The sequence below is a fragment of the Lithobates pipiens genome, unplaced genomic scaffold (assembly GCF_037356315.1).
Source record: "Lithobates pipiens isolate NorthernLeopardFrog02 unplaced genomic scaffold, aLitPip1_a1.2 Scaffold_1, whole genome shotgun sequence".
Taxonomy (NCBI): Eukaryota; Metazoa; Chordata; class Amphibia; order Anura; family Ranidae; genus Lithobates; species Lithobates pipiens.
The window spans coordinates 238,224,266-238,512,623 of record NW_027507685.1 but is presented as its reverse complement, the minus strand read 5'-3'; the positions used below and the strand labels follow the sequence as shown (position 1 = coordinate 238,512,623).

Genomic DNA, 288,358 nt, shown 5'->3' with positions numbered 1-288,358 from the left:
ACCGTAAATTAGATATTTTGTTTAGCATTTAGGCCACATTTACACAGGGTTAAGGATGAGCCGAACACCCCCCTGTTCGGTTCGCACCAGAACCTGTGAAAGGACCTAAACTTCATATGGCGTCTCCCTAGAGCTCCGTGTCACAGCCGTGACTTTCATGTGCATACGTGGGAGTGACATCATCGTGGCTAGGCCATTCAAATGGCCGGAGTCTGTGAACCCGAAGGAAGAGCGGGTGAAGATGGAAGCCCTGTTAGCGGTGACAATGTGCCTCTGGAGTACTTCATAATGTGCCATGCGATGGATACTAGCACATTATAGCATCACCTTGCAGGTGGACATTTTTTTCCCTTTTGGGGAGATGGCGATAGTTTCGGCTTCAGACTATTGCAGATGTAGGAAAAGTTTTTGAAGTTATCCTGTTCCGGCTTCTTTATCGCAATGTGTCGGTATTCACAGGCCATAAATGTCTCCATATCCGTTTTAAAAATATTCCTGTTTGTTGAGAATCTGGAAAGAGAAAAAGACATTCATTAGTGTTTCTGATTGATACAGAAAATGGTGACAAAGCTTGGTGAACCCAACCCCCAATGTGCAGAAGATTACCCCAAGGGGAATCCTTCAACCGCTAGCTCCCTCTAATGGTCAGAAGAAGCACTGCATTAACACACCATTGATATATATCTAATCCCAATAACATCTATTCCAGATAATTCTAATGCCGCACACAGGTCTTGAATAGAGTATGGAAGGGTTAAGGCCCTTGCCAATTCATTTCTGCTGTCTGTATGCTGTTGGGGAAACGTCCCTTCACTTCCTGTCCCTGAGACTCAAGAGGAAGTCAAATGACAATTCCCAAAGTGAAAATAATTCTTCTTTTAGAGTTTTGTCCCTGCAACAGGTGTCACCATTGGAAGACTTTCCCTCTATTCCTGATCTGGGGACAGCTGTAACATTTCTCATTTCATTTATTTTCTCTCTCACGAGCAACAGTCACCAGTACACATAAAGAGTGTGACTTCCTTAATGAGGACACCAATAAAAACCAGAGAGAGGGTCTAAATCTTCCCCAATCTATCCAAAACTAAAAGAAGACCATTTTGCCTTGAGGTACACTTTAATTGTTCATATTAAAGGGGATAGATAAAGGAATACGGACCCCAATAGCTCAATGTTCACAAGCTCTCACCATGACATAGAGTAGGAGTTCAGCAGGTGAGCCTGAAGCTTTTATCCCATTTGTATGTGTGAATCGGAGCGGACAGATCCCGCCATCTACACTCCGGCCTCAATGTCCTCCACAAAGAAGCTCCAACACTGCTACAACTCTCAGAATTCCCCCCCTTTTGTTGGATATAGTTCTGGCCTGGAGATCCACTGAAAGCAACTGGGGCCCCAGTGGAGCAATTCTCCATTTAGTGAAAGGGGAGCCCCTTTATGTCTTCTCTATATCCCATAATAAACAATAAAATTCAGTCTAATATGAGGATATCAGGAATCTTACCTCTGGGGCCATGTAAAGTCTTGTACCCGCATATGAATACAGATGACTTCACCAACCTCCAGCCTCGCAGGAAGCACTCTAGAGTTCTCCTCTTACCTATAATGCTTCCCCAACTACAGTCGGAGCCCATAGAAAAAGCTGGTGTGGGATACAAATGGGGCTCCCTTCTGCCTCTCACAATTTAACAGTCATTGGTCAAAGGACTAATTGATACACCCAAAGACTGTCATTGGGGGAAGGGAGAGGCTTATCCTCAAAGTTTTGACTGCCAAAAAGGTGTAATTCGCATTAACATTCATTTTAGAGGGTCTGGGTCAGTAGAGGGAGCAGTACAGGAATAGGATGAAAAGACTGGGAGATAAAAAGACTTACCTCTGTTTGGAACGTTCCAAACAGATGAGTGATATATGGATGGTCCCTTATTGATTCCAGTATGTAGCGCTCTGCAATATAGAAGCCTTGATATCTGTCTAGTTTAACCATCGCCACCGCCAACTTCTGTTGATAGGAGGGATGGGAGGCCAACACCACCTTCCCATAGGACCCCTCTCCGAGTTAATCAAGGATTGTTAAATCTTCCATTGAAAATTTGCTGGGCTTCTCCTCCTCACTGGGCTTCTACTCATCGCTGGACATCTCATCGCTGGACATCTCATCACTGGGCTTCTCCTCATCGCTGGGCTTCTCCTCCTCGCTGTACATCTCATCACTGGACATCTTCTTATCACTGGGCTTCTCCTCCTCGCTGGACATCTCATCACTGGATATCTCCTCATCGCTGGGCTTCTCCTCCATGTTGGATGGGACCGGTGATAAAGTCCCATGGACTATGTGCTCACTTTCAGTGGCGGTTGGGTCATTTTTTGCTTCTGGGGAGAAAAAAGAAAGCAATTATTTATATTTCTACTATTTACACATCATTTATTGATGTTACACAGAATCTGTGGACATAAAATGATTGTGAACTTCGAACGATATTTAGAGTTTGTGGCCAACAAGAGATAGAAATCCTAATGTGATCTCTGACTGCGCTGAGATCTTGGTGATAAAGACCACCGATCTGCTACATTACATACTCTGGCTGTGCTTCCTGCTTAGTATGTTTGTGATTTACTCTTCCTTCCTCTCATTGCAATCCCATCATTCTGTTTATCATAAATAACAATCATTCCAGTATTCTATAATGGTTTTATCTCAGCAGTTGTACAAGTGTGCCACCTGAACTCTAGTGATGCTCTATAGACAGAAATCTATATAGTGCACTCATTTAAATGATATAATAGAACAATACATAGTGGGGGGGGGGGGGGGCTCTACAGGAGCAGGGGAATGATTCCTGTGGGCAGTTATGTTCTGGACACTATATGTTAAAATAGAAGGAATCTTCTCCTGCAGCCCCCATGCAGAGCCCAGAACACGTCTGTCCTCATGACTACTCCCAGTGGCAATGATGGGGATGATGGCAGCAGCTCTGTCAGTCTGTCATGTGCAATCCTTTAGTTTACAACTGGGTTGCCTGGCAGGTCTATGCATCTCTTTCACACCTGATACCTGTCGCCTCACGCCTGACACCATCTGATTGGCTGCCCAACGGTCAACTGAAGAGTCCGCCAACTGACAAATTCTGCTGTTAATTGCAAGCTATTTCCTATTGTAGTTCCTATACTGCTACAGGAAGGGTCCCAATGGAGAGATTTCCCTTTAATTCTTTTCTGTTCTGTAAACACAGAAAGACTTAGGAAGAAATTTTTATTTCTGTCCTGGTGGATCTTCCATCACTTTCCATCCTGGTGACATTGGTGATCAAATGAAGATGGTGAATCTCCCTAATGGAAACCTGCCAGGGGTTCTAACACCTACTTACTCTATGTAGTTACCCTTCTTGGTGTATATAGCAGTGACCCCAATGTAAATAGCATATATGTAGGTGACATACATTATATTGCCCTGCTGTGCTTGCCTTATAACTCTCTATTATAATACTTACCAATGACATCATCTTTTGTGGATTTTAGATGAGGAATGGGCTCCACATTTACATTGACTTCTTCGCTTGTGGTGGAAGACTCTTCCCAATCCTCCAGGACCTCTTGGTTTACAGAGGCTTCTGTGCATATTATGCAAGAATCTTCGGAATCCTCCAGGTCTTCTGGGTTTACAGAGCCTTCTTCGCTTATCATTGAAGAACCTTCAGAATCCTCCAGGTCCTCTGAGTTTACAGAGCCTTCTTCGCTGATCAGGGAAGAATCTTCGGAATACTCATTTTCATGAGCCAAATATTCCTCTACCGTCATATTGAAATACTCAGGTTCCGTGAGAGTCTGGGAAGAGAAAAAAGACATTCGTCAGTGTTTGATTGATACAGAAAATGGTGACAAAGCTTGGTGAACCCAACCCCCAATGTGCAGAAGATTACCCCAAGAGGGATCCTTCAACCCTAGCTCCCTCTAGTGGTTAGAAGAAGCACTGCATTAACACAACCTTTATGTAAATATAAACCCAAGAACAAAAAGGTCATCTATTCCAGCAAGGTTCTTACATGTGGAGGCTGCATTTGGGTAAGTAAATTTTCTGCAGGTACAGAAAAATACCTATTAATCCTGTCAGAATTCCAGTGACCTTGTAAGTTCCTGTGGCCTGAGCTGAGATCTCGGTGTTATGCACTTTCTCAGCTTCTGCCAGTGTACTACAAAGCAACACCCCTCTTTGTAATGGAGATAAGGAGAGGGGGAGGAGATTTTAGTTCTAATCACAATAGGGTGCCAACATGTCTCCATAAATTCAGTGAGTCTGTGTTGTCACCAGTGATGTAACTAATGGAGTTAAAGTAAACGGCATTACTTAACGCCATTACTTTAGAGGGTAACGAGTAATCTAACTGATTACTCTTCCCCTCATGGTAACGCCATTCCCACTACTTGGGCGGTGTTACTGCAATGACATCTACCGCCACTAGGGGCACCCCCGCCGTGATCCGTGGAGCACTCCGCGGCCTCGGCCTAGGGAAGGCCATGGCTTTGGCCTATCTCGGGAGTGGCAGCCATCTTGGTGCAGCCTCCGGCCATTTACAATGGGATTGCTCCGTCAAATGATGGAGCGATCACTTGTAAACAAACCGGAGTCATGATGACGCTGGTTCCTCTCTCCAGAGATCTGTGCAGTGGAGGGGAGAGATTGGATGGCAGCAGCGCTGTGGGCTGCATCTGTAGTGCCCAAAGCGCTGCTCTGTGACAATTGTAGTCACAGCCATCCCTCCATACCCTGCCAATACTCTGCAATTCCCTGCCAATACTCTGCAATACCCTGCCAATACTCTGCAATTCCCTGCCAATACTCTGCAATTCCATGCCAATACTCTGCAATACCCTGCCAATACCCTGCCAATACCCTGCCAATACTCTGCAATACCCTGACAATACCCTGACAATGCTCTGCAATACCCTGACATTACTCTGCCATACTCTACTATAGTCAGTAATACCCAGCCATATTCGGCCATACTCTGCAATACTCGGTAATACCCTGCCATACTCGGTGATACCCAGCCATACCCAGCTGTACCAAGCCATACTCAGCCAATATTACAGTGGAGGAGATGACATGGATATTACAGTGGGGGAGATGTATATGACAGTGGGGGAGATTGTGGGTATTACAGTGGGGACTATATGGTGGTGGAATTTTCACAGGTTTTTGCAAATTCAATTATTATTTGCTGATACAAAAAATGATCCGATCTGTGACTCTGATCCGAGGAACGATCCGATCCGTGAGTTTGGGGGGGACAGATGTACAGATATATGTGTATGGGGGGACAACAGATGTGTAGTGGTACAGAGGGGGAACAGATATATGTGTGGGGGGAACAGACGTGCAGGGGGGTACACAGGGGAAATAGACGTGCAGGGGGGAACGCGCCCCTTGCTTACAGTAATACTAGACCCGCCCCTTAGAATATTAAAAAAAGTCACAGTTACTTTGTTGAATAATTAATTACTTTTCCAATGTAGTAACTGAGTTACTAACGCAATTAATTTTTGGGAAAAGTAATTTGTAACTTAACTAATTACTTTTTTAAAGTAAGATGACCAACACTGGTTGTCACCTCATAACAGGAAGTGTGTTTCTGGTGTAATTTCCAGAATAAAGCAGGTCTAAGCTGTGAACCTGACACATACATAATAATTGTTACCAATAATAAACAAAATTCCTTTAGACAAGTCCCCAGACAATGTGATTGTGCAATAACCACAAAATGACAAATGGGAGAATTCTGTACAAAAATATTTCCTAGATGTTGCTGAAAATCTCCCCTCCCCCAATATATATGGACCCCTCCATTATTCATATACTTACCGGTTTTGGTTTAAATGCTGGGGGTGACAGTCTTTTCTCTACCTTAGACCAGTCAATAAACTGGAAAAATGGGTGCCGTCTGATGTCACGTACCAGGTATGCCCGTGTATCCTGTTCTTTCCATAAGAGCTGTAAAGAAGAAAGAATTATAATAAGAAACATTGAGAGAACAATAACAATATGTGAACAAAAGAACTCCCCATTGTAATATTTGATTCTGACAGTGACGTATTTCAGCTTCCTTGATTTTGCTTGTAAACCCGCCACTATGGGATGATTGGATCGGGTCGGAGCGTGGTACCTTATTTGTGTCATGTTCTCTCATGAGAGGCTTTAAAGGAAAACTAAAAACACAACTAAGGATATTTTGCAATGAATCGTTATGATGAATATATAAAACAATCTTTCTATCAAATCTGCCACTGCCATGATTGTTTTCTTCCTGATGACAACACCAGTAATGTACGGTTGTGTGTTCTGAACTCCTAACAAGGTCTGTATAACCTGGAAAGGGTTTTGTCTGTAAAGAGAAGGTAAAGCTCTGCTTATACTCACCATAGATATGAGTTCAAAGAGTTCTATGTCCATACATGTTTTGAACTGGGAAATGACTGTCATGAACAAACTTCCACTCTGGTTTTCCTTGATCTCTCTGAAGTCATCCGGGCTAACGGCCATCTCATACAATAGAACTCCCAAGGAGTAATAGTCCGCTGTTTTGTTGTATGAGCCAACACCCATAGTACCCATGATCTGTAGAAACATAAGGAGATAAAAAAAGGATGAGAACATTCCTAGACCGGGCAGAGGACACAGATGACTTCATGCTGACATGTGTGATGTATGAAGCCTCCCAAGAGTCCTAAAATTGAGCTTGAAAAACATCAAACTAAGGCGTAGCTTGTGAATGTTATATATAGACAAAACTTTTGTTTTCTAAGTTTTTGGATAGAGTACGGAAGGGTTGAGACCCCTGCCAGCTTATTTTTGCTGTCTATGTGCCATCGGTGAAATTTGCCTTCACTTCCTGTCCCCCAGATTCAAGAGGAAGTCAAAGGATTGCTGCCAAAAGTGAGAGGAACTCTACTCTTAGGATCTTGTCCCCAAACAGGTGTCACCCTTGGAAGACTTTCCCTATATTAATGTTCTGGGGACAGCTGTAACATTTTGCATCCTGCTGCATTTTCTTTCTCACTCACAATGATCATCAATACGCATAAAGAGTGTGACTTCCCTAATGAGGACACCAATAAAAACCTGACAGAGGGTCTAACCCTATCCATTTAGGCTGCATGCACACATGGCCATTTTGAGCTTCACATTGCCTGAAGCTTGCCCCCCCAAAAACAGTTCAGGAGCTTCTTTTAGGAAACATGCTTCATGCAATGCGGTTCACCCCGATTGCAGCACAGTTGATCATGTGACAATCTCGGTAGAACCGCACTGCTTTTTTAGGTACAATTTCAATGAATGCCAACTAAAATGTGCATTGTGCGATTTGTCCTTCACACCGGGGTATTTGTTAGACAAGATTCAAAACCCCCATGTGTGAATGTGGCCTTAATTAAAGGGGAGCCCCCTTATCTCTTCTCTATATCCGTATAAATATTACAATTCTGTCTAATATCAGGATATCGGGAATCTTACCTCTGGGGCCATGTAACCGTCTGTACCCGCAGTTCCTGATATCCTTGTGGTGTCTTTGATCCTACTCCGTGAGACGCTGAAGTCTGCAATCTTGACGTGACCCTCGCTGTCCAGCAGAATGTTCTCTGGTTTTAGATCTCTGTGAAGAAAGGAAGTGAACCAATAAATATTTATACAAAGAAGAATGAAGATTGATGGGTGGACATTGGCTTCTTTTATATCCGCCCACAGGAAGATCTTTGTTCCGGAGTTTCCAGCTCCGCCCACCTGTTATATTCATCATGAGGTGGTCTCACTCCTCTTGCTGGATTTTGTATAAATTGTACATTAAGCAGAATATGGCATGAGCAGGGAGATTTCTGCAGCAGATGGAAGGAGACAGCGCAACTGGGAACACTGGTGGAAAGTCTTCCTGATTCAATAAAACATACCAGAAGCCAAGGGGTGATTGTTAGTCAGCAAATTCAGTACTTACAAATGGGCGACGTCCTGAGCATGGATGTATTGCAGGCCACAAACAATCTCAGAAGTGATACGCCTGAAGGAGAAAGAAAAATATGGGTTAGCATTTAAAATCATCACAGACCAATAAAAGGTAAAGATAAAGTGACTTCCCCCTATAGTACATAGGGGTGTGGATGGGCAGGGCGCAGTGGGAGGGGCCTGGTTGTGTCACGGACTGTTCTCCGTGGTCAGCCACCCCCGACTCCATCGCAACCCTGTCATTGGACTTACCTTATCATGTCGTAGCCAAATGGAGCTGAAGATTCTATAAGTTCCCGTAGATTGCCGCCACTCAGGAATTCCATAACGAGGAAGAGATCAGTCTGAAAATAAGAGATAAGGGTTACATTAGAGACAAGTAAGATTTCACTTTGTGGGGGAATATAGGAAGGCACACACACCGGCAGACTGTGCAATGTGGAATCTTCCTTCAAGAGAAGAGAAGATACACTGGCCACCATGGCTGGACTATCCTGATCACAATACTAGTCTTTTCTGTCTGTTAGGGTGATCCAGTCACTTCATTACTTTGGTCACCATTCTGGAAGTCTCATGTAGATGAGGAGGCCTGACTTCTCCAGTCCCCCTAGCTGCAGGCTGCTTCTGGCTCAGTGGCTTCAATGTTTGAGGCCAAAGGCAGCCAGGCAACCAGCAATTTCAGAAGTAGGTTCACAGTGGCAGCCTCATTTCTATAAAGAAAACCTCTACTTTCTACAGATGACTTCACCAACCTCCAGCCTCGCAGGAAGCACTCTAGAGTTCTCCTCTTACCTATAATACTTCCCCAACTACAGTCGGAGCCCATAGAAAAAGCTGGTGTGGGATACAAATGGGGCTCCCTTCTGCCTCTCACAATTTAAGTCATTGGTCAAAGGACTAATTGATACACCCAAAGACTGTCATTGGGGGAAGGGAGAGGCTTATCCTCATGAAAGTTTTGACTGCCAAAAAGTTGTAATTCGCATAACATTCATTTTAGAAGGTCTGGGTCAGTAGAGGGAGCAGTACAGGAATAGGATGAAAAGACTGGGAGATAAAAAGACTTACCTCTGTTTGGAATGTTCCAAATAGATGAGTTATATACGGATGGTCCCTTACTGATTCCAGTATGTAGCGCTCTGGAATATAGAAGCCTTGATATCTGCTTGGTTTAACCATCTTCACCGCCACCTTCTGTTGAAAGGAGGGATGGGAGGCCAATAGCACCTTCCCATAGGACCCCTCTCCAAGCTCATCAAGAATTGTAAAATCTTCCATAGAAAATTCGCTGGGCTTCTCCTCATCACTGGACATCTCCTCATCGCTGGACGTCTCCTCATCGCTGGACGTCTCCTCATCACTGGACGTCTCCTCATCACTGGATATCTCTTCATCGCTGGGCTTCTCCTCTATGCTGAGTTGGACCGGTGATAAAGTCCCATGGACTATGCGCTCACTTTCAGTGGCAGTTGGGTCATTTTTTGCTTCTGGGGAGAAAAAAGAAAGCAATTATTTATATTCATGCTATTTGCACATCATTTATTGATGTTACACAGAATCTGTGGACATAAAATGATTGTGAACCTCGAACGATATTTAGAGTTTGTGGCCACCAAGAGATAGAAATCCTAATGTGATCTCTGACTGCGCTGAGATCTTGGTGATAAAGACCACTGATCTGCTACATTACATACTCAGGCTGTGCTTCCTGCTAAGTATTATTGTGATTTACTCTTCCTTCCTCTCATTTAGGGCCAGATTAAGATATCATGGGCCTGGTGCTGAGGATTTTGGTGGGGCCTTTTATAAATAATAAATAAATAAATAAATAAATAATGCAAACAATTTTTTGTTATAACAAATTCAATTAAAATGAGAGAGGGAGGATGAGAGAGAGAGAGAGAGAGAGAGAAAGGGGAAGAGTGAGGGGTGAGGGGTAAGGGAGGGAGGATGAGAGAGAAAGGGGGATGGGAGAGAGAGGATGCACATGAGCTTGCGTGGGTATAACATCAACGCAGCCTGGGCAAGGCAAGTGACCGAAGGTACAGAACCCAGAAGGAAGACCGGGTAGAGATGGGAGCACCCGAGCCCCGCCGGATTGATCACAGCACTGGAGGGCTCAGTCTGACAATTTAAGTGTACTCTAATGTGCTAATATGCTGTGCATTCTTGTACATTGTGGCATAACCTACCTCAGGGCCTCTAAAAAGTAGTAATGTTAGCAAAGTTTACTACTACTTTAATATCACAGGATCCCAGGAGCCTCTCATGGGGCCCCCTACTGACCCGGTGGCCCTTGGGCAGTGCCTAAGTACATAGTTGCCAACATTTCAAAAATATTTTCAGGGACACTTTTTTTACAAGTGCTATATTTAGAGTAGCTGAAATCCCCTATGTTCCTCTATACATCACAATAGTAATCACAAAATTAAATGAGTACTAATGATGGGGCCAAACAAATGTGAGGACTGAGAAGATTTCCTTTAGTTGAACTAACAAAAGTGTGCCCATTCTAGAGCTGGTAACATTGAAGGTATTCAGTATAATTTTAAAGAACTGTTTTTGTGGGTAAGAGGCATATGGATGGTATAAAAGTGGGAAGTATGTGCAGGTGAAGGAGAGGAATGTGGAGGGTCTAACAGTGGGCACTATGTACAGGATATGAGTGCAGAGGGTATGGCAGAATGCCAGGAGAGGAGTGTGAAGTGTATGACAGAGGGCAGTATGCACAGCAGAGGAGTGTGGAGGGTATGCCAGTGGGCAATATGTACAGGAGAGGAGTGTGAAGTGTATGACAGAGGGCAGTATGCACAGCAGAGGAGTGTGGAGGGTATGACGGTGGGCGGCAGGTATAGGAGAGAAGTGTGGAGGGTATGACAGTGGGCACTATGTATACGAGAGGAGCATGGAGGGTATGAAGGTGGGCACTATGTAGAGGAGAGAAGTGTGGAGGGTATGACAGTGGGCACTACGTATAGGAGAAGAGTGTGGAGGATATGATAGTGGGCACTACGTATAGAAGAAGAGTGTGCAGGGTATGACAGTGAGCAGTATGTACAGGAGAAGAGTGTGCAGGGTATGACAGTGAGCAGTATGTATAGGAGAGGAGTGTGGAGGGTATGACAGTGAGCAGTATGTACAGGAGAGGAGTGTGGAGGGTACGACAGTGGGCACTATATACAGGAGATAAGTGTATGACAGCGGGCACTATGTACAGGAAAGGAGTGTGTAGCAGGCATGTACTGGCCATTGGGACTACCGGGAGTTTCCCGGTGGGCCGATGGCTTAGTGGGCCACTCTGATGTAAAAAGGGCTGGTGATGGGACACTCTGATGTAAGGGGGTGCTAATGGGATACTCTGATGTAAGGGGGTGCTGATGGGACACTCTGATGTAAGGAGGCTGCTCATGGGACACTCTGATGTAAGGGGACTGCTCATGGGACACTCATGTAAGGGGACTGCTCATGGGACTCTCTGATGTAAGGAGGCTGTTAATGGGACACTCTGATGTAAGGGGGCTGGTAATGGGACACTCTGATGTAAGGGGGCTGGTAATGGGACACTCTAATGTAAGGGGTGCTGATCGGATACTCTGTTGTAAGGAGGCTGGTGATGGGACACTCTGTTGTAAGGGGGCTGGTGATGGGACACTCTGATGTATGTGGGTGCTGATGGGACACTCAAAATGTAAGTGGGTCGGTCTGGATGAATTCCAGGGCCAAATTTCTGTCCCAGTCCAGTCCTGGTGTGTAGGGTATGACGGTGGGCACTATGTACAGGTGAGGAGGATGAAGGAATCTGGGAAGGAAAAATGTAAAGGTTTGTGGAAGGATGTTTAGGTCCTGCGTAGTGGTTAAGCGGGCCATACATGGATTGAAATTAAGCCAATTAAGTAGAGACCAGCCATAGTCGATCTATGTATGGGCTAGCTGGTTTTACATAAGTCAGTCAACCGACTTGAGTACAACCAGCCTGTCAAGTTTTTCCCAAAACAATCAGTGCTGTCAGCTATCGTTAGCAACAATGATCATTGTATTCACAGGCAGAACACAATAACACTGCGGGAGTGATTCCCCCATCCACAGGTCAGCAGGTGAGAGGGTGTGTGGGGACAGGCTGGGGAGAGATACTAGTCAGTCCCTGGGAAGGCACTGGCTAGTATCAGAGCCAGATACATACAGGTTACATATGCCACTATCATTAGAGCGAGAGCAATAATTCTAGCACTAGAACTCCTCTGTAACTCTAAACAGACACCCACCTGCCATCCCATCCAACAAGATCCGCTCAAAACAGGGGGATGGTGATACCTTCGCTCTCCGTCCAGTGGATTCGATTGAATGGGATTGGATCAAAACAGACAGGCTGTCCGTTTTCATCCGATCTCCCCATAGAGAACAGCGGGGCTCTGACAGGTCCGTCTCTGCACAGCGAGTGAAGATCCACCTGCTCAGCGGGGATGAATGGAGCCATCCCCCACTGAGCTAGCGGAGTCCATCCAGCGGATCCGCCCCGAGTGAAAGGGCTCATAGGCTCCATTCACATCTATGCACGTGGCTTTTCAGCGTTTCTGCAGTGCTTTTTGCTCTAATTTCTATGTTTTTTACCAAGATTTTGATGTGATTTGCATTTTGCATTTTATATGCTTTTTTTTGTGTGGGGGGGAAATGTGTTGAGCAGATTTAAAAACACAAATCGCGGCAATATTGCGGTAAAAATGCACGATTGGTGTGCTATTAGTTTGTGGAACGTTTCGCCGAATGGTTCACGAAATATCGTCGTTTTTGCAGCAAAATTTGTCCCATAGGAATGAATGGCGAAATGTTCAAAACTAGAGTGGGAGGTGACAAAAGCTGACAACCCCATGACCAGCCAAAACATGACCCCCCCATGATCAGCCAAAACAGTATGTCCACCCCATTATCAGCCAAATAATTTATGACTACTACATGAAAAAAAAAATTTGGGGGAAAAAAAAAAAATTTGGGAAAAAAAGATTTTTGGGGGGGGAAAAATAAATAAATTTTGGAAAAAAAAATTTGGGAAAAAAATTTTTGGGGAAAAAAACTGTAAAAAAAATCGTTTTTTGAAAAAAAAAATTTTTTGAAAAAAAAAATTATTTTGTAAAAAAAAAAATTGTAAAATTTTTTTTAAAAAAAAATCGTTATTGAGAAAAAAAATTTTTGGAAAAAAAAATCGTTTAAAAAAAAAAAACGATGTAGTGACCCCTCTTGATGTATATTGCAGTAACCCCAGTGTATATAGTATATATGTGAGTGTCTGTGTACTATTTTATATGTAGGTGATATACATTATAATTTCCTGTAGTACTTGGATTATAATTCTCTATTATAATACTTACCAATGACCTCATTGTCTGTGGACTCTGTTTGAGGAATGGGCTGCAGTCTGGGTGCAGCTTCCTCGTCCCCCCGCCCAGTTACCCTCTCCTCACCCCTTGGAGGGGCGGTGTCCTCAGGCTGGCGGTCCTCTGTTATGGGGTTTACGCTGAGAAGTACAACGTTGTCCTCTTTGTTGGTGATCAGAGGATTCTTCACATTGTATCTTCCCTTCCACTTCTTCAGTAGTTGTCTAATGGCCCAAAACCCACCCTTCTGGGGGGTAGGCATTATGGGCTGGGTGGTAAGTGGGTGATCCTCAATTAAAGGTCCCACTTTCATTAATAAAACAGATTCCTCTGTGATGGTATTCAGGGAATCTCGCATCTCATACAGTTTATTTCTCCCAAAAAGTCGCATCATTATCAAATGATTAGCAACCAGAGAAAATACTGAAAAAACACAGAGAAAACAGAATAGCTCCTTTCACTCCACCTCCAAATTCTGTCTGAGCTGAAACTGCCGGGAGATTCCTTATATAGGGCCATCTCAAGGCAGTTGGCGTTGCCATGACAACATACACCTCTGCCATAGCAGTATGAGCTGAGCTATTTTTAGCTCTCTGGCAGTTGAAATTCAAATCCTCTGGCTGTGTGCCAAAAAAATAACTGACATTTTTTAAAAAAAATTATTTAACCCTTTCATGCCTAAGCCTTTCTCTGACACCTGTTATTTACAAGATAAATTCCATATTTTTTGCTAGAAAATTACTTAGAACCCCCAACCATTATATATATATATTTTTTTTTTTTTAGTAGCGACACTAGAGAATAAAATGGTGTTTGTTGCAATATTTTATGTCACACGGTATTTGCACAGTGGCCTTTCAAACACAGAAAATATAAAAATGTCTACAGGTTACCAGTTTAGAGTTACAGAGGAGGGCCTGCGCTAGAATTATTGCTCTCACTTTAACGATTGCGGGGACATCTCATATGTGTGGTTTGAACACTGTATACATTTGCGGGCGTGACTTACCTATGCATTCGCTTCTACGCACGAGCACGGAGGGACGGGGAGCTTTACATTTTTATTTTTTCTTCTTTATTTCTTTTTTTTTTTACACCGTCTCTTAAAAAAAAAATCTGATCATTTTTATTGCTGTCACAAGGAATGTAAACAGTAATATTCAGTGACAGGTACTCTTTATGGAGGGATCTGGGGACGCCATTGTCATGACATTGCTTCCGGTTTACTAGATCGGAGAACCAATCAAAGCCGATTTCAGCTTTTTTTGGGTCTTTGACCAGCCGGCGGACGTATCGGCTGATTGATTGGGCATCCCGGTGGAACGGGAGAGCCGCAGAAGATGGCGGAGGGGCGTCCCCTCCAGCTCCTTAGGATAACAGAAAGCGGCTTTGAGCCGCATCAGTTGTCATCACTAGAAAGCCAACTGCTGGCTCTAAAAAGCGGTACTGGGGTAATACCTGCAGCTGCATATCACCCCGGTATAACCCCTTCAAGCCGAGAAGACATATTTCCATAGGTCTGCATGAAGGGGTTAAATTTCACAAACACATATCAGTTATTTAGGGGGAGGGGGTCCTATTTCTGGTCATATAGTAAATGTCCAGTACCAGTCTGTAATCCTCCTCCATTACTAAACCATTCCTCACCATACAGGGATCTGATAGTTGGATTGACAATCACTCCACCATACAATGAATGTTATATCATCGCATACGGACAGATGGGCCTTTCTTATGTTGGGGTGTCATAGGCACTGATATGTTTATTTTACAAAAGAAATGTAAAAAGCTTTTTCCGTATTCCAGATTGTAATCTGACCCTTTGTACAATGTTGTAGAGACAACTGCTTCTAACCACTCGACCTCCAGAAGATTTACCCCCCCTTCCTGACCAGGCCAATTTTTTGCACTTTAACTGACAATTGTGTGGCCATGTGGCGCTGTACCCCAAAAAAATGTAATTTTTTTTTCCCCACAAATAGAGCTTTGTGAAAAAGTAAAAGAAACAGGAGGCCCAAGCGACCAGCCAGAATCTGCTTTGATCGGATACAGTAACCCAGAAGGATGCTTGCCATTCAAGCAAACGGGTTCAATCTTTCTTTCATCAGACCAGAGAATTTTGTTTATAATAGTCTGAGAGTCCTTTAGGTGCCTTTTGGCAAATTCGAGGTGGGTTGTCATGTGCCTTTTACTGAGGAGTGGCTTCCGTCTGGTGACTCTACCATGCAGGCCTGATTGGTGGAGAGCTGCAGACAGGGCTGTCTTTAAGGCAGGGCAAAAGGGGCAACTGCCCTGGGCCCTGTCATTGTTGTGGGGCCCAAAGCAGCTGCCTCATACTTGCCAACTATCCCAGTTTAAATTCCCTTGTCCCTTGAAGTTTTAGTCCTGTACTGTGTCCCGATATCTCAGTGTGAAGTGCTGGTACTAATTCTGCCCAGCTCTTCCCTATTGTTGTGTACAGATGACTCACCTGCAGGCCCTGTGTTTACATCTAAATAACCGGCATTCATATGTAAATAGCGGCAGCATTACTAATAGCTGCGGCCGGTGGCATTGATATGTAAATAAAGGTGGCATTCATATGTGTATCATGCTCCCCTGCAGTGAGCAGATGATGTACTGTAAACTCTAGCAACCAGTGAGCAGTATTACTATATAGTAATTTCTAGCAACCAATTAACAAGCAAAAATTATTTGCTGTAACCTCTAGCAACTAATCAGTGAGCTATAATGTGTGCTGCAACCTCTAGCAACCAGTCATTAAGCAGTAATGATGCTGTAACCACTGGCAACCAATCGCAATTGCTGCCTGATCTGATGCAGTAAACGGATTTTAAGTCTAGCTGCTATTGTATGTCACAGAGCAGGTAGAAATTGCATGGGGGGCCCCAAGAAAATTTTTGCCCAGGGCCCTGGCTGCAGAGATGGTTGTTCTTCTGGAAGGTTCTCCTCTCTGCACAGAGAAACGCTGGAGCTCTGTCACAGTGACCATCGGGTTCCTGGTCACCTCCCGGACTAAGGCCCTTCTCCCCGATCGATCAACTGGGCCGGGCAGCCTGCTCTAGGAAGAGTCCTGGTGCTTCCTAACTTCTTCCATTCGTGGATGATGGAGACCACTGTGCTCATTGGGACCTTCAATGCTGCAGGTATTTTTCTGTACCCTTCCCCAGATCTGCGTCTCCATACAATCCTGTCTCTGAGGTCTACAGACAAATCCTTGGACTTCATGGCTTGATTTGTGCTCTGACATGCACTGTTACCTGTGGGACCTTCTATAGACAGGTGTGTGCCTCTCCAAATCATGTCCAATCAACTGAATTTACCAAAGGTGGACTCCAAACAAGTTGTAGAAAGATGTCAAGTATGATCAGTGGAAACAGGAGGCACCTGAGCTCAATTTTGAGTGTCAAGGCAAAGGCTGTGAATACTTATACACGGATGTGGGATTTTTTTTTTTTTTGAATACATTTGCAAATATTTCAAACAAACTTCTTTCACAATGTCATTATGGGGTATTGTTTTTAGAATTTTGAGGAAAATAATGAATTTAATCCATATTGGAATAAGACTGTAACATGTCAAAATGTGGAAAAAGTGAAGCGCTGTGAATACTTTCTGAATGCGCTGTATTCTGCTACATATTTTTTATTATTTATTTATTTTTACTAGTAATGGCGGCAATCAGCGATACTGCGATATTTTGCGGTGGACATTCTAACACTAACTGACATTTTTGATACTTTTTTGGGAAGCAGTGACACTAATACAGTGATCAGTGCTAAAAAATATGCCCTGCCACTGTACTAATGACATTGGCTGGGAAGGGGTTAACAACAGGGGTGATCAAATGGTTAATTGTGTGCCTAGCCAGTGTTTTTGTGTACTGTGTCAGGTGCTTTTACTAGGGGAAGAGATGGAATTTATTCCTTGCTTTGCAGGGACACAAATTCCATCCCTCTTGTCAGAACAGCGATCTGCCTTGTTTACATATCCTCTGACTCCTCAGAGGTGGGGCCTTTTCAAACCCCTATGTCTTCCGGTGGTCAGATGGTCTCCAAAGGGGAAAAATTCCTTCCTGATCCCCTAAGGTGTTTGGATTGTCTCTGAATCATCAGTCTGACATGGATGGATGGAGATATGGAGGGATGGAGGGATGGATGGATGGAGAAATGGATGAATGGAGACACACAAATAGAGCTTTCTTTTGGTTGTATTTAATCACTGGTGGCTTTTTAATTTTTTACTAAAAGGACTGAAAATTAAGAAGAAGAAAAAAGTGTTTCTTAGTTTCTGTCGGTATATTTCATAAATATGTAATTTTTCTCCTTCAGTGATGTGCGTCGATGAGGCGGCTGCACTAATGGTCACTGAGGAGGTGGCACTGAAGGCAACTGACTAATAGGGATGAGCTTCGAGTTCGAGTAGAACTCATGTTCTACTCGAACATTGCCTGTTCGCCTGTTCAGCGAACAGTGAACAATTTGGGCTGTTCGCAGCAAATTCGAAAAGCCCTATACAAGTCTATGGGAGAAATCTAAAGTGCTCATTTTAAAGGGTAATATGCAGGTTACTGTCCTAAAAAGTGTTTGGGGACCCGGGTCCTGCCCCAGGGGACATGGATCAATGCAAAAAAAAGTTTTAAAAACGGCCGTTTTTTCAGGAGCAGTGATTTTAATAATGATTAAAGTGAAACAATAAAAGTGTAATATTCCTTTAAATTTCGTAGCTGGGGGGTATCTATAGTATGCCTGTGAAGGGGCGCATGTTTCTGGTGCTTATGACTGTCGCTGCACAAAGTGTCATTTGTGCAGGAAAAAAAGTCTTTTAAAATCACTTGCGGCTACATTGTCGGGTCTCCGTAATACAGAGAACACTCAATGAGTGTTCTCTGTATTAGCCGACAATTCATTCATTCATTGATTAAAAAAAAAAAAAAGCGTGGGGGTTCCCCTAAATTCAATCAAAAGGCCCTTCAGGTCTGACATGGATATTAAGGGGAACCCCGTGTCAAATTAAAAAAAAAAATTGACGTGGGGGTCCCCCCAAATATCCATACCAGACCCTTCAGGTCTGATATGGATATTAAGGGGAACCCCGCATCAAATTTAAAAAAAAAATTGACGTGGGGGTCCCCCTAAATATCCATACCAGACCCTTTATCCGAGCACGCAACCTGGCAGGCCGCAGGAAAAGAGGGGGGGACGAGAGAGCGGCCCCCCCCTCCCTCCTGAACCGTACCAGGCCACATACCCTCAACATTGGGAGGATGCTTTGGGGGTCTGTGACCCCTCAAAGCACCTTGTCCCCATGTTGATAAGGACAAGGGCCTCATCCTCACAACCCTGGCCGTTGGTTGTGAGGGTCTGCGGGCGGGGGGCTTATCAGAATCTGGAAGCCCCCTTTAACAAGGGGACCCCCAGATCCCGGCCCCCCCCCTGTTTGAAATGGTAAGGGGGTACAAAAGTAACCCTACCATTTCACAAAGAAAGTGTCAAAATGGTTAAATAAGACAAACACACTTTTGAAAAATTCCTTTATTAAAAATAAAAAAAATAAAAAAAAAATTCCAGCGGTGCTAATCCACTCTTGCTATCCAGCGACGGGTCTCCGGGGTCCAGCGATGGATGATCATATCCAGCGCCGGGGGATCTCTCAGTCCAGCGCTGTCCATACCTCCTTCTTCTGTCTCCACTGCGGAGACAATGCAGAGAGCCGAGCGCTGACATTTCTTATATTGGGAGGGCGGGGCCACCCGTCACCTGACCCCGCCCCTCTGACGCAGGAGAGGGAAGCCAGGGGTTCCCCAGTGACGTGTGGGTGACCCCGCCCCCTCTGATGTAACGCAGGTTTCCGTTACATCAGAGGGGGCGGGGTCACCCACACGTCACTGGGGAACCCCTGGCTTCCCTCTTCTGCGTCAGAGGGGCGGGGTCAGGTGACGGGTGGCCCCGCCCTCCCAATATAAGAAATGTCAGCGCTCGGCTCTCTGCATTGTCTCCGCAGTGGAGACAGAAGAAGGAGGTATGGACAGCGCTGGACTGAGAGATCCCCCGGCGCTGGATATGATCATCCATCGCTGGACCCCGGAGACCCGTCGCTGGATAGCAAGAGTGGATTAGCACCGCTGGAATTTTTTTTTTATTTTTTTTATTTTTAATAAAGGAATTTTTCAAAAGTGTGTTTGTCTTATTTAACCATTTTGACACTTTCTTTGTGAAATGGTAGGGGTACTTTTGTACCCCCTTACCATTTCAAACAGGGGGGGGGGCCGGGATCTGGGGGTCCCCTTGTTAAAGGGGGCTTCCAGATTCTGATAAGCCCCCCGCCCGCAGACCCTCACAACCAACGGCCAGGGTTGTGAGGATGAGGCCCTTGTCCTTATCAACATGGGGACAAGGTGCTTTGAGGGGTCGCAGACCCCCAAAGCATCCTCCCAATGTTGAGGGTATGTGGCCTGGTACGGTTCAGGAGGGAGGGGGGGCCGCTCTCTCGTCCCCCCCTCTTTTCCTGCGGCCTGCCAGGTTGCGTGCTCGGATAAAGGGTCTGGTATGGATATTTAGGGGGACCCCCACGTCAATTTTTTTTTTAAATTTGATGCGGGGTTCCCCTTAATATCCATATCAGACCTGAAGGGTCTGGTATGGATATTTGGGGGGACCCCTACGTCAATTTTTTTTTTTAATTTGACACGGGGTTCCCCTTAATATCCATGTCAGACCTGAAGGGCCTTTTGATTGAATTTAGGGGAACCCCCACACTTTTTTTTTTTTTTTTTTTTTTAATCAATGAATGAATGAATTGTCGGCTAATACAGAGAACACTCATTGAGTGTTCTCTGTATTACGGAGACCCGACAATTTAGCCGCAAGTGATTTTAAAAGACTTTTTTTCCTGCACAAATGACATTTTGTGCAGTGACAGTTCTAAGCACCAGAAACATGCGCCCCTTCACATGCATACTATAGATACCCCCCATCTACGAAATTTAAAGGAATATTACACTTTTATTGTTTCACTTTAATCATTATTAAAATCACTGCTCTTGAAAAAACGGCCGTTTTTAAAACTTTTTTTTGCATTGATCCATGTCCCCTGGGGCAGGACCCAGGTCCCCAAACACTTTTTAGGACAGTAACTTTCATATTACCCTTTAAAATGAGCACTTTAGATTGTGAACGTTCGAGTCCCATAGACTTTAATAGGGTTCTAAAGTTCACACGAAGTTTAGGTCTGTTCGCAGGTTCTGGTGCGAACCGAACAGGGGGGTGTTCGGCTCATCCCTACTGACTAATATGCAGCACTGATGAGCACTGATAGATGGCAATGATAAGTGGCACTGGTGGGCACTGATAGATGGTACAAACATGTGGTTATTGCCCCTACCTGTAACTGGTCACTGCAGGGAGCTGCCATAGTGCTATTGCTGGGTGATCAGTGTGCCCCTGTGCCTTTAAGGAGGGGTGGGCTCCCTCCAGATTTATCTGTCCTGTACCTGTCCATCTAAATGCCTGTGATTGCATTATTGGAGACTCACAGAAATTAGAGTTTGGGTCCACATAAAAAAGGGTTGCCTTGCCAGGGCTCTGTAGCTTATCGAATTTGCAAATGTGGGCAACTAAACCCCTGTTTTTAAGGCATACTGATGGACAGGTCAATTCGGTTGGTCGCAGGCTGGTCGATAAGTTGAGCTTGGAATTTTCTGTTTTCTTTTTATTTGCACTGATAGGTGGTATGGATGGGCGAAACTGATAGGCACAGATGGGCAGCACTGATGGGCAGCACTGATGGACACTAATTGTTGTTACTGATGGGCACGGATTACTGTCACTGATGGGCACTGATGGGGCTTTAATGAAATCAGGGCACTGATGATCTGTGCCCTGATTACCTTTCCTGGTCTCCCCTGCAAAGAGATGCTACTGATCGGCTCTCCTCACCACACACTCTGTCAGTGTGAGGCAAGGAGCGCCAATAAACTGCATTTTCACATTTACATGTGACTGGCTGTGAGAAATCAAAAGAGAGGAAAATTATCCTCAAAAAAAGGGGGGTGGGACTTTAAATGCAGCACATGGAAGCAAAACGATAAATAGGGCGAATGAAAGGACGTTTTAATCATATATCAATAAATAACCGTACAATGTTACAGCATGGTAATAAAAACAGAAATAATGTATAACAAATTTGCATAGTGATATATATGTAACAATACACATGATCATAAGAACACTGAGTACAGTACAATTGATTAGGTGATATAAAATAAATAAGGTACAATATAAATAAATTAAAATTGAGTTCATATAGAGACTGAAAAAACATTCCCTCATTCGCCCCAAAAAGCATGATATATAACAATATTTTAGAGGTATTAACTGCGGGACCTATGGCCTCACTAGACCTGAAGAGAAAGTTAAAAACTGTAGTAACTATGAAAACGTGATACAATTAATGAAGGTACAGCAACCGATAGCTCTACGCGTTTCGTGACTAGCCGCCACTCATCAGGAGCAAGTATGCAAAATCTATAAAGAAAGAATATATGTATATAATTTTAAACAAATGAGTTGAATTTTTAGAAAAAAGAAAAAATATATATACACATATACATACATATAGTACAGAGCAGACCGAATTAGGGGGGGAACAAATAAACCTCCCCACCAGGACTAACTTACTAAGGAACGCTGTATGTATGGTGTAGTAGTGGGACTGAGCAAACGGCCCGGGGAACAGCTCTGGTTGGGCGCTGAGGTGGACGAACACACAGCACCGCAATGGAAGGCGACCTGCCGGGACATTCAGGGAAAAGAAAACCAGTGAAAATGAGGAAGGAGGGAAGGAAGAAAAGAGGGCAGGGGAGGGGAAGAAAGGACAAACAAAGTAAGACAAAGAAATTACATAAATATGTACAGCGAAAACGCCAAGAGAAATTGAAAAGGAAGCATGAGCAACAGGTGGGGAAAGAAGGGAAAAGGAGAGCACGAAAAAAAAAGGTAAAGCTGTGCGCTGCCATAACCACGGTATATAATGTCAAAGTCATGACGCACTGCATTACTGCCAAACATGAGAATGTTTCATTTCTCAGGGGAAGAGGCGATTGGCACACAATTGATGTGAAGAACTCCACAGATTTTGAGGACATTTTTGATTGTGACATTTAGTTCTATGGACTTGTGTTATATTATATTTTTTAGTTTTTTTCACTTTTTATGTTTATCATCACTTCGTGATTTCATTTATTCACTTTATGCTTGTGTCACTTTTACTGTATATTTATCTTTATTATACGTGTTAGCCCTTGTACACACGGTCGGAGATTCCGACGGAATGTGTCCGATCGGACCATTTTGTCGGATATTCCGACTGTGTGTGGTCTCCATCGGACTGTTTCGGTCGGAGTATCCGACGGACCAAGTTTTCCAACTTGTTGGTAAAATTTTCCGACAAAATGCTCCGATCGGACATACTCCGATCATGTGTAGAGAATTCCGATCGGACAAAGTGCCACGCATGCTCAGATCAAATTCCTACATCAAAGCTATTGGCTACTAGCCTGAACGTAGTCTCGTCGTAACGAAATAACGTCATCATGTTCTGAACGATCGGATTTTCTGACAACTTTGTCCGACCGTGTGTATGCAACAATTTCGGACAAAATCCATCGGACAAAATCCGTCGGACAAAATCCGACGGATTTGGTTGTCGGAATGTCCGACCGTGTGTACAAGGGCTTTCTGTGTATAGCATGTATTTTATTTTTTTTGTGTATTTGATTATGCACTTTAGCACCGCTGTTTGCCTAGAGTGATCTGTATAGGTCAGCCTTTCTCAACCTTTTCAACACAGAGGAACCCTTAAAATAACTTTCTGGGCTCAGAGTCCTCTTGCTAAAAATGACTGTAGCAATATGGCCTATAATTGCAATGAACAGTTATTCCCTGCCCTATCTGTGAACCACGTTATTCCTCTAGTGCTCACGCTATGAGACTGACATCATATCTGTGAGCCCAGCCAAAGGGATTATGGGACTGGTAGTTTCATCAGACAGCTGTTCCCCTGCATGACCATGCATTTGGACTACATATCCCAGGGATCTTTGCTAACATGAGAGAGGTTGCTGGGAAGAACTATAAAAGAAACCGGAGACCCACCCTCACGCTCTCTTCCTCCTGGGCCTTGTGTGTGACGGACCTCTCTATGCCGTGAGGTCACCACCTACCATGCAATCCACAGCATTCCTGTCTAAACTTGAAGGGATCTAGCACTGCTTGCTGTTCATCGGACATCTGATCAGCACTATCCCTACAGTGCAGTGACACACGCTTTGCGCTCCGCAACGGGTGATCATCACAAGCGGACCTACTGCCGGTACATCCGTACGGGAGTCAGCCGTGGGAAGGCTTTGAATCGGCCTGGTCGTTGGCAAGAGGGCTATTGCCCAGTTTTGCAACCCTTTCCTTTGTGGGAAGAATGCTCCTTACACTTGTGGTCATTGGGAAGAATTCCCCCCTTACAGATATTTAAAAAAAAAATTGAATCCGCAGCCCCAAGGTATGATCGGTTCCAGCAACCATAGCCAGTGTCTGATTTACATGGTGCAGGAATACCTAGGGGCAAGGTCAGACTTTGACACCTTTCCCACCGAAAATCCTCTGGCTTACTGGGTCTTGAGGATGGATCACTGGTCAGAGCTTGCACAGTATGTAATTGAGCTACTGGCCTGTCCTGCATCCAGCGTTCTTTTGGAATGCACATTCAGTGTTGCTGGAGGCTTTGTAACCGATCACAGGGTGTATCTGTACACTGACTACACCGGTTGATTGACTGACCTTCATAAAAATTAATCGAATCAGTCTTGGATCACCACCAGCTACCAAGCACCTGAAGTTGATGTAACCGAATATTTTTTTTTTTAAATGTCCCATCCCTTCAAGACTGCCTATGCTGATGCTAAGTGACTATCCTGTTATGTTGACTGACTATCCTCTTCCTCCTCAATGATCCTGCTGATAGCATTTTTGCTTCTGGGCGCCGCCACCAGTGCCTAAGGCCCAATTTTTCAGCCCCTGTTTAAAAGGGGCATGTAATAACAATTTATGATGCAATGCTTTGCAGCAGGGCTCATTCCTGCTCTCCAACTAGAGTTTCTGAGAGGTGTTGCAGTTACATAGGTACATAGGTTGAATAAAGACACCAGTCCATCCAGAGTCAGTGTCTACAATTGTCCCTATCCTTGTATATTGCACACTCACATTGGTCCCTACCCTCAAGGAACCCACAATCCAAGGTCCCCATTCATATACTAGGACCAATTTTGGACAGAAGCCAATTAACCTACCTGCATGTCTTTGGAGTGTGGGAAGAAACCCAGAGAAAACTCACTCAGGCACAGGGAGAACATGCAAACTCCAGGCTGGTAGTGTTGTGGCTGGGATTCGAACAAGCAACCCTTTTTACTGCTAGGTGAGAGCGAATGAATCTGTCTGCATCCCGAGTGTCATGAAAGGACTTAGGCCTGGAGTCAAGGGCCTGGTTTATAACCAAAGCATTAAATGAGATGCTTGAACTTTGGGATGTACAGCCAGTCTATACTAGTGTGTCTCCTCCACAGTCTGAGGGTCTGGTACTGCGGAGTACCACTAGCTGGCGCACTGAATGGCAGGCTGTACAGAACAAAGGACAGGAATGGTTTATTCCTGAATTTGTTACTTTTGTTAAAAGGTGCCACTGTGTATGCTGCTGGATTACGTCCAGAAGAAATAGTATTGGAGAAAGACTTTAGAGAAATGGAAAATAAGCCTAAAATGTCTGTGGTTTCACCTCCTAACAGCCAGATGGGAAGAATTTCTGCTGCTATGGTCCAGGGTGGTGCTGGTCAGTCCAGGGGAAGGTCACGTATACTGCACCAGTGGAAAAACCTCATGTGATGGAAGGGCTAATTGTAGACCAGAAAACAGCAGAAATCCTGATCGGGGCTTAGATAGAGGTGGCTAAAGGAACCTGGGTTCCCAGTCCCATAGTAGGTTCCTGAGACAGGAAAATGGATCAGAAGTGCAATAAAAGTTGTATGTGGATCAGGCTGTGTTGGCAAAGGTCAGGTGGTAGGACAGCTGCCTGCAGAATGGGGGACACCTGAGGAGGTGGAATCTGGGGAGGTGCCCATAGGTGATGGTCGCCCTCTGATGTTTGTGCCTTCTACGGACACTGCCCTAACAAACCCTGGGAAAACTGTTGGGACATTTGCAACATTGAGAGGTGTAATGTTGGTTTAAATATGTCGGTCAATGATGAACCAAATAATTTGTTGAAGGTATACGATAATGTGGTGTCCAAAGGTGTTGGGAAACATGGGAACCTGAAGCGAGGAGGCAGAAGGGTTGGTAGAAAGACCAACGGGAACCCATTAAAATTTCAGGAGAGGAAGTGCTTATGGAAATACACTCGGAAGAAAAGTTGGGAAGGTTGCATCAAAGCTCATAGCAGAGTGACAGTAAGACTTAGAGGGAGACACCAAAGGAGGCATTGGGTAGAGTTCCCTGTTAGGAGAAGCGAGGTTGGACTCCTGTAAATGGTATCTGGCACAGAGGTGCCAAAAGTAACTTGTGTGTTCCGCCCTCTGGGTCGAAACAAGGGGGGGGATATGTGGTAGTATGGTACCCCACCAGCAGAAGGATGCAGGGTTCTTAACGAGGCAGGTTGAGGGGCTCCAGGGGAGTTGTTTGTTTGGGAGGAAACTGGCTTTTCAGTTTCCTCATTGTTTACAAAAATCCAGTTGGGGACCTGGAGCCCGGAGATTCCATTATGGGTGGGATGGAATCTTCAATCCTGGGACCAGGTTTTGGGACACACCAGCACAATGACTGGTCAGGTGTGTGTTGGTCTATTTCTAGACACCTGACCATGATTCTGGGTTCCACCCTCCGAGGAGTCCAGGCAAGCAAGGGAGAAGCATGCATGTCTGCATGGTATAATCAGAGGGCCCAAAGCTGTGGGCTGAGCAGCGAGGAAGATAAAGAGGTACAGTAGTTGTACGACATCTTTGTTATATGGCCAAGAGGGCTGAAGTGTAAAGCCTGAATGGCAGTACTGCTGAAGAAAGCCAGGTGGCTTGGTATTTTTCTGCTATTACATTGTTGCTGTGGAAAGCTGAAACCCCTGTGTGGGCAACCCTCCTGTTATTGGACTTGTTTTCTTTTACTTTTAATAAAAGTGGGCCAACAAGCCCTTAAATGGCATGACTGGCGTGGACTCTGCTCACTGGTGTGCTCTACACAGAGGCTAAATAAGCCCCAAATATATATATATATATATATATATATATATTTTTTTTTTTTTTTTAGAGAGAGAGATATTTATATTATAGAAAATTTTATTTTTTACTATTTACATGTTTGTGTGCTTGTCAGTCACTGGGAAGGTTAGCCATGTAATTAGCAATCATAGAAAAGTGGGAGAAAAGAAAGACAGAGCTAAAGAGAAATATGAATGTGTAACTTAAAACTAAACACTCCTTTTATCATGCATCCTGTTCATTCTAACTTTGGCTTTCCTAAAGAGCATTTGAGAAAAATGCTACATAGGAATATGACTTACAACACCCATTGTAAACTGAAAACTGTTTTATGTTCTCCATATTTTTTTTGCTGCACTAACTCTGATTGTCAGGTAAAAAATACAAAGTGAGATTTTTATATTTGGTCATAGGGATCAACTTGTGCGCTGTGTAGTTTTTTTTTTTAATTATTTAATTTTTATTAATATTTTCACCAATACAAAAATAATAATTTACAATACCGGGGTGGCGTAGCCTGATACATTCCAAAACACAAGACAAAATATGATTGAGTAATGGCGCTAACATAGCATACATCACGCTTAAACCTGAATGTTAGATATAATATTGGCTAGTGGCTAGGCTAGTGCGCTAAAACTGCTATTTAGCGGCTACACATCTCTGCCACCCCTTGATGCCCTTCCCCCACCCTACCCCCCCCAGACCTCCCTACCCCCCACCCCACCTCGAGCGCGCAATGCCGACAACAACTGTCCCAGTCACAGCCATACAACCACCTCCATGCAGGCCAGGAAAAAGAAAAAAGAAAAAAAAAAGGAGGAAAAAGGAAGGGGCTCCGCATTAGAGGGAAGGGGGCAGAATCCCAAGCGGGTACTAGGCCATCCATATATTGACCTCACTCCAGGGGGAATCCCATATCAGTCAGCCAGGGACGCCATAATATCTCAAATTTTCTTAGATTGTTTAGCTTTATAAGCATTGCTCTCTCGCACCATATTAGGGAGTTAATTGCGTTGACCCATTGTCCAGTATCGGGGGGGTTTCTAGCTTGCCAATTAATTGCTATCAGTCGCCTAGCTTGATATAAGCACTTCAGGACGGATGGCTTGATTGGCATAGGAATATTAACCCCGTCAAATATCCCCAGTATACAGGCCCTGGCCTCAGGTTTCAGGGTGGTCTTAAAAGCTCTATTTATTTTAATAACTATTTCTAGCCAATAACTGTACAGCTTTGGGCATTTCCACACCATGTGGAAGAGGTCCCCCGGTGCCCCACATCTAGGACATTCATCCCTGGTTTTCCTCCCCATTTTCCATAACTTCTGGGGGGTGTAATATGCCCGATATATGAGGAACAGATGGGACACGCGCTGGGATGGAGATATAGAGGCCAAGTGCCCCTGTTCAAGCGTTTTAGCCCACTGTTCCCGAGATATCGGGCCGAGATCCCCTATCCAACCCTGTCTACTCTTGGCTGGGCCTTCGCCTTTCAAGAAACTGCCTCTAAGCTTCATATATAGGCCCGAGATCTGACCTTTTGCGTGTCCATGATCTATGAGGGCCTGGAGCAGGGGCATTTCAGTTCGCTCAATAGTGAGTGATCCATATTGGGCCTGAATTGCATGCCTCAGTTGCAAATATTTGTAAAATGACCTATTAGGGACATTGAATTCCTGGCTGATAGTTTCAAAAGATTTCATTGTGTTCCCCTCATAAAGGTGTACTATTCTATTAATCCCCTGGCTATCCCATTCCGGAGCTTTGTCGACCTTATTTAATTCAAACAGATGACGGTTACACCATAGAGGAGTATAGGTAGTTATTCCCACATATCCCAATTTACGCTTTGCTTGCTGCCATACCTTCCTCATTAGAGTATTGGTGGGGCAGCTATAAGAAAGGGCATTAGCCTCCAGAGCTTCGGGAACCAGTTTGTGAGGTGCTCCCATCATCATCAACTTGTGACCTATGGACCCCCCCTCTTGAAGTCCTGCCCCTGTTAGATGCTGGAGTTGGGCGGCCAAGAAGTATGCCCCCAAATGTGGTATGGCCAACCCTCCCTCCGCGACGGGCAGCTGCAGCGTGTGTAAGCCTATCCGAGCATGCCCCTTTTTCCAGATTAATTGCCGAATAAGCGAGTCCATGACCTGGAACCATTTCTGGTTGATCCAAATTGGAGAGTTGTGTAGAATGTAAAGTATTTGGGGTTGCCAAATCATTTTTACCAGGCTGCAGCGGCCCGCCACCGAGAGAGGGAGGCCACACCAACTATTAAGTTTCCTCTTCATTTTCGTCAATAATGGTGCCAGATTCTCATTGGCATATTGACTTACGTCCCCTGATATCCAAATGCCCAGGTACTTCAGCTTAGTCACCAACCCCAGGCCGGTTATCATTGGGGGTGCCCCATGTTCCCCATGCCGGAGCAGTGGTAAAAGAGCTGATTTGTCCCAATTGATCTCTAAGCCCGATTGTTGGCCAAACTCGCCCATCAGATGGATCACTCTATTCAGGGTAGAGTCCACATCACCAATAAAGAATAGAAGGTCATCTGCGAACAAGGCAATTTTTTCCTCGGAACTACCCCGCCGAAATCCCTGTATGTCCGGGCAAGACCTTACCAGGGCCGCAAGGGGCTCCATGGCCAATACAAAAAGGAGGGGGGAGAGCGGACATCCCTGCCTTGTACCTCTTTCCAGTTGAAATGGTTCAGAGGTTTCAGTACCCAGCTTGATTTTGGCCCTAGGTTTGTTATACATTAATTTTATCCACTGGGTAAAAAGGGGGCCAAATCCAAACCTCTCTAGGACCCTCCACAGATAGCCCCATTCCAAACTGTCGAAGGCCTTAGTGGCATCAAGTGCTAGGATGGCCCCCACCCCCTCATTATCTCTAGGTAATTGGACATTAAGGAAGACTCTTCTAATGTTGGTGCTAGTCGCCCTACCCGGGATAAAACCCGACTGGTCTGGGTGTATAAGTTTGTGAATGTATGTGTTTAACCGGATTGCTAGTACTTTGGCTAGTATTTTGATATCCGTACATAACAGGGATATCGGCCGGTATGATGAAACTTCCTGGGAATCCTTTCCCTCCTTCAAAATTAGAGTAATATTAGCCTCACGCATCGAGTCAGGGAGTTCCCCTGTCTCCAATGCGTGATTCAATATCACGAGGAGTTCCGGCAACAGGACCTCCCCATAGCGTTTATAAATTTCTACTGGAAGGCCATCTGGCCCTGGGGATTTATCGTTAGGCATTGCGGCCACTGCATTCCTTAATTCTTCCAGCGTAAGTGGTAGCTCAAGAGAAAATTTATCATCTGTTGATAAAGTTGGTATTGCTGTCCGAAGTAGAAAATCAGTCGCCGAATTACCTTGTCCCTGAATGACAGATTTATATAAATTCCTATAGTAATCGTGGAATACCCTCATAATTGCGGAGGGGCTGGAGACCAGAACACCTGTGGGTGACTTAATTACCTGGGCTACTGTTGGAGCACTGTTAGTTTGAACCAGGAGAGAAAGGGTTCTACCTACTCTCTCTCCTTCGCCAAAATAATGCTGGCGCTGGAAAATCCGCCTGTTCTCAGCTTTTTTTAGGAGGGCTATTTTATAGACTTGTTGGCTGTCCAGCCATTCCCGCTGACTTGCAATCGATGGTGCTGCTATGTATGCTTGTTCTGCCTGGGCTACCTTATTTCTCATTGCTAAATCCTGGTCTCGAGTTTTCCTCTTAATAATTGCTACTTGTTGTATCAATGTGCCCCTAATGTAGGCTTTTAAGGAGTCCCAAACCACACCCGGGGGGGCAGAGCCCCTGTTTATTTGAAGAAATTCCTCTAACTTTTCCTGGTGGGAACTTGGGGGGCCCATTAATACCAGCCAGCCCGGGTTAATCCTCCACTCTCTTGGGCCTGGTCTAATACCCAGAGACAGTATCATGGACAGGGGGGAGTGGTCAGACACCCCCCTTACTCCATATTCTATCTCCTGGACCACCTCCGCGGCTGCTTTATTGCCCAGTACCATGTCAATTCTTGATAGTGTGCAATAAGTGCTGGAGAAGCAAGAATACTGTCTTACTTGAGGATGGCGTGTTCGCCATAAGTCGCTCAAACCTATTTCGGAGATGAAGCCCTGCAAACGCCCCATTTTGATCGCCAGTGGAGCAGGAAATCTATCAATATGCGGGTCCAGCGTTTCGTTGAAATCGCCTACTACTATACATGGGACAGCTGGTTTATCTAGACAGAACGTCGTCAACTTAACCATTACTTCCAGTTTGAAAGGAGGGGGTATATAGATATTGGCTAAAATACATTGGCGCCCGGACAGGAGGCCAAACAAAAAAACAAATCTTCCCTCTTTGTCAATAGAGGACTCTTTGCACAGAAAATCTGTGCCTCTTTTAACAAGGACACTCACCCCTCTTGAATAAGTTGTGTGAAAAGAGTGATAGTATGCCGAGAACCTCCGGTTCCTTAACAATGGGGCTGTACTGGGAATTAGGTGTGTCTCTTGAAGGAAAAGCAAGCCAGGACCTCCCCTTCCTGTTTCCAGAAAAACTGCTGCCCTCTTTTTTGGGTCTCCCAATCCCCTCACATTCCATGATAAGATATGTGCACTACCCATAGGTGCTGTTAGTACTCAGACCGGACGGGACAGGGGGGAGGGAGAGAAGGGGGCCCGCCCTCCCACGACGGGCCCACTGTCCCTCCCCCCCCCCCAATTCCGTTGTATCGGCTATACGCGCTCGAGGTGGTCCCCTTAACCCTACGACCCACCCATCCTCCCCACCCTCCCATCCCCCCGCCCCCCCCCAACTTCCTGAGCAGCTCCTCCCCCCCCCCACGTCCTCCCACCCACCCGCCCACCCATCAGGGTATCCCCTGGGGGACACTATTGTGGCTCGATTTTCCATACTCCCCAGGACCCTGGACACCCAACTCCGTTCCCCCCGCTCTCCCAAATAGCCCAGGGAGCCCTAGGCTCCCCGGAATGTCTCACCTCGACCTCACTCAGTACCCCGCCACTAATGCCACCTAGGCTCAAAAGGAAAAAAAGAGAAATAAAAATAATAAAAATAATAAAACAAAAAACAAAAAATACAAAACACAAAAAGGGGAGGGGGGGGGAGGGAAAGTGGCAGGGCGTATTCAGTGAGGCATCCTCGATGCCCAACCATTAAGCATTTCTAATAGTGTTTACACTATGTTATGACGTACCTGCCATCTCCCTTCCTCACCCCCCCTTACTAATCAATGATCCTATAAAACATACCACATACTTTCATAAAAAAATTCCCCCGTGCTGCTCAATAAAGTTATTTCAAGTGCAGATATTATATAGAATTAAGACAGTGCACCTTTGCATCCAAAAAAAAAAAAAAAAAAAAAGAAAAAAGAAAAAAAGGAGGAGAGGAAAAAAAAAAAACAGGGGGGGGGTGTTCAATGACACCCCCTCCAGGACCTATGTGAGGTATATAGTGATATTTGCATTATCTTGTGCGGTTTATACCAACATTTATACTAACACCCTTGCTCACCCCTCCTTTCTAAAAGGTGCAGATTAGTGCTAAAAAAAAAAAAAAAAAAAAAAAGACACTATAATCCCATACCTCGAGCTAGATCTAGCTAATATAATAAATTTTCTACATCTCTAGAATTGTTACTCGTGCAGGTTTTATACAAAAACAGGGGGGGGGGTGTTCAATGACACCCCCTCCAATACCTATATGAGGGATATAGTGATATTTGCATTATATTGTGCGATTTATACCAACATTTATACTAACACCCTTACTCATCCCTCCTTTCTAAGAGGCGCGAATTAGTGCTAAAAAAAAACATTATAATCCCATGCCTCAAGCTAAATCTAGCTAACATATATAAGTTTTCTACATCTCTAACATTGTTACTCGTGCAGGTGTTATCCCCAAAAAAAAAAAAAAAAAAAAAAAAAGGCTCCCAAGGAGCCAGTCCTATTTAGCCAGTCCCAATGGTTGCAGAGTGGCTAAAAATCACTTTTATGTTCCTCCAACCATCTTTCCACTTCTCCTGGGGTGTCAAAGAAAAGAGTTGAGCCCAAAGCAGTTATTCGTAGCCGGGCAGGATACAACAGTGCATAATTTAACTTATATTGGCGGAGGGTTCGCTTAATAGGGATAAACTCAGCTCTCCGTTTCTGTAGATCTGGCGAGAAGTCTGGATAGAATGAGACCCTGGATCCTTTATAGAAAACATCCTTCAGCTCCCTGGTCCTACGTAATAAAATGGTACGATCATTATAGTTCATGAGTCTCAATATCAGAGGCCTGGTGCGGCCCTCTGATAGATGCGGACCTGCGGGGACTCTATGGGCCCTTTCAATAGCAAAGAGAGTGGTAAAGGGGGTGTTACCCATAAGTTCCCTGAACCAAATTTCCAAAAAATCTATGGGGTTAGACCCCTCGCTTCCCTCTGGGAGGCCAATCAGGCGGATATTATTCCTACGGTTGTTATTTTCCAGCGCGTCTAGTTTTGCTGACTGTATGGCTGATTGTTTCAATAGTGCATTTATTTTTTGCTGTAGTGGGGAGAAGTCATCCTCGATCGTGCTCAGTCTCCCTTCCAGAATCGTAGTTCTTGCCACTGTATTGCTCAGTAGTTGGCCCATGGAGTGCAATTCAATTTTAATACTGGCTAGCTGGTTATCGAGGCCATCTATAGACACTTTGCATTCATTAACTGCCTTCAATATATCACGCAGTGTGGGCTCATCACCCTCCAATGGAGGGGATTCCACCGGCGCTGGTATATTGTGTGCTATCTTGCTTGCTGCTGTAGCTGCATCATGTATCTTGCTGCCACTAGGTGATCGTCCTGGATTAGATGCTAGTTGAGTGGTACTTCTCCTTTCCGCAGTACCCCCCTGTGTCTTTGTTTGGACTGCTGGCTGGGGGGGCCCTTTTCTGGTAGGGGAGGTTGCATGGGCAAAGCGTTCCAGTTTTGCTACTACAGTAGCCGATGCCTGATTTGCTTTCTCTTTAGCAGCCCGAGTTTTTTGATTCCCCTCACCAATCATCCCATCCTCATTAGCCCGCTTACTAAGCATGGTAAAAAAGCGGCCAGAAATAGAGATGTTAAAAAATTGCGATAGAATCGCCCCCCAAAAAACCTAGTGTTAGCAGCGTGATACAAGTCCATGCGGTAAGGCAAAAGAAATAGTGCGGTGGCTCCAAGCCAAGGTAACAGCAAGGTAACCGTGCAGGCTGAGCATGGACCCAAAAGACTATTCCCCCAACAGTTTGCCTGGTTCTAAATGTTCTAGATGTTGTATTGGATTTGCATAGATAATTTAACAGAGTTCATCACGCTATAGAGACTGCAATACTAAAAAAAAAAAGAAAAAGAAGGGGAGACAGCCCTTTCAGTAAATCCCAAGGGCTCCAAAGGCTTGGGACCCTATATCTTCCAGCAAACAGGCTTAGTGTGTAGTAGAGGTAGACAAATATATTTGAATGTTCATATGGTCATTCCCAGGTACTGTCCCCTCCTCCTTGCTTGCCTCTCACCCCACCGCACACTGCCGCTTTACCGTCAGCCTAGGTAGATGCCATAGGCTTCTTCTTTATGAATTGCTGCGGGCCGCCGCCCGGGTCTTCTTAATGACTTCTTAATAGCTGCTGCTGCAGTCACTGCTCTCAGCGCGTCCCGAGTCAGCTGGAGAGGTTCCCTCGGGCTCCCGCAGGCTCCCTCTGCTCGGCTCGCTCCCGATGACGCGCCTCTGATGACGCTGGCGCCACGCCGACACGAACTCCCGCGAGACCCACCGCCAAGCACCGCCCGGCGGTGTACAACAAGCTCCGGAGCCAGGCGACCAGGGCCGCCACGTCCCACACAGGGTCCAGGTAGAAGCCCAGAGTAAGCGCCACCTCCACCAGGGAGATTCTCTTACATGGAGGGAGAGCTAGGGGAGGCTAGGAGCGGGCGTCCAGCGTTCTCACTCTCTCACTCACTCACTCCCACATCCGGCCACGCCCCATCACTGCCCTGATCTCCAGGGCCTTGTTTGTGCGCTGTGTAGTTTAAAATAAAAATAAACCATCAAACTCCAGTGAATATAGTGGAATAAAGAGTCAAAGTGGACTAAAAAAAAACAAAAGTAGAATGAATGTGAATAACTGCAACCACTTAGTAGTATACTCAAAACCACTGCGTAAACAAATGCAAAAATAAGAGGGAGTGGTGTGCTTATTCAATATAGTGTGCTGTTAACATAAAACCATAAAACCCCAAAATAAACTGAATTAAAATAAAGTGCAAAAAAAATCCAAGTAAAGCTCAATGGTTTAGTTTTATATAGATGATATCTCATAAATGGTAGCTTCATAGAAGGAAAACAAAGTGATCGATCCAACATTGATTGTAAAATTTATAGCTTGGCGGCTCACCTCCAACAATGACCAAAAGGTCAAACAACGCTCATTAGATAGAGAATGGGAAATCTTGCTGGGGGATTTGTGCAGACATTCAGGAGCCAAGCAAAGACAAAATTCTGCATGGAATCTTAGCACCAACACATCCTGGGCTCACCACTGGGTGGTTCCATACATAGAGAAAAACTCACTCCAAAACACAAATACTTCTTGTGTAGATGGCTCTCAAAGAAAACCAAAAACAACCATAGTGCAATATTGCTAGGTAAATTAAAACATGTTTAATAAAAAAAACAAAAAAAAACTGCTTACATCAGGTAAGATCAAAATCTGCAGTATAAAATGGGAGTAGTGACACACTCACTTCCGCAAAAGGCACCGGAAGTGATGTCACAAGGCTCCACCCAACGCGCTGTGTTACTGGTCACGTGACGTCCTCAGTTGTGTTAGGATAGCGCTTCTGGTCATGGAATGCATGCTGTCTCCACCACTTGCAGGAAAAACAAAACCAGGCTGTTTATGTTGGTGCTGACCATAGCACCATCAAATGTAAGTGCAAAATCGCTTTTAATCTTTGTTTCAGTATTTTAATAAACATTATTACACTATCCTGGATCATCATATTTTCTTTTTCTGGGTCTCGACTGCTGGGGAAAGAGAGAGTATTTGAAAGGACAATGGCTGGTATATCCCTGTAAGGCATCACAGGTGTGGCTCATCATGATTGTGACTTGAGAACGGTTGATACCCTAAGATATCAAAGGAATATTTATTATGTATGGTTGGTAAGTGTGCATTTTGTACACACAGTGGTGGAGCACTAATTGAAGGAGTTTCTAAGGCACTTTAAAACCAGAAGCAGGGGTGGACTGACCATTGGGCTACTCGGGCACTGCCCGAGGGCCCCATGCCACTAGGGGGCCCCATCAGGGTTACCAGCCTCAGTAAAACCAGGGACAGTATGCAAATCCTGAGATTATAGCTGCCCCACCTCTCCAGTACCTTCTCAGCCAATAGAAACATGTCTGTGTGTACTGTGTGTGTGATTGTATACTGTGTGTGTGTTTGTTTATACTATGTGGCCCCATAATCTCTGATTGCCTGGGGGCCCCATAATCTCCTATTGCCCGGGGGCCCCATGAGTTGTCAGTCCGCCCCTGACCAGAAGGCATGGTGGTTGGAGTTTCCAGCAAGGACTACTCTGTTTTATGGACTTATACTGCTTTTGTTTCCAATTTTTGTCATCATTCACTATACTGGATTGAGGCTTATATACATCATATATGCTATCATATTTGAAGAGATGAAGGTTGTGTGTTAGCGCCTTACTTTTTTTCCCAAAAGACTAGTTGTTAGGGTGACGGCGAGTGTCAGCTCCCTGACAACCAGGAGGAAGCTGCCACATTTAGCAGTGGTTATTTATAGCATTGCTTAATGTTTTGCATCACATTGCAGCTGGAGGTTCACTGGACAGAATGCTCAATAGTTTGGCAGTTGGCACTGGAACCTCCATGGATGTACACATTGCAGAGGTCTCCATCATGGCATGGCTGAGTATGCCTGAGTATGGATGGCATGGCTGAGTATGAATGAGGATGGCTGATTATAGATGGCATGGCTGAGTATGGATGGCATGGCTGAGGATGGCCGAGTATGAATGGGTATGGATGGATGAGTCCCTGAATTGTCAGAGAGCAGTGCTGTGGGCACTACAGATCCAGCCCATCTGCTGCATCTGATCTCTCCCCTTTCCCCTCGCACTGTACCGATCAGTACAGAGAGGGGAGAGAGGAACCGGACATGATGCCAGGTTATTTACAAATGATTGCTCCGACATTTGAGGGAGTGTTCACGTGGTAAATGGTCGCTGTCAGTGGCCATTTACCAATACCCATAATAGCCCGGGTCCCGTGGATCCGGCAGTCACGGATATTCCTGTGTGTGTGCCCCAGGGGGCGCGCAAGAGCAGATCCTGGGACGACGTTATAGTACACCCTCCTAGAGTTATCCAGCCGCCCTGTAGCTGTGTTTTTTGGCTATGGGCGGTTGGCAAGTGGTTAAATTCTTTTCAATTTACTTATATACTCAGAGCACTATTGTGTATAAAGGACTAGTTATGACAAGAAAAATTTTATCAAGTATATGTATATATTATTATTATAATACTTAAATTGGGAAACAATTAGGATTTCATAATAGATGCATAGAAGTGAAATGAAAAATTATGTGATAATTATGCAGATATCCTTTGAAGATTAATAATTACAACCTCAAAATTGATCTCTGGATAACTCATGAATATATAGAAAATGTCCCATGATTAAAATGAAGGTACAATAAAGATGGAGATAGCAAGTGGTATTATTTCCCTGGGAACCTCATTCACACTATGCTGAGAATAATGCCTCTAAATTTAACACGCGTACAAAAATATAATGTCCCAGGTAGGGCTAATTTAACCACTTGCTTACTGGGCACTTAAACCCCCCTCAGTCCCAGACCAATTTTCAGCTTTCAGCGCTGATGCACTTTGAATGACAATTGCGCGGGCATACAACACTGCAACCAAATGAAATTTTTATCATTTTTTTTCCCACAAATAGAGCTTTCTTTGGTGGTATTTAATTACAGCTCGGAGTTTTATTTTTTGCTAAACAAAAAAAATGCAAAAAAAAAAAAAAAAATCATGTTTAATAGTTTGTTATAAAATTTTGCAAACAGGTCATTTTTCTCCTTCATTGACGTGCGCTGATGAGGGGGCACTGGTAGGCTGCACTGGTGGGCACTGATAGGCTGCATTGGTGGGCACTGATAGGCTGCACTGGTGGGCACTGATAGGCATAGTTAAGGCAGCACTAATAGGCACAGATAAGGCGGCACCGATGGGCACAGATAAGGCGGCACTGATGGGCAAAGATGGGCAGAGATAAGATGGCACGATGGGTGGCACGGATGGGTGGCACTAAGGGGCACTGATAGGTACCACTGAGAGATGGGACTGATGGGCACTGATAGGTGGCACTGATAGGTGGCTCTGATAGGTGGCACTGCTGGGCACTGATGGGCACTGGTAGATGACACTGATGGGCACAGATATGTGGCACTGGGGTGCAGCACCTTTGTTGAGGCAGATTGTGGGCACTGCTGGGTGGCACTGTGGCCACTGCTGGGTGGCACTGCTGGGTGGCACTGTGGGCACTGCTGGGTGGCACTGTGGGCACTGCTGGGTGGCACTTTGGGCACTGCTGGGTGGCACTGACAGGGGGGGACACATTTTTTATTCATGTGGCACTGGCAGGGGGCAGGTGGGCACTGGCAGGGGGCAGGTGGGCACTGGCAGGGCTGGCCGTGATCGGCTCTTTTTTTTTCTCCTCGCGCTGACAGCGCGAGGAGGAATAATAGCCGATTACTGGCTCATTGGCTGACAGCTGATCACGTGATAAGGGGTCGGGATCGACCCCCTTGCTCGGATCGGTGATCAGGCAAGTCTCATAGACTTGCCGATCACAGAGCGCGCCGCTATAGCGCGGGTCTCAAGTGGTTAAGTATATTAAAAGTTATTTTCAGGACACCTGCTTTTACTGACTCCTGGTCATACAGCTAAACAAGCTCTTAGGAACTATTTACACTACTGTTTTGCAGTATTGTGCATGTTACGACAATGCATGTTAAATGTGTTGTAGTGCCATTCATTTTGAAGGAAAACAAATTTTGAAAAGTTGAGGATCATAAACTCGGCTAAAAATTACTTTGATACAGCAAGACATTATTCTGATCCAATGTCGGGGGATAACAATACAGAGAGATCAATCAATTTTATGGGGGATTTCCTAAGGAAAATACACTAGTTTATCAGGTGAGTCCCATTGTTTCATTATTACATAGGACTTAGGTTTAGCATTCTGACTCTAGATAGTAAGAAATGCTTTGATAATAATATTCCCATTATGCATTGTAAACAGCGCTACTGTTCTATCCTCCACTGAGGATATACAGATCGCCAAATGACCACTGAGATTTTAGGAAATAATGTTGCAAATAATTACTAGCAATCAACAGCTGGCCTTTGGAGAGTCCAGTCCACAGAGGACTACTGGGTTTGCCAGATTATAAAACACTCATTCAAAGAACCTGTAATTATGCAGAGCTGCAATCACACTGTGGCAGGGGATTTATTCTATATTATAAAGCATGAACAATTCAATAGAAACCAATGTTATAGTATCTTTACTGCAAGTGATCATTAAAAACATGAAGTGTTTAAGGAACTCTGGTTCCTTGTATAGCATAGTTCCCTTTTTCAAGACTTCCCATCAAATTGTCTTAAAATATTCTCTTTCACTTTGTCACTAGACCTCCAAGAAAGCCAATTGCCCTTTGTACTCTAGAATGTTGTGCTTTAAAAACTGCATTGCATTTTTATTTAATATGATCCGTTTTTGTGCCTTTGCTAGAAAATATTAATGTTCAGACTTTAGAAATAACAATGTCAAAGAACCATGGAAAACATATTCCAAACTACCAAATCAAAAGTATTTTTTTCAATCAAATGTATCTTTATTGAAAGTTTAACTGAGAAGAAACCATCAGTTTTCAACCCTGAAAAAGCAACCCTTCCACCCAATGATTACCCAAACAATGGCTACAACAATGGACATTCAAATATAAACATAAACCAATAGGAATTAATATAAATAATTGGAGTAGTGGGTGTACATGTCTTATATAAATTATATAATACATTATATTATATATTATATATATTATAAGAAGATACATTCTTATGAGAGGTGGATCACATAATATGCACCTGCCATGAATAATATGATATCTGGGTAATCATTAGAAGATATATTGAAAAGCTCTCCACATGGGTTTATGGTGGTGTGCCCTAAAGCAGACAGGATAGATATTTAGCATTAACCTCTTAAATCTTCTTATTTCACCAAAATAGTGAAAAGCCCAAACGCTACATTAAGTCTGCATAGTGCTAAGGCAATCGTTAAGATGGGAAAACACTGCGCTTGGAGATAGTAAAAATGGAATCTGCCTGCCGGCACTAGGAGTCTAGATACTAAAAAAAAACTCAAATCAAATAGTATAAATATAGTGCATCGCTAACAAGTGCTAAGACAGTGTTTGCAAAAATGGTGTACGGGGTGAGTAAAATTTCTCTTCATTGAGAATGTTGGGTAGTCAAATGCCAGTCAACATTCTGTTGTGGGCGACAACATTTTTGATTACCAAAATGTTCTATTACATTAAATAAGGATCCAGAGATCAAATATTGGTCTTCTTTGGGGTTTAACTAGATATTAATTTGACAGGGCTAATGGGAAAAAATAGTAACAGGGTTGGATTGAGTAAATGAGAAGAGGATTAATTATTCTTAAGCCCCTAGTCTGCAAGTGTGTTTAACAATCTAACCTATGGACAGATGGACAGACTGTCAGTAGGAGGTTGGCAAAAGTGTTGTGTTTCCTGTGTGTGGTTTTGCATTAGTATAGTAAAGGTAATATTACTGTTTAGCTAAATTCTTAAAGTTAAACATGAATGAGACAATGGTGACCTTCTTCATTCTTAATGGGCTTTCCGATATCCCCCAATTACAGGTTCCTATATTTTTTCTGGTTCTTCTCATTTATATTATATCTCTTGGTGGCAACATGTCCATTATTTTATTGGTGTGCCTGGATTCTCAGCTTCAGACTACAATGTATTTCTTCCTGTGTAATCTGTCAATTGTCAACATGACTTCCACCACTGTAACACTATATAGGATCCTTGTTATCTTTGTAACAGGGAATAATGTAGTATCTTTCAATGACTGTATGGCACAGGTCTACTTCTTTGGATGGTTATGCGGTAATGAGTTAATCCTACTTACTATCATGAGCTATGATCGTTATGTTGCCATCTGCAAGCCATTGCATTATTCAGCTGTCATGAATAGTAAAGTCTATGTTGGCTTGGCCCTATTCTGCTGGTCATTTAGTCTTCTACAAATTCTATCTGCAATAGGTATATTGTCAAGATTCTCTTGTTATACTTCCATTAAAATTAACCACTACTTCTGTGATATTATAGGACTGATGTACCTATCCTGCGATGACACCTCTATTTTGGAGCTGTTATTATTCACACAGGGGGGTTTACTTTCAGTCTTAACCCCATTTCTCCTCACCTTCATCTCCTACTCATTCATTATTGTCACCATAATGAGAATTAGGTCTAGTACCGGGCGATCTAAAGCTTTCTACACATGCTCCTCATACCTAACTGTTGTCGCTCTTCACTATGCAAGTCTTGTTTGTCAATATTTCACCCCAATTGGCACCATTAAGTCCAGTAAATTTGTGTCTCTGCTTAACACAGCTGTGATTCCCATGCTAAATCCTTTCATTTACAGCCTGAAAAATAAGGATGTGAAGTCAGCTCTACAGCGGAAGCTAAAGTATTTTATGATCAATTTTTAAGGGGATTGACTATTGACTATTAAAGGATATAAATGTATTTAATAAGAACAATCATGCAGTTCACATGACACAGCCTTACGACCTAAAAAAAGTAAGTGTTTGTGAAAACATAATGGAAAAACTGTCTTTGATAAACTCATTGACAAGTACTTTTTGTGATAATGAGGTCTGATGAACCCTGAGGAAGTCCTACTGAACACCAAGCCACCCTCATTTCAGCAGAATTTGCAAGTCGGCGATGGAAATGGTCTGACTGAAATATTATATCTGGGGTGGACAGCCAGAAACACTGAAGACACTTCATACAAATGCTAACCCCACTAGAACACAACTCAGCCTGAGACATCTCTAACAAGAGCAGAGGCATCATAAATCCTTCTAGAAAACATTCCAGCTGCCTTTAGTGTCACCAAGAGACACGGGTCTTCATGAAGCCTTAAAACAGATCCCTACATTGACTGCACAAGCCTTGAAGGGGGTGGCTCCCCCGTCCACCCCCTCCTCTTAAATGTGTTAGCTGTACCCAATGTTCTTAGCCATTAAATGTTTCAAAAAGTGAGATGAACTTTTGTACCAGGCACTGCCCTTTACACATCAAAGAACTTACCCTCTGGCGAGCGCTTCCTTCATTGCTATCAAAGAGATGGCAGCCTAGGACCAGAACAGGATCCCCCCATACTGTACTTCAAACACAAATCTGTGTAGGTAGATAAATTGGAACCAATTTTTACTTCTATTGATCCAGCACTATCATGCACACATCAGGCATTAAAACACTGTAGTTAACGTACCTTTGGTAAGACTCAAGTAGCTAAGAGAATGCAGCAGTCTTATTAAACTTCATTAGCAGAATGGTAAAAAAAAACTCCATTAAATCAAAGTCTACTAATGGAGCCCTTGTACACACGGTCGGACATTCTGACAACCAAATCCATTGGATTTTGTCCGAAACTGTTGTTTACACACGGTCGGACAAATTTGTCGGAGAATCCGATTGTACATAACGTGATGACGTTATTTCGTTACAACGGGACTAGGTTCAGTCTAGTAGCCAAGAGCTTTGGTCTAGGAATTTGATCTGAGCATGCGTGGCACTTTGTCCATCGGAGTAGGCTACACATGATCGGAGTATGTCCGATCGGAGCATTTTGTGGGAAAATTTTACTGGCAAGTTGGAAAAGTTGGTCCGTCGGATATTCCGACGGAAAGAGTCGGAATATCCGATAATATCCCATAATGGAGACCACAAACAGTCGGAATATCCGACAAAACGGTCCGATAGGATACATTCCGTCGGAATGTCCGACCGTGTGTACAAGGGCTAAAATATACACCTGTGATGTTTGGTTTCATACTATTTTTATAATCCTTGGTATGATGGAATTGGATTTATAGAAAGTGGTTAATGTTAAGTAAATAAAAACTAAGAATAATGGTGCGCTTGTTTAATAATACATTTAATAATAATAATATTGAAATACCAAAGTGAAAAAAAATAGTGAAAAAATCAAATACATTTCAGTTGTGAATAAGGTGACTAGTAAGTCTATATCTTGATAGAAGAAAACCAAACATCAATCCAATACCGAAAAAGATCAAGGAAGATATTGATAGATTGGCTGCTCACCTCCGGGGATTACCAAAAGGTCAAATAAGGCTCAGACAGATAACAGATGGGAAATCCTGCTGATACATCTGCGAAGATCCCCCTCCAGTACCAAGCCGTTACTCCAGATATGATCCTGGGAGCAGAACATCATGTCCTCACCACTGAATATTCCCCCAGGTTTAGGCAGGCTCGCTCCGTAAGATTGCTGCTTGTATAAGCGTCAAGGATTTCACATAAGAAATAGTCCAGTTCCCAGTTGATGAGATTCACCAGTTCCTTCAATCAAATGAGGAAAAAACGAATCGCTGACAGTCTTCATGTCCTGTACTTGTTTTGTCATTTGCTGCTGTAGGTCTGCTGGGACCTGTGTTCCACAAGCTTGTGCTCTGCTCTTGCTGCCCTGACTTGCAGAGTGGTCTCACTTCAGCTGAGATGTTGCAATAACTTTGCAACGTTGCCTTGTGGCAAAGGTATATAAACGACATACTCAGATTATGGATGGGACCACGGAAGTTATTGATGGAGGTTGACGAACATTTGAATACATATGAATGGAATCTTAAATTTACACTTAACGCTGACATTGTGTCCCAACCATTCTTGGACCACACAATTAACAAAGATTGGTATTGTGTAATCTCTACCAACCTCTTCAGAAAACCCACTGCTGGAAATTCGCTATTGCATGTGGATAGCACGCATCCTAAACATGTAATTCAAGGAAAGGATGAACCTATATTGGTGAGATAAAACTGTTGTAAATTAGCCTTTACTTCCTGTTACCCTTTGTTGGATCTTCCTCTTGTGCATGGGAAGATAATACACCCAGGTGTGGGTTGTTGCATGCTTTTGCTTCCTTCATAGTGTGGAACTGTGTCCCATTTGATTATCACTGGCTGCAAGCAGGACTATGCCATATTGCCTTTCTTTCTGTTACGCACATGTGGTGTGTCCCATCAAGGCTTTTGAGTTCAACTATTGGCAAACATCAACTCAATACTTTGACTGACACCATTTCTAAGCGTTTATAGGACATGGGCATAGCTCTGTGGCATCTAGGACTTGCAGATGTTGATGCATAATCTATGCAATATTTATTGTCTACAAAATCGAACATTGCTTCCACATCTGAACCTCTCTAGTCTATAACATGATCCGAATCAGTGTGTTGTGGTATTGGTTTTTAATTATTGGTGTGCACTGTGCACTATCAGGAGCAATGAGTCTCTTTTTTATTGATCTACTATTTTCAATAAACACAAGTGATTTACTACTCAAAAGCCGAGTCTGTCTAATTAACCGATTGGATGCCCATGTTGGGAGCTCTTTTCCCACAGTGCACCCCTTCCCCTTTTTGTAGTATATGTTTGGTTAAAGGGCTGACCACCTAACGGTGTTATAGGCATTGGAGTAGTAATTCTATTTCAATATACCCCCTACCTTCTCCTCTTTTTTTTTTTTGTATTTCTATTCAGCCCCCTTTACTCAAATACCCCTAACTAAAATCTAGTGGAACCAATTGCCTTCAGAAGTCACCTAATTAGTAAATAGAGTCCACCTTTGTGTAATTTAATCTCAGTATAGATACAGCTGCTCTGTGAGGCCCTCAGATGTTTGTTAGCGAACCTTAGTAAAAAAAAAAAAACAGCATCATAAAGGCCAAGGAACACACCGGACAGGTCAGGAATAAATTTGTGGAGAAGTTTAAAACAAGGTTAGGTTATAAATAAACATCCCAAGCTTCGAACATTTCACAGAGCACTATTTAATCCATCGTCCAAAAATGGAAAGACTATGGCACAACTAAGACAAGCAAGCATGGAGGAGTTGTTGGGTCATACCTTTGATAAATATACATATCTATCCTGTACAATTTTCAGATTTTTCATTTATCAATGAAAGGATCCAAACCTCTGTAGCGACCCTACCATTTTTGTAGATGCTTAGTGGTGTTTTTGATAGAGTAGGAGGTAGAAATAGGTAAATTTAACCAGGACCATGTGTTTTTACTGGGTCTGGTTGTGGATTTGAGGTTGGGAGTGATAGAGTAGAAGGGGGTGTGGCCGCCTACACTTGGGCTCTGGGATACCTCCTCTGCTTGAGAGTGGACTCTGCTGGCAAGAGAGGATGGACTGATACCTGAGTGGCAGGAAACCTCATGTGAGAGAGGTGACCAATGGTTAATTTTCTTGGTCTGGAAGGAGGGTCACATGTCCTCAGGGGATTTTCCAGGAACGGGCTCGAGGTCCACAGGTTCAGGACCGGAGGCCTGGGCGTTCAGAGACCCCGGTGCCTCTGGGGAGGAGGCTGGAAGGCCCGGGAGTTCAGAGATCCCGGAGCCGGATAGCCGAAGTTGATTCCGGGGAGGACAAGGTCCGGTTCCCTGGAGCAGGAGTCATTATGCAACGCTGGAGGAAGTAACAACTAAGTGGAAGAAGAAAAGTGAGAACAACTTTCTGTGATTAGAACGTGGACTGTTGTTGGGAGAGTGCAAAGGGAGTGCAAACCCAGTGGAGCTTTTCAGAAACACTTCTCGGGGTTAGTGGAGGAGGTTGGACACTGCAAGTCACGGAAATAGGTGGTGAGACTAAGGACTTTGAGTTTAAACTTCCACGGCATTATTCAGAGTGCGACTCAGCTGCCCATAGTAAGAGTGTACATCAGAAAAGGATTGCTAACCAGGGGAATTTAATCTACAAAGCTACGGCTACCATTTGATATTTCCCTTTTCCCTTTCAAATCTGGGATTCAACGGGGAATCTCATATGCTTTATTCTACTTCCCTGTAAATGTGTCCCAAATAAATAAAGCCATTTAAAAGTTCAGAGTGTGAAGTGCTACTTTTATGGAATCGCATGGGAGGATCGGAAATGGAACAAGCTGGCATAAGGTAAAATGAACAAAAATTAGCAGCTCCTAAGGGGGTAGTATGCTATACCTCTGTCTGTTGTATTGGGTATCTGTTGACCTTGTCAACTGATAGGGTGTTGTTGATTGTTAAATGTTATTTTAATCTAATTTGTAATAAAATTTGATTTTTATATACTTCTTGCCTCATGATATGCCCACAAAGTCCGCCTTTTTTGAGAGAGCCCAACTCTCTCAATCCATTGGCACCTGCTGCTGTCAATCAAAATAAGTGAGCCAATGAGGAGAGGCAGGGAGTGGGGCCAAGCCACGGCTCTGTGTCTGAATGGATACACAGAACAGTGGCTCAGCTGGAGTGCCTCCATAGCAAGCTGCTTGCTGTGGGAGCACTCGGCAGGAGGGAGGAGCCAGGAGTTCTGGCAAGGGATCCAAGAATTGGAGGATCGGGGCTGCTCTGCGCAAAACCACTGCACAGAGCAGGTAAGTATGACATGTTTATTATTTTTAAACAAAAGAAAACAAGACTTTAATATTTCTTAAAGCTGAAGCACCCAGTTGGCTCTAGTACCTCCCTACACACTGTAGTTTTCTCCGCCTCTCTAACTTGTGGAGAGATCATCCAGTGGGGATGGCAGGATCTGTACTATAGCTTGGGTGCCCGCATCTCCCTGCTCAAGAGCCCCTCAGCAGACCAGTGCTGTTGGAGCTGTTGGGAGACAATCTGTCCCTTGCAAACACAGAAGCCGGACTTCTGTGTTTACAAGAGATAATTGTGAGCAGGGAAGAGCGGGTCTGAGCCAGAGGTGGTGAAACTGAGTTCTAGACGTGTGCACTGCTGAAACATTTGTTTGTTTTATTTGTTGTTGTTATTCGAGTCATTCTTCATGATCACAATTCATGATCAAAAAGTGTTTTGTTTTTTTCACCACTTTTTTTCTTCTTTTAAAAATAACAGATGCAATAATTTAGAGGTTTGATGAAAGGTTTGGTGTATTATAACCTTTTTTGTAGCTGTATAATACATTTTACACAGAGCTCCAAAAAGGACAGCATGACTTATACAGCACAGTGCTTCTGTTGTGTAATTTGACCCCCTGTAACACCTGAAATACCTGGTTGATCCTGCCAGTTTCTGCACTCCCCCCTGTAAACTGACCACGGTGTATTATGGCTGCTGAGCCCTGACACTGTGGTCAGTTTACATGCCTCCGTCATCTGGAGCTGTTCTCCTATGTGCTCCTGTGTCCACCTCCCCCCTCCCTGCCTGTCTGCCCCTGTGTCAGTACATATCCCCCCCCCCCCCCACTACAACTTTCTATAAGCCCTTCTGTGTCCTTATAATAATTGCTCCTGTCTGTGTGTTTTATTTAAAAAAAAAATGGCTCCTTTACCGGATTTCACAGCAGTTCCCCACGATCAAGTGACCGGCCGACTTTCTCTCTGGTGAGCCTGCTCTTCTCCCTGCATCTGACATCAGCGGGAGAATCTCAGCCCCGCCTACTGCATCGGTCAGCCGGGCAGAGGAGAGAGCTGGCCGGTGATTGTAAGGAACCTCTTTGAAATCAGATAAGGAAGATTTTTTTTTAAGATAAAACACACAGACAGGAGCACTTGTTATTAGGACACAGAGGGGCTTATAAAAAATTTATACAAGTGGGTTAACAAACACTTTAAGGCCGATTCACACCACATTTCTGCATGGGCGTGTTTGATGCGTTTTGCTACATTCCAGATGCATTCCATACAGAAAATATTAGAGATGCACCAATACTGATATCGGTGCTGATGCCAAGCATTTGCACTAGTATCAGTACTTGTGCAAATGCTCCCGATACCGAAATTGATACTTTGCGGTGTGATTTGTGTCAATACAAAATGAATGGGCACAAATCGCTCCGCATGCGAATGTGGTGCGATTTGTGTCTGAAATGCATGCGACTTCCCAAACAGCTATTGTTTGCGCGTGTATAGAAAGCGCCATCTAGTGGGCAGTTTATTAAAAATGTTAGAATTCACAGAAAATACAGTGTATCTGGTCAAATGCAAAATCTTCATAGGTGTCCTGATCCTGCCGATGATAGCAAATCAGGGCCACTGGATGTGCTTACAGTGCTGTAGGAGATGTAAAGATGGTCCATACCCAAACTGACATCATTTCTGCCCTATACCCAGGGGGTCACAGAACTTCTCCTCCAGCCCTGTGAGCACCTCCAGCAGCTGTGATTTGTCCTGATCAGGACACATATGAAGATTTTGCATTTGGCCAGATATTCAGTACTAATATTTGTAAGAAACTAGATGGCACTTTTCCCTTTCTATACACATACACACACAGGAGCAGTGGGGGAACTGCATGTGATTCGGACAGGAATTGCACCGCAAAGAATTGCATGCGATTTTGAACAGGAATGTGGTGCAATTCCTGTCTGAATGGCACGTGTAAATATCTTTTAGTATTGCTGCAAATCACACCTCAAAGTATAAGTACTTGGTATCGGCGGGTACTTGACTGAAAGTATCGGTACTTGTAAAAAAATGGTACTAGTGCAACATATTCTACTTTTGTTGACTGCACTGGAACACACTGCACTGGTGTGAACTAGTTCCATTGGAATCCATGGTCAACACTTTCCATGAGTTTTTGATGCAGAAATAAAAACACCAGCCCTTTAAAATTTAATATATTTTAATAAATATAATCATATTTTATTTATAAATATAGAAAACATTGCTCACGCTGCCTTTGACAGCAGTCTTTGTACAGAGATAAATGTTATTATATATATATATATATATATATATATATATATATATATATATATATATATAATATCTAAAATACCAGACTGACCTTCTATGTAAGAAATAGGTCAAATAGAAGATTAGAGAAGCAGGAGCGGATGAAGGAAGGAGGAGGGGTCTTTAATTTTGGACTGAAAGACTATAAAAAGGAGATGTAAACCCTTACTGAGTGGCATTTTTTTTGTTACTTTTTTTAACTTTCTTTTTAAATTACTTAAAACACCCAAACATACATACATACACACATTATATATAAATCTCTCAAGCGTGTGTGGCGGAAACCAGGTGAGGAGTACAAAGACAAGTGTGTCTTGCCTACAGTCAGGTATGGTGGTGGGAGTGTCATGGTCTGGGGCTGCATGAGTGCTGCCGGCACTGGGGAGCTACAGATCATTGAGGGAACCATGAATGCCAACATGTACTGTGACATACTGAAGCAGAGCATGATCCCCTCCCTTCAGAGACTGGACCACAAGGCAGTATTCCAACATAACAACCCCAAACACACCTCCAAGATGACCACTGCCTTGCTAAAGAAGCTGAGGGTAAAGGTGATGGACTGGCCAAGCATGTCTCCAGACCTAAACCCTATTGAGCATCTGTGGAGTAACCTCAAAACGGAAGGTGGAGGAGCGCAAGGTCCCCAACATCCACCAGCTCCGTGATGTCATCGTGGAGGTGAGCTGGTGAGCTCCATGCCGAAGAGGGTTAAGGCAGTGCTGGAAAATAATGGTGGCCACACAAAATATTGACACTTTGGAAATTTTTCTCTTAGGGGGTGTACTGACTTTTGTTGCCAGTGGTTTAGACATTAATGGCTGTGTGTTGAGTTATTTTGAGGGGACAGGAAATTTACACTGTTATACAAGCTGTACACTCACTACTTTACCTTGTAGACAAGTGTCATTTCTTCGGGGTTGTCACATGAAAAGATAGAAGAAAAGATTTACAAAAATGTGAGAGTCAGAGGCCCTAGAGAGTAAAATGACAATCATTGCAATCTTTTATGTCACACAGTATTTGCACAGCGGTCTTTAACCACCTCAGTACAGTGCAGTTACACCCCCTTCCTGACCAGACCAATTTTCAGCTTTCAGCGCTCTCACAGTTTGAATGACAATTACTCAGTCATCCAACACTGTATCCATATGAAACTTGCGTCCTTTTTTCCACACAAATAGAGCTTTCTTTTAGTGGTATTTAATCACTAGTGGGTTTTTTATTTTTTGTGCTATAAATAAAATAAAATGTAAATTTTGTGAAAAAAATGCCTTTTTCTTCGTTTCTGTCATAAATTTTTGCTAATTAGTAATTTTTCTTCATACATTTTGGCTAAAATTTATACTGCTACATATCTTTGGTAAAAATAACCCACATTAGTATATATTATTTGGTCTTTGTGAAAGTTATAGAGTCTACAAACTATGGTGCCAATCACTGAAAATTGATCACTTCTGATCAGGCCTTCAGTATATCAGGTGTACCTCATTTCTTGAGACACTAACAAGTCAGGAAAGTACAAATACCCCCCAAATGACCCCTTTTTACAAAGTAGACATCCCAAGGTATTAAGTTAATAGCATGGTGAGTTTTTTTAAGTTGTCATTTTTTCCCACAATTCTTTGCAAAATGAAGATTTTTTATTTATTTTATTTTTTTTTTTTTACTAAATTGTCATATTATCAGGTTATTTCTCACACACAGCATATGCATACAACAAATTACACCCCAAAAAACATTCTGCTACTCTTCCCGAGTACGGCGATACCACATGTGTGAGACTATTACACAGCCTGGGCACATGCCTAGCACCAATATTGATGTAGTACCTTCAGACGTTCTACGAGCAAAAATGACGCATCTCATTTCTCAACCACCTATTACACTTTTGAAGTCCCTGGAGTACCAGGACAATGGAATTTCCCATAAAATGACCCCATTTTGGAAAGAAAACACCCCAACATATAATCTGTGAGGCATAAAGAGTCTTTTGAATGGTTAATTTTTTTCCAGAAGTTTTTGGAATATGTGGAAAAAAATTAAAACGCATTTTTTTTTACACAAAATTGTCAATTTATAAGATATTTCTATCACATAGCATGTATATAGCAAAAATTACACCCCAAAATACATTCTGCTACTCTTCCCGAGTACGGCGATACCACGTGTGTGAGACTTTTACACAGCCTGGCCACATACAGAGCACTAACATTGATGTAGTACCTTCAGACGTTCTACGAGGAAAAATTACGCATCTCGTTTCTCAACCACCTATTACACTTTTGAAGGCCTTGGAGTACCAGCACAATGGAATTTCCCATAAAATGACCCCATTTTGGAAAGAAAACACCCCAACGTATAATCTGTGAGGTATAATGAGTCTTTTGAATGGTTCATTTTTTTCCAGAAGTTTTTGGAATATGTGGAAAAAAATTAAAACGCATTTTTATTTTTACACAAAATTGTCAATTTATAAGATATTTCTAACACATAGCATGTATATAGCAAAAATTACACCCCAAAATACATTCTGCTACTCCTCCCGAGTATGGCGATACCACATGTGTAGGACTTTTACACAGCCTGGCCACATAGAGAGGCCGAACATTGAAGTAGTACTTTCAGGAGTTCTAGGAGCATAAATGACACATCTCATTTCATTCCTACCCATCACACTTTTGAAGGTCCTGGACCACCAGGACAGTGAAATTACCCACAAAATGACCCTGTTTTGGAAAGCAAACACCCCAACGTATATTCTATGAGACATGGGCTGCAAATAGGTACTCGGGTACTCTGATGGACTGGAGATAGGTACTCGGGTACTCTGATGGCCTGGTGACAGGTACTCGGGTACTCTGATGGCCTGGTGACCGGTACTCGGGTACTCTGATGGCCTGGTGACAGGTACTCGGGTACTCTGATGGCCTGGTGACAGGTACTCGGGTACTCTGATGGCCTGGTGACAGGTACTCGGGTACTCTGATGGCCTGGTGACAGGTACTCGGGTACTCTGATGGCCTGGTGACAGGTACTCGAGTACTCTGATGGCCTGGTGACAGGTACTCGAGTACTCTGATGGCCTGGTGACAGGTACTCGGGTACTCTGATGGCCTGGTGACAGGTACTCGGGTACTCTGATGGCCTGGTGATAGGTACTCGGGTACTCTGATGGCCTGGTGACAGGTACTCGGGTACTCTGATGGCCTGGTGACAAGTACTCAGGTACTCTGATGGTTTGGTGACTGGTATTTGGGTACTCTGAAGGACGGTGACAGGTACTCATATGGACTGACAGGTACTCGGGTACTCAGATGAACTGTGACAGGTACTCGGGTACTCAGATGGACTGTGACAGGTACTCTGGTACACAGATGGACTGGAACAGGTACTTGGGTACTCTGTTGGGCTGTGACAGGTACTCGGGTACCCTGATGGACTGTGACAGGTACTCGGTACTGTAATGGACTGTGACAGGTACTCGGGTACCCTGATGGACTGTGACAGGTACTCGGGTACCCTGATGGACTGTGACAGGTACTCGGTACTCTAATGGACTGTGACAGGTACTCGGTACTCTAATGGACTGTGACAGGTACTCGGGTACCCTGATGGACTGTGACAGGTACTCGGGTACTCAGATGGGCTGTGACAGGTACTCGGGTACCCTGATGGACTGTGACAGGTACTCGGGTACCCTGATGGGCCGTGACAGGTACTCGGGTACCCTGATGGGCCGTGACAGGTACTCGGGTACTCTGATGTGCCGTGACAGGTACTCGGGTACTCTGATGTGCCGTGACAGGTACTCGGGTACTCTGCTGTGCCGTGACAGGTACTCGGGTACTCTGCTGTGCCGTGACAGGTACTCGGGTACTCTGCTGTGCCGTGACAGGTACTCGGGTACTCTGCTGTGCCGTGACAGGTACTCGGGTACTCTGATGTGCCGTGACAGGTACTCGGGTACTCTGATGTGCCGTGACAGGTACTCGGGTACTCTGATGTGCCGTGACAGGTACTCGGGTACTCTGATGGGCTGAGACAGGTACTCGGGTACTCTGATGGGCTGTGACAAGTACTCGGGTACTCAGATGGGCTGGGACAGGTACTCGGGTACTCTGATGGGCTGTGACAGGTACTTGGGTACTCAGATGGGTTTGGACAGGTACTCGGGTACTCTGATGGGCTGGGACAGGTACACAAATACTCTGATGGACTGTGACAGGTACTCTGATGGACTGTGATTGACAGGTACTATGAGGGGTGGTGACAGGTCCTCTTTATGGGGGGGGGGCAATCAGTATGATTGGTGTGCACTGTATGCGGTAACGAGATGTTACCGCAATCTCCTCCTCACACTTGACCGCGGTTTGTTACTCTGATGGCCTGGTGACAAGTACTTAGGTACTCTGATGGTTTGGTGACTGGTATTTGGGTACTCTGAAGGGCGGTGACAGGTACTCATATGGACTGTGACAGGTACTCGGGTACTCAGATGAACTGTGACAGGTACTCGGGTACTCAGATGGACTGTGACAGGTACTCTGGTACACAGATGGACTGGAACAGGTACTTGGGTACTCAGATGGGCTTTGACAGGTACTCGGGTACCCTGATGGACTGTGACAGGTACTCGGTACTCTAATGGACTGTGACAGGTACTCGGTACTGTAATGGACTGTGAAAGGTACTCGGGTACCCTGATGGACTGTGACAGGTACTCGGTACTCTAATGGACTGTGACAGGTACTCTGTACTCTAATGGACTGTGACAGGTACTCGGGTACCCTGATGGACTGTGACAGGTACTCGGGTACTCAGATGGGCTGTGACAGGTACTCGGGTACCCTGATGGACTGTGACAGGTACTCGGGTACCCTGATGGGCCGTGACAGCTACTCGGGTACCTTGATGGGCCGTGACAGCTACTCGGGTACTCTGATGTGCCGTGACAGGTACTCGGGTACTCTGATGTGCCGTGACAGGTACTCGGGTACTCTGATGTGCCGTGACAGGTACTCGGGTACTTTGATGTGTCGTGACAGGTACTCGGGTACTCTGCTTTGCCGTGACAGGTACTCGGGTACTCTGCTTTGCCGTGACAGGTACTCGGGTGCTCTGATGTGCCGTGACAGGTACTCGGGTACTCTGATGGGCCGGGACAGGTACTCGGGTACTCAGATGGGCTGGGACAGGTACTCGGGTACTCAGATGGGCTGGGACAGGTACTCGGGTACTCAGATGGGCTGGGACAGGTACTCGGGTACTCAGATGGGCTGGGACAGGTACTCGGGTACTCTGATGGGCTGTGACAGGTACTCGGGTACTCAGATGGGTTTGGACAGGTACTCGGGTACTCTGATGGGCTGGGACAGGTACACAAATACTCTGATGGACTGTGACAGGTACTCTGATGGACTGTGATTGACAGGTACTATGAGGGGTGGTGACTTGTCCTCTTTATTGGGGGGGGGCAATCAGTATGATTGGTGTACACTGTATGCGGTAACGAGATGTTACCGCAATCTCCTCCTCACACACGATCGGTGTGTGAGGAGGAGAACCCGGTAACATCCCGTTACCGCGGTTTGTTTACATTTTAGTGATCGGCTGTGAAAGGATCACAGCCGATCACGTGGGTAAACAGCCGGCCAATGGCTGTTTACCAGCGTCAGTGACGAGCAGTGTTCCCGGGGAACACGCCGCCACCGACGTGCACGCACAGCGCGCTCGCGATCGCGCGCATGCGCCGTGCACGTTCGGGGTGTGACCATCTGTGAACGGCCGATCACGTGGTAAACAGCCATAACGAATGGCTGTTCACCCCCTTCGGTGGCGAGCGGTGTCTCCGTGACACGCCGCCACCGAAGAAACAGGGATGCGCGCGCACGATCGCGCGCATTCCCTGTTTAAACGGGAGGACGTCATATGACGGCCTCCCGCCACAATAGGTGCGCCGCCTGGCCGTCATTTGACGGCCGGCGGTCGGCATCTAGTTAAAATGCAATTGTTTTGGAAAAACTAAATTTTCATTTTCATTTAATGCGGAAAAACACCATAGTTAACCCAATTGTTTAGTAAACTGCTGTTTGCTGTGGGACGCCGAGCGGACAGTCTTGTGGTCTTTTGTCTCTCATCTCTTCAGGATCCTTTGCCACTGTCGCCTCAGTCTATCCCCCGGCTCTTACCCAGTGCCACTCCTGCTCCATCGGAGAGGGGGAAGGCATCCATAGGACTCCCTCACTACCTTGAAGCAAATCCAACTATATATATACATCTAGACAAGTGAGCCCTGTATACTGGAAAGCCACGTATGATACCTGCTCGATTCATGTGTTTTTAAATTACTAACATACCGCATGTCTACACCTTTGTAATCTGATATAATTACGTTTTATGTCCCATACCTACCCCTGATGAAGGAGACCAGAATATCTCTGAAACGTGTAGGGTAACGAGTACCTCGGCCTACCTTACTCTGTATGTGTGACATTTATATCTATTAGCTGCATCGTATCACGGACAGTGCTGCATGTCTTTTAATTGTTTCGTGATATATACCCCTTTGTTGCCATTACATTTGTATATTTGTTAAAATAAAAATAGTTTTTTTTTTGTTTTTTTTATTGTGACTGCGACATTATGGCGGACACGTCGGCCAATTTTGACACATTTTTGGGACCATTGGCATTAATGCAGCGATCAGTGCGATTAAAAATGCACTGATTACTGTAAAAATGTCACTGGCAGTGAAGGGGTTAACCACTAGGGGGCAGTGTAGGGGTTAAGTGTGGGTGTGTGTTTTTTTTACTGTAGGAGGGCGTGGCTTGGCGTGTGATGTTACTGATCGTCTTTCCCTATGACAGGGAACAGACGATCAGTGACAGGCTCACTAGGAAGCATGGGGAGAGGTTTGTTTACACTTTCCTCTCCTCGTTCTTCAGCTCTGTGACCCGATCGCGGGACACCGGCGGCGATCGGGTCCCGTGGCCACGGTCACGGAGCTCAGGACCAGGTCGGGCGTGTGCCGCCGCTGGAGGCGTGCGCACGACCCATGGCTGACCCATTCTGCTGACATATATCGTGTGAGGTGCTCCTTAATCGGTTAACGAACGAATCCGAAACAAAACAAATTTTTTTTTGTTGTGCACATCTCTAGAGCTCAGTTTTTTATGTGTCTATAACCATTTACAGGTGGTTTGCAAAGTCATAAAAATAAACAAAACAGTAAAACAGATCCTTGCCGTCCGGCGCTAAATGAAACAGTACACTGCTCTCAGTGTGGGGCTGGTCCCCGTCACCCACAAAACATGAGGTAAAGCAAATCTTTATTTTCAATCCAAACAGGACTCCTCTCTCTCTCAGATTCCCTTCTGAGTCTCAGGCCAGAACACTATCGTGCTCTCTTCCTGGTCATTTAAAGTCCACCTGAGCATGGACTCAAGTGGACCAGAAGACCCGGACTGTAACCAAGCCAGCCACAGAGGCTGGAAAAATCCACGCTAGATTCCTGTTCAGTCTCAGACAATAGAACAAATGCGAGGTGAAATATATCGATTATCGATGACCTCCCCTCGCATACCGAGACATATTCTCCCCGTCTGCTCAAGCCCCCGCGGCTGAGCAATTGTCCCAAACATACAGTGCATGAGGGAGAGGGCACCTGCATTGTTTTGGAGCTTACTCAGCCTATGCTCTACTGTAAACTTAAAGGGCTGTAAAGCCAGGAACCACCTTGTCACATGGCCACTTTTTTCTCTATTGTCACACATCCGCTTCAGGGAAGCATGGCCAGAGACCAGCTTAAATGACCTCCCCAACAAATAATACTTCAGAGTCTAAGGCCCATTTAATAGCGAGACACCTTTTTCAAAATGGCATAGTTTTTTTTTCATGTTTGTTCAATTTCCCGCTCAGGTATACAACCGGGTGTTCCTCACCATCTCTGTTCTGGGATAGTACAGCCCCTAGTCCCAGTCTTAAAGGCGTCTGTACCATAAACTCCTTTGTGAAGTCTGGGGTCACTAGCACCGGTAGTACATAAGGGGCCTGCTTTAATTTCTGGAATGCCACCTCAGCTTCAGGATTCCATTTAACCATGACCGACCCTCTACCCTTCATCAGGTCGGTCAGAGGGGAGGCAATGGTGACAAAGTTGGGTATAAACTGTCTGTAATACCCTGTAATGCCCAGGAAGGCACAAACTTGTTTTTTGTTTACCGGCTGGGGCCATTTTTGAATTGCCTCAACCTTATTGGTCTGAGGCTTGACTAATCCCTGGCCAATAATGTACCCAAGGTATTTGGCCTCCTCCAGGCCTATGGCACACTTTTTTGGGTTGGCTGTGAGACCTGCTTTCCTGAGGGAATCTACCACTGCTTGTACTCTGTGCAGGTGCGATTACCAATCTGGGCTGTGGCTTACCACATCATCCAAATAAGCAGCTGCATATGGGTGATGTGGTCTTAAGTTATGTCCATCATTTGATGGAATGATGAAGGGGCTCCATGATGCAGGGGCTCCATGCAGACCAAAAGGCATCCGCTTGTACTGAAACGAGCCCTCAGGAGTGGAAATGGCAGTCTTCTCCTTGGCCGATTCAGTTAGCGGTATTTGCTAATAGCCTTTTGTTAGGTCTAGGGTTGTTATGTAGCGAGGCTGTCCCGATATGTTCACAAGTTCGTTGACCCGAGGCATCGGGCATGAATCGAACTTAGACACATTGTTGAGTTTCCTAGAGTCATCATAAAATCTGCCATCAGGTTTTGGGACCAGCACTATGGGGCTCGACCACTCACTGTCGGGCTCTATCATATCCAACTTGAACATATTTCGAGTTGGAGAAAAGGTCTCTATTTTTGTACACAAACGCCCTAAAGTCACTATGTTGTGCCACGTTATGGGGATGTCAGGTGTCACCGGTACCCAGTCTGAGGGAGGTGGGGATGCGGCCAGTAAAGTCTCTCTGTCCTTCCAGGGCTTTAAGAGATTCACATGATAAGTTTGGTGTGGTTTCCTTTTCCCTGGCTGGTAGACTTTGTAGTTTACCTTCCCCACCCTTTTGACAACCTCAAAGGAACCCTGCCACTTGGCTAGGAACTTGCTTTCCATCATAGGCATCAGTACCAAAACTCTGTCACCAGGGCTGAAAGTATGAACCTTGGCACAGCAATCATAGACTCTCCTCTGAGCTTCCTGGTTTTGCTCCATATGTTCTTGTACTAGGGGCAGGACAGCTGCGATTCGATCCTGCATCAAAGAGACATGCTGTATGATGCTTCTATATGGGGTGGCCTCTCCTTCCCACGTTTCTTTGGTGACATCTAGTAGCCCCCTGGGATGTCTACCATACAAAAGCTCAAAGGGGGGATATTCTGTGCATGGCTGCGGAACCACACGTATGGCAAACATGAGATAAGGTAGCAAAAAATGCCAGTTTCTCCCATCTTTGTCGACCACCTTTGTCAGCATACTTTTCAAAGTTTTATTAAACCTTTTTCTGCAAGACCATCTGTTTGGGGGTGGTAGACAGAGGTACGGAGATTGGAGATTTTGTATAGCTTACACAGTTCCTTGGTAACCCTGGACATAAATGAGATGCCTTGATTGGTTAAGACCTCTTTTGGGATCCCCACTCTCGACTAAACACCTGGACTAGCTCCTTGGCGATAGCTTTACCCGAGGTGTTACGCAAGGGAATGGCCTCAGGATAGCGCATCAAATAGTCCAGGATTACCAAAATATGCTGGTGACCCTGGGAAGACTTCACTTCTGGCCCCCACCAGGTCCATGCCAATTCTCTCAAATGGGACCTCGATTATTGGTAGAGGAACAAGGGGACTGCGAAAATATGGAGACGGTGCCGACATTTGGCACTCGGGGCACGATTCAGAGTACTCCCTGACATCTACACACAACCCGGGCCAGAAAAATCTCTGGGTGATTCTCTCCTTGGTCTTTTTTCGATACCAAGATGTCTCCCCATTACATGAGCATGGGCTAGGTCTAGCACCATCCTATGGAAAGGTTTGGGAACCAGTAGCTGTTCTACCACGTCCTCTCCCTGTTTTACCACCTGATACAGCAAATGGTTTTTAACGGTCATGTAGGGGAGAGACACCCCTTAATTAGGATCCACCGGTTCCCCAACCACCATCTTAACATTTTCTCTGGCTCTCTTGAGGGTGGCATCTCGGACTTGCTCGGTACAGAAATCCTCACTCCTGGCCTCTAAGGTCAGAGGTGTTCTCCTGTTCGTTACCCCCAGGCTGGCAGCTAGCTTCCAGGTCCTCTCCGACTTCCTTGATCCCACCTCAGCATCCCCTTCTTTTTCACAAAAAGAGTCTGGTGAGAGTTCCTGTGCTTCCCCAGCAGGGGGAGCGCTATCTACCAGCCTCCTTTGCTCTCCCATAAATTCCAAAAATGGGTAAAATCTCTACCTACTAAAGCTTCAGGGGGTATCAACCTCAAGCACTGCTGTCTAGTAGTCCGGAATGTGTCCCTATGGATGCAAATTACCCCAATAGTATTGGGGTCTAGTTTTGTGGTGTTTACACAATCATCCTTGACTAGGGTCACCACACTATCAGTCTAGCAGGGCTGTGAGTGGCTTCCCATCCACTGAAATAACACACATTTGTTTTTCAATGCGAGTCTAACATGAGGCAGTACATGCAACCTGTGCAAAGAGAGACATGCGTCTTTTTAAATAAGCATAATTGCATTGCATAGTTTCATAATTTATAGGACAGTTTGCAGCAATATGTCCTAATGCATGGCAACAAAAACACTGTATATGCTCTACCCCCAGTCCTCTTAATGGTCCCAAGGACCTTCCTGGCTTCTTTGGCCAGTCTCCAGGTCTAGGACCCACAGTCTCATCAGCTGTAACAGTCTTATTTACCTTCCTCATGCTATTGAACCCCGGAACAGTCTTACCAGAATGGCTGGGAGATCTTGTACCCCTAAACACACCGAAGTGGGGCACACCAAAGTGGGGTACCTCACCACTAGGTCCACCAACTAGGTTGCAGTTTTGGGGTGCCCCTGTCCAACCCATTTCTTCAGAGCTCCATGATCTGAGGGCTTGTCAAGGTCTCTGGCTGCAACCACTTCCTGGTGAGGTGGACCAGGTCGAACATTTGAGAATGGGGGGCTGGTTGCTGAACTACGTCCACTGATGCACATGCTAGGCCCAGACTGCCATAGTGACACTCAAGCGTGCAAGTTTCTCTGTCTTCAGAGTCTCAAAGTCCTTGGCCTTATCCGGCTCCAGATCAAAATAGACCTTTTGAGGTTTTTTCTGTCAGAATTGGGGCCAACAGACCCACCCAACTCTCTCAAAAGTCCCAAGGTATGGCTCGACATCAGCAGGTGTCATTTTCTGTAGGTGGTAGGAGGCACGTACCATCTTTGGTTCCACTGGCACAGGAGGTGCAGACCCCCTTTTCAGTTCCATTAAAGCCTCTGCGAACTGCCGGTTCATCTCCTGCTGGGCCGTCTGTTGTGCTGCAGTCACTTCCCGTTGTGCTGCAGCAGCCTCTGCGACTTGTCAGTTGATTTCCTGCTGAGCTGCATTGGCCTGTAGCAGGGCCTTTATCATTTTCCTCCATCTTCAGAAAGGTCAGCGTTCAGGCAGTTTCCTTAAAATCTGGCGGGTTGCCAGCTTTATTTATAGGTGGTTTGCAAAGTCATAAAAATAAACAAAACTGTAAAACAAATCCTTGCCATCCAGCGCTAAACTAAACAGTACACTGTTCTCTATATGGTGTGGGGCTGGTCTTCACTGCCAGTGTCATTTACACAGGAATCAGTGCATTTGTATAGCACTGATTGCTGTATAAATTACAATGGTCCCAAAAATGTGTCAAAAATGTCCGATGTGTCCGCCATAATGTTGCAGTCACAATAAAAATCGCTGATCCGCCATTACTAGTAAAAAAAAATATATATTAATACAAATGCCATAAAATTATCCCCTATTTTGTAAACGCTATAACTTTAGCTCAAACCAATCAATCGCTTATTGTGATTTTTTTTTTACCAAAAATATGTAGAAGAATATGTATCGGCCTAAACTGAGGGAAAACATTTTTTTAAATATATTTTTGGGGGATATTTATTATAACAAAAAGTAAAAAAATAATGAGTTTTTTTCAAAATTGTCTCTCTATTTTTGTTTATAGCGCAAAAAAAAATAAAAACCACAGAGGTGATCAAATACCCCCAAAAGAAATCTCTTTGTGGAGAAAAAAGAACGTCAATTTTGTTTGGGAGCCACGTTGCATGACCACACAATTGTCAGTTAAAGTGACGCAGTGCCGAATCGCAAAAAGTGGTCTGGTCTTAAGCCAGCAAAATGGTCCAGTCTGAAAATGGCTAAAGTCCACCTGAGCATGGACTCAGGTGGACCACAAGACCTGGACCGTAATCAAGCCTGCTACAAAGGCTGGAAAAATCCAGGTCGGATTCCGGTTCAGTCTCTGACAATAGAAAAAATGCGAGGTGAAATCTATTGATTATTGATGACCTCACCTCACATACCGTCACACCAGGTATATTTTTGGGTATTGTTATTTTAAAATGCCTATATAAATGAAACGTAGTGGTTAAAAAAAATTACTAGTGGTTTTTTTTTTTTGCATAATGGGTGTGTCCTTTCCCTACATACTTTGTGCTACAATGCCATCTTAGATAGTTGGAAGGTAGGTTTTATAAATAAGTATTGAAGCATTAAATACACTGCAAAGGATTCACAGAGCACTAGGGGTTAGCTGTAAAGACAGCAGAGCAAAAGCAGCCCACCTTGAGGCAGGATTTGTCTCATTAAAACCTCAGATGGACCTGTCCTATAAGGGATGAGTCTTTCTGAAAAGTCATCTAGCTGTGCATGTAAATTTCACCCTGAACTATTAAGGTCTGCAAACAATAGGTGACGTCCAACAGGCTGTAAAGAGACAGAAGAAAATACAGTATGTGAAAATGAGTTAAGAGCTTCACCTTCACACTCAATTTGAATATGCAATATGTATAGATTACTGCATGCAAATAATTTTTCTTTTTTATTATACAATTCTTTTAAAATTTATATTTCACACCAGGCACTGATAAGCAATTCTTTTGAATCCACTTCTGCTGACATAATTTACTTTACTCAGGCTGTCATACAAAACTACCACTAATGGTGTATAGTATAAATAATGATTCTTTAGTAGTTAATTATTTTTGGAATATTATGTATTGAATAATTGTTTGTTATGAACTGTTGGTCTTCAGAGAGTCTAGTCCATCGAGAGCTTGTTATTGAGATTGGCGGGAGGTTATAAAGAGCTTGTTTATGGAAAGACAACACGACTTCGGAGAACTGGCACCCCACTGTGACGGGGATATACAGTATTTCATTTTATATAATATTTAAGATGAGTCAAAACCCGTGTATTTATCATTACAAAGGTTGCGTCAAATTTACTTCTTTGATTATCAGTTTTTATTATATCATTTTCTAACTCATTTTGGTTACACATTTTCTACAAAAGAAAATTCTCCTTCCACTTTGGTATTTTAAGTTTTCAACACAATGAGACACATCTGATGTGAAGCACATTTCCTTTCCTTCCTTCCTCCATCCCTCTTTCTCTCTTCCTTTCTTTCTCTCTCTTTCCATCCCTTTCTTTCTTTCTTTCTTTCTCTCTCTCTCTATATCCCTTTCTTTCTTCCTTTTCTTTCTCTCTCTCTCTCTCTCTCTCTCTCCATCCCTTTCTTTCTTTCTATCCATTTCTTTCTTTCTTTCTTTCTTTCTTTCCCTTTCTTTCTATCCCTTTCTTTCTATCCCTTTCTTTCTCTCTCTCTCTCTCTCTCTCTCTCTCTTTTTCTCTCTCTCTCTCTCCATCCCTTTCTTTCTTCCTTTTCTTTCACTCTGTCCATCCCTTTCTTTCTCTCTCTCCCCATCCCTTTCTTTCTTCCTTTTTATTTCTCTCTCTCTCTCCATCCCTTTTATTTCGCTCTTTTTCTTTCTCTCTCAGTCCCTTTATTTCTCTTTCTCCATCGCTTTCTTTCTTCCTTTTTTTTCTCTCTCCCCATCCCTTTCTTTCTCTCTCTCTCTCCATCCCTTTCTTCCTTTTCTTTCTCTCTCCCCATCCCTTTCTTTCTCTCTCTTTCTCCATCGCTTTCTTTCTTCCTTTTCTTTCTCTCTCTCTCTCCATCCCTTTCTTTCTTCCTTTTTTTTTCTCTCTCTCCATCCCTTTATTTCTCTCTTTTTCTTTCTCTCTCTCAGTCCCTTTATTTCTCTTTCTCCATCGCTTTCTTTCTTCCTTTTCCTTTTCTTCCTCTCTCTCCATCCCTTTCTCTCTCTCTCTACGTCTTTTTCTTTTTGTCTATTCCTTTCTTTTTTCCTTCTTCTTTCTCTCTCTCCATCCCTTTCCTTTTAATCTCTCTCTATACCTTTCTTTCTTCCCTTTTCTTTCTCTTTCTCCATCCCTTTCTTTCTTTCTCTTTCTCCATCCCTTTCTTTCTTCCTCTCTCTTCATCCCTTTCTTTCTCTCTCTCCATCCCTTTCTTCCTTTTTTCTTTCTCTCTCTCTCTCTCCATCCCTTTATTTCTGTCTCTGTCTGCCCTTCTCTACCTCCACCTCCTCCGTCTCCCCTACCCCATGGTTCCCAGTCCCATCCCCCATTTTTTGAGGAGCTAAGGAAGATGAGTGGGGCCTAAGGCTTCACAAAGCTTAGAGCCGCCTCTGCTTCCCATTATGGATCCAACAAATGTATTTACTACCTATGCCGTGTAAATTGATGTACTTGTTCAACAAAGGATCATTTTAATGTGAGTACTACACATTAAATTGGGCGGATTTACTAATGGTAAATAGGCTGTTCACTTTTAAGGGGAGTTGCACTTTGCAATTTTGTCCAGAGCTGAGTGAATATAGTGGAATTTCACTTTGCAAACAATATCGAATCATGTGCAAAAAAAAACAACACAAAAAAATCCCAACTTTTTGCTTGCACATGCTTGGCTGATAGAAGTCAGCAGAGCTTAAAGTATTTGTAAAGTATAGTTTTTGTATTTTAGTTAAAAATAACAAACATGTTATATTTACCTGCTCGGTGTAATGGTTTTGCACAGAGCAGCCCAGATCTTCCTCTTCTCAGGTTCGTCTTCGGCTCTCCTGGCTCCTCCCTCCTGTTGAGTGCCACCACAGCAAACAGCTTACTATGGGGGCACCTGAGCTGAGCTGCAGCTCCGTGTGTTCATTCAGACAGGGAGCCATAGTCCGGCTTTTTTTCTCTCCTCATTGGCTGACTGACTTTGTTTGACAGTAGTGGGAGCCAATGGCGCCACTCTGTTGTCTCAGTAAATGAGGAGGGGAGTGCTGGGCAGCTGAGACAATCCTACAACATTGCTGGATCTAGATGGGGCTCAAGTAAGTATTAGGAGGGCAGAGGGTGGCTGCTGCACACAGAAGTTTTTTGTTTTTTTTAACTTCATGCATAGAATGCACAAAGATAAAACAAAACAAAAAAAAAACCTTCTGCTGTTACAACCACTTTAACCTCATTCACTAAGCTCTGGGGGAAAATTGCCATGCAAAGTGCAACTAGCCCTTGCAAGGTGAACAGTCTAGTTGCCTTTAGTAAATGAACCCCATTGACTCTTTCAATGGTCAAACTATATATAATTATATTTTGCATATGTTTGCTTCATTTACTAGTAAGGATCTTAAAACAAATTAAAAATATATATAGCTGTACAGGAGGTAATTCCTGTGAGTGTCATACCATTACAGGTGCACATTGGATTCATAAATGGCAAGTACCAAAACTGTATTATATGCAAACATGAGTACTACTCCTTCCTTATATCAAATGCAAATGTGGGCATAACTTTTTATTAACTTACATAGGTTGTTCAAATTGCACATAGAGTAACTTCCTCTATAGTAACTCTTCTTCTTTTTGCAGGTAAATAATGGATTCAGACAGGGCTCAAGTCCTGCGGGAACGCATGGGAACGGAGTTCCTGTACTTTTTCCACAACAGGAACTCAGTTCCCATTAGCAGCCGTGTCCTGCAAGACTTTGAAGTATGCAAACTGTGTGGCAGGTGCTACACCAGCAGCCACCGACACAGCTCGCAATAGTAAGTGCCGCACACCTGACTATTCAGGCATTGCCAGTAGGGGGCCCCATGACAGCTTCCTCATCAATCTACCTGTCAATCACAGCTAGCTTACGGGTAGATCAGGTCTCTGCTGCTAAGAGATTGTATTTAGTCAGACCTCTTGTGATGCGCTCCTCCCTGCCGGCCCCTCCTGATTTTCTGTCTCCTCATCTGACCCCCCCCCCCAGTCTCCTGCATACTTGCTCTGTGTGTCCCGCTGAATCCCCCCCTCCTCTATCTTCAGTGCCATATGATGAGAGAACCCAGAGGAGGAGCACAGCTATTCTGCTCACAGGACATGCAGGGAGAGAGGTGAGCTGAGGGAGGAACATCAGTTTGGGGTGGTAAGCTGGGCACAATACCTGGCAAAGTTTAATGCCAGGAGGGAAGTTTATGTGGAAATATGTGAAGGGTTGGAATAGCAGCAAGTGTGTGTTGGAGCCCTGCAGAGTTTGCAGCCCCCCAAGCTAACATACATCTCCTAAGCAGGAACACATCACTATCTCCCCAAGCATTCTGTCCAGATAATGTGCAGTTCATTTATGACCTTTCCTTTTAACCCTGTGTTATCCAAACTCTGTTCAATGAAAGTGTAAACTCACCACATAAACACTCTATATACAAAATAACATTCCCCAATAAAGATCAGAACATGACATAATTAACAATAGTTAAGTATACACACAATATGAAAATTGGATGAAAAATACCACTTTTGAAGTGTTCGTGCATATGAGCGTATCGTGTTTTTTGTTTGTTTTTTGGTGGGGGAGTGGATCTCGGTGGGAGTTCCCACCCTTTTTTCCCCAGGACTTGACCCCTGGATTCAGAGCAGAATCAATGTGCTGTTGTTGAGTTCTAGAGGAAGGATGGGTGCAGGCTGTCTGACATCCATAGAAGGCTACAGGACCATTGACAAGAGCAATGTCTTTTCACTGGTGACTTGTCACATTGCTTTTGCTTCTAATCCATTACAGTACTTACCTGCAATGCAAAAGAAGAATAAGTTTGTTACTATAAAGGGAGAGAAGTTTGAATCACCTATGTAAGTTAATACAAAAGTTATGCCCACTTTTACTCAACTCAATATTGAACCCTACGGACTAAGACTGGGTTGCCATTAAAGTTCATGTGTGTGTAATGTGACATGAAATTGTCACCACATGTTAGTAATAACCAATGCAACTCATACATACAAAGAAACAACAAATAAGTTCAGAAATTGTTATGTGTAATAAAATGGAATGACACAGGGAAAAAGTATTGAACACATGAAGAAAGGGAGGTACAAAGGCATGAAAAGCCAAGACACCAGCTGAAAAATATCAGTCATTAGAAAGCAATCATGCCCCTTGTCAGTGCAAATTAATATCAGCTGGTTCAGTCGCAACTGATGTACTATAAAAAGGTGCCTCATTACCAAGGTGTCACACAAGAAACCTCTTATGATGGGTAAAAGCAAAGAGCTCTCTCAAGACATTCACAACCTTAATGTTGCAAAACACACTGATGGGCATTGGTTACAGAAGGATTTCTAAACTTCTGAATGTTCCAGTAAGCACTGTTGATTCTATAATCCGCAACTGGAAAGGACATAATTTCACCATAAACCGGCCATGATCAGGTGCTCCTCACAAGATTTCTGAAAGAGGAGTTAATAGAATTATCAAAAGAGTTGTCCAAGAGCCCAGGACCACTTGTTGCAAGCTTCAAAAATCCCTGGAATTAGCAGGTACAATTGTTTCAAAGACAATAAGTAATGCACTCACCCTCCCATGGCCTGTATGCACGCTTACCACGCAAGGTTTAATTTCTGAAGAAAAAGCATGTTGAAGCTCGTTTAAAGTTTGCTGCAAAATATTTAGAAAAGCATGTGAAATACTGGGAGAATATAGTCTGGTCAGATGAGACCAAAATTGAACTCTTTGGATGCCATAATACACACTATGAGCCCGATGTTCGAGTCAGTTCACCGAATTGCAAACAATTTGGGGTATTCGCAGCAAATTGAAAGCTGTGGAACACCCTTTAAAAGTCTATGGGAAAAATCAAAAGTGCTAATTTTAAATGTTTGGTATTGTCATATAAAGTGTTTGGGGACCTGGGTCCTGCCCCGGGGACATGTATCAATACAGAAAAAAGTTTTAAAAATGGCTGTTTTTTCGGGAGCATTAATTTGAATAATGCTTAAAGTGAAACAATAAAAATGAAATATTCCTTTAAATTTCGTACCTGGGGCTGTCTATAGTATGCCTGTAAAGTGGTGCATTTTTCCCATTTAGAACAGTCCCTGCACAAAAATTAGATTTCTAAAGGAAAAAAAGTAATTTACAACTACTCACGGCTATAATGAATTGTCTATGGGAGAAAAAGTGCTAATTTTAAAAGTTTATATGCATGGTATTGTCATAAAAAGTGTTTGGGGACCTGGGTCCTGCCCCAGGGGACTTGTATCAATGCAAAAAAAGTTTTAAAAACTGCCATTTTTATGGGAACACTGATTTTAATAATGCGTAAAGAGGAGGGCCAGTTATAAAAAAAAAAAAAAAAAGTCAGCAGCTGCAAACACTGCAGCTGCTGACTTAATAAAATCACTTACCTGTCCAGGGCGCCCGCGATGTCGGCCGCCCAAGGCCGAGCCGTCCCTCGGCTCTCGGGTCCCGGCGCCGCCATTCCCTGTAAGGGAAACAGGCAGCGGAGCCTTACGGCTTCACTGCCCGTTTCCTACTGCGCATGCGCGAGTCCCGCAGCTACTGCGCATGCGCGAGTCCCGCAGCGCTTTCTGAATGGGACGCGCTGTGTTCTGGAACACACAGTTCCCAGAACACAGCGCGACCCATTACCCAGAAGACGCCGCGACGAAGACAGAAGACAGAAGATCTCCGCGGAGGAGGAAGAGGAAGATTAGGAGAAAGTGCCTAGCAACAGGCATTTCTGGTAAGTAAAAAAAAAAAATTTTTTCATTTTATTTTTTTTATATATTTTTGTGATTATTAACATTTTTTGGTTTTCAGGGTGGCCCTCCACTTTAACCAGTTCCCCACCAACGCACGCCGATGTACGTCGGCAGAATGGCACGGGCAGGCATATTGGCGTACAGGTACGTCCAATCTTCAGTGCTGCCCTGCCATCGTGAGCGTGCTGGTCGGGACCCCTGTGAGTCCGGTCGCGCGTCCCGTGGACTCAATCGCCGTGGGCATACCAGCGATCGTCTCACGGGGCGGCTGAATGGAGAAATGCCATTGTAAACAGCATTTCTCCATTCTGCCTAGCAACTAGTGACGCTGATCTCTGCTCCATGTGATTGGAGCAGAGATCAGTGTTCACTAAATGAAAGCCCAACCCCCCCACAGTTAGTAACACACATCTAGGATCACTTAACCCCTACACTGACACCCACTAGTTAACCCCTTCACTGCTAGTGTCATTTACACAGGAATCACTGCATTTATATAGCAGTGATTGCTGTATAAATGACAATGGTCCCAAAAATGTGTCAAAAGTGTCCAATGTGTCCGCCATAATGTCGCAGTCACAATAAAAATCACTGATCACCGCCATTACTAGTAAAAAAATAAAATTATTAATAAAAATGCCATAAAACTATCCCCTATTTTGTAAACGCTATAAATTTTGAGCAAACCAATCAATAATCGTTTATTGTGGTTTTTTTTTTGCTTTTTTTACCAAAAATATGTAGAAGAATACGTATCGGCCTAAACTGAGGGAAAAAAATGTTTTTTTATATATTTTTGGGGGATATTTATTATAACAAAAAGTAAAAAATAGTGCGTTTTTTTTCAAAATTGTCGCTCTATTTTTGTTTATAGCGCAAAAAATAAAAACTGCAGGGGTGATCAAATACCACCAAAATAAAGCTCTATTTGTGGGAAAAAGGGACATCAATTTTGTTTGGGAGCCACGTCGCACGACTGCGCAATTATCAGTTAAAGCGTCACAGTGCCGAATCGCAAAAAGTGGTCTGGTCTTTGACCAGCAAAATGGTCTGGTCTGTAAGTGGTTAAAGTGAAACAATAAAAGTGAAATATTCCTTTAAATTTCATACCTGGGGGGTTTCTATAGTATGCCTGTAAAGTGGCGCATTTTCCAGTGTTTAAAACAGTTTGTGCACAAAATTACATTTTTAAAGGAAAAAAAGTCATTTAAAACTACTCGCGGCTATAATGAATTGTCGGGTCTCGATCATTGAAAAAAAACGGCATGGGGTCCCCCAAAAATCCATACCAGGCCCTTTGGGTCTGGTATGAATATTAAGGGGAACCCCGAATCAAAATGTAAAAAAAAAAATTGCATGGGGGTCCCTCCAAATTCCATACCAGGCCCTGCAGGTCTCGTATGGATATTAGGGGAACCCTGCTCAAAAAAAAATGGCGAAGGGGTCCCCCTCAAAATCCATACCAGACCCTTCAGGTCTGGTATGGTTTTAAGGGGAACCCCGTGCCAAAATTGAAAAAAATGGCTTATCCACCACTGATCCGCCTCCATGGGAGGCACCTCCCATAATGACCGTCCTTTTAGGTGACAGTTCTTTTATAACTGAAGGCAGGGCCACACGGTCATGTACCTCGGTGACCCCGCCCCCTCTGATGCCATGGGGAAGCCATTGGGAATTCCCTGTGTGCGAGAGGGGCGTGGCCACCCGGGTACGTCACCATGTGGCCCCGCCCTCAGTTATAAAAGAACTGTCACCTGAAAGGATGGTCATTACGGTGGTTGCTTCCCTAGGTTTTTTTTTTTTGGTCTGTCTGCGGAGCGAGAGAAGAAGATGAATGGACTTTGTGGGACGTTTTTATTTTTTAATAAAGGACTTGTCCCAAGATTTACCTTGTGTTTTTTTTTTTTACACTTTTATTGTGAAATGGTAGGGGTACATTATACACATAGTTTCTCCATACAGGAGCCTGTGTCTTAAAGTTGTCATTGTTAACAAAGGATTTTGTACCAAGTATTAAATATATCTCAGTTAGCACGTTCAATACTGTTTTCCCGTTTCATTTCATTTTATTACACATAACATAATTTCTGAACGTCTTTGTTTTGGTTTCTTTGGTTTCGTATGTATGGATCGCATGGGTTGTTACCAACATGTAGTGAAAATTTCATGTCAATAGCATATGTAGAAATATATTCACCTAGAAAAATGGTGATGTGTTCAATGCTTATTTTACCTGTTGTATATACACCGATCAGCCATAACTTTATGACCACCCACCTAATATTAAGTAGGCCCCCCTTTTGCCGCCAAAACAGCCCTGACCCATTAAGGCATAGACCTCTGAAGGTATGTTGAGATATCTGGCACCAAACTGTCAGTAGCAGATCCTTCAAGTCCTGTAGGTTGTGAGGTGGGACCTCCATGGATCAGAATTCTTTTTCCATCACATCTCACAGATGCTCAATGTTGTTTTCCTCAAACTATTCTTAAACCATTTTTGCGGTGTGGCAGGGTGCATTATCCTGCTGAAAGAGGTCACTGCCATCAAGGAATACCATTCTAGTTTTGTTTTTTGCCCTCTGTGTCCCATTGGGGAAATTTTTCCTCACTTCCTGACCCATAGCCAAAATAGGAAATTAAAATAAATCCCTCCAAAGTGAGGGAATACCTTGTTGTCACCAGTACCAATGTCCCCATTGGAAGTTTTCCCCTCTATATATGTTCTCGAGGCAATCTGAAACATATAAAATGTTCACTTTTGGGGATAACAGTAAACAAGTCAAATAAAGAGGCTAAATCTTCTAACAGGGGGCACAGAAAATGATAAAAATCTTACAGGTGTTCTAACCCTTCTCTGCTCTTTCCATAACTAAAACAGAAAACTTTTGCCATTAGGTAAACTGTGCCTAAGTCATCAATAGGGAAAAGATAAGCCGGAGACCACAGGCAATAATGGTGACAAGTCCTTTACTTGTCTTTCTTGGGCACAGCTTCTAGAACTCAGGTCTTCTTTAACCACTTGAGACCCGCGCTATAGCCGAATGACGGCTACAGCATAGATCTCCTTTGCCGGGACTACGTCTATTGACGTCGTCCCGTGCACGAGCGCGCTCTGTGATCGGCGAGTCTATGAGACTCGCCTGATCACTGATCCGAGCAAGGGGTTGATCCCGACCCCTTATCACGTGATCAGCTGTCAGCCAATGACAGCTGATCATGTGATACAACGGAGCCGGTAATCGGCTATTATTTCTCCTCGCGCTGCGCGAGGAGAAAAAAAAAGAGCCGATCACTGGTGGCCGTGATCGGGACATCAGTCCCGATCACGGCCAGCCCTGCCAGTGCACACCTGCCCCCTGCCAGTGCCACATCAATGAAAAATGTGTCCCCCCCTGTCAGTGCCACCCAGCAGTGCCCATAGTGCCACCCAGCAGTGCCCACAGTGCCACTCAGCAGTGCCACCCAGCAGTGCCCACAGTGCCACCCAGCAGTGCCCACAATCTGCCTCAACAAAAGTGCTGCACCCCAGTGCCACATATCTGTGCCCATCAGTGTCATCTACCAGTGCCCATCAGTGCTCAGCAGTGCCGCCCAGCAGTGCCACCTATCAGAGCCACCTATCAGTGCCACCTATCAGTGCCCATCAGTCCCATCTATCAGTGGTACCTATCAGTGCCCCTTAGTGCCACCCATCCGTGCCACCCATCTGTGCCACCCATCTGTGCCATCTTATCTGTGCCCATCTTTGCCCATCAGGTGCCTATTAGTGCCGCCTTAACTATGCCTATCAGTGTCCACCAGTGCAGCCTATCAGTGCAGCCTATCAGTGCCGCCTCATCAGCGCACTTCAATGAAGGAGAAAAATGACCTGTTTGTACAATTTTATAACAAACATGTTTTTTTTTTTTTTTTTTGCATTTTTTTGTTTTGTCTAGCAAAAAATAAAACTCCCAGCTGTAATTAAATACCACCAAAAGAAAGCTCTATTTGTGGGAAAAAAATGATAAAAATTTAATTTGGGTACAGTGTTGTATGCCCGCGCAATTGTCATTCAAAATGCATCAGCGCTGAAAGCTGAAAATTGGTCTGGGCATGAGGGGGTTTAAGTGCCCAGTAAGCAAGTGGTTAAAGCAAAGAGTTTTCTCTGGTTTCTAGTTTAGCATATGTGAATACTCTAGCAGAAAAATCATGTCCTTTTATTTTCTTTTAACTTACAAAGTAAAACATGTATGAAAACAAGACGGTGGTGGCCTATTTCATCCTTAAAGGCATTTCAGATGTCTCCAAACTGCAAGTTCCAATCTTCCTCCTGGTACTTTTTATGTATCTCTTCACTCTTGGTGGCAACTTGACCATCCTTTTACTGGTTTGCCTGGATTCTCAACTCCACACTCCTATGTACTTCTTCCTCTGTAATCTGTCCATTCTTGACATATCTTCTGCCACAGTCACCCTTCACAAGATCCTCATTACCTTCGTAACAGGGTATAAAATTGTATCCTTCAATGAATGCATGGTGCAAGTATATATTTTCTCATGGCTCTCGGGCAATGAGTTGATATTGCTTACAGCCATGGGCTACGACCGTTATGCTGCCATCTGCAACCCATTGCATTATTCATCTATCATGAGTAGTAGTGTCTCTGCTGGTTTGGCCATATTCTGCTGGTCATTTAGTTTTTTACAGATTCTTCCCGCAATGATAATGCTATCAGAATTGTCTTGCTACTCTTCCAATATAATTAACCACTTTTTCTGTGACATTGTGCCTCTAATAAGTCTTTCCTGCAGTGACACCTCCACTTTGGAACTGCTGATTTTCACACAGGGGGTCCTACTTTGTGCCTTCACTCCTTTTCTACTCACCTTTGTCTCCTACATCTTCATCATTGCAACCATAATGAAAATTAAGTCTAGTGGAGGAAGATCTAGAGCTTTCTACACATGCTCATCGCACATAACAGTGGTTACTCTTCACTACACCATTCTTGGCTGTCAATACTTTACACCGACTGGAACTTTTACGTTTGGTAAAATTTTGTCTTTGGTCAACACAGCTTTGGTTCCCATGCTAAATCCCCTCGTTTACAGCTTAAAAAACAAGGATGTGAAGTCAGCTCTACAACGACAACTCAAGTACTTTATGACTTTATACTGGTCAATAACATGCTGAATGAGAAGATTCCTATAAAGCAGTTCCTGCTGATGGTTTCATAAATGTACAAGCCCTGGGGCTACCTAATTAAAGGAAATTCCTTTTTGGTTTAGAGTTTATTAGTATTAAACTATTAAAGTGGAACTAAAGTCTTTCAATCAACATTAACTATGTTAATCCTTATGCCGCTAACATTAGTAACTTTTTTTTTCTACATTTCTTCAGTTACCTGGTTTCTGGTCTAGGCCAAAATGATGTCATACATCTCAGGAGTCTTCATGGGAGGAGAAGCTTTCTCAGCTAAGAACACCCTCCTGCCTGCATGCCATAGCTAAGGGCAGATGGATTTCAAGAAGTAAATGCTACATGAATCATTTAGTTATTGTAATGAATTTGCACTGTGCTAACACCTGTGGCTCCTGGCAAACTAAGTTTGATATACCATACCTAAAACCTTACAATATAGTCAAATGATGCTGCTCCCATGAATATAGCAAAAGCATAAAAAGGAGTAAATAGTGTACAATGTTGTCAACATAAAGTCTCCCTTAAAACAAAGTCCACATATATTCAGATAAAACATATCTTCCACCATCACCAATGAAAATACAATGTGCCACCACCTTAAAGTAATATTAAAGTCTAATTTTATTTATTTAAAAAATAACAAACATGTTTTTTTGTTTTTTTTTAAACAGCCGTTTTTTCGGGAGCTCTGATTTTAATGACGATTAAAGTGAAACAAAAAAGTGAAATATTCCTTTAAATATCGTGCCTGGGGGGTGTCTGTAGTATGCCTGTGAAGTGGCACATGTTTTCCGTGTTTAGAACAGTCCCTGCACAAAATGACATTTCACAGAAAAAAAGTCATTTAAAACTGCTTGTAATATCTGGTTCCGCAAAATATGGATGAAAATCATTGATAAAAATGGCATGGGTAGCCCCCCTGCCCATTATCAGCACCTTTTGGGTCTTGTACGGATATTAAAGGGAACCCCGTACCCAAATAAAAAAGGAAAGGTGTGGGGCCCCAGGCCCTATATATGCAGAAAAGCAGTATACAGGTGGTGCAAACAAGACAGGGACTGTGTAAGTTTGTTGTTAAGTAGAATCTGTTTGTAATTTTGAACTGGTACATTTTTAAATTGTAGCTCCAGTCAAAAAATGTATTTTTAAGCTTTTTGGAAAACATAGGGAAGGGTTATCACCCCTGTATATTTTTTTTGTCCGTCCGCCTTTTTTCATCTCACTTCCTGTTGTCTCCTTCCATTTGCGAGTAGAAGACGTTTGTAAGTTGGATATTTGAAAGTAGGGGCCTGCCCTATATGCTCTGCAGAAATTTGCGTCTAAGGTGTTGGTGTTGCCACAACACTGTAAGCCCTCAAAGTGACTCTTGGTCACTGAACGCCCCGCTGTGAACGAATATATCAAGAATTGTAATTACATGCCATTGTTGAACAGTGGTAGAAAAAGTGGGCCTTTTCTTGGTTGTGGTGGTGCTGGTGCCACAACACTGTAAGTCCTCACAGTTACTCTCAGTGGGTGCAGGAACAGGCCCTGCTGTGAAATATTATATCAAGAATTGTAATTACATGCCCCTGTTAAACAGGGGCTGAAAAATTGGGCCTTAGGCACTGGTGCTGGTGCCACAACACTGCAACCTCTCCCATATACTCTATTTGGAGTGCAGGAATGAGCCCTGCTGCAAAGCATTGCATCAAAAATTGTAATTACACACCCCCGTTAAACAAAAAATTGGGCTGGTGGCATCACCCAGAACCAAAAATGTTCTTCCAAGATATCAGCAGGATCACTGAGGAGGAAGAAGATAGTCAGTCAACATAACAGGACAGTCACTCAGCATCAGCATAGGCAGTCTTGAAAGGATGTGACCTTTCAAAAAAAATATTCGGTTACATCAGCTTCAGGTGCTTGGTAGCTGGTGGTGATCCAAGACTGATTCATCTTTACAAAGGTCAGTCTATCAACCAAGTCGGTGGACAGGCGCACCCTGTGATCGGTTACAAAGCCACCAGCAGCACTGAAGGTGCGTTCCGAAAGAACGCTGGATGCAGGACAGGCCAGTAGCTCAATTGCATGCTATGCAAGCTCTGGCCAGTGATCCATCCTCAAGACCCAGTAAGCCAGAGAATTTTCGGTGGGAAAGGTGTCCAAGTCTGACCTTGCCCCTAGGTATTCCTGCACCATGTAAATCAGATGCTGGCGATGGTTGCTGGAACCAATCATACCTTGGGGCTGCGGACTAAAAAATTGTCTGAAAGCATCGATCAGACGGCCACCTTCTCCACCACTCCTTCTGTGACTGACCGAAGCCTCAGCAAAGCGTTGTCCAGGACCAGGAGTTTGTAACCACACAGTCTCTGGGAACGCATTGCACAGGCCTTTCTGAAAGGCCTCCCAGAGATATCTCATCCTCTGCTCCCTCTGCGACGGCAAGATAAGGTCAGCAACCTTACCCTTGTACTGTGGATCAAGGAGAGTGGCCAGCCAGTAATGGTCCCTCTCCTTGATCCGAAGAATACGAGGATCCTTCTGCAGGCTTTGCAGGATCAGGGAGGCCATGCGGCGTAGGTTAGCTGAGGCATTCGGTCCGGAGTCCACTGGGTCACTAAGGACAACATGATCCGCAGCCACCTCCTCCCAGCCACGTAGAAGTCCACGGGTTTCTTGGGACTGTAAATCATCCCTACAAGACTGCTGCTTCTGATACTGAGTGCCAGGCTCCACCTCCATGCTGGCACAATCATCCTCCTCCTCCTCCTCCTCCTCCTCCTCCTCCTCCTCCTCTTCCTGTGTGATGGGTGGGACAGCAGGAACACTGGATAAAGGGAGCCTTGAGAGGCAAGGAAGTCCTCCTCTTCCTGCCTCTGTTCTGCCTCAAGTACCCTGTACCTTATTCCATGCAGCGTATGCTCCAACAGGTGGACAAGAGGCACATTTTCACTGATGCATGCGCTGTCACTGCTCACCATCCTTGTGGCTTCCTCAAACGGTGACAGGACCATGCATGCATCCCTGATCATGCCCCACTAGCGTGGTGAGAAAAAAACAAGCTACCCTGACCCTGTCCTGGTGCCATAGTCGCACAGGTATTCATTGATGGCCCTCTGCTGCGTGTGCAGCCGCCGCAGCATGGCCAACTTTGAGTACCACCTGGTGGGCATGTCGCATATAAGGCGGTTCTTGGCAGGTTCAACTCCTTTTGGAGCTCAGCCAGCCAAGCACTGGCATTAAATGATCAGCGGAAATGCACACAGACTTTCCTGGCCTGCTTCAGGACATCCTGTAAGCCTGGGTACCTGCCCAAGAACCGCTGCACCACCAGGTTAAGGACGTGAGCCACACAGGGCACATGGGTCAGTTGTCCCTGTCGGAGGGCAGAGAGGAGGTTGGTGCCATTGTCGCAAACCACCATTCCTGGCTTAAGCTGGCATGGCGTCAACCACCTCTCAGCCTTCCCCTGCAGAGCTGACAAAATAACTGCCCCAGTGTGGCTCCTGTCCCCCAAACAAACCAGCGCAAGCACGGCATGGCATCTTTTTGCCTGCGTACTTGCGTAGCCCCTGGAACGCCTACAGAGCACTGCTGGTTCCGAGGACAGAGCACTGGAAAAGGCCATGTAGGAAGAAGAAGAGGAGGGGGTGGAGGAGAGAGGTGTGTCACAACCAGTAGTAGCATTTTGGAGGCGTGGTGGCAGAACAACCGCCAACACTACTGCACCTTGTCCTGCATCCTTCCCAGCTGCCAGAAGAGTGACTCAATGGGCCGTGAAAGATAGGTAACGCCCCTGTCCATGCCTGCTGGACCATGAGTCAGTGGTAATATGCATCTTACCGCTGACCGCCCTGTCCAGCGAGGCAAGGACATTGCCTTCCACATGCCGGTAGAGAGCCGCTTTCGCCTTCTGTGAGAAAAAGTGGCATTTGGGGACCTGCCACTGAGGAACCGCACACTGCACAAACTCACGAAAGGGGGTCGAGTGTACCAACTGAAAAGGCAGCAGTTGAAGTGCTAGCAATTTAGCCAAGCTAGCATTCAACTGCTGGGCATGTGGATGGCTGGGAGTGAACTTCTTTCTACAGGCCAGCAGCTGGGGCAGGGAAATTTGCCTGCTACAATAAGACGTGGGTGTACTGCTAGCAGAGTGGAATATATAGAAGAGCGCCAAATCAGTAAAAAGTGCATTTATTTTATACAATAAATAAAAGTCTCACTTACATTCATAATTATTATTGTCCTCCGTTTGATATTCAAATCACTGTTCCCTTTTGCTGGTGCTGTTACTGGATGAATCCTCCTCCACAGCGTGCTAGGGGAAGCTCTGCTGTGTTCTGTGATACACAGAGACTCAGACTGGCTCGTAGACAGTGTGTGACGTCAGCCGGGGGGTACCCAAAAGCACAACGCGTTTCTGAGCTTGCGCAAGCCTCGTTCGGGCATGCGCGCTCCTTTCTCGAACGAGGCTTGCGCAAGCTCAGAAACGCATTGTGCTTTTGAATTTATTTTAATGAACAATACAGACTGAACTGAAAAGGACACACCAGTATCTTTTAAAGCGCTAGTATCTTGTGTTGTTTTTTTATCATCTACTGCTAGCAGAGTGCCCGGAAGCACTTGGCTGTGACACACCTAATTCTACACTTTCATTCCTCTCAGTGCAGGTTTCAGAGAGGACTGAAGGTCTAGTGGGGTTGGAGATCCCAGCTGATGAGGAGCAAGGAGAGGTCCGCTTTGTTCTTTGGTGTGGGTCTTTAAGGTACGCTTGCCAACGAGCTGCATGGCAGGTCACAGCCATTCACATGCTCAGTGTCTGAATGCTAGCTTGGCCAAATTGCTAGCACTGCAACTGCTGCCTTTTAAACTGGTAGACTCTGCCTTTCGTGAATTTTTGTAATGTGCAGTACCTAAGTGGCAGGTTCCATAACGCCATTTCTTTTCATGGAAGGCCTTTCCAGGTCTCTACCAGTATGTGGAAGGCAATGTCATTTCCTTGTTGGACAGGGTGGTCAGCATTAAGGTGCATTTTACCGCGGACTCATGGTCCAGCAGGCATGGACAGGAACATTACCTTTCTTTCACGGCACACTGGGTAACTCTGCTGGCAGCTGGGAAGGATGCAGGACAGGGTTCAGTATTGTTGGAGCTTGTTCTGCCACCACGCCTCCAAAATGCTAGTGGTGATTCTGCCACAGCTCTCTCCCCCACCCCCTCCTCTTCCTCTTCCTCTATGGCCTCTTCCTCTACAAATTTGTCCCCTGAACCAGCGGTGCTCCGTAGGCATTCAAGGGGCTGCGCAAGCACTCAGACAAAAAGAGGCCATGTGGTGATTGAGTTGGTCTGCTTAGGGGACAGGAGCCACACTGGGGCACAGATTCAGCCAGGAATGGTTGTATGCAACAATGGCACCAACCTCCTCCATGGGACACTTGACCCATGTTCCCTGTTTGGCTCACATCCTGAATTTGATGGTGCAGCAGTTCTTGAGCAGGTACTCAAGCTTACAGGATCTCCTGAGGCAGGCCAGGAAAGTCTGTGGTCATTTCTGCCGCTCATATAATGTCAGTGCTTGGCTCGCTGTCCTTCAAAGGGAATTCAACCTGCCCAAGTACTGCCTCATTTGTGACATGCCCACCAGGTGGCACTTAATGTTGGCAATGCTGTAGCAGCTGCACATGCAGCAGAGGGCCATCAATGAATACCTGTGTGAGTATGGCACCAGGACAGGGTCAGAGGAGCTTGGCTTTTATTCGCCATGCCAGTGGCTACTGATCAAGGGTGCATGCACTGTCCTGCCATCATTTGAGGTGGCCAGGAGGATGGTGAGCAGTGACAGTGCATGCATCAGTGATACTGCCTCTCTTGTCCTCCTGTTGGAGCACACGCTTCGTGGAGTAATGGACAGGGCACTTGAGGCAGAACAGAGGGAGGAAGAGGAGCACTTCCTTAACTCTCAAGGCCCCCTTTATCCAGATAGTATTCCTTCAGGTGCGTCGATCACACAGGAAGAAGAAGAGGAGAATGAGGAGGATTTGTCAGCATGGAGGTGGAGGATAACACTCAGCATCAGCAGCAGTCTTCAAGGGATCATTTTCAGTCCCCAAAAACCCATGGAGTTGTCCGGGGCTTGGTGGAGATGGTTGCAGATCATGTGATCCTTAGTGACCCAGAGGACTCAAGATTGAATGCCTCTGCAAACTTACACTGCATTGCCTCCCTGATCCTGCAAAGCCTGTGAAAGCACACCTAGGATTCGTGGTATCAAGGAGAGGGATCATTACTGACTGGCAACCCTTCTTGATCCACGTTACAAGGGTAAGGTTTCAGAACTTATCCAGCCTTTGCAGAGGAAGCAGAGGATGAAACATCTTCGGGAGGTCTTGCAGAAAGATTTGTGCAATGCGTTTCCAGAGCCTGGGAGGTTACAATTTCCTGGTGCTGGACAATGTGTTGCTGAAGCTTCGTTCAGTCACAAAGAGCGGTGGAGAAGGTGTGCGGCTGACCGATGTCTTCAGAACTTCAAGACACACAAATCTATGGCTACCAAGGAAATAAAATTAAAGACACGCTTTGAATCCTTCAATAAGGATATTCTAATCAAAAAAAGTCAAAAATATTTACGAGATAAAAATGCGTTTGAGGCTGGGAAAGCTTATAAATGGACCCATAACAAATATAACATCAAAAGTAATTCCCAGCGAGGGCCACAACACAATTCAAATTAAAAAAATCCACAAATTCCGTCATTAAAACCAGCACCAGGTACTAAACGGCAATAACCATGGTGATTCAACACTAGATCAGAAATCCAATAAACAAATCATCGATAATGCATCCAAACCTTCTCATACAGTTTCTCTACCTTCTGTCACACCCACCAATCACGCTTCATCTAAATTACAAAACACTTCATCCTCAACCATCATGGCACCTGTAAACCCACTCGAAATGGATCCAAATGATCCATCGTTTTTAGCCCAAATTTTAGCAGGCACAAAGCCAGCACCACCAAATCTGAATACATACACACAACTAACACTTTAAAATCTCCACAAGATGTGGCAATGCACTCTCACACTAATTTATATATAATTAATTTATCTTCGCACACACTTTCTGAGGTAGAAACTACAGTGTTACAATAGGGTTTGAATTTCTGTCCCAGCCAAAATGCGGATACATTTGAGGTATACAAAGACCTCTAATTATTTATTTGCAAACGAATCCTTAAAAAATTGCACCATAGTCAATCAGAAAATACAGATCGTACACAAGAAAACAAAGCTTAGTCGCACTCCTTGAGGAGAGCGACACAGCCAATCTTATAGACTCCATCGATTTACCTCAGATTCTACAAACCATTGATGAGGATGTTATTTATACTAAAACTAATCCAACTAAATCATCATTGAAAAAGAAATCAGATCTTTGTCCACCTTCTAGCACCTGCCCCAATGCAGCTTTTTGAAATTTGTTATGCTTTGTCGTTTTAGTTCTGCTATCTCTGTTGTTGCAATATTTTTGACCTCAGGATAGCCTGCTAGGATCCAATTGACATATTGTTTTATCAGCAGTAACATTGTTTGCTTATATTCTAACCCTTTTTACATTCCCCAGTTTTGTAATACAGTACACCTTTAAATATTCCTCGATCCACCCGCGTTTGTGGTGTCAGTCGTTAGCTGGGCTAGCTCGCCGTCTATTTTTGGTTGACCCTATCCGGGAGCTGTGATGTGCCTGGTGGGCCTCCTCCCACCCCCGCCTTTTCGGGCCTAGGGGGGTGGGGGCGCTGCCACAGCGCATCAGCGTCACGCATCCCATGCCTGACGTGCGGCGCTCTACGGGCTCCGTCTCCCAGGCATGTGGGAGCTACACTCGTAAGCAGACTGGGGAATTGGTGGTGCAGGCTGGCTGGGAACCCAATACCCGACTCGCCTTGCCTCTCCCCTTGTCGCGCTACTTGGCGTGACGTCGGTGGGTGGTCCTGGGGTGGCGTTTATATGGGCTTCTTCCGGGCGGGCTGTGACACATGAGGCTCCGCTCTACACTGGCCTTTACACAATTTAGGATTTCTCTCCTCCTAATTTAACTGACTAATTTTATACAGGTATTCAGTCAACCTCACCTCTGTTTCTTGTGTTATTCGTCACTTTCTCACTTCACTGGTGGTAACTTGCTCTCTTTAACTCCCCTCACTCCATCTCTTCTTAGGCATCAGCCTTTATCACTCTCTCTATTCCCCAGCCCTGATTCTTTCTCTTCACCTCCATCGATCATTCACTTTCTTGTTGTGAATTTTCTGGTTCATTTTATTTTTCACTTTACACATAGGTTGCCTTGGTTCCATGCCCACCCTGGGTGGGGCCCGTGGGACGCCCCCTTCAATTGCCTGCCGCAGCTACCGGTGGGGGATACTGTTAGATGGCTAGCGTTACTTGGCACCACACCACCCCCACACAAACTCGAGTAAGTTAACTTGCATTTGGTATGGGGGTGTCTAGTTCTACACCTGCCCATATGTGCGTTTACCTTACTATATAAATTTACACCATTATTTCTATTTTTAGATACATCAAGTGCTGGCTCCTGACGAGTGGCCTTCTAGCCACAAAATACATAGAGCTGCCTTACAATTTGATATTTATCCATACTCAGATAGCTTTGCTAGCTAACCTTTAATATCCCATATAAGGATGCAAGAGGCCAGAGGCTTTGCAGGCATTACCATGTATTATGGTTTTAGCTTAAATGTGTTTTTGGTGTACTTTGGAAAATGATTGTTTTGCCATTATGTGTGTATTCAAGTTATAACCAAGATGTATTGTTTTACCCATGCATTATTTTAATGTATTTTTACATCTTATACCCTGTTTGCATATTTTGGCAATCAATAAATTCCTATTATGACCACCAAACTACTCTATTGTAACCACGTGCTTCATTTAAAGTCCCACCCCTTTGTTCGTTCTCCTTTCTTCTTTTTGAAATTGGTTAACAACAAATTGGATAAATTAAAGATAAAACCAAAAGGCCCTGCAAATTTAAACAGGAAAGAGCTAGATGCACTTAATTCATTACCTGAAAATAAATCTATTACCATCAAACCCTCAGACAAAGGTGGCAATGTGGTTCTTCTGAACAACGAGGACTACATTCAAATCTGTATGAAAATTCTAAATAACCGCAATTGGTACTGCCAAATGCTGGCAGACATAATTGATAAATACAATAAAGATTTCTACACGTTGGTAGACAACGCCTTTTTGAATAATATTATTACTAAACAAACGTGGAGTTTCATCAGAAATAATTTCCCATAAGGATTTAAAAAATCCTCCAGGTAGGCCCACCATCTCGGGAATAGGCTCAATTAGCAATAATGCAAGCAAATTAGTAGATTCATTTTTGAGACCCTTTGTTACATCATTACCATTTTATGTGAGGGACACTGTCCACCTTTTTCAGATAATTGAAGAACTTAATATCCGTGAGGATGTGCCTCCCGTCACGATAGATGTAGAGACACTTTATAGCTCTATCCTGCATGACAAAGGCTTAGCAGCCCTAAAACATATTCTGCAACAAAACTCTACTACAGACCCAATATATATTGAATTCATCCTTTCACTGCTGGAGTATGTCCTGGAACACAATGTATTTACCTTTAATGGCTCTCACTACCTCCAGGTGCAGAGGGGTTGCGATGGGGACGTGTTGTGCTCCATCATATACCAACCTGTACCTGGGGGAGTGGGAGAGAATGTTCCTAGCTGACGAAAATCTGGCCCTCTATACTGACCACATCCAGGGATGGTTTTGATATATCGATGACATCCTAGTCATCTGGGATGGGTCCCAGGACAAGCTCCAGCAGTGCTTATTAAGGATGAACAAAAATTAATTGAATCTAAATTTTACGATGTCCTATGACAAAAAATGTATAATTATTTTAGATGTGGAGATCTATAAAGGGGAAAATGGTGACCTCTGTAGCAAGCTGTATAGGAAAGTAACAGCAGGAAATACAATATTGCATGCTACCAGTTTTTACCCACAACCTTTGCTTGATTTCATTCCCTATTCCCAATACCTAAGAATAAAATGTAACTGTACTGATGAGGAAACTTTCAGAAAAGAGGCAGCTAACCTACGAGACAGGTTACGGGCAAGAGGCTATTCACATGCCTCCTTAAAAAGGTCATATAAAAAAGCTAGAGCTGATTTACTACATACCAAAAAAACACACGATAAGAGCAATGAACTTAGAATCATTACTAGATTCAATCAACAACATCAACAGATCCAAAAGATTATTGAGAAATTCTGGCACATGTTGACTCTAGATCCTTCTCTAGGTCAATTTGTGCCAACTAAACCTCTTTTTACTTTTAGGAGAGCACCTCTATTAGTGACAGGATTGTCAGCAGTGAATTCAAGAACTAATTAACCAGAGTACATTGCAAATATAAAGGCACATTCATGTGCGGTACATGCATTTATTGCAAGTACATGCTTATACAAAAAAAATCCTATTCTTCCCAACGGAAAAATTTTCCACACTAAACATTTTGCAAATTGTAGAACTTTGGGAGTAATTTACTTATTGCAATGCAGTTGTACCTGTTTCTACATAGGGAAAACAAAGCTTGAATTCTGGAGGAGGGTTTATAGGCATATCCGCAGTATGCAGGTATGCAATCTGGACCTTCCATTTGGACGCCATGTATCTGTGGTACATGGCGGTGTATTTCCCAAGGTCAAATTTTTGATTTTGGACCGGATACATCTGAACCCAAGGGGAGGGGACTGGAATAAGACCCTCCTCCAGATAGAGCTAAGGTGGATTTATGAAGGCTACTTTGCCTCTAGGCCTAATTGAAGCTATATGCTTCAAACCCTTTCTTGAGGGTTTCTCCCTGGGGGGGTATGGAAAAATAAAAATAATAGTTTGCCCCTCCAATGTCGTTGACTTATGAGCTCGAGCACCTTTGTGTGCATGGGTACATGCATTCCCATATATATGTCTCTATGAACATTTATAATAATATATAATATAATTATAACTAATTATCTATCTAGTATGTATATACTTACGAAGTTTGATGCTTATGCCTCTATACCCATATGTGTGTATATACTTATGCAATTATATGCTTTTCTTCATGAATATATATGTAAAGCTCAATTAGTTGATACATCATGTGTTAAATTGATTTGACTACTTATTTGTTCATTGTAGCCGTATTTTATATATAGGGAAAACAATGTACGACGTCACTCCTACATTCCTACGCTCACGCATGCGCGGTGGGGGCTGCGCCGTGCACTCCTATCCCAGGGAGCTGTCAGTGGTTTCCCTTGTTGGCCGCTCCCCCGATATCAGCTGTTTGCAATCCTTTACGTCAGCTGATTTGAAACCGGCCAACTTAAATTGAGCACCACCACACTCCCACAGTCAGCAGTGTGTGGCTGAATGTCAGGATGTGCGGCTGGATTTGCTCTACCCCTGTGTACGGTTAGACAAGGTACTTGGAGTCTCTCTTTTTTGATTTTGTTTACATGCTCTTACTATCTATGGCAGGGGTGTCCAAACTTTTTTCAAAGAGGGCCGGATTTGTGAACATGCGTGAGGGCCGACCATTTTGCCTGACATTCTTTGAACCGTTAAAATTCGGTCTAAGTGTGTTCGTTCGAGCTCTAATACACTGCCCAACAAGAATTCTCTTGCCTTTGTGGCTGTGTGTGGGAAGAGATGAGCTTGGGCATATTTGTACATACTGTATTAATTGGCGTATAATACGCACCTTCACTTTAAGAGGGAAGTTTCAGGAAAAAAAAAACATTTAAATAAAGAACTGTGAAGCAAAATAATGGTCAGTGCCCATCAATGCAGCCTAATCAGTGCCAATCTGCAGACCCACCATTGCCATGAATGTAGCGTCACCATTGCCAGGAACGCGTCACCATTGCCAGGAACGCGTCACCATTGCCAGGAACGCAGCACCATTGCCAGGAACGCAGCCACCATTGCCAGGAACGCACCCACCATTGCCAGGAATGCCCCCACCATAGCCAGGAATGCCCCCACCATAGCAAGGAATGCACCACCATAGCCAGGAATGCACCATCATAGCCAGGAATAAATAATCATAGCCAGGAATGCATAACCATAGCCAGGAATGTACCACAATAGCCAGGAACGCAGCACCATTGCCAGGAATGCACTGACGAGCGCCAAAGGAGAATCTCCTGTTTACACGGCGGCCTCTTTAATAGAAAGTCCCGCCTTCTTTGATGGACAGAACAGTCGTCCAATGGCAGTGCCGGAGACGGACTTCCTATTACAGAGGCTGCCCGTAAACAGGAAATTCTCCTGTGTACGGCGCTTGGTCCTGCCTCCTTCCTGTCCCTTCCGAAGCATATATATCTTTTGTGGCCCCGGCGCTGGGAGATCGTCGGGGGCCACAAAAGATATGTATGTCCAAATAACCAAGCGGGCCGTTCAAAACCGGGCTGCGGGCTGCGGGCCGCGATAGATTGCCTGATCTATGAGGATCACCTTTACTCCGTTATGCCCATTGAGGGCTATAACTATGTCCTCTAGTAATGGCTTTGCCTACAACATATTTTAATACTATATAATACTTGGGGAATACTAATACCTAATGGTGTCCACTATAATCACAAATATAGTAATATTTTCCATGCTCCTATATTTAATACTTGATAAGATGTTATTTTCAGACACATATAAAATTATACATACTCATTTGCTTTATAGTGGGCGTTAGGTGCTTCTCCAGCATTTCTGGTTCTCGTTTGATCCAATATACTCCCCATCTCCAGGTATTCTATATATCCTAGTGCACATGTTTACATTGATTAACTCTTTAACACTCTCCTGTTTATTTGAGAGTCAGCACAATTCAATCTTTATGTATGCTTCTTTATGTAGACATACTGCAGACATGCATACTATAAGTTCTTTTACTTATTTTTTTTAGGGACCCCCATTTTAGGCTTCAGTGTGCTTATTTGGCCGGCCTCTGACCTTGAAGCATGGGAACTGGTGTTTGACCCTTCCAGTGATTCCAATACTAATTCTATGCAAATAAATTTCCGTTAATGCTCCTTTCTTGCCTTGGGATATTAGCCTCACTGACATATTAACTACATGCTGTCATCTCTTCGTTTTTAATGTTTATGACTTCAACTACTGAAAAGATGATGTATATCTTATTAAGAAAAAATATTTCTCATCCTAAAAGTTCCTGATTATATATTTTTTCCTCCTAATAAACCTCTCCTCTTCTCTTTGCACCCCTGAAGAAAGAATTTCCCGAAACGCGTTGGGTGTAGGGAGGCTTCATTATACCTGTATCTGTTATGGTGATATCAACTGACTGCATTCATTAAATCTTTAATTTTTTATCATGTTTAAATTTCAACAAATAAAAAACTTTTTTACTATATTACTTTGATATTACTCTATTCAAACAATGTGTTGCCTATAAAGTCCACCTAGGGGAACCCTTTCTTTTTCTAATGTCTTCAGACAATTCTTCAGTTCTCAGCGCCAAGGTCTGATCGGTTCCAGCAACCAGCGCCAGCGTCTGAATTACATGGTGCAGAAATATCTAGGGGCAATATCAGACTTGGAGACCTTTCCAACAGAACATCCACTGGGTTACTGGGCCTTGAGGATAGACCACTGGCCAGAGCGTGCTCAATATGCTACTGGCCTGTCCAGCATCCAGTGTTCTTTCTGAATGCACATTCAGTGCTACTGGAGGCTTTGTAACCGATCGAAGAGAGCACCTGTCCACAGACTCTGTTGATGGACTCACATTCATAAAAATGAATCAGTCTTTGATCACCAACTACCACCTGATGCTGATGTAACCAATTGATTTTTCTATGGATGTAGGATCCCTTGAAGACTGCCTATGCTGAGTGACTATCCTATTATGCTTAGTGACTATCCTATTCCTCCTCAATCTTCATGATGATAGCTTCTAAGAATATTTTAGGTTCAGGGCACCACCACCACTGCCTAGGGCACAATTTCTCTGCCAATGTTTAACAGGGGTGTGTAATTAAATTTTTGTATCAAATATTTCACAGCAGGATTTGTTCCTGTACTCAACAAGAGTATTTGTGACGGGTTGCCGTGTTGTGGCACCACCACCACTGCCTAAGGCCAAATTTTTCTGACCCTGTTTAACAGGGGCGAGTAATTACAATTTTTGTTATAATATTTCACACCAGAGCCCATTTCTGCGCTCAACAAGAGTATCTGTGAGGATTTATAGTGTTGTGCCACCACTGCCAACACCACCACCACCTCCTAAAGCCAAATTTTTCTGCCCCTGTTTAACAGGGGCATGTAATTACTATTTTTGCTCTAATATTTCACAGCAGGGCTCATTCCTGCGCTCAACAAGAGAATCTGTAATAAGTTAGTGTGTTATGGCACCACCACCACTGCCTAAGCCCCAATGTTTCTGCCCATGTTTAACAGGAGCGTGTAATTACAATGTTTATTCTAACATTTCACAGCAGGGCCTGTTCCTGCTCCCACCAAGAGTAAATGTAAGGGCTTACAATGTTGTGGCCCCACCACCATCAAAGGCCCAATTTTTATGCCCCTGTTTAACAGTGGCATGTAATTACAATTCTTTATATAATATTTCACAGCAGGGCCCATTCCTGCGCCCACCAAGAGTAACTCTGAGGGCTTACAGTGTTGTGACACCACCAAAGGCCCAATTTTTCAGCCCCTGTTTAACAGGGGCATGTAATTACAATTCTTGATATAATATTTCACAGCAGGGCTCATTCCAGCACCCACCAAGAGTAACTGTAAGGGCTTACAGTGTTCTAGTACCACCAACACCTAAGGCCCAATTTTCCACATATATATTATATAGGGCAGGCCGTACAGTACATACAGGCGGTCCCCTGTTTTCGAACATCCGACTTACAAATGACTCCTACTTACAAACGGAGGGAGACAACAGTAAGTGAGAGGAAATCTACCCCTAGGAAGGGAAATTCTCTCCTGTAAGAGTTAATATGGGGAAAAAAGTGTCTCCACTGATGCTTTATACCTAATCCTTGTTTCCCTAATAACCCAAAATTTTCAAAATCCAATTGTCATTGGGAATGAAAGTGAGGTGAAATCTTCTGAACAGGGGCACAGACAGAAAAACAAAAGTTACAGGGGTGATAACCCTTCCCTATATTATCCAAAAAGTTGAAAAATAGATTTTTTGGCTGGAGCTATACTTAAAAAATGTACCTGTTTCAAATTACAAACAGATTCAATTTAAGAACAAACCTACAATTCCTATCTTGTTTGTAACCCAGGGACTGCTTGTATACTGCTGTTCAGAGTATATAGGGCCTGGGGGCCCCACGCCTTTTTTTTTTTACATTTTGGTGCGGGGTTCCCCTTAATATCCATACCAGACCCAAAGGGCCCGGTAATGGGCTGAGGAAGGGGGGGGGGCAATCTCGTTAGGAATCCTAAACAATCATATTTTTTAATAATTACTTCATTCCAAGTATAAACAAGTTGTAACATTTACTTTTTTATTAATGTTATTCATTTTTTATTACACTTGTCTTAAAACATGTCATTATTCCTTTTATGGCTAATTTGACATCTTCATTCTTTAGGCTGTATATCATGGGGTTTAATACAGGAACAATAGCTGTGTTGAAAAGCGAGAACACTTTATTGGATTTTATATTGTCAGTTGAAGCTGGCCTAAGGTACTGGCAGAAAAGAGTCCCATAAAGAAGAGTGACCACCATCAGGTGTGACGAGCAAGTGTAGAATGCTTTACGTCTACCTGAGTTGGTAGGGATTCTCATTATCGTAACAATAATGAAAACATAAGAGATAAAGGTAAGAACAAATGGGGTTAGGCTTAAAAGGAATATACCTTCCGTGAAAATCAAGACTTCCAGTTCAAACGTGTCACTGCAGGACAGTTCCATAACTGGTTTCATATCGCAGAAGAAGTGATTGATAACATTGCACTTATAGCAAGAAATCCGTAACAACAATACAATGTATGGAACAATTGCAATAAATCCCATCAGCCAGCTCACCAAGAACAACGCGGAACAACTTTCAGAGTTCATGACCGTCACATAATGTAAGGGTTGGCAGATGGCTATATATCGATCATAACTCATCACTGTCAGTAGGAACAGCTCGGTAGCAGTGAGTGATGAAAAGAAGTAAATCTGAGACATACAAGAATAGAAAGAAATCTTTTTATTCCCTGTTACAAACATGGCAAGAAGATTGTGCTGCGTAACTGTAGAACATGACACATCCAAGATAGCTAAGTTACAAAGGAAAATGTACATGGGAATGTGAAGATGAGGGTTCATGTACACCAAGAGAAGAATGAGCAGGTTTCCACCAAGAGCAAGGAGATAAGTGAGAAGAATAAAAATAAAGGTGACAATTTGGTGTTCTGGCACATCAGAAATCCCTTGAATGATGAAATAGTTCCAACTTGTCTGATTCATCATCTCCTTCGCTTTGTTTTTGATCTGGAACATATATTGTAAGTAAACAGTAAGTATTTTAACAAACGTAATATTAGATACGCCACTGACAACTATGTTATCTTTGAAGCAGGGGTGGCCCATCTATTAGGGGGCATAGGGGCACTGCCTCCCCTTTCCATCCCCGCTGCCACCACCTAGTCATGCGTCTAGCCCCTTTCAAGAGGAAGTAAACCCTGATGAGTTTACTTCCTCTTTCATTCCCTGCAAAGGCAATGCATAATGGACTACTATGCATCGCATAGTATTCCATTATGTGTCACTTACCTGACACAGGAGCCAGCGATGTCACCGCTGTCCCCTGTAGTCCGGCGCATCCATCTTCTCGTGGGGTTTCGCAGCTCCGCCGCTGTAATTCAGCGAAGCCGCGATTACGTCACTCCCGCGCATGCACACGGGAGCCGAGACGCGCAGCATTGCACGGCATCTTCGTCATTGAGGATGCCGTGCTCAGTGCACCTGCTCGCCGCTGTCTACGGCGCATGCACCGTAGACAACGGTGCCCGTCTTCGGGCAAATATCTCCTAAACCGTATAGGTTTGGGAGATATTTCTTGGACCTACAGGTAAGCCTTAATCTAGGCTTACCTGTAGGTCAAAGTGGTTTGTAAGGGTTTACAACCACTTTCAGGACACTGGGCGCATGAATTACAGCAGCGGGGGGGGGGGGGGGTTTAAGCACCTGATTAGAGCCAGAGGTACTAATAGGCTTAAAAATAGGGTGGACACTGGTCACAAAAGCATTGCACTTGAAGCCTACCCATGTGCGTTAGAATAGCGAATGAATATTAACTATTCTAACACTGTATTGCATCTCCACCAATCAAAAAGCGAGGGTCTGATACCGTTCCTGATTGGCTGAAAGGTCAGGTGTTCCTATTGGACTCCTAGGAGGAGGAGAAGGAGGAAGAGGAGGGAGATACACAGCAGAAGCCGCCATAATACACAGGAGGAAGAAAGAAAGCTGCCGCTTGCCAGACACGCTGCCTTCCTGCTTCCTAGATGGGGTAAGTGCGGGGCTTTGATATCCCAACCATCCTCCCCAAGGGGGGGTCGCCACCGTCCCACCAGGGGGGGTAGTTGTTTGCTGCCCCCCAAAAGAAAAAAGCGCCAGCCGCCACTGCTTTGAAGGTTCTTCCAGATCATGGTATAGATTAGTTCTCCCCAACCTTTTCAAAATGGAGGAATCCTTGATAATATTTTCTGGTCCAAGGGAACCCCACTAATATATATAATATCTACAGCTCATGGTACATTAGTGTGATGGAAACTGGGAAGATGGCAACTAGGAAAGGATCATTGTTAACGGTGATTACTTAACTGAAAGGAAGAGACTGCTCATTGCTCAAGGAACCCCTAGCAACCTCTGAAGGAACCCTGGTTGAGAAAGGATGGTATATATAATAGTAGCTAGTCTTTAAAGTGGGGTTCCACCCTAAAGTGGAACTTCTGCTCATTGGAACCCTCCCTCCTCCTAAGACAGGTATTTGCACCCTCGTCTAAGACAGGTATTTGCACCCTCTTCCGGGCATAGACTCCCACGGGAGTCTATGCTGTTTCCTGTCCCGCAGTGCTGTCTGCTGGGACACACACGGGCATAATATTGAAACTAAAAAATGTCCAACAAAAGACCAAACTATTTATATATCCATCAATCTTAAAGCAGTAATAAGCCCAAAAGGAAACACTTTTTTATATTGCAGCTTACCAATTCTTAGATGTGATGGCTGCATTACTTTTCTTTTTTAGGCCTTCTTTCTTTTATTTGGTGACCCGACCAGTAAGTCTGTTCTTTTTTCTTGTCAAAAATACTTTATTAAGTTCAAAGAAATTGAGTTTAATAAATTAATGTTGAGTATTGTACAATTCAGAATACTCATATGTGCTTACAATTATAGAATTGATCGTGAGGTAAGACATTATTGATTAAGACATTCAAATATTTTGCAATATTTAAGATTATGAAAAAACGAAATAAAGATTTCCTGAATAATCTTGATATAATGAAATATGTTACATCACTAATGATTTCTTTGTAAGTCTGTTGTTTTTCAGCAGAACAAGCTTTCCTGCAGATCTAGCAGTTAGAGGATTGAGGCAAACCACGGCCCAGGAGGGTTACAACAATCAGCTGTTTTTATTTATGTAAAACCCTTTATCTCCAAAGGAGTCTGGCTTCAATTTGTTAGTGTATTTAAATATGATCGTACATCTAAAAAATCCCCCCCCCCGGACTGACAATGTTGCTGTCCAAAGGTGCCTCTGTTGCTCCAGAGTAGGGGAGCTCTAATACAGGCGGTTTGTTACTGCTCACATCACCAGATAAAAACAGAGGGGGAGAAAAAGCCTAAAAAAGAAAATGAATGCAGCCACCACATCTAATGATTGGTAAGCTGCAATATATTACACTTTTCGTTTTGGGTTTAATATCACTTTAACCTGTTCCCGGGCAGATGATGCCTGAACCGGGTGGACGTCATATGACATCTTCTGAGATCGCACCCTGTGCTCCGCCGTGGGCCCACGCAGCAGCACGTTCTTTCACTGGGTGGGTCCACCGGGTGATGACTAATCACTGTACCGGCCCGCTGTGGGTACCATGTGGCTGCTGTAACCAATCAAAGCAGGTCACATGATAGCTGTAAATAATTGATGGCTTCCTGTCAAGCCATCCATTGTATACAATTGTGTTGCTAGCTGTGATTGGTCATGGTGATCCCATGGCACAGACCCATTTATGGCCCATCTGTGCCATGTGATTAGCCAGCTAATCACAACAAACAAACTAAATCATTCAATAAAATGCTTGCATATAGCAATGAAATTCATTGCTGCAGATATATGCAAACATAATGTGTAAGAAAAAATTCTGATCGCTTCCACAGAGTAGTATGGTAACATTATATTGCTCTGGTCAACATGTGTTAAAGAAAAAAAAAAATTGTGAATTTTTTTTTTCTACGTAATGTCACCAGTCAATGGCTTTCTTCTTGTCACTCTTCCATAAAGGGCAGATTTGTGGAGGGCACGACTAATAGTTGTCCTGTGGACAGATTCTCCCCCCTGAGCTGTGGATCTCATGGACCTCTTGGCTGCTTCTCTGATGAATGATCTCCTTGCCCGGCCTGTCAGTTTAGGTGGGCGGCCATGTCTTGGTAGGTTTGCGGTTGTGCCGTACTCTTTCCATTTTCGGATGATGGATTGAACAGAGCTCAGTGAGATGTTCAAAGCTCGGGATATGTTTTATAACCTAACCCTGTTTTAAACTTCTCCAAAACATTATCCCTGACCTGTCTGGTGTGTTCCTTGGCCTTCATGATGCTGTTTGTTCACTAAGGTTCCCTAACAAACCTCTGAGGGCTTCACAGAACAGCTGTATTTATGCTGAGATTAAATTACACGTGGATTTTATTTACTAATTTGTTGACTTTTGAAGGCAATTGGTTCCACTAGATCTTAGGGGTATTGAAGTAAAGGGGAATGAATACAAATGCCACACTTTTCACATATTTATTTGTAAAGAAAAATGAAAACAATTTATCATTTTCCTTCCACGTCACAATTATGTTCCACTTTGTGTTGGTCTATCACATAAAATCCCAAGAAAATACATTTACATTTTTGGTTGTAACATGACAAAATGTGGAGAATTTCAAGGGTATGAATACTTTTTCAAGGCACTGTATACTCATACCATAGTTTGAGGGCTGGATAACTTCCCTACAGATTAAATAATGCAGTTGTGCTCATAAGTTTACATACCCTGGCAAAATTATTTCTTGGCTGTTTTTCGGAGAATATGAATGATAGCACAAAAACATTTATTTCACTCATGGTTCGTGTTTGGCTGAAGCCATTTATTATCAATCAACTGTGTTTACTCTTTTTAAATCATAATGACAACAGGAACTAACCAAAGGACCCTGATCAAAAGTTTACATACCCTGGTGATTTTGGCCTGATAACATGCACACAAGTTGACACAAAGGGGTTTGAATGGCTATTAAATGTAACCATCCTCACCTGTGATCTGTTTGCTTGTAATTAGTGTGTGCGTATAAAAGGTCAGTGAGTTTCTGGACTCCTGACAGACCCTTGCATCTTTCATCCAGTGCTGCACTGACGTTTCTGGATTCTGAGTCATGGGAGCAAAATAATTGTCAAAGCATCTGCAGGAAAAGGTAGTTGAACTGTATAAAACAGGAAAGGGATATAAAAAGATATCCAAGGAATTGAGAATGTCGTGTTCAAACGCTAACCAAGAAGTGGAAAATGAAGGGTTCTGTTGAAACCAAACCACGGTCAGGTAGACCAACTAAAATTTCAACCACAACTGCCAGGAAAATTGTTCCGGATGCAAAGAAAAACCCCCCAAATAACTTCAGGTGAAATACAGGACTCTGTAAAAACATGTGGTGTGGCTGTTTCAAGATGTACAATAAGGAGGCACTTGAAGAAAGATGGGCTGCATGGTTGAGTTGCCATAAGAAAGCCATTACTACGCAAATGCCACAAAGTATCCCGTTTACAATATGCCAAACACCACAGAGACAAGACTCAAACCTCAAGTCATTTGGAGTGATGAGACCAAAATTGAGCTTTTTGGCCACAACCATAAACACTACATTTGTAGAGGAGTCAACAAGGCCTATGATGAAAAGTGGATCACTAATATTTTGGGAATGCATGAGCTACAAAGGCACAGGAAATTTGGTCAAAATTGATGGCTACATGAATGCAGTATGTTACCAAAAAATACTGGAGGAACATTTGCATTCATCAGCCAGGAAGCTGCACATGGGACATAATTGGACATTCCAACATGACAATGTTCCAAAACACAAGGCCAAGTCGACCGGTCAATGGCTACAGCAGATTAAAGTGAAGGTTCTGGAGTGGCCACCTCAGTCTCCTGACCTCAATATCATTGAGCCACTCTGGGGAGATCTCAAATGTGCCGTTCATGCAAGACAGCCCAAGATCTGGAGGCTTTTTGCCAAGAGGAATGGGCAGCTTTACCATCTGAGAAGATAAAGAGCCTCATCCACAAATACCACAAAAGACTTCAAGCTGTCTTTGATGTTAAAGGTATTAAGAACTGGGGTATGTAAACTTTTGATCTGGGTAATTTGGGTCGTTTCTGTTGTTTTTATGATTTAAATTGTTATCATTCCTATTCTTTGAAAAATGGTTGAGAAATTTCATAAATTATGCCAGGGTATGTAAACTTATGAGCAAAACTGTATATACTGATTTGGGTTATTTTCACTAAAGAAATGTAGTAGAATACATTTTGGCCTAAATTAACAAAGAAAGATTATTTATTTGCAAAATGTTATAACAGAAACAAAAAATATATATATGTATTTTTTTCTTTTTGGTCTCTTTTCATTTATTTAGCAAAAAAATAAAAAATACCACTAAAGAAAGCTATATTTGTGTGAACAAAATGATAATAATTTGGGTACATTGTTGCATTCAAAGTGTGAGAGCCCTGAAAGCTAAAAATTGGCCTGGGCAGGAAGGGGGTAAATGTGTGTGTGTGTGTGTGTGTATATATATATGTGTGTGTGTCTATATATATATATATATATATATATATATATATATATATATATATATATATATATATTTTTATTTTTTTTTTTTTTATTATTATTATTTTATTTAGATTTACAATTTACAGGAAATCTTTCATGAAAGAAAATTGTTGCAGAGTGTACAAAGATTTCTGTATTTCTTATTAAAGCAATAAAGATAGTGGTTGAATGGTAACATTTTTAGAAGGAATTTAGCTGTGGCAGCTCCTGTATAATTTTTAATCGGAGGTTTACTTTGTACGATTGATGATTTACCCGGGGTAGGAGGATTCAACTGAGAAAAAATTCATCAAGCCCAGATGTATGATTTCATGACAGTCTTATGACTGAAAGTCTTCCTCTCGTGGTTTAGCCGTGGATAAGGCGAAGCCAAATAAATGATCTGTACGATTAATATTTCTCAGTGCCTCAAAAAATACAGACAGAAGGGCACAGAGCCAGTTCTTTTAATGTAAAACTGTTTGTTTCTGACTGTGGATTAAATAATACGTTGGTGGCTTGGGAATACATCCCTATCAGGACATAAAGACTCAGAGGATTTCTGGTTTAACTGGGTAATGTTTGTGAGGAAAATAGTTCTATTATCTAAGATTATCTATTATTTAAGATTAAGGGCCAGTGTGCGTTCCAGATGCTTTTCTGCATGTGCTTTTCCGGTGCATTTTTGATGCGTTTTTAGTGTGTTTTTGATGCAGTCCTGTGCATTTTTTCCTCCTCTTTTTTTCTTAACCTAAGAACACATGTAATTTCAGTGCATTTTTGATGCGTTTTACAGGGTTCCAGTACAGTCCAGTGCATGTTCTACTTTTTTTTTTCCTAGAAAGCACTGGAACTGCAAGCCCTGGTGTGAACTACGCCATTGAAAACCATTAAGGGGCAGCTCACGCCATAGAAATTAATTCTGGATGCATTCCGGATCCTTTTCTGTATGCTCATTTTTTAAGCATTCCAGTGCATTTTTACCCCCTCTTTTTTCTTCACTTTAAAATGCATGCCCAGTGTTTTCCCTGTATTCCAATGGCTCTAGTTCACACCATGCAACCAGTTTTCAGTGCAGAAACTGACCGGAAACTGACTGCATGGTGTGAACTAGAGCCATTGGAATAGATGGAAAATACTGTGCATACATTTTTATTGCAGAAAAAAAGCGCACGGAACTGAACAGAGCTGCATCTGGTGTGAACTGGCTATAAATAAGGGCATGTCTGTTTCAGTGCATTTTTGGTGCAGTTAGGTGCATTCCGATACGTTTTTGATGCGTTTTACCACGTTCCAGTACAGTTCAGAGCAGAAAAAAAAAGCAGCCTGTTCTACAAATTTTTCTGGAACTGAAGCACACTGGAACTGACTGCACTATCGAAAACCATATAACCTACTATCCATGTATTGTTGATGCAGAAAAAAACGCACTGAATGGCACGTGGTGTGAACTGGCCCATAACCTACTTCCCATCACTGGAACAAACCTGGCTGTATGCTGCAGCTGGTGGAACATGACTGCCAGATTGCTGTCCTTCTTGAGCATCCCCTCTCTCTGCGCTCATGCTACTGCCTTCCTCTAGCTGAGTATCATCATCAGAGCCTACAAAACACTGGGCATCCTTCTGGAGCATGTACCCAACACTGTGCTCAAACAGTTTGGGGGACTCCTCAGGAGGATATGGTGGGTCTAGGGAAGGAGTGACTGATGATGACATTGAGACAAGGGAAGAGGATGTGTTGGCAGCTGCTTTGCTAGTACCATGAGCCTGGGTGAGAGAGGATGAGGAGGATCTTGGTCATCCACTCTACCAAGTCTTCATCATGATGCGGCTCAACATGTCCAGCTGCCGAAAATAAGGAGAAGCGTGTCCCATTTCCATGTGCTGATGATGATGCACCGCGTCCACGGCCAGCACTGTTGTCTCTAGACTGCTTGCCCTCTTTTATTGGCTCGTGCCTGTCTGCCTCTCCTTGTTGGCCTTCCAGACATGATAATGGCCTGCAGAGAGATGGGAAAACCAGCAAATGGGTAGTGTGTATTGTGCTGGAGGCCCACAACACCCACTAACTCCTGCAGATGCCTGTATGATAGAACACCAGCAATAAAGGGTAGATACAGATGTATATTGTGCTGTGCTGGAGGCACACAACACCCACTAACTCCTGCAGATGGCTCTATTAGAGAACACCAGCAATTAAAGGGTAGATACAGGTGTATACTGTGCTGTGCTGGAGGCACACAAAACCCACTAACTCCTGCAGATGGCTGTATTAGAGAACACCAGCAATAAAGGGTAGATACAGGTGTATAGTGTGCTGTGCTGGAGGCACACAGCACCCACTAACTCCTGCAGATGGCTCTATTTGAGAACAGCAATAAAGGGTAGATACAGGTGTATACTGCGCTGGAGGCACACAACACCCACTATCTCCTGCAGATGGCGTATTAAAGAACACCAGCAATAAAGGGTAGATACAGGTGTATATTGTGCTGTGCTGGAGGCACACAACACCCACTAACTCCTGCAGATGTCTTTATTATAGAACACCAGCATTAAAGGGTAGATACCGGTGTATACTGTGCTGTGCAGGAGGCACAAAACACCCACTAACTCCTGCAGATGCCTTTATTATAGAACACTAGCAAAAAAAGGGTAGATACAGGTGCATATTGTGCTGTGCTGGAGGCACACAACACCCACTAACTCCTGCAGGTGGCTGTATTAGAGAACACCAGCAATAAAGGGTAGATACAGGTGTATACTGCACTGGAAGCACACAACACCCACTAACTACTGCAGATGGCTCAATTAGAGAACAGCAATATAGGTAGCTACAGGTGTATACTGCGCTGGAGGCACACAATATCAACTAACTCCTGCAGATGGCTCAAATAGAGAACAGCAATATAGGTAGATATAGGTGTATACTTTGTTGGAAGCACACAACCCCCACTAACTCCTGCAGATGGCTCAATTAGAGAACAGCAATATAGGTAGATACAGGTGTATACTGTGCTGGAAGCACACAACACCCACTAACTCCTGCAGATGGCTCAGTTAGAGAACAGCAATATAGATAGCTACAGGTGTATACTGCGCTGGAAGCACACAACACCCACTAACTCCTGCAGATGGCTCAATTAGAGAACAGCAATATAGGTAGATACAGGTGTATACTGCGCTGGAAGCACACAACACCCACTAACTCCGCAGATGGCTCAATTAGAGAACAGCAATATAGGTATCTACAGCTGTATACTGCGCTGGAGGCACACAACACCCACTAACTCCTGCAGATGGCTCAATTAGAGAACAGCAATGTCAGGGAAATAGCCGCAATCTCACGAGGTACGTTCGTGTTAGCGCGCGTCGGCGCTTACGTAAGCGCAAAGTAGTTTCAAGACGAACGACCGACGCTACGTCTAACCGGGCGGGCATACGCGGTGATGCTATGAATACACAACGTACTCGACGTAGCCGTACGATCGCCCCGACGCGCTCACGGCGTGACCCGGTCATCTCGCCTATTTAAACGTTCGCCTGACAGTCCCGCATCGCTGGATTATCGTCAGCTCTCCTGTGAACCTGTACCCGTGTTTCCTGTTAACCGACCTCCTGTGTACCGACCCGGCTTGCTTGACCTGCTCCTGTTATTCTCCTGGCTCTGACTCCTGGCTTGTACCCGACGTTCCTGATCTGCTTCCTGCACCTGATCCCGGCCTGTCTTGACCACTCTCTGGACTTCCGCTGCCTACTATCGGACTTCCTAGCACAGTTGCCCCTCGAGGCTTGCTTACCCGGTACCTGACCTCTGCTGCTGCTACCTGGCAACCTGTGCTACTGTGGGCACTGCATCCCTGTGTCAACTTCAGGGTTGTGCTGCGCTCGGCCGCAACGGGAGCCCTCTCAGCATTTCGGCCTCACTCCTGACCGTGACAAGCAATATAGGTAGATACAGGTGTATACTGTGCTGGAAACACACAACACCAACTAACTCCTGCAGATGGCTCAATTAGAGAACAGCAATATAGGTAGATACAGGTGTATACTGCGCTGAAAGCACACAACACCCACTAACTCCTGCAGATGCCGGAACACTACACAAGGCTGCCATGCTGGCGGCCTTATATAGTGTGGGGCGTGTACTAAACAGCCTGAGCTATAATTGGCCACAGGCATCCTTCCTGTGGCCAATCGTGGCTCTCCTCGCTGCCGACGCTGTGATTGGCCAAGCATGCGGGGTCACAGTGAATGCTTGGCCAATCATGAGCCAGCAATGCACTGCGATGGCGCAGTGCATTGTGGGCCATGAGTGGCACGCAAATTTGGCGCAAACGGCCCACAGAGTTCTGGCTTCGCCGAACGGGCGAACAGCTGGTGTTCGAGTCAAACGTGCGTTCAACTCGAACACTAAGCTCATCCCTACTTAACATAGATCTTAAGCTGTTTGCAAAAGTACTAGCCACCCGTTTGTCCCCCCTGCTCCCGAGAGTGATACATAACGACCAGGTGGGGTTTGTCCCTGGCTGGGAGGCGAGGTACAATACCACCAAAACAATTAATCTCATATCCCTGATACAGCGCAAAGGCCTGAGGGCTTGCCTTCTATCCTTTGACGCTGAGAAGGCTTTTGATAGGGTCAGCTGGAGATTCCTGCAGCTGTCCCTTGAACAACTTGGCCTTTGGTCATCCTTTATTACCAAAGTAATGTCTTTGTACTCCCAACCCTCGGCCACTGTTTTAGTAAACGGTACTATGGCGGAACCTTTTGATATTTCAAATGGCACAAGACAGGGCTGCCCCCTTTCCCCCCTCCTCTTTGTTATTATCATTGAACACCTTGCCTGCCCCATACGCCTCCATTCACGGCATACAAACGCCTTCTGCCCATTACAAGCTATCCCTCTATGCCGACGACCTTCTAGTTTATATTCAGAATCCACATACCTCACTACCATCCCTACTTGTGGAATTCCCTCGATTCTGCACTTTTAGTAATTTCAAACTTAATATAGTGAAAATGGAAGCTCTTAATATATCCCTTACTTATCCCTACTGAAATCCAATGTCTCATTTCATTGGCAAACAAAGGGGGATTTCATATCTTGGAGTCATTATCCCCTCCAACCTAACCAACTTATCCCCCCTAAACTATGTGCTCTTACTTTCTCGCATACGGAAAGACCTAGCGGAATGGGGAGGATCCTCCTTGCCGTGGTTTGGGAGGATTAATACTCTAAAAATGGACACCTTACCCAAACTCTTACACCTCTTCCAAACGATTCCCATATCCATTCTTCACCTCCTTATGATCCCTAGCCATTAGATTCTTGTGGAATCGGGGGCTCCCAAGAGTTAAGTTCAACCTACTCACTCTCCCGAAGATGCAGGGTGGGGCATGTCTTCCCGATTTTGAGATATATTACAAAGCTGTCCATATGGCATGTGTCCTGGAGTGGTTCCCTTGCCCATTCCTGAAGGCTTCGGTATCAATAGAGCAAGACATTTCCCCTGTTGACCTCCGGGCCCTTCTCTGGGGTTACAAACATGACTTTGACAAGGGGGAGAGAAGCTAGGGGAACATAGGGGACAGGGGGACTTTATATGAAATACATCACTCAGGGTTGGCTGAGACATTGATATAAGTAATGTTCTGACGTGGCAATAACGGGCATAAAGCAATAAATTCATCAAATATTTAATAGGGATCAATTAGTAAATAATAAAAAAATAATACTTGATGCAGATACAATATATTACTATATAGTTAAATTAAATCACCAGTATATTAAATAAAATGTAATTCATATAATATCTCACAAACATAATTTTATATCATACAGTATATAATAATAATAATAGTAATAATAAATATAATAACACAGTAAATGATATATCATATGTAAAGATAAATAATGAATCATTAATAGCAGCAGTACACCCAGAATCGACACGACCATAATGAACAAATTGTAATAAAAAGTAAATACATAATAAATAAATCAATGTCTCCGCCCTTTAGTAGGACCCATGATAAGAACTATGGATACTGTGATATAGCAGCAGGGGTAAAAAGCTTGACGCGTTTCGTGGACTTATATCCACTCATCAGGAGCAGCTGGTTGGGAGTATCTAAAATAAATTGTATGCAAAAAATTAATAATGATTTAAAAATTAAAAAATTATTTGATGTAGGAAGGAGAGGGAGCAACACCTATGATCCTATCCCTCCTACCTGCAGTAATATAGTGTAGTAGTGGAGAACAGGTAAAAAATAAAGATAATAAATAGTAATTGGGATAAGTATATCGGGGGATGGTGAACCATAGTACAACCGGGACCTGAGGTAGTGACGAATGCGGCAGCAGGACAGGTGCATCCAGGGGACAAAGAGGAGAAAAGTGTATAGGCAAAATCCCCGTTCCAATGCTATAGTATTCGATATACATCATGAAGATATACTGTAACAAATGATAACATATGATATAGTAAGTATATGGGTAAAATAATACAAAAGTAATACAATAAGCAAGAGGGGGGGTGTAGGAAGGAAAATAATGGTGTGATGGAGTGCTTGAGTGAAAAAGTTCTGATATACAGAAAGTTCAAATGTGCCAGAGGAGGGAAAGACGTGCTCCAAAAAGACCAGAGTGAGTTTGCCTATTAATTAGGATAAATGAGGTGAAAGTGGCACCATGAATAGTTAGAGGTCTCTGGATGAGTGATGGAAAAAGGGAGAAAACCTGACCTGCCAGCCTACAATAGTCAGCACCAACGCCACGTAGTACTGCACTGTGGGAGAGGAGGCAGCCACACATAGGCGAAATACCGCCTATTTGTAGACACCCAAACCCCTCTCCATACGGTACGTGAAAGATGGAATTAGCACTTCCGCATGGTAACCACAATTGTGCGGGCGTGTAGGCGTGGCGCCGACGCACAGCAAGTAAACGCCCCCAGCCCCGCAGTCATGGAGACGAGGGAGTGGGGAATGACGCGGTGCGCATCGCAGCTCCCGGAAGTAGACACAGACCAAACCCCCGGGTATTGGTGTATACAAAAATAAAAGCCACAAGAGGGAAAACCATCCCAATATTACCAAAAACTGAAACATATATATGGCTCTTGATGCATATCATGCAGTAATCCATATGGTAACAGAATGTAAGTGAGTGTGTATTTCCATCCCAAATTCATTGCAATACAAGGAGAACAAGGTTGGGACTTTATATGAGACCTTAGGCATCCAGCACAAAGGTCTCCATCCCTAATCTATACATGGACAAGGGGGAGAGAAGCTAGGGGAACATAGGGGACAGGGGGACTTTATATGAAATACAGCACTCAGGGTTGGCTGAGACATTGATATAAGTAATGTTCTGACGTGGCAATAATGGGCATAAAGCAATAAATTCATCAAATATTTAATAGAGATCAATCGGTAAATAATAAAAAATAATACTTGATGCAGATACAATATATTACTATATAGTTAAATTAAATCACCAGTATATTAAATAAAATGTAATTCATATAATATCTCACAAACATAATTTTATATCATACAGTATATAATAATAATAGTAATAATAAATATAATAACACAGTAAATGATATATCATATGTAAAGATAAATAATGAATCATAAATAGCAGCAGTACACCCAGAATCGACACGACCATAATGAACAAATTGTAATAAAAAGTAAATACATAATAAATAAATCAATGTCTCCGCCCTTTAGTAGGACCCATGATAAGAACTATGGATACTGTGATATAGCAGCAGGGGTAAAAAGCTTGACGCGTTTCATGGACTTATATCCACTCATCAGGAGCAGCTGGTTGGGAGTATCTAAAATAAATTGTATGCAAAAAATTAATAATGGTTTAAAAATTAAAAAATTATTTGATGTAGGAAGGAGAGGGAGCAACACCTATGATCCTATCCCTCCTACCTGCAGTAATATAGTGTAGTAGTGGAGAACAGGTAAAAAATAAAGATAATAAATAGTAATTGGGATAAGTATATCGGGGGATGGTGAACCATAGTACAACCGGGAGCTGAGGTAGTGACGAATGCGGCAGCAGGACAGGTGCATCCAGGGGACAAAGAGGAGAAAAGTGTATAGGCAAAATCCCCGTTCCAATGCTATAGTATTCGATATACATCATGAAGATATACTGTAACAAATGATAACATATGATATAGTAAGTATATGGGTAAAATAATACAAAAGTAATACAATAAGCAAGAGGGGGGGTTGTAGGAACAAACAAACATGACTTTGCTCTCCTGCCCTCCCTCTCACCATTGACGCTAGCATCCCTTTGGTACAATAGGGGCCTCCACACCGTTCTTTTTTCTGAATTGGGTCCCTTGACATCTCTTTTCGACAATCCTGTGTTTCCACAGGGGTTGGAGAGACGACTCTGGGGTCCTTCAAACGCTCTGAATGGTCTCAAGCATACTCTTTTGTGCACCACTCACGGGGGACTCCGGTTTCTCGGGAGGGACCCTGTGACTGGCTTACTGCCCTACATATATCTACGTACACCAAACACCTACACTCCTCCTCCAAAATACACCACACATATACCAGTTTTGAAGATTTGCGTTCCCTTCAGGAAATGCCCAGGCACCTTCTTTCATCCCTATATAGTTTGTTACAGGCCCTAACACATGACCAACAGCCACGTTACATGAGGATGTGGTCTGCGGACCTAGGTGAGGACATCTCCAGACCGGAATGGCAGACATCTTTCCACTTTACAAATGAATCAACAATCTCTTGTTATTCTCAAGAAAAGAATTATAAGATCTTATCTAGGTGGTACAGAGACCCCGCCACTCTACAAAAAATCTTTCCGTCTTCTCCGGCCACCTGCTGGCAGTGTGATGTCTCTGCCGGGACTTACCTACATGTCTGGTGGGACTGTGAGAGGATCCTCCCTTTCTGGACTCAGGTATTTGAATGCTACAATTCTATTTATGATAAGAAAGTACCGACCTCCCCAAAGATTGCCCTCCTTTCTATATTGCCCAGGTCAATCAAATCGCAAAAACAACACCTACCCTGCTTTTTCATGTCTTCTGCAAGGCAACTCATACCCTCATATTGGAAGACAAAGATCACCCCCCTACTGTCACGTTGGGTCTCTACCATGAATGACACCTTGAGGTTGGAGGAGATGCTAGCCCTTGATAATGACACATTTGTCAAATTTACAACACTGTGGTCGGTCTGGCTCTGCATCTCCACCTCTGACACCTTAATGAATAAGCTGTCAAGCCCACAGGACAACTCTTAGTACTCCTTGTCTCCCTTTCAGCCCTCCCCACTGTTCCTCCCTACCTTATACTCATATGTTTCCTCTTGATTAACCCCACTACCCCCCTTCCTCTATTTCCTTTCCCCCCATCCATCTACTTTCCTCTCTCTACCTTAGTCTTTTCTTTTCTTTTACTCAATACAACCTACAAGTATTACCTTATGTCGTAAACTACGAGAACTGTTAATTAGAATTGTTTAATACACCAGAAGATGGCCTTTCTTCTTGGTTTTACCATGCTAGTAAGCAGGAGCCTAGCTATGGCGAAAGCCATCGGGCTGACTCCTTGTATATATGAACCTATAGCCGTCTATTGATTTTGCTCCTCTCATGTTGTTTTTTTTTGAAAATGCTAATAAATATATTTTCAACACTAAAGTCAATGGGACCCAAATGTCAAAAATCAAAAGCGCCCATTTTGAAGGCCTAAATGCAAGTAATTGGGCATGCAATGGTTATAGGTGTCCGGGTCCTGCCATGGGGGACATGTATAAATAAAAAAAGTTTGTGAAAAACATAATTTTTAAATGAGCAGTGATTTTTTTGATTTTTAAAGTGAAAGCATAAGAATGAAAAAATCCTTCCAATATAGTGCCTGGGGGGCTCCCCTTAGTCTACCTGTAAAGTGGCTGATCTGTACCATGTCTAGAATCTGCTGCAGCAATAATTGCATTTATAAAGCCCCAAAAAAATGAAATTTTCCCAGCAAACAGCTGGGGAGCCAGTGTGTATGTTGAGGTCACAATGTAGTGCATTGGGAACATGATTAGAGTTTTTTTGGATACATTCTGGTGTCATTTTTACCTTGGATAGAAGTAACAGGTGCATAAAAATTGGTCTTTGGGTGTCAGTGGCACCTTCCCACCGTAACCCTATAAATTAGAGATCTGTTTTGCAAGCGGTTGCCATGACACCACATCAACATTTCCTGGCAAAATTGACTATAAAAACCACTGAAAATATGGCCACAGCTATTGCCTGATGAAGGAACATGCATGCTCAGAACGAGCACTCCTCCCAACTCCCTCTTCATCTAGAAGTGACGTGTCCAGCCGCCCCTGAGCTGATTCTGAGAACCAGGAAGTGTTGGAAGCCACCAGCGCAGCCAGAAACATCAGCTGCCTCTTCACCTGCAAGCCTACCGCCTTCCCCTAGGAGTGGATGAACCTCTTAAACCTCTTATACCTTCCTACAGGCTCTGTGATCTCTATGATCTTGTGAGTTCCAAATTGTCTGTCCTATATTAAAAATGTTTTAACATTGCTGCACTTAGAGCTGTTCTCTTTTGTGTTTGTTTCACCTCTGGGCCTGTCCCTGCAGAGCTGCAAGAATCTCTAATCCGATGTGGTTCCTGTCCCCTAAACGCAGCAGCTGAAACACTACATGGCACCTTTTAGCCTGACTCATAGAATAGCCCTTTGAACGCTTAGGGGGTACCTGATGGTCATAAGACAATTCTGCAGAGAAGGGCATGGAGGTGACGGATGAGGAGGGGGTAGAGGCTGCTGAAAGGTAATGACTCGGTATCACAGGGGCAGACTGAAGTAGGTAAGGAGGAGGAACAGATTTGGGCCCCTTTTGTGTGGCTTTTAGGTGTTGACAATGGGCTGAGTGGTTGGACGTTAAATGCATTGTTAAGCATGTGGTACCCAAATGGTTGGTATTTTTGCCACGTTTGATGTGCCTGAGACACAGTTTGCAGATAGCAACAGTCTAGTCTAGCAGATGCAGCTTTTCACTTGCCATTATAAAACCTTCCACTGAATGAGCTTGTCACTTGCCATTATAAAGCCTTCCAGCAGATGGAGCTTGTCACATGCGATTGTAAAGTTTTCCACCGGTTGCAGCTTGTTACTTGCCATTATACAGTCTTCCATCGGTTGTAGCTTGTAACTTACTTTTACAAAACCTTCCACCAGATGTAGCATGTCACTTGCCATTATAAAGCCTTCCACCAGATGCAGCTTGTCACTTGCTGTTATAAAGCCGTTCATCCTATGCAGCTTGGCACTTGTCTTTATACATCCTTCCACCATATTCAGCTTGTCACTTGCGATTATAAAGTCTTCCACCGGTTGCAGCTTGTCAATTTGCCATTATAAAGGTGAAAAGAAAATTTCTTGATCATACATCACGGGACACAGGAGCTTCATTACATAGTGGGTTATATAGGCACCTCTGGTGATTGGACACTGGTTGACCCAATTAAAGAGAATTCCTCCCCTATATAACCCCTCCCATTTGGGAGGCACCTCAGTTTTTTCGCCAGTGTCTGGTCGATGGTCACGTAAAACTTAGCTCTATGCGGGTCCCGGCGAGGGCCGAAGGGCTACATCAAACCGGATCCATACCTCGGGCCGATATTTGACTCCCAAGATGGTATGGTACCCGGGCCTCGTCTGCCGAAGAAACGAGGTTCTGCCTGTAAGTCCTCTCCATTGGAAGACTGGGCTCTGGGACAACCAGACTTGGGGTACTGTTGACTCAGGGCGCCCGTAAGTTTCTGGCAGAGCTTTTTACAAGGCCCAGGTAGGAGGATCTTTTCGTAAGAACCCCAGATACGCCTGAAGGTTGGCTAACAATACCCGCCGTGATGGGTGAAGGCTGGAATTGGTCTGAGATCAGCAATTCCTGCGGCGGGGACAGGTAAGGGAAGTCATCCTATATATTTTTTATATATGAATGGATTTCTTCATTGTGAGTAGTTGTATGTCTTACCTGGTTTCCACCACTAGATGGAGTAAGAGCAGCCTGATGCATACTTACATGCCTTTCAATACAAACACGCTCAGTGAATGCCTGGTTCTCCAGCTACTCACGTCTCCCTTACAGTTCCTGCCACAAGTTAAGGTAAAAAGGGGTCCCATGCAGGTCCAGGGGTCCCACGTTGCTCCCTTTGGGTTCTCCTTCCCCCCCCCGGATCCCGCGGTCCTCGTGCACGCGCGCGGACGCATGCACGCGAGCCGGGCGCGCTCCCGGCCTAACGGAGGAGGGGGGGGGTGTGGTTGCCAGCTGTGCACGTTTAGTGTGCTCAATGCTGTAGTGCAGGCGCCAAACGGCCGTTTTAAAAAGCCCAGAGCGTCAGGGGACTGTAACTGGACACACAGGAGCTGTGGGCTGTAAGCATCCGTGTGGGATTGGATCCAGGCAAACCTTAAGACACCTACTCAGCATCAGGTTGTGCAGTTAAGCATATATTGATTTATTGTGAGACTTTAAGCACAACAAGTGATTGCATTTGTACTAGTACCTCTGCTTTGTAGCTTAGGACTATGTCTCCTCGTAAGAGGATTTCAGGGGTAGGTAATAAAAGCACTGGCAAGTCACCGCCTAGGTCCAGGGGTTCCAAAAGTGCCTGTGAATTACCATCCCCCTCTGCAAGACTGGAGCCAGCCTCTCATAACGAGTCAGTGCACCTGTCAGGTTTGCAGCCTCTCCTAATGTCGCAGCCCTGGTTTATATCACTGAGATTCCCTTAGGGCTACATTGGAGGGTTTTGAAGGGAGGATCATGAATTTTATTTTTTGCTTCCCTAAAAGATAGCAGGAAAGGGGTAGATCCCCTCCCTCCGCTGAAATCCCTCTCTCAGATAATTGTTCTGAAAATGAGGAGAGATCCCTATCTTTGGATAAGGGATCATGAGCAGTCCGATAAGTCAGAGGTAGAGGAGATAGTCCCCTCCTCCCAGGCACTCAGAAAGCAGGTGCAGTATTATACTGAATTGGTGCGCACCACGTTCAGAATGCCTGCTGCTGAAATCGCTACATCCTCTGTCTTTTCCCTGGGAGTCAGGAAAGCCCCACAGACTGCTTGTTCCTTCCCAATTCATCCTTTAACGGAAAAAATGATGTATGAGGACTGGGGACATCCCGATAAACTGTTTACTCCTCCCAAGAGGTTTTCTATGCATTATCCTGTGGAGGAAAGTTTCACCAAGAAATGGGGGGTCCCATCTGTCGATGCGGCGGTTTTTTGTGTGAATAAAAACCTAACTTGTCCTTTGGATAATGCGCAGGTATTTAAGGATCCAGCTGACAAGGGACTGGAAACCTTATTAAAAGCCTCCTTTTCCAGGGCCGGCGCTGTGGTGCAACCTACAGTTGCAGCCGTGGGTTTGTGTCAGTTCCTCACGGAACAAGTTAAACAGATGTTTGAACTCCTTCCCAGTGAGGAAGTAGAGAAATATGCAGAATTGCCTCACATCTTGTGTTTAATAACTGATGCGATTTTGGATTCTGTTCAACAAGCATCACGTTTGTCCCTCATGTTGGTTCACATGCGAAGGACCCTATGGCTAAAGAATTGGGCTGCTGAGATGTCATGCAAAAAGCATTTGACTGGGTTCCCGTTTAAAGGGGAACATTTGCTTCTCGTAGAGAATGGGGAGAATTAGATAAATCCGTCCAAATATTTCGGGAGGTAAGTCTACACTCCTTCCAGTCAAAAAGAGCAAACGTCCTTCATTCAGGCGTACTCTTTCTCCCGAAGCATCAAGCTCTAAACAGTGGCGACGGCCTTCCCAGCCCTCCGCTGCTAGAAAGCCGAAGGGCCGAGCCCAGGGACAGAAAAAAGACTTGGGGGCGAAAGCCTGCCAAGCAGACCCCCAAGACCTCCTTGTAAGGGGTGCCCCCGCTCGGCCGAGTGGGGGAAGGCTCCCGCAATTTGCAGGCGCCTGGCGGGAGGAGATTCAGGACAAATGGGTGATCTCTTCAGTATCTCTGGGCTACAAGCTAGAGTTTCAGAAGATTCCACCTTCTTGTTTCTAAGGTCAAGGATCCCCAAGGATCCGGTAAAGCAGAAATCGCTATTCCTGGCCTTAGATCAGTTACTATCCCAGGGTGATAGTAGAAGTGAGCCCGAAAGATCAGGGTTCAGGTTTACATTCGAATCTCTTCACCGTTCCAAAAACAAACGGAAGTGTCAGACCTATCTTGGATCTGAAAGACTTAAACTGGTTTTTACATATCCAGTCCTTCCGGATGCAGTCAATACGCACTGTGGTCTCCTCCCTGCAAGGAGGAGAATTCATGGCATCAATAGATATCAAAGATGCATATCTCCATGTTCCAATATTTCCCGCACACCAGAAGTTTCTGAAGTTCGCGGTAGAGCAGCGCCATTTTCAATTTGTGGCCCTGCCGTTCGGCCTAGCTACGGCCCCCCGAGTCTTCACGAAGATTCTAGACCCTCTCTTAACAAACCTAAGAGTTCAGGGCATAGCCGTCATGGCTTACCTAGACGACTTGCTTCTCGTAGAGAGAACTACAATGTGCCTGAGTCGCAGCGTCACCAGAACGCTAGAACATCTAGGGCGCCTAGGTTGGATTATAAACCTAGAAAAGTCGTCTTTGCAGCCGACCACCAGGTTGGATTACCTGGGTCTGATTATCGACACCGCTCAGGGCAGGGTGTTCCTTCCAGGGCCAAAGGCCTTGGCCATTGGAGATCTGGTGCGCCTGATTTTGGGCAGAAGATCTTCCTCCATTTGCTTATGTATGAGACTATTGGGAAAAATGGTCGCCTCATTCGAGGCCGTCCCATTCGCCCAGTTCCACTCAAGGCTCCTGCAAAGATGCATCCTTGCGATTTGGAACAGGAAGCCCCAATCCCTGGATCTTCCTATGCGTTTATCCCCTCGGGCACGCAAAAGTCTTGTCTGGTGGTTACAAACCAGGAATTTGCTGAAAGGCAAAATTTTTCTTCCCCTCTCATGGAAGATTGTCACAACGGATGCCAGCCTGACAGGCTGGGGAGCCGTGTTGCAGGGAACATGCTCGCAGGAAAAATGCTCTGCGACCGAAAGTCTGCTGTCCATAAATATCTTGGAGATTCGGGCAGTTTACATGGCACTCAGAGAGTGGTCTCACAGACTGCGAGGTTTCCCAGTTCGGATTCAGTCCGACAATGCCACCGCAGTGGCTTATATCAATCACCAGGGCGGTACCAGAAGTCTGGTGGCCCAAAAGGAGGTGAATCGCATACTTGTCTGGGCAGAAGAGCATGTTCCGTGCCTCTCTGCAGTCTTCATCCCAGGAGTGGAGAATTGGCAGGCGGATTATCTCAGCCACCAGCAGTTGTGCCCAGGAGAATGGGCTCTGCACCCCAATGTGTTTCGAGACATATGTTACAAGTGGGGCACTCCAGACGTGGATCTGTTTGCGTCCAGATTCAACAGGAAACTGGACAACTTTGTGTCAAGGACAAGAGATGCACTTGCTCAGGGGTCAGATGCTCTGACGGTTCCCTGGGATCAGTACAATCTGATCTATGCCTTCCCCCCGAGCCCGCTGCTATCGCGGTTCCTGGGAAGGGTCAAGAGGGAGGCGAAGTCGGTCCTTCTAGTGGCCTCGGCTTGGCCCAGGCGACCATGGTTCGCAGAAATCATGAAGTTGGCAGTGGGCAGGCCATGGACCCTCCCTCTCCGGCCAGATCTGCTCTCATTTTACCATCCTGCTTACGCAGTCTGAATTTGACGGTCTGGCTGCTGAGACCCACATTTTGAGAGGCCGTGGTCTTTCGGGGCCAGTCCTTTCCACTCTGGTCAATGCCAGAAAGCCGGCCTCCAGGCGTATCTATTACAAGATCTGGAGGACATATGTTTCCTGGTGTGAACCCAGGAGATGGCATCCTAGAAGGTATGTCATTAGCAGAATCTTGGCCTTTCTCCAATCAGGCCTTGAAATGAATTTGGCCATAAGCACCATCAAGGTGCAGATTTCGGCCCTATCGGTCTTTTTTCAAAGACCGCTTGCATCACATTCCCTAGTACGGGCTTTTATCCAGGGGGCTATGCGGATAAAACCGCCAGTCAAACCTCCGGTATGCCCATGGGATCTGAATTTGGTTCTCTCGGCCTTAGAAGCCCAACCATTTGAACCTCTGCATCTGGCTTCTTTAGCTCTCTTGACAAAGAAGCTGGTTTTTCCTAGTAGCCATATCCACGGCTAGAAGGGTATCAGAATTGGCAGCTCTTTCCTGTAAAGAGCCCTATTTAATTACCCATAAGGACCGAGTGGCTATGCGTCCCAACAGGTCCTTTCTACCTAAGGTGGTTTCAGGTTTCCACCTGAATCAGGATATAATCCTACCATCCTTTTTTCCAAATCCTCAGTCCTCAGAGGAAGAATCCTTACACACTTTAGATGTGGTTAGAGCAATCAGTCTTTATCTTCAAGCTACTGCTCAGATAAGAAAAACTGACTGTTTATTTATTCTGCCAGAAGGCCCTGGAAGGGGTCAGGCAGCGTCAAGGTCCACTCTCTCAAGGTGGATCAGACAGGTTATATCTCAGGCCTATGACTTAAAGGGGCAGATTCCTCCTTTTCAGGTGAAAGCGCACTCTACTAGGGCTGTAAGTGCTTCTTGGGCAGTGCATCACCAGGCCTCCCTGGCTCAGATCTGTAAGGCTGCGACTTGGTCATCAGTCCATACATTCACCAGATTCTATCAGGTGGATGTCAGAGGGTAAGAGGATATCGCCTTCGGGCGCAGTGTACTGCAAGCTGCAGTTTAGGTCCTCAGGTCCCTGGCGGTCTAGATTTATGATCTGTGTCTCCCTCCCCTCAACCTGAGCATTGCTATGGGACATCCCACTATGTAATGAAGCTCCTGTGTCCCGTGATGTATGATCAAGAAAATAGGATTTTTATATACAGCTTACCTGTAAAATCCTTTTCTTGAGAGTACATCACGGGACACAGGGCTCCCGCCCCTCTTGGGTTTTACGTGGTTTCTTATTGCTTTGCTACAAAACTGAGGTGCCTCCCAAATGGGAGGGGTTATATAGGGGAGGAATTCTCTTTAATTGAGTCAACCAGTGTCCAATCACCAGAGGTGCCTATATAACCCACTATGTAATGAAGCTCCTGTGTCCCGTGATGTACTCTCAAGAAAAGGATTTTACAGGTAAGCTGTATATAAAAATCCTATTATTTTGCGCAACATATTTTCATTTCATCTTTGTAATCAACCTTTAGTTTTTCGGTAATGTTTGCTGCTCTTCACATTTAAAAACTATAATCACAGCGCAGTATTTCTTTTTGTTTTTTTCCACTTGCCATTATAAAGCCTTCCACTGGATGCAACTTGCCACTTGCAATTATAAAGTCTCCCACCGGTCGCAGCTTGTCACTTGCCATTAAAAAAACCTTACACTTGATGTAGCTTGTCACTTGCCATTATAAAGTCTTCCAACAGATGCAGCTTGTCACTTACCTTTATACATCCTTCCAGCATATTCAGCATGTAACTTACCTTTACAAAGCCTTCCACTAGTTGCAGCTTTTCACTTGCCATTATAAAACCTTCCACCGGACGAGCTTGTCACTTGCCATTATAAAGCCTTCCACCCAATGTAACGTGTCCCTTGCAATTATAAAGTCTTCCACCAGATGCAGCTTGCCACTTGCCATTATAAAGTCATCCATCGGGTGCAGCTTGTCACTTGCCATTATAAAGTCTTCCACCAGATGCAGTTTGGCACTTACCTTTATACATCCTTCCACCATATTCAGCTTGTAACTTACCTTTACAAAGCCTTCCACCCAATGTAGCTTGCCACTTGCCATTATAAAGCCTTCCAGCAGATGGAGCTTCTCACTTGCAATGATAAAGTCTTCCACCGGTTGCAGCTTGTCATTTGCCATTATAAAGCCATTCACCGGATGCAGGTTGTCACTTCCCATTATAAAGTCTTGTAGCAGATGCCTCTTGTCACTTGCCATTATAAAGCCTTCCACTGGATGCAACTTGCCTAACTAAAGCCTTCCAACAGATGAAGCTTGTCACTTGCCTTTATAAATCATTCTAGCTTATGCAGCTTGTCACTTGCCATCATAAAGTCTTCCAGCAGATGGAGCCTGTCACTTGTCATAAATCCTTCCACCTGATGTAGCTTGTCACTTACCTTTATACATCCTTCCACCATATTGAGCTTGTCACTTACCTTTATAAAGCCTTCAACCAGATGCAGCTTGCCACTATAAAGTCTTCAACCAGATGCAGCTTGCCACTATAAAGTCTTCCACCAGATGCAGTTTGTCACTTGCCATTATAAAGCCTTGCAGCAGATCGAGCTTATCACTTGCCATTATAAAGCCATCCACCGGATGCAGCTTGTCACTTGCCATTATAAATCCTTCTCCCCAGATGCAGCTTGTCACTTGCCGTTATAAAGCCTTCCATTGGATACAACTTGTCACTTGCCATTCTAAAGTCTTCCAGCAGATGCAGCTTGTCACTTATCATTAGTGATGGACGAACGTTTCGCCCGGCAGTCGTTTCGCGGCGAATTTCAGACATTCGCGGTCCGCACGTTCGCACGCCTTTTTCCGTCGTTCGCCCCGGCGGACTTACGTGTTTAATGTGTACAAGAACTTTAACCTTTGGTGACACGTTTATCATGTGGTACAGGACAGCCAATTGAGACATGACAGCACATGGACACTTGGACATTCCCCCTAACCTATAAATACACCCGATCCGGTGGCCATTTTACATTCTTTCTTCTGTTACGATAGGGACAGGTTCCTGTGTGGAGTAGGGAAAGATAAACCACTAGCTATTTGGTACACAAAAGTTCTTTTCAGGACTGGTATAGGTGTTAGGTGTTTATAGGTTTGCTGTGCTACTGATTCTTGCAGCAGCCTGAGTGTCTTTTGTTAGTTTAGAGAAAGGGAAAGGGCGGTGTATGCTACAGGGACAGCAAGATTAGTCTTTCATCATTAGCTGTTACTATCAGGTCCACAAAAGAGCTGTTTCATCATAACCACTAATCGTTCCAGTCTACTATTTTTTGCCACTTTGTATAGGGACAGGAAGGAAGCAGTGCTGTCAGGCAGTGAGGGTAATTTTAAAGACTTGCTGTTACTATTAGTTCCACAAAAGGTTCTTTTCAGGACTGGTATCAGTGGTACGGTAATAGGCTTGTACACGTATAATATTCTTTCTTCCAAATATAGAAAGAATATTATACTTGACTGCTGCCCTTCTGCTGCAGTCTGCTAAACATTCACAACTCACTTGTTCCACAAAGCTCTTTATCAGGACTGGTAACTTGGTCTGTCTAGGGTGCTACGGTACATAGGCTTGAGTGCGGTACAGTCTGCTGTTCTGTAAGGACCGCTATCGGTCCAGAATAGATAGGGTTGACGTGCACCACTGCTGACCGCTGCCCTATACTGCAGCAGTCCTTCAGCGGTATAGGGACTGACGTACAGTCTGCTAAACACTAATGCACAACCTGCTTGGTCCACAAAAGTTTTTATAAGGACTGGTAACTTGGTATAGGGTGCTACGGTACATAGGCTTGAGTGCGGTACAGTCTGCTGTTCTGTAAGGACCGCTATCGGTCCACAATAGATAGGGTTGACGTGCACCACTGCTGACCGCTGCCCTATACTGAAGCAGTCCTTCAGCGGTATAGGGACTGACGTACAGTCTGCTAAACACTAATACACAACCTGCTTGGTCCACAAAAGTTTTTATAAGGACTGGTAACTTGGTATAGGGTGCTACGGTACATAGGCTTGAGTGCGGTACAGTCTGCTGTTCTGTAAGGACCGCTATCGGTCCACAATAGATAGGGTTGACGTGCACCACTGCTGACCGCTGCCCTATACTGCAGCAGTCCTTCAGCGGTATAGGGACTGACGTACAGTCTGCTAAACACTAATACACAACCTGCTTGGTCCACAAAAGTTCTTATGAGGACTGGTAACTTGGTATAGGGTGCTACGGTACATAGGCTTGAGTGCGGTACAGTCTGCTGTTCTGTAAGGACCGCTATCGGTCCACAATAGATAGGGTTGACGTGCACCACTGCTGACCGCTGCCCTATACTGCAGCAGTCCTTCAGCGGTATAGGGACTGACGTACAGTCTGCTAAACACTAATACACAACCTGCTTGGTCCACAAAAGTTCTTATAAGGACTGGTAACTTGGTATAGGGTGCTACGGTACATAGGCTTGAGTGCGGTACAGTCTGCTGTTCTGTAAGGAAAGCTATCGGTCCACAATAGATAAGGTTGACGTGCACCACTGCTGACCGCTGCCCTATACGGCAGCAGTCCTTCAGCGGTATAGGGACTGACGTACAGTCTGCTAATCAGTCACACACAACCTACTTGGTCCACAAAGGTCCTTATAAGGACTGGTAACTTGGTTAAGGGTGCTACAGTACATAGGGTTGAGTGCGGTACAGACTGCTGTTCTGTAAGGACCGCTATCGGTCCACAATACATAGGGTTGAGGTACACCACTGGGTACACGACCTCAAATCACAGGGTGATTTAAAAAATGACAGGCAGAGGAAGAGGCAGGCCCTTCCGCAGGGGTGGTAGGGGTAGGGCAGGAGCAACAGCCTTGAGCCAAAGTGGGAAGTTGCAGAAGGTGCGTTCAATTACTTTAAAGGACGCACCAGACTTGGTTGAGTGGCTCACTCAGCCTTACTCTTCTGCACCCTCCTCATCCTCTCGATCTGCACCCTCTTCTTCACTCTCTGCTATGTGCACCCCCAAAGACACTACCACCAACAACACCACCACCACATACCTTCTGCTTGAGTCACAGGAATTATTTTCCGATCCATATCAAGAGGACATTTCTGATGCGCAGCCACTCTTGGTATTGGATCAGGAAGAGGAGGTAGCAACAAGCGCTACTCAGCAGTCTGACGACAGTACCCAGATCAGCCCAAGGAGGAGGTTGGTCCCCGGTGTTGCTGCCTACTCCGAGATCTCTACTTATAGCGGTGGGGAAGGTGATGTTGATGATGACGTGTCTAGTGATGTCACGTGGGTGCCCACAAGAGAGGAAGAGGAGGGGAGTTCAGAGGGAGATATGGACCAGCAGATAGGGAGGAGAAGCAGGACTAACTTACATTGCACAGGAGGGACAAAGCAGACTGCAAATGTATCAGGAGCGAGTCATCGACCATGTACGGTCACATCTGGCGCTCCCAGGACACCGGCACATGGCTCCGCAGTGTGGGCTTTTTTTAACGTGTCCGCTGCTGACAATAGCGTTGCCATCTGCAATCTTTGCAGTCAACGCGTTAGTCGCGGTAAGCCCAATACTCACCTAGGGACGACCGCCTTAAGAAGGCACATGAGCAGCCATCACCGAGCCCAGTGGGAGCAACGGAACACACAAAGCCACACTGCAGGCTCTCACCGTCCAGCCTCGTCTTCTACTTCTCCTTCTCCTCTCTCCTCACAATTGTCCTCCACTCCACCTTCCATCACGCCAAGCTCACGTTTTTCTGCAAAAAGGCAGGCTTCCGTGGGCCTAATGTTTGAGCGTAAAAAAATGATGACGCCGGATAACCCTCTTGCCCAACGGTTGACGGCTGGCTTGTCAGAACTGATAGCCCGCCAACTACTGCCATATAAACTGGTGGACTCGGAGGCCTTTCGCAAATTTGTGGCCATTGGAACACCACAATGGAAGGTCCCAGGAAGGAAGTATTTCTCAGAGAAGGGCATCCCAGAGCTTTATGGCCATGTTCAGCGGCAAGTGAATGTATCTCTGGCACACAGTGTCGGTGCCAAGATACATCTGACCACAGACACATGGTCTAGCAAACACGGGCAGGGAAGGTATATCAGTTTTACTGCCCACTGGGTGAACCTTCTGACGGCCGTCAAGCATGTAACCCGTGGCACCCGTGTAGATTTGGTTTTACCGCCACGGATTGCATGCAGGCCTGACTCTTCTTCTCCTCCTCCTCCTACTCCATCCTCCTCCCTCTCCTCCTCAGCTGCCTCCTCCTTTTCCGCTGCTAGCGTCTCTTCCGCTGCACCGCCCAAGCTCCCCAGAACCTATTCCGCATGCCAGGTGAGACGTTGCCATGCCGTGCTGCGTCTGTTGTGCCTGGAAGCAAAGAGCCACACTGGCCCAGCACTCCTTTCAGCTTTGCGTTCACAGGCAGATGAGTGGCTAACACCGCTCAATTTGACAGTTGGTAAAGTGGTGTGTGACAACGGTGCCAATCTGCTTAGCGCATTGAAACAGGGCAAAATCACGCACGTGCCGTGCATGGCACACGTCTTAAACTTGGTCGTGCAGCGATTCCTTGTCAAATACCCTGGGGTCCAGGACATCTTGCGGCAGGCAAGGAAAATCTCGGCCCATTTCAGAAGATCTTACACGGCCATGGCTCGCCTTGCTGACATTCAGCGGCGACACCATCTGCCGGTCAGACGTCTTATTTGCGATTGCCTGACGCGATGGAACTCAACCTTCTATATGCTTGATAGGCTGCTCCAGCATAAACGTGCAGTTAACGTCTACCTGTATGAACTCTGCGAAAGAAACGGTTCTGGGGAGCTGGGGTTTTTTTCACCGCGCCAGTGGCTGCTCATGCGCGACGCATGCAGACTTCTGCGGCCATTTGAGGAGATCACCAAACTGGTCAGTCGCAGCCATGGCGCCATCAGTGACATGGTACCTTATGCCTTCTTTATGGAGCGTGCATTGCGTCGTGTCATTGATCAGGCTGTGGAGGAGCAGGAGCGGGAAGATGAGGAAGTCGCAATGCTGAATGAATTCCCAGGGGGGGCTACTCTATCTGAGACCAGTCAACAACAGGAGTCTGATGAGGAGTCAGAGGAGGATGGTGCCGGGGCGGAGGAGCAGGAGCAAGAAGAGCATGCTTTAAACCTTTCTGGGATCCCTGTTGTGCGAGGATGGGGAGAGGAGAATGAAGAGGACGACATTATCCTGGATGATGAGCAGGAGCCAGGCCACCACACCGCTTCCACTTTAGTGCAAATGGGGGCCTTCATGCTCCAGTGTTTTAATAGGGACCCCCGTATAAAAAGCATGAGGGTCAAGGACCAGTACTGGGTGGCAACGTACTTAGATCCCCGGTACAAACACAAAATGGCGGAAATGTTACCGCCGTCGCAGAGGGCTGTCAGAATGCAGCACTTCCAGGCCTTGCTTCGAGAAATGCTGCATTCTGCTTTTGCGTGCGCTGGCAGAGGAGCAATTCCCACTCCCAGAGAAGGATTTGCGGGTACCAATCCAACAGCGCCTGCAAGAAGAGGCCGGTTTGAAGATGTGTTGGTGACTTCGGATATGAGGTCATTCTTTCAGCCGACCCATCGACAGGTGTCATCCGGATCCAGCATCAGGGAACGCCTAGACCGTCAGGTGTCCGACTACATTGGGTTAACGGCCGATGTGGACGCTCTGAGGAGTGATGAACCCCTGGACTACTGGGTCGGCAGGCTTGACCTCTGGCCAGAGCTTGCCCAATTTGCAATCGAACTGTTGGCTTGCCCCTCATCCAGTGTCCTGTCCGAAAGGACGTTCAGCGCAGCAGGGGGGATTGTGACCGATAAGCGTACTCGCCTAGCTCACGACAGTGTTAACTACCTCACATTTCTAAAAATGAATGAGGCATGGATCTCGGAGGAATTCAACACATGTGACCAGTAGACCATGTATATGTCTATAAACAATTTTTTTAATCAAGCACACAGACCTTCTTTCTTCATTTGGCTCACTTCCTTGTCCCAAAAAAGCACACCGTACTATATGCCCATACCCTCCTCTTTGAAGAGGTTGAGCGGTGTCATATTTCTACTGGGGCTGCTTATGATATCCCTGTGCTGTGCTGACTTCCTCCTGGGGGTTCTTATTATGAGGGGATCACACTATCCCTGTGCTGTGCTGACTTCCTCCTGGGGGTTCTTATTATGAGGGGATCACACCATCCCTGTGCTGTGCTGACTTCCTACTGGGGCTGCTTACGGTGCTGCTGTCAGTGCTGTATATCACGGTGCTGATGTCAGTGCTTAATGTCACGCTTCTGATGTCAGTGCCCTCTATCACGGTGCTGCTGTCAGTGCTGTATGTCACGGTGCTGCTGTCAGCGCTGTATGTCACGGTGCTGCTGTCAGTGCTGTATGTCACGCTTCTGATGTCAGTGCTTAATGTCACGCTTCTGATGTCAGTGCTGTATGTCACGGTGCTGCTGTCAGTGCTGTATGTCACGCTTCTGATGTCAGTGCTGTATGTCACGGTGCTGCTGTTAGCGCTGTATGTCACGGTGCTGCTGTCAGTGCTGTATGTCACGCTTCTTTGTGTCAGTGCTGTATGTCACGGTGCTGCTGTCAGCGCTGTATGTCACGGTGCTGCTGTCAGCGCTGTATGTCACGGTGCTGCTGTCAGTGCTGTATGTCACGCTTCTGATGTCAGTGCTTAATGTCACGCTTCTGATGTCAGTGCTGTATGTCACGGTGCTGCTGTCAGTGCTGTATGTCACGCTTCTGATGTCAGTGCTGTATGTCACGGTGCTGCTGTCAGCGCTGTATGTCACGGTGCTGCTGTCAGTGCTGTATGTCACGCTTCTTTGTGTCAGTGCTGTATGTCACGGTGCTGCTGTCAGTGCTGTATGTCACGGTGCTGCTGTCAGCGCTGTATGTCACGGTGCTGCTGTCAGTGCTGTATGTCACGCTTCTTTGTGTCAGTGCTGTATGTCACGGTGCTGCTGTCAGCGCTGTATGTCACGGTGCTGCTGTCAGCGCTGTATGTCACGGTGCTGCTGTCAGTGCTGTATGTCACGCTTCTGATGTCAGTGCTTAATGTCACGCTTCTGATGTCAGTGCTGTATGTCACGGTGCTGCTGTCAGTGCTGTATGTCACGCTTCTGATGTCAGTGCTGTATGTCACGGTGCTGCTGTCAGCGCTGTATGTCACGGTGCTGCTGTCAATGCTGTATGTCACGGTGCTGGTGTTAATGCTTTATGTCACGCTGCTGATGTCAGTGCTCTGTATTACGGTGCTGCTGTCAGATGCCTCTATCACGGTGGATGTGTCATTGCTGTATGTCACGCTGCTGGTGATCATCTCCTGCACCCTCTTCTTCGCCTACCCTGGTCCCTGACCTTCCCTCTCCTCCATTGCCTTCATTAGCTCCATAGTCCTGAATTGTCAGAACAATTTCCCAAATAAAAAAAGAATGCTTGTAGTTATCGATAGTGATGGCCGAACGGTTCGCCCGGCGGTCGTTTCGCGGCGAATTTCCGACATTCGCGGTCCGCACGTTCGAACGCCTTTTTCCGTCGTTCGCCGCGGCGGACTTACGTGTTTAATGTATACAAGAACTTTAACCTTTGGTGACACGTTTATCATGTGATACAGGACAGCCAATTGAGACATGACAGCACATGGACACTTGTACATTCCCCCTAACCTATAAATACACCCGATCCGGTGGCCATTTTACATTCTTTCTTCTGTTACGATAGGGACAGGTTCCTGTGTGGAGTAGGGAGAGATAAACCACTAGCTATTTGGTACACAAAAGTTCTTTTCAGGACTGGTATAGGTGTTAGGTGTTGATAGGTTTGCTGTGCTGCTGATTCTTGCAGCAGCCTGAGTGTCTTTTGTTAGTTTAGAGAAAGGGAAAGGACGGTGTATGCTACAGGGACAGCCAGATTAGTCTTTCATCATCATCATCATCATCATCATCATTAGCTGTTACTATCAAGGTCCACAAAAGAGCTGTTCCAGTAACCACTAATCGTTCTCTTTTTTTGCCAATTTGTATAGGGACAGGAAGGAAGCAGTGTTGTCAGGCAGTGAGGGTAATTTTAAAGACTTGCTGTTATTATTAGTTCCACAAAGGTTCTTTTCAGGACTGGTATCAGTGGTACAGTAATAGGCTTGTACATGTATAATATTCTTTCTTCCAAATATAGAAAGGATATTATACTTGACTGCTGCCCTTCTGCTGCAGTCTGCTAAACATTCACAACTCACTTGTTCCACAAAAGTTCTTATAAGGACTGGTAACTTGGTATAGGGTGCTACGGTACATAGGCTTGAGTGCGGTACAGTCTGCTGTTCTGTAAGGACCGCTATCGGTCCACAATAGATAGGGTTGACGTGCACCACTGCTGACCGCTGCCCTATACTGCAGCAGTCCTTCAGCGGTATAGGGACTGACGTACAGTCTGCTAATCACTAACACACAACCTGCTTGTTCCACAAAAGTTCTTATAAGGACTGGTAACTTGGTATAGGGTGCTACGGTACATAGGCTTGAGTGCGGTACAGTCTGCTGTTCTGTAAGGACCGCTATCGGTCCACAATAGATAGGGTTGACGTGCACCACTGCTGACCGCTGCCCTATACTGCAGCAGTCCTTCAGCGGTATAGGGACTGACGTACAGTCTGCTAATCACTAACACACAACCTGCTTGTTCCACAAAAGTTCTTATAAGGACTGGTAACTTGGTATAGGGTGCTACGGTACATAGGCTTGAGTGCGGTACAGTCTGCTGTTCTGTAAGGACCGCTATCGGTCCACAATAGATAGGGTTGACGTGCACCACTGCTGACCGCTGCCCTATACTGCAGCAGTCCTTCAGCGGTATAGGGACTGACGTACAGTCTGCTAAACACTAATACACAACCTGCTTGGTCCACAAAAGTTCTTATAAGGACTGGTAACTTGGTATAGGGTGCTACGGTACATAGGCTTGAGTGCGGTACAGTCTGCTGTTCTGTAAGGACCGCTATAGGTCCACAATAGATAGGGTTGACGTGCACCACTGCTGACCGCTGCCCTATACTGCAGCAGTCCTTCAGCGGTATAGGGACTGACGTACAGTCTGCTAAACACTAATACACAACCTGCTTGGTCCACAAAAGTTCTTATAAGGACTGGTAACTTGGTATAGGGTGCTACGGTACATAGGCTTGAGTGCGGTACAGTCTGCTGTTCTGTAAGGACCGCTATAGGTCCACAATAGATAGGGTTGACGTGCACCACTGCTGACCGCTGCCCTATACTGCAGCAGTCCTTCAGCGGTATAGGGACTGACGTACAGTCTGCTAAACACTAATACACAACCTGCTTGGTCCACAAAAGTTCTTATAAGGACTGGTAACTTGGTATAGGGTGCTACGGTACATAGGCTTGAGTGCGGTACAGTCTGCTGTTCTGTAAGGACCGCTATAGGTCCACAATAGATAGGGTTGACGTGCACCACTGCTGACCGCTCACCTATACTGCAGCAGTCCTTCAGCGGTATAGGGACTGACGTACAGTCTGCTAATCACTAACACACAACCTGCTTGTTCCACAAAAGTTCTTATAAGGACTGGTAACTTGGTATAGGGTGCTACGGTACATAGGCTTGAGTGCGGTACAGTCTGCTGTTCTGTAAGGACCGCTATCGGTCCACAATAGATAGGGTTGACGTGCACCACTGCTGACCGCTGCCCTATACTGCAGCAGTCCTTCAGCGGTATAGGGACTGACGTACAGTCTGCTAATCACTAACACACAACCTGCTTGTTCCACAAAAGTTCTTATAAGGACTGGTAACTTGGTATAGGGTGCTACGGTACATAGGCTTGAGTGCGGTACAGTCTGCTGTTCTGTAAGGACCGCTATCGGTCCACAATAGATAGGGTTGACGTGCACCACTGCTGACCGCTGCCCTATACTGCAGCAGTCCTTCAGCGGTATAGGGACTGACGTACAGTCTGCTAAACACTAATACACAACCTGCTTGGTCCACAAAAGTTCTTATAAGGACTGGTAACTTGGTATAGGGTGCTACGGTACATAGGCTTGAGTGCGGTACAGTCTGCTGTTCTGTAAGGACCGCTATCGGTCCACAATAGATAGGGTTGACGTGCACCACTGCTGACCGCTGCCCTATACTGCAGCAGTCCTTCAGCGGTATAGGGACTGACGTACAGTCTGCTAAACACTAATACACAACCTGCTTGGTCCACAAAAGTTCTTATAAGGACTGGTAACTTGGTATAGGGTGCTACGGTACATAGGCTTGAGTGCGGTACAGTCTGCTGTTCTGTAAGGACCGCTATCGGTCCACAATAGATAGGGTTGACGTGCACCACTGCTGACCGCTGCCCTATACTGCAGCAGTCCTTCAGCGGTATAGGGACTGACGTACAGTCTGCTAAACACTAATACACAACCTGCTTGGTCCACAAAAGTTCTTATAAGGACTGGTAACTTGGTATAGGGTGCTACGGTACATAGGCTTGAGTGCGGTACAGTCTGCTGTTCTGTAAGGACCGCTATCGGTCCACAATAGATAGGGTTGACGTGCACCACTGCTGACCGCTCACCTATACTGCAGCAGTCCTTCAGCGGTATAGGGACTGACGTACAGTCTGCTAATCACTAACACACAACCTGCTTGTTCCACAAAAGTTCTTATAAGGACTGGTAACTTGGTATAGGGTGCTACGGTACATAGGCTTGAGTGCGGTACAGTCTGCTGTTCTGTAAGGACCGCTATCGGTCCACAATAGATAGGGTTGACGTGCACCACTGCTGACCGCTGCCCTATACTGCAGCAGTCCTTCAGCGGTATAGGGACTGACGTACAGTCTGCTAAACACTAATACACAACCTGCTTGGTCCACAAAAGTTCTTATAAGGACTGGTAACTTGGTATAGGGTGCTACGGTACATAGGCTTGAGTGCGGTACAGTCTGCTGTTCTGTAAGGACCGCTATAGGTCCACAATAGATAGGGTTGACGTGCACCACTGCTGACCGCTCACCTATACTGCAGCAGTCCTTCAGCGGTATAGGGACTAAGAGTTTTGTCACAGGGTCATTTAAAAAATGACATGCAGAGGAAGAGGCAGGCCCTTCCGCAGGGGTGGTAGGGGTAGGGCAGGAGCAACAGGCTTGAGCCAAAGTGGGAAGTTGCAGAAGGTGCGTTCAATTACTTTAAAGGATGCACCAGACTTGGTTGAGTGGCTCGCTCAGCCTTACTCTTCTGCACCCTCCTCATCCTCTCGATCTGCACCCTCTTCTTCACTCTCTGCTATGTGCACCCCCAAAGACACTACCACCAACAACACGACCACCACCACCACCACCACATACCTTCCGCTTGAGTCACTGGAATTATTTTCCGATCCATATCAAGAGGACATTTCTGATGCGCAGCCACTCTTGGTATTGGATCAGGAAGAGGAGGTAGCAACAAGCGCTACTCAGCAGTCTGACGCCAGTACCCAGATCAGCCCAAGGAGGAGGTTGGTCCCCGGTGTTGCTGCCTACTCCGAGATCTCTACTTATAGCGGTGGGGAAGGTGACGTTGATGATGACGTGTCTAGTGATGTCACGTGGGTGCCCACAAGAGAGGAAGAGGAGGGGAGTTCAGAGGGAGATATGGACCAGCAGATAGGGAGGAGAAGCAGCAATGACTTACATTGCACAGCAGGGACAAAGCAGACTGCAAATGTATCAGGAGCGAGTCATCGACCATGTACGGTCACATCTGGCGCTCCCAGGACACCGGCACATGGCTCCGCAGTGTGGGCTTTTTTTAACGTGTCCGCTGCTGACAATAGCGTTGCCATCTGCAATCTTTGCAGTCAACGCGTTAGTCGCGGTAAGCCCAATACTCACCTAGGGACGACCGCCTTAAGAAGGCACATGAGCAGCCATCACCGAGCCCAGTGGGAGCAACGGAACACACAAAGCCACACTGCAGGCTCTCACCGTCCAGCCTCGTCTTCTACTTCTCCTTCTCCTCTCTCCTCACAATTGTCCTCCACTCCACCTTCCATCACGCCAAGCTCACATTTTTCTGCAAAAAGGCAGGCTTCCGTGGGCCTAATGTTTGAGCGTAAAAAAATGATGATGCCGGATAACCCTCTTGCCCAACGGTTGGCGGCTGGCTTGTCAGAACTCATAGCCCGCCAACTACTGCCATATAAACTGGTGGACTCGGAGGCCTTTCGCAAATTTGTGGCCATTGGAACACCACAATGGAAGGTCCCAGGAAGGAAGTATTTCTCAGAGAAGGGCATCCCAGAGCTATATGGCCATGTTCAGCGGCAAGTGAATGTATCTCTGGCACACAGTGTCGGTGCCAAGATACATCTGACCACAGACACGTGGTCTAGCAAACACGGGCAGGGAAGGTATATCAGTTTTACTGCCCACTGGGTGAACCTTCTGACGGCCGTCAAGCATGTAACCCGTGGCACCCGTGTAGATTTGGTTTTACCGCCACGGATTGCATGCAGGCCTGACTCTTCTTCTCCTCCTCCTACTCCATCCTCCTCCCTCTCCTCCTCAGCTGCCTCCTCCTTTTCCGCTGCTAGCGTCTCTTCCACTGCACCGCCCAAGCTCCCCAGAACCTATTCCACATGCCAGGTGAGACGTTGCCATGCCGTGCTGCGTCTGTTGTGCCTGGAAGCAAAGAGCCACACTGGCCCGGCACTCCTTTCAGCTTTGCGTTCACAGGCAGATGAGTGGCTAACACCGCTCAATTTGACAGTTGGTAAAGTGGTGTGTGACAACGGTGCCAATCTGCTTAGCGCATTGAAACAGGGCAAAATCACGCACGTGCCGTGCATGGCACACGTCTTAAACTTGGTCGTGCAGCGATTCCTTGTCAAATACCCTGGGGTCCAGGACATCTTGCGGCAGGCAAGGAAAATCTCGGCCCATTTCAGAAGATCTTACACGGCCATGGCTCGCCTTGCTGACATTCAGCGGCGACACCATCTGCCGGTCAGACGTCTTATTTGCGATTGCCCGACGCGATGGAACTCAACCTTCTATATGCTTGATAGGCTGCTCCAGCAGAAACGTGCAGTTAACGTCTACCTGTATGAACTCTGCGAAAGAAACGGTTCTGGGGAGCTGGGTTTTTTTTCACCGCGCCAGTGGCTGCTCATGCGCGACACATGCAGACTTCTGCGGCCATTTGAGGAGATCACCAAACTGGTCAGTCGCAGCCATGGCGCCATCAGTGACATGGTACCTTATGCCTTCTTTCTGGAGCGTGCATTGCGTCGTGTCATTGATCAGGCTGTGGAGGAGCAGGAGCGGGAAGATGAGGAAGTCGCAATGCTGGATGAATTCCCAGGGGGGGCTACTCTATCTGAGACAAGTCAACAACAGGAGTCTGATGAGGAGTCAGAGGAGGATGGTGCCGGGGCGGATGAGCAGGAGCAAGAAGAGCATGCTTTAAACCTTTCTGGGATCCCTGTTGTGCGAGGATGGGGAGAGGAGAATGAAGAGGACGACATTATCCTGGATGATGAGCAGGAGCCAGGCCACCACACCGCTTCCACTTTAGTGCAAATGGGGGCCTTCATGCTCCAGTGTTTTAATAGGGACCCCCGTATAAAAAGCATGAGGGTCAAGGACCAGTACTGGGTGGCAACGTACTTAGACCCCCGGTACAAACACAAAATGGCGGAAATGTTACCGCCGTCGCAGAGGGCTGTCAGAATGCAGCACTTCCAGGCCTTGCTTCGAGAAATGCTGCATTCTGCTTTTGCGTGCGCTGGCAGAGGAGCAATTCCCACTCCCAGAGAAGGATTTGCGGGTACCAATCCAACAGCGCCTGCAAGAAGAGGCCGGTTTGAAGATGTGTTGGTGACTTCGGATATGAGGTCATTCTTTCAGCCGACCCATCGACAGGTGTCATCCGGATCCAGCATCAGGGAACGCCTAGACCGTCAGGTGTCCGACTACATTGGGTTAACGGCCGATGTGGACGCTCTGAGGAGTGATGAACCCCTAGACTACTGGGTGGGCAGGCTTGACCTCTGGCCAGAGCTTGCCCAATTTGCAATCGAACTGTTGGCTTGCCCCTCATCCAGTGTCCTGTCCGAAAGGACGTTCAGCGCAGCAGGGGGGATTGTGACCGATAAGCGTACTCGCCTAGCTCACCACAGTGTTAACTACCTCACATTTCTAAAAATGAATGAGGCATGGATCTCGGAGGAATTCAACACATGTGACCAGTAGACCATGTATATGTCTATAAACTATTTTTTTAATCAAGAACACAGACCTTCTTAATTCATTTGGCTCACTTCCTTGACCCAAAAAAGCACACCGTACTATATGCCCCTACCCTCCTCTTTGAAGAGGTTGAGCGGTGTCATATTTCTACTGGGGCTGCTTATGATATCCCTGTGCTGTGCTGACTTCCTCCTGGGGGTTCTTATTATGAGGGGATCACACCATCCCTGTGCTGTGCTGACTTCCTCCTGGGGCTGCTTACGGTGCTGCTGTCAGTGCTGTATGTCACGGTGCTGCTGTCAGCGCTGTATGTCACGGTGCTGCTGTCAGCGCTGTATGTCACGGTGCTGCTGTCAGCGCTGTATGTCACGGTGCTGCTGTCAGCGCTGTATGTCACGGTGCTGCTGTCAGCGCTGTATGTCACGGTGCTGCTGTCAGCGCTGTATGTCACGGTGCTGCTGTCAGCGCTGTATGTCACGGTGCTGCTGTCAGCGCTGTATGTCACGGTGCTGCTGTCAGCGCTGTATGTCACGGTGCTGCTGTCAGTGCTCTGTATTACGGTGCTGCTGTCAGATGCCTCTATCACGGTGCATGTGTCATTCCGGTATGTCACGCTGCTGGTGATCATCTCCTGCACCCTCTTCTTTGCCTACCCTGGTCCCTGACCTTCCCTCTCCTCCATTGCCTTCATTAGCTCCATAGTCCTGAATTGTTAGAACAATTTCCCAAATAAAATAAAAATGCTTGTAGTTATCGATCCCAAATTCACCTCATACATGTATTATGTCATTGTCCAGATGGTGGGACTACGTTTTACCCCCTAATAATTACCACGTGGCCGCAAATTCGACATGAAGGTTTGCAAAGTTCGCCTCCCATTGAAGTCAATGGGGCCCGCGGCGAACGTTCGGTTTCGCGAACGTTTGGGTCCGTTCGCATTTCGCGTTCGCGAAACGTCCCGTCGGAAGTTCGTCCATCACTAGTTATCGATCCCAAATTCACCTCATACATGTATTATGTCATTGTCCAGGTGGTGAGACTACGTTTTCCGTTCTAATAATTACCACGTGGCTGCAAATTCGACATGAAGGTTTGAAACGTTCGCCTCCCATTGTAGTCAATGGAGCCTGCGGCGAACGTTCGGTTTCGCGAACGTTTGGTCCCGTTCGCGTTTCGCGTTCGCGAAACGTCCCGTCGGAAGTTCGTCCATCACTACTTATCATTATAAAGCCTTCCACCAGATTCAGCTTGTCTCTTACCTTTATACATCCTTCCACCATACTCAGCTTGAAACTTATCTTTACAAAGCCTTCCACCTGATGCAGCTTGTCACTTGCGATTATAAAGTCTTCCAACGGTTGCAGCTTGTCAGTTGTCATTATACCCCAAAACACCCTCCCCATGTTGAGGGCATGTGGCCTGGTACGGTTCAGGAGGGGGGGCCCCTCTCTTGTTCCCCCTCTTTTGCTGCGCCCTGCCAGGTTGCATGCTTGGATAAGGGTCTGGTATTGATTTTTGGGGGGACCCTGACGCCATTTTCTTTTTTAAATTTTGGCATGCGGTTTCCCTTAAAATCCATACCAGACCTGAAGGGATTTTGAGGGGAACCCCCACACCATTTCTTTTTAATTTTGTTGCGGGGTTCCCCTTAATATTTATACCAGGCCCAAAGGGCCTGGTAATGAACTGTGGGGGAATCCCATGCCATTTTTTTCAATGACTTTTATGTGTATTGCCGGTACCAACAATTCCTTATAGCCGCGATTATTTTAAAATAACTTTTTTCCTTTAGAAATGTCATTTTGTGCAGGGACTGTTGTAAACACGGGAAATATGTGCCACTTTACAGGTATACTATAGACACCCCCCAGAGATGAAATTTAAAGGAATATTTCACTTTTGTTTCACTTTAAGCATTATTAAAATCAGTGCTTCCATAAAAACGTGAGTTTATAAAACTTTTTTTTACACTGATACATGTCCCCTGGGGCAGGACCCGGGTCCCCAAACACTTTTTGAGAATAACTTGCATATAAGCCTTTAAAATTAGCACTTTTGATTTCTCCCACAGAAAATTCATGATAGCCGCGAGTAGTTTTAAATGACTTTTTTTCCTTTAGAAATGTAATTTTGTGCAGGGACTGTTCAAACACGGGAAAAATGCGCCACTTTACAGGCATACTATAGACCAGTGGTCATCAACCCTGTCCTCAGGACCCACTTACAGGCCAGGTTTGTAAGATAACTGAAATACATCACAGGGGATCTCATTGGCTTCTCAGTGATTGCAGTATTCTAGTCTGCATCTCCCCAAGGTAATACATAAAACCTGGCCTGTTAGTGGGCCCTGAGGACAGGGTTGATGACCACTGCTATAGACACCCCCCAGGTATGAAATTTAAAGAAATATTTCATGTTTATTGTTTCACTTTAAGCATTATTAAAATCAGTGCTCCTGAAAAATCTGCCATTTTTAAAACTTTGTTTTGCATTGATCCATGTCCACTGGGGCAGGAGCCGGGCCCCCAAACACTTTTTATGACAGTAACTTACATATTAGCCTTTAAAAAGAGAACTTTTGATTATTCTTGTCCCATAGACTTTAACGGAGTTCGCATGTTCGAACAAATTTTTTACCTGTTCATATGTTCTGCTGCGAACCGAACTGGGTGGGTGGGGGGGGGGGGGGGGTTGTTCGGCTCATCCCTAATCCTATGGTGAAAAGTTAGCCGGTAGGTTTTCATACAAGTGTAGAGACAAAATAAAAAAATTGTGAAGAGAGATCCCTCCTCCAAAAGGCTGTGCACCCAACTTGAGTATGTAGTCTCCTTACCGACTTAGATGTCCACCAAAGCAGTCTCACCCAGCACAGGGAATCAGTCTCCGAAAACCTAAGTGGATGTCTACAACTGCTAGATCCATGTCACTCTTCAAAAAACATGAACAAGAAAAGCGCCCATAGTGAAGTATTTAAGTGAATAAATTTAATATGCCCAAATAGATTGCACTTAAAGGATAAAAGTCTTTATGGGCAGTGTACCACAATAGAACAAAGTAGCGGCGTCTCCTCAGGCTTCCTCTGCTCGCTGTGACCATCAACCTCCGAAGAGAAAAACGTGCTGAAGTCAACCTTTATTCTTGGGACTTTGCTTCAGTTTTTTTTTTTTCCTCTGCGTGCCCTCAACATGAGGGGTGCCTTGGGGAAGGGGGGGCCGCGCAGCCCCCCACCCCAAAGCACCTTGTCCCCATGTTAATGAGGACAAGGGCCTCTTCCCGACAACCCTGGCTGTTGGTTGACGGGGTCTGCGGGCGATGGGCTTATCGGAATACTGGCCCCCCAAAATGCGAGTCCGGCGGGAAGATTGGAGTGCAAAAATACTTTTTAAGTCCGCCGTACTTTCGGGTAAAAAAAGTCCATCGGAGGCTACACATGGGGGGATTGTCCGGCAGACTTGAGTTTGCCGGACTTTTCCACCCGATTGTTTGATCGTGTGTACGCGGCATTCGTTTTTTATATTTATTTCTAGCGCAGCATTAACCTTCGGGGTTTTTTTTACCATTTATTGATAACAGCCCGGACTTTAATACCCCCCCCCCCCCCCCCCCGCTGACCCTCCCAAGAGGGTGGAATGATGTGATCCCCTTTCTTCCCCTTCCTGATGCTCCGTTTGAACGTCAGCAAGTCATGCCATGTGATTGGCTGATTAGAAATTTGTGTTACCAAGCAATTAAACAGCAGTGGCGACGCTAGGGAGCAGCTTCTGGGGCTATAGCCCAGATTATGGAGCCCAAAGCCCTGAGACTCTTATCGGGTGCATCAGTGGCGGCCCTGGCGATCTGCCACTGTGAAGAGGCCCCAAGACCTGGCATCTCCCCCTACATCTCGTGGGCAACACAGAGATGCCAATCGCCCCCTCCAACCCACCCCCCACTGCATACTACACTGCAACATTAGTAATCTGAGGTGCAGGGGGAGATGCTGACCATAGACTGTCATCAACATTCAGGTGAGTGACCATGGGGTGAAAGTCTGGGGGCTACAGAGATGTGCTGGGGGTTGGAGGTGCACAGCGGAGACCAGCCAAGTACAGGGGGAACCTCTAGAAGGGGGTGGAGGTGGCTGTCTGGGGACCCTGATGTAAAGAGGGGCAGCTCTCTGGGGACCCTAAAGGGGGGGCTCTCTGGGGAACCTAATGTAAGGGTGAGGATCTCTGTGGACCCTGATGTAAAGTAGGGAGGCTCTCTGATGTAAGAGGAGGCTCTCTGGGGACCCTGATGTAAGGAAGTGGCTTTTTGGTGACCCTGATGTAATGAGGGGGCTCTGGGTACCCTGATGTAAGGAGGAGGCTCCCTGGAGATCGTGATGTGAGGGAGATGCTTTCTGGGGACCCTGATGTAAGTGGAGACTCTCTGAGGATCATGATGTAAGGGGAGGCTCTCTGAGGATCATGATGTAAGGGGAGGCTCTCTGAGGATCATGATGTAAGAGGAGGCTCTCTGAGGATCATGATGTAAGGGGAGGCTCTCTGAGGATCATGATGTAAGAGGAGGCTCTCTGAGGATCCTTACATGAGGGAGATGCTCTCTGTGGAGCCTGATGTAAGTGGAGACTCTCTGGGGACCCTGATGTAAAGGGAGGCTCTCTGGAGACCCTGATGTAAGTAGGGAGGCTCTATGGAGACCCTGATGTAAGGGGGAGGTTCTCTGTTGACCCTGATGTAATGAGAGGGGCTCTGTGGACTCTGATGTAACACTCTGGGGGCCTGATGTAAGGAAAAGGCTCTCTGGGGACCCTAATGTAATGAGGGGGGCTCTGGGGACCCTGATGTAAGAGGAGGCTCTCTGTGATCACTGATGTAATGAGGGGGGCTCTAGGGACCCTGATGAAATGAGGGTGGCTCTGGGGACCCTGATGTAAGTAGGGGGGCTCTCTGGGGGGAAGATCTCTGGGGACCCTGATGTAAGAGGAGGCTCTCTGGGGACCCCAATGTAAGGAAGGGGCTCTGGGGACCCTGATGTAAGTAGGGAGGCTCTTGGGGGACCCTGATGTAAAGGGAGGCTCTAGGGACCTCAATGTAAGGAAGGGGCTCTCTGGGGACCCTGATGTAATGAGTGGGGCACTGGGGACCCTGATGTAAGAGGAGGCTCTCTTAGGGACCCTGGTGTAAGAGGAGGCTCTCTGGGGACCCTGATGTAAGAAAGGGGCTCTCTGGTGACCCTGATGTAAGGAAGGGGCTCTCTGGTGACCCTGATGTAAGGAAGGGGCTCTCTGGTGACCCTGATGTAATGAAAGGGGCTCTAGGGACCATGATTTAAGTAGGGAAGCTCTCTGGGTACTCTTATGTATGGGGGAGGCTCTCTGAAGACCTTACAAAAGGAGACTCTCTGGAGACCCTGATGTATGTAGGGAGGCTCCCTGGGGACCCTGATGTAAGGGGAGGCTCTGGGGATCCTGATGTAAGTAGAGAGGCTCTTTGGGGACCCTGATGTAAGGAAGGGGCTCTCTGGTGACCCTGATGTAATGACGGGGGCTCTGGGGACCCTGATGCAAGTAGGAAGCTCTCTGAGGACCCTAATGTAATTAGGGAGGCACTCTGGGGACCCTGATGTAAGGGGGAGTCTCTCCGTGGACCCTAATGTACGGAAGGGGCTGTTTTGGAACCCTGATGTAATTAGGGAGGCTCTCTGGGTACCATGATGTAAGGGAGAGGCTCTCTGGAGACCCTGATGTAAGTAGGGAGGCTCTCTGGGGACCCTGATGTAAGTAGGGAGGCTCTCTGGGGAGCCTGATGTAAGGGGGAAGACTCTCTGGGGACTCTGATGTAAGAAATGGGCTCTCTGGGGACTGTGATGTATTGAGAGTGGCTCTGGGGACCTTGACGTAAGTAGGGAGGCTATCTGGGGTCTCTAATATAAGGGGAGGCCCCCTGGGAACCCTGATGTAAGGAAGGGGCTATTTGGGGACCCTGATGTAATGGGGGGAGCTCTGGGGACCCTGATGTAAGTAGAGCGTCTCTTTGGGGACCTTGATGTAGGAGGAGACTCTCTGGGGACCCCGATTTAGGCCGGGTTCACACCGCTGCGATGCGGGAACGCCGCAAATCTGCGGCATTTTCCCGCATCGCATTACTCCCGCCGGCAGTTCAGACTGCCCTATGCGGACGGCTGGGAGTGTCAATGTTATGTTAATGACACCCCCAGATCCGTCTGCATATCGCAGTGCGATCTGCCGACTCGCACAGGAATCGGATCGCATGGTGTGAATCCCCATGCGATCCGATTCTGTTGTGGACCAAAAAAAGGGTCCTGTGCGAGTTTGCTGCGGGAGCAGGCCCGGACTGGCCATAGGGCAGACCGGGCATTTTCCCGGTGGGCCGGGGGCCGCCGGGCCGCTGGGCTGCATGTCTGGGACATGCAGTCGGCCGTGGGTTCTAACGCCGGCCGCTGGTGTTCCGCCAGCGGTGTAATAAGTGGCCAGTGACAGGCTCTTTGAGAGTGGAGCCGCACTCGAGTGACACACGTAGGCACGGGGGGAACCCGCAACGATTCCCCTTCTCTCTAGCACGCTAGAAGCAGATCTGATCAGTCTCAGTTCGGCTGTCTCTCACAGCCGAGCAGACTGAAGCCGCCTCCCCCTACCCCTCCTCCTTTGTCTACACAGGAGGAGGGGACTCGACATGCAGTCCTGTGCTGATCTCAGGACATGAGACTCAGGTACATTATGGGTCTGAACTCTGAAGGGGAGGTCTGTAATGTAGGGGGGGGTTCTGTAGTGTAGGGGGGTCTGTAGTGAGGGGGGGTTCTGTAGTGTAGGGGGGTTCTGTAGTGTAGGGGGGGTTCTGTAGTGTAGGGGGGTCTGTAATGTAGGGGGGTTCTGTAGTGTAGGGGGTCTGTAGTGTAGGGGGGGTTCTGTCATGTAGGGGGGGTTCTGTAGTGTAGGGGGGTTCTGTAGTGTAGGGGGGTTCTGTAGTGTAGGGGGGTCTGTAATGTAGGGGGGTTCTGTAGTGTAGGGGGGTCTGTAGTGAGGGGGGGTTCTGTAGTGTAGGGGGGTCTGTAGTGAGGGGGTTCTGTAGTGTAGGGGGGTTCTGTAGTGTAGGGGGGGGGGTTCTGTAGTGTAGGGGGGTCTGTAATGTAGGGGGGTTCTGTAGTGTAGGGGGGTCTGTAGTGTAGGGGGGTTCTGTAGTGTAGGGGGGGTTCTGTCATGTAGGGGGGGTTCTGTAGTGTAGGGGGGTCTGTAATGTAGGGGGGTTCTGTAGTGTAGGGGGGTCTGTAGTGAGGGGGGGTTCTGTAGTGTAGGGGGGTCTGTAGTGAGGGGGGTTCTGTAGTGTAGGGGGGTTGTGTAGTGTAGGGGGGGTTCTGTAGTGTAGGGGGGTCTGTAATGTAGGGGGGTTCTGTAGTGTAGGGGGGTCTGTAGTGAGGGGGGGTTCTGTAGTGTAGAGGGGTCTGTAGTGAGGGGGGGGTTCTGTAGTGTAGGGGGGTTCTGTAGTGTAGGGGGGGTTCTGTAGTGTAGGGGGGTCTGTAATGTAGGGGGGTTCTGTAGTGTAGGGGGGTCTGTAGTGTAGGGGGGTCTGTAATGTAGGGGGGTTCTGTAGTGTAGGGGGGTCTGTAGTGTAGGGGGGGTTCTGTAGTGTAGGGGGGGTCTGTAGTGTAGGGGGGGTTCTGTAGTGTAGGGGGGTTTGTAGTGTAGGGGGGGTTCTGTAATGTAATAGAGGTTCTGTAGTGTAGGGGGGGTTCTGTAGTGTAGGGGGTTTGTAGTGTAGGGGGGGTTCTGTAATGTAAGGGGGGTTCTGTAGTGTAGGGGGGGTTCTGTAGTGTAGGGGGGGTTCTGTAGTGTAGGGGGGGTTCTGTAGTGTAGGGGGGTCTGTAATGTAGGGGGGTTCTGTAGTGTAGGGGGGTCTGTAGTGTAGGGGGGTCTGTAATGTAGGGGGGTTCTGTAGTGTAGGGGGGTCTGTAGTGTAGGGGGGGTTCTGTAGTGTAGGGGGGGTCTGTAGTGTAGGGGGGGTTCTGTAGTGTAGGGGGGTTTGTAGTGTAGGGGGGGTTCTGTAATGTAATAGAGGTTCTGTAGTGTAGGGGGGGTTCTGTAGTGTAGGGGGGTTTGTAGTGTAGGGGGGGTTCTGTAATGTAAGGGGGGTTCTGTAGTGTAGGGGGGGTTCTGTAGTGTAGGGGGGGTTCTGTAATGTAAGGGGGGTTCTGTAGTGTAGGGGGGTTCTGTAGTGTAGGGGGGTTCTGTAATGTAGGGGGGGTTCTGTAGTGTAGGGGGGGTTCTGTAGTGTAGGGGGGGTTCTGTAGTGTAGGGGGGTTCTGTAGTGTAGGGGGGTCTGTAATGTAGGGGGGTCTGTAGTGTAGGGGGGTCTGTAATGTAGGGGGGTCTGTAGTGTAGGGGGGTCTGTAATGTAGAGGGGTTCTGTATTGTAGGGGGGTTCTGTTGAGGAAGAAGTGGAAGGTGAACATGGAAGTAGAAATGAAAGTGGAAGTTGAGGTGGAAGTTGAAATTGAGGTGGAAGTTGAGGATGAAGTGGAAGTTGAATTTGAAGTTGAGGCGGAGCAGATGGGCCAAATCGTTATATAATGCAATGCAGCATATCCCAGAGTATGGGTCCCCTCTGTTAGGTGTGACCTCAACAAGTCACCTATTTGTCAGGTTATGTTACCGTTTCCCAATTATTAGTTAGAGTTCTTATCCAAGCAAAGAGACACAGAGATATTATTCAGTATTTCTGCTCAGAAGTCCGTCGTTAACTCTGACTGTCTCTGACTGGCTCTGGCTCTGAGGCTTCTTTATTACATCTTTTATAGACAGAAAAGAGCAAACATCAGCAAATGTAAAAAAAACAACATTTTCAAAGTAAAGACAATTCTCCGAGTGTTATCAGCTGATAAGACAATCTTCTGGGCGTAGACTGCTTTTTAGGGCTGATGCGGCCTCTTCTTGATGAGTACGTGACAATAGATGACGAATCCTTATTTTACAGAGAAGGATAGAAAAATACAAGTATTTAGTAAGACATAAGGTCAACCATTTTGTTTAGACACCCCTTAATCCTTACATTTCCCCCTTTGACATCACCCCTCCCTCTTGCCCTGGGTCCACCTGAACAAGTTCTAGTCAGCCTATATCCAGAGTACTCTCCCTGACCGCGAGTTGTCAGAGGGGTATACACTCATCCCCCTGGACAGTACCAACATCTAAAATTCAGGAAGAGTGGCTTTTCTGACAGATGGGTGATGTCAAGGATCTAAATCTACCTATCTTCACAAAAGTTCCATCTTTTCCGCATCATTTACCTTGGCTTTCTTGCAAAAGCACATAAACAACTTAAAGCATGCATAAAAGAAAAATACGAATAAGAGCACCACTATAATCGTCATTGCTGCCTTCTTAACCCAAGAGAATAACCCTGAGAAACTAAAAGTTCCACCAAACGGATCCCAGTCGCGACCAATATTTCGGGCCTTCTCTTGTAAATTCTTTACTTCCGTACGGTGTTGTGCAATGATGTCATAATAATCAGGTACCTCAATGCTGGTGTTATGTATCCAAGTACAGCACTCATAGTCCTCAGTAGTTTCACAGAGTCCTGTCAGTGCTGCACTCATACTTTCAATTGCTAATTCATGTAATTCTAATTGTTGTCTGATGGCTCTGGTCTCCAGATTTAACTTAGTAATGTCATCAGAGTTTTTCTCCAAAACATCATTAATAATTCCTGTATAGTTATTTAGTCGTTTCATTAAGTCTATACCCCATCCTGTCCAGGACGGGAACCAAGCCCATGCCATGTCCTTCTTCAGGAATATTTCTCTTTTACTACGATACCTGAGGGGATATCTAGGATGCATGCTAGCTTCTAATAGGTGATCACCTCGTTCATCACCTACTACTCCCATTACTGGTACTAAACTTGCGAGGTAGCACCATCCCTGAGCTCTTCTAGGTATCCAAGTATAACATTTATCCTCACAACAGATGTATATATTATTTCCCAGTGCTACTGATCTTGAACTGATATCATTTCTATAACGAGAGGTGTATCCATAGAGGGATAAGTTGGATACTAACCACCTAACATTATTATCCACAATGTTAGTGAGGAAGTCAGATAATGTCTGGTGTGTGCTGGAATTACTGGGATAGAAGCTTCCATTTAATACGACAATGGACAAATTAAACTTGCTGTCTTGGCATTCTCCATTTCCTCCCGTTGTGTTCCCTAAGTTGAAACACCAATCAGGGAAAAAGGCGAGACCATTTGACTTAAACATTACTGTCTCATTGGTATTTGTTCTAATTATGTTAATGCTACTGTTAGCAAGATCAGTATAGTTTATAGGAACTGCCATCAGTGGTATACTTGCTGTGCTGGGGTGTAATTTGCTACAAATCCAACATTTCTCATATCCTGACTTCTGGGCATAAGCATATTTAAACTTCAGTAATAACATTTTTTTAGAAAATCCTTCATCCTTGTGTATTTTATTCTGTGAGGTAACCAAACTATTAGCCAGAATTACTGAAACAATAAAAAGATACATGTTGTCATTTGCCAACTGGCTCCTTTTTACAATGAGAAGCGTGGATCCAGGTAGGTTTCCCTTCCAATTTCACTGAGGTTGCTGTAATCAATAGCACCTGGAAAGGACCTTCAAACCTTGGTTCCAGTGTCTTTCTGGTATGTTTCTTTACATACACATAGTCTCCTGGTTGTAGATCGTGTGTACCTGTGACAGAATTAGGGTCTGGAAGAGAAGAATACACACTCTTGTGGATTTTAGTCAGACGCTGTTGCAACTGTATTACATACGTAGTTAAACTATCACATTGTAATTGCATACTTTGAGGAAAATATAAACCTAATCTAGGTGCACTTCCAAACAGTATTTCATATGGGGATAACCCTGTTTTTCCTGTTGGGGTGTACCTAATAGAGAACAAAGCTAAGGGTAGGCACTCAGGCCATGGTTTATTTAACTCTTGCATAGCTTTTTGTATTTTCAGCTTGATTGTACCATTTACTCTTTCTACTGATCCTGAACTCTGTGGGTGGTAAGGAGTATGAAAACTTTGTTGAACCCCTAACATTGCCATCACATTTTGCATTATTTCTCCCGTGAAATGTGTTCCCCCTATCTGATTCTATTGTTTCTGGGAGACCAAACCTAGGTATCAGCTCAGTAATCAGTTTCTTGGCGGTGGCTTTTGCCGTAGCTGATTTCACAGGATAACTTTCGGACCAGCCTGAAAATAGGCAGATGCACACGAGAACAAATTCAAAGGGGCCGCTCTTAGGCATTTGTATGTAGTCAATCTGCAGTCTCTGAAAGGGATATTGGGCCCGGACCTGATGTTTACGTGGGGTTTTCACTCTCTGTCCTGGGTTATTAATCAGACAGATTTGGCATGCAGCACAGTAGTTCCTTGCAGTACTACTGAATCCAGGGGCTAGCCATCCTTGGCTTACAATCCTATACATAGAATTGGAGCTGACATGAGTGGGTAAGTGAACAGCCGCTGCCATTGCTGGGTATAGAGAAGCGGGTAGACATATTTTGTCTCCTTCTCTCCATACATTGTCAAGGCCTGGTGCAGCTCCCTCCTTAACCCAACGGTCCTTCTCAATAGCCCCTGCTTGTTCCTGTAGTTCCATTAGCTGCTGCCATGTGGTTTCGGGCATACTCACCTGTACCGTGGCTAAGGTCTCAGGGCTTACTTCCCCTAGAGCTGCCTTCTTTGCAGTTAAATCTGCAAATGCGTTTCCTTTTGCCTCAGTTGTTTTTGCGCTCGTGTGTGCCGCTATCTTCATGATGGCTACTCTTATAACCTTTTGAAGATTGTTCAGGACTCTTTTGATTCCTTCACCATGTTTAACAGGTGTGCCTGCTGCTGTAAGGTAACCTCTAGCTTTCCATATGTGGCCATAATCATGTGCCACACCGTAGGCGTATGCGGAATCAGTGTAAATGTTCCCTTCTTGTCCCTCCAAGTGTTCTAGGGCTTTCTCTAGAGCGGTTAGTTCCGCTTCTTGTGCCGACATGTGTGCTGGTAGTGACTTTGCCTCAATTACCTGTGTGTCCGTTACCACAGCATAACCTGTGTGATATTTACCTTTGTCATCGGCAAATCTACTACCATCTATGTACAGTGTGTGTTCTGCATTTGCAATGGGTATGTCTGTGACATGTGGGAACCCCGTGGTTTCTTGTTCCATAAGTTGGAAACAATCGTGTTCATCAGATGTTATGTCATGAAATGAAAGTGTGTCAGAATCCTGAGTATCTTGTGCTGTATCTACACCATTATCATCATTACTCCCCCTGTCAAATCTGTCTGTAATGGTAAAAGCTGTGCTAAGTTAAAAGAAGTGCATCGCTGAAAGGTAACATTGGGGGGTAGGAGCAAAGTGCATTGTAGACGCAGCTGCCTTGCCATTGATATGTGTTTTGGTTGGACCTGTGATAAGATGGCGTGTATGTCATGTGTGGTATGTACCACTACAGGATTGTCTAAGACAATTTCTGAGGATTTGTCAATGATAATTGACACTGCTGCAACTGCTCGTACACAGGACGGTGATCCTCTAGAGACAGGATCGAGAGCCGCCGAGAAGTATGCTACCGGCCTTTGTTTGATGTGTTGTTGTGTCAACACCCCTGTTGCGTGTCCCGTGATTTCAGCAATGTACAAATGAAATGTTTTGGTATAATCAGGGATCCCGATCGCAGGTGCCGAAATTAGTAACCTTTTTAAGGTGCTAAAAGATTCATGACCTGCTTCTGTGAGTACATAGGGTACTATTTTCAAGCAATCATATAATGGCTGCATCAGAGAACTGGCATGTGGTATCCATTGTCTACAATATGACACCATTCCCAGAAACATACGAAGTTGCTTAAAGTTGCGTGGGATATTCATTTGTCTTATGGCCTGGACTCGGTCTTCAGTGAGGTGTCGAGTACCCTGGGATATACAGTGGCCCAAAAAGACAACCTTTTTCTGACATACCTGTAACTTAGTTCTATTCACCTTGCACCCTTTTTCAGCCAGGAATTGTAACAATGAGAGAGTGGCTTTTAAACAAGTATCGTTATCCGGACAACATAACAATAGGTCATCTACATATTGCAACAATACACAAGTGTCAGGTGGTAGCCATTCCCCCTATTTTTACTTTTTAAGGTTTAGTCAGTGGGGCATCAGTCAGGAGTCCGTCATAACCACTTATGGGTATGGTGTCACGGGACGTCATGTGTGGAGGGACTACTGAATCAGACAACAGACTGCGTGACGCTCCTGTGTCAACCAAACAAGGAATATGTTTACCTTCCACCTTCATCAACATGTGGAGCATTTTGTTCTCTGATTCAGCTAGGACTGGGGCAAGTCATGCGGTCGGATCGTCCCTATCGTTGGTACGCCTCTGTCTGTAGTCCCTCGTGTCTCTGTCCGTGTTTCCTTCCTGTTCGTCTTTTATCCTTTTCCTACAGTCTCTTTTTATATGTCCCACCTTGTTGCAGTAATAACAGGTAAGAGGTTTACGGGAGGAATTCCCTCCTTCATTGACCCGGGCAACAGTGTTAACTCCCGGTGTCCTTCTGGGTTTAGTTTCTGCTAAATCAGCCTCTATGCCTTGTGCTTTCTGCAACAATGTTCCTCTGTCCCGTATGGCTCTCAATTCGGGAGTACATGCCTTCAGTTTGTCACCTATTTGGGGTACTAGTCCTTCCATAAACTGTCGATTGAAAGCCCTAATGGTGACGGGTAAGGCTAAATCTAGACCTTCGTCAGCCATCATGCTTTCCATGTTGAGGTAAAATTCTGTAACAGTCTGACCTGGGGCCTGTTTTATGGGCGCTGTCGAACCCCTTTCCTGCTGTTTCCCTTGGCAAAATTCTCGTAACTGAGCAATAAACAGGGGTCTAGAGTCTATATGACGAGGGTGTACTCCTGGCGGATCTGCCGCTGGATCCCCTTGTGGTCTATGTGGAGCAATTTCATTCATAAATTGATTAAACATCGTCAGGGTCATTTTATGTCTACATATATCTTCCCCATCTTGCCAAGTTGCTTCATGTGTGTCTAGTAATTGTGTCACGAATCTACAGAATGCGGCAGGTTTTGCTACGGGATCAGGAGCATTCTGTATTAATGCCATAAGAGTGTCAGCCGACCAAGGTGTCCATGTCCTCAGAACGACTTGTCGGGTCACTGTAGGTGGCTGTCCTGCTTGACCCGCATTTGGATTATTTACTTGTATTACCCTAGTCCGACTATGGACTGGAGCTACGGGCTCTGGTCTTTGAGCGCCGCAATGCACACATTCCTGTGCCCAGTCTGGGTTCTGGATACCGCATACTCGGCATACCCACCCTCTTCCTCTTAAGGAAGGATAAAGTTTTGGTCTTTCGCTACCTGGTGTGGTAGTGTTATAAGGAGGTGGAGTATCTCCCGTATTTACCCTATCGCCGGGAGCAGAAGGAAGACTTTTGTGTCGGACCTTCATATCCCATCCACCCTTTTCCTGACAATACTCCCATCCCTCCTCTTCAGCCCTGTTGGAAACCTTAATTAAACATTGCATTTGTGATACCCATCTGTTCTGCAATATCTCTCCCTGTCTGTCTTTCTTTATTTCTTCCCAACCTTCTACACTTAATCCATTTTCTCCATCCATCCCCAATTTCTTGAGAATCCTATTTGTGCCCTGTGCCTTATCCTTTCCATACAACATTGTAATTATGTCTTTAACAGCATAACATTTCTGAGGTTCCTCCTGGGGTTTACCATGTGTCTGGCCCATTTTGACAGTCCTGCCTAGGTGGCGTTTGGATCACTTACTAAGTGTCTCGTTGCCTTCTCCTCCTAGGGTGCCAAAATATTAAAAACCTCTCCTATATGAGATTTCTGAAATCGAATTACCTTATATGCTAGCCAACTGACAAATATTATGACCAGACTGACAGCTACAACATATACAAGCATTCCCTTTTGGTGGCCAAACACATATGACTAGATCTCCGGGCTTTGTGGAGACCTTATTTCCCTTCCCATTACCATGGAATCTCTCAGCATTCGTTTCTTATTCCTGCTTTATTGAGGCAGTCAGGACTTATACTTTCAACCCGTTTTTAGGCTCATGAATCAAAAAGCGTATATCAAACTTAAGTGTCGGACCCCCAAAGTACTCTTACGAGTTAAGGGCGCATTCCGTTACCCATTGGGATGATATATGTTTCAATTCACACCATACAAACAGGGCTTATCTCATTCACAACAGACAGATGACAAGTAGACAGACAAGAAACAACGGTAACATAAGCCAAAATATTAAGTTCAAGACCCACTTACTACAGAGGTTGGTGTTTACCTGAAGAACAATTCAGACAGATCAGGTGGGCACAGATCTAAGAAGCACAGAGTTTATAAGAAAATAAAGCTTTTCTTACCTGCGCAGGATTTGTCTGTGGTTCTTGATGTGCCCAGCCTCTTTGTTCCGTCCTTATGTTCGTTCGCCTCTTGTAGTTTCTTCAGCGAGTCCGTGTTCGCGGCGCCAGAAATGTTAGGTGTGACCTCAACAAGTCACCTATTTGTCAGGTTATGTTACCGTTTCCCAATTATTAGTTAGAGTTCTTATCCAAGCAAAGAGACACAGAGATATTATTCAGTATTTCTGCTCAGAAGTCCGTCGTTAACTCTGACTGTCTCTGACTGGCTCTGGCTCTGAGGCTTCTTTATTACATCTTTTATAGACAGAAAAGAGCAAACATCAGCAAATGTAAAAAAAACAACATTTTCAAAGTAAAGACAATTCTCCGAGTGTTATCAGCTGATAAGACAATCTTCTGGGCGTAGACTGCTTTTTAGGGCTGATGCGGCCTCTTCTTGATGAGTACGTGACAATAGATGACTAATCCTTATTTTACAGAGAAGGATAGAAAAATACAAGTATTTAGTAAGACATAAGGTCAACCATTTTGTTTAGACACCCCTTAATCCTTACACCTCCTGTGAGTCCCCATGAGTGGATCCGGTCTGTATTGTAGGGGTTCTGTAGTGTAGGGGGGTTCTGTAGTATAGGGGGGTCTGTAATGTAGGGGGAGTTCTGTAGTGTGGAGGGTCTGTAATGTAGGGGGGTTCTGTATTGTAGGGGGGTCTGTAATGTAGGGGGTTCTGTATTGTAGGGGAGTTCTGTAGTGTAGGGGGGTTCTGTAGTGTAGGGGGTGTTCTGTAGTGTAGGGGGGTCTGTAATGTAGGGGGGTTCTGTATTGTAGGGGGGTCTGTATTGTAGGAGGGTCTGTAATGTAGGGGGGTTCTGTAGTGAGAGGGGGTTCTGTATTGTAGGGAGGGGGTCCGCACTGTAGAGAGGGCATCTGCACTGTAGGGGGGTCTGTGTAACATGCAGGGGGGTCCAGAACTGGAGGTTCAGGGTGCTGTGTAATGTAAAGGGGCCCAGAGGTTCAGGGTGCTTGTAAAGGGCTCCATAGGTGCAGGGCACCGTGTAATGTAAAGGGGTCCAGAGGTGCAAGGTGCTGAAACCCCACATCCCATCATCAACCGCCCCCACAAAGCGCCGATGCTGTGAACCCCCATACCGCCCCCCCCCCCCCCCCCCCCGGGCTGCTCGGTCTAAAATGCCCGGGCCTATTTTTTGTCCCAGTCCAGGCCTGTGCGGGAGCGATGCGAATTCAGCCATACTATCTGTATGGCTGAACTCGCATCGCTACGGAGATTGGATGTGATTTGCGGTGCGAATCACATCCGGATCTCCCCCCGCAGCAGTGTGAACCCGGCCTTAAGGAAGGGGGCTCTTTGCTGATCCTGATGTAATGAGGGGGCCTCTGGGGACCCTGATATATCTGTGGTGGGTAGTCGCCAAGTGGTTAAAATATATAAATACACATTTTTTACATAAAAAATATACACACATTTATATATATCTATATAAATATATACTGAATAAAATGTGTACTGTGTTTAAATATTTTTAATGCAGGAACAAATGTATATGGTATACAGTTATATATCTCTATCTATAAATATATATTTTACACACACTCACAGCCACTTTATTATGGACACCCAGGGGCGTTGCTAGGTCTACAAAATGGCCTGGTCATTAAGGGGGGTAAAACCTTATGGGGCTGAAGTGGTTAAAGTAGTAAAAAAAAGAAATATATATATATATATATATATATATATATATATATATATATATAAATAAAACGTCTACCCCCCACCCTTCTCTCCACACATCTATACGGCTATCAGTCGCTGCCTCGTCTGCATGCACAGCGCCTCCTCTCAGCATTCACCACAGGAGACTCCTCCGCGTCTTCCCTCGTCCGTTCCTGATTGGTCGCCGAGGACCCCGGGCCGCCTCTAGAGGCCGGTCTCTCTCGCGCGCACGCTCAGCCATCTGCTCCGGCGTGGGGCACGCGCCTTTCCCAGCGGCCTGGCGTAACTGCAGCGCCTCTGCGCCGCAGCCAATCGCCTTCCGGCGCGTCCGGCCACGCCCCCTGCGTGGATGACTGCTGAGTGATGGACGCTGCAGGTGAGCGGCTGTTCCGCGGTGTGCTGTGAGAGGCGCCGGAGGCACCCCCCTCCGGGGGGAGGGGAGGACGGTGCATGGCGGCAGGTGAGGGTCCCTGTGTGCGTGGTAGTTATGGAAGAAATTTACCCCACAGGGGGAATTGTTTACCCCTCAGAGAGGAGAGGGGGAGCTCAGGGCACATGACACCAGCCTGGGGGGTGAGGGGTAGCTGATGTCCGGGGCTGCAAGGAGTGTGACAGACCAATGGAGGAGGTGCAGAGATGGGGGAGGGGATATAGAAGTATAAACACCTGACTGCCCACCACCTGTGCTGAGGAGGAAGAGAGGAGCCCCAGGTAGAGGAGGTGAGCGGTGGAGGAAGTGAGGAGCGTCAGGTAGAAGAGGTGAGCGGTGGAGGAAGAGAGGAGCTTCCATGGAAGAGGTGAGCGGTGGAGGAAGAGAGGAGCTTCCATGGAGGAGATGAGCGGTAGAGGAAGAGAGGAGAGTCCAGGGAGGAGGTGAGCGGTGGAGGAAGAGAGGAGCGTCAGGTAGAGGAGGTGAGCGGTGGAGGAAGAGAGGAGCGTCAGGTAGAGGAGGTGAGCGGTGGAGGAAGAGAGGAGCGTCAGGTAGAGGAGGTGAGCGGTGGAGGAAGAGAGGAGCGTCAGGTAGAGGAGGTGAGCGGTGGAGGAAGAGAGGAGCGTCAGGTAGAGGAGGTGAGCGGTGGAGGAAGAGAGGAGCGTCAGGTAGAGGAGGTGAGCGGTGGAGGAAAAGAGGAGCGTCCAGGGAGGAGGTTAGTGGTGGAGGAAGTGAGGAGCATCAGGTAGAGGAGGTGAGTGGTGGAGGAAGTGAGGAGCGTCAGGTAGAGGAAGTGAATGGTGGAGGAAGAGAGGAGCGTCAGGTAGAGGAGGTGAATGGTGGAGGAAGAGAGGAGCGTCAGGTAAAGGAGGTGAATGGTGGAGGAAGAGAGGAGCGTCAGGTAGAGGAGGTGAATGGTGGAGGAAGAGAGGAGCGTCAGGTAGAGGAGGTGAATGGTGGAGGAAGAGAGGAGCGTCAGGTAGAGGAGGTGAGCGGTGGAGGAAGAGAGGAGCGTCCAGGGAGGAGGTAAGCAGTGGAGGAAGAGAGGAGCGTCCAGGGAGGAGGTAAGCGGTGGAGGAAGAGAGGAGCGTCCAGGGAGGAGGTGAGCAGTGGAGGAAGAGAGGAGCTTCCATGGAGGAGGTGAGCGGTGGAGGAAGAGAGGAGCTTCCATGGAGGAGGAAGAGAGGAGCTTCCAGGGAGCAGGTGAGCAGTGGAGGAAGTGAGGAGCCTCCAGGGAGCAGGTGAGCGGTGGAGGAAGAGAGGAGCTTCCATGGAGGAGGTGAGCGGTGGAGGAAGAGGAGCTTCCATGGAGGAGGTTGAGCGGTGGAGGAAGAGGAGCTTCCATGGAGGAGGTTGAGCGGTGGAGGAAGAGAGGAGCATCCATGGAGGAGGTGAGCGGTGGAGGAAGAGAGGAGCTTCCATGGAGGAGGTGAGCGGTAGGGGAAGAGAGGAGCGTCCAGGAAGGAGGTTAGTGGTGGAGGAAGTGAGGAGCATCAGGTAGAGGAGGTGAGTGGTGGAGGAAGTGAGGAGCATCAGGTAGAGGAGGTGAATGGTGGAGGAAGAAAGGAGCATCAGGTAGAGGAGGTGAATGGTGGAGGAAGAGAGGAGCGTCAGGTAGAGGAGGTGAATGGTGCAGGAAGAAAGGAGCATCAGGTAGAGGAGGTGAATGGTGGAGGAAGAGAGGAGCGTCAGGTAGAGGAGGTGAATGGTGCAGGAAGAGAGGAGCGTCAGGTAGAGGAGGTGAATGGTGGAGGAAGAGAGGAGCGTCAGGTAGAGGAGGTGAATGGTGGAGGAAGAGAGGAGCGTCCAGGGAGGAGGTGAGCGGTGGAGGAAGAGGGGAGCGTCCAGGGAGGAGGTGAGCGGTGGGGGAAGAGGGGAGCGTCCAGGGAGGAGGTGAGCGGTGGAGAAAGAGAGGAGCTTCCATGGAGGAGGTGAGTGGTGGAGGAAGAGAGGAGCTTCCATGGAGGAGGTGAGCGGTGGAGGAAGAGAGGAGCTTCCATGGAGGAGGTGAGCGGTGGAGGAAGAGAGGAGCGTCCAGGGAGGAGGTGAGTGGTGGAGGAAGGGAGGAGCCTCCAGGGAGCAGGTGAGCGGTGGAGGAAGAGAGGAGCGCCAGGTAGAGGAAGTGAATGGTGGAGGAAGAGAGGAACATCAGGTAGAGGAGGTGAGCGGTGGAGGAAGAGGAGCGTCCAGGGAGGAGGTGAGCGGTGGAGGAAGAGGAGCGTCCAGGGAGGAGGTGAGCGGTGGAGGAATAGAAGAGCGCCAGGTAGAGGAGGTGAGCTGTGGAGGAAGAGAGGAGGTGAGCTGTGGAGGAAGAGAGGAGGTGAGCTGTGGAGGAAGAGAGGAGGTGAGCTGTGGAGGAAGAAAGGAGCGTCGGGTAGAGGAGCTGAGCGGTGGGGGAAGAGAGGAGCGTCAGGTAGAGGAGGTGAGCGGTGGAGGAAGAGGGGCTTCCATGGAGGAGGTGAGCGGTGGAGGAAGAGAGGAGCTTCCATGGAGGAGGTGAGCGGTGGAGGAAGAGAGGTGCGTCCATGGAGGTGAGCGGTGGAGGAAGTGAGGAGCCTCCAGGGAGCAGGTGAGCGGTGGAGGTGGAGAGGAGCATCCAGGGAGGAGGTGAGCCGTGGAGGTAGAGAGGAGCGTCTATGGAGGAGGTGAGCGGTGGAGGAAGAGAGGAGCGTCCAGGGAGGAGGTGACCGGTGGAGGAAGAGAGGAGCGTCCAGGGAGGAGGTGAGCGGTGGAGAAAGAGAGGAGCTTCCATGGAGGAGGTGAGTGGTGGAGGAAGAGAGGAGCATCAGGTAGAGGAGGTGAGCGGTGGAGGAAGAGAAGAGCGCCAGGTAGAGGAGCTGAGCGGTGGAGGAAGAGAAGGGCGCCAGGTAGAGGAGCTGAGCGGTGGAGGAAGAGAGGAGCATTGGGTAGAGGAAGTGAGCGGTGGAGGAAGGGAGCAGCCTCCAGGGAGCAGGTGAGCGGTGGAGGTGGAGAGGAGCATCCAGGGAGGAGGTGAGCCATGGAGGTAGAGAGGAGCGTCTATGGAGGAGGTGAGCGGTGGCGTTAAAGAGGAATGGCCGGGGAGGAGGTGAGCGGTGGAGGAAGAGAGGAGTGTCCAGGGAGGAGGTGGAGGAAGAGAGGAGCATCCAGGGAGGAGGTGGAGGAAGAGAGGAGCGTCCAGGGAGGAGGTGAGCAGTGGAGGAAGAGAGGAGCGTCTATGGAGGAGGTGAGCGGTGGCGTTAAAGAGGAATGGCCAGGGAGGAGGTGACCGGTGGAGGAAGAGAGGAGCGTCCAGGGAGGAGGTGAGCGGTGGAGGAAGAGAGGAGCATCAGGTAGAGGAAGTGAGCGGTGGAGGAAGAGAAGAGCGCCAGGTAGAGGAGCTGAGCGGTGGAGGAAGAGAGGAGCATTGGGTAGAGGAGGTGAGCGGTGGAGGAAGAGAGGAGCATCAGGTAGAGGAGGTGAGCAGTGGAGGAAGAGTAGCGTCCAGGTAGGAGGTGAGCGGTGGAGGAATAGAAGAGCGCCAGGTAGAGGAGGTGAGCTGTGGCTGAAGAGAGGAGGTGAGCGGTGGAGGAAGAAAGGAGCATCGGGTAGAGGAGCTGAGCGGTGGAGGAAGAGAGGAGCGTCAGGTAGAGGAGGTGAGTTGTGGAGGAAGAGAGGAGGTGAGCGGTGGAGGAAGAAAGGAGCGTCGGGTAGAGGAGCTGAGCGGTGGAGGAAGAGGGGAGCTTCCATGGAGGAGGTGAGCGGTGGAGGAAGAGAGGAGCTTCCATGGAGGAGGTGAGCGGTGGAGGAAGGGAGGAGCTTCCATGGAGGAGGTGAGCGGTGGAGGAAGGGAGGAGCTTCCATGGAGGAGGTGAGCAGTGGAGGAAGAGAGGAGCTTCCATGGAGGAGGTGAGCGGTGGAGGAAGAGAGGAGCTTCCATGGAGGAGGTGAGCAGTGGAGGAAGTGAGGAGCCTCCAGGGAGCAGGTGAGAGGTGGAGGAAGAGAGGAGCGTCAGGTAGAGGAAATGAACGGTGGAGGAAGGGAGGAGCCTCCAGGGAGCAGGTGAGCGGTGGAGGAAGGGAGGAGCCTCCAGGGAGCAGGTGAGCGGTGGAGGAAGGGAGGAGCCTCCAGGGAGCAGGTGAGCGGTGGAGGAAGAGAGGAGCGTCCAGGGAGGAGGTGAGCGGTGGAGAAAGAGAGGAGCTTCCATGTAGGAGGCGAGTGGTGGAGGAAGAGAGGAGCATCAGGTAGAGGAGGTGAGCGGTGGAGGAAGAGAGGAGCATCAGGTAGAGGAGGTGAGCGGTGGAGGAAGAGGAGCGTCGGGTAGAGGAGCTGAGCGGTGGAGGAAGAGAGGAGCGTCAGGTAGAGGAGGTGAGCGGTGGAGGAAGAGAGGAGCTTCCATGGAGGAGGTGAGCGGTGGAGGAAGAGAGGAGCTTCCATGCAGGAGGTGAGCGGTGGAGGAAGAGAGGAGCTTCCATGGAGGAGGTGAGCGGTGGAGGAAGAGAGGAGCTTCCATGGAGGAGGTGAGCGGTGGAGGAAGAGAGGAGCGTCCAGGGAGGACGTGAGCGGTGGAGGAAGGGAGGAGCCTCCAGGGAGCAGGTGACCGGTGAAGGGAGAGAGGAGCGTCAGGTAGAGGAGGTGAGCGGTGGAGGAAGAGGAGCGTCTACGGAGGAGATGAGCGGTGCAGGAATAGAAGAGCGCCAGGTAGAGGAGGTGAGCTGTGGAGGAAGAGAGGAGGTGAGCGGTGGAGGAAGAAAGGAGCGTCGGGTACAGTAGCTGAGCAGTGGAGGAAGAGAGGAGCGTCAGGTAGAGGAGGTGAGTGGTGGAGGAAGAGAGGAGCTTCCATGGAGGAGGTGAGCAGTGGAGGAAGAGAGGTGCATCCAGGGAGGAGGTGAGTGGTGGAGGAAGGGAGGAGCGTCCAGGGAGGAGGTGAGCCGTGGAGGGCAGCATCCAGGAAGGAGGGGAGCCATGGAGGTAGAGAGGAGCGTCCAGTGAGGGTGTGAGAGGTCCGTCCCGGGAGTAGGTGAGCGGTGGAAGAAGAGAGGAGCGTCCAGGGAGGAGGTGAGCGGCGGAAGTAGAGGAGCGTCCAGGGAGGAGGTGAGCCGAGGAGGTAGAGGGGAGCATCCAGGGAGGAGGTGAGCCGTGGAGGTAGAGAGGAGCGTCCATGGAGGAGGTGAGCGGTGGCGTTAAAGAGGAATTGCCGGGGAGGAGGTGAGCTGTGAAGGAAGAGAGGAGCACCAGGTAGAGGAGGTGAGCAGTGGAGGAAGAGAGCAGCGCCATGTAGAGGAGGTGAGCGGTGAAGGAAGAGAGGAGCATCAGGTGGAGGAGTTGAGCAGTGGAGGAAGAGAGGGGAGCGGTGGAGGAAGAGGAGCGTCCAGGGATGAGGTTAATGGTGGAGGAAGAGAGGAGCATCAGGTAGAGGAAATGAGCGGTGGAGGAAGTGAGAGGTGGAGGAAGAGAGGAGGGTCAGGTAGAGGAGGGGAGAAGTGGAGGTAGAGAGGAGCATCGGGTGGAGGAAGAGAGGCGCGCCAGGTAAAGGAGGTGAGCGGTGGAGGAAGAGAGGAGCGTCGGGTAGCGGAGGTGAGCGGTGGAGGAAGAGAGGAGTGCCAGGGAGGAGGTTGAGCGGTGGAGGAAGAGAGGAACGCCAGGGAGGAGGGGAGATGTGAAGGAAGAGAGAAACTCCAGGGAGGAGGTGAGCGGTGGAGGAAGAGAGGAACTCCAGGGAGGAGATGAGCGGTGGAGGAAGAGAGGAGGAGTGTCCAGGGAGGAGGTGAGCGGTGGAGGAAGTGAGGAGCGCCAGGTAGAGGAGGTGAGAGGTGGAGGAAGGGACGAGCGCCAGGTAGAGGAAGTGAGAGGTGGAGGAAGAGAGGAGCGTCAGATAGAGGAGGGGAGAAGTGGAGGAAGAGAGTAGCGTCAGATAGAGGAGGGGAGAAGTGGAGGAAGAGAGTAGCGTCAGATAGAGGAGGGGAGAAGTGGAGGAAGAGAGGAGCGTCAGATAGAGGAGGGGAGAAGTGGAGGAAGAGAGGAGCGCCAGGTAAAGGAGGTGAGCGGTGGAGGAAGAGAGGAGCTTCCAGGGAGGAGGTGAACGGTGGAGGAAGTGAGGAGCGCCAGGTAAAGGAGGTGAGCGGTGGAGGAAGAGAGGAGCGTCGGGTAAAGGAGGTTAGCGGTAGAGGAGATGAGTGGTGGTCTGTGCTTGTCTCTGGTTAGTAATATCCAGTTGCGTTTCTTTAGAATTAAGAATTCATTCAGACCTTTTAAAATAAAAATAATCTTCTGGGCAGAATATGAAGGGGTCTATTCTGTCATTACATCTCTTACAGTGAAGAAGCCTTTCCGTGTTTAATGTCAAATCTCTTTTCCTCCAAGAGTGTGCCCCTTTGTCATTCGTGATGACCTGAAAGTGAATAACTCACGGAGTTAAATATATGGACTTCTTCTGTATTTATACACGGTGGTCATATCCCCTTTATGCATTTATACATGAGGCTTATATGTTCCCCACCCTTATGTATTAGTGGTGCACCGAAATTTTGTCCGCCTAAAATTATCTGCCGAACTAAAAAAAAAATGCAGATAGTGGAGCGCCGAAAAGGGGGCGGGGGTGTTATCCTGGCGCACCCCTTAAGCCCTCCTTCCCTCCCTCACGTAGAGCGGCGATCTCTGTATGTCGCAGAGCCGAATTTTCCAGGCGGAGGCAATACCCATGTCCCCTCTCCTGTGTTAGATGGCACACTGATACAATGGAGGGACATGGAATCGGTGTGACGTGATCACAGGAGACGGGGCATTGTTGCTGCGGCCGGGAATTTCAAATCCAGCTCCATGACACACGGAGCTCGCCGCTCTGATCCGGGCACAGGTAGGCTGCATCTGACGGATACAGTCTCTGACCTTCTCCTGTATCTTGTCTGCTAGAGGTGCACCGAATGAAAATTTTGCTAATACGGTAAGCATTGCGTTTAACCACTTGCCAGCCAGCCGCCATCATTATACTGCGGCAGGTGGGAGCGATCCTGCGAGCCGTCATAGCTATACATCGGCCCCTTTAAACGGGATAGCAGGCGCATGTGTGCCCACTGCACAGCGGGGGGTGCCATTGCGCGCGGCCACCGTGCACGAAAGCCAGAACATGTGTGTGTGTGTGTGTGTGTGTGTGTGTGTGTGTGTGTAAACACACACATCCCTGTTCTGTGAGGAGAGGAGAGACAGATTGTGAGTTCCTACTAGCTAAGAACAGCAATGTGTATCCTCCTCCAGTCAGTCTTCTCCCCCCACAATTAGAACACACACAAGGGAACACAGCCCCTTGATCACCCCCTAGTGTTAACCCCTTCCCTGCAAGTGAAATTTTATACAGTAATCGGTGCATTTTTCTAGCACTGATCACTGCATAATTGTCAATGGTCCCAAAAGTGTCCGATGTGTCCGCCATAATGTCGCAGCCCTGATTAAAAATTTCTGATCGCCGCCATTACTAGTGTAAAAAATAAATTAAAAATGCTATAAATCTATCCCCTATTTTGTAGACGCTATAACTGTTGTGCAAACCCATCAGTAAACGCTTATTGTGATTTATTTTATTCCAAAAATATGTAGAGGAATACACATTGGCCTAAACTAAGGGGAAAAAATTGCTTTTTAAAAAACAAAAAAAGGGGGATATTTATTATAGCAAAACTACAAAATAGTATTTTTTTTTGGGTTAAAGCGTAAAAAAATAACTGCAGAGATGATCAAATACAACCAAAGGAAAGCTCTATTTGTGGGGGAAAAAGACGTCAATTTTGTTTGAGTACATTGTCGCACAACCGCGCAATTGTCAGTTAAAGCGACGCAGTGCCGTATCGCTAAAAATGGCCTGGTCATTGAGCAGCCAAATCATCCAGGGCTGAAGTGGTTAAGATTAGATATGATACATGAGCTGCTTAGAGACTGCTGACTTACATTTTTTTTAAAGAATAATGGCCAATAATAAATTCATATTAATTTTAAAATTTTGATATTAACTGGTTCCTGACCAGCGCACGCCGATGTACATCGACAGAATGGCACGGGCAGGCATATTGGCGTACAGGTACGTCCAATCTTCAATGCCGCCCTGGTCGGGACCTCCGTGAGTCCGGTCGCGGGTTCCGCGGACTCGATCGCCGCGGGCATACCCGCGATCATCTCGCGGGACGGCTGAATGGAGGAAATGCCGTGTAAACAGCATTTCTCCATTCTGCCTAGCAACTAGTGACGCTGATCTCTGCTCTATGTGATTGGAGCAGAGATCAGTGTTCACTAAATGAAAGCCCAGCCCCCCCGCAGTTAGTAACACACCCCTAGGAACACTTAACCCCTACACTGCCACCCACTGGTTAACCCCTTCACTGCCAGTGTCATTTACACAGGAATCACTGCATTTATATAGCAGTGATTACTGTAGAAATGACAATGGTCCCAAAAATGTGTCAAAAATGTCTGATGTGTCCACCACAATGTCGCAGTCACAATAAAAATCGCTGATCGCCGCCATTACTAGTAAAAAAAAAAAAAAATTATTAATAAAAATGCCATAAAACTATCCCCTATTTTGTAAACGCTATAACTTTTGCACAAACCAATCAATAATCGCTTATTGCAATTTTTTTTTTTTTTTTTACCAAAAATATGTAGAAGAATACGTATCGGCCTAAACTGAGGGAAAAAAATGTGTTTTTTTATATATTTTTGGGGGATATTATAACAAAAAGTAAAAAATAATGGGTTTTTTCAAAACTGTCGCTCTATTTTTGTTTATAGTGCAAAAAATAAAAACCGCAGAGGTGATCAAATACCACCAAAAGAAAGCTCTATTTGTGGGAAAAAAAGGACGTCAATTTTGTTTGGGAGTCATGTCGCACGACCGCGCAATTGTCAGTTAAAGCGACGCAGTGCCGAATCGCAAAAAGTGGTCTGGTCTTTGACCAGCAAAATGGTCCGGTCTGTAAGTGGTTAATTAAAAAGATGAAAATATATAAATATTTTTTAAAAACTTATTTTCGGCGAAGTGCATCCTGCATTTTCAGTACTAAAATGTATTTTTGGTGCACCGCTAGTATTTATACAGTGCCTTGCAAAAGTATTCACCCCCTTAGCTTTTTACCTATTTTGTTACATTACAGCCTTTAGTTTAATGTTTTTTTTTTTGTTTTTTTTTTATCTGAATTATATGTGATGGATCAGAACACAGTAGTCTAAGTTGGTGAAGTGAAGTTAGAAAAATATATACATAGAACTATTTTTCAGAAATAAAAAAAAACTAACTGGCATTTGCGTATGTATTCACCCCCTTTTGTTATGAAGCCCATAAAAAGCTCTGGTGCAACCAATTACCTTCAGAATTCACGTAATTAGTGAAATGATGTCCACCTGTGTGCAATCCTAAGTGTCACATGATCGGTCATTACATATACACACCTTTTTTTGAAAGGCCCCAGAGGCTGCAACACCTAAGCAAGAGGCACCACTAACCAAACACTGCCATGAAGACCAAGGAACTCTCCAAACAAGTAAGGGACAATGTTGTTGAGAAATACAAGTCAGGGTTAGGTTATAAAAAAAAAAAAAAAATCCAAATCTTTGATCTCTAGAAGCACCATCAAATCTATCATAACCAAATGGAAAGAACATGGCACAACAGCCAACCTGCCAAGAGACGGCCGCACACCAAGACTCATGGACAGGGCAAGGAGGGCATTCATCAGAGAGGCAGCACAGAGACCTAAGGTAACCCTGGAGGAGCTGCAGAGTTCCACAGCAAAGACCGGAGTATTTGTACATAGGAGGACAATAAGCCGTACGCTCCATAGAGTTGGGCTTTATGGCAGAGTGGCCAGAAGAAAGACATTACTTTCAGCAAAAAATATATGGAGGAAGGTGCTTTGGTCTGATGAGACTAAAATTTAACTTTTTGGCCATCAATGAAAATGTTATGTCTGGCGCAAACCCAACACATCACATCACATCACCCAAAGAACACCATCCCCACCGTGAAACATGGTGGTGACAGCATCATGCTGTGGGGATGTTTTTCAGCAGTCAGGACTGGGAAACTGGTCAAAGTTGAGGGAAAGATGGATGTGCTAAATACAGGGATATTCTTGAGCAAAACCTGTACCACTCTGTGTGTGATTTGAGGCCTAGGATGGAGGTTCACCTTCCAGCAGCACAATGACCCCAAACACACTGCTAAAGCAACACTTGAGTGGTTTAAGGGGAAACATATAAATGTGTTGGAATGGCCTAGTTAAAGCCCAGACCTCAATCTAATAGAAAATCTGTGGTCAGACTTAAAGATTGCTGTTCACAAGTTGAAGGAGCTGGAGCAGTTTTGCAAGGAGGAATGGGCAAAAATCCCAGTGATAAGATGTGGTAAGCTCATAGAGACTTATCCAAAGAGACTTGGAGCTGTGATAGCCGCAAAAGGTGGCGCTACAAAGTATTGACTTTGGGGGGGGTGAATAGTTATGCACGTTGACTTTTTCTGTTATTTTGTCCAATTTATTGTTTGCTTCACAATAAAAAATAAAAAAAATCTTCAAAGTTGTGGGCGTGTTATGTAAAATAAAATGATGCAAATCCTCAAACAATCCATGGTAATTCCAGGTTGTGAGGCAACAAAACACAAAAAATGCCAAGGGGGGGTGAATACTTTTGCAAGGCACTGTACATGGTGATCATATCATATATATATTATATTATTTATTTATTTATTTTTTTTGTACATGGTGTTCATATGATAAAAAGTTTACACACCCCTGTTAAAATGTCGGGTTTCTGTGAAGTAAAAAAAATGAGATGATAAATAATTTCCAAACTTTTTCCATCTTTTTTAATGTGACCTATAAACTGTACAGCTCTGTTGAAAAATTTATTGAAATCGTTTAAGTGTGCACACCGTCTTATAACCGGGGATGTAGCTGTGTTCAGAATTAAGCACTCGCATTCAAACTCATGTTAAATAGGAGTCTGTACACACCTGTCATCATTTAACCCTCTGTTATACGTTGGTACTTTGACGTGGAATACCGTTGTTATGGCGGCAGATATCTGCCATAACCCCAGTATCCTCTTAAACGGCAGGTGATCCGATTTCAGATAAAAGTGGTCTCTGCAGGGGATTCGCTGCAAGATCACTTTTATTGGCTACGGGAAAGCTGAATACCCGCTGCGTTTCGGTAGCAGCGGAAATAATCTGATCCTATCCCCTTGCAGGCCTGGAGCTGAGTGAAAGAAAGAAGGGCCCCCACTTGGCTCCATAAGATTGGATGATGGAAGCAACACCAGATTTCACTTCTGCCCAATGGTCTTAAAGGGGATTAAAAATACTTTTTTTTTTTTTATTGCATTTAAGTGTAAATGTAAAATCTTTTTGACCCCCAGATCTTATATGAACTACTTCCCCGCCTGCCCACTGTCATATGATGGGAAGAAGCAGCTGTTGTTCTGGGCCGCCGTTATGACGTGATTTCCTTTTTGCAGGCCACTAGGGGGCGTGCGCCCGCCGCGTTGCTGGGAACCCGATGCGCGATGTCCGCCGGGCACCCGCGATTGCCCAGTAACTGAGCAGGACCGTAGATCTGTCAGAGGAGAGGAGACCGATGGTGTGTCCAGTCAGTCCCCTCCCCCCACAGCTAGAATCACTCCCATAGGGAACATATTAGCTCCTCGATCACCCCCTAGTGGTTAACCCTGCCAGTTGCGCACAGACCCGGACGGGGACTCATCCTCACTGTCCCAGCCTCAGAAGGACCCGAGTCTACGTCAGAGCTCTCCCCAGAGGAGGGGCCGCTTTATTGCACCTTTCTTCCCGCGCACCGCCTCCATTTTGGCAGCGAATGAATTGAGGACCGCCGTCAGGGTGTCCATGGGCACTGCGCAGTCTGCAGGTGACCCGGTTGCAATTGCCTGGATTTTGGGGGAAGAAACGCCAGTTTGCGAAGCCATGCTGACCCTACCCTGTCTGCCACCCTAAGGGGACTTAGGACAGTGACAGTCCCACCCTCCATACTGCTGCTGGCTGAGGGGCTCTTCCCCACCCTGAGGAGTTCTGCGCTATCCAGCAAGCAGTGCCTGTAGTCCCTGAGGTCTCCCAGGTGCAGAGGAAACTAAAGCTGTGTAGGTGGTAGCAGCTGCAAATAGCGCCAAACCGCTCTGAAGTGTGCTCAGGCTTCAATAAAATGGCCGCCCAGCATCCAGTACAAAGACATAAAACACAGGGAAACTGTCTGTGAGAGCACATGCTGCTGCTAGAGAACACTGAAAAACGTGTTCAGGCTTCAAGAAAATGACAGTGTCCTGTATAGGCGATCACTAGGAAAATGGCAGCTGAAGCCCAGGAAAGCATGCTGCCCTTGCCCACACTTAAAATGGCCACCAAAGCAGCTCCATGAGGTACAGGGAGAAAACGATGGCAGTGAACACAGCGTTGTACAAGACATCCGCAAAACTTCACAGACACCTTCCAGGGGCACGAACAGGACCCAAGACACCGCTAGCCAGCGCAGCCCCCCCCAGGCGACAGCCCCCGCATAGGCACACACACACCGCTCAGCAGCCACATGCAGCATCCCCCCAGGGAAGGGGGGGAGAAGGGGACCGGGAGAGAAGAGAGGGAGGTGAGGGACCCCCGAATCAACCTCCCAGGGAATGCCCAACTGCTCAACCCCGCCGAGGCCGGGAGAGCTGTACTTACCAGTCCTGAAGAGTACTTTTTGGAGCACTTATCACAGCTGTGCGTGATACCCTGAAGATTCAGGAGCCAGCCGATCCCTCTGCTGATGTACCAGTCCCTTTTGGGTCCCGCAAGCCAGCACTTTCACCATATCTGACTTATTTTGACATGTTAATTTACAAGGAATGGGGTCGCCTGCAACTGACCTTTTCGGTCCCCAAATACATGGCGGTGCGTTAACCCCTTTGAGGAAGGTCTTCACAAGAAGTGGGTGGGCAAAACTTTTGCACCACAAATTGGGAGAGCAACAGGCTTCTCCGTCTGTGTGGAACTAGCAGACCAACTAGTGCAAGGCCTCAAGTACGTTTGTGACGCGGCCGTGGATACCTTTCCTCAGTTATCTAGAGCTTCAGTGTCAGCTGTGGTGCTGAGGCGCCTGATTTGGCTACAATGCTGACCAGGCATCCAAAAAAGCCCTGACGGATCGTCCCTTCCTTGGCAACTGGCTATTTGGAGCCTCTTTTGGATGACATTATTAAACATGCCACTGGTGGTAAGAGTACACTACTCCCACAGGCCAGGAAGGCTAAGGAGCCACGCGTAGGCAAGGGCCCTCTTTTTCCGCTCACAATCGGCTTTTTCGTCCGCCCGGAGCTTCGACAAAACGTCCCCAGCCTGGCAGGATGACCACGGACGGACAAAAACGTTCCTGGAACCACAAGCCTGCGAATAAAAGTTCTACCGCGTGAAGGTTTGCCCCCACCCATGCCTCGGGTGGGGGGTCGTTTTCGGGAGTTTGCAGCCCGGTGGTCCTCTCGGTTATCTGACCAATGGGTCTGCGATCTGATTTCCTCAGGCTACAAGATAGTTTCTCTCTTGTCTGCCAAACAGATTTTTCCCCTCCCAGCATACCAGTATCCCTGGCTCGCCGGAAGGCCCTCTTGGGGGCAGTAAGGGACCTGCTGAGTCTCGGGGTGGTTGTACCGGTTCCGGAATCGGAATGTTTCCAGGGATTCTACTCAAATCTGTTTTGTAGTTCCCAAGAAGGAAGCGGTATGTCCAATCTTGGACTTAAAAGCCCTCAATCACTTTGTAAAAGGGCAGAGGTTCAGAATGGAATCAGTTTGCTCAGTAGTCGTTGCACTCCATCAAGGGGACTCCCTGGCGTCCTTGGACATCCAGAGCGCGTACCTGAACATACCCATATGCCTTCAGAATCCAAAATTTCTGCGGTTTGCATTCAGGGAAGCCCACTACCAGTTTGTGGCTCTCCCCCCCCCCCCCCCCCCCCCCGAGTCTTTACCAAGATATTGGCTTCAGTTTTGGCATTGCTGCGGCAACGTGGGATCGCGATCGTGGGATACCTAGACGATCTCCTCCTCCTGAGGGCATCTTCCGCCTCAGAATTTAGAGGAGGTTGTGGCGATCACCATGCAGACCCTGCAAGAATTTGGGTGGCCGTTGAACCTAAAAAAGCCAGTGATAATACCTACTCAGCGTTTGGCGTACCTAGGCTTGCTGCTGGACTCCAGGGAAGTGAGAGTGTTTCTTCCTTTAGACAAGCTGCAGACTCTGAGCCGCGGTAAAACTGCTGATGAGCCGAAAATGGTCATCGATGTGCTTCTGCATGCGAGTCCTGGGACTCATGGTGGCCTCCTTCGAGGCAGTACCATATGCCCAATCCCACACCAGAGTCCCGCAGAAGGAGATTTTGACAAAATGGGACAAATTTCAGTTTTCCCTGGATCGACAGATCCAGGTGAGCCAGTCAGTCAGAGACTCACTGATCTGGTGGCTGAGGTCCCCGGTGATTCAGTCCGGGAAATCGTTCCTACCTCTGAAGTGGACAGTGATCACTGTGAACGGATGCCAGCCTATCCGGCTGGGGTGGAGTCGGCTCAGGGCCTCTGGTCGACAGAAGAATCTAAGTTGTCGATCAATCTAATCGAATTGAGAGCGATCAGGCTGTGCCTCTCCACATGGTCGATGAGACTACAAGGGTGTCCGATCAGGATCCAGTCAGACAACGCCACTGCGGTGGCATACGTCAATCAAAGGGGGAACAAGAAGCTCAGCCGCTGCACGGGAGGTCACTCACATACTTCGGTGGGCAGAGCGACACGTACCGGCCCTGTCGGCCATTTACATCCCGGGTGTGGAGAACTGGCAGGCGGACTGAGTCACCAGATGCTGGACCCAGGAGAATGGGCATTGCATCCGGAGATATTCAGGTCACTGTGCCTGAGGTGGGGCACACCAGACGTGGATCTTCTGACCTCTTGTCTCAATTGGAAGGTGCCAAGATTCGTGTCCAGGACAAGAGATCCGTGGGCAGACACGTCAGACGCGCTGGTGGATCCGTGGGATCAGTACAAGCTGATCTACGCTTTTCCTCCACTGAAACTGTTGGCACGCCTGCTTCGCAGAGTGGAAGCAGAGGGGATCCCAGTAATACTGGTTGCCCCAGATTGGCCTCAGCATCCTTGCTACGCCGACCTGGTGCGTCTAGTGGCAGACGCTCCCTGGCGACTGCCGTTGCGAGAGGACCTTCTGTCTCAAGGTCCGATTCTCCATCCTGCTTTACCATCTCTGGCTTTAACTGTATGGCTATTGAGAGCCAGATGTTGAGGAACCGGGATCGGACTCTGTGATCCCAACTATGTTGAGAGCACGAAAATCATCTTCTCGGAAGATATACCTGGAAGGCCTACATCTCCATGTATGAGGAGAAAGGATGGCATCCACGCTCTTTCTATATCCAGGATCCTGCTGTTTCTTCAGCAAGGAGTAGACCAGAAATTGGCGTTAAGCACCATTTAAGGGGCAAATTTCAGCTTTGGCTGTCTTTTTTTCAGCGACCCCTGTCGTCTCACTCATTAGTGAGTAACCTTGTTCAGGGGGTACGTCATGTAGCCCCTCCGATGCATCCACCGTTACCAGGTTCAAATCCCGTGGGAGTGTTATCAGTGATTCAAAAACCGGCATTTGAAAATATCGGGGAAATTCCCCTGTTGACTCTCTCCCAGAAAGTGGTCTTTCTAGTGGCCATCACATCGATTAGGGGGGTTTCGGATCTGGCGGCCTTGTCTTGCAAGTCGCCTTATCTGGTTATCCACAAGGAAAAGGTGGTGTTGTGTCCGCAACCATCTTTTCCACCGAAGGTGGGTTCGGCTTTTCACATTGAGGACATTGTATTACCATCTCTGTCCTAGTCCGAAACATCCTAAGGAGGTGGTCCTTCAAACTCTGGATGTGGTTCAGGCTCTGAAAGTGTATTTGTATACCACTGCTCCCTTTCGGAAGTCACTCGCTGTTTGTTTCGGTAGCTGGTCCCAAGAAAGGCATGGCGGTCTCGTCAGCCACCATTTCCAGGTGGATTAGACAGATTGTAGTATAAGCCTACTCCTTAAAGGGGCAGGTGCTACCCTTTCCGGTCATGTCCCACTTCACAAGGGCAATTGGAATGTCTTGGGCCTTGCAACACCAAGGCGGTGACCTGGTCTGTGCACATGTTTACCAAGTTCTACAAGGTAGAGATCAGTGCATCAGCTGATGCCTGTTTTGCTCACAATGTTTTGCAGACGGCCGTATAGTTACAATTGAATATGCAATATTTTTCCTTTTTTCCTGTTTTTTTTTGATAAAAACACAATACGGTTATGTTAATGCACTGTTTTGCATTACATTCCGCAGTTTTTTGTGCGGTTGTGGGTAGTGTGCGGTTGTGGGTAGTCACTCCTGTTGAGGGTACCCTGATTTTGTGGTGGATTTCTCCACGCGCTGTTGGTTTTTGTGGGTAATGTTTCACTAGTTCCCACTTGCCACGGTGGATGAAGGTTTTTATGCTGTTTTCCCACCCCTCGTTTGGCACTGCTTGGGGACGTCCCAATGGTTATAAGAGGAGCTGTGTCGGTTGGTGAATACAAGAAATAGGATTTTTTTTGTACTCACCGTAAAATCCTTTTTTTTTCTGTAATTCACCGACCGACACTGCACCCGCCCCTCCTTTTTAATCTTTACGTTCTACTGCTCGTTGACGTACTGATGGCCGCATGGCAGGCTGGAGGGTTGTTGCCCAAGGGACCGCCCCCTGCGGGGAACTAAGAGTTCTGAGTGTTGTAATACAACTAATGCCTAGTATCTCCTAGTAATAGGGCAGAACAACCCAATGGTTATGAGAAGAGCTTTGTCAGTCGGTAAATTACAGAGAAAAGGATTTTATGGTGAGTACAAAAAAAATCCTATTTTCTTCTAATGAATGGCCACAAGTCTTGTTAAACTCCCTTCTGCGAAAAAGTTGTATCCGTATTGCGGGGTCACCAATATGGTATTTATAAATTTTAATCCTATCTCCTCTCAAGCGTCTCTTCTCCAGAGAGAATAAGTTCAGTGTTTGCAACCTTTCCTCATAACTAATATCCTCCAGACCCTTTATTAGCTTTGTTGCCCTTCTTTGTACTCACTCCATTTCCAGTACATCCTTCCTGAGGACTGGAGGGATCCATGCTGGATTTAAAGAAACTTCCACAATCAGATCCATCCTCGCCACTGAGGCCATAGGTTGGTACCTGGACCTCGATGCAAGAATGAGGTTTTGCCTGTAATGCTTCTCTTTGAGAGCTGGACCCTAGGAACCAGGACGCTTTTTGGTCTTGCTACATTTCCTAAAGTTGCCCTGAGGGGTGCTATACAAGGCCCAAAGGAGCGGAACCCCTTTTAACCTCCCTGGCGGTATGATTCTGTCAGGAATTCCATTCCAAAAGCGGTACAATTCTTTTGCATGAAAATTTGGTGTTATGTATCATAGGCCTGTAATCCTTAGTAATACTTACTAAAACCTGACCAAACAAGACTCTAGTAGACATCCCAGATGTGATAAAGTTAGAAACACAAAATCATGAATTATAATCTTATAAATAATATAATTTTATTCAATAATGTAATGTGAAATAATGAAATTTGTCAAACAAAGAAAATTCAATAAACATCCTGAGTGTGATACACTTTGAAGCAGGGTACAGCACACAGTCCAACATCACAATCCGGACAATAGAACCGACTTTCTTTTCGGACTTTTTTCCCACTGCCATCTCTATTTGAGCAGCAAACCACGCACATCCTGGTAGGTGCTGCCTTTTTTGCGGTTGGTGGTATGTAGTCCACAAAGTGACGACCTGTTAGGCGTTCTGGGTTGACAACGTCAACAGCATGTCGTCCAGGTCTGATCCCAGATCCTGATGGTGTCTGATGTTGGAGGAAAATCTGCTCCGCCACCTTCCAGGTAAAATCCGCATGAATAAGAGGCTTGCGACTCTGTGCTCTATATAGGACATATGCGTTCCAAAGGCATTGCTCCAGAAGATGCCGGAAAATCTTTTTATAATATTTTTTTTGCTGCTTGCGCATAGCCGGATAAAATGTCATTGCCTGATCGGCTCTGTCCACGCCTCCCATAGTGCAATTGTAGTCTATGACGACTTGCGGCTTCAGCACATCTTTCCCACGTTTGGTGTGGACCATGGCAGTGGCGGTATTGTGCACGGTACTCATCAGACACACGTCCTTCTTATCTCGCCATCGCATTGCCATCATTTTACCCTTCTGCCAGGCAACCATTTCTCCGGTTTTTAGATTTTTCCGGGAGAACAGAGATGGCATGTCACGCCGATTGGGCCTATCCGTACCATACGCATCGGTCTTGTTTCTTAGCAAAACATCAAAAAGTTCCGGAGACGTATAAAAATTGTCCATGGTGACACAATATCCCTGGTTCAGCAATGGCTCCAGCAGTGTGAGGACTGATGATGTGGCCATCCCATAGCCGCTGTACCTGGGGTTGAACTTTGTGCCTTTACCGGTGTAAATGACCGCATTCCATATGTACCCGGTGGATGACTCGCAGAGCATGTAGGACTTTATTCCAAATCTCGCTCTTTTGGACGCAATAAATTGTATCCAGCTCAGGCGTCCCTTGTAGGCCATCAAGCTTTCGTCCACGCAGACGTCCCTTTCTGGCATGTAGGTCCGCTGGAAGTTGCTCACAATAATTTGCGATACCTCCCAGATTTTTTTGAGTTTGGGTGCAGGATGCGTGGCCTCATCAAACTCCTCATTGTTCGTGAAATGAAAATATTTCATGATGAGGGAAAAACGGTATTCCGACATCACGGTGCCAAAAAACAGAGTGGCCAATAATTTATTGGTGGTCCAGTACCATTTTTGGAGCGGTTTCCCCACCACTCCCTGAAGAATGATGAGTCCCAGGAACTGCCAGATGTCCTCTTTGGTCACTGGTTCCCACTTTCTGTTTCGGGAAAACCTGGCATGCAGCGTAGCGGATTGCTGTACCTGGTAGCGATTTGTCTCTGTGACAATTTTTTCAATTACATCCTCAGTGAGAAATAATTGCAGGTATGCCAGGGGATTGTCACGTTCGACATCTACCTTCATCCCAGGTGATCCAGTGAAAGGGAATCTTGGCGGCGCTACCTGGTCTGTATCGCAGTCGATAGGGCACCAATTGCGCACATCGCTGAGGTCAGGTGCAGGATCATCACCGCTGTCACTTGTCAGATCCGTGTCAGTGTCAGACGACAAATCTCCCACCGACTCGCTATCGCTAATTTCTGCGAGCAACTCCGTGTCGCTATCGCTGTCACTCAGCTGGTCCAATGGCGATTTTGTAGCGAATTGGCGCTTTTTTGATGCCATGTTAGATATTATTTTATTGGAGGCAAGGGGCACTGTATGGTTTATCTGTCAGATAGAGATGATACAGTGTAATCCTCTCAGATTACAATGTATCACCTCTATTTATGTGTTTGTGTTGTGTAACTTTTTGAATTTCCAGCCCAGTTCCGCTCCCGTGCGCCGCTGCTGCTCGCAGAGAACGGAACCAGGAAGTCTGGATGGCGTGACCTCGCCGGCGATCGTGTCGGCGATCACAGGGGAGGACAGCGGAGAACATCACTGGAGCGCAGGGAGAAGGTAAGATCTCCGCTCGCCGCTCTGCAATGTTACCCCGAGCGTGACTCGGGGTTACCGATAGTACAATAAAAAACCTAACCCGAGTCACGCTCGGGGATACCGCTAGGGAGGTTAAAAGGGCCCCAGTCTTTGAGCGTGTTTAAACGCAGCCCGCTGTGATGGGTGAAAGTTGGATCTATCTGTTAAATCAGCAGTATCCTGCAGCGAGGACAAGGTAAGGGAAGAAGCTTTGCTTTTTCCTTCAATATACCTTATATGCCTTATAAATGTCTCCTCTATAAGGAGTAACTTACACTACCTATGATGTGTCTTGGTGCAGCTCTGTCTCAGAACATGTGTGGTCCCAGTGGCAGAGGGGGGTTCTTACTATAGATCTTGTGGGATTTGGTAAAAAATACAGCAGTTACTAATACAGAGATGTGCATAAACTTCTTTATGGGCGGTGGCTGATTGATTGACGCAGCTGCTTTTAGCTGCATGGTTTAATTACAACCCAGCACTTCCACCTAGTAACGTTGGGAAACGCCCTATGCTTCTGTGGTTTATAAAAATAATTTTATATATATATATATATATATATATATATATATATATATATATATATATATATATATATATATATATATATATATATATATATAAAATAAAAAATTATTTTTTTTTTGTTGGCCATCCGGGTCCCTAGCAGGGCCTGAGAACACAGAGGAGCATGTCTGCAAGGTCACGTGGCGCTATGTGTGGATGTAACGTCCACACACACAGCACTCGAGAGAGGCAGTCTGTCACACTAAGACCGCAGAGCGCTGGACACGTAAGGGTGTAAACAGGCATTTCTAGACAGATTGTTAATTAGTAGCAAAAGAACTTATTTTGTGTGTACCTCTGCTTGTGCTTTGCACTATGTCTTCCAGACCTACCGTAAAGGTACCTAAGGTGTCGCCCCCCCCCAGGCGCTGGGAATCCCAGTTATGCCTCCATACTGTCTTCCTCTTCGGAGAGATCAGACATGGCAAGCCAGGGTGAGTTATTGGAAGCTAGCGGTGGTGCAACTGCTTCACACACTTCAGCCCCTGTAGAGGTGACTGAAGATGCATTTTCCTCTGCCTTGGAAGGCTTAGAAGGAAGATTAGTGGCTTTAATCGCATCCTCCATCCAGTGTATAGGAAGCGTCTTAGATCCCCCTCCCCCACCTTAGACTCTTTACAGTCAGTGAAGGGTCCAAGAGAATTATGGGGACAGGATGGGGTATTGCCCTCAGATGATCGAGAGGAAAGGCATGCGATTATTTCTCTGCGGAAGAAACAATACTTGAAGTTCCCAAGGATCCCTACTTCACAATCTGAAGTACAGAGGCTTGCAAAGATGGTTCGCTCTACTTGCATGCTACCTCTAACAGAGTTAGCTGAAGGGCCGGTCTCTTCCTTGGGTTCTTTGAAGCCTTTACAACCTTTGCATGCGTTTCCTGTCCACGCATTACTAAAAAAGCTTATTTTTACCGAATGGGATCATCCGGATAAGCATTTTTTTCCCTTCCAAAGAGACTCTCAAAGCTCTATCCTATGGAAGAAACATTCACTAAAGATGGAAAGTTCCAGCAGTTGATGCTGCGATTTCCAATGTGAAAAAAAAAAAAATGTTTAACTTACCCAGTGGACAATGCACTTATGCTTAAAGATCCAACAGATAAGTTGGAAGGTCTGTTAAAATCCTTTTTGTCTTAGCAGATACTGTTGCTCAGCCTGCAATTGCAGCTATAGGCATCTGTCAGTCCTTAAAGCGGCAGTAAACCCAGTTTCAAAAAACATTTACATTCCCGGCATGCCGGAAATGCTAACTTTCACATTGGTTGTGCTCTCAACTAAACTTTCAAACCATCCAATGGCTGATGTCATAACTGATCACATGTGCAGCATTATGGCAGTTGAAGAATTATTAGAGGCCAAGATGGCAGTTTCCTTGACTGAAAACGATAGGAGGGTTTACTTCCACTTTAAAGGACCAGTTCACAGATGCTCTCAGATGAGCTCCCTGCACAACAAGCACAGGAACTGGCCGAGCTACCTAAAGCATTATGCTTTGCTGTAGACGCTATGAAGGATTCTATTCACCAGGCATCACGCCTTGCGTTTTGTACTTGTACATATGCAAAGAACCCTTTGGTTAAAAGGTTGGTCAGCTGAGACGCATTGTAAGAACCTTCTAACTAGTTTCCCCTTTAAGGGAGAACGATTATTTGACAATAGTTTGTATAAATACATTCAAATAATTTCCAGCGGCAATAGTACTCTTTTGCCAGTCAAAAGAAAATATAAGCGACTTTTCATTTAAACTGTTCGGCCTCTGCCATCAGACCAGGCATAAAGGAAGACCTGGGGCTACAAGTCTGCAAAGCAGAATACAAGACCTCCCTTATGAAGAGACATCTCCCCTCACCAAGGTGGGGGGAAGGCTTCTGATGTACTCAGAAGTCTGGCAAAGGGAGATTCAGGACAAATGGACTCTCTCCACAGTGTCTCTAGGATACAAGCTAGAGCTTTGAGAGTTATCACCATCTCGTTTTCTGAGATCAAACGTTCCCAAGGATCCAGGGAAAAGGCAATCCCTGTTGCAAGCATTAGACCGATTATTGGCTCAAGGGGTGATCAGACAGATTCCCAAACAAGAGCAAGGTTTGAGGTTTTACTCAAACCTAATTACGGCCCCAAAGGCAAATGTGGATACAAGTCTAGATCTTTGTAATCTAAATCGGTTCCTTGAAAATCCACTCCATTTTCATGGAGTCAATCAAGTCAGTAGTTTCCATTCTGCAAGGAGAAAAACTTCTGGCGTCCATCGACATCAGAGATGCATAGCTGCTTGTCCATATATTTCCTCCTCACCAGAGGTTTCTGCGGTTCTAAGTAGAACAGAAGCATTTTCAGTTAATAGCCTTGCCCTTCGGGCTTGCTACAGCATCTCGGGTATTCACTAAGGTATTAGCTTCGCCTCTAGTCAGGTTAAGGGCACAGGGCATAACTGTCTTGGCTTACTTAGACGATCTATTGTTAATAGACCAGTCAGTGACTTGCTTGAAGCAAGGTGTAGCCATCACAAGCGGTTACCTGGAAGGTTTGGGTTGGATTCTCAACCTAAAGAAATCCTCCTCTTTAAGCCACTAAGAAGGCTGGACTATCTGGGCCTGATCATAGACACAGCCCAGAAAAGGGGTGTTCTTGCCTCCCGCAAGGATCAGCTCCATACAGGAGCCTGGTGAAGATGATCAGGTCGAAGAGAAATCCTTCAATTCGCCTTTGCATGAGGCTGTTAGGGAAGATGGTAGCTTCATCCCTATGCTCAATTCCATTCGAAACTGAAAGCAGTATTCTGTCTTCTTGGAACAAAACAATTCAAGCTATGGACTTGCCAATGTGGCTGTCCCCATGAGTGTCCCAAAGCCTCAGTTGGTGGTTACTATCTTGGAACCTGCTGAAGGGAAAGTCCTTCAGATCAGTTATCTGGAAGGTAGTAACGACAGATTCCAGCCTTTCAGGCTGGGGAGTAGGAGCCTTGCCCATCGACATCCAAGAGATTCCGGCAGTGTATCTGGCTCTAGAAACCTGGACCTCCAGGTTAAAGAATTGTCCTGCCAGGATCCAGTCCGACAATGCCAGGGCTGTAGCATATATCACTCGCAAGGGGTCACCAAGAGTCTCTCAGCTCAGAGAGGTGAACCATATTCTAACTTGGACAGAAGAGAATGTCCCATGCCTATCAGCAGTTTTCATTCCGGGAGTAGAGAATTGGCAGGTGGACTATCTAAGTCGCTGGCAGTTATTCCCAGGAGCATGGTCTCTTCACCCCAAGTTGTTTCAGGCTGTTTGCAAAAGATGGGGGACCCTGGACGTAGACCTTCTAGCGTCCAGATTCAACACTAAGCTAGACAACTTTGCATCCAGGACAGGGGACCCACTCCATGGGATCAGTTTTTACTGATCTATGCGCTTTTCCCCGATTCAGTTGCTACCTCAAGTTCTTTGCAGGATTAGGCTGGAAAGAAAATCGGTAATACTGGTAGCACCAGCATGGCCCTGAAGGTCATGGTACGCAGAGATCGTAAGGATTGCATTGGAGGGTCCAGGGCTCTTCCCACTAAGGCCAGACCTGCTATCTCAGGGGCCGATATTCCATCCTACTTTACGAACGCTAAATTTAACGTCTTGGCTATTGAGACCCACATTCTGAATAAACGTGGGCTTTCCAGGTCAGTTATCTCTACTTTGATTAATGCTAGGATGCCAGCTTCTAGAGCTATATATTATAGAGCCTAAAAAGCTTATGTTTCCTGGAGTGAGTCCAAGGGTTGGTGCCCTCGGAGATATATCATAGGCAGAATTCTTTCTACAATTAAGCGTAGAGATGAAGTTGGCCCCGAGTACTATTAAGGGCCAAGTCTCAGCCTTATCAATTTTTTATTTCAAAGACTGCTTGCTATGCATTCTTTAGTCCAGGGTTTCATGCAAGAAGTGCTGCGGATTAATCCGCCAGTTAAATCACTCTTAAGCCCTTGGGACTTAAATTTAGTTTTGTCAGTGTTACAAAAACAGCCATTCAAACCATTGCAGCATGTTCCCTTAGTCCTTCTGACTAGGAAGCTGATATTTTCCTTTGCTATATCCTCAGCAAGGAGGATTTCAGAATTAGCTGCTCTTTCTTGTAAGGAGTCATATTTGATTATTCATGAGGACAGAGTGGTGTTACGCCCTCATCCAGGTTTTTTGCCAAAAGTGGTTTCAGGCTTTCATCTGAATGAAGATATTGTCAGGGTTTTTTCCCAAGACCTTGTTCCAGGGAAGAAAGGTCACTACATTGTCTTGATGTAGTGAGAGCAGTGAAAATATATTTAAGAAAACTGCTCAGATTTGTAGGACTGATGTCTTATTTCTTCTGCCAGAGGGTCCTAAGAAGGGACAGGCAGCGTCAAAATCCACGGTCGCTAAGTGCATTTGGCAAGTTGTAATTCAAACTTCTGATTTAAAGGGAAAGATACCCCCTTTTCAAGTTAAGGCGCACTCTAACAGAGCGGTTGGTGCTTCTTGGGCAGTGCTTCACCAGGCCTCCAGGTCTCAAATCTGCAAGGCCGCGACTTGGTCTTGAGTACATACATTTGCAAAATGTTATCAAGTGCATGTAAGATGGAATGAGGATATCGCCTTTGGGCACAGTGTGCTGCAGGCAGCAGTAGAAGTCCTCAGGTCTGTGGGGTTACCCTACGGGTTGTGTCTCCCTCCCTCCAAGTGGACATAGGGCTGCACATATTAGAGGGCCCCTTGTGGGCTCGCTTCACTCGCCACGCTTCGGACCCGGCTTCGCTGCGCTCGGCTCTTTTTATTCTAACTCTATGTCCACTTGGATGGTGGGGCTAGAACCTGGACTCACGGCGCAGACGCTGTTCATCTTCAGCTATTTTCAGAATCCTGTGTGTCCTGTGTACTGCGCATGCTCAGTACACAGCGGACACTATCCGATGGGGGACATTATGTGATAGTACACCGACAAAGCACCGCTGCAGCGGTTCTTTTGCGTGCGGTTTTAACCCATTTTTTGGCCTCTAGCGGGGCTTAAAGGTGCCACGCTAGCGGCCGAATTGCGCTGCTAAAAATAGCAGTGCTTTACCGCCGATGCCCGCCTGCCCCAGTGTGAAAGTAACCTTAGAAACAAGTCAACAGCTCCAATGTCTTCTGTTCTCTCACGCTTATTGTAAACACAACTGGAACTAGGCACTTTTATTTTATAGGGATAATTTTACACCCCTATTTAGAAAGCAAGCAAAAACTTGGAAGGAGGGCGCTGAATGCAGAGCTGCTGTTTACTGGGAAAATCCTGAGGCTGTTTTTTTTTTTGCATGGCTGCTCTGTGGCTTCAGCCTTAGCAGACGATTAACAACAAGCTATTATCCAGAGGCGAGAGGAAAGAAAGAAAGCGTGTCATGTGAAGTAGGCTGGAAAATGGATCAGTTCAATCTCTCACAGTATGATCTGGCCTTGGAAGCCAGAGGAATGCAGATTTCAGACAAAGCCTGCAAAAAGGCAGTTGGATGAACCGCCAGCTGACCCAAGATTCCAGAAGTCCCCAGTATAACTAGCCTGACAGCAGCCTGGGGACCTCCGATTAGAGTTTTGCTGCATTTTGGGTAATAATGGTTGTGATGTTTTCATTGACCATTTCAATACAGAGCACTTATACCCCCTTCCTGCCCAGGCCAATTTGTAGCCTTCAGCACTCTCACACTTTAGATAACAATTGCGCGGTCATGCAATGCTATACCCAAATGCAATTTTTAATTTTTTAAATTTTTTTGGAGACTGATAGAGCTTTCTTTTGGTGGTAGTTGGTCACTAAGGATGAGCTCTGGTGTGTTTGCACAGCCCACGTGCAGAGCCTGCCAGGTCGGCACTGCGCTTCGCTAATCGCAGGCCGTGAGACATTGTCTCGATGCGCGGCTGCAGAGATCAGGAAATATCTCACTGCTAAACAAGTGAAAAAAGACAGTTTTGAAGAAAAAAAAAGTTTGTAAAGAAGTCATTTATTTTTCTCCTACACGGATGTGCACTGATGGGCAGCCTTTATGGGTGCCACTGAGGAGACACTGAAAGTCATCACTAGTGGGCACTGGCTGGGATTGTGGGTTATCAGTGCAGATACCATCGCCCCCCCCCCCGCTTATCGGCTTTCCTCTGCTTCCTCACTGTCGGCGTGAATAGAGGAATGCCAATAACCAATGTTTCCTATTTACACTGTGATGAGCTGTGATTGATCACATGCTAAAGCGCTTTACCACGATCGGAGATGCTGTGTATCCGAGCGACACATCGCACCAGCAATCTCCACCCAGTATGACTATATATCATATAACGCCCAGTCAGAACAATGAAACCCTCGCCCGGCCTATAGCAAAATGACAACCAGGCTTAGGTTTCATTGTTCTGACTGGGCGCCGTATTAACTGGGGTGTCTCCTTCCGGTATGGTACCACAGTGGGCTATGATCAGGTTTTTGGATTTGTTTGTAGTTGTTGAACTTTAGGAAAATATAAAATGCATACATTATTACAACCATGTATTCAATAATACATTATCTGAATTTCACTTGATCTCAGCCTATTATAACAAGTATCTGAATTTAACTTGATAACCACTTTTTGCGGTTATCAAGGGCAGCCCTGATCCTCCTCTTCTTGGGTGCCTCTGATGCGCTCCTGGGCCCTCCCTCTTGTCGCGTGCCCCCACAGCAAGCAGCTTGCTATAAAGGCACCCAAGTGGAGCTGAAGTGTCTCCATTCAGACATGGAGCTGCAGCTCAGCCACGCCCCTTCTCTCTCCTGATTGGCTAACTGACTTTGACAGTAGCAGGTACCAATGGCGCTGCTGCTGTGTCTCAGCTAATCAGGAGGGAGAGTACCGAACGGCCTAGGGACTCATGGACATCACTGGACAGAGATGGGCTTGGATAAGTATTGGGGGGGCTGGTACACACAGAAGGCTTTTTATCTTCATGCATAGAATGCCTTTATCCCAGTTCATGTGCCAGCCTGCAACTTACTGAATTGACCTTCTCTAACAGATTCATGTTAAAACACAGAAGTTTCGTTTGCACACACTTGAGGATGCAAGGCACATTGGCCATGGAGGAGAATCCTGCCAATCTCTGAAAAGGAATGTTAAGTCTTCGATCACACAAATACGACACGAAATTTGCATACAAAGTATCACTCTATCCTTTCCAGTGAATTTGCACAGACTATGTATGCTTTAAGGATACTAAACCGCTACTTAAATTGGGTTTTCCTGGTGATGGAGTCCTCTTACTGCTGCTTCCTTCTCAGAGCCCTCCAGAACTACTAGTGCTGCTCCTTTGTCATAAGGACATGTTTGTCCAACTCCTCTTTCATCTCCCCCCTACTTCCTGTGGCATCACTTCCTGTCCTGAGTGCAACCAGTCCAATAAGTTCATTAGCATTGAACCAAATGTTATACATATATATCTATTAACCTCACCAAAGTAGCCATAGCAACACATCCGTAGATCAACCTGTTTATTTTTCTGTGATTTCAGGAGCGGTTGAAGTTTAATGAACAACTTGCAGAATATACAACCTGAACAGAAGTCCCTTTTCCTATCAGAAGTATCTGAATTTAAGCAGTGATGATGGAGCATTACCATACCATCAAGCCCCTGGGTATGCACCCCAAGTTTTTGTTTTTTTCCCATACTAGTATTTGATCATTAGAGATGGTTATGCAAGATATGATGTTTCTTCTTGCAGAATGTACTGTGGTGGGGCCAGGGGTGGTGGTAAAAGTAGAGGAGGAAGAAATCTACAATCCTCAGAATAACCAGATTCCAATGACCAATACAGGTAAGTAATTTCTGTTAATGAGAATCGTAATATATCTAAACAATCTGGTCATGTAGAAAAACAAGGGTGAGCACCATTTCAAAGGGATGCTGCCACCTGCCAATTAGTGAAAGTGCCTTCAGATAGCCCACCCTCCCCAGCAAAGTATGCCCCCCAATCCATGCTCTCTCACCCCAATGCAAGAATGTGCCCTAAGTATGCTGTAGTTTTAGAACCCACAGTTAGATGACATCATTATCCTCCCCCCCAGCAGTTGGCTGCTTAGGTCCAAGCACTGGTCATGTTTACCCTCATACAGTGAAACCTTGCATTACGAGCATAATCCGTTCCAGGAGAATGCTTGTAATCCAAAGCACTCACATATCAAAGCGAGTTTCCCCACAGAAGTCAATGTAAACAAAAATAATTAGTTCCGCGTTGACTTCTATTACATGCAATACCGCATGTGGCCAGAGGTGGGGGGCACGCCGAAGAGCCTCGGAAATGCTCAGGGACAGCACGGCTGAACTCGGGAACGGAATATTTCCGAGTGTTTCCAAGTATTTCCGAACGGCTCTGAACCATTCCGATTGTCACCGGCGCCCCTGCACCTCTGGTCAAATGTAGTACTGCACACCCCTTTAGCTTGAATTCTGCTTGTTTTGCGAGACAACACTTGCAAACCGAGTCAGAATTAAAAAAAATAAGTTACTCGTCTTTCAAAATGCTCGTTAACTGTGTTACTCGTAAACCAAGGTTCCACTGTACTTGGCAGCCCTGCCTGCTCCATTAGAACCTTTAGCTGGATCTCTAGTGGGAAGCAAAATTACTTTGTCCTGAATAGAAAGTAACCCAGTCTCTCTTAAACTTCTGGCAATGCATAGCCTTTACGAGAAACCCATCCTATGCATTGCATATTTGCACAATCTCGTGCTTTATTCATGTTTTTTTCACCTTAATGCATTCTATGGCTGTCTTTGTAATGGGCTAAATGAATGGTACCTGGGCCTCGTAATCCAAAGAAACAAGGTTTTGCTTGCGAACGCTTCTCTTTTTAGAGAGCTGGGCCCTGGGATCCAGTACTTTTTGGTAGTAAGTCCATAAGGTTTTCACTGGCAGGGTGATGTCACAGGTCCAGGATTGTGGGATAACCTGAGAGTTCCCTGGTTCCTGAAGGTTTCCTTTAAGGTCTCGGAGAAGGGTGAAGATTGGGTTTTTATCTGATCTAAAACCTGTTGCAAGGATAAGGCAAGTGAGATTTTCTCAGGAATTTTCTCCTTCTATGTATTGTGTTGTCATGTCTGTGTCACCACTGGGGGCTGTATTTTTGTACCCACCATCCTGACGCTGGAAATAGCAGAAACCTTCACTCTCCTCTCCTTCAGCCGGCACAGACCCCCCCCCCCCCCCCAGCCATGCTGCAGGACTCCATTCTCATGGGAAAATCAACGCCTTTGGAAAAGGGGGGCCATATTCCATGGGGGGGGCGTGGCTAGCGACGCCGGATGCATCCGGGAAGTGTTTTAAAGCACTGTGAAGGAAGCTGCTGCCTGGCGGTGGAGGGATGGAGAGGTTGGCTGGATCAGGTTTGGTAACGCAGGCATTTCCCTTTGACAACATTGTACTTTTAAGCTGGGATTAATAGGAGTTATTGTACTGTACTATAGCCTAGCAAGTTTTCATTCTTTTGCTGGTAGTGCCTCTGCTTTGTGCTGTAAGCTATGAGTGGCAAAGGGACCAGAAACTCCTCTAAGGGGTTAATGGTATAGAACAAGCTAAAAAACCCTTTCCAAAAGAATGTCATCCTCCCCTGAGAGGGATATGGCTAGTCGGATGAGCCATCAAGGGTAGAAAGCTTCAGTCCCTGTATATATCATACAAACTGTTTTTTCTTCTTCTACCATTTAGGACTAAACAGCAGATTCCCATCTAGTCCTCAGGGCCCTTTTGTTGAGGTGCAGGAGGTTGGGGATCAGGTAGATCATCCCAAATATTGGAAGATACTTATTTTTCCTCTTCAAAGGATCCTAACATGGAGGGAGTAGCCTCACAAGTCAGGTGGTTACTCCCTTACTTAACCCTTTTGTTGCCTGCAGCACAGGCTCTTGAGGTATCTACCTCTGAGGTTCATTTGAACCTCCCCCACCTGGGGATGTTTTTCCTATTCATGCATAATTTATGTATTCTGAATGAGAACATTTCTATGAAGAAATGGGGGGTTCCAGCAATTGATGCTGCAATCACCTCAGTGAGCAGAGTCTCACATGTCCAGTGTATAATGCACTGATGTTAAAGGATCCAACAAATTAAGGTTGGAACTTCCTTTTAAATGCAAGATGTCTTTTGCAGTTCTTGCTGTAATTGGTGTATCTCAGTCCATTAACCCTCTAACATCTGCTCTACCATTTTGGTGGAGCACATTTTGAGTCACGCCAATGCATTGAAAAATGTGGACTTCTAATGGTTAAGGAACAGTTTGTGAGATACCTGTGATCAGCAGACCCGGCAAGGGGCTGGTGTATCTGACGCACTGTGTCTCACAGATGCTATGAAAGACTCTATCGTTTAAGCCTTATGGCTTATACTTGGATTAGTGCATTCTCGCAGAGTTCCGTGGCTGAAATATCGATCAGCCGAAGCACCATGTTCAAACTTTTAGCCAGTTTGTGTCCCTTCCAGGGGTACGGCTATTTAGAGTGGATAAGTATATCCAATAGGGTAAAGCTCTCTTTACCAGTAAAAGGAGGTTCAAACATTTCTCCTTTAATTGTGCTGCCTCTCCTATGCCTGGGGCATCTGCCTCTAGGCAGTCTCGACGGTATCAATCGTCAGGTTCAGGGGAAAGTCCCCAAGGGCAGCACCAGGATCTTGGGGGCAGAAAGCCCATGAAGCAGAATGCTAAAACCTTCTCATGAAGGAGCACCCCTGCTCGTTTGGGTGAGGGGAAAGGTCCTGCGATTCTCAAAGTCTGGCAGGAACAATATCAAGAGTAGAGGGATTTCTGCAATTTTTTCTCTAGGTTACGACTAGAGTTCCAGGAGCCTGGATGGCTCAGTCGGCTTTGATCTGAGGGTCCGGCGTTCGGGTCCCTGTTTGGGTGCTGCCTGTGGGGTCCTCCTTTAGCCAGGTTAAGGGCTCAAGGCATAGCGGTCCTAGTCTATTAGATGATCTGCTTTTAAAAGATCATTCAGTCTCATGTCTAAACCAGAGTCTGATCTCAACCGTAAATATCTGAAATCTCTAGATTGGATTCTCGATTTGGGGGGGGTCTGGTTATAGATACCATAGAGAAGAAGGTATTCTTACCCCAGACAAGAATCGGTTCCATTGTAGGATTAAATTAACTTAATTCAAAGGAAAATTCCTTCATTCGGGTGTGCAGGAGATTTTTAGGGGAAATGGTGTCCTCCTTCAAGGCCGTCCCTTATGTGCAGTTTTACTCAAAGACTGCTCCAAGACACCATCCTGTCGGTCTGGAATAAAGAAGATTCAGGCCTTGTTTGTTTCCAATACGCTTGGCTCCCGACATAGGTCAGAGCCTAAATTGGTGTTTGTTATCCAGCAAAAGGTAAAATTTATCCTGGAAGGTGTTAACAGATGCCTTCTAGGCTGGGGAGCAGCCCTGGAAGAAGATTCTGTCCAGGGGAGATGGTCCAGGTTAGAGGACCTTGCCTATCAACTTTTTTGGAAGTTTTTTTGAAGTTTCAGGCAGTACATCTGACTCTAGAATCTTGGCGGTCAGACTACTGGACTGTCCTGACAGGATTCAGTCTGACAAGGCCACATCGGTGGCTTACATCGATCACCAGGGAGGCACAAGAAGGCGTGCAGCCCAAAAAGAGGTGAATAATGTTCTAGCTTTGGCAGAACACAACACTCCTTGCCTATTGTCAATGCTAATTTTTCAGGCGTACTATTTGAGATGCCAACAATTATTTCCGGGAGAATGATCTCTTCACCCCGACATCTTCCTAGCAATATGTCAGATGGGGTATTCCAGACATGGACCTATTCACGTCCAGATTCATTAACAAGGTCGACAACTTTATGTCGAACAAGGGGTCCACTAGCAGGCGGAACAGATGCATAAGTCTTCCCAGGGGATCAGTTTTCAATGATCTATGCATTTCCTCCAGTTTTGCTACTTCTGCACCTTCTCCGCAGGATTAAGCAGGAACAAAAGGAGGTGATTCTGGCAGCCCCAGCAGGTCCCAGAAGATATTTACAGAGATCATAAAGATGGTAGTAGGAGTCCTTTGGACTCTGCCATTATAGCCAGACCTTCTTGCACAAGGTCTGGTATTTCATCCTACTTTACGGACAAAAAGTTTAACTGGTTTTACTGTTGAATCCCACTCTCTAAAAGATCATGGGTGATCTCCTTGTACTTTGACTAATGGCATCCAGGGGTTGGCACCCCAGGAAGTATGTCAATAGGCAGGATCCCTGATTTCCTGCATATGGGATCTGATATGAAGCTGGCCTTGACTTCTATCAAGAGCCAGATCCAGGCCTTGTCGGTGTCTTTTCCTATGGCCTCTTTCTTCCCACTCTTGATGTGTAGCTTATTCAGGGGGTAACACTGTTTATTCCCCCTATCAAGGCACCTCTAAATCCTTGGGATTTAAAATTGGTCTTATCGGCTTTGCTGAATCAGCCGTTTGAACCTTACGTGAAATTCCCTTGGTTCTTTTGACAAGAAAGATCATATTTTCTGGTTGCAATTTCTTCTGCTAGAAGAGTTTCAGAACTAGCGGCTCTGTCTTGTAAGAGCCATATTTCATCATGCATAAGGATGAGGTGGTTTTATGTCCTCATCCTGAATTCCTACCAAAAGTGGTAACAGGTTTTCATTTAAACCAAGATATTCTTCCTCCTTTTTCCCCAGAGCCTTAATCTGGGGAAGAGAAAGCACTACATTCCCTTGATGTAGTAAGAGCGATCAGAGTCTATTTAAGGGCGATAACTCAGGTTCGCAAAATACAGGCTTTGTTTGTACTGCCAGAGGGTCCAAAATGTGGACAGACAGCGTCAAGATCCACTATTTTCTGAATGGATTTGTCAAGTGGTTATTCAAGCTTCAGCTTGAAGAAGAAAATTCTTCCTTCTCATGTTAAAGCACATTCATCCAGGGCAATTAGTGCCTCTTGGGTGGTGTATCATCAGGCCTCTATGGCTCAGATCTGTAAGGCCACGACTTGGTCTTTGGTTCATATATTTATCAGATTTTATCAAATCTATATTAGCCACTTCAATACAGGGCACTTAAACACCTTTCTGCCCAGACCAACTACACTGTACCCAAATTTAATTTTTATAATTTTTTTCCCACAAATAGAGATTTCTTTTGGTGGTATTTGATCACCTCTACGGTTTTTATTTTTTGCTAAACAAATAAAAAAAAAGACTGAATATTTTGAAAAAAGAATTGTTTTTTTTTGTTTCGGTTTCAAAACTTTGTAAATAAGTACGTTTTCTCCTTCACTGATGGGCACCGATGAGGTGGCACTGATGAGGTGGCACTGATGAGGTGGCATTGATGGAAACTGATAGGTGGCACTGGGTGGCACTGATAGGTGGCACAAATTGGCACTAATAGCTGGCATGGATAGGCACTGATAGGTGGCACTAGGGATGCACCGAAATTTCGGCCGAAAATTCCCTTTTCGCCAATTTGCCGAAAGAGAAAAACGGCTGATAATGGAGCCGAAAATGGGGCGTGGCCTGGGTGCGGGCGGGGCTCCGCCCCCCACCCCTGGTGCCGCCTATCATGGGGGTATCCTATAGCGCAGGAGAGCCACCTCCGCCGCCAGTTTGATCACAGCGCTGGGAGCATCACGGCTTTCATTTCAATAGCTGTGTGTTCCCGGCCGCGCCGTCACACACAGCCCCTCCCCTTCGTCCGGGCACTTTGATAGACAGATCATCCGTCCAATCCTGCGGGTGATCTGTCTATCAAAGTGCTTGGACGAAGGTGAGGGGCTGTGTGTGACGGCACGGCCGGGAACACACAGCTATTAAAATGAAAGCTGGGATGTTCCCAGCGCTGTGATCAAACAGGCGGTGGGGGTGGTTCTCTTCCCTTCACAGACTGGCTGCAATGGGGCACTCTGGTCTGGCTGCAATGGGGCACTCTGGCTGCAATGGGGCACTCTGGTCTGGCTGCAATGGGGGATACCTCCTGTACCACGTCCTCTGTCTCTGACCATCTCCTGTACCACGTCCCCTATCTTTGACCATCTCCTGTATAAAAATATATTTTTTTAAATATGTTTTGGTATCGGTGCTGTTTCGTTATCGGTTTCGGTTTTCGGCCTAGTGCAGGGGTTGACAAATTTGCTTGGAATCTAGGAGCCAGCTAAAAAAGTTAGGAGTCAGGTCCGTGACGGCGATCTGGACCTGTCCCTGTCCTGACATGGAGACGAGTGAGGGGAAGATAGCCCCCAGCCCCCCCACCTGTCTCCAAGTCATTGCCCATAGCTCTTAGAGGGACATTTTTAAATTGCATTTTAGTGTAAATATGAGATGTGAGGTCTCTCTGACCCCAGATCTCATATATAAGAGGACCTGTCATGCTTTTTTCTATTACAAGGGATTTTTACATTCCTTGTAATAGGAATAAAAGTGACACACTTTTTTTTTTTTTTTTTTTTTTTTTTTTTAAAAGAACAGTGAAAAAAATAAAAATAAAAGTTAAAATAAGAAAAAAAATGTTTTAAATGCGCCCTGTCTCGCCAAGCTTGCGTGCAGAAGCGAACGCATATATGAAAGCGGTGTTCAAACCACACATGTGAGGTATCGCTGCGATCGGTAGAGTAAGAGCAATAATTCTAGCCCCAGACCTCCTCTGTAACTCAAAACGTGCAATCTGTAGAATTTTTTTAAACGTCGCCTATGGAGATTTTAAAGGGTAAAAGTTTGTCGCCATTCCATGAGCGGGCGCAATTTTGAAGCGTGACATGTTGGGTATCGATTTACTCGGCGTAACATTATCTTTCACAATATAAAAAAAAAAAATTGGGCTTTGAACTTTGAACTTTACTGTTGTCTTTTTTTTTTTATTAAATAAAATTTTTTTCCCCAAAAAAAGTGCGCTTGTAAGTCCGCTGTGCAAATACGGTGTGACAGACAGTATTGCAACGACCACCATTTTACTCTCTAGGGTGTTAGAATAAATAATAAAAAAATGTGTGTGTAATATATATATATATATATATATATATATATATATATATATATATATATATATATATATATATATATATATATATAATATATATATTTTTTTTTTTGTTTTGTTTAGGGGTTCTAAGTAAAGGGATGGAGAAAGACTGGCAGGCAATCCCATTAGCATTGCTGGTTGTAATTCCAACGGCCACCACAAGAGGGCGCCAGATTCCAGAAGGAACCATAGGATCACAGAAGGCCTCAAAGCCGGGGGCTCAATTACCGGCCGCCTGCGGTGCGGGCCGTCGCGATCGCGCGCGGGGGGTCCACGGAGACGTGATACCCCCAGCTATGCTGCCCCAGGCGCAAGGTCGCTGATTCTAGTCGCCAATGCGACCTGGCGACCGGGTTTTGTCGAGCACTGGCCTAGTGTATTTTTCATTTTCGGTTTCAGCACCAAAAAACCCATTCGGTGCACACCTAGGTGGCCCGGATAGGCGGCACTGATAAGCGCAGGCGGCATTGTATTGTATTATACTGTACTGATGGATGCCAATCAGTACCAAACAATAATGCATGCCAATCAGTGATGCCCATTGTGGGCACTGACTGGCATCCCTGGGGGTCTAGGATGGCATACCTGGTGCTGGGCATCCCTGGTGGTCCAGTGTGGGCATCCTCGGGGGGGCTGCGCTGATAAGCGATCAGCACAGGACCCCCCCCCCCCCCTTGTCAGACGCGAGTGAGGAAAAGCCGATCATTGGCTCTTCCTATTTACACTGTGATTGGACACGGGTGATCACGTGGTAAAGAGTCTTTCGGAGACTCTTTACCGAGATCGTAGTTGCGGGGTGTCAGTTTCAATTGCTATGGGACATCCCACATAGTAATTACTATGGCTCTGTGTCCCCTGATGAAAGAAAAGAAAATAGGATTTTTTAAACGGCTTACCTGTAAAATCCTTTTCTTTAATGTACATCAGGGGACACAGAGGTCCCTCCCTTCTTCTTATACACTTTGATTGCTTGGCTACAAAACTGAGGACTCCCAGTAATGGGAGGGGTTAGATGGGAGAAGTACACGCCTTAGGGGCGTGCCAGTGTCCAGCACCTGTCAGTCCGATATAACCCACATAGTAATTACTACGGCTCTGTGTCCCCTGATGTACATCAAAGAAAGGATTTTACAGGAAATTTTGTTTTAAAAATCCTATTTCTATGAGGCATGGGCTGCAAATAGGTACTTGGGTACTCTGATGGGCTGGTGACTGGTATTCGGGTACTATGAAGGGCGGTGACAGGTACTCAGTACTCATATATGGACTGTGACAGGTACTTTGGTACTCAGATGAACTGTGACAGGCACTCAGATAAACTGTGACAGGTCCTCTTTATTTGGGGGGTGCAATCAGTGTGATTGGTGTACACTGTGGGCGGTAACGAGATGTCACCGCAGTCTCCTTCTCACACACAATCTGTGTGTGAGGAGGAGAACCCGGTAACATCTTGTTACCGCGGTTTGTTGACATTTAGTGATTGGCTGTGAAAGTATCAGCTGATCATTTGGTAAACAGCTGCCAGCCAATGGCTGTTTACCAGCGTCGGTGACGAGCAGTGTTCCCGGGAACACGCCGCCATCGATGTGCACACGCAGCGCACTCAAGATCGCATGCATGCGCCGTGCAAAGTGGGGCAAAACCACCTGGGGTCAAGTAAACGGCCATGCCCAATGGCTGTTCACCCCCCTCGGTGGGGAGCGGTGTCTCCGTGACACGGCGCCACCGAATGAACAGGGATGCACGCACATTCCCTGTTTAAATGCAGGGACGTCATATGACGCCCTCCCAGAACAAGAGCCACGCCGCCTGCCCGTCAGATGACAGCCAGCGGGTGGCAAGCGGTTAAAAGGAACATGCTCAGCCTGTGAAACCTGTAGCTTGAAAAACTTCTCATCTCTCTTTCTACTCAAGGTGGTAATCGTATAAAGTGTGAAGTGGACATCAAGGCTGAACAAAGTGAAGAAACCTATACCCGAAGGAAACGGAAGTCTGATCGTAGGAAACGCATCGCTGAAAATCACATCGGTAATATCTGTGTGTTTTATTCAGAGGCCCGTGTGTTATGCTGTCTTGTGGTCAGGAACAGTTGCATATTTTGTTGCCCTGAGACTTGACTATCTAATCTACTAATGCACAATAAATATTACTTTTGATGGTATTGGACAATGACCTTCCTGTAAGGCCCCTTTTTATATGGGCTTTCCGTATAGGTCCACCTGTGAATGAAATGAATGAAATAGTTGTATAGCGCACAATGCGAACTGAATCGCCTCTATCACTGTCAGTTTTTCAATTGGACCTGTTCAGAAAGTCCATGCATTTTTGTGGACTGGCGGGTGTAAACAGGCTTGTGTCATTGGTGATCGCCCATCGCATATACACTACGGCAGGGCGGCTTTATTGCACAAAACGACATACCCATACGTCGTTATGTGCTTGAGATGTCCTCCGGCCACCCGTGATCGCTCCACAGAAAGGCAGAACGGGGATCTGCCTGTGTAAACAGGGCAGCTTGCCGTTCTGACAGGGGAGAACACGCCGATCGTCTGTTCCTAGTAATCAGGAACAGCGATCTCTGTGTTGTCCTAGTCAGTCCATCCCCCCACACAGTTAGAAAACACATTTAAACCCTTGATCGCCCCCTAATGTTAACCCCCCTCCCTGCCAGTGAAAATTTTCTACAGTAATCAGTGCATTTTATTTATTTTATTTTTTATTTTTTTTAGCACTGATCACTGTATTGGTGTCGCTGTTCCCCAAAAAGTGTCACTTGGGACAGATTTGTCCATTGCAATGTCGCAGTCGCTGATCGCCGCCATTACCAGTAAAAACTATTTTTAAAAAGTCCATAAATCAAACCCATAGTTTGTAGATGCGATAACTTTTGCCCAAATCAATAATCAACGCTTGTTGGGATTTTTTTTGACAAAAAATATGTAGCAGAATACACATTTGCCTAAATTGATGAAGAAATTTGATTTTTTTTTTTTTTTTTTATTGGAGAAAGTAAGGAATATTATTATTATTATTTTAATTCAAAATTGTTGCTTTTTTTTTTTTTTTTTGCGCAAAAATAAAAACCACAGAGCTGTTGAAATACCTCCCAAAAGAAGCTGTATTTGTGGGGGAAAAAAGGGCATCAATTTTATTTGGGTACAACGTCACACGACCGCGCAATTGTCAGTTAACATAATGCAGTGCCTTATTGCAAAAAAATGGCCTGGTAAATCCTTCCGGGGCTGAAGTGGTTAAAATGTGCAGCAGCATACGCTGACCTGTGTTTTAATGTGTTTTCATTGATTTCAGTGGAAAAAAATGTAGTGAGAATAGGACAAGCAGAGGGATGGGCAGCACTGGGTACCAATTAATTGTACTCCAGTGCATATGAGCTGGGAAGGAATATTTTGGCAAGAAGAGAGAACAAAGTGAACCAAGGGAGGATTTCACCAATCATGCTTTCCCTTTTGCTGTCCATTCACAGGCTGGGGGCAGGGAGTGACCAGGCTTTATTTTCTTACAGTACGCAAAAGTAAGTTCGCCAGCCTTTCTCTGTTGTCTGGTTTGGTTAGAAAAGGACAGAAAAACAAACCCTTTTGGAAACTTCCATATACAGCATGTATTTCAAGCAATATACCGTATTTATCGGCGTATAACACGCACTTTTTTCCCCTTAAAATCAGGAAAATCGCGGGTGCTTGTTATACACCGATCCCCCACGATTTCCGTATGATTTTTGGGCTCTGGGTGGCTTTCAGCCGCCTTCGGCCCTTTTAGCGGCTTTCGGCCGTACTCGGTGGCTTTCGGCGGCCGAAAACCACCGAGAAGGGGCGAGAGAGGCCAAAAGCCGCCGATTATGGCCGGAGGCGGCCAAAAGCCGCCGCCGAGATACACAGGACATCTCGGCGGTGCCATATTTAAAAACAAAACCTGACTCACTGAGGGAACAACGATGCACAAGGCTGCAATGACGGACAGGCTGCATGACAAGGCTGCAAATGATGCTGACAAGGCTTCAGATGGACACTGATATGGCTGCATTGATGGGCATTTAAATGTAAGTTGTTTTTTTTTCCTTAAATTTCCCTCCTAAAAGTTTTTTTCCTTAAAATTCCCTCCTAAACTTGGGGTGTGTGTTATACGCCGATAAATACGGTACTTTATTTACTGGGAGTTCACCTTTTTGTTTTTTTTTTTGTTTTTTAAACCTAATCAGAGCTTTTCTTTGTATATTTTAGGGCCTGTTAATCCAAAACCAGAAGTTGTAATCAAGACTGAAGATGATCACTATGACTCTTACATGAGGAATGATAAATCCTTGAAACAGGATCAAAGTCCCAGAGCAGGTAATGGGTTTCCATTGCACATAACGAGAAATAAGTAACAGAAACTTTAAAGCGGTTGTATAACGCACTTGGTCATTTTTACCTTCAGGTAAGCCTATAATAAGGTATACCTGTAGGTAAAATTAATATCTCATAAAACGTGCACCGTGTAGGAGATATTCACCCTGCGTGCAGCCGCTGACGTAAGCGGTGCATGGGCCCTGGGGGTTCAGCGTATCATGGCGGAATTACAGAGCTCCTTGCTGGAATGGAGGACCCCGCCACACGCATGCCACTCACAGCGCTGGAGCCAGCGAACTCGGAAGAAACACAGAGGGAACATGTCAGCCGCCTCAATGGTGACTGGGCACGCTGCGGGGGCCTCGTTCTAAGGTAAGTATTATTAACCTGTCCCAGGGTCCAGCGATGTCGGCGGCAGATGGCGAGCTGCTGCCACCGCCGCCATCCTCTGTCAGGGAATCGGGAAGTGAAGCATGGCGGCTTCACTGCCCGGTTCCCTACTGCGCATGCGCGAGTCGCGCTGCGCGTCTCTTCAGATCCCCCGCTGTGTCCTGGGAACTGTGTGTTTCCCAGAACACGAGGGGGGGTGGGGGTCTGCGGCGGTCTGCCCGGAAGTCGGTGCAGCTATCTGGATTATCCAGGTAACTGCACCCCCCTCCCCCCTGAAAGGTGCCGACTGTGGCACCAGAAGGGGGGAGGGATCAGATTAGCGGAACTTCCCCTTTAGAGTGAAGAACCGCTTTAAGTTTAGAAAGCCTAATAGAATGGGTTTTTTTTTATTTATTTTTTTAGGTTATTATTTTATACAGAATTTATATAGTGCTTTTGAGATTTGAAATCTGAATTAGACATCTCCAAATACATGGGCAGGTAGACTAAAATATGCTAATAAAGAATCTGCGATCAGTGTTAAAAAATGTCCCACACTTTTTTTTTTTTTTCCTATCAAAGTAGTAATAAAGCCTAAACTTTTTTTTTCCTTGCATTAAGGTAAATGTTTAGGCATCAGTAGCACCCCCCCCCCCCCCCTCCAGCTCATTTACTTACCTTAGCCCTCATTTGATCCAGCCTGATACCCATCTGCAGCTCTTCTCCCCCCTCAGGCAGCGGATGCCATTGGCTCCCACTGTTGTCAGTTAAAGCCAGTAAAGGATGCATCTGTTTATATCGGTCAGCCATTATCTATGTAGCTTTGTTTGCTGTAAATAACTCCTGATTTCGCTTCACTTTGTCTCAATGTAATTTGATGTGTGCGTACTATATTTCATTTTTCACTTTTGTTTCAGCTTTGCTGTATTGTGAAAAATTTTGAATAAAAATTTATTTTAAAAATTAAAAAGCCAGTGACAAGGGAGCAGGGCCAAGTCTGCGCCTGTAGACGTGGACAACGAGGCTCGGGAGTGGGCCTGCACAAGTGCCCCCATAGAAAGTGGCTTTCTGTGGAGGCACTCACCAGACAGGAGAAGTCAACAGCGCCAACGGGCAGCCGAGGAAGTTTGGTAAGTATAAACCTGTTTGTTATTTGCAAAAAAAACAAAAAACTTTAACCTCCTGCCAATCACATGCATGTGTGTGGTAGGTGGGCCTATGAGTCCATGGAGACTGAGGTTTCTGTGCTGAGAGCATAATAACTCCGTGCTCCTAGAGCAGTGACCGAGCTGTCAGACAGCTGCCAGTCTCTGTTTCTAATCCAAAGGCAGCAGGAGGGGTTCCTGATCAGGTGACCTCCATGAATCTGTGATCATGTGGTGAGACATTTGTTCTCCTTCCTGACATTAGTGTTTGTAACCCTAACCGTTATATTACATTGCCAGCCCCTTACTTGTATGCATACATAGTGTACTGTATAGGTTGCTAAAATCCACACCTCTAAATACCCTTTTGCATGCATCTTCAGGCCAGTCTCGCAGGCGCTCTACACCTCCGATCCAGGGCTACAGCAAGAGAAGCCGAGATCTCCTGACGTCAGCCGGGGAGGTCACATGGCCACTCAGCCCCTCTTGCTGTAGCCCTGTATTGAAGGTGTAAACGGGCTTCAAGTCACGTGACCTGCCTGAAGATGCATGCACAAAAGTATTGAGGCATCGACTTTAACAAAAACGTATACAGTACATTATGGCTCGATACAAATAAGGGGCTAGCAGTGAATCTTTTAACTTTTTAAAGTTAAACTTTTCTACTAACCGCTGCGGGGGGTAGAGACAGCTCTCACAGAAGACACACAAGGTGACAGGCAGGCAGGGGGGGGGCGGGTGTGTGACACAGGAGAGCTGCGGATGACGTAAACTGACCACGGTGTCAGGGCTCAGCAGCCTTGATATACCATCGACAGTTTACAGGGGGAGGGCCGAAACTGGCAGGATCAGCCAGGTATTTTACAGCTTCAAGAGGGGCAGGTTAGACAGCACATGCTTTTTAACCTGTACTAAGGAAACAGGAAAAAAAAAATATAAATTATATAATATAATATATATATATATATATATATATGTGTTATGTTATGTTATGTTACAAACCAAACAATTTAAGACCACTTGGACACTTGGAAACCATGTTTCCAAGTGTGCACATTCCAGCTGTAGGGGAGTGTAATGATGATGGTGTCTTTCCTCTACACTACATCTCCTTAACCACTTTTTGACCGCCCACCGTAGACATACTGCGGCAGGGCGGCTGCCCTGGTTGTACTACGATTGGCACTCGCTGATTGGTCGCCGGCACTTGCCCATCGGCCCCTGGACATTACCTAAGAGAGCCCTGTGTAATGGATAAAAAAAAATAACACACAGAGCTCTCTTCTGACAGCAGCAACGTGCACATTGCTTAGTAAAAACAGCACACTCAGTGACAGATGTTGGCCACACATTTAACCCTTTGATTGCCCCTGATTTTTAACCCCTTCCCAGCCAATGTCATTAGTACAGTGATGGTGTATATTTTTAGCACTGATCACTGTATTGATTTCACTAGTATCCCCAAAAAAGTGTCCGTGTCTGATTTGTCTGCCGCAATATTGCAGTCTCGATAGAAGTTGCTGATCGCTGCCATTACTAGTAAAAAAATAAAAAAACAAATTTGCAAATATATTCCTTATTATAATTGTTTTTTTTTTGTTGTTGTTGTTTTATAGTGCAAAAGATAAAAACCATAAAGGCAAATTAAATACCACCAAAAGAAAGCTCTATTTGTGGGGGGAATAAAGGACATCAATTTTATTGGGGTACAACATCACAAAATTGTCAAAATAACGCAGTGCCATATTGCAAAAAATGGCCTGATCATGAAGGGAGGGGGTTAAATCTTCCGGAGCTGAAGTGGTTAAACTACGAGTTGTGGCTCCATTGTCCAGGATTTGGCAGTAACACGTGAGCTGCCATATCTCTGCCCATGTTTCTGTACATGTGTTCCCAGTGACCAGGTGGGCAGGCAGCTACAATGCCCTGCTCCTTTAGCACCAATGCTATGGAATAATATACATTTTTTTTCCCCCCAGCGTTTGGGCTTTAAATGGTTCATTTGGACCAGGCTGAATGCTGCTCATCCATTTTTTATTTTATTTTTATTTTTTTTATATCAAAGGCTTCATCTGAATGGCGGTGGAGAGTTGGGTGGATAATATATTCTCCACCTCCACAAATCAGAGGAAGCCATGAAGTCCTGTATTCATTCATAAAATGCAGATTCCTCTGGCTGAGCAGTACTCGACTCGATTTTTTTCCAGTAATGGGACAGGAAGTCTTTGTCTTGCTGTCGGAACACATCGATGTATACTCTATGGAACTGATGTTACTTATGGTTTATACATGCACTCCCAGCAAGTGCACCTGTTGGTGAAGGAAATAGCTTGGTCCAAACTAACTACTGAAAGAGGAAGTAAACCCTGATGGGCTTAACTTCCTTTCTTCTTCTTTGCAAATTTAAGGCATAGTATGCATCACATATTAGCACATAATGTGACACTTACCTGGAAGTGAAGCCTGCACTGTCCCTGCTGCAGGCTGCATCCATCTTTCGCCCCTCTTCCTCCTGGGGCCACAGACTCCAGCTCCGATTGGCCGGAGCCACGTGACCTCACTCGCACGAATGCCTGCGGGAGCCACCAGTCATGGCAAACGATCCTGACGACGGCACAGAGCACATGTGCAGATGACCAAAGTCAGATCAAAAGTCGCACCAAAGTAGTGTAGGCAGCTCATCAAAGTTGCTGTGACTCTAAAGTAGAACTATAGGCAAATGTGTGTGTTGTTTTTTTTTTTTTTGGATAGAGTAAGGAAGGGTTTTTCGCCATCTGTGTTCCATTGCAGAGATTTTCCTTCACTTCCTGTCCCATCACCAAACAGGATGTGAGGAAATTCCTACAAATTGAAGGGAACTCCTTGGTTAAAGCGGGGTTCCACCCATCGGAACCCTCCCCCCCTCCGGTGTCGCAGTTGGCACCTTTCAGGGGGGTGCAGATACCTGTCTAAGACAGGTATTTGCACCCACTTCTGGGAATAGACTCCCACGGGAGTCTATGCCTCTGCCTATCCCGGCGCGCTGTCTGCTGGGACACACACGGGTCCCAGAGACGGCGAGGACCATTCCTATTGCGCTGCACGACTCGCGCATGCGCAGTGGGGAACTGGGAAGTGAAGCCGCAACGCTTCAGTTCCCGATTCCCTCACCTAGAATTGCAGCAGCCGAAAGCTGAGTGATCGATCGGCCTCGACTGCCGACATCGCTGGAACCCGGGACAGGTGAGTGTCCATTTATTAAAAGTCAGCAGCTGCAGTATTTATAGCTGCTGGCTTTTAATCATTTTTTTTCCCAGTGAAATCCCCTCTAACTCCAGATCACCAGAACTAGTGTTCACCATAGGAAGATTTCCAATCCATTAATTTTCTGGGCACAATACAAAATTTGGGAGTTAATTTTACTTTCAATAATAATGGTAAACAGGACAAATAAAGAGGGGGATCTCCCTAATGGGGACAGACAATAAAAAATGGAGAGTTGTTCTAATCGCTCTCCACTCGATCCAAAATGTTTAAAAAAAGTTCTGCCTTTAATTCTAATTCAAGTCACACCGATTCGGATGGGCATCATTGAAAAGAATGGGCTGCGACTTGTCATGCAACTTTGGTGTCCAACGGCGCATGACAAGTCGCCCAAGCATGGATGGAGCTTTTTGTTAACTAAAACCTGGAGTTGGGCATTGAGAAAACTGCTACATTATATCTTTTTGTAGTTTTGGGAAAATAAATGTGCAGCTGTTATTTCTATTCTTTTGTAGGTCACAACATGAATCCTGAAATTGAGGTGAAGCTTGAAGATGACGACAAGCGTTATGTAATGGTGGGCGATCCGCATTTGGAGGAGAGAGACAGCTCGCCTGCCGTGAGTCCAGGTACCTATGTATACTTTGTGGCCACCCGACCATCCCACCCGTAAGAGCTTGTCAGATATCTCCCTCTAAAACCATGGAAATTAATATGGAATTGGACCCACCTTTGCAGCTTTAACAGCCTCCAACCTTCTGGGAAGGCTTTCATAGGATTTTGTCTGTTGGAATTTTGTATCCATTCATTCAGCTAAAAGAGCATTTACAAGGCCAGGTAAAGATGTTGGATAGGTAGACCTGGATGACCATCTGTAAAGCAATACACCCCAAATGTATTCATGAGGGTCGAGTTTTTAAGGCTCTGTACAGACCACTCAGATTTCTCCACACCAAAATCTTTGAACCATGTCTTTAATGAAGCTATAAACACGCTGGAACAGAAAAGGGCCTCCACCAAAACAGTTGTGACAAAGTTGGAGGCTCACAAATGTATAAAATGTTTTTGTATGATAAAGCATTAAAGTGATTGTAAAGTCTCATCCTTTTTTTTTAACCACTGGCCCAACCGCCTTCTGCATATATACTGCGGGAAGGTGGCTCGGCTGTGCTAACCGTAGTGCGTGTGGGTGCTCGCCCACGGGTCCGGTCGCCTCGCAGTAATGAGAGGTAGAACGGGGGTTCTGCCTATGTAAACAAGGCGGACACCCATTCTTACAGGGGGCAATACTGAGATCTGCTGCTCCTAGTGATCAGGAACAGCGATCTCTGTCATGTCCCGGTGAGCCCGGCCCCCACACAGTTAGAACACACCCAGGGAACACAGTCAACCCCTTTATCATCCCCTAGTGTTAACCCCCTCCCTGCCAGTGTCATTTTTACATCGATCAGTGCATTTTTATAGCACTGTATAGGTGTCACTGGTCCCCAAAAAGTGTCACTTGGGATCAGGTTTGTCTGCCGCAATGTCGCAGTCCCGCTAATCGCCGCCATTACTAGTAAAAACTATTTTAAAGTCTATGAATCTGTCCCATAGTTTGTAGGCGCGATAACCTATGTGCAAACCAATCACTATACACTTATCGTGTTTTTTCTTTTTTTTTTTACAAAAATATGTAGAAGAATATATATCGGTCTAAACTGAATACATTGTGTATGTGTGTGTGTGTGTGTGTGTGTGTGTATATATATATATATATATATATATATTGTGTGTGTGTGTGTGTGTGTATGCACAATTTTGTATATTTTTTGTTTTTGGATATCTATTTTAGCCGAAAGTAAAAAATATTGTTTTTTTTTTTTTTCAATATTGTCAGTCTTTTTTTGTTTATAGCGCAAAAAATAAAAAACACAGAGATGATTAAATGCCACCAAAAGAAATCTCCATTTGTGGGGAAAAAATATATCAATTTTGTCTGGGTACAGCCTCACACGCCCGTGCAAAAAATGGCCTGGTCATTAAGGAGGTAATCCTTCCTGGGCTGAAGTGGTTAAAAAAAAAAAAAATTTGTAATTACCTGCTCTGTTGCAGTGGATTTGCACAGAGCAGCCTGGATCCTCCTCTTTTCGGGTCCCTCTTCTGTGATCCTGGCCCCTCCATCCTGTTGAGTGCCCCCACAGCATGCAACTTGCTATTGGGGGCACCCAAGCAGAGCTGCAGCTCCCTGTATCCGTGTAGACATGGAGCTGCAGTTTGGCCCTGCCCACTCTTTTGATTGGCTGAGACAGCAGCTGCGCCATTGGCTCCTCCTGCTGTCAAAGTCAGTCAGCCAGCCAGCCAGTCAGGAGAGAGAATCCCGGACAACTGAGGGACACGTGGAAATCGCTGGCTAGAGATGGGGCTCAGGAAACTATTAGTGGGGTTTGCTGCACACAAGTTTATTTTTATTTTTTAACCTTTATCCATAGAATACATTAACCACTTACAGATTCGGACCATTTTGCTGGCTTAAGACCAGACCACTTTTTGCTATTCGGCACTGCGTCGCTTTAACTGACAATTGTGCGGTCGTGCGACGTGGCTCCCAAACAAAATTGACGTCCTTTTTTTCCCACAAATAGAGCTTTCTTTTGGTGCTATTTTTGCGCTATAAACAAAAATAGAGTGACAATTGTGAAAAAAAACACATTATTTTTTACTTTTTGTTATAATAAATATCCCCCAAAAATATATAAAAAAACATTTCTTTCCCTAAATTTAGGCCGATACGTATTCTTCTACATATTTTTTGTAAAAAAAAAAAAAAAAATCACAATAAGCGATTGATTGGTTTGCACAAAAGTTATATCGTTTACAAAATAGGGGATAGTTTTATGGCATTTTTATTAATAATTTTTCTTTTTACTAGTAATGGTGGCGATCAGCGATTTTTATTGTGACTGCAACAGTATGGCGGACACATCACACATTTTTGACACATTTTTGGGACCATTGGCATTTATACAGCAATCACTGCTATATAAATGCAGTGATTCCTGTGTAAATGACACTGGCAGTGAAGGGGTTAACCAGGGGTGGCAGTGTAGGGGTTAAGTGTTCCTAGGGGCGTGTTACTAACTGTGGGGGGCTGGGCTTTGTTTTAGTGAACACTGATCTCTGCTCCAATCACATGGAGCAGAGATCAGCGTCACTTGTTGCTAGGCAGAACGGGGAGATTCTGTTTACAACGGCATCTCCTCGTTCAACCTCCCCGTGAGACGATCGCGGGTATGCCCGCGGCGATCTAGTCCACGGGACCCATGACCGGACTCACGGGGGTCCCGACCGACACCCTCGCGATCGCAGGGCGGCATTTAAAATTGGACGTACCTGTACGCCAATATGCCTGCCCGTGCCATTCTGCCGACGTACATCGCCGTGCGTTAGTCGGGAAGTGGTTAAGATAAAAAAAACTTCTGACTTTACAACCCCTTTAACAGTCATCTTATACTACTTGATGTGTTGGATGTAAAGTTTCTTCAAGCAGCAATACAGCAGTGATAGGCTGCTGGAGACATAAGCATTAATGTAATTCCAGCCAAAAATGTAAACTGAAAATGAATGCCCTAAAAAAAAAAAAAAACAGTAGTACCACTGGGTGATTTTTTATTTATTTATTTTTTTTAAATGTTTTGACCTGAAAGCTAAAGCCATAATGTGCTAAGATGCATCGCATACTAGCACATTATGTGAAACTTACAGTACAGACCAAAAGTTTTGACACACCTTTTCATTCAAAGAGTTTTCTTTATTTTCATGACTATGAAAATTGTACATTGACACTGAAGGCATCAAAACTGCAAGCACTGTAGCTGCTGACTTTTAATAAGCACACATACAGTCAGCATCTACAAATACTGCAGCTGCTGACGTTTAATAATCGGACACTTACCTGTCCCAGGGTCCAGTGATGCGGGGGAACGAAGCCCCGCTCGTCCCCCCCCCTCCTCTCACCGTGATTGGCCGCGCAGTCATCTGGGACCTGTTGCATGTCCCAGATGACTGACTGGAGGGAGAAGACAGATCTGATCCCTTCCTGTGCCGAGGGGAAGTGATGTCACCAGCCCAGGCACTGAAGGAGGCAGACTATGAGGGACCCCCTAGCAACAGCCATTTTAGAGGTGAGTTAAAAAAAATCAATTTTTTTTTTTTTTAGGAATATTAATTAATTTTGTGTCTGGAACACCACTTTAAGAATATAGAACGGCATTAGCTTGTGTTCTGTCTGGTATTCAGTGGGAACTTTTTGATTCTAGTAACTTTAAATAGCCTATCTTCTCTGGGCTTGTTTGCACTTGTTTGTGTGCTGATATTTTTTTACTTTGTTGTCTACATGAAAGAATAGTCGTGTGCCCGATGTATAGTCAGACTGCAGCGTGTAGCAGCTGGAGAATGTATGGCTAGAATAAACTTTGGGATCCAATTCATTCTAGGAGGTTTTTCTGGATAAACTTTTTAAAGGAATACCTTCCTCCAAAAAAAAAAAAAAAAAAAAAGATGACTCTTCTCTTCTCTTTTTATAGATTATTTTCTTGTACAGATAAAAGAGGAAGAAGAGGAGGACATGTCATTTGGGATGGATTATCAGCAACATGGGGATCAGGTGGTTCATCCTCAGACCAGTTCAGGTGGGCTGCTGTTTTTTATTTTGACAATCAGAATGTTCGTTTTATTATAGACCAGGAAATAGTGTGGTAGCCTCCCTGGCGGTATGATTATGTCAGATTTTTGTGTCTCAAAGCTGTACAATTGTTTTTCATAGAAATGTGGCGTTTTATATTTTAGGCTTTTTTATCTGTAATTCTTAGTAATAACACACTTAAATCTGTCCAAACAAGAGTGTAGTAGACATCCCGGTTATGATGAGGTTTGAAACAAAAAAATCATAAAATATAATAAACTATAAATAATTATAAAAAAATAATATAATAAAATGAATTAGCATGTAGTACTTAACCGTTTGCTAAAGTATAAAAAGATGACGTTACACAGTAAATGGATGCAAAACCTGTCATACATCAAAATTGCGTCTGCCCGTGGAACGGCGCCAAATGACGGTACCTAAAAATCCCCATAGGCAAGGCTTTTAACCTCCCTGGCGGTATGATTCAGTCTGGTTTTAGGTGCTGAAAGCGGTACAATTATTTTGCCTGGAAATTTGGCGTCTTATATTGTAGTGCTGTAATTCTTAGGAATAACATCCCGGGTATGATAAAGTTTATAATATAAGAAAGAATAAAAATTATTCAATAATGTAATCAAATCCTAAAACACTGAAAAATGGACACATTTTGGTTGCTATGGGCAACCTCCAAATTTCAGGCAGAAAAAACAGTATTTATAATATAAAAGTGCATGCAGGGCACTGCACAGACCACAAGGACAAAGGGGGTGTGTATTTTTTAATACAGCACTGTAATCTGTAAGATTTCAGTACTGTGTGTGTTTTGTGTCTCTTTACTTTTTTGAATTTGCCGCCATTCTCCGCTCCTGTGCGCCGTAACGTCGCAGAGAACGGAGCTCGGCGGCATTCGGCACTGTGAATCGAACGCAGGACAACTCGATCACACAGCACGGAGGACATCGCTGGATCCAAGGGACAAGGTGAGTAACTCTCCCTGTGTCCTCCCCTGCATCCAGCGAAGCGATCCCGAGTCTGGCTCGGGGTTACTGCTCCTGCTAGTAAATTCCCAAACTCGGGATTATCGCCAGGGAGGTTAAAAGCCTCTCTATGGAGCCGGTTCACATATCTCCGATGCGGCTCCGGTGCGAATTTGCACAGGAATGCTGTGCGTCTTTTGGTCCGCTTCAGGCCCAAATTCAGTCATAAATTTGGGCTGAAATCGGACCTGAGACGATGAACCAGCACGCAGCGGACCCCTGCTGGGAGCCACATCGGTATTTAGATGTGAATACAGCCTTACAGTTTACCATTTTAGAGTTGCACAGGTTTGGCACTAAAATAATTGCTCTCGCTTTGACGTTCGTGGCGATGGCTTACATCTGGCGCAATCACTGTTTTACATATACGTGTGGGACCCGTGAGAACGGGGGAACAGGGATGCTTTTAACCACTTGCCGACCGCCGCACGCCGATGTACGTCGGCAGAATGGCACGGGCAGGCATAAGGACATACATGTACGTCCTTTGCCTCCCGTGGGTCGGGGGCCCGATCGGGCCCCCGCCCGGTGCCTGCGGCGGTCGGCTTTCGTTCGGGAGCGATCCCGGACGAGGGGACGGCCATTCATTCATGGCCACCCCCTCGCGATCGCTCCCGACGAATGGAAATCCCCGGTGACATCACTTCCTCTCCTGTAATGTAAACACAGGAGAGGAAGTGATGTATTCTCTCCTCCGTGTCGGTATTTTTCGTTCCGACACGGAGGAGAGCGGAACGGTGAGTTGCACCAACACACCCCACACACAGTAGAACATGCCAGGCACACTCACACCCCCCCTTTACCCCCCGATCACCCCCCCAATTACCCCTGCCCCCCAGTCACAGTGACACCAATGTCATTTTTTTTTTTTTTTGCATTGGTGTCATTTGTGACTGTAATAACTGTTAGGGCAGTTAGGGTTAGCCCCCTTTAGTTCTAATGTACCCCCCTAACCCCCCCAATAAAGGTTTAACCCCGTGATCACCCCCCGTCGCCAGTGTCACTAAGGCTGGGTTCACATTGCAGCGGTTTATGAGAACGAATGTGATTCGCACCGCACTGCAGTGCAAATCACATCCGATCTCTGTGCGATTCGAGTTCAGCCATTCGCCGCACCCGCCGCAAATTCGCACGGGACCCTTTTTTTGGCCCGCAGCAGAATCGGATCGCATGGGTGTTCACACCATGCGATCCGAGTTTGCAGATCGCACTGCGATATGCGAACTGATCTGGGGGTGTCAGTAACATTTCACTGACACTCCCAGCAGTTCGCATAGGGCAGTGTGAACTGCCGCCGGGAGGCATGCGATGCGGGAACCCGCCGCGGATTCGCGGCGTTTCCGCATCGCTCCAGTGTGAACCCAGCCTAATAAGCGATCATTTTTCTGATCGCCGTATTAGTGTCACAGGTGACGCTAGTTAGGCAGGTAGGTATTTAGGTTCGCCGCAGCTTTTTATAGCACTAGGGACCCCCATATACTACCGCATAAAGCCCCCTGATTGCCCCCTAGTTAACCCTTTCACCAGTGATCACCATATAACTGTTACAGGTGACGCTGGTTGGTTAGTTATTTTTTTATAGTTTCAGGGCACCCGCCATTTATTACCTAGTCTCACTAGTGTACCCCTAAATTTAGGGGTGTCTACTTTCTAAAATGGGGTCATTTGGGGGGGGGGGGGGGGGGGTTTGTGCCATCTTGGCATTTTATGGCCTTCAAAACTGTAACGCCCTTAGAAAGCCTGAAGGCGGTGCTTGGTTTTCGGGGCCCCGTACGCGGCTAGGCTCCCAAAAAGTCCCACATATGTGGTATCCCCGTACTCAGGAGAAGCAGCAGAATTTATTTTGGGGTGTCATTTCACATATGCCCATGGCATGCATGAGCAATATATCATTTAGTGACAACTTTGTGAAAAAAAAAAAAAAAAAAAAAAAAGTTTGTAATTTTCCCGCAACTTGTGGCAAAATATAAAATATTCCATGGACTCAACATGCCTCTCAGCAAATAGCTAGGGGTGTCTACTTTCTAAAATGGGGTCATTTGTGGGGGTTTTGTGCCATCTTGGCATTTTATGGCCTTCAAAACTGTAATAGGTAGTGAGGCGTGAAATCAAAAATTTACGCCCTTAGAAAGCCTGAAGGCGGTGCTTGGTTTTCGGGGCCCCGTACGCGGCTAGGCTCCCAAAAAGTCCCACATATGTGGTATCCCCGTACTCAGGAGAAGCAGCAGAATTTATTTTGGGGTGTCATTTCACATACGCCCATAGCATGTGTGAGCAATATATCATTTAGTGACAACTTTGTGTAAAAAAAAAAAAAAAAATTTTTTTTTTGTCATTATTCAATCGCTTGAGGCAAAAAAATAAAATATTCAATGGGCTCAACATGCCTCTTATCAATTTCCTTAGGGGGTCTACTTTCCAAAATGGGGTCATTTGGGGGGGTTTTGTACTGCCCTGCCATTTTAGCACCTCAAGAAATGAGATAGGCAGTCGTAAACTAAAAGCTGCGTAAATTCCAGAAAACGTACCTTAGTTTGTAGATGTGACAACTTTTGCGCAAACCAATAAATAAACAATTATTGACTTTTTTTTTACCAAAGACATGTGGCTGAATACATTTTGGCCTAAATGTATGACTAAAATTGAGTTTATTGGATTTTTCTAATAACAAAAAGTAGAAAATATCATTTTTTTTCAAAATTTGCGGTCTTTTTACGTTTATATCGCAAAAAATAAAAATCGCAGAGGCAATCAAATACCATCAAAAGAAAGCTCTATTTGTGGGAAGAAAAGGACGCAAATTTTGTTTGGGTACAACATTGCATGACCGCGCAATTACCAGTTAAAGCAGCGCAGTGCCAAAGTGTAAAAAGACCTCTGGTCATTTACCAGCAAAATGGTCCGGTCTGAAAGTGGTTAAACAAAAAAAAGTAAAAATGATATACCCACAGTGCTGAAAATATATACACTTTTTTTATTTTGTTTTTATCAACTTCATTGCTTTTATAAAGGTTTAACAGCATCCCTTGTAATAGCATGGGCTGTGACAGGTCCTCTTTGGAGAGATCTGGGGTGTATTAGACTCCAGATCTCTCCTCTTGCCTCCCATGCAGCCGATCACACATATTGGTCTGATTGGCTGCTTTACTGGCTGTTAACGCCCATGTATACAAAGAACAGAAACCCGAATGTGAGGAAATACGCCTCGTCTCCAGCTTCTGATATCACCCAGTGGGAGGGACAACAGCTGTTCCTCTTGCTGCGCTTTCTGACCGCACTGGAGAGCCTGGTAAAGGCGGCCTGTAAAAGTATTTCAGGGGCTCATCTATTTCAACCCCCAGATCCTTCCTCTGCCTATAAAAGCATTTTACCACAACAAGATCGATGTGATCAAATACTTTTCCATTTTAAAAATGTAGTCGTTTACAGCTGTTGAAACCGGGAATGTGATGTATACTCTTCATTTCTGTGAACAGTATTGATCTGGTCTCCGTTTACCTCTATGATTACTTAGCAGAAACACCGGCTTGTCGATCAAGTGTCAATCGGACGGGACAGCCTGAAAAAAGCTATGGGAGGGGGAATAACGTCCCCTCCTCCTGCTGGTTAGCTGCTAGGATTTCTTTTTTAAAGGGTTGATGGTCGACTCCAAAAAATAAAAAATGATACCGGAATGATGCCTCCAGCCTTCATCTCGGTATAGCCACTTGAAGTCCAGCGTTGTACCAGCACATTGATAGTCGTCAAGTGGTTATAATATGCAGGCAACACACAGTACAATGATTTGAAATGGAGGAAAAGAAGGATACTTCCACTATTTTTCTGTAGATCTGCCTTTCTCAACCTGGAACCCTAAGGATTCTGCAGAGATTGCTAGGGGTTCCTTGAGAAGCTGGAAACGTCTGCCTCCTGGATGAGTAACCATTGATGCTTTTAAGCTATCTCTAAGCCCCTGTACACACGGTCGGAGATTTTGCCAACCAAATCCGTCGGATTTTGTCCGTCGGATTTAGTCCAACGGATTGTGTTCGAAACTGTTGCATACACGCGATCGGGCCAAGTTGGCGAAAAATCCAATCTTTCAGAACGTGATGACGTAATTTCGTTATGATGGGACTACATTCAGGCTAGTAGCCAATAGCTTTGATGTAGGAATTTGATCTGAGAATGCGTGGCACTTGGTCTGATCAAAATGCTCTACACATGATCGGATTAGGTCCGACCAGCCCAGTTGGTTGGGAAATATTTCCAACATGTTGGAAAATTGGGTCGGACGGAATCAGTCCAATGCATACCACACACAGTCGGATTATCTGACGACACGGTCCTATAAGACGCATTCCGACAGATTCTCCGACCGTGTGTACAAGGGCTAAGAGGAGTTCTTCCTACTGATCCCAAACATAAGGAGTATTCTTCCCACCCACTGTCACACTAATATACCATTAAAGTGGTTGTAAACCCTTACAAACCACTTTGACCTACAGCAGGGATCTGCAATTAGCGGACCTCCAGCTGTTGCAGAACTACAATTCCCATGAGGCATAGCAAGACTCTGACAGCCACAAGCATGACATCCAGAGGTAGAGGCATAATGGAACTTGTAGTTTTGCAACAGCTGGAGGTCCGCTAATTGCATATCCCTGACCTACAGGTAAGCCTAGATTAAGGCTTACCTGTAGGTCCAAGAAATATCTCCTAAACCTACACGGTTTAGGAGATATTTGCCGAAAGACCGGCACCGATGTCTACGGCGCATGTGCCGTAGACAACGGCGCGCAGGCGCACTGAGCGCACCGCTGTCAACGGCGATATGCCGCGAGTGCCGGCTCCCATGCGCATGCGCGGGAGTGACGTAATCACGGCTTCGCCGAATGACAGCGGCGGAGCAGCGAGACCCACCGAAAAGATGGAGGCTCCGGACTACAGGGGACAGCAGTGACTTCGCTGGCTCCTGTGTCAGGTAAGTGACATATAATAGACTACTAGGAGATGCATAGTAGTCCATTATGCTTTACCTTTGCAGGGAGACAAAGAGGAAGTAAACCCATCAGGGTTTACTTCCTCTTTAAATGTAAATATAGTAATTCCGAACGCTGGTTCTCTGAGACCAGAATGGCTGCTCCCTATAGACTGCGCTGACAATCACCATGAACAGTAAATGGGTAAGATGGTAGCATATTGGATAGCATGTTAGCTTCTCTCCTATTGCAAATCAATGTGTTATTCTAGCAGAAGCTGTAAATACAACTAATAACTGTTTTTGGCTAAAATTGACTCTAGAGCGTGTGCAAAATAGTTCTTATTATGCAGCAATTATATAGCACCAACAATTTGCACATCGCTTTACAATATAAAGGGGGACAATACAGCAACAATACAAGAGGGTTAGGGGGACCCTGCTCCCGGGAGCTTCCGATCTTAAGGGAGGGGCTGGTGGATCAAAAAGTTAATAACTGTTGGGAGAAATAGAAGATTTGGTTATTAGCTGAAGCCAGGATAGGCTTCCTTTTTGAAGAGATGAGTTTTTCAGGGATCGCCTAAAATGGGACGGAGTAGGAGATAGTCGGACAGATTGGGGTAGGGAGTGCCACAGGATGGGAGAGGCTATGGAGAAATCCTGGAGATGAGCGCGGGACGAGTGGTTGAGATATTAGATTGTCCTTTTGGTAAAATCAGCAGCTTGTCATTTTAAAGCAATATTCTGCTTCAACGAGACTGCGACTTTGTGCATTTAGGGCAAAGTGATGGTGGAGCTTCAGAGAGAGGAGTGCAAAGTGGCCAGGAGGAGATAATTTACACCCTTAAAAAGCGCGTTAGTGACTGTCATAGCCACCAGCAAAATACCTGATGTTAGCTAGTGTATGGCGCTGACTGACGACATCATGTGACATTGTTCGGGCTTAGCGGTTGGTCCTTGTGTCCAAATGCTAAGTATTTTGCACCTTCATCTACAGCTTGCAGGATCATCTGAGACATGGAGACGATAAGGTGGTCAGGTGTGAGGCACTTTAAATGGGTAAGGTGAATTTTGTAAATGCAATTGAATATTGATTTTCCAATGCTTTTTTTTTTTTCTCTAGGATTTGGTGAAGCGGTAAGAGAAAAAGATGGGAGAATTCACAGAATGTCTTCCAAAATGTTCATCGACATTACCCAGCTGATTCAGTTGGTGCAGGAACGTCCGGAACTCTACAACCCTAAAACGCCTTCCTATGCAGATAGGTACAAGAAGAAGAAGGCTTGGGATGAAATCTGCGCCGTTGTGGTTCCAGACTGGGAGCTGTGTAGTGAAAAAGAGAAAAATATCAAAGGTAATATATATGTATTGACTGCTTGCCGACCAGCACACAGCGATGTACATCGGCAAAATGGCACAGCTGGGCAAATGGGCGTACCTGTATGTCCCCTTTAACCACTTCCAGACCGCCGCACACTGATGTACCTCCTTACTTTGAAGAGGAATATCGTTGTTATGGCGGCAGCTCGCTACCATAACCCCCGTATTCTCTTCTTCGGCCAGTGGTCCACTTTCTGATAAGAGTGGTCTCTGCGGTGGATTCACCACAAGATCACTTTTATCAGCAGCGGGAGAGGGCCCCATCCCACCAGTGTCCTCAGTCAAATACCAGAGCCGTCGGCAGCAGCGGAGGTGATCGGATCTTCAACCTTGCTGGGTATGGAGAAGAGTGAGGGGAAGATGGCCTCCACCCGTCTCTATAACATTGCAGGGCGGAAGCGATGTCAAAACATCACTTTCCCCCCATAGCTCTTAACCACTTCAATACAGGGCAGTTATACACCTTCCTGCCCAGGCCAATTTTCAGCTTTCAGCACTGTCGCACTTTGAATGACAATTGCGCGGTCATGCTACACTGTACACAAACTAAATCTTTTATAATTTTGTTCTCACAAATCGAGCTTTCTTTTGGTGGTGTTTGATCACCTCTGCGGTTTTTATTTTCTGCTAAACAAATTTAAAAAATTGTGGGCATTGATTGGCATCCACTGTGGGCACTAACTGGCATCCCTGGTGGTCCAGTGTGGGCATTCTCGGTGGGGGGCCGCGCTGATAATCGATCAGCACATACCCCCCTTGTCAGAGGAGCAGCCTATCGGCTCTCCTCTACTTGTGTCTGACAGACGTTAGTTAGGAAAAGCCAATCACTGGATCTTCCTGTTTACACTGTGATCAGCCGTGATTGGACACGGCTGATTACGTGGTAAAGAGTCTCCGTCAGAGACTCTTTACCGAGTTGCAGTGTGTCAGCCCCCGAGGGCGCGCAGTGGCTTAATATCCTGAGGACGTCCTATGACACCCAGTCAGGATATTGAAAACACTTTGCCACCGTCATTCTGCTATATGGCGGGCAGCAAGTGGTTAAAGGGCCATTTTTAATTATTTTTCTTAAATGACAACTTTTATTTTTATTTTATTTTTTTTATTGCGTTTTAGTGTAAATATGAGATGTGTGGTCTTTTTGACTCCAGATCTCATATTTAAGAGGTCCTGTCATGCTTTTTTTTTCTATTACAAGGGATTTTTACAGTCCTTGTAATGGGAATAAAAGTGACACCATTTATTTTTATTGTTTAAATGCTCCCCATCCCGCAGAGCTTGCATGCAGAAGCGAACGTATATGTGAGCAACACCTGCATATGAAAATGGTGTTCAAAACACACGTGAGGTATCCCCGCGATCGGTAGCCCTAGACCTCCTCTGTAATATGAAACCTGTAGAGTTTTTTAAACTCCGCCTATGGAGATTTTTAAGGGTAAAAGTTTGTCGCCATTCCACGAGCGGGCGCAATCAATTTACTCGGCGTAACATCTTTCACAATATAAAAAAATATTGAGCTAACTTTACTGATGTCTTATTTCCCTAATCGTCTTTCAGGACAGCCACTATGAGAGATAGACTCCTCCTCTTCCTCTGGAAACACTGCGCCAGCCCATAAATTCTTACTTCCCCTGCCGGACCTCAGTTATTAGTGTTTCCTCCGGCGGGGAGACACTGTGCAAGGAACTAGGCCGATCAGTCGGGGAGGCTGTGGCCATTTTGACGTTAAAGAGCCCGGTGGATAGAAGCAGGGGCTTCGTTTTAAAAAAGCCGGGTTCAAACCGTTCACAACCAACGTCCGCGTGTCGGACGGGACGAACGGTTTACCTACCTTCACCAGGTACTGCCACCCCTTCCGAGTCGAGCGCGGCTTCAGGTCGTGGGGGACTCCTATCGCGTCTACAGGGACGCAGCTGGCAAGCCGTTCGGATGATTTCCCTGTACGGGGGTACAGTCCGCCTCCTTTTTTCTTGAACCGAGCGGGCCGAACGACGGGCGACGTCGTATCCGGCGGAAAACGAAGGCTTGACCTCGATCGACTTCCGGTTCCGGGTCGTGGAGCTGATAGGAGGGCCGGGCACCAGCTGGAGATGAGTTCAGAACGCGCGCAGGCAGCGTGGAACTCGGTGTTAAGCAGCCACCTGCAGTCATGTCGGAAGCCGAGGCTCAAACGACCGACTCTGTCTCCAGCATTCCTAAGGTAAGAGCGCCCTGGGGAGGGGTTCTCTTTATCTAGGATCCCCCCACCCCAATGTATGGTTCTATCATGGGTGGGGGGGCAGACCCCCTGGGTGGCCAGGGGGGAGGGGAGGCGCAGATCCCTTCGTTTTATAAAAAGGGTCTAGTGCACTCCCAGGGTTGTATCCAGAGCTTTTGATTGACTCTGTTTTTTCTGTTTTTTCTTTTTCCTTTCTTTAGAAAGCTGCGGAAAAGACTAGGTCTACGCATAGCTCTAGAAGGAAGTGTGCCTCCTGTAGGGACATTTTAGGGGAATCTTGGACCAAGGTGTTGTGCAAAGGCTGTATTGACTCCCTTGTTAGGGAAAGGGAATCTGAACAGGAGTCAGGACTAGCAGCTTCAGTTAAAGAGCTCTCGTCCACCTTCTCTTCTTTTAGGTCCCTTTTTGAAAAATTCCAGCTTCCCACGGGTCCATCTCCCCAGGATACAACCCCACCTCTAGCACAGAGTTCTGCCCCGGTCCAACCCCCTAGTGTAGGGGGGACAGAGGTTGCAGGCCCTTCAGGGACAGATAGGGAACTTCCAGACAGTTCCTCCTCTGATTCCGAGGAGGGTTCCGAGGGGGACCAGGATGGGTCCAGGAAAGCCTCCAGATATAAGTTATCCCTTGATGAGGTAGAGGACCTCTTAAAGGCAATTTATACAACCCTCGGTATCCAGACGGATAAAAAGCCCCTTACCCTGCATGACCAAATGTATTCTGGTTTGGGGGAGCCAAAGAGAAGGGTGTTTCCAGTACACGATGTGTTAATGGAAACAGTTAAAAAGGAGTGGCAGGATCCGGAGAGAAAACCCTTTTTATCCAGATCCCTCAAAAGAAGGTTCCCATTTTCAGAGGACCCGGCATGCCTTTGGAATAAAAGTCCCAAGTTGGATGCCGCTTTCTCCCAGGTCTCCAGACACACAGACTTGGCGTTTGAAGACATGGGGGCCTTGGCAGATGTCATGGATAAAAGGATTGACTCTCTGCTTAAAAAGACGTGGGACTCGGCCATTGGCAATCTTAAGCCTGAAATGGCAGTTACAGTTGTGGCTCGCAATTTAGAGCACTGGCTCTCACAGATCCAACAACATATTGAGGCAGGTACAGATAAGGAAACCATTCTGTCTTCCTTCCCTACTATGCTGCGAGGGATCTCTTACATAGCAGATGCCTCTGCTGAGTCCGTCCGCATGTCGGGCAGAACGGCGGCTCTAGCCAATTCGGCCAGAAGGGCCCTCTGGCTAAAAACATGGCCAGGGGATAATGCCTCCAAGATAAAACTTTGTGGGATTCCCCTCACGGGGGACCTCCTTTTTGGCCCAGGGCTAGAGACGGTTCTAGACCGGACAGCGGACAGGAAAAAGTCCTTTCCTCTCAAACGGAAAATCCCTGTACCAACAAAGAAGGGGTTTCGTCCGCAGGGGCGTAGTGAAACCTCTAAACCAGAGACAAAAAAGAAAACCTGGCCCCAAAAAGGCAGGGGCAGAGGAGGGGCGATTTTTCGCCCTCCTATCCAGCCCAGTAAAACCCAGTGACAGTCCAACTACAGTGGGAGGAAGACTGGGGGCCTTTCTTCCACAGTGGGAAGCAATATCCCCCAATCAATTTATTTTAGGGGTAATAAGAAGGGGGTACCTCTTAGAATTCCTAAGACCACCCCCTCAAAGGCTCCTTGTCACGCATCTACCCAGGTGCATGGTAAAGGCCGAGGCCTTGCTAGAAGCTCTGAGGGAGTTAGAGAATCAGGATGTTATTCGCAAGGTCCCGAGAGCAGAAGAGGGAAGGGGGTTTTATTCTCACGTCTTCATAGTAAAAAAACCCTCAGGGAAGTTCAGGCTGATTCTGAACTTAAAGCCTCTAAACGCTTCAGTGACATACAAGAGATTCCGCATGGAATCGATCTTTTCAGTAAAAGCGCTCCTGCCCCACAACTGTTTCATGGTGTCTCTGGACCTAAGGGACGCGTATTTGCACATCCCTATAGCGGAGGCCTCGCAGAAGTTTCTACGCCTTGCCATAGATCTGGGCGGGGAAACAATACATTTTCAGTTTCAGGCCCTGCCATTCGGGCTATCCTCTGCACCCCGCATTTTTACCAAGGTCCTGGCAGAAGCCATGGCTTTTCTTCGACTCCAGGGGGTATGCGTAATTGCCTACCTGGACGACCTGCTTCTGTTTGCAGCATCCCCAGCTCAGTTGGTCAAGGATCTCAATCTAACCAAAAGGGTCCTTACAGACCTGGGGTGGCTTCTGAACTTGGAAAAATCCAGCCTGATCCCCTCACAACAGATCTCCTATCTAGGTTTTCTGTTGGACTCAACACTGTTGAGAGTTTTTCTGCCAAAAGAAAAGGTACAAAAACTGGACAGTGCGGTGGCCTCTCTTCATAACAACCAGCTGGTTTCCATAAGGGTTCTGATGTCAGTACTAGGTCTCCTTACATCCACCCTTCCAGCAGTACAGTGGGCAGGGCTACACTTTCGTCCCCTACAAACCTTCATCCTAGGGGTGTGGGACCACAGTCAGGAGGCCCTAGACACCCTGGTACATATTCCCCTCCAGGTAAAAAGATCCCTCTGGTGGTGGAGGAAAGTGACAAATCTGTCGCAGGGTCGTCTGTGGCTCATCCCGGTTTCTCGGGTAGTAACCACAGATGCAAGTGGAAAAGGTTGGGGGGCACATCTGGGTTCCCTTCTAGCCCAGGGCACTTGGGAAGACGACGAGTTGACTCGATCGTCCAATTGGAAAGAATTGAGGGCAGTGGGACTAGCCCTCAGATTCTTCAAAAAGGAGCTTCAGGGTCACCACATTCAGGTGAGGTCGGACAATTCGTCCGTAGTGGCCTATCTGAACAAACAGGGTGGCACCAGAAGCGGAACCCTGTTGTCTTTAGCAACAGAGATTCTGTCCTGGGCCGAGACCTACACCCTTTCGCTCTCAGCCGTTTTCCTGAGGGGAGAGAAAAACGTAGTAGCAGATTTTCTCAGCCGAAAGAAGCTGAGGGAGGGCGATTGGGTTCTCAACCAGGAGGTCTTCAATCTCATAGTAAAGAGATGGGGGTCTCCGGAGGTGGACCTGTTCGCGTCCAAAGACAATGCAAAAACCCCCTGTTTTTTCTCCCTAAAAAGGGGAGAGGGAGCTCTAGGGGTGGATGCCTTGAGCCAGGATTGGCATTTCGGAACTTGCTATGCCTTCCCACCTCCAGTGTTGTTGCCAGCAGTTCTGAGGAAGTTTCAGATGGAAAACACATCTCTGATTCTGGTGGCTCCACATTGGCCAAAGAGAGCATGGTTCTCAGTACTAAAACGGTTGGCGATAGAACCTCCCCTGCTCTTGCCCCTTCGGGACGATCTCCTCTCTCAGGGGCCAGTCCTATGCCCACAGGTACACCAGTGGAAGTTAGCGGCCTGGCTACTGAGGAGGGTTTGTTAAGATCTAAAGGATTCTCAGAGAAACTAGTTTCTACCCTTCTGAACAGTAGGAAGAAGGAAACTCGCCAGATCTATGAAAGGGTCTGGTTACGTTTCAACAAGTGGTGCGCAGAGAGCTCTTTCTCTGTACGAAGCTCCTCCGCAGTGTTGGAATTTTTACAACGTGGGGCAGATAAGGGGTTGTCCATCAGTACCCTTAGAGGTCAAGTATCAGCCCTTAGTGTTTTTCTGGAGGATCATTTGGCTACCAATCCATGGGTAGTCAGATTCTTTAGGGCCCTGTCCAGACAGAGACCGGTCCAGGGTCTGTCTTTTCCCAGATGGGATTTATCTTTAGTTTTGCAGAGTTTAACTGGACCCCCCTTCGAACCTTTGAAGGAGTGTTTTCTGAGAGAGCTTACTCTGAAGACAGTATTCCTGGTAGCAGTAACAACGGCCAGGAGGGTCAGTGAGATGGAGGCCTTATCAGTCAGGGCTCCCTTTTGTGTTATTTTTCCGGATCGGATAGTTTTAAAGACCGATCCAGCCTTTTTGCCGAAAGTGGCATCCAGCTTTCATAGAAGCCAGGAAATTGTTTTGCCCTCTTTTTGTCCCAATCCCTCCGGTGAGAAGGAATTAAGATTTCATTATTTAGATGTTAGGAGATGTATCCTACACTATCTGGAACTGACCAAGGCATTCAGAAGGTCAGATTCCTTATTTGTGTTGTTTTCCGGGGCCAGGAAAGGTTGTAAAGCGTCCCGGCGCACTATTGCTAGGTGGCTCAGAGTAGCCATTGAGCAGGCTTATTCAGCAGCAGGGAAAGAAATCCCAGTGGGTATTAAAGCACACTCCACTAGAGCTATGGCAGCCTCCCAAGCAGAAAGAGCAGGAGCTACGCCAGAACAGATCTGCAAAGCAGCAACATGGTCCAGCTATTCCACCTTTGTTAAACACTACAGAGTGGATCTGGTGTCGGCAGGTGAGCAAACCTTTGGGCGGAAGGTTTTGCAAGCTGTAGTCCCACCCTAACTGGTAAGTGCTCGCTTATCCTCTCATAGTGGCTGTCCTGAAAGACGATTAGGGAAAATTAGAGTTACGCTTACCGGTAACGTCTTTTCCAGTAGTCTTTCAGGACAGCCCTAGTTCCCACCCGAAAATTGGGGGGAGTCTTACAAAGACCAGAGCGCAGCAAGATAATAGTATTTGATAAATATGTTATTAATGTGTTCTTGTGTCTCCCCAGCTGGCCGGAGGTAGTCTCGATATAACTGAGGTCCGGCAGGGGAAGTAAGAATTTATGGGCTGGCGCAGTGTTTCCAGAGGAAGAGGAGGAGTCTATCTCTCATAGTGGCTGTCCTGAAAGACTACTGGAAAAGACGTTACCGGTAAGCGTAACTCTAATTTTTTGTATTTAAAAAAAAGTGTATTTTTTCCAAAAAAAGTGCGCTTGTAATGCCGCTCCGCAAATACGCTGTGACAAAGTATTGCACCGACCGCCATTTTATTCTCTAGGGTGTTAATGTATAATGTTTGGGGGTTCCAAGTAATTTTCTAGCAAAAAAAAATTATTTCTCAGTTTAAGCCAATATATATTCTACATATTTCCATGGGCATGCTCATGAAGTACGCGCCGGGCACGCACCCATTAAGCCGCATCTTAACCACTTAAAGCGGAGGGCCGCCCTAAAAAAAAAAAAAAATTACATCAAAATTTTCCTAAAAAATATGAAAAAATAAATAAAAATGTAATTTACCAGAAATGGCTGTTGCTAGGCAGATCGTCCTAATCTGCCACTTCCTACACCACAGTGATCTTCAGTCTTCTCCTCCTCATGTTGTCTTCTGGGGAATGGGATGCTTTGTTCTGGGAACTGTGTGTGTCCCAGAACACAGCTGGCTATTCACAAAGCGATGCGCGACTCGCGTATGCGCATTAGAAAACAGGCAGTGAAGCCGCAAGGCTCCACAGCCTGTTTCCCTTAGTTCGAATGGCGGCACTGGGAGCCGAGGGACCGGTCGGCCTCGGGTGGCTGACATCGCGGGAAGTGGGCTTATTAAAAGTTAGCAGCTACAGTGTTTGTAGCTGCTGACTTAAAAAAAAAAAAAAAAAAAAAGTAATTCAGCTGGCCCACCACTTTAACCACTTACATTTACATTACATTTACATTTTGCTGGTCAAAGACCAGACCACTTTTTGCGATTCGGCACTGCGTCGATTTAACTGACAATTGCGCGGTTGTGCGACGTGGCTCCCAAACAAAACTGATGTCCTTTTTTTTTCCCCCACAAATAGAGGTTTCTTTTGGTGGTATTTGATAACCTCTGCGGTTTTTATTTTTTGCGCTATAAACAAAAATAGAGCGACAATTTTGAAAAAACGCATCATTTTGTACTTTTCGCTATAATAAATATCCCCCAAAAATATATAAAAAAAAAAAAGTTTTTCTCAGTTTAGGCCGATACGTATTCTACATATTTTTGGTAAAAAAAAAATCGCAATAAGCGATTATTGATTGGTTTGCGCAAAAGTTATAGCGTTTACAAAATAGGGATGGTTTTATGGCATTTTTATTAATAATTTTTTATTTTATTTTTTTACTAGTAATGGCAATCAGTGATTTTTATTGTGACTGCGACATTATGGCGGACCCATCGGACATTTTTTACACATTTTTGGGACCATTGTCAGTTATACAGCAATCACTGCTATATAAATGCCGTGATTCCTGTGTAAATGACACTGGCAGTGTAGGGGTTAAGTGTCCCTAGGGGTGTGTTACTAACTGGGGGGTTGGGCTTTCATTTAGTGAACACTGATCTCTGCTCCAATCACATGGAGCAGAGATCTGCGTCATTAGTTGCTAGGCAGAATGGAGAAATGCTGTTTACAATTCAGCCGTCCCGTGAGACGATCGCGAGTATGCCTGCGGCGATCGAGTCCGCAGGACCCACGACCGGACTCACGGGGGTCCCGACCGGCATGCAAGCGCGCCACTGGTGGCGCGCTCGCGATGGCAGGGCGGCATTGAAGATTGGACATACCTGTACGCCAATATGCCTGCCCGTGCCATTCTGCTGACGTACATCTGCGTGCGCTGGTTAGGAATCGGTTAAGGACCGAGCCTCTTTTTGAGATGTGTTGTTTACAAGTTAAAAACCATTTTTTTTTTTTCAAAATTGTCGGTCTTTTTTTTGTTTATAGCACAAAAAATAAGAACCGCAGAGGTGATCAAATACCACCAAGAAAGCTCTATTTGTGGGGAAAAAAAATAATGTAAATTTTGTATGGGTGCAACGTTGCACAACCGCGCAATTGTCAGTTAAAGCAACGCAGTGCCGTATCGCAAAAAATGGACTGGGCAGGAAGGGGGTAAATTCCTTTGGTTAAAAGGACATTTCATTTTCAAGAGTAACACCGTTTACTTTACTACATGTGTCTTTTCTCATGTGATGCTTGTGACTTACAAGATGGGGGATCTGGTGCTCCAAATGGTATATGTCTCAAAAAATCAGATGCCAAAAAGGTGAATAAAGTCTACTAGCCCAAGTGAAAAAATAATAAAAAGGCAGCCGTCGTCCGTGTGTCCAGGGACTCTGTAAGACGTGGAAAGCAAGAAAAGCGGGGGGGGGGGCCACCTAAGTGTAGTATTAACATGTCAGCATTTATTGCACAAGGTTTAAAAACACCTGGCCAGTAGAAGGAATTGTGATCTTTACTATTGACAGCCTTGGTCCCTACTTTCGCCCCTTTCTGGTGACATCACTTCCGCATATGAAGTCCACGCCGGTTAGCGTGGATCTCTGCAATCCCGGGACAGAGAGGTGTCCCAGCCTGCTCACATCGCACCCCAGCCCTCGGGACCGCTTGTGCCTGCAGGAGGTCGCAAGACTGATCACACACTGATGAGCATGAATTATTCTGCTTCCTGTGTGCGTTTTTAAACCTTGTGCAATAAATTCTGACATATTAATACTATACTTAGGTGGCACCTCCCCCTTACTCATTTTCTTGTTGTGACTTGCCACTTACTTTTTACTTGCTACCTACCTGGTGGATGAGCAGTCCTACAAAGTAAATTCTGTGAAAGGTGTAGTCCAGCCTATGCTTTTTAGACTGGGCTTCTCCTATGGGTCACAGGAGTGCAATTCATTTTGCACTCCTGTGACCCATTTTCAGTGGACAGCGGTCTGAAGTCCACTCTCTGCTGACGTCGCTGCAATAAGTTGAGGCACTGCCTCATTCCGACTTCCGTAGTCTGGATCCCCCAGCTGCCTGGACTGATGGGAGTCTCAGCGAACTGCTCTCCGCTTCTCCACATCTCATCAATCCAATGAGTGTGGAGAAGCAGAGAGGAGAGCTGCTGACTGACAGTCAGCAGCACTCCTCTCAGGGATCTGAGAACCGAGCCATCGGCGGTGTTCAGTGGCTTGTTCAGTGCAGAGACGCCGGGGGACAGCTGCAGCATTGGTCTCATGCTGCAGCCACCTAACTAAGTATGAAATATATATATATATATATATATATATATATATTTTTTTTTTTAAATGTATCGTAAATCACAGGACACAGGGCCATAGTATTAACTATGTGGGTCTATAGGCACCTTATATCCTGTCTATAGACAAGAAGTTCACTCCCTATATAACCCCTCCTCCTAGCAGGAGTACCTCCGTTTTTTTGCCAGTGTCTAAGGTGTTGGTCACGAGTAAAGATGTGCTCTGCGGCGCTCCACTGGAGGGATGCTTGCTGGATTTAAATAGCCTCCACAGACCGGATCCACCCAAAGTGCCACTCAAGTCAAGGTGGATGGTACCCGGGCCTCGTATTAGAAGAACGAGGTTTTGCCTGTAACGGCTCTCCTTGCAGGGCTGGATCCTGGGACCCAGTGCTTTGGTCATGCTCACATTACCTAAAGTTTTTCCTGGCAGGGTGCTATACAGGTCTAAGGGAGTGGAACCCCGATAAAAAGGGACCCAGTCCTTGAAGGTTTTTTAAACACAGCCGTGTTGGGTGATGGATGAAGGTTGGATCTGTCTGTCATCAGCAGTATCCTGTGGTGAGGATAAGGTAAGGGAAGAAGCATAGGAACAGCGAAAAGTCCACCTATGGTTTTTCTTCCTTGGGTAAAAGATGTTGTCATGCCCTGAATCTCCACTAGAGGGAGTGAATGCACATACTTTAATTTGTTGTCTTCACTTCAGGCTCAGTGTGTGTGGATTCAGCAGCAGCTTGTCACAGGGGGGATTCCTCATGGAGGTAGAGATCTGCCATCCGCATTTCTCCCCCCTGGAGGGACTAAAAGGATTAGGGAATTCAACAAATGTTGCTGCTCCCCTTGTATATCCTCCCCCTGTGAAAATCCCTCGTTTTTTGCTCTGAAGGTCCCCCCAACGCCCCCCCGCTCTTCATTTTAGGTTCTGCCTCTCCTCCCCTCCCCTCTTGATTGGTCTGCAAGACTCGAATGTCGCCCACGGGAAAGTTTTAAATATCAAAAGGAGGGGGAGGAGCCTAGACAAACGCAGGGTAGAGACTTTGTACAAGAGCAGTCTCTCCTCAGCTGGATAGCGAGGAGAGCAAGCTGGCTGGCCACCCAGGACACAGGAGCGGTGGGGCACGTAAGGGCTGCAGATGGGCATTCCCAATAGAGAAAAGGACATTTTTTTTTCCCAGCACTAGGCTGAACTTTTATTAGCGTCATTGTATTGTCAGACTATTGTTCAGCAATTAGAGCATTTAAATAGTACCTCTGCTTTGTGCTTAGGACTATGCCTCCCAAAAAGGACAGTACAAAAATCTCAAAAAAGGTACCAAAAACGTCACCCCCAGGTGCTGGGAACTCCAGTCGTGCCTCCACACTGTCATCTTCTCCTGAAATACCAGAAGTGGCAAGCCAGGGTGAGTCATTGGAACCAATTGGTGTTGCAGCTGCTTCTCACATCTTAGCCCCTGTATACGTGACTGAAGATGCCTTTTCCTCCGCCCTGTTGGGGCTAGAGGAAAGACTAGTGGCTTTAATCGCATCCTCCATCCAAAGGGATAGGAAGCGTGGTAGATCCCCCCCCCCCCCTCGTCAGACCCTCTACCAAGGCAACAGTGGGTAGAGGATGAGGCGTTACCCTCATGTGATCAGGAGGAAAGACAAACCGATGACTGGAGGAAACAGTGTATGAACCCTTTTCAGCAATCTGAGAAATTGCTGGTACAATCTCTTATGGAAATGTTTTTTTCTGCTTTCAAGCTACCCCTAACTGAGTCAGCTGAAAGTTCAGTTTCTTCTTTGGGTTCCTTAAAACCTCCACAGGCTTTGCATGCGTTTCCTGTCCATGCATTACAAGAATAGCTTATTTATGCTCAATGGGATCACCCGGATAAGCATTTTCTCCCTCCAAAGAGATTCGCAGTACTCTATCCCATGGAGGAGAAATTCACCAAAAGATAGAATGTACCAGCAGTTGACGCACCTATATCCAATGTGAATAAAAGTCTAACTTGTCCAGTAGAAAATGCACAAATGCTTAAGGATCTAATGGATAAAAGCTGTGGCTTATAGCAATCATCAAGGGAGCACCAAGAGTCTCAGAGAGAGGTGAACCATATCCTAACTTGAGCAGAAAGTAATGTTCCGTGCCTATCACTATTTTTCATTCCAGGAGTAGAGAATTGGCAGGCGGACTTCTTGAGCCACCAGCAGTTTCTCCCAGGGGGAATGGTCCCTTCATCTGACATTTTTCTGGGTGTTTGCCAAAAATGGGGGACTCCAGACGTATATCTTCTGGCATCCAGATTCAACATGAAGTTAGTGAATTTCCTGTCCAGGACAGGGGATCCATTCGCATGAGGAACAGATGCGTTGGTGACCCTTTGGGATCAGTTCTCAGATTTATGCATTTCCCCCTATTCAGTTGCTGCCACGAGTTCTTTGCAGGATCAAACTGGAAAGAATGGTGGTAATTCTTGTAGCCTCAGCACGGTCCAGAAGGTCCTGGTATGCAGAAATCATAAAGATGGCGGTGGGGGATCCATGATTCCTTCCACTACGTCCAGACCTACTCTCACAGGGGCCGATATTCCATCCTACCTTACAAACTCTAAATTTAACAGCTTGGCTATTGAATCCCACATTCTGAAGAAACGTGGGCTATCTGAGTCAGTTATCTCTAGCTTGATTAATGCAAGGAAGCCAGCTTCCAGAATAATATAGTCTGGAGGGCTTATGTTTCCTGGTGTGAATCCAAGGGTTGGCACCCTTGGAAGTATAGCATAGGCAGAATTCTTGCCTTTCTACAATTAGGGGTAGAGCTGAAGTTGACCTTGAGTACCATTAAGGGCCAAGTCTCGGCTTTATTAGCCTTATTTCAAAGACCACTTGTTTCGCATTCTTTGGTCTGGGTTTTTATGCAAAGGGTGATGCGGCTTAATCTGCCAGTTAGATCACCTTTGAACCCTTGGGACTTGAACTTAGTTTTGTCAGTGTTGCAAAAAAACAGCCCTTTGAACCAATACAGCATAATCCCTTAGTCCTTCTGACAAGGAAGTTAGTGTTCTTGGTTCCTATATCCTCAGCAAGGGGTGTTTCGGAATTGGCTGCTCTTTCTTGTAAAGAGCCATATTTGATTATTTACGAGGACAGGGTCGTGTTGCGTCCTCGTCTAAGTTTTTTGCCTAAAGTGGTCTCAGGTTTTTCACCTGAACCAAGAATATCGGCCTACCATAGTTTTTTCCAAAACCATGTTCTAGGGGAGAGAAGTCACTACATTGTCTTGATGTGGTGAGAGCGGTCAAGATCTATTTAAAGACGACTGCTCAGATCCGGAAGACTGATGTTTTATTTGTGCTGCCTGAAGGTCCTAGGAAAGGACGGGCACCGTTGAAATCCTACTATTTCTAAGTGGATTTGGCAAGTTATAATTCAGGCTTATGGTTTGAAAGGTAAGATTCCGCCTTTTCAAATTAAGGCGCACTCTACCAGAGCAGTTGGTGCTTCTTGAGCAGTGCATCACCAAGCCTCTATGGCTCAGATTTGTAAGGCCGCAACTTGGTCTTCAGTACATACATTCACCAGGTTTTATCAGGTGAATGTAAACAGGCATGAGGCTATCGACTTTGGGCGCAGTGTGCTGCAGGCAGCAGTATAGGTCCTCAAGTCTGTGGGCGCCCTGTGGGTTGTGTCTCCCTCCCCTCAAATAGCATTGCTATGGGACGTCCCATATAGTTAATACTATGGCTGTGTGTCCTGTGGTGTACGATAAAGAAAATAGGATTTTTATAACAGCTTACCTGTAAAATCCTTTTCTTGGAGTACATCACGGGACACAGAGGTCCCTTCCCTCTTTTGGGATACGTGTATATTGCTTTGCTACAAGAACTGAGGTACTCCTGGTAGGTGGAGGTGTTTATATAGGGCGTGAACTTCCAGTCTCAGGGTATACCAGTGTCCATCACCTGAAGGTGCCTATATACCCACATAGTAATTACTATGGCACTGTGTCCCATGATGTACTCCAAGAAATGGATTTTACAGGTAAGCTGATATAAAAATCCTATTACTTCTCTTTTAACCTGTCATAGAGCCACCCATCTGCTGACATTGGATACAATGCAGGACCAGTGGTCCTGTATTGTACAGGAGGACATTGAGGACTTGCTCTCATTCCAGGAGGAAAGCACTGGCTGTTGGACGAGCAAGAAAATCGTTTTTTTTTTCTTCTCTCCTATAAGCTCCCCCCAAGCTAAACCAGTATTATAACTGGGTGTGAGGAAAAAAATCTTTTTTTTTTTGTTCCCCTTCATGCTGACGTAACACAAATATGCACCACCGCTAGGCTGGGCTTTTTTCTGTGGGGCCGCATATTTGCATATCTCCCTTTTGCACTGGGGGCATGCCAGCTGTGCTGTGATTAGTCGCAACACAAGCCGATCAGCGGGTGCTGGCCAATCATTGATTGCCAGTGCCTGCTGATTGGCAAAGAGGATGACAAGACCGAGCTCTGTCCTGTCAGCGGGTATGTGATGGTTTTTTGTTTCCCTGCAAAGCAGGACATAAAAACAGCACACAGTGAATGCACCAAGCACTGTTAGGCACACGTTTAACCCTTTGATCACCCTAGATATTAACCCATTCCCAGCCAGTGTCATTAGTACATTGACAGGTTATGTGTTTCATGTTACTGGTCCCCAAAAAGTGTTAATTGCCTGCCACAGTCCTGCTATAAGTCGCTAATCGCCGACATTACTAGTATAAAAATAATCAATTCCAGTATATATCCCATAGTTTGCAGACACTATAACTTTCATGCAAAAATAATCAATATACGCTTATATGTAGCAGAATACATCTTGCCCTAAAATGTGATTTTTGGTCTTTTTTCTTTTTTTTGGATATGCATTGCATGGTTAGACTTTTTTTTTTTGCGTTTTATAGTGCAAAAAATAAACCCATTGAGGATTAAATACCCCCAAAAGAAAGATCTATTTGTGGGGAAAAAAATGTATATTAATTTTGTTCAACCACTTCCAGACCGGCTCATTGTGGTTATGGTAGCAGCTAGCTACCATAACCCTGGTATCCTCTTCTTCAGCGAGCGGTCCAGTTTCCGATAAAAGTGGTCTCTGCGGCTTACTGGAGTGCTCTTTTCCACTTACTGGACCCGTCGGTAGTCGGGTCTAGTAAGTCGGCAGTTTGGGTTGTTCTCTCTGGCTTGGTATGGAGACAAGTGAGGGGAAGATGGCCCCCACCCATCTCCATATCATTGCAGGGCGGAAGCAACGTCAAAACGTCACTTCCACCCATAGCTCTTAAAAAGACAATTTTTTTTTTTTTCATTTTTTGCATTTTAATGTAAATATGAGGTCTTTTTGACCCCAGATCTCCTATTTAGGAGGTCCTGTCATGCTTTTTTTCTATTATAAGGGATGTTTGCATTCCTTGTAATAGGAATAAAAGTGACACAATTATTTTTTTTTAACCTCTTCCGGACCAGCCGCCGCAATTTTACTTACACGTTATTGTACGTGATCTCTTGAGGCTCGGATAGCAGGCACGTGCGCCCGCTGCACATCGTGGGGTGATGATGCTCGTGGTCAACGGTCGTGATGACCGTCGGCCACAATTGATTGTGAGCTGGAGACACAGAACGGGAACGAGTGTGTGTAAACAGACTTCTCTGTTCTGACAGGAGTGACAGATCGTGTGTTCCTATTAGCTAGGAACCACGATCCGTCACTTCCTGTAGTTAGTCCCTCCCCCTTCAGTTAGAATCACCTCCAAGGGAACACAGTTAACCCCTTCACCGCCCCCTAGTGTTAACCCCTTTTTACAGTAATCTATGCATTTTTAATCGCACTGATTGCTGTATTAATACCAATGGTTCTAAAAATGTGTCAAAATTGTCCGATGTGTCCGCCATAATGTCACAAGTCACAAAAACGCAGATCACCGCCTTTACTAGTAAAAATAAATAAAAATGCTATCCCCTATTTTGTAGACGCTAGAACATTTGTGCAAACCAATCAATATATGCTTATTGCGGGTTTTTTTTTTCCACAAATATGTAGAAGAATACATATCAGCCTAAACTGAGGGAAACATTTTTTTTATATATATTTTTGGGGGATATTTATTATAGCAAAAAGTAGAAAAATTTTTTTTTTTAAATTGACGCTATTTTTGTCTATAGCGCAAAAAATAAAAACGGCAGAGGCGATCAAATACCACGAAAAGAAAGCTCTATTTGTGGGAAAAAAAGGATGGCCATTTTGTTTGGGTAAAACGTTGCATGATCGCGCAATTGCCAGTTAAAGAAACGCAGTGCCGAATCGCAAAAAGTGCTCTGGTCAGGAAGGGGGTAAATTCTTCCGGGGCTGAAGTGGTTAAAAGAACAGTGTAAAAATAAAAGGTAAAATAAATACATTTTAAACGCACCCTGTCCGGCTAACCTCACGTGCAGAAGTGAACGCATACGTGAGCAGCACCCGCATATGAAAAGGTGTTCAGATCAAACGTGAGGTATCGCCGCAATTGTTATAGTGAGAGCAATAATTCTGGCCCTAGACCTCCTCTGTAACTCAAAACATGCAACCTGTAGAATTTTTTAAATGTCGCCCATGGAGATTTTTAAGGGGTAAAAGTTTGTCGCCATTCCACGAGTGGGAGCAGTTTTGAAGCGTGACATGTTGGGTATTAATTTACTCGGCGTAACATTATCTTTCACAATATAAAAAAATTGGGGAAACTTTACTGTTCTCTTAATTTTTAAAAGGGGTTGTAAAGGTAAACAATTTTTCACCTTAATGCATTCTATGCATTAAGGTAAAAAAACATCTGACAGTGCCGGTCCCCCCAGCCCCCCCGCTTTACTTACCTGACCCCTTGAAAGACCCGCACTCGCCTCCGACATCCTCTTCGATGCTCAGGATTGAGTGGATGGATTGAAAGCAGTGCAGCCATTGGCTTGTGGTGCTGTCAATCACATCTAATGACACGGCTTGCCGGGGGGGGTGGGGCCGAGTGATACAGTGAGCGGCTATAGCCGCTGGCTGTATCACGGGAGCGCGCCTGCAAGCACTTCTCACGTGAGGGAGCTCACATGAACGGGGGAAGCCGAAACAGCCGCCGAGGGATCCCAGAAGAGCAGGTTCGGGGCCACTGTGCAAAACGAGCTGCACAGTGGAGGAAAGTATAACATGTTTGTTATTTAAAAAAAAAATTCCCTTTAGGCCAGGTTCACACTATAGCGATGCGGGAACGCCGCAAATCTGCGGCGTTTTCCCGCATCGCATACCTCCCGCCGGCAGTTCACACTGCCCTATGCGGACGGCTGGGAGTGTCAATGAAATGTTAATGACACCCCCAGATCCGTCCGCATATCGCAGTGCGATCTGCACACTCGCACAGGAATCGGATCGCATGGTGTGAACACCCATGCGATCCAATTCTGTTGCGGACCAAAAAAAGGGTCCCGTGCGAGTTTGCTGCGGGAGCGATGCGAATTCAGCCATACTATCTGTATGGCTGAACTCGCATCGCTACGGAGATCGGATGTGATTTGCAGTGCGGTGCGAATCACATCCGGATCTCCCCCCGCAGCAGTGTGAACCCAGCCTTACAATCCCTTTAATTAAAAAAAAAAGTGTGCTTGTGAAACAGCTGCGCAAATACACTGTGACAGAAATTTTAACTTGTAAACGCCAAATCTCAGAAAGAGGCTTGATCCTTAAGCGGTTAACTGACAGCGGTCATGCAACGTTGCATGGTTAACTGACAGCGGTCATGCAACGTTGTACACAAAGTGACACAGTACCAAAAATGACCTGTTCATGAAGAGGAGTAAATCTTCCAATGCTCAAGTGGTTAAAGATGTGTTTTGTTTTTTTGTTTTTTGTGTTTCCTAAAAATATTCATTTTTTAATTTTAATTTTTTTCATTTCCCCTATAGCTAAAGAAGTTCAGACCCGATGGAGATCTCTTAAAGATTGCTTTAGGAGGGAGCTCACGTTACAGAAGAAACTAGAAAAAAGTGGAATACCGACAAATCGGAGGAGGAAGTATATCCACTATGATGGCCTTCTGTTCCTGGAACCCACCATGAAGCTCAGAGAGTAAGTGAAATGCATACAAAGTTTTATTTTTATTATTTTCTTCTTTGATTTAAAGTGATTGTAAACCATGTTACACCACTTGTACCTACAGGTAAGTCTATAATAAGGCTTACCTGTAGGTACTGTAGCTATTTCCTAAACCTGTGCGGTTTAGGAGATATTTGCCATATACTCTTGCACCGTCATCGTCGCCACATGCGCACTGAAGAACCGGCTCGCACGTGGTGTTTCTTCAGGGCTGGTGTCGCGACCGGCGGCTCCCACACGCACTTGCGGGATTGACGACGTTGCTGCTCCGGTCAATCACAGCGTCTGAGCCCTCGGACCCGGAACTAACTCCGGGAGATGTTGCTGGTTACAGCGGTGTGCGGTGATCTAAGGTAAGTATTTCATAATGAGCTAGTATGCGATGCATACTAGCTCATAATGCCTTTGTCTTACAGGGGCTTTTTTTTTGTTTTTGGTTTCCAACCACTTTAATAAATTGATTTGTTTTGTTTTTCAGCTCGCTTAACACGGCGCCTGCTGCTCCCAGCGTCACCAAGGATCCGATTGACATACAGCAGCCAATCGATGTCGATCAAGTAGCAGCCAGCCCCACGCTACAGCCGCCTCTACCGCTGCCACTCCGGCTGCCGCCAGCTCAGACCTTGGTGCGCGCCTCGGCCCTGTCATCACCAAAAAAGAACAAGAAAAAAGCGGCAAACAAAAATGAGAACGAGTGGGAGAAGCAGCTGCTCAGTGTCATGAGCACGCTTCGGAAAAAGACGGATGAGAGAATGGATTCGGACGAGATTTTCCTAAAAAGCTTGTTGCCGTTCGTCAGAAAAGTTCCCGAGGACAGAAAGATCGACATGCAGCTCAGCTTGATGCACGTGGTGAAAAAGTTCATGGAGCCGGTACAAAAGAAACCACAAACTCCAAAATGGCAAAACTCCACATACGTTCCCCAGCACGTGCTGGCTTGCAATAAAAACTCGGCCACGCCCTCCCGTACAAACCTTAACCATCCCCCGACATCACCTCAACCCTTGTGTCCTGCCTATGAACCTTCCCCCACCACTCGGCCACAAAAGCCATCATTTAATTACTCTCAGGAGCAAAAGGCATTACCTGCCCCCCTGCCATATTCATCCCCATCATCATCCTCCTCTTCCAACCGGTCTCCCCAAAGTCATCAGGACTCTCCGTACTACTTCGATTTATAGTACAGGAACCTCTCTATCGCAAACATATTTTTTTATAGATCTATATTATTTTTTTTATATTGTTATTTATATTGCCCTGACATTTCTTAGAGGTTGTTTCACTGGGCAGTTGTAGAGAAACGATCGTTTAACACCCACCCATTGTTTGCAGCTACCCTCCTGTATTTCAGTAGGAAGGTATCAAGTAAAATGGTGTAGAATGAATTTTCAGTCTTAGTGGGGTCATTTAATGCAAAAAAAAAAAAAAAAACACTCTGTAAGACTTGACACATTTTATTACACAGGATGAATCGATCAGAGGAGATTTCACAGGGCACTGCATTCCAATCAATATTGGACAGGATACAAGAAAAATGCTCTCAAAAAGAGCTGTAATTTTTTTAGGTGCCAAATAACTAGGGTCACAACATATGCAAAAAATTCAATCAATTTATTCAGATATATTTAAAAAAAAGATAAAGTGATTCGAAAAATGTTAACAAGCACTGGATCATTTCATATTTGGTATCCACATAAAGAAATTTGTTATAATTGCTTGTCATGTTGCAGCAATCCTGAAAAATGTTGCCATTTAACTACCACACTGTAGTCGGGTGATGGTTACAGCGCGGTTTTCTAGTTCTGAGATGCCATCGTATGATGGCGTCCTATGAACATACCCACTGCTGGGTTACTGGTGGCATTCTCTGTTATCAGTGTCCTCTGTACACTCCTGATCAGATATTGAGGTAAAGAGCAAATCAGCGGCTCTTTACCATTTGATCAGCTGTGTCCAATCACAGTTGATCACGGAAGTAAACAGATGCCGTTGATCGACACTCCTTTCCTCATGCTGTCCGTATGAGAATCAGAGAAGAGAGACGATGACCGCCATCTCTAAAAAGGAACATCTACGATGATTATCAGTGCTCTGATTATCTGTGCTGCCAATCAATGCCTCCTCATCAGTTTCAACTGTTAGTGCCCACCAGTGCAACCTATTCTTGCCCATCAATGCTTATCAGTGCAGCCTCATCAGCACACATCAATTAAAGCGGAAGAATTACCTGTTTGCAAAATTCTATAACAAACTATGAAAACCATTTTTCTCCTTTATTCACCAATTGACACAGCTCCTCTTAGACCATTGGGTTGTTACGCCACCTTTTGGAAAGGACTAGGCATGACATGTTAACATGTAATATAAAAACTAGAACTTTCTAGTTCCGCCCAAGGGGCAGTCCCTTAGGTAACAACCCCACAACCTGCCTTGCAGCTTCAGTTTTTTTTTTTCTACCTAGTGATGGAGAAGGACATAGGAACCCTGCGGGCCCATCTGTCTGTGGATTTTTTTGCAGAAGCTTTGCTTTTTGAGCAAGATTATAGATCCTGTGATCTGCTATCAACAGCCAGCTGGGTGACAGGCTGGGTACTCTTATTGTAGTCTCCCCAGTCTGGCCAGCGAGCGCGTGCAGACCAGAGCTCAGCGCTGGGTCGGCCACAACATGCCTCAGCTCCAGAGGCAGTCGGTGAGCATAATTGCTCCAGGGCACACATATGACCAGGCTACTGATGTCTGCGCCACAGTGTGCCAAGGCCAACAGCCACCCCGTACTGATCAGAGAGGGAGTCTTTTGGAATGTCTCCCAACTCTTCAGGACTGGTAAGTACAGCTCTCCCTTTCCCTTGGTGGGGCTGAGCAGCTGGGCATTCCCTGGGAGGTCGATTTAGGGGTCTCTCACCTCTTCCCTCGAAATCCAGGCAACCTGTTCGCCTGCAGACTGTGCGTGCCTCTGGATTCAATTAGTTCATTGCCAAGATGGAGGCGGTGCGTGGGTGCAAAGGTAGTAAAAACCGGCCCCTGCCCTGACGCAGACTCTGGCCCTGCTGAGGCTGGTGACCCCTGCTCTGTCATTTCAGATGAAGCTGACCAGGACCGATCGGACTGTGAGGATGAGTCCGGGTCCGTGCGCGACAAAACCCTTGTTGGAGCACTTATCACAGCTGTGCGTGATACCCTGAAGATTCAGGAGCCAGCAGATCCCTCTACTTATGTAGCGGCCCCTTTTGGGTCCCATAAGCCTGCCCGTTCACCTAAGGTGTTCCCGTATCTGACTTATTTTGATAAGTTAATTTACAAGGAATGGGGTCGACTGCAACGGACCTTTTCGGTCCCAAATACATGGCTGTGTGTTACCCCTTTGAGGAGAACCTCAAAGTGGTCGGCTCCTCCTGCCATGGACCCCCCAGTATCCAGGTTAAACAAAGTAACCACGATCCTGGTAGAGAGGACTCCTGCCTTTAAGGACCCCACAGACAGGAAGGCCGAGGCAGTGGTTCGTTCCTTGTTTACGGTTGTGGGGTCAACTATGCGACCAGTACTGGCATCCGCACTCGTCTCTTAGACACTAACCGAGTGGGCAAAACTTTTGCACAGAGAATTGGGAGAGCAATGGGCTTCTGTCTGATGGAACTAGCAGACCAGCTAGTGCAAGGCCTGAAGTACATTTGTGACGCAGCCCTGGATACCCTTCCTCTGTTATCCAGGGGTTCAGTGTCAGCAGTGGTGCTGAGGCACCTGATTTGGCTGAAATGCTGGTCTGCTGACCAGGCATCTAAAAAAGCTCTGACGGATCTTCCCTTCCTTGGCGACCGGCTCTTTGGAGACTCATTGAATTATAAAAAATGCCACAGGTGGTAAGAGTACACTACTGCCAGAGGCCAGGAAGGCTAAGGAGCCATGCCGTAGGCAAGGGCCCTTATTTTCCGCTCAAAAACTGCTTTTTTTGTCTGCCCCGGGCTTCAACCAAGCGTCCCCAGCCCGACAGGGCGAACTCTGAAGGACCAAAGCGTCCCTGGAACCGCAAGCCTAACAAGCATGCTCACAAAAGTGCTACCGCATGAAAGTTTGCCCTGCCCGCAACACGGGTGGGGGGGTCGCCTTCGGGAGTTTGCAGCCTGGTGGGCCTCTCGGCTGTCCGACCAATGGGTCTGCAATCTGATTTTCTCAGGCTACAAGATAGAGTTCCTCTCTTGGCCGCAAAACAGATTCTTCCCCTCCAGCATATCCGTACTCCCGGCTTGCCGGGAGGCCCTATTGGCGGCAGTAAGGGACCTGCTGAGTCGCGGGGTGATAGTACCCATTCCGGAATCAGAACGTTTCCAGGGGTTCTACTCAAACCTGTTTGGACATACCCCTTCCTTTTTTGGGGACTACAATCTTGGACCTGAAAGCCCTCAATTACTTTGTAAAAGTACAGAGGTTCAGAATGGAATCAGATAGCTCAGTAGTAGCTGCACTCCATCAAGGGGATTCCCTGGCGTCCTTGGACATCCAGAATGCTTACCTACACATATCCATATGCCTTCGGCATCAGAGGTTTCTGCGATTTGCTGTTGGGGAAGCCCACTATCAGTTTGTGGCTCTCCCTTTTGGTTTGGCATCAGCCACCTGAGTCTTTACCAAGGTATTGGCTCCTGTTTTGGTGTTGCTGCGGCAACGTGGGATCATGATCTCCTCCTGAGAGCATCTTCCACCTCAGAGTTGGAGGAGGATGTGGCGATCACCATGCAGACCCTGCAGGAATTTGGGTGGCGGCTGAATCTAAAAAGTCGGTGATCGTACCGACTCAGCGTTTGGCATGCCTAGGCGTACTGCTGGACTCCATGGAAGCGAGAGTGTTTTTCTCCCTTCAGACTCTCAGGACCGTGGTAAAACTGTTGAGGAACCGCAGGGGGTTTGTCGATTCTCTTCTGCATGCGAGTTCTGTGACTCATGGTGGCCTCCTTCAGGGCAGTACCATATGCCTGGTTCCACACCAGAGTCCTGCCTCTGAAATGGACAGTGATCATAGCGGATGCCAGCCTAACCGGCTGGGGTGGAGTAATGGGAGTTGTCGACCCAGGGCCTTTGGTCTGTGGAGGAATCCAAGTTGCCGATCCATCTGCTCAAGCAGAAAGCAATCAGGCTATGCCTCTCCACATGGCCGCACAGGAGGTCGCTCACATCCTTCAGTGGGCAGAGCGACATGTACCGGCCCTGTTGGCCATTTACATCCTGGGAGTGGAGAACTGGCAAGCGGACTACCTAAGTTGCCAGATGCTGGACCCAGGAGAATGGGCGTTGCATCCGGAGATGTTCAGACTACTGTGCCTGCGATGGGGCACACATCAAGAGAAAATTAGGATTTTTTTGTACTCACCGTAAAATCCTTTTCTTTGTAATTCATGACTGACACAGCACCCGCCCCTCCTAATTTTCTTTACGTTATACTCCTTGTTGACGTACTGATGGCTGCATGGCAGGCTGGGGGGTTGTTACCTAAGGGACCACCCCTTGGGCTGAACTAAAAGTTCTGTGTTTTTTATAACATGTAATGCCTAGTCTTCTCCTAAAGGTGGCGTAACAACCCAATGGCTAAGAGAGGAGCTGTGTCAGACTGTGAATTACAGAGAAAAGGATTTTATGGTGAGTACAAAAAATCCTATTTTCTCTTTCGTTCATTGATGGTTACAGCTCAATTAATCTTGACCGTAGGGTTATTATGCCACCTTCAGGAAAGGACTAGGCAGAACATGTGAAAAACAGAACTGTACAGTTCCGCCCAGGGGGCGGTCCCTCTGGTAATAACCCCTCAGCCCGCTTCCCGCAGCTAAGTTTTTTTCTGGCTAGTGAAGGACGTAGGCTCCCTGACGGGACCATCGGTTCTGGGGATTTTTTCTGGATTTTAGCCTTTTGCGCAAGATTTGAAGATCCTGTGATCTTCTATCAACAGCCGGCTGGGTGACAGGCTGGATAATATAGATCCTTGTAGTCTCCCCAGCCTGGCCATCGAGGGTGTGCAGACCCTAGCTACGCTCTGGGTCGGCCACGACATGCCCCTCAGTCTCAGTGAGCACAATGCTCCGGGGCACACATATGACCGGACTACGGATGTCTTTGTCACAGTGTGCCTTGGCCACAGCCACGCCGTGCTACTCGGGTGTGAGTCTGTGATGGGTTGCCTCCAGCTCGTCCGGGTGGTAAGTAAAGCTCTTCCTGCCTTGGCGGGACAGAGCAGCTGGGCATTCCTTGGGAGGTCTATTAGGGGGTCCCTGTTTTCCCTCCCCCCGTGGGGGATGCTGCAGCTTTTGAGCACTGTGTACCTGAGCCAGGGGTCTTCCGGGGGGGGGGGCTCTGATCCTTGATTGGGGGCTGCGATGGCTGTCTGTGTCCCTGTGCTGTCATCTGTCTCTCTGCTGGTGGGCTCTGCATGAGCTGCCACCGCCATTGTCTCTGTAGTCTCTGTGTACAGTTGTTCGTCTGCCATTTTCTGTTCTCTCGGTCTCTGTGAGAAGCAGGTCAGCGGCCATTTTCTCGAAGTTCGGCAATTTTTCTTGTGATTTTTCGCTATACAGGGCACCCGGCGGCCATGTTCTTGTAGCCTCAGCACATTTTTTTTTTCTCCACAGAGCTGGTTCCTTTACCTCAGAACAGCGCATTTTTTTTTTTGCTCTGGACTCCTGGGAGCTGACACTGGACATAGGCATCTGTGAACAGCATGGAAGTCTTCCCCAGACCTCCCTGCAATTGCAACCGGCTCATCTGCAGTCAGTGCAGTGCCTTTGGACGCCTTGTTGGCGGTCCTTGAAACGTTTGTTGCCAGGGTGGAGGCGGTGTGCGGGTGCAAAGGTGGTAAAAAACAGCCCCTGCTCTCCGGGGAGAGTTCTGACTCCAATTTGGGCCCCGCAGTGACTGGCAGCCCCTGCTCTGATGTGTCAGAGGACGCTGACCAGGACCGATCGGACAGTGAGGATGATTCTGCCCCAGGATATGCACAAGACAAAACGCTAATTGGAGCACTTATCACAGCTGTGTGTGATACCCTGAAAATACAGAATGCAGCAGGATCCTCTTCTGAGGTAGCGGTCCCTTTTGGGTCCCGTAAGCTAGCCTGTACACCTAAGGTGTTTCTGTATCTGTCTTATTTCGATAAGTTCATATACAAGGAATGGAGAAGCCTACAACTGACATTTTTGGTCCCAAAAAGAATGTGCTACCCCTTTAACCACTTTCAGACCGGACCATTTTGCTGGTAAATGACCAGAGGTCTTTTTACACTTTGGCACTGCGCTGCTTTAACTGGTAATTGCGCGGTCATGCAATGTTGTACCGAAACAAAATTTGCGTCCTTTTCTTCCCACAAATAGAGCTTTCTTTTGATGGTATTTGATTGCCTCTGCGATTTTTATTTTTTGCGATATAAACGTAAAAAGACCGCAAATTTTGAAAAAAAATGATATTTTCTACTTTTTGTTATTAGAAAAATCCAATAAACTCAATTTTAGTCATACATTTTGGCCAAAATGTATTCAGCCACATGTCTTTGGTAAAAAAAAAGTCAATAATTGTATATTTATTGGTTTGCGCAAAAGTTGTCACATCTACAAACTAAGGTACGTTTTCTGGAATTTACGCAGCTTTTAGTTTACGACTGCCTATCTCATTTCTTGAGGTGCTAAAATGGCAGGGCAGTACAAAACCCCCCCAAATGACCCCATTTTGGAAAGTAGACACCCTAAGGAAATTGATAAGAGGCATGTTGAGCCCATTGAATATTTTATTTTTTTGCCTCAAGCGATTGAATAATGACAAAAAAAAATTTTTTTATTTTTTTTTACACAAAGTTGTCACTAAATGATATATTGCTCACACATGCTATGGGCATATGTGAAATGACACCCCAAAATAAATTCTGCTGCTTCTCCTGAGTACGGGGATACCACATATGTGGGACTTTTTGGGAGCCTAGCCGCGTACGGGGCCCCGAAATCCAAGCACCGCCTTCAGGCTTTCTAAGGGCGTAAATTTTTAAGTTCACTTCTCACTACCTATTACAGTTTTGAAGGCCATAAAATGCCAAGATGGCACAAAACCCCCACAAATGACCCAATTTTAGAAAGTAGACACCCCAAGCTATTTGCTGAGAGGCATGTTGAGTTCATGGAATATTTTATATTTTGCCACAAGTTGCGGGAAAATTACAAACTTTTTTTTTTTTTTTTTTTTTTTTCACAAAGTTGTCACTAAATGATATATTGCTCATGCATGCCATGGGCATATGTGAAATGACACCCCAAAATAAATTCTGCTGCTTCTCCTGAGTACGGGGATACCACATATGTGGGCCTTTTTGGGAGCCTAGCCGCGTACGGGGCCCCGAAAACCAAGCACCGCCTTCAGGCTTTCTAAGGGCGTTACAGTTTTGAAGGCCATAAAATGCCAAGATGGCACAAACCCCCCCCAAATGACCCCATTTTGGAAAGTAGACACCCCTAAATTTAGGGGTACACTAGTGAGACTAGGTAATAAATGGCGGGTGCCCTGAAACTATAAAAAAAATAACTAACCAACCAGCGTCACCTGTAACAGTTATATGGTGATCACTGGTGAAAGGGTTAACTAGGGGGCAATCAGGGGGCTTTATGCGGTAGTATATGGGGGTCCCTGGCGCTATAAAAAGCTGCGGCGAACCTAAATACCTACCTGCCTAACTAGCGTCACCTGTGACACTAATACAGCGATCAGAAAAACGATCGCTTATTAGGCTGGGTTCACACTGGAGCGATGCGGGAACGCCACGAATGCGCGGCGGGTTCCCGCATCGCATGCCTCCCGGCGGCAGTTCACACTGCCCTATGCGAACTGCTGGGAGTGTCAGTGAAATGTTAATGACACCCCCAGATCAGTTCGCATATCGCAGTGCGATCTGCAAACTTGGATCGCATGGTGTGAACACCCATGCGATCCGATTCTGCTGCGGACCAAAAAAAGGGTCCCGTGCGAGTTTGCGGCGGGTGCGACACGAATTCAGCCATACTATCTGTATAGCTGAACTCGAATCGCACAGAGATCGGATGTGATTTGCACTGCAGTGCGGTGCGAATCACATCCGTTCTCATAAACCGCTGCAATGTGAACCCAGCCTTAGTGACACTGGCGACGGGGGGTGATCACGGGGTTAAACCTTTATTGGGGGGGTACCTTAGAACTAAAGGGGGCTAACCCTAACTGCCCTAACAGTTATTAGTCACAAATGACACTCGCCGGGTGATCAGGGGGTTAAACCTTTATTAGGTAATAAATGGCGGGTGCCCTGAAACTATAAAAAAATAACTAACCAACCAGCGTCACCTGTAACAGTTATATGGTGATCACTGGTGAAAGGGTTAACTAGGGGGCAATCAGGGGGCTTTATGCGGTAGTATATGGGGGTCCCTGGCGCTATAAAAAGCTGCGGCGAACCTAAATACCTACCTGCCTAACTAGCGTCACCTGTGACACTAATACGGCGATCAGAAAAATGATCGCTTATTAGGCTGGGTTCACACTGGAGCGATTGGGAAACGCCGCGAATCCGCGGCGGGTTCCCGCATCGCATGCCTCCCGGCGGCAGTTCACACTGCCCTATGCGAACTGCTGGGAGTGTCAGTGAAATGTTACTGACACCCCCAGATCAGTTCGCATATCGCAGTGCGATCTGCAAACTCGGATCGCATGGTGTGAACACCCATGCGATCCGATTCTGCTGCGGGCCAAAAAAAGGGTCCCGTGCGAATTTGCGGCGGGTGCGGCGAATGGCTGAACTCGAATCGCACAGAGATCGGATGTGATTTGCACTGCAGTGCGGTGCGAATCACATTCGTTCTCATAAACCGCTGCAATGTGAACCCAGCCTTAGTGACACTGGCGACGGGGGGTGATCACGGGGTTAAACCTTTATTGGGGGGGTTAGGGGGGTACATTAGAACTAAAGGGGGCTAACCCTAACTGCCCTAACAGTTATTACAGTCACAAATGACACCAATGCAAAAAAAAAAAAAAAATGACATTGGTGTCATTGTGACTGGGGGGCAGGGGTAATTGGGGGGGTGATCGGGGGGTAAAGGGGGGGTGTGAGTGTGCCTGGCATGTTCTACTGTGTGTGGGATGTGTTGGTGCAACTCACTGATCCGCTCTCCTCCGTGTCGGAACGAAAAATACCGACACGGAGGAGAGAATACATCACTTCCTCTCCTGTGTTTACATTACAGGAGAGGAAGTGATGTCACGGGGGATTCCTATTCGTCGGGAGCGATCGCGAGGGGGTGGCCATGAATGAATGGCCGCCCCCTCGTCCCGGATCGCTCCCGGACGAAAACCGACCGCCGCAGGCACCGGGCGGGGGCCCGATCGGGCCCCCGACCCGCGGGAGGCAAGGGACGTACATGTACGCCCATATGCCTGCCCGTGCCATGCCGTCGACGTACATCGTCGTGCGGCGGTCGGCAACTGGTTAAGGAGAACCTTCTCAAAAAATGGTCGGCTTCCCTGGTCCTGGACCCCCCAGTATCCAGGTTAAATAAAGTCACCAAGATCCCAGTATAAGGAACTCCTGCATTTAAGGACCCTACAGTCAGAAAGGCAGAGGCAGTGGTCCGGTCCATGTTTACGGTAGTGGGGTCAGCGACACAGCCGGTACTGGCCACGGCATTAGAGTCGCAGACACTTACTGAGTGGGCTAAACTATTGCACCGTGAATTGGAGAAGCAGCAGTCTTCTCCTGTCTGCGTGGAACTAGCAGACCAGTTAGTGCACGGCCTTAAAGGGGTTGGAAAGATAAATGTTTTTTCACCTTAATGCATTCTATGACATGGCGTGCTGGGGGGGTGGGGCCGTGTGATACATCGAGCGGCTATAGCCATCGGCTGTATCACGGGAGCGCTTCCGCAGGTGCTTCTCACTATGCGAGGGAGCTTGCATGAACGTGAGAAGTATCTGCGGGAAAAAGCAGAGACAGCCACCGAGGGACCCCAGAAGAGCAGGTTCGGGGCCACTCTGTGCAAAACGAGCTGCACAGTGGAGGTAAGTATAACATGTTTGTTAGTTTAAAAAAAAAATAAAAAAATTGACTTTACAATCCCTTTAAGTATGTCTGTGACGCGACCCTGCATACGCTCCCCTTGCGCTCCAGAGCATCAGTATCAGCAGTGGTGCTGGGGCGCTTGATCTGGCTGAATTTCTGGTCTGCGGACCAGGCATCTAAAAAAAAAGTCTTGATGACTTTACCCTTCCTTGGTGGTATTTGGAGCCTCGCTGGATGACGTTATTAAGAATGTCGCAGGTGGGAAGAGCTCTTTGCTCCCACAGTCCAGGAAGGGTAGGGAGCCACACCGCAGGCAAGGGCCCTCATTTTCCGCTCAAAAGAGCCAATGGGTCTGCGAACTGATTTAATCGGGCTACAAGATAGAGTTCCTCTCATGGCCACCAAACAGATTTTTTCCCTCCAGCATACACTTACTCCCAGCTCGCCGGGAAGCCCTGTTTGGAGCAGTAAGGGACCTGCTCAGCCGCGGGGTGATAGTGACTGTTCCAGAAACAGAAAAGGTTTCATGGATTCTATTCCAGTCTGTTTGGACGTACCCTTTCCTTTTGGGAACTACAATCTTGGACCTAAAAGCCCTCAATTGCTTTGTGAAAGTACAGAGGTTCAGAATGGAATCAGTTTGCGCCGTAGTCGCTGCACTCCATCAGGGGGACTTCCTGGCATCTCTGGATATCTGAGACGCGTACCTGCACTTACCCATATGCCCCAGGTATCGGTTTTCTGCGATTTATGGTAGGGGGAGACCACTAAAAGTTTGTGGCTCTCCCCTTTGGCTTGGCTTCAGCACCCCGAGTCTTTACCAAGGTATTGGCTCCAATTTTGGCGTTGTTGCACAACGTGTCCCATAACGTGGGATCGCAATCTTGGATGCGGTTGTTCAGATGGTGACTCCCCCATTAGGGAGCACCTCTGGTTGTGGGTGAAGTTATGTTGATGTTCCCACCCCTCATTATGACATTGCTTAGGGACTTCCCTACGGTGAAAATTAATGGAGCTGTGTCCGCCAATGAATGAAAGAGAAAATCTGATTTATTTTCTTACATCAGGGGACATAGAGGCATAGTACTTACTATGTGGGTTATAGGGCCACTGATAGGTGATGGACACTGGCATGCCCTAAGGCAAGAAGTGCACTCCAGGAAGGGCGCTGCAGGGGTTAAGTGTGTCCTAGGGAGTGATTCTAACTGTGGGGGAGAGGGGCTGTGTGGTACATGTCACTGATCACCACTCCCGATTACAGGGAGCGGTGATCAGTGTCACTAGGCAGAACGGGGAAATCCTTGTTTACATCAGCATTTCCCTGTTCTTCCTCTCCGTGAGACAATTGCAGGTATCCCCGCGGACATTGAGTCCGCGGAACCTGCGGTGGGACTCACGGAGCTCGCAGCGGGCGCACACGCACCTGCTATCCAAGCCTCGCGAGATCACGTACAATAATGTATGTTAGTTAGCCTTATCCACAGAGCTCATGTTCTAACAAACGAACATACATAATGATACAACCGTGGAGTAAACATCTAAGAACATAGCATGATGTTGATATATATGATCATGCTAGAACTACACCGACGCGTTTCAACCATATGTAGTAGAGGTCCTCTTCTGGGGGGAAAAAGTAGAGAGTTCTAGAAAACACAATATACAGCTGTATCATTATGTATGTTCGATAGCCTCATCCACAGAGCTCATGTTTTAACAGATAGTTATGCCTCTGTGTGTTCAACTTTTGTAATATATTTATTTTCTTACATCGGGGACACAGAGCCATAGTAATAACTATGTGGGTTATATTGGCCTATCAGATGCTGGACACTGGCATGCCCCTTAAAGCGTGAACTTCCCCTATATAACCCTTCCCATTACTGGGAGTCCCCAGTTTTTTCGCCAGTGTCTAAGGTGATGGGCACGTGTAAGGATGTGTTGTACTGAGCTCCATGGGCAGTAATCCTTTGATGAGTCAGCCATCCTGACCAGATCCGTTCTGATGTCTCCGCAATAAACTAAATGAACGGTACACAAGCCTCGTCATCCTAAGACACAAGGTTTTGCTTGTGAATGCTTTTAAACTGGGCCCTGGGATCCAGTACTTTTTTGGTAGTAAGGCCAATAAAAGTTTACTGGCAGGGTCTTCTCGCAGGTCCAGGATTGCGGGATTATCTGAGTGTACCCCTGTTCCTGAAGGTTTCCTTTCAAAGTCTCAGAGCCTACTGTGAAGGGCGAAGATTGTTTGTTTTGTTTTTTTTTTTTTATCTCTGACAAACCCTGCTGCGAGGAAAGGTAGGGGAGATAATCTCTCCTTCCATGTATTGTGTTGTCATGTCTGTCACCACTGGAGGCTGTATTGAGCACTCACCATTCTGACGCTGGAAACAGCAGAAGCTCCCCTCTCTGTTCAAGACCAGCTCAGACTCTCAGGTATGAAGGGGGGTCTGATCACTTCCTGTGCGCCCAGATTGGCAATATTGATACTGAAATTTTTGCCCAGCTCGCCGAGTGGAGGATTTACCCCCCCGCACACCGCCACATGGGAGATTCGCTTCCCTGTTTGAAACAGGAAGGGACGTGGCTAAACGGCGTCAGAAGCCGGTCAGAAGTATTTAGTGCTCTGCAAAAGAAGCTACTGCCTAGCAGTGGAGGGACAGAGCAGAGTGGTTGCTGGTCAGGTTTGGTGACGCAAGCATTTTCCTTTTGGCAACATTATACTGTACTATAGCCTTTCAAGTGAAACATTCTTTTGCTGGTACTGCCTCTGCTTTGTACTGTAAGCTATGAGTGACAAAGGGGCCAGGAACCCCTCTAAGTGTTCATGGTATACAACAAACTAAAAACCCTTCCAAAAGAATGTCTTCCTCCCCGCGAGGTAAAAAGAAAAATATGGCCAGTCAGATGAGCGGTGAAGGGTAGAACAATTCTGTCCCTGTGTATTTCATACAAACAGGTTTTTCTTCTACCATTTAAAAGATTATTGCTCTGATGTCTCTCTATAGTAGGACTGAACATAGCAGATATAGTCCTCAGGGCCCTTTTGTTAAGGTGCAGGAGGCTGGGGATCAGGTAGATCTTCCCAAATATTGGAAGATACTTATTTCTCTTCACCGACCGACACAGCTCCTCTCTGTAACTAAATGGGTTTGTTAGCCTGCCACTAGGAGAAACTAGGAAAAATTGGTACACAGAATTGTCAGTACCGCCCAGGGGGCAGACCCTGTGCTAACAACCCTCCCTGTTGCCCCAGCAGCTTCAGTTTTATTTTGCTTAGTGAAGGAGAATGACCTAGGAACCCTGCGGGCTCTTCGGTCCATTTTTTTTTATGCAGGACTTGTGCTTTTGCGCAAGATGAATGAAGATTTTCTATCAACTGCCGGCTGGGTGACAGGCTGGTTAAGTTATCCTTGTAGTCCCCCCAGTCCGGCCATCGAGCGTGTGCACGTCGCAGCTACGGCTTGGCAGGCCATGACATACCTCAGTTCCAGAGGTGGTCAGTGAGCTTCAATGCTCCGGGGTATACATATGACCGGGCTACTGATTTCTGGATCACTGTATACCGAGGCCAGCAGCCACCCTGTAACTGTGGATCTGTGATGGAATGTTTCCCAGCCCTTCAGGACTGGTGAGTACGGCTCTCCCTGCTTCAGTGGGATGAGCAGCTCGGCATTCCCTGGGAGGTCGATTCGGGGGCCACCACCTCCTTCTCTTCTCCCACGTCCCTATCTTCCCTCCTCCCTCCCCCCCGCCCCGGGGGGGCGGCTGCATGTCTGCTGTGCGGTGTGTGTACAGGGTCTCTCACCTGATGGGGTCTGTGCGGTTAGCGATGGTCCTGGTTCCGGTGTGGGGGGTCCCAAAAAGGTGCCTGTGGAGATATTTTGCTGTGTTTGAGGCTGCAATGTTCCTTTCACCGCATGGCACTGTCCGACGGCCATTTTGGATAGGGGCAGAGCAGGTTCCCCTTGTGAGCTTCAGCAGCCATTTTCTAGGAGCCTCCCCAGCCAGCGGCAGCAGGAGGGTGGGACCTTCACTGTCCTAAGTCCCCTTTCAGGTGGCAGACAGGGTAGGGTCAGCATGGCTGGTGTTTCTTCCCTCGAAATCCAGGCTATTGCAACTGGGTCACCTGCGGATGGCGCTGTGCCCATGGACACCCTGACGACGGTCCTTAACTCATTTGTTGCTAAAATAGAGGTGGTGAGTGGTAGGAAAGGTGCACAAAAAAGGCCCCTGCCCCCCCAACCTCTGGGGAGAGCTCTGATGCAGACTTGGGCCCTGCTGCGGCTGGTGACCCCTGCTCTGACCTATTAGACGAGGCTGACCAGGACCGGTCGGACAGTGAGGAGGATTCCCGGTCCGGGCGCGACAAAGCTCTGGTTGGAGCACTTATCACAGCTGTGCGTGATACCCTGAATATCCAGGAGCCAGCGGATCCCTCTGCTGATGTATCGGTCCCCTTTGGGTCCCGCAAGCCAGCACGTTCACCTAAGGTGTTCCCGTATTTGACTTATTTTGACAAGTTCATCTACAGGGAATGGGGTCGGCCGGAAAGGACCTTTTCGGTCCCCAAGAATATGGGGGTGTGTTACCCCTTTGAGGAAAGCCTTCTCAAAAAGTGGTCGGCTCCTCCAGTCGTGGACCCCCAGTATCCAGGTTAAATAAAGTAACCACGATACCGGTTGAGGGGACTCCTGCATTCAAGGATCCCATGGACAGGAAGGCCGAGGCGGTGGCTCATTCCTTGTTTACGGTTGTGGGGTCAGCCGTGCGACCTGTACTGGCATCCGCACTGATGTCGCAGACACTGAGTGGGCAAAACGTTTGCACCGCAAATTGGGAGAGCAACAGGCCTCCCCTGTCTGCGTGGAACTAGCAGACCAACTAGTGCAACGCCTCAAGTACGTCTGTGACGTGGCCCTGGATACTCTTCCTCTGTTATCTAGGGCTTCAGTGTCAGCTGTGGTGCTGAGACGCCCGAATTGGCTAAAATGCTGGTCTGCTGACCAGGCATCTAAGAAAGCCCTGACGGATCTTCCCCCCTTTGGCGACCGGCTCTTTGGAGCCTCATTGGATGACATTATAAAAAATGCCACCGGTGGTAAGAGTACCCTCCTCCCACAAGCCAGGAAGTCTAAGGAGCCACGCCGTAGGCACACATACTTCGGTGGGCAGAGCGACACGTACCGGCCCTGTCGGCCATTTACATCCCGGGGGTGGAAAATTGGCATGCGGACTATCTGAGTCGACAGATGCTGGACCCAGGAGAATGGGCATTGCATCCGGAGATATTCAGGCAACTGTGCCTGAAGTGGGGCACACCAGATGTGGATCTATTGGCCTCCCGTCTCAATCGGAAGGTGGCAAGATTCGTGTCCAGGACAAGAGATCCATGGGCAGACGCGCTGGTGGCTCCGTGGGATCAGTACCAGCTGATCTACGCCTTTGCTCCTCTAAAACTGTTGCCACGTCTGCTTTGCAGAGTGGAAGCCGAGGGGAATCCATTAATCCTGGTTTCCCCAGATTGGCCTCAGCGGCCCTGGTACGCAGACCTGGTGCATCTGGTGGCAGACGCCCCCTGGCGACTGCCGCTGCGAGAGGACCTCCTGTCTCAAGGTCCAATCTTTCACCCTGCTTTACCATCGTTGGCTTTAACGGCATGGCTATTGACAGCCAGGTGCTGAGGAACCAGGGTCTGTCGGACTCAGTGATTCCAACTATGTTGAGGGAGCTAAAATCTTCTTCACGGAAGATATACCATCGTACCTGGAAGGCCTACATCTCCATGTGTGAGGAGAAAGGGTGGCATCAGCGCTCCTTTTCTATATCCAGGATCCTGCTGTTTCTTCAGCAAGGAGTAGAGCAGAAGTTGGCGTTGAGCACCATTAAGGGGCAAATTTCAGTTTTGGCTGTCTTTTTTTAGCGACCCCTGGCATCTCACTCATTAGTGAGTACCTTCGTTCAGGGGGTACGACATGTAGTCCCTCCGGTGCGTCCGCCGCTACCCCCATGGGATTTGAACCTGGTGGTGTTGGCGCTTCAAAAGCAGCTGTTTTAAAATATCAGGAAGATTGCCCTGTTGACTCTTTCCCAGAAAGTGGTCTTTCTAGTGGCCATCACATCGGCCAGGAGGGTTTAGGAATTGGCAGCCTTGTCATGCAAGTTGCCTTATCTGGTCATCCACAGGGATAAGGTGGTGTTGCGTCCGCAACCGTCCTTTCTACCGAAGGTGGTTTTGGCTTTTCATATCATTTGGGACATTGTATTACCATCGTTGTGTCCTAAGCCGAAGCACCCCAAGGAGGTGGCCCTTCACGCTCTCGATGTGGTTAGGGCTCTGAAGGTGTACTTGTCTGCCACGGCTCCCTTTCGGAAGTCAGACTCACTGTTTGTTTCGGTGGCTGGTCCGAAGAAGGATATGGCGGTCTCGTCGGCCACCATTTCCAGGTGGATCAGACAGATTGTAGTCCAAAACTATGCCTTGAAGGGGCAGGTGCCCCCCTTTCTAGTCACGGCCCACTCTACAAGAGCAATCAGAACGTCTTGGGCCTTCCGACACCAAGCGTCTGTCACTCAGGTGTGTAAGGCGGCGACCTGGTCGTCTGTCCATATGTTTACCAAGCTCTACAAGGTAGACGTCAGTGCATCGGCTGATTCCTGGTTTTGACCGCAAAGTTTTGCAGGCGGCCATGTAGTTGCAATTCTATATATGCAATTGAGATTTTTTTTTTCCTGGTTTTTCGATAAAAACGCAGTACTGTTTTGTTAATGCATGGTTGCATTAATTCCGCAATGTTGTGGTCTTGGGAATCACTCCGGTTGAGGATACCCGGTTATATGGTGGTGGTTTTTCCACACACTGCTGTTTTTTTGTGGGTTTCGTTTTACTAGTTCCCACTTGCCATGGTGGATGAAGTTTTTATGCTGTTTTTCCCACCCCTCGTTTGGCACTGCTTGGGGACGTCCCATTTAGTTAGGAGCTGTGTCGATCGGTGAATATAAGAGAAAATAGGGTTTTTGTACTCGCCGTAAAATCCTTTTCTCCAACACAGCACCCACCCCTCCTTTTCTCTACGTTTTCTGCTTGTTGACGTACTGAAGTTGCTGGGGCAGCGGGGAGGTTTGTTAGTACAGGGTCCGCCCCCTGGGCAGTACTGATAATTCTGTGTATTGTGTTACAATTTTGCCTAGTTTCTCCTAGTGGCAGGCTAACAAACCCATTTAGTTACAGAGAGGAGCTGTCGGTCGGTGAATTACAGAGAAAGGGATTTTACGTTTACGTTTTAGTACAAAAATCCTATTTTTTCCTCTTCCTCCTCTAATTCAAAATGGTGTACTTTTTCCAAAACAATTGCATTTGTAAGACTGTGTGTAAATACAGTGTGACAAAGTATTGCAACAATCTCCATTTTATTCTCTAGGGTGTCTGCAAAAAAAAGGTGTGTATATGTATGTATGTGTGTGTGTGTGTGTGTGTGTGTGTGTGTGTGTGTGTGTGTGTGTGTGTGTGTATTTAGGGGTTCTAAGTGATTTAAAAAAAAAATGATTTTAACTTGCAAGCAACAGTGTCAAAAATAGGTTTGGTCCTTAAAGCGGAGCTCCACCCTAAAGTGGAGCTTCCGCTCATTGGAACCCTTCCCCATCCCCCCCCCCAGCGCCACAATTGGCACCTTTCAGGGGGGAGGGGGGTGCAGGTACCTGTACAGTACAGGTATCTGCACCCACTTCCAGCATAGATATCTGCAGAAGCTACGCCCCTTTCCGCAGAATCTATGCCCCTTTCCGAAGGTCCCCCACTATCTGCTGGGAAACACATGGATCCCAGAGACGGCGGGGAACATCCTTATTGCGTAGCGCGACTCGCGCATGCGCAGTAGGGAACCGAGAAATGAAGCCGCAAGGCTCCACTTCCTGATTCCCATACCCAAGATGGCGGCGGCAGCACCTGAGAGTCGATCGAGAGATCGGCTTCGGGTGCCGACTTCGCTGGCGCGCTGGGTGGGTAAATGTCATTATTTTAAAAGTCAGCAGCTGCAGTATTTGTAGCTGCTGGCTTTTAAAAAAAAAATAAAAAAAATGGTGGACTCCCGCTTTAAGTAGTTAATGAATGAATCGGAAATTAAACAAATGTTTTTGTATATCTCTACTGTTAGTACCTCTATGACCTCCCTCTGAACTATGGGTGCAACGGCTCGTCACCGATCCGTGATCCGAACGGGTCAACCTGTTCGAATCGGCACAGCCCACGATTTGCTGCCTCGGCCTTAGGAAAGGGTGCGGCTTCGGCCTAGCTCTGGAGTGGCAGCCATCTTGGTACACCCGGCAGCTGCTTACAATGTGATCGCTCCGTCAAATGATGGAGTGATCGCTTGTCATGAAGCCGGTTCCTCTTTCCCTCCTGTGTACTGATCTGTACAGTGGAGTGGAGAGATCGGATGGCAGCAGCGCTGTAGTGCCCACAGCGCTGCTCTGTGACAATTGTAGTCACATCCCTCCATGCTCAGCCATCCTTCCATACTCTGCCAATACCCTGCAATACTCAGCCAATATTACAGTGAGGGAAATTACAGTGGGGACTATATGGTGGAATTTTCACAGGTTTTTGCAAATTCAATTATTATTTGCTGATCCGAAAAATGATCCAATCCGTGACTCTGATCCGAGGAACAATCCGATCCGTGAGTTTTTTGATCTGTTGCACCCCTACTCTGAACTGATTTGGGATCTCACCAGTATGCTGACCATTACCTCCATTGTGTGTATTAGAGCGACCTCATAGTCACCCCAACCTCAATGCTGATCTCTAGTAAGAAGTATGAAGAGGTTCTCGGTCTTATGCCCAGTGCTAACCGGTCCAAATACATAGGTAGGTGACCACAGAGCAGCAGAGGCATAGGGCACAGCGGGGTCTGACTATAGAGAAGCAGCAGATTGAAGCTGACAGAGGTGACATTGATGGGTATAGAGCCGTGTTTCTCATCTCCACTCCTCAAAGTGCCCTCAAACTTTGGTTTGTGCAAAAGTTATATTGTCTACAATCAATATAGGCTTATTGTGATATATATATATATAAAAAAATATGTAGAAGAATATCTTGGCCAAACTGATGAAGAAAAAATTGGGGGATATTTATTATAGCAAAAAGTAAAAAAATTTTTTTTTTTTTTCAAAAGTTTTGCTTATTTATTTTTATATAGAGCAAAAAATAAAAACCGCAAAGGTGATCAAATACCACCAAAAGAAAGCTCTATTTGTGGAGGGGAAAAGGACGTAAATTTAGTTTGGGTACAATGTCGCACAACCGTGCAATTTCAGTTTAAGTGACGCATTGCTGAATTGTAAAAAGTGCTCTGATCAGGAAGGGGGGGGGGGTAAAATCTTCCGGGGCTGAACTGGTTAAACAAAGGTATCACACGGTGCATTCCAATGGGCAATAAATATAGTAGAGTGAAAATTAAACCTAGGTGGTTAAACCGTAATGTGAGTAGCCTCATCAAGGAGAAAAGTATGGCCTTTAAAAAAAAATATATAAAGGGGATGGGTCACTGTCAGCATTCCAACACTACACAGAATGCAATAAGACTGAAAGAAAGATTCTGACTTTATATGAAACATGCAACTAAAAGGTGATACTGGATGATGGGTGTCTGACCAATAAATTGTGACTGGACATACTGGATCTCAATGTCACAGCAACCCAGGGCAATATATATATATAGGAATAGTATTTATTTCATATATAATACATCAATAGCTTAAAGCATAATATTAAATGGTAGTAACATTGTAAAAAGTCAGGCACATTAATCCACATATCACATAATATATCACATGACCTGCTTTGTATAGAGCAGCGTTTCTCATCTCCAGTCCTCGAGGTCACGTTAACAGGTCATGTTTTCAGGATTTTTCTGAGATGAAAAGGAAGTTTAACTGATGAGATCACCTGTGCAACATAATGGAAATCCTGAAAACATGACCTGCTGGGTATAAAGCAGTGTTGCTCAACTCCAGTCCTTGAGGCCACGTTAACAGGTCCTGTTTTCAGGATTTCCAGCAGTGTAACGGATCAAATCAGCTGTGCAAAATAATGGAAATCCTGAAAACAGGACCCGACAATGTGGCCTCGAGGACTGGAGTTGAGAAACATTGTTCTATACCCAGCAAGTCATGTTTTCAGGGTTTCCAATACTTTGCACAGCTGATTTCATCTTTTACATGGCTCTATACTGAACAGGTCATGTTTTCAGAATTTCCCTGGGATGAAACAGCAGTTTAATTGACGAGATCACCTGTGTAAGATATTGGAAATCCCGAAAACATGACCTGTTAGGGCGCTTTGAGGACTGGATTTAAGAAACACTGTTCTATTACCCAGCAGGTCATTTGTCAGGATTTCCAATATTTTGCACAGCTGATCTCATCGGTTAAACTTCCATTTCATCCTAGAAAAATCCTGAAAACATGACCTGTTGAGTAGAGAGCAGTATAACAGATCAATTCAGCTGTGCAAAATAATGTAAATCCTGAAAACATGACCTGTTAACATGGCCTTGAGGACTGGAGTTGAGAAACGCGGCTCTATACCCAGCAGGTCATGTTTTCAGGATTTTTCTGAGATGAAAAGAAATTTTAACTGATGAAATCACCTGTGCAAAACAATGGAAATCCTGAAAATATGACCTGTTAGAGCGCTTTGAGGACTGGCGTTCAGTAACACTGCTCTATATAACCCAACAGGCCATGTTTTCGGGATTTCCCTGGGGTGAATCTGAAGTTTAATTAATGAAATCACTTGTGCAAAATATTGGAAATCCTGAAAACACGACCTGTTGAGTATAGAGCAGTGTTTCTCAACTCGAGGCCACGTTAACAGGACCTGTTTTCAGGATTCCCATGATTTTGCACAGCTGATTTGGTCCGTTACACTGCTCTATGCTCTACAGGTCATGTTTTTGGGATTTTTCTGGGATGAAAAGGAAGTTTAACTGATGAGATCAGCTGCGCAAAATATTGCAAATCCTGAAAACATGACCTGTTAGGGTGTTTGGAGGGCCGGAGATGAGAACCACGGGTATATAGAGAAGCAGCGGATTGAAGCGCACAGAGGTGACATTGATGGGTATAGAGCCGTGTTTCTTATCTCCACTCCCCAAATGCCCTAGCAGGTCATGTTTTCAGGATTTCCAATATTTTGCACAAGTGATTTGATCACTTAGGCCCCTTTCACACATGCAGACAGTGGGACTGCCCTGTTATCCGCCAGCTCAGCGGGGACAACGGAGCGATCCCTGCTGAGCAAGCGGATCATCACGGGGTGCATCATTACTGATCCGTCCCGTATGAAAGGTGCCTTAAACTGCCGTTTCATCTCAGGGAAATCCTGAAGACATGACCTGTTAGGGCAGCTTGCAGACTGGAGATGATAAACACTGATCTAGAGAAGCAGCGGATTGAAGCTGACACTCAGAGCTTGTTGGGCAGCAGAGAGAAAGTACCATGCGCGGTGGGAGGAGCTAGGTATTTGTTGTCCGCCCCGCCCCCTTTCCATATCACGAACCATGCACCTTACACGCCCCCCTCTTGGCATTTGCACCCCGCCTACTGTAACCCTTCGGTAGGTCCAGCCCATTCCCTCTTGTCACCGCCCACTCACATCACGCCCCCCCCCCCCCCCCCCCACTGTTAAGCATGATTGGTCGACCAGGAAACGGAGGGATTAGAACCACGCTCGATCATTCACAGGCACCGCCCACTCCCTTGTCCTTTTTACCGCCTGCTTTTCATCACTTCTAGTCTGGTCCAATAGATGACACGGGCGCCCCAAGTCTCTCCAGGATTGGTCGGTTAATAAAAGGAGGGATTTCATCTATCAATAAAACAGCCTCTCTCCGGGTCGGTGACGAATCGGGGCTTTCGCTATAGAGTTCCAGGCCCCGCCCGTCCCTTAATCCAGTTTCCGCCCACTACCATGTCCCTTGGTCCTCCGGGATTGGAGATTTGGGACGCGCGCTCTAGCTCCAGATCCCGCCCACTCCCACCACCTCTACTCCTTCTCCTGGGAGGAGTCTGGCCGCTCCCGAGTCTCTCTGGGATTGGCCGGGATGGGAAGTCTTGGAACGGAGGGGGTCCCTTCCACTCCCCTTCTCTTGTGACCGCCCCCCTCCCATCACTTCCGGTTGTGTTGTAGGAGGCGGCGGTGTGTCCCCGGAGGTGAGCGCTGAGGGTAGGTAATAGCGGGGTCACAGCGGGCGGAGGGGGGCGCTACCGGCACATTAGAGAGCGCTTCTCAGCTCTGGGGAAGACATTACATGGTGCACACAGCCTGAGATCACACAGCTCTGTGTGGTTGGATGTTCACACAAATGTGTCCCCCTTCCCAGATCACCACCTTCCTGTGTGGCCCCCACCTGAGGGTCCGGTGTTGATGTGAGGAGGGGACACAACGTCTTATAGAAGACCCCCATGGTGTCCCCGGAGGTACAGGAAGTGTGTGCGCTCTGCACCCATCACCATCCATGGGTAAAGTCACTATTATCTTCTTACAGTGGACCCTAAAAGTGGGAGAAATATATATTAGCCAGCAAGTGAACGTGTTGTCCCTGAAGTTGATGTGTTGGAAAGCAGAAAAAAATGTCCCTCGCAGCTTGTTGTTTAGGGGGGTGGAGTCGCAGAGTGGGCGGGGCGATCATTAGAGTCACCGCATGTAAATTTTGGTGCAGAAACTGAAAATTCAGCATGTATCCAGCCAAAAATGACCCTTAAAGCGGGAATCCGATGGGACTCCGCGTGTTTTTTTTTTTTTTTTTTTCTTTAAAGCCAGCAGCTACAAATACTGCAGCTGTTGACTTTTAAAATAGTGACACTTACCTGTCCAGTGCGCCCGCGATGTCGGCACCCGAAGCCGATCTCTAGATCATCTCTCGGGTGCTGCCGCCGCCATCTTGGGTATGGGAATCAGGAAGTGGAGCCTTTCGGCTTCATTTCCCAAGTCGCGCTGCGCAATAAGGATGGACACGCTGTCTCTGGGATCTGTGTGTTTCCCAGCAGGCAGTGGGGGACTTTCGGAAAGGGGCGTAATCTACGCCCCTTTCCGCAGAGAGCTATCCCGGAAGTGGGTGCAGGTAACTGCACCCCCCTCCCCCCTGAAAGGTGCCAATTGTGGTGCCGGAGGGGGGGAGGATTCCAATGAGCGGAAGGTCCACTTTAGGGTGGACCTTCGCTTTAAAAAAAAAAGTGTGTGTGTGTGTATATATGTATGTGTGTGTGTGTGTATGTGTGTGTATATATATATATATTATATACACATACACAACAAATTCATATCATATGAGTTTGCCAACCATTATCGCCACCTTTTAGTGCAAGAAAAAAAAATGCATCCCCTGAACCACACTGATCGCCCCCTGTGTATGTACTGTGAAGGAGGGGAGTACTACAGGCAAAATCCCGTCCCTGGTATGCGATCACCTCTTCCATGTCTGGGGTGTGACGACCAGCTCCTGCTGTGATTGGACTCAGCGGACACCCGCTGTTCGCTGACACCCACCGATCGTTCTCAAGAAAGGCAGAACAGGGGTCTGCCTATGTAAACAAGGCAGATTGCCGTCCTGTGAGAGGGGAAGATGGAGATCTTGTGTGTTTCTGCTAAGCATGAACGCTAATCTCTGCCTTCCCACAGTATTTTCTCAATACTTTATGTAGCACTGACTCCCGAAGGAGTGGCTGGTTTGATTTGGGCCTGCACTTTAGTAACAACACCCAACTAATTTGTCTCAGTCCCCTTGGCACAGCTGTGGTGCAATAAAATACAGTACAATATAATACAATGTAAGGTACCTGTAGTGTAACCTCAGGATCCACTGGCTCCACCTGCTGGGAGAAAACAATACGCCACACAACTAGATGCTTAAACAGTGTATTTTACTGTGAAAATATTCAGAGGTGATTACAGTAATTGCGCTGTCATCCCAACATAGGACGAAAGTACAATGGGATTCAATATAAAAAATATCAAACCATATACATATAGATAAATACCCGGGAGCTCCCCTTTTTAAGCTATGCGTGAGATCTCACTTAAAGTACTTGGTCTTCTTGTCTTCGCTAGCTAAAATAATTCCTTGTGACTTGTAATCCACAGGTTAAAGTAAGTTAAGTTGAGGTAAAAGGTGCTCCTGATATAACTTATACTACAAGGCTTGGGATATCAGAGTAGGTAGGCCTCAAGCCTGCCCAGTGTCAGTTGCTCTGCTCTTCCTCCGTGGAACTATAAATCCCAGTGAGGCCTGTGTATGAGTCTAACTGCATGTGAAAGTTAATAAACTGTGGGCTGTGATCCGCTCACCAACTTGATCGGAGCTCCGTATAGTAGCTTTGGTCCGTTGACTGCAGCTTGCTTATCCCTCAGCTGGGCCCGTCGCTCTATTCCGCTCCGCTGGGTGAGCCCAGTCCTCCGTTTCTCAAACGAGTGTCTCTAGATCTCTCCAATCTGGTCACTGTCTCTGGCACCATCAGATCACTCGCACAACCAAGCGAGATTTGCGTTCCACAAAGGCTGTGGGCCCTGTCTCCGGGAGGACCTTCACACAGATCCTCACAGGCTGGCCATGCGATCCCAAGAGACCTAAAATGGACACTCGGGGTCCTTTTATGTCCTACCCAGCATGCACTGCCAGAGTAAGTGTTCATGGGTAGTTCATCAAGCCTCCTGGGTAAAAGGGTCAACCTTCTGATCAAAACAGTCATTTCCTGTATATGTCTTTTGTGCTTTCTTCAAAGCAATAAACATTTTAGTTCAGTACCAGTATTTGGCCGCTAGATGGCGCCAAATACTAAGCCATAGAAATGTCCATAGACTTTTATTACCTGGAAACACACATTAATAAACAAGCATGTCAGCGCTACATTTGTTGAAGCACCTTTGGCACCAATTACAACCTCAAGTCTTTTTGAGTATGATGCTACAAGCTTGACACACCTATTTTTGGGCAGTTTCTCCGGATGGGCTGTCATTTGCCTTTTACTAAGGCCTCTTTCACACCTGAACAGACACTCCATAGACCTCTATGGAGCGTCGGATCTCAACGGTGACATGTCCGCTGAGATTCGACCCGCTCCGATCTGAAAAAGTGTGACGGAGGAAAAACCTACTTTTCCATCCGTCATCTGATTGGGTGACGGCCAACACTGCGGTCAGTCATCATCCGATCTCCCATAGGGGAGAGCGGCGCTCTGACAGGTCCGTCCCTGCGCAGTATGCGGAGACGGACCCGTCCTCTGCTCAGCGGGGATCGACTGAGCCTTTCCGCTGAGCAAGCGGATATCCATGGGGCGGATCATCCGCCCCGTGTGAAAGGACCCTTAGGAGTAGATTCTGTCTGGCCACTCTACCATACAGGCCTGATTGGTGGAGTGCTTCAAAGATGCTTGTTCTCCTGGAAGGTTCTCCTCTCTCCACAGAGAAATGCTGACACTCTGTCAGAGTGACCGTCTGGATCTTGGTCACCTCCCTGACTAAGGCCCTTCTCCCCGATCGCTCAGTTGGGCCGAATGGCCCACTCTAGGAAGAGTCCTGGTGGTTCCAAACTTCTTCCATTTACAGGTGATGGAGACCACTGTGCTCATTGGGACCTTCAATGCTGCAGATAATTTTCTGTACCCTTCCCCAGATCTGCGTCTCCATACAATCCGGTCTCGGGGGTCTACAGATAATTCCTTGGACTTCATGGCTTGGTTTGTGCTCTGACATGCACTGGTAACTGTGGGACCTTATAGAGACAGGTGTGTGCCTTTCCAAATCATGTCCAATCAACTGAGTTTACCAAAGGTGGCCTCCAATCAAGGTGTAGAAACATCTCAAGGATGATCAGGGATAATAGGAGGCACCTGAGCTCAATTTTGAGTGTCATGGCAAAGACTGTGATACTTATGTACATGGGATTTTTTTTGTTTTTTAATAAATTTGCAAAGATTTCAAACAAACTTCTTTCACGTTGTCACTATGGGGTGTTGTTTGTAGAATTTTGAGGAAAATAATGAATTGAACCCATTTTGGAATAAGGCTGTAACATAACAAAATGTTGAAAAGTGAAGCGCTGTGAATACTTTCCGGATGCGCTGTATATTACATTTATCGTCTTCTTAATTTTTAGGATGATTTCCAGTAATGCCAAATGAAGACTCTTTTCCTGGAGTAAAGCTGTGAAGGAGGTTCTGGATATACTGTATATGGACGGAGAAGAGAGATCACTATAACCCCAGGATAATGATCACTCCAGCGCAGAGCTCTTCCTATCAATACTCTCCACAGGTGAATATGAATGATCCACTTCCCATCCTTATGATCACTGGATCACTTTTACAGGCGGCAGAAGAGGGTCCCTCCAACCGCCACCTTTTGACCCCTTGCACAACACAGCACCGATAGCGCGGGCGGTAAAACGCCGCTATTTCTAGCGGCGTATTTCGGCCACTAGCGGGGTGCTTTTACCCCCGCTAGCGGTCGAGAAAGGGTTAAAGCCGCCGGCAATACGCCGCAATAGCTGCGTTTTGCTGGCGGTACTACAGCGCTGCCCCATTGATTTTAATGGGGAGCAACGGTGGAGAAGGGTAAACACACCGCTCCAAAGAAGCTGCTGGCAGGACTTTTCCCTGACGTCCTGCCAGCGCAGCACTGTAGTGTGAAAGCCCTCTGGGTTTTCACACTACATACAATGGTGCAGCTTCTTTAGGGCAGATTGTAGGCGCTATTTCTAGCGCTATAGCGCCTGAAAAACGCCCTTGGTGTGAAAGGGTTCTTACTGAGCTCTCCCGTCCAATCAAGGAACCCAGAAAAGATAGGGCCCACAGCATCAGTTTCCCCAGGATACAGTGAGAGGAACTGATGTACCCCCCCCCCCCCCCCATGTGACGTCACAAAGCTGAAGCAACAAGGATTTGCTGGTTTTGGTACCATGTAAACAAGCTCTTACCGGCTTATGAAAGCATCTGATCCCGTTGATCTCGGTGTTATCAGATGCTTTGAAGGCCAGAGGAGAGATCTGGGATCTGATAGACCTCAGATCTCTCCATAAAGAGGACCTGTCACAGCCCATGCTATCACAGGAGATGTTGTTCATCCCTTGAGAGAGCTATAAAGTTGATATCTAAAAAAATAATAATAATGCCCTCATTCCCCTGTGCTCATGCGCAATTAGGGACCGCACGCATATGTAAATGGTGATCGCACCTCGCGTGTGAGGTATCACCGAGAACATCAGAGCAATGATTCTAGCACCAGACCTCCTGTGTTACTCTGAGCTGGTAACCAAAGGCTTTTAAAGCGTCGCCTATTGAGATTTTTAGGTACTTTAGTTTGGCGCCCTTGCACGGGCATATGCAGTGTAATAAGTTAGGTTTCTATTTACTCAGCGTAACATCATCTTTTATAGTACATCATACAGTTGGGTTTTGTGTTTTTGCACATTAAAATGTATTAAGGTTAATTCATAAGCGTGACTGTACAGTACAATGAGTGGCACTGGCGAAATGTGAGCTGCTAATATATACTGCGTTTAAGAATTTGCAAATGCTCACCTTTTTAATCTCTCCCAATCAATTAAGCTCTCGATCTCTATTTCTCTCCATCTCTATCTCTCTCCATCTCTATCTCTCTCCATCTCTATCTCTCTCCATCTCTATCTCTCTCGATCTCTATCTCTCTCGATCTCTATCTCTCTCCATCTCTATCTCTCTCTCTCTCGATCATGTTTGTTCAGAGGTTGTACGTTTTGAAAATCATGGGAGAATCGTGATCTTTATTCTCTAGGCAAAAAAATCGTAATTCTAATTTCTTTCCAGAATCGTGGAGCTCTGATATACAGTGTGGAACAAGTGGTAGATTGGGATGGGGGCTGAAATTATTAATTTTGTTTTCCCCAGTTCGTCTTTCAGGACAGCCACCTTTGAGATACACTGGCTCCTCCCCTCTTAGGAAACACCGCCTTCATTTTCATGATTTAAGCCTCCTCCTCCCTTCGTTCCTCAGTTATGGTGTTTCCTCCGGTGGGGAGACACCGCTAAGGAACCTTAGCTGAATCAGTTGGCGAGACTGAAGCTATCCGAGCGGAGCTCTGGCCCCACTTGGCAGTCCGATCGTCTATCGGTCTACTTTCGGCCGTCCGGTCAGCTGGTGAGCTGAATTTTCATACTGACCATACACTCTAAACTTCGCTTGGGGAAAGCAGGAAGTTTTTAGAGGCTCATCCCTTCGTTCGCCCAGGAGGGTGCTTCAACGGGATAGGCAGTCCGGTCAGCTGGGGAGCTGAATTTTTGTACTATCCATACACTCTAAACTTCGCTTGGGGAAAGCAGGAAGTTTTTAGAGGTTCATCCCTTCGTTCGCCCAGGAGGGTGCTTCAACGGGATAGGCAGTCCGGTCGGCTGGGGAGCTGAACTCTTGTACTGACCTTTTTTACACGCACTCTAATCTTCGCTTGGGGAAAGCAGGAAGTTTTAGGGAGGTCCATCCATTCGTTTTCGCCCAGTGGGGTGCTGCAACAGGACGTCCTAGGTCCCCCTGTGTTTGCAGTCGGCTTGGAGCTGGAGGCCGGACCAGATGACGGGCGACGTCAGTTCTGGTGGGGACGGACATCTTCGTTGAACCCGCGACTTCCCGTTCCGGACACGGACGGAAGGAGGACCAAGCGTTCGGCTGGTGCAGCCTCTCTTCTAAGTTGCACAGGTAGCTTTGGAGGCACGTTCGTACCACTCTTCCTCAACAGGAGAATGTCCGAAGCAGTGGCTTCAGGAGCTCCTGGAGTAACGGCACCAGCCACTCAAAGGTAAAAGACCTGGCGAGGGGTTCCCTTACCTTTATAACCAGTAGCTCCACTGGTGTTTTTTCCCCCTAGGTGGTCGGGGGGAAGGACAGTGCGTCTGGGATCCAGATGGAGATTGATCCTAGGGGAGGGCACTCCCAGTGGTCCTCTTAAGTAGTGCTGGTGTTTCTTTTCTGTTTTAAGATTTTATGCTGCTCTTTTATCTCTATGTCTCAGAAGGACATGAGCAAGTCTCCCCTTGGTTCTAGGAGGGAGTGTCCTTCATATAGAGCCTCTTTGGGGGAATCCCTGGTTCAAGGCACTTGGTAAGGAGTGTATTGAAGCACCGGATAGCTCAGTCAGACCTTTAACCTAAGGGTTCAGGTCCCTGTTTGGGCGCCATCAGGGGCAGCAGAACACGGTGCATATCTGGCGGCTTCTGTGAAGGTTCCAGTGGCCTCAGCTCCAGAGCATTCTTTCACCAGCACAGCAGAGTGTTCCACCTAACCCGATGGATGTTCCTCCTGCAAGTTAAGGGAGAGTCTAGAGGGTTCCAGAGAGGAAGTTGAGGAAGAAGTTGACAGTGCCGTCTCAGACTCCCAAGGGGAATCTGATGGTGAGGGCTTGGATGGGGAACCCAAAAGAACCTCACGATATAAACTTCCCCCTGGATGAAGTGGATAAGCTCTTGGGAGCTATTCATACCACTTTAGGCATACAAGAGAAAAAGAAGGCATTGTCACCCCACGATCAGATGTACTAGGGCCTGGGGGAAGCGGGTGTTCCCGGTTCATGACGTCTTGATCGATGCCATCAGGAATGGCGGGGTCCCGAAGGAAAACCATTCTTTTCTGGTGCATTAAAACAAAGGTTTTCCTTGGGCGGAAGAGGAAGCTCTTGTCTGGAATAGAATCTCACAGGTCAGATGCTACCTTTCTTCAGATGTCCAGGCATACTGACCTGTCCTCGGGGACATGGGAATACTTTCAGACCCTATGGTTTGAAATGGACTCACTTCTGAAGGATGCATGGGTTTTTCTCTTAAGAAAATATTTAAGCCTGCCATAGCGGCCACAGTGGTGGCTCATAATATGAAGTGTTGGCTTAGCCAGATTAATGCATGAAGCAATGACGGCAGAGGAGACTTTTCTATCCTCCTTTCCCACGCTACTTAAGGAGTTGGCATACGCTGCTTCGATTCAATCCAGGCGAATGTATGCAAGATCTTCGGCTCTGACCAACTCAGCCTGGAGGGCCTTAAGGCTGAAGACATGGCAGGGGGTCAAGGCGTCCAATGCAAAGCTCTGTGGAATCCTTTTTTACAGGAGACCTGCTGTTTTTGGCCAGGTCTTGAAGCAGTGCGAGATTGCACGGCTGATAAGAAAAAGGCCGTTTCCCTTAAAAAAAAAAAAAAAAAAAAAAGGGCCTTCCTCCCCCAGTGGGAGATGATCACCTCCAATTAGTTTGTGATGAGAATCATCAGAAGAGGCTACCGTTTGGAGTTTTCAGAGCTCCCCCCTTTTTGAGACTCCTTGTCACTGAGCTGCCAAAATGTGTCGTCCTTTCCTCTTCAGGAGTTAGAGGAACAGGAAGTGGTAATACAGGTCCCAGCAGGATAGATAGGAAAGGCTTCTATTCTCACATTTTTGTGGTTCACAAGCCTTTGGAAAAGTTCAGGCTTATCCTGAACCTGAAGCGTCTGTGTGTCTTAGTCACCTACAGAAGGCTTTCGTTGGTTTTGGTCACTGGGTGAGGGCACCTCTTCCATCAAAACTGTTTCAGGGCATCGATAGTAAGGATGCATACCTGCATATTCCCATCGCAGAGAACCACCAGCGTTTCCTTAGGCTGGCAGTGATAACCTCTGTAGGAGTGCTACACCTTCAGTTCAAAGCACTTCCCTTTTGGGCTATCCCCTTCCTCCTCGTATCTTCACCAAAGTGATGGTAGAAGTTCTGGCATTCCTGCGTCTCAGGGGAGTCTCGGTGATCGTGTGTCTTGACGATCTTCTCCTGTTTGTACCTTCTCTGGCGCAGTTGATTTGGGATCCACAGGTAACAAAAGACCTGTTAGTGAGCCTGGGTTGGCCTCTGAACCTAGAGAAACCCAACTTAAATTCCTTACCAGGGGGTCACCTTCCTGGGGTAGGTGCTGGGCTCAACAGAACAAAAGGTCTTCCCTCCTTGGAGAAGATCCAGAAGATAGACAAAGCACTGTTGTTTCTCCAGGGCAACCGTCAAAAACTCAATAAGGCAGGTTGAGTTTACTGACAGCCACGCTCCTAGCAGTTCAGTGGACGGGGTCATGTTACCGTCCTCTGCAAACTATTCATCTTGAAGGTTTGGGACCACAGTCAGGGGTCTTGGGACTCTTTGGTTTCGGTTCCAACTCAGGTAAAGAGGTCCCTTTGGGAAAGGGAGCACGTTTGTTACAAGACCTAGAATGGAGTTTGCCAGTATCCAGGGTGGTTACAACCGATACGAACGGCTTAGGTTGGGGTACACACCTAGACTCCTGTTTGGTACAGGGTACCTGGGAGAGGAAGGAATCTAAGAGATCCTCAAATTGGAGGGAGTTGAGAGCAGTAGATCTGGTTCTCAGGACCTTTCAGAGAGTTCTCTGGAGACTTCATGTAAGAGTCATGGAAACAATCTCTTGGCAGTGGCTTACGTCGACAGGACGTGGACTCCTGGAGCGGATCCTTTTGGGTCCTAGCGAAGGCCATCCTCAGATGGGCCGAATGTTAAATTCCTGTCTTTCCAGTGATCTGTTTGAAAGGAGAGCAGATTCTGATATTAGATTTCCTCAGAGCAACCAGGTTCTCAAGCAGGAGGTTTTTCGAAAAGATCACCCAGAGTTGGGGGATTCCTTGGATAGACCTCTTTTTTCTCAAGGGAAAACGCAAAGGAAGCCATCTCCTGTTCCATGAACAGGGGAGATGGGAGGTCGGGAGCAGGAGCAGGCACACTAAAGCACAGAGTTAGGGTTTCTCTAAGTGCTATGCTTTCTCCCCTCCCGTTCTGATTCCTGCAGGGTCAGGGAAGTTTTCAGGTGGAGATTACTACCTTTTTTCTAATCACACCTCTTGGGCCCAGGAGGCCGTGGTTCTTCATTCTGAAGGGCCTGTCAGTGGAACCCCCCCCCCCCCCCCGGGTTTTCCCGGTCTAGGAGTGTCTCCTTTCCCAGGGTCCAATCTGCTGTCCCCAGGTGGATCCTTGCAGCTTGGCTACTGAGAAGGAATTGCCGAAGGGCAAAGGGGTCTCAGACTGTTTAATAGCCACTCTTCTGAATTGCAGGTAAATAGAAACTCGGACCATTTTCTTGAAGGTATGGAGGCGGTTCAATAGCTGGTGCTCAGAGAACTCCTTCAATGTGCACAACCTTGTAGCCGTTCTAGAGTTCCTGCAGTCAGGGGCAGATAAAGGTTTAGCCCCATAAACATTGAAGAGTCAGGTTTTCGCTTCTAGCGTATTTCTGGAAAGGCATCTAATATCAGACCTTGGGATAGTAAGGTTCTTTAGAGCCTTAAGTAGGCAAAGACCAAGCCTTTGGTCGTCCCCTTCCCAGTCGGGATCTCTCATTAGTTTTACAGGTTCTCACTAAAGAACCTTTTGAGCAATTGGAATCTTGCTCGTTATGGTTGATTACTCTCAAAACAGTTTTTTTGTGGCGATCACTACGGCAAGGAAAGTGAGTAAACTCGAAACCCTTTCTGTTAGGGCACTCCCTTTCCAGACCATTCAGTTTTTAAGACCGTTCTGGCCTTTTTACCTAATGGTAGTCTCTAATCCTCAGAGAGTCCGAGAGATTATGCTGCCCATTTTTTGTTCAAAACCAGTGAGAGAACAGGAACACATCTTATTGGACGTTAGAAGATGTGTCCTTCATTATTTAGATTGCACAAAGTCAGTTCAGGAAGTCTGATTTACTTTTAGGGTTATTTCCAAGGGCTATGAAGGGTTGCAAAGCCTTTAGACGTACGCTAACCAGATGGTTAAGGTCAGCCATTGGGCAGACTTGCGTGGTTGGGGTGTTAAAGCCTCCAGTTAGAATTAAAGCACACTCAGCCAGGACAGCGGCAACTTCGCAGACAAAGTGGGCTGGTGCGTCTCCTGAACAGATCTGTAGAGCCGCAACGTGGTTCAGGTTTTCTACGTTCGTGAAGCTCTATAGATTGGATCTTCTCTCAGCCAAAGACCAAGCCCTTTGGTCACAAGGTGCTGCAAGCAGTAGGTCCCACCCTAAGACAAGGTACTCGCTTATCCTCTCAAAGGTGGCTGTCCTGAAAGACGAACTGGGGAAAAATGGAGTTACGTACCGGTAGCATCCTTTTCCAGGAGTCTTTCAGGACAGCACCGGTTCCCACCCAGGTTTTTTGCAGATCATCGGGAACTCATCACATGAGACCGTCAGGTAAGACTAAAAGTTTGTTTGACGTGTTCTTGTGTCTCCCCAGTTGGCCGGAGGTACTCTGGAAGAACTGAGGAACGAAGGGAGGAGGAGGCTTAAATCATGAAAATGAAGGCGGTGTTTCCTAAGAGGGGAGGAGCCAGTGTCTCTCAAAGGTGGCTGTCCTGAAAGACTCCTGGAAAAGGATGTTACCGGTACGTAACTCCATTTTTCCTTTTTATAAGGTGTTATCGTTTGATGATGTGGCAATCTATTTCTCGGAAGAAGAGTGGGAATCCCTGAAGATTGGGCAGAAGGAGACCTATAAGAATGTCATGATGGAGAACTTCTGGTCTATGAGATCTTTAGGTAAGTAGTCTGCTTTTGCCTATTCATCCCACCCAATACCACGGTAGATGCATTTTTTTTCCCTATCTTTTTGAGGATGTGTTAGTTTTGCACCCTATCACTTTTTGAATTTGTAGTCTTAATTTAAAGTGGAGTAGGTACAAAAGGTGTAGCTGCCGACTTTTAATAATCGGACACTCGCCTGTCCCATGGTCCAGCGATGTGGGTGAATGAAGCCTCGCTCCTCTCCTCTCCTCAGCCGAGGCCGCGCGCTGTGATTGGCCGGGCAATCTTCTGGGACCTGTGACGTGTCCCAGAAGATTGCAGTGAGGGGGAAGAGGTGAACGGAGCCTCAGGAGGAAGTGGGAGCTGGGTGCCTCTAAAAATAGGGTATCCCCCCAAAAAATGACATGCCAAATGTGCGGTCACCTTCACTTAGAGGAAGTTCCATTTTTTTGGTGGAAGTCCGCTTCAATAGAAATGTTAATAGATTATTTTTCTCAATGCACAAAATGGAAAGTAAATGATTAGAAAGAGAAACTCAAATCAAATCCATATTTGGTGTGTCCACCCTTTGCTTTTCAAAACAGCATCGGTTCTTCTAGGTAGACTTGCACACAATTCTTGGAGGAACTCTGCAGGTAGGTTGTTCCAAACATCTTTGGAGAACTAACCACAGATTCTCTGTGGATGTTGGCTGCCTCGGATCCTTCTGTCTCTTCATGTCATCCCAAACTGAGAGATCAGGGCTCCGTGGGGACCAAACCATCACTTCCAGGACTCCTTGTTCTTTTTTTTACACTGAAGATATTTCTTAATGACGTTGGTTGTATGTTTGGGATCGTTATCCTGTGTGCAGAATACATTTGGGGCCAATCACACACCTCCCTGATGGTATGACCTGATGGATAAGTATCTGCCTGTATTTCTCAGAGCTTACGTTTGAATATGAAAGTCCTATTTTGTAGGTCTCAGGGTTTCCACTCCAGGACTTTCCTCCATGGGACCTACCAGCATTTTGGCTAGAACTCACAAAGCCACCTTGCAAAATGGAGAACTCTTTCAAGCTTTTAATTAAAGGGGTTGTAAACCTTCGTGTTTTTTTTTCCCTTAATGCATCCTTTGCATTAATGGGAAAAAACACCGGCCAGTGACCACCCCCCAGTTTCACTTAACTGAACCCTCAAACTTGACCCACAGGGACACGCTGTCTCTCTGCCCAGGGTTCTCAGCTCTTGATTGGATAGATTAATAGCAGTTCGGCCTCTGTGGACAACGAATGCTGGACTCGGGAGTGTGCCCGCAAGGTAACCCCCTTGGGGAAGCGCATTAGATGTGGGGAGGAGCCCCCTGGGGGACCCCAGAAGTCCAGGTTTGGGCCACTCTGTGCAAAAATGAGCTGCACAGTGGAGGTAGGTAGGATATGTATGTTTTATTTTACCTTTACAATCACCTTAAGTTTGTCATTTTCTTTTTTTTGAGCCGTATCTTTAGCACAAGAAGGTCAGTGTACTCCACAAGTGACTTTTATTTTTTTTATTTTTTTTTTTATTCTTAGTTGCAAGAGAGTAGTCTTAAATGTTGAGGCTGCAAGCATCTTGGAGCCCTTTTAAACTCCTAGTGTATCCTGCAGGTGGACATATCCATCTCTCATGTGAAACGTACTTGAAGATTTTAGGAAAAGTAGCAATCCGGTAATAACTTGTTTTTTTCTTTTTGTTTACAAGGATACCTCCCTGTAAAGCCAGACATCATACATAGGATTGAGAAAGGAGAAGAGCCATGGATATCCGAGGCAGATAGTTCCAGAACTAGACGGAGGTTCCTCGGTGCCCCTTCAGGTAATTACATGAGGACCAGAGTAACATTTAAATGTCCTATATTGTGTCCCGAGGGTTACCCTTAATAAATGATGTAGGTTATCTGAATAAACCCTCCTGTACCAGGCTGGCCCTGGTACCATGTGATCGCTGTGATTGGTCACGTCAATAGTACACAATAGGAGAGGTTTACTAAAACTGGAGAATGCAAAATGAAGCTCTGCACAGAAAGAAATCCACTTTCAGGTTTTCTTGTCAAAGCTTAATTGAACAAGCTGAAGTTAGAAGCTTATTGGCTACCATGCACAACTGCCCTAGATTCTGAGTGCTCCAGTCTTAATTTAACCCTATGGCTTTCATTCATAGCCATTCATTGGGTACTATTGTGATCAGTCACAGCGATCACATGGTACAAGGTCCAATCACAGCAGACCTGTACTACCACTTGATAGCCATGGACAATTACAGCTATCACAATAGTACACAACGGCATATGAATGGATGCCAAAAATGATTGTTTATAATAATTGAGATTCACACTGTAATGAGAAATCATTATTAAAAAAAAAAAAATCGAATCCAAATCCCCAGGGCTGTTCAGTGTTGTTATGGTGACACACTGTACTTCGGTCACAGTATGTTGTGTAAATTTTATAACATTTTTCTTTTTTTAAACATATGGTCACCAGTCAGTGTCCCTTGTCACCGCCATATGATGTACTGCTCTGGTGATAGTATGTAAAAGAAAAAAACTAATTTATTTTCTTCATTTTCCAAAAACTGTGAAAACAAACTTGCCATGCTTCATAGTAATTACCTATTTTCCAAAAAAGGGTAATTTGGGGGATATTTGTACTGTCCTGGCATTTTAGGTCCTCAAGAAATGAGAGAGGCCGTCAGTATATCAGGACTGATCGATTTTCAGATATTCGATCACTAGAGAGTTATTTTTACCAAAGAAATGTAGCAGAATACAGTTTAGCCTAAATTTATGAAGAAAGATTATTTGCAAACTTTTATTTATTTGGCAAAAGAAAAAAAAAAAAGCAGTGGTTAAATACCAGCAAAAGAAAGCTTTATCTGATAAAAATGTAATTTGGGTAGAGTGTTGTATGACTGAGTTAATTATCGTTCAAAGTGCGACAGCACTGAAAATTTGGCCTGGGCAGGAAGTGGGTGAAGGAGTTAAAGCAGAGTTCCACCCAAAACTGGAACTCTTGCATAAACGTCTCCTCCCCCTCTCCGGTGCCACATTCGGCACATTTTAAGGGGGGAATGGGCCCTTAGTCACTTACGGAGACAGGCCACGGCCCAATCTCCCGGAATTTCGGCCCCCCTCCTTCCCCCGCCGCCGAGCCTAGTAGAAAGTGCAGTGTGCATGTGCAGTAGGGAACCAGCAGTGAAACCAAAAGGCTTCACTTCCTGGCTCTGTTACCAGGAATGGCGACAGCAACACCCGGAAGTCGATCCGAAGATCGGCTGAGGGTGCTGGCACTGCGGGCTCCCTGGACAGGTAAGTGTCCATATATTAAAAGTCAGCAGCTGCAGTATTTGTAGCTGCTGACTTTCAATTTTTTTTTTTTTTTTTTGAGCTGGACCTCCTCTTTAACCACTTGCTGCCTGCCCACTGTCAAATAACAGCGAGATGGTGCAACTCATTCTGGGTGGACGTCATATGATGGCACACCCGAATGGCCGTGGGTGCACGCAGAGCAGCAGTCACGCCGTGTTGCTAGGACACGGCGCGACCCAGATCTCTGTAAAGAGCTACTGTTCTTTAATCATGTGATTGGCTGTGTCCAGTCACAGCCGATCAAATGTAAACCAGGAAGTGCAGGTAATCGGCCCTCCTCACCTCACACTGACAGTGTGTGGTGAGGAGAGCTGATCGACAGCATTTCCTCGCAGGGGACAGTGAGAGATGTAATCAGGGCACTGATGATCAGTGCCCTGTTTACTTTAGAGTGCCAGCAGCCAGTGTCAACAATCGGTGCCCACCACAGCCAGAAATCAGTGCCCATTAGTGATGCCAGTCAGTGATGCCCATCAGTGCCGCTTATCCATACCACCTATCAGTGCCCACCAGTGCCGGCTATCAGGGCCTGACAGTGCCACCTATCAGTGCCCATAAGTGCAGAATATTTGTGCCTCCTCATCAGTGTCTATTAGTGCCCATCAGTGCCTCCTCATAAGCGCACATCAGTGAAGGTAAAAAATGACTTATTTACAAAATTTACTGTCAGAAACTAAGAGAAACTTTTTATTTTATTTTTTCAACATTTTCTCTTTTTTTTTTTTTTTTTTAATATATATAAAATAAAAATCCCAGCAGTGATAAAATGGCACCAAAAGAAAGCTCTCTTTGTGTGAAGAAAATTATAAAAATGTCACATTGTTTTATGACCGTGCGTCATTAAAAGTATGACAGCGCTGAAAGGTGGAAAATGGCCGGGGGGGGGGGTTTAGTGCCCGGTAGATAAGTGGTTAAGGATGAAGAATTTCTTAATTTATAATGTATTTGGGTCCCTTAGATACACTAAACATTTATCACAAAGGTGAATTAATTATGGTTAACTTAAAGTATTTGTAAAGGCAGAAGGGTTTTTTTTTTTTTTTTTTTTTAATCTTCATACATTCTATACGTTAAGATAAAACACCTTCTGTGTGCAGCAGCCCCTCTAATACTTACCTGAGCCCCATCTAGATCCAGCGATTGTTGGAGTGTCTCTGCTGTCCAGGCCTCCCCACCTCATTGGCTGGGACAGCAGTGCAACGCCATTGGCTCCCGGTGAGTCGGTCAGCCAATGAGGAGGGAAAGGGGGCGGGGCCGGACCACAGGGACATAGGGAGCTGTGGCTCAGCTCAGGTGCCAGCATAGCAAGCTGATTGCTGTGGGGGCACTCAACGGGAGGGAGGGGCCAGGAGCACAGAAAAGGGACCTGAGAAGAGGAGGATAGGGGCTGCTCTGTGCAAAACCATCACACAGAGCAGGTAAGTATGACATGTTTGTTATTTTAACTAAAAAAAAAATGAGAAGTTAGTATCACTTTATTATTGTGCACACAATATAACTTTATTTTTTATTTTTTTGCAGATTCTGAGCAATGTGTACCACCGCAGCACAATATAACAGCACAGCGAAGTCCTCATAATGCAGATCCTATAGACCTCCAGACCTCGGACACCGAAGAGCAGACACTTTCTCATTTGGAAAATGAAAAGCTGTTTTGTGACAAGTCAGTTCCTAAGGAACATCCTAAACCTTGCCAAGTATCCAAGCCTTTCCCGTGCCATAAATGCGGGAAGGGCTTTAGTAGCAGAGTGCACCTTATCCGTCATCAGATCGCTCACATTGACAGAAAGCCATTTGTTTGCTCGGACTGCGGCAAATGTTTTGCTCAGTACCCAACATTCTTGCTGCACAGGAGGGATCACAAGGACGAGGTACCGTATTCCTGTTCTGACTGCGGGATGGTTTTCAGCCAGAACGCCGACCTTTGTAAACACGTCCAAACCCACACAGAACAGAAGCCGTTTTCTTGCAACGTGTGCGGCAAATGCTTTAGCGCAAGCTCCATCCTCATTAAACATTATAGAATCCACACCGGTGATCGACCGTTTGCCTGTCCTGTGTGCGGGAAGTGTTTTAGGCAGAAAAACCATCTGGACAAACATAAAGTCGTTCATTCAGAGGAGAAGTGTTACTTCTGTTGGGAGTGCTCGGCATCTTTCCCATCTGCAGACGACCTCGCTAGTCATAAACGGACCCATTCGTACAATAAGCCCTTTTCCTGTTCTGAGTGCGGGAAACTGTTCAGGTGGAGGTCGTCGCTCTTGGAGCATGTTAAAATCCACACTAGAGAGAAAACCTTTGCGTGTTCGGAATGCCCGAAAGCCTTTAACTGGAAGTCGTCGTTGGTGGAGCACCTGAAGGTCCACTCTACTGATAACCTGCTTTCTTGCCCTGAGTGCGGGAAGGGTTTTTATAAACGGGCCAACCTAGAGCAACATCGGAGTATGCACACCGGGATAAAACCCTTTGCGTGTTCTGACTGCGACAAACGCTTCTCACGCAGGAGGAACCTGAAAAGGCATCAGGCGCTTCATAAAGCAAAGGCAGCTTTTCCATGCTCAGAGTGCGGGAAGTGTTTTAGTAGCATGTCCATATTGTCTGAGCACCAGCAGACCCACACAGAAGTCAAGCCTCACTTGTGTGCTGAATGTGGCCAATGCTTCTCTGAGGAGGCCACCCTTGAGCAACATCGGAAAGTCCATGAGAAGAAAGGATGTCCAGATGGAGACTCTGGGAAAATGTTTACGTACAATTCAGAATTCTGTAAAGCCTTGCAGGTTAATTCCGAAGAGCATCCGTATCCTTGCCCTGAGTGCGGGAAGTGTTTTAGTAGCATGTCCATATTGTCTGAGCACCAGCAGACCCACACAGAAGTCAAGCCTCACTTGTGCGCTGAATGTGGCGAATGCTTCTCCGATAAAAATGCTCTTGCTACCCACCAAAGAACCCACACCGGGGAAACACCGTTTGCTTGTTCTACTTGCGGAAAAATATTTAGCCAGAAGGTCCATGCGGTAAACCATCAATGCACTCACAGCAAGGTCTCGGAGCTTTCCACAGAGTCCTCTCACCAAGACCGCGGGAAGAATTCCTTGACCGATTCCGTGCTGACCCACCACCATGGTGAGACCAAATCATTTTCCTGTTCGGATTGCGGCAAATGTTTTTCCAGGGAGTACAATCTAAAGCAGCATGAGAAAACCCACCAGAGTGGGAAACCGTTCACCTGCGACGAATGCGGGAAAAGCTTTATCAATAACGCGCACCTCACGCGGCACCGGACCACCCATACCGAGAGGAAGCCGTTCATCTGTTCCGAGTGCGGGAAGAGCTTTGTGCAGTACTCCTCACTCACACAGCATGAGAAAATTCACAAAGGGGCCAGTCCTTTTAAATGCTCGGAGTGCGGGAAAGGTTTCATGCAGAAGGCTGACCTTGCCAGACACAACAGAACTCACTCTGGGGAGAAACCCTTTTCCTGTTCGGAATGCGGCAAAAGTTTTAGCGTCCGTTCGGTCCTCGTAAAACACGAGCGCATCCATTCCGGGGAGAAGCCGTATTCTTGCTCTGAGTGCGGGAAAGGTTTTACGCAGAAGCCGCACCTAGATAAGCACAAGAAGGTGCACAATGGGCAACGCCCGTTTGTTTGCTTGGAATGTGGGCAGGGCTATGAAACCAGCGCAGGCCTAGCGAGGCACATGGCCACCCACGAAGGGAACAAACCTTTTTCATGCTCGGAATGTGGGAAGGGCTTCAACTGGAAGGCGTCTCTTGTAGAACACATGAGGCTTCATACAGGAGATAAACCTTTCTCGTGTTCTGACTGTGGGGTTCGTTTTCCCAAGAAGGCTATGCTGGTAAAACACCAAAAAACTCACACCGGTGATCTACACGTTCACAAGAGCTCAGATCTTCCCAAAGAGAAAAATGGTGAAGATGATGTGGATGGTGTGTCTGCAAATGCTGGAAGTGATGCCGGCTTTAACATCATCACCGTAAAACTGGAGGGTGAAGAGGAACCCTCTTAATTACGTGCCTCTGTAGACTTCTTTTTATAGCGCCTTTTCTGTGAATGCATATCTTTAGAATTGTACGGGTTATAAACAGCCCATAAAAAATAAATATTGTATTAGGAAATCTCCTTTTATTCACTCTTTGCTGTTTCCAGACCCGAAATGTCTCAAAATCTTCTTCACAGATTTTTTTTTTTTATGACTTTATTACCAACCTGTAATACTGTATTTACTATCGGGCCATTTTTCTGTTTTCAGTGTTTTTTGTCTCTCTCTCTCTCGCTCTCTCTCTCGCTCTCGCTCTCGCTCTCTTCAAGTACCTTAAAGCTGTTCTTCACCCTAAAGGGGAAGTTCCGCTAATCTGATCCCTCCGGTGCCACAATCGGCACCTTTCAGGGGGGAGGGGGGTGCAGTTACCTGGATTACCAGGTGACTGCACCCACTTCCGGCCAGACCGCCGCAGACCCCCCCCCCCGTTGTGTTCTGGGAAACGCACAGTTCCCAGAGACACAGCAGGGGACCATAAGAGACACGCAGCGCGACATGCGCATTAGGGAACCGGGCAGTGAAGCCGTCATGCTTCACTTCCCGATTCCCTGACAGAGGATGGCAGCGGTGGCAGCAGCGAGACAGCAGCTGCAATATTAGTAGCGGCTGGCTTTTAATATTTTTTAGGTGCAGCTCCTCTTTAAATAAAAAAAAAAGATACAGCGATTATATAGAGATATTTATTTCAGGTACTTATATAGTGTTGTTTACGTCAGTCCCTACCCTCAAGGGGCTTACAACCTAAGGTCCCTAAGCCTCTGTACACACGGTCTGAGATTTCGACAATCAAATCCGTCGGATTTTGTCAAACTGTTGTATACACACGGTCAGACTAAGTTGTTGAAAAATCCGATCTTTCAGAACGTGATGACGTAATTTCGTTACGATGGGACTACGTTCAGGCTAGTAGCCGATAGCTTTGATGTAGGAATTTGATCTGAGCATGCGTGGCACTTGGGCCGATCAAAATTCTCTACACATGATCGGAGTATGTCCAATCGATTGAACCAGTTGGTCGGGAAATATTTCCAACATGTTGGAAAATTGGGTCCGACGGAATCAGTCCGATGCATACCACACACAGTCGGATTATCCGACGACACGGTCCGATAGGACACATTCCGATGGATTCTCCGACCGTGTGTACAAGGGCTTACAACATATTTATATGTATACTAGGGCCAATTTAGACTGGACCCAATTAATCCACCAGCATGTCTTTGGAGTGTGGGAGGAAACCGCTGTACCCGGAAGAAACCTGCAAACTCCAGGCAGGCAGTGTTGTGGTCAGGATCCAAACCGTACTAATGATCTGAAAATCAACAGCTTGTCGGACAGAATTTTAGTTCCAATTTTCGTATCATGTGTATGGGCCTTTACTCCGTAGGGTTCAATATTGAGTTGGCCCACCCTTCGCAGCTATAACAGCTTCAACTCTTCTGGAGAGCTCAGTAAGACCCCTTTCACACCAGGGCGTTTTTCAGGCGCTATAGTGCTAGAAATAGCACCTACAATCTGCCCTAAAGAAGCTGCACCACTGTATGTAGTGTGAAAGCCCCGAGGGCTTTCACACTACAGTGCTGCGCTGGCAGGACGTCAGGGAAAAGTCCTGCCAGCAGCTTCTTTGGAGCGGTGTGTTTACCGCTCCTCCATCGCTGCTCCCCATTGAAATCAATGGGGCAGCGCTGTAATAACGCCGGCAAAATGCCACTATTGTTGGTGGTTTTAACCCTTTCTCGACCGCTAGCGGGGGTAAAAGCACCCTGCTAGCGGCCGAAATGCGCCGCAAGTCGGGCGGTAAAATGCCGCTAGAAATAGCTGCGTTTTACCGCCCACACTATCGGCGCTGTGGTGTGAAAGGGGTCTAAAGGTGGTGGCTGGAGGGACCCTCTTCTGTCCACAAGGTCTAGGAGTGTGTCTATGGGAATGTCTGTCCATTCTTCCACAAGCGCATTTGGGAGGTCTAGCACTGATGTTGAACGAGAATGCCTGGCTCCCAGTCTCCGCTCTAACTCATCCCCCAAGCTGTTCTGTTGTTGAGGTCATGACTGTGCAGGCCAGTCAAGTTCCTCCACCCCAAACTTGCTCATCCATGTCTTTATGGACCCTGCTTTGTGCACTAGTGCAAATCATTTGGTGGAGGAGGATGTGGGGTTGTTTTTCAGGGGTTGGGTTTGGCCCCTTAGTTTCAGTGAAGGGAACTCTTAAGGCGACAGCATACCAAGCCATTTGGACAATTTCATGCTCCCAACCTTGTGGGAACAGTTTGGGGGTGGCCCCTTCCTGTTCCAACATGACTGTGCATAAAGACATAGATGAGTGAGTTTGGGGTGGAGGAACTTGACTGGCCTGCACAGAGTCCTAACCTCAGCCCAATACCCTGTTTCCCCGATAGTAAGACACCCCCGATTGTAAGACGTATCGGGAGTTTCAGAGGGGTCGGCTAATATAAGCCGTACCCCGAAAGTAAGACATATGTCTTACTTTCGGGGAAACACGGGGGTATTGCCGCCTCCCTCTCATCTAGCTGCGCGCCGCCTCCTGCCCACGTCCGCACCGTCCCCCTCTCCATACGTCGCCGCGTCTGCCATTTCCCTCTGAACTTAATGAGCGCCGCCTCCTGCCCACGCCTGAGCCGTCCCCCTCTCCATACGTCACCGCGCCGTCCCCTGCACTTGTCACTGCCGCCTCCTGCTTAAAATACGGTAATGCACACAGTATTAATCATACATCAGTAAAACATACACACTGGTATACTGGGGTATCATCTGCTGTATGTAACCCAGTGGGTATCAGCAGGTGTCACACTGGATTAAATACAGCAGGTGGTACTGTATCACACATAAATCTGTTTTATCCTCCAGTATTCCACTGTTCGTTCTTACCATATTTCTTTGTTTTACATGTTATGCAATGTTGTAACAAGACATTCTTGGCACTTCCTTTTATAAAACTGTTTTGTGGTGAATACAATACTGTTCAGGTTGTTAATAAATGTTAATTTTATGGTTAAAACAAAAAATTCGACAATTTTTTTCCAATATAAGACATACCCCGAAAGTAAGACATAGTGGGGCTTTTGGGGATAAAAAGAAAGTAAGACACTGTCTTACTTTCGGGGAAACACGGTAGAACACCTTTGGGATGAATTAGAGCGAACCAGGCCTTTTTGCCCAACATCAGTGCCTGACCTCACAAATGTGCTTCCCAGAAGAGTTGAAGCTGTTTATAGCTGCAAAGGGTGAGCCAACGCAATATTGAACCCTATGGGCTAAGACTGGGATGCCATTAAAGTTAGTGTGTGTTTGTGTGTAAAGACAGGCTTCCTAATACTTTTGGTAATATAGTGTGTGTGTATATATGTATCTTAGGGATGCACCGAAATATCAGCCGAAAATGCCCTTTTCAGCAATTTACCGAAAGAGAAAAACAGCTGAAAATGGGGCGATGCCTGGGCTGGGGCTCCGCCCCTGGTGCCGCCCATCATGTGGGTGTACTATAGCGCAGGAGAGCCGCCTCTGCCGCCTGTTTGATCACAGCGCTGGGAACATCACAGCTTTCATTTCAATAGCTGTGTGTTCCCGGCCGTGCCCTGTCACACAGTCCCTCCCCCTTGTCCGGACACTTTGATAGACAGATCACCTGCAGGATTGGACGGATGATCTGTCTATCAAAGTTCCCCGACAAGGGGGAGGGGCTGTATGTGACGGCGCGCGGCCGGGATCACAGCTATTGAAATGAAAGCTGTGATGTTCCTGGCCGCGTGCCGTTACATACAGCCCCTCCTCCTTGTCTGGGGAACTTTGATAGACAGATCACCTGATCCAGGATTGGACACTCGGTCTGGCTGCATCTGACGGGCACTGGTGAGGCTGCATTGATCTCTTGTATTATGCCTGCAGTCTCTGACCATCTCCTGTACCATGTCCCCAGTCTCTGACCATCTGCTGTATAAAAATATATATTTTTTTTAAATATGTTTTGGTTTTTGGCCTAGTGTATTTTTCATTATCGGTTTCGGTGCAGTCAAGTGTGTGTGTATATATATTTATATTATTTTTTTTTTGTTATTTTATTTTTAGCGGAAAACAAATTGCTATAGAAAAGCAAAAACGTAACCCCACATTATGTAGTTGTAGAAATGCGAAACACTGGAACAAAATACCGTTCATGTATATGAGAAAGGGTATAACGCATAATAAGAAGGCCCAACATGACCAGGGTTTGCCTTTCACCTTTTAAAAGACCCGTTGTTCGTAAATTCTGTTAATGTGGTGATCAGGAAAAGAAGAGGGGCCATGGGGGTTTGGAAGATTACTGGAGGGGAAGCATTGTGCTTTGATATTTTGACCGACGGTCATGCAAACGGTATCCAAATTATATATATATATATATATATATATATACATACACATATACACAAAGAATGGGGTCAACAAAACCCTGGGACTTTTAAGGTGCTAAATACAGTGCCTTGCGAAAGTATTCGGCCCCCTGGAACTTTTCAACCTTTTGCCACATTTCAGGCTTCAAACATAAAGATATAACATTTTATTTTTTTGTGAAGAATCACCAACACGTGGGACACAATTGTGAAGTGGAACGAAATCTATGGGATATTTTAAACTTTTTTAGCAAATAAAAAACTGAAAAGTGATGCGTGCAAAATTATTCGGCCCCTTTACTTTCAGTGCAGCAAACTCACTCCAGAAGTTCAGCGAGGATCTCTGAATGATCCAATGTTGTCCTAAATGACTGATGGTGATAAATAGAATCCACCTGTGTGTAATCAAGTCTCTGTATAAATGCACTTGCTCTGTGATAGTCTCAGGGTTCTGTTGAAAGCGCAGAGAGCATCATGAAGACCAAGGAACACACCAGGCAGGTCCGTAATACTGTTGTGGAGAAGTTTAAAGCTGGATTTGGATACAAAAAGATTTCCCAAGCTTTAAACATCCCAAGGAGCACTGTGCAAACGATCATTTTGAAATGGAAGGAGTATCAGACCACTGCAAATCTACCAAGACCTGGCCGTCCCTCTAAACTTTCAGCTCAGACAAGGAGAAGACTGATCAGAGATGCAGCCTAGAGGCCCATGATCACTCTGGATGAACTGCAGAGAACTACAGCTGAGGTGGGAGAGTTTGTCCATAGTACAACAATCAGTCGTACACTGCACAAATCTGCCCTTTATGGAAGAGTGGCAAGAAGAAAGCCATTTCTCAAAGATATCCATAAAAAGTCTCGTCTAAAGTTTGCCACAAGCCACCTGGGAGACACACCAAACATGTGGAAGAAGGTGCTCTGGTCAGATGAAACCAAAATCCAACTTTTTGCCCACAATGCAAAACAATATGTTTGGCGTAAAAGCAACACAGCTCATCACCCTCAACACACCATCCCCACTGTCACACATGGTGGTGGCAGCATTATGATTTGGGCCTGCTTTTCTTCAGCAGGGACAGGGAAGATGGTTAAAATTGAGGGGAAGATGGATGCAGCCAAATACAGGACCATTCTGGATGAAAACCTGTTGGAGTCTGCAAAAGACCTGAAACTGGGACGGAGATTTATCTTCCAACAAGACAATGATCCCAAACATACAGCAAAATCTACAAAGGACTGGTTCACAAATAAACGTATCCAGGTGTTAGAATGGCCAAGTCAAAGTCCAGACCTGAATCCAATCGAGAATCTGTGGAAAGAGCTGAAAACTGCTGTTCACAAACGCTCTCCATCCAATCTCACTGAGCTCGAGCTGTTTTGCAAGGAAGAATGGGCAAGAATTTCAGTCTCTCGATGTGCAAAACTGATAGAGACATACCCCAAGTGACTTGCAGCTGTAATTGCAGCAAAAGGTGGCTCTACAAAGTATTAACGGAAGGGGGCCGAATAATTTTGCACACCCCACTTTTCATTTTTTTATTCGTTAAAAAAGTTTCAAAAATCCAATAGATTTCGTTCCACTTCACAATTATGTCCCACTTGTTGGTGATTCTTCACAAAAAATAAAAATGTTATATCTTTATGTTTGAAGCCTGAAATGTGGCAAAAGGTTGAAAAGTTCAAGGAGGCCGAATGCTTTCGCAAGGCACTGTAGATTATAATTAATTAGATCAAAAAAGGAGCATAAAATAGATATTTTTATTTACAAACATTAAAAACAATAATGGAGATTTCCAGTAATAGTGCATTCAATATATTGCACCACACAACGATGCACAAAAAACTGATCATTTCACAATATACCACTCTACATGTTTCGCTCGTTGAGCTTCCTCAGGAATGTTACGGTTTATGAATGAACTGGAAAATAAATATACAAAGAAACAGTCAAAAGAAAATATGTACAGTACATATAATTATATATACAATAAATTCATAAAGTATTTCGCTCCACAATGTAATTATAATTGAAAAAAATCCAATCGTTCATTACGTACATATATGTGAATAAATAATGATAAATGTAAATTTAATATAAAATGTAATTAGTATTGTATGGGGTAAATTAATAGGTCTGCAGAGAGTCTTACCAAAGTGTGCCAAAAAAGTTTTTTTGCTTAGTGATGTATGTGGACCGGTCCCAATGCTGGCCAGCAAACAGAGTATTAGATGAATTTCAGGATCCCCAGGCAGGAATGTGAGCTCATATAAATGGACCACAGGAGGGCTGCTAGCATAAGTATTGAACCTAACAGCAAGATAATAGATTATCATGACAGTGGGAGGTAAATTAAAAGAATATGTGTGGGATCATAGATAGCCAGCCAGGCTCATCATGGACATAGGGCAGTGATGGCAAACCTTGGCACCCCAGATGTTTTGAAACTACATTTCCCATGATGCTCATCCACTCTGCATTGTAGTGGAGCATCATGGGAAATGTAGTTCCAAAACATCTGGAGTGCCAAGGTTCTCCATCACTGACATAGGGTATTAATATAATGTATATACCTCAGATTAATAATAGCTGGGGTTGAATCAGAAGAATCCTAATATTCAAGACAAAGGTCATCAAGCTGTAGACGAAAGTTGGACCAATATCATGACCAATACACAAGGGTGGAACTAATCCACCAAGAAAAAATCTGAAAAAAATATAAATATATTTGATAAATCAGACAACACTGCCCAAAGTCAAACATTTAATTAAGGTCCCATTATTTGATCTAGTGTAGGTTTGAAAACACACATACCTCTGTTGCACAGTTGGAGCTAAGATAAAGCATCGGATGATCAAAACATTCCACTCCAATATGCGCCTGGAGCCTTCCAGAATCAAAGCGGTAAAAATACCGCGCTTAAGTAGTCCTCCCAGACCGGCAGCATCTGACATCCCCGCCGGGCTGCGGGCGCATTACAGGCATGGGCTCGCCGAACTGACCAATCCACTCATCCATAGTGCATGACGTAGATAGCGTCATGCCCGGAGCCAAGTGCGCATTCGCTCGTTTAGTCATCAGACCCTAAAGGAGATTCTCCGGGGATGACGCAACCAGCTTCATCACTCCCCGGAAGACGCACACGCGACGCTCATCATAAGGGGAAAGAACAAACAGAGGTCAAAAGTATACCTGTCCACTCGCGCCAACTTGAGTAATGGAAAATCCCATACCCAGACTCTAAACACGTGCGCGCCGCTGTTGTCCATAAAGATGTACATCCCGTGGATATAGTTGTAAGCGTGCCGCATAACCTGTTATAAAGGGCACAGGGGGAACGGCGCAACTGATTCCTTGCCCCAGTCCCTCTGCACCCCGTGTGCCCGTGTGGTCCTCTATCAAAGCAAAAGATGGACAATGGGCTCACTTGCGAAGTGATCCATCATCATATCTCCATTCAAAAGATAAAATAATTTACTCTTTGCTGCTTTAGACTTCTTTTTTTAACCTTTTAGGTGTATGCAGGGAGATTGCTATGTGTATGGTTTTCACCAGATCTTAATTGTATGCCCCTCTTTCTTGATTGGTTTGTGTGGGATCCCAGCATTGTCGTTTTTATAAGCTTATTATGGGATTATATATAGCCACTTTACAGCGCACAGATCGCTGGTCCACATACCGCACATCACTATATATGTACATGGGCTGCGGCGGGCATTCGAATGCGCTTTAGATACTTACATATTTTCACATGCGCCGCTGCATGTACGTATATATGTGCTGCGGCGGACGTTTGTATACGTTCTGATGCTTTTGCATGCGCCACCGCGTGCATATTAATGCTTTTGATCCTTTTGATTGTACACACGTTTATGTACTTCATGTTCACACCTTTCAATCATTTTTATATTTTTGAATCACTTTTTCACAGTTTATACTTGCATGGTTATTTAACCATGTTTATACTTACAATCCCATAATTTCATTTTGTTTTTACAATTCAACCTGTATTATTATATTATTATTATTATTATTATTATTATTATTATATTTCTTTGTAATTTTTCATAATTTTTTTTTTTTTTACACTGCCATTATATATGTGTCCTCCTCGATCCATCCCTGTTGGGATGTGGCTGGAGGTTTTGCTTTTGTGTTTGCAATGCACTGTAGTTCACATTGGACTTACACTGAAAGCTTTCATCATGTTGTGTTAAGATTAAGAGGTTCAAGTGGACAGGCACCAGGTGATGTCTCTTTTGTTTGATTGATTCATCGCCTGGCCCTGCCCACTGTCATTGCAACACTCTATATATTTATTTGTTGTCTGCCACCATGTTAACCAGCTATGCGTAAGCACTAGCCTTAGTGCGAAATGCGTCAGCTGTTAGCATCTTTCACTGTGATGTCATTTGCTGTGTCCTAAATATTATTTGAATAAAGCATCATTTTAGCATTGGAGTGCGGCCATCCAGAGTTCTGTCATTATCCACATTATCTGCATGCTGTGGCTCGCACCCGTATCCCTTCACCTGGAGCAATCATTTCTGAGTTCCCACCTGGAGCAATCATTTCTGAGGACCTGCCTTTGAGCGGTGGTGTATATCTCTCTTCCTCTGGGGCCTTGTGTGTGAAAGACCTTTCCACGCCGGGAGAGTGAGGTCACCGCCTACCACGCAATCCACAGCATTCCTGCCTGAACAATAAGGGGTTCATTGGACATCTGATCAACACTATCCCTACAGTGCAGCAACCCATGCTTTGCGCTCCGCAACGGGTGATCATCACAAACGGAACTACTGCCAGGACATCCATACGGGAGTCGGCCGCTATTGCCTAGTTTTGCAACCCTTTCCTTTATTTCACTGGGACACTGTGCACAGGCAGCTTTACCTTGGTTTCACTTCACTGCACCTGTATCTGAACACTGTCCATAAGTTCTTTAACTAAAGAACCCCATACACACTATCAGTTTTTCTGCTGAGTTTTTCCTTCAGATTTACCAAAACCATGTAATGCAAGGGCCTGCCTGGTTGCATACACATTGAAACTCCTAAGGTTTGCCCTCATATTATATGGTTTTGGTAAACCTGAAGGAAAAACTCAGCAGAAAAACTGATAGGGTGTATGGGACTTAAGTCAGTACAAGATATACTACTACTCTGTTACTCCACCCTATTGGATACAATTAATTAACTCCGACTGCCGGTGAAGACCATCAGATCTGCAACGGGGACATTCTGCCATTGCTACTTAAAGGGCCTTATACCATCCATGTTTATCCTTTCAGGTGACATTCCAGTGGTATCAAATTGTTTATAGGTGTATATGCAGTATATAATATTCTGTTGTTACCAACTGTCTTCACTGACATTTCTATAGTGGTCATTCGTCTGAGCTTGTGCTGCTATTTCAAACTCAGTGGAACCACCATCTCTTTTGTACAAGTATACCTTAACTCAGAGGTCTCAAACTGGCGGCCCTCCAGCTGTTGCAAAACTACAAGTCCCATCATGCCTCTGCCTGTGGGAGCCATGCTTGTAACTGTCAGCCTTGCAATGCCTCATGGGACTTGTAGTTTAGCAACAGCTGGAGGGCCGCCAGTTTGAGACCCCTGCCTTAACTGAAGTATCCCATTGAGCGCTGTCTTATTACTTAAACTGTTTGTAAAGGTTCCCGTTTTTTAATAAAAAAAATAACAAACATGTCATACTTACCTCCACTGTGTAGTTCGTTTTGCACAGAGTGGCCCTGATCCTCCTGTTCTGGGGTCCCACAGCGGCTCTCTCAGCTCCTCCCTGCATTAGATAACCCCCTCTGGGAAGCTCTCTCCCGAGCGGGTTACCTTGTGGGCGCGCTCCTGTGTCATACGCTCGGTGTCTATAGATGCCGAGTGTATGACTCGGCCCGCCCCCCCAGGGGTTAAAAAACACGTAGGTATACAACCCCTTTAAAGGTGTTGCAATGATGTCTGAACCCAGAGTGTCAGGTGCTTGGAAGGTTCACAGGGTCATGGCGATGCAGAAGAGCAGGTAAATCCAAGCAGTTCCCTAGGGGGCTGTGCTACATTACTATATCTTCAAGTCATGATACATTCGTGGAAAGAATGCTCCTTACACTTACAAGGCCGTTCGTGCCACGTGAATTTGGTGTGAACGGTCCACAAAGTTCTGAATTTGCCGAACAGGGGAACGGCCCGTGTTCAAGACGAATGTGTGTTTGAGTCAAACATCCAGCTCATTCCTAATCCAGAGCAAGGCGAAATAAACAGCAAAGCATGATCCAATTTGCTCCAGCAGCAGAAGAAGATCCTTCCAGATTTCCCAAGAGGCAATCGTATTTTCCCTGCATTAACTTTACTTATAAATGTTAGTACCGAGTTACGTTATGTACATTTAGGAAAGAATCCAAGTCTTTTTTAAAGCAATCTACTGAGATGGCCAGAACCCCCTCTGGAGGGAGTCTATTCCACATTTTCACAGCTCTTACTGTGAAGAAACTTTTCCATATTTGGAGAAGAAATCATTTTTCCCCTAGACGAAAAGAGTGCCACCTGTCCTCTGTGATGACCTTAACCGGTTCCCAACCAGCGCACAGCGATGTACATCGGCAGAATGGCACGGGCAGGCAAATGGGCGTACCTGTACGTCCCTTTAAATTTGCCGCCCTGCCATTGCGGTCCCACAGACTCAATCGCCGCAGGCATACCCGCCATCGTCTCACGGGGCGGCTGAATAGAGAAATGCCGTTGTAAACAGCATTTCCCCATTCTGCCTAGCAACTAGTGACGCTGATCTCTGCTCCATGTGATTGGAGCAGAGATCAGTGTTCACTAAATGAAAGCCCAGCCCTCCACAGTTAGTAACACACCCCTAGGAACACTTAACCCCTACACTGCCACCCACTGGTTAACCCCTTCACTGCCAGTGTCATTTACACAGGAATCACTGCATTTATATAGCAGTGATTGCTGTATAAATGACAATGGTCCCAAAAATGTGTCAAAAATGTCCGATGTGTCCGCCATAATATCGCAGTCACAATAAAAATCGCTGATCGCCGCCATTACTAGTAAAAATAGCTATTTTGTAAACGCTATAACTTTTGCGCAAACCAATCAATAATCGTTTGTTGCGATTTTTTTTTTTTTTTTTGACTAAAAATATGTAGAAGAATACGTACCGGCCTAAAATGAGGGAAAAAAATGTTTTTTTATATATTTTTGGGGGATATTTATTATAACAAAAGTAAAAAATAATGCGTTTTTTCTAAATTGTCGTTCTATTATTGTTTATAGCGCAAAAAATAAAACCGCAGGGGTGATCAAATACCACCAAAAGAAAGCTCTATTTGTGGGAAAAAAAGGATGTCAATTTTGTTTGGGAGCCACGTCGCACGACCACGCAATTATCAGTTAAAGTGACGTAGTGCCAAATCGCAAAAAGTGGTCTGGTCTTTGACCAGCAAAATGGTCCGGTCTGTAAGTGGTTAAAGTGCATAAATGAACATCAAGATCACTATATGGACCACTTATGTATTTATACATGTTGATCATATCCACCCTTAATCTCTTCTTCTCCAGAGAGAATGAATTCAGTTCCTCTAATCTTTCCTCATAGCTGAGTACCTCCATACTTTTTATCAGTTTGGTTGCTCTTCTCTGCACTCTCTCCAGTTCCCCGATATCCTTTTTGAGAACTGGTGGCCAAAACTGAACTGCATATTCCAGATGAGGTCTTACTAATGATTTGTACCGGGGCAAAATGATATCTCTCTCTCTCTGGAGTCCATACCTCTCCAAGATTTTGCTCGCTTTGGAAACCGCAGCTTGGCATTGCAAGCTATTATTAAGCTTATGATCTTCCAAAACCGCCAGATCCTTCTCCACTACATATTCCCCCAGTTGTACTCCCCATAGGCATGCGCACAGGGTGTGCTGGGTGTGCCTGGGCACACCCTAATGTCTGTCTGGAGATCTGCTGTAAGATGCTGCAAGAGACTGTATAGGGAGCTGCTTGTATGACAGTTTCCCATTGAGCAGTCAGGGAGGCATGTAAGAGCCTCTTAGTGCTTTAAACTGTAATGTAATGTCACTGCTTGCAGAAAGGAGCTGTCAAAACTCAGGGCAGATGTTGGGGGTGGGCAGGACCAAACAGCAAGCCTATCAAACACGTTGATGTCGAGGGCTGGATGGGCCGCTCCCTGTATGTGGCTCTGCCCCCTTTCTATAAGCTATTAAAAAACAGCCAATGATTGGGCTGCTTAAGAAAGGGCGTTGAGCCATATACATAGAGCAGCCCACCCAGCCCCTATTCCTTTGGCTGGTGTTTGATAGCTGATAGAAAGGGGCAGAGCAACATACACTGAGCAGCCCGCCTAGCCCCTATCCCGGTGGCTAGTGTTTGATAAGCTAGCTGTTTGGTCCCACCAACCCCCGACATCAGCTCAGAGTTCTGACAGCTCATCTCTGCAAGCAGTGACATTACATTACAGTTTCACATACTGAGCGGCTCTTACATGCCTAGCTGACTGCTCAATGGGAAACTTCCCCTCTCCTAGATCAGTGCCAATCGGTGCCGCCTATCATTGCCAACCAATGTCATCTATCAGTGCCACCTGTCAGTGCCCATTGTTGTGGAACATTTTAGATGTATTTATTATATGTATTGTCATAAGAGTCCCCCTGTGTTCATTCTCCCCTAGCCCGCTCTAAAATAGCTGACTGGGGCAGACTGATGCTGGTTGAGATCCGTTAGGTAGTGGATAACTTCCTGGGATTGAAAAGAGGTGTTTGCAGAGTGGGGGTATGTCCGCCAGCAAAAGGACCCCTGTACACTGTACAAACGATCGTCTGGGGGCATATGCTTGCTCTGCAAGGATTGGTTGTAGGCGGATGTGCGCTCATTGTCTCTGCTGTGTCTGATCACCACATGGAGATGGTCAGCGCACATCTGTGGATAACCTTACATCCACAAGGAGGTGTACAATAATCCAGGTATACATTGTTCTCTGGAACAATGTATATTAAGAAGACAAGGGAATATCTTATAATGAGTGAGACTTAGGGGGAGGGATTAGGGGGGAGAGAGGGGGAGAGAGTGAGGGGGGAGGGGGGGAGAGGGGATGGGAGTGGAATAACAGAGATTAAGAATGGGTATATGGAAAAATATGATATTTTAAAATGTGACTATTTGGGATACAATAGAAAAATCATATTTAATTAATAAAGAATTATGAAGAAGAAAATGGAAAAAGGAATGCATGTGATGAGAAAGCAGCACTGCCGATAGGTAAATGGTGGCGATAAGTAGACGGGACTCAAGTTGACGAGGGCGTAAGGTATGCCACAAACATGTTGACGAGAGGAAATGGCGTGCTGCATACTGATGCATAGAAAAAAAAAAAAAGTAGCCAATTCAAAAGAGGAGAGTGATGAATGTGCTGTTAGGCCAGGTATGTTGGGTGGGGAAGATGTACGCACAGCGGAGGTGTCCTCACAAATTGCATCAATCTTGTCTTTGAAGTGATTGGCAATCTCTTGGGCAGTGAGTGAGTTGGTGGGTAGAGGGGGTGGGGGACGAAGCAGAGAGTTAAAAGTTGAGAAGAGCCAACGGGGACTGGATGACAAAGTATTAATAAGAGATACAAAGTAGGCTTGTTTGGCAGCATGGAGGCAGGAATCGTATTTTAGAAGGGCAGATTTATATATGGTGAAGTGTTGGAGGCATTTGGTTTTACGCCACAGCCGTTCAAGAGCACGGCAATGTCTCTTGAGATTTCTAGTGTTGTCAGTTTGCCAGGGTTGTAATGGTCGGGGCCTGATTCTGCATGTGGTTAGAGGAGCAAGTGCATCTAGTGATGATGAGAGTGAACTGTTGTAGACAGAGATGGCAAGGTCAGGACAGGACAGGGGAGAGATTATTTCATATAGGCAGAATAGAGAAGAGAAGGCTTTAGGTTGCGAAGGTTCCTACAAGCGATTGTTTGCTACTTGGAAGGATGGGTGGTTGGAGGCAAGGATATAGTGAAACGAATGAGGTTGTGATCAGAGAGAGGAAAGGGTGTGTTGGGGAGGTTGCCAGGGTTGCAGAGATGGGAGAATACAAGGTCAAGGGTATTACCATTGGAGCGAGTGGAAGTATGTGTCCATTGGGTTAGGTCAAAAGATGAGGTTAAGTCAAGAAGTTTAGCTGTAGTTGGGTTGTTAACGTTGACAGGAATGTTAAAGTCACCAAGAATGATGGTGGGTATTTCAGAGGAGAGAAAGTAGGGTAGCCAGGCAGCAAAGTTATCAAGAAAGCACGACACCGGTCCAGGAGGCCGATAAATTGCTGCAATTCTCAGAGCAATAGGAGAAAACATACGAATACAGAGCATCTCGAAAGAAGAGAGGGAAAGAGAGGGAGGGATGGGAAGGACTTGGAAGGTGTATTGTGTGGATAGGAGGAATCCAACTCCACCTCCTTTCTGTCCATTGGGTCTGGGGGAGTGAGTCCAATGGTGACCACCATGGGAGAGGGCAGCAGGAGAAGCTGAGTCCAGATTTTGAAGCCAGGTTTAAGTTATGGCGAGTATGTTAAAGCCATGAGAGTTGAAGAGGTTATGTACAGATGTTAGCTTGTTACAGATGGAGCGGGCATTCCAAAGGGCGCATGAGATAGGTGGGCTGCTTTGAGGAAGCAGGGGGATAGAAACTAAATTAAGTGGATTGCGGTGGTTGCCAGAGGAGGAGGGGTATTGAAGATGTGGCTTGCAGTTTGAGAATGACGGCCCAGGATTAGGAGAAATGTCACCTGAGACTAGGAGAAGGAGGAGGGTGAGGAACGCAAGATGGGAGTGAGATGTGCATGAGCGCAAGTGTCTGGTGGCCTTGGAGTTTATGCCAGCATATGGATGCAGCAAATGCAGGAGATGATGGGTGCAGTAGTAGGGAGAGGGTAGGAGTGAGGGTGATAAGTGCATGCTGCAGGGTTAGAGAGGAGGGATAGAGTAAGGAGAATTTGAGGATAGAAGACACTGATGTGAGAAGGAAGAGGATGAGGAGCATCGTACTAGATAGAGTGGAAATCTGACTTGATACAAAATAAATGAGCAATGCTGGTTTGCTTGTCGTCTTGCAGAGTGGAGCAGACTTCTTGTTGTATCTTCATCCAGCTTTAGTTAACCTGATTTCGTTAAAATGCGTTGGTGAAACTGCGCAAGAAGGGCAACAAAGCTAATATAGGGTCTGGAGGATATTAGTTATGAGGAAAGGTTGTGAGCACTGAACTTATTCTCTCTGGAGAAGAGATGCTTGGAGAGGGAATATGATTTAAATTTACAAATACTGTACTGGTGACACCACAATAGGGAGAAAACTTTTTTGCGGAAGGGAGTTTAAGAAGACACGTGGCCACTCATTAAAATTGTTTGCTATAGCAGTGGAGCCTCTCGCCCTTGCCATTAGACAATCAACAAAAATAGTTGGGTTTCGACGGGCAGGTAGAGAGGATAAAGTGGCCCTGTATGCAGGTGACGCTCTTATTTTCCTGGTGGATACCTCAAATTCATTAACGGAACTTATGAGCCTTATTTCCATGTTTGGGCCATTTTCTGGTTTCTAGATTAACTGGGATAAATCCATATTATTACCACTAGATGAGTTAAAAACCCGCTTATTAAATCAAGCCTCTAAAATTCAAATGAAGGATGCAGTGAAATATTTGGGGATAGAGATCTCCCGGGATGTAAAAGACTATATTCATTTAAATTTGAAACCTCTATTAGCAAAACTTAAGGATAAAAGCCAAAGCTGGTGTAAGTTACCTCTGACGGTGATAGGAAGAGAAAATCTTATTAAAATGATTTTGGCCCCGCAATTACTTTATGTGTTTAATAACGCACCCGTATGGATTACAATACTTTGGTTTAGAAAATAGTCTCTTTTCAGAGACTTGATCTGAAGGAAAAAACAACCACGTATAAAGTTAACAACATTAATGCTAACCATAGAAGAGGGAGGTTTGGCGATCCCCCATCCCAAAAATTATTTTTTTGCCTCACAATTACAACACTTTAGCGGATGGACAATAGTAATGGACTCTGACCCTATACAGCGTCTGCCACTATCAGTACTATCCCGCTTGTTGATATGAAAAGACTCTGTGCAGATCTCCAGCTCCTCCCGCTCCCTACTCTGCTGATAGGATGACATCATTGGAGGGGAGGGAGGGCTGGTAGAGACACACAGGCGTGGCCGCATAGCATTCCCTGCTCTCAAGCACTCTGTATATCAGATCTATGTACGTACATCACTCTCTATATATATCAGATCTATGTACGTACATCACTCTCTATATATATCAGATCTATGTACATACATCACTCTCTATATATATCAGATCTATGTACGTACATCACTCTCTATATATATCAGATCTATGTACGTACATCACTCTCTATATATATCAGATCTATGTACGTACATCACTCTCTATATATATCAGATCTCTCCATGTATTGCACCCCTCTCTTCTTTCCTGTATATGTGGGACCTCTGTATAGTATTTTTCTCTCTCCCTATATAGCAGATAATTCCATGTATCTGACTCCCGCTTTCTCTCTGCATAGTAGATTTCTCTGTATAGAGGATCTCTCCATGTATCGGATCGCTGTGGTTCTGAATAGTGGATCTCTCTGTCTATAATACCCTCTCCCTGTGTATATGGGATCTCTCTGTGATTTGGATTTCTGTCTCTCTATATACAATATCTTACTCTCTCTGTATAGCAGATCTCTCTCACTCTCAGGGCCCCTGGGGCTCTCTGTGTACCTCTAGGTTCTGGCTCTCCGCCGGTCACGTCTATTCGCTCCTCAGCAACTGGCTAGGTGTGGCCTCTGAACGCTCCTCCCCGAGTGTCAGTCCGGGCCTGGGCAATGGTATGGGTTGTTGGAGTAATATGGTGGGTCTGTCAGTAAGGGGTAGTACATCTGTTATACAATGTCATGTACCCCGCTGACATAGGGTTGCCACCTGTCCAGGATTCACCCGGACAGTTCGGGTTTGGAAGCATGTGTCCAGGTTTCAGACTGCCTGAAACCCGGACACATTATTCAGACTGGACCATGGCTTCCCAGCAGGGTTACTGGCTGCAGTTATCTAAGCTGAGAATGTCTGTTACACCCTCTTTCACACTGCCTAAAGCCCCAAACACACACTCACACAGACAGGAAAGGAGAGAGGGCTTGATCTGTACCTCTTACTCTCTTGATTAGAAGTCCAGCAGCCTCAGATACATCTGGATGAGAGGTGCTGACTGCCAAGGGGTAAGTGAGCTCACCATCCATCCCTGTCTGTGACTGAAGTCTCCCCCCTCCTCTCTGCTGCCTCTGAGAAAGTACACTTAGGTAAATCAGGGTTCTCAGATCACCCTTTACATCAGAGTTCCCCTTTACACCAAAGGGCACAGTGTTCCCTCTTATATCAAAGTCCTCTCCTTACATCAGAGTTCTTAGTGTTCCCCCTTAAATCAGGGTTCCCAGAGCATGCCTTATGTAAGAGTCCCCAGAGTTCTCCCTTACAGTGAAAGGGAGCTCTGCAAGTTCAAATGTAAAAGGAGAACTCTGTGAACTCTGATGTAAAGGGGAACTCTCGTTATTAATGTCATATGATTAGAAATGTTATTTAATAGCAAAATAGATGTATAGTTTATACCAAAAAAAAAAATTGCTGTGCGCCGATAAAGTGTTCAGGTTTGACTTGAAGAAAAGGTGGCAACCCTACGCTGACACTCTACACTACATACTACACTAACCTGTCTGCAGGATCTTCTCCAGTTTCTCCTCACAACTGTCTCACATATAGAAAGACACCTGGTGATTCTGCCCAGCAACTTGCCCTTGATGACCCGCCCACTCTCTGTCATTGGATAGCAGCCAGCCATCCCGCCTAGTAACCAGCTCTCTCTCTACAGGAACAGGAAGGGAGGAGTCATGACATCACCTTCCCCCTTCTTCATACCTCCCAACTGTCCCTGATTTGGAGGGACTGTCCCTGATTTGGAGCAATGTCCCTCTGCCCCTCATTCCTCCTCATTTGTCCCTCATCATGTCCTATGCCTGCATACTTTTGCTGATAGGTGTCCCTCATTCTCATCTCAGGATGTTGGGAGGTGTGCCTTCTTGTTTACAGAGGCAGGAGATGATGATGGTGGCTGAACTGTATAATGACAGAAGACAAACCAGGAGCAGGAGTGTCAGTTTGTTCCCACTGTGCTGCTGCATGTTTGTCTTGGCTGACCACTGTAAGGGTAGGGTAGGGCTAATCAAGGAGGGACGCACCTTACAACCACCAGGCCCGGATCGGCCATAGGGCAAAATGGGCAATTGCCCGGTGGGCCGGGGCCGCTTGGGCCGCCAGGCTGCAAGTCTATGCAGGGAGCACAAGGCTCTTTGAGCCTGCGCCACTCATGCAGCCTCTACGCAGCCGCCCAGCTGCCAGTTAAACTCAGCCCACTGGCGCCGGGGGCACGTAAACATAGAGGGGGTGGAGTTAGATGAGAAGCCTTTGGCCTCTCTGTGGCTGCCCTTATAGGTCAGCCATAGGTACCAGGGGGCATGACTGCAAAGGGGGAGGAGCCAAAGCAGAGACCTGCTGCTGAGTCCTGACAACCTGAAGCCAGATAACAGAAAACGTGAGTGCAGCCCCGTGCTCTGCGCTCACCTCCCTGTAACCTGGATAGGAGGAGCGGTGGGGGCGGCTGCATATAGAACAATCATATTCTCCATCTTCCTCCTGCAGTATCGGAATGCCTGTGAGAGGTAGAGGAGAAGCAGGAGGAAGCTGGAGAGAATGATTGTTCTATATGCAGCTTCCCTCACCGCTCCTCCTATCCTGCTTATTTCTGCTGCCCCCTGGGCTCTCCACACCACCCATACTCTATGCCTGCTCATGATCTCTGCCACCCCTCGTGCACTCCATCTCCCATATGCTCTCTGCCACCCCCCATGCTCTCTCCCACCCCGTGCTCTCTGCCACCCCCCGGTGCGCTTCACCTCCCCCATGCTCTCTGCCATCCCCGTGCTCTCTCCCATGCTCTCCACCAGCCCCCTGTGTCTTCCACCTCCATATGCTCTCCACCAGTCCCCCTGTGTTCTACACCACCCCCCATGCTCTGCACCAGCCCCCCTGTGTTCTCCACCTCCCCCCATGCTCTCCACGAGCCCCCTGTCCTCTCCGCCGCCCTCCCTATGCTCTTCTCCTCCCCCCATGCTCTTCACCAGCCCCCCTGTGCTCTCCACCTCCCCCATGCTCTCCACCAGCCCCCCTGTGTCCTCCACCTCCCCCCATGTTCTCCACTGCCCTCCCTTTGCTCTCCACCACCCCCCCATGCTCTCCACCAGCCCCTCTGTGCTCTCCACCACCCTCCCTGTGCTCTCCACCTCCCCCATGCTCTCCACCAGCCCCCCTGTGTTCTCCACCTCCCCCATGCTCTCCGCCGCTCTCCCTGTGCTCTCCATCTCCCCCCTGTGCTCTCCACTGCCCTCCCTGTGCTCTCATCTCCAGCCCTGATCTCTGCTGCCCTCCCTGCACTCTCCATCTCCCCCCATGCTCTCCACCACCCTCCCTGCGCTCTCCCCCTCCCCCATGCTCTCCGCCACCCTCCCTGTGCTCTCCATATCCCCCCATTCTCTCCACCACCCTCCCTGTGCTCTCCCCCTCCCCCATGCCCTCCCCCAGCCCCCCTGTGCTCTCCACCACTCTCCCTATGCTCTCCACCTCCCCCATGCTCTCTGCTGCTCTTCTCTTCTTCCATGTGCTCTCACCCCACCCCATGTTCTCAAGGTTCTTCCCTGTGCTCTCCATCCGCCCATGCTCTTTCCTGGTCCCATCTCGCCTCCCCCCCTACGTCTACTGGGTTCCCCCCTCCCCTCTCTCAGGGGATCTGTCAGGGAGGAGTGTAGGGAACATGTCATGGGCTGCTCAATCCAAAATGCCCAGGCCTATTTGTTGTCTCAGTCTGGGCCTGCTGACCACCATGTGCAGTCAGTGCTGAGTGTGATGGGAGGCGGCCCCACCACCTGTGGAAATGGCTGACGCCTTGCTATCGGAGCATTTTCACGAGTACCGATACTCAAGAAAATGCCTAGTATCAGCACGGATACCAATATCGGTGCATCACTAAGTTCTGATATTGTTGATATACCCAGCAGAAAATAGGCTTGTCCCTTGGAAAGAAACCTAAGATGAATATAAACAAATGTTAGACTACTTAAATTTCCGAAATTTTCAAAATTACGAATTTCCGGAATTTCCGAGTTTCGAATTTTCGGATTTCCAAATTTCCGCATTTCCAATTTTTGGACTTCTAAATATCCGAATTTTCTAATTTTTGGATTTCCAAATTTTTGGAAATTTTCTGAGATTTTCAGAAATTCAAAAATTCAAAAATCTGAAAAAAATAAAGAAAATCAGTTTAATTTGAAATAATAACTAACTATTAAATTATAGGTATTGCAATTTCCTTTCAAATTCGGCTGTTAGTGAACGTAACGAATACGAATTCATCCAAAGTTACGAATGATCTGAAATAATGAATGTCATATCTAAACAAATGGAACGGAAAACAAATTAATAATAAATAATTAATAATAATAAAAAGGCTTAATTATTGTTATTTATTATTATTAGATTGTTATGTTCCATTTGCTTAGATATGGCATTCGTTAGTACAGATAATTCGTAACTTCGGATAAATTTGTATTTGTTACGTTCACTAATAGCTAAATTTGAAAGGAAATTCCAATACCGATAAACTGATTTTCTTTCTTTTTTCAGATTTTCGGATTTTCACATTTTTGAATTTCCAAATTCCGAAAATCTGCAGATTCCGAAAATCCAAAATTCGTAAATCTGAAAATTTGAAAACTTGGAAATCCGAAAATTTCGAAATTCGGAAATCCGAAAATTGTAAATTTGGAAATTCTAAAGTTCTGAAATCCGAAAATAGGAAATTCGAAAATGTATAATTCGGAAATCCGAAAATTAGAAATTCTTAAAAAAGCAAAAAAAGAATGAAACGAAAATTAAAATTAACAATTTTTTTGTCAGTGCACATGTCTAGTATGTATCATCATCTGTTGGCGATAAAATACATCACAGTGACTATGGAGGAAGAGGACGGACATGATGGGGGTTAATGGGTGTATATAGAATATAATATTATTATTATCTCCTCTGCTCAAAGGATTCTGGCTGCAGAGTAGAGCTGCAGCAATGACAGGAAGCATGTGACCTCCACTTCTTTCTTTTTTTTTTACTGAACTTTATTGTGAATCTCTGCAGCTGGAGCTCCACTGTCACAAGAAACATGTGTCCTCCACAACTCCACACCTTTTTTATTTTTAAATGAACTTTAATGTAACAAACAACAAATAGACACTACTACAGGAAGTGGAGCCTGGAATTTGCAGAAATACAAGATATTTTTGGGAGGTTTTGTCGTTTTTGTTAAATTGCTCTCCTTAAGTTAACTTTGTAAACTGGATTTGTTTGTAAAAGCAATGGTTTAACCACTTCAGCCACGGAAGGATTTACCCCCTTAATGACCAGGCCGATATGGCACTGCAGCTCTTTAGCTGACAATTGCGTGGTCGTGTGACACTGTACCCAAAGGACAGGAAAAGGGATTCTCCTACTTGTGAGATCTCTGATGCTTGGAAAGATAGGACTTCCGGGAAAAACATTTCCAGCACTCAGGACAGGAAAAGAGCTTCTCCTCAATGTGAGATCTCTGATGCCTGGAAAGATAGGACTTCTGGGAAAAACATTTCCCGCACTCAGGACAGGAAAAGGGCTTCTCCTCCGTGTGAGATCTCTGATGCATGGAAAGATAGCACTTCTGGGAAAAACATTTCCCGCACTCAGGACAGGAATGTGGCTTCTCCCCCGTGTGAGATCTCTGATGCCTGGAAAGATAGCACTTATGGGAAAAACATTTCCCGCACTCAGGACAGGAATGCGGCTTCTCCCCCGTGTGAGATTTCTGATGCATGGAAAGATAGCACTTAAGGGAAAAACATTTCCCGCACTCAGGACAGGAATGCGGCTTCTCCCCCGTGTGAGATCTCTGATGCTTGGAAAGATAGCACTTAAGGGAAAAACATTTCCCGCACTCAGGACAGGAATGCGGCTTCTCCCCCGTGTGAGATCTCTGATGTCTGGAAAGACTAGACTTCAGGGAAAAACACTTCCCGCACTCAGGACAGGAAAACTTCTTATCTGTTACAAGGACGGCACCGTCCCTCACAGTCTGAGGTTCCTCAGGATAAGAGGAAGATGATGGTCCAGCTACACTGTGTGGTGCCGGATGGACATTTGAGGTAGTCGGGTGTTCTCCTGGACTATACTGTGTGATGTCCTCATCTTCTACTTCACAGTCGGGAGACAAAGTGAGACGATCCTCTGAGGTTTTCCTCATCTCCCGTCCATCTACTAAAATAGAAATAAAAAGATTATTACTAGACATGAGCAGATTGATTCCCCTAAATCAGGACTCCGCCCACATCAGACAGTTTTGTCTCTGAGGATCTTACAATTCCCCCCTCAAAGTAACTAGTAAATGGGTCCTCTGATCTCATACCAGCAGTATTCATTTTGGCAGTAAATTTCGATTTAGTTTAATGCCATGTACACACGGTCTGAAATTCTGACAAGAAAACCGTGGATTTTTTTGCGACGGAATTTTGGCTCAAACTTGTCTTGCATACACACGGTCACACACATGTTGTCTGAAATTCCAAACGTCAAGAACGCGGTGATGTACAAGATGTACAACGAGCCGAGAAAAATTAAGTTCAATAGGCAGTGCGACTCTTTTTTGCTTGATTCCGAGCATGCGTGGAATTTTGTGCGTTGGAATTGCATAAAGACGATTGGAATTTCCATCAAGAACTCAAGGTCTCAAATTTTTGCTGTCGGAAATTTCAACAGAAAAAGTCAGATGGAGCCTACGCACGGTCAGAATTTCCGACCAAAAGCTCACATCGAACTTTTCTTTTCCGATCTTGTGTACGCGGCATTAGTCTTAGGACTAAAATAGCATTTTAGTTTTTGTGCCATTTTAGTCTTCTGTTAGTGTTTTAGTTTTACTCATATTTAGTCGACTAAATCTCCAGTACATTTTAGTCAACTAAAACTAATATTAGTCATCTAAAATCTAATGGGTGTAGTTAAATTGTAATGCAGTGTTTAAGCATTTCTCTACAATTTCCAAACTCATTATATACTGCTGGAATGAAAGATCTAATTTGTTATTATTTATGGTATTGAGGTATGAACACGCACTACAGACTAGTGTTAATTTTGACATCACATTTCAATTTAGTTTTAGTCTTAGTCTTTTCACTAAAATGGCATTTTAGTTTTAGTCCCATTTTAGTCTTTTGACTAAAATGCTATTTTAGTTTTAGTCATCTAATTTGTTTTAGTTTTAGTCGTATTTTAGTCAACTAAAATGGTATTAAGTTAGTCAACTAAAATGTTTTAGTTGGTTTTAATTGACTAAATTAACACTGCCTACCAGTTCATTTCTTTATTCATGGACCTTAGTCAAAGAGTGAGGACACAACAAGAACTGTCTTTTATAGGAGTGACAGTGATGAAGGAATTATAGGACGAGTGTCCCCACCCCCTCTATCACTCATTGCCATCTTCCCAACACAAGAAGTCCTGCAACTCCTGGATTTAGTACATGATTTAGTCATGAATAACAGCGCGGCTGAGCCCCACCAGAGGTCAGAGAGTGAGGATGGGGCGAGAACAACCAAGGTGATGACTGGACTGATTCTGAAGACCATCATCATTGGGTTATTGACTCCTCCCTCATTATCACTTTCTGTTTAAGGTTCCAAAGTTGGAGGATGTTATCACATTATTATCAACATGTAAAAGTCTGTGCTCCAATCACATTATCAGATATAAAAATCAAACCACTATAATCTGATTCCACGCTGAAATGAAATAAGTAATTATGAAACTGCTCACTTAATACCCAGATATGAGGTATAGCAGAATTCCTCTAAAATATGCAGCGTTGTCCCTTTAAATTATATATAAAACAACTGCACCACAGATGAGGTCATCAGGTGCTGGATCATTTATCTGATCTCTGATGTGATGATGTCAGTGCTTTTGGCGGAGTATAACACTCTAACGTCATCACGCCCATTGCGGCTGAACCGAGCACCGAGAAGATACACTGTGCATGTCTACCGATGCTATGTAATAAATTGAGAGATGTTATAGATCTATACTATATGGAGAGTTCTTCTTGTCTTGGGTCTGAGACTATACAGACATATCCCTCCACCTGGCACTGCCAGCAAACATCAGAACTAGTAACCCCGGGAGAATTCCTGTCAGAGATCTCGCTAGATCTGGGTATGGGACTGACCTAAGACACATACCCCAGATGCCTATGGAGAAAATAAGCATTTTGCTGCCAGCTGAACCCCAGAGTCTCCATAAATACATCCTAGATACAGGAACTGTGTCTGCAGCTCAGAGAAGGAACATTATCGGAGAGAAATACAGGACGGGGAAGTGACCAGGGTATTACAGGCTGATATCACCCAGTCCTAGGGTTTTCACCTGTCCGGGGCTCACCCGGGCAGTCAGGGTTTTGAATCCTCTGCCCGGGTTTGAGTCTGCCTGAGACCTGGACACATCAGTGGCAGCACCAATCCTCCTCTGCCCTCCTGTCGGCATCCAGAGCTTTTAACTATAAGACCCCTTTCACACTGATGTGGTTTTTCAGGTGCTTTTGTTGCAAAGAAAAGCACCTGAAAAGCTCACGAAAATCCATTTCCATAAAAATCAATTAATGTTTTCACACTGGTGCAGTGCACTGGCAGAGCGGTGAAAAAACACCCTTCTCCATTGAAATGAATGGGAAGTTCTTCAAAAGCGCCTGAAAGGCTCCTCAAAAGCGCCATTCACACTGGGTCACGGGCGGCATCGGTAGTAAAGTGCGCTTTACCGTAATTTTTGCGGCGATATTCGGCAACTTTTAACCCCCACTAGGAATGTTTGTGTGTGACTGAGCAGTTTGTGTAAGTAACTGATGCTGTGTAATAAGTTTGTGATGCATATAATAAATGGAGATGTGTGAGTTGTGTATGGTGTTTAACTGACTCAAGACACAGATGGTTTGTATTGAAGTTGTTTTGAAAGTTACTTTTGAAAATGGCTGCTGCAAATTCAAGTGGCCATGTGGCTGAGAGGGGGAAGGGCGGCCAGGCATGGCTGTTGCATGACTTACAATAGGAGCTGTTTGTTGAAAGGGCTACGCCCTGTGGATGGTTTTCGACGCCAGCATGAGGGAGCTCTAATGTTTTCAGAAAACATGCAAGCAGCATTGCCCTGTGTGTCTGGTGACCTTCCAGCTTTCAGAGTGAGCATATGGGCTTTATTTCATGACAAGAGTGTATGGTTGTGCCATGTTATTTTGTGTTTCATGTAACTTTATCATTTGTGAATATGTTGTTTGGTTGGCCAGGGGCCCCAGTTACAGTAGCCTAAAGTGTTTGTCTACAGGTTAAGTGTTCATTTGGTGTCTCAATTGTGTAGCCAGTTTTTCTGGGGAGAAATTTTGGCTTCCTAATGAAGAAATCTTGGGTTGTGATGGTTTTGGCAGGCTCAGCAATTGCATTTCCACGTGTTAAATCACCATGTAGCCAGGTTTACGTTGGATATTTTGCTGTAGTCCAGATTTCATCTACCATGTGGTCGTGGTCCAGCTTTCGTCAGCCATTTTGTCGTGGCTTGATTTTCGTTTGTTTTGACTTCCATTTTGTGTCTTTTGGGTTTTGGTTCTGGTGAAATTTCTCTGCTTTTCGGCCAGGTTTAAACGTTTAGTGTCAGTTAAGTAGTACGTTCTGTTCTGTGGTAAAAAGGTGATTTTGGTCTGTAGAGGTGCAGTTTCCATACTGTCTGAGCCACCCTCACCATTTTGTTGTTTTGCTTTTAAGTGAATTCAATCTTTTCAGGTTTAGCTATTTTTGTACTTTTTATTAACTTTTCAGTAAAACCATTGTGTTTTTTTGTATTGAATTTCGGTTTTCAGGCGGGGTCTCTACTTTGCACTGAATTTCAGTGGATAGTGAGACTGACTTTGACTGTGAGTTTTTGTACTTTTAGCGGTGTGTTTTTCTTTTAGATTTGGTTGTTTGAGCATTTTCTTTGCCCCTGTACACACGGTCGGAGATTCTGCCAACCAAATCCGTCGGATTTTGTCCGTCGGATTTAGTCCGACGGATTGTGTCCGAA

At 46.0% G+C, this 288,358-nt stretch overlaps 5 protein-coding genes across 7 annotated transcripts in view; 3 read left to right on the top strand and 2 right to left on the bottom strand.

Moving 5' to 3' along the window:
- The first annotated feature begins 72,166 nt into the window (after positions 1-72,166).
- Positions 72,167-73,528, top strand: LOC143987798 (olfactory receptor 2AP1-like). The gene has a single exon (XM_077486821.1). The coding sequence runs from the start codon at positions 72,167-72,169 to the stop codon at positions 73,112-73,114; it is 948 nt and encodes a 315-aa protein (XP_077342947.1). The 3' UTR covers positions 73,115-73,528.
- A 15,189-nt stretch (positions 73,529-88,717) lies between these two features.
- LOC143987787 (olfactory receptor 6C1-like) lies at positions 88,718-113,339 on the bottom strand. The gene is made up of 2 exons (XM_077486809.1): positions 113,142-113,339; positions 88,718-89,686 (listed from the first exon to the last, which is right to left on the bottom strand). The coding sequence occupies exons 1-2, from the start codon at positions 113,337-113,339 to the stop codon at positions 88,718-88,720; spliced, it is 1,167 nt and encodes a 388-aa protein (XP_077342935.1).
- A 31,524-nt stretch (positions 113,340-144,863) lies between these two features.
- Positions 144,864-221,017, top strand: LOC143985947 (uncharacterized). Of its 2 annotated transcripts, none has more exons than XM_077484761.1 (10): positions 144,864-145,023; positions 172,723-172,846; positions 172,934-173,026; positions 182,142-182,255; positions 184,466-184,573; positions 189,846-189,959; positions 193,896-194,000; positions 201,117-201,347; positions 219,443-219,605; positions 220,111-221,017. In XM_077484761.1, exons 2-10 carry the CDS (start codon positions 172,813-172,815, stop codon positions 220,811-220,813), a joined length of 1,665 nt encoding a protein of 554 aa, XP_077340887.1. In that variant the 5' UTR covers positions 144,864-145,023; positions 172,723-172,812; the 3' UTR covers positions 220,814-221,017. The 2 variants fall into 2 exon arrangements, with proteins under 2 accessions (XP_077340887.1, XP_077340888.1); XM_077484762.1 differs by having other exon boundaries at positions 144,918-144,939.
- A 21,650-nt stretch (positions 221,018-242,667) lies between these two features.
- On the top strand, positions 242,668-261,743 carry LOC143985921 (uncharacterized). 2 transcript variants are annotated; one of them, XM_077484760.1, is made up of 5 exons: positions 242,668-242,889; positions 246,831-246,988; positions 254,111-254,234; positions 255,941-256,054; positions 259,128-261,743. In XM_077484760.1, the coding sequence occupies exons 2-5, from the start codon at positions 246,944-246,946 to the stop codon at positions 261,632-261,634; spliced, it is 2,790 nt and encodes a 929-aa protein (XP_077340886.1). In that variant the 5' UTR covers positions 242,668-242,889; positions 246,831-246,943; the 3' UTR covers positions 261,635-261,743. The 2 variants fall into 2 exon arrangements, with proteins under 2 accessions (XP_077340886.1, XP_077340885.1); XM_077484759.1 differs by having other exon boundaries at positions 242,668-242,902.
- Positions 261,744-283,724: 21,981 nt separating this feature from the next.
- Positions 283,725-288,358, bottom strand: part of LOC143987782 (zinc finger protein 57 homolog) — an 18,976-nt gene continuing 14,342 nt past the window's right edge. Inside the window, exon 4 of the mRNA XM_077486799.1 lies at positions 283,725-283,868. Coding sequence (XP_077342925.1) covers positions 283,725-283,868 — 144 coding nt within the window. The remainder of the gene's footprint in view (positions 283,869-288,358) is intronic.

Excerpts from the sequence above, each read along its gene's own strand:
- LOC143987787 (XM_077486809.1), bottom strand. The coding sequence starts at position 113,339 with ATGGCAAGTGACAAGAGGCATCTGCTACAAGACTTTATAATGGGAAGT. Across the intron at positions 89,687-113,141 it reads GGGTGGAAGGCTTTGTAAAG|ATCAAAAACAAAGCGAAGGA; the intron begins GTAAGTTACAAG and ends TATATGTTCCAG.
- LOC143985947 (XM_077484761.1), top strand. The coding sequence starts at position 172,813 with ATGATGGAGCATTACCATACCATCAAGCCCCTGG. Across the intron at positions 182,256-184,465 it reads CATCGCTGAAAATCACATCG|GGCCTGTTAATCCAAAACCA; the intron begins GTAATATCTGTG and ends TGTATATTTTAG. Across the intron at positions 201,348-219,442 it reads AAAAGAGAAAAATATCAAAG|CTAAAGAAGTTCAGACCCGA; the intron begins GTAATATATATG and ends TTTCCCCTATAG.
- LOC143987798 (XM_077486821.1), top strand. The coding sequence starts at position 72,167 with ATGTATGAAAACAAGACGGTGGTGGCCTATTTCATCCTTAAAGGCATT.
- LOC143985921 (XM_077484760.1), top strand. The coding sequence starts at position 246,944 with ATGATCACTCCAGCGCAGAGCTCTTCCTATCAATACTCTCCACAG. Across the intron at positions 246,989-254,110 it reads CCTATCAATACTCTCCACAG|GTGTTATCGTTTGATGATGT; the intron begins GTGAATATGAAT and ends CCTTTTTATAAG. Across the intron at positions 256,055-259,127 it reads GTTCCTCGGTGCCCCTTCAG|ATTCTGAGCAATGTGTACCA; the intron begins GTAATTACATGA and ends ATTTTTTTGCAG.